Source organism: Polypterus senegalus, chromosome 13 (genome assembly GCF_016835505.1).
Source record: "Polypterus senegalus isolate Bchr_013 chromosome 13, ASM1683550v1, whole genome shotgun sequence".
NCBI lineage: Eukaryota > Metazoa > Chordata > Cladistia > Polypteriformes > Polypteridae > Polypterus > Polypterus senegalus.
In genome coordinates, this window is record NC_053166.1 from 38384770 (window position 1) to 38627646 (window position 242877).

The 242877-nt window shown below is 38.5% G+C and overlaps 5 protein-coding genes across 12 annotated transcripts; 2 read left to right on the forward strand and 3 right to left on the reverse strand.

The window, feature by feature from the left end:
* Positions 1–10005: 10005 nt before the first annotated feature.
* c13h5orf24 (chromosome 13 C5orf24 homolog) lies at positions 10006–27602 on the reverse strand. 5 transcript variants are annotated; one of them, XM_039773760.1, is made up of 3 exons: positions 27490–27602; positions 17352–17944; positions 10006–11656 (listed from the first exon to the last, which is right to left on the reverse strand). In XM_039773760.1, exons 2-3 carry the CDS (start codon positions 17939–17941, stop codon positions 11548–11550), a joined length of 699 nt encoding a protein of 232 aa, XP_039629694.1. In that variant the 5' UTR covers positions 17942–17944; positions 27490–27602; the 3' UTR covers positions 10006–11547. The 5 variants fall into 5 exon arrangements, with proteins under 5 accessions (XP_039629694.1, XP_039629693.1, XP_039629695.1 ...); XM_039773759.1 differs by lacking the exon at positions 27490–27602 and adding an exon at positions 27111–27415; XM_039773761.1 differs by lacking the exon at positions 27490–27602 and adding an exon at positions 27111–27414 and having other exon boundaries at positions 17445–17944.
* An 8995-nt stretch (positions 27603–36597) lies between these two features.
* camlg (calcium modulating ligand) lies at positions 36598–43903 on the reverse strand. Its single transcript, XM_039775381.1, has 4 exons — positions 43631–43903; positions 41182–41663; positions 40415–40480; positions 36598–38399 (listed from the first exon to the last, which is right to left on the reverse strand). The coding sequence occupies exons 1-4, from the start codon at positions 43791–43793 to the stop codon at positions 38205–38207; spliced, it is 906 nt and encodes a 301-aa protein (XP_039631315.1). The 5' UTR covers positions 43794–43903; the 3' UTR covers positions 36598–38204.
* Positions 43904–115121: 71218 nt separating this feature from the next.
* LOC120542560 (ileal sodium/bile acid cotransporter-like) lies at positions 115122–138419 on the forward strand. Its single transcript, XM_039775094.1, has 7 exons — positions 115122–115193; positions 117682–118043; positions 122377–122495; positions 124931–125019; positions 129473–129645; positions 133164–133321; positions 137822–138419. The coding sequence occupies exons 2-7, from the start codon at positions 117682–117684 to the stop codon at positions 137950–137952; spliced, it is 1032 nt and encodes a 343-aa protein (XP_039631028.1). The 5' UTR covers positions 115122–115193; the 3' UTR covers positions 137953–138419.
* Positions 138420–145404: 6985 nt separating this feature from the next.
* Positions 145405–214226, reverse strand: sec24a (SEC24 homolog A, COPII coat complex component). 4 transcript variants are annotated; one of them, XM_039776294.1, is made up of 23 exons: positions 213905–214226; positions 205312–205824; positions 183775–183933; positions 175465–175545; positions 174555–174712; positions 174127–174311; positions 173430–173532; positions 172929–173055; positions 170588–170697; positions 167572–167684; positions 166955–167073; positions 165783–165838; positions 165310–165516; positions 161615–161738; positions 160949–161107; positions 160633–160806; positions 160429–160539; positions 157783–157958; positions 154579–154716; positions 154075–154179; positions 150651–150743; positions 150435–150538; positions 145405–146168 (listed from the first exon to the last, which is right to left on the reverse strand). In XM_039776294.1, the coding sequence occupies exons 1-23, from the start codon at positions 213963–213965 to the stop codon at positions 146054–146056; spliced, it is 3291 nt and encodes a 1096-aa protein (XP_039632228.1). In that variant the 5' UTR covers positions 213966–214226; the 3' UTR covers positions 145405–146053. The 4 variants fall into 4 exon arrangements, with proteins under 4 accessions (XP_039632228.1, XP_039632230.1, XP_039632229.1 ...); XM_039776296.1 differs by having other exon boundaries at positions 174579–174715; XM_039776295.1 differs by having other exon boundaries at positions 172929–173052; positions 174555–174715.
* A 392-nt stretch (positions 214227–214618) lies between these two features.
* On the forward strand, positions 214619–242396 carry LOC120542782 (GTP-binding protein SAR1a-like). The gene is made up of 7 exons (XM_039775433.1): positions 214619–214880; positions 225318–225393; positions 228918–229037; positions 229628–229693; positions 232782–232885; positions 237994–238125; positions 242280–242396. The coding sequence occupies exons 2-7, from the start codon at positions 225336–225338 to the stop codon at positions 242394–242396; spliced, it is 597 nt and encodes a 198-aa protein (XP_039631367.1). The 5' UTR covers positions 214619–214880; positions 225318–225335.
* Positions 242397–242877: the final 481 nt, after the last annotated feature.

A 242877-nucleotide genomic window follows, 5' to 3' on the forward strand; every position in this document is an offset into this window, starting at 1 on the left:
ATCCAATCCCATCAATACATTTACTGATGACACCATAATCATTAGTTTAATCACTAACAGTGATGAGATAGCTTACAGAGAAAAGGCCCACCTATTGATTCAGTGGTGCCAGAACAACAATCTCATCTTTAAAGGAATTCTACACCTAAAAATGATATTTATTTTAATGTGTTACCCTATGCTGTTTGCAGAGGTATGACCAAGAACAACTTTTAATCTCATGTTTTCAAGCAGAATGGAGATAAAGGTTTATAACTGAATCCAAAAGCAAACAAATGAAAAAACATCCACGGAAAAAAAAATCTCACATTACTTGTGTTGCATAATCCATAAGTCACGTATCCAGTCTTATCTACACTAAATGTGTATATTCAGCATACATCATACACAGTGAACTAAAGCCTTATTGAAGTAACTTTTTTGAACTGAAGAGAGGACTCTTGACCAATGAATGAGGGGGAGAGGTAGGTCTTCAATTCAAAAAGTCAATCTTCTAAGGTTTTATTTTTCCGTTTATGATGTGCTCTGAACATTTCAGCCTTATTTTAGCAAAAAAAGCATACATTGAGAAGGTGGTGACCAGCTTTACATTTCTTGGAATGACCATAACTGGCAGACTGAAGTGGGAACAACACGTGTTATTTGCTTTCAAAAAGGTTCACCAGCACCTCTGTTCCCTCAAACATCTGTGGGCATTAATCTCTGTCTCTGCTCACAAACTTCTATAGGTGCACAGTGGAGTCCATCATGACTGGCTACATCACATCCTGGTATGGCAGGTAATTGTCTCAAGACTGTAAAGCACTGCAGAGAATGTGGAGGCACCACAGAATGTTACTGGCACTCAGCTGGCTTCTGTTTAAAACATACACAACACTGACCGCCTTAGAAAGGAAAGCATTTTAACTCATGACTTCAGTCATTCTGCACAGCAACTTTTCTTATCTGCCCTTTGAGCAAACAGTTCAAGACCATTGGCACTCACAGCAATAGATTCAGAAATCAGCTTATATTATTATATTTTAATAGGATTTTGAATAGCAGTGGTAAAGTTTTTCATGCACCATGAAATGAAAGTGTAATGCACTACAAAATACATTCCAATAAATGGTTCATTGTAAACATTAACGCTGAACACACCCAACAGAGTATAACTGCTAGAAAAACAAAAATTGCCTTATAGTATTGATTCCCTATTTTTTAGGGCTGTAAGAAATTAGGTTTGAATCTGATAACAGAGTTTAGCTTAAACCCTTATAGTCCAACTGAAGGAAAATTAAGTAGGCAGAGCAGAGAGATGGAACATAAAAGCAGCATATTCTTTGAGAATCCAAACAGAGGTCACATGAAGATGTCGTGTCCATACAGAGTTTAGGAATGGATGTCATTTCTACAAACAACATGGCTGCAGCTGCATGGACTTCACTTTGCAGCAGCCGTTTTAAAGAGAAAAGGAATCAGGAGAAGTTGTGATGTCAAAATATCAAGCCAAGAGTTGCAATCATGAAAATCGTGAAATAAATTCATAAAGCTCAGAACGTCAACTAAGAATTGAATTCAGGAAAGAGTGAATAATTTTGCAGCCAAAATCTGACACATATCCTCATCCAAATCAAGCAGACATTAAGGACATCAAGGAGCAGAAACAAAAAAATCAAAGCCAGGAAATACTAAAAAGATAAACTACTGAGGGCTTTTTTTGTTTGTTTTTCTGGAAGAATATGAAATCTCAGACTACAGTGAAATGTATGTTTCTGAGCTTTAAAACAGTGGTTTTGATGGTGTCATGTGTCACACACTTCCTGTTGTCTTGCCTGTTAACAATGTTGCAACCCATATAGAAATGGCAGCATCTATAAGAAAACACTACAGCACTGTAGGGGAACATAATTTAGTTAATAAGAGACTTCAAAACCCTGCAAATGAAAAACTTAAAGTCAAAACATGTCAGCAATTATCAGAAAAAGATCAGGAAACATAACATTAAAATCTTGCAGACAGTAACCAGACCCAAAAAAAATACATTATACATACGAAAATGAAAACAACAACAACAACATTTATTTATATAGCACATTTTCATACAAACAGTAGCTCAAAGTGCTTTACATATTAAAGAATAGAAAAATGAAAGACACAATTATAAAACAAAATAAATTAACATTAACATCGAATAAGAGTAAGGTTCAATGGCCAGGGGGGACAGAAAAACAAAAAAACTCCAGACGGCTGGAGAAAAAATAAAATCTGTAGGGATTTTATTTTTTTAGTTTTATTTTAAAACTAGGGGTGTAAAACAACAATTCCATTATGAAGTACTCTATGTCCTCAAAATGTCCTCTGGCCTTCTTTCCAGAGCTTAATCTAATGGCCTTAGGTAAGCCTGCACCTATGAACTAAATGACATATGGAATGGGTCAGGACATAAAGGCATTTGCACAGCTGCCGGCTCTCCTAGAGATACAGCACTGTCACATAATTCCTATCTGGGACCGTGTCTTACAATAAATGCTGTCAGAGTTAATTTAACACTGGTGACATTGCTGTGTACAGCTATGATTACAGCTGAACAAGCTTCTGCCGATGTTGCACTCCAATATTTAACAATTCCTAGCCATGGCTATTTGAAAACTGCAAGAGAAAATTTATCAGTTATACTTATGAAGTCACTTTCAAATTAATGTTACTTTGGACTCTACTTATGTCACTCAGAATCTTAACCATTTTGTTCCTTAGCTTCTCTACTTTTACTTTGTCTCTCTTTAGAAAATGTTTGCCACATGAAAAGGTCAAGTTCTTTAACAAATTAATCTTTCTATTTCTTTCTTTCTTTCTTTCTTTCTTTCTTTCTTTCTTTCTTTCTTTCTTTCTTTCTTTCTTGTTTATTCCTTCCATTATTCTGATAGTTCACATTTAAGCATTTATCTTTAAGCCTGCTCACACAAACATATGCACTTTTGATAAATAAAACAATTCTACAAATCGCCCTCGGGGAATCGCGCCACATGACTGTAGTGCCATAACTGACGCTCCCTCACAATGCAGATAATGACCTCATTTGGGACTCCATGAATAACCACTCATTCAACACAAAGCCAAACCAGCAGTACCCAAGGATTCTCCAAAGAGACACAGTACCAAAGGAGTCCATTCTTTGTCTCAGGTCACTGGATAAGGTCCATGTCTTGCAACTATATAGCAAGACAGGAAGCACCAGGACTCAAAAGACTTGGACCTTCATTCTTTTGCATAGATATCAGGAGAACCACACACCCCTTTCCAGTGACCTACTGATCCCCCATGCTCTTCCAATCCGTCTACTGACTTCATAGATACAGTCACCAGAGACATGAATGTCACTGCCAAGGTAAGTAAACCTCTCGACAACGTCAACACTTTCTTCGCAGACAGACACATTGCTGATGACTGTTCCCAAGTAGTCATTAAAGGCCTGGATTTTGGTTTTTATCCAGGGTACTCATAAGCCCAGACACACAGACTCCTCGCTCAGTCTCTCGAGAGCCCGAATCAGAGCCTTGTCACACACGTGTGATTAGGAGGCAGTCAAAGAGCCTAAAGGTGAGTGAAATATCATGAGATAGAGGGTCATCACATGGTACTTACGTAAATCTCTTTTCATTAACAGAAAATCAGAGAAAAAGTCATTTAACTCCACTTCCAGGTTCAAAATGGTTGCGATGACATCACTTCCGGTCAGACACGATGATGTCACTTCTGGCTCCACAAGATCACCTCACTTCTGTCGACTCCTGATGATGTTGGTTCCGCTTCCTGTTTCAATGTCACATCCTGCCAACCATTTCCTGTCCCATAATCCTTTGTCTTTAAAACCGCCATCTTTACATCAGTAAAATGTTCATTGTTTCCAAAAAGTCATTGAATCAGTTTCTTTCTTATTGTCTGTACGACAATATATGGGGACGGTCCCCAAACCTTTATCTGTTTTTGTGCAGTATTTTTTCTTCTTTGTTGGACTTTCCACAGCCTCCATTGACTCAGCATCCTCAGCAAAGTCAAGATCAGTGAATCTTTCTTCACCAACAGATGCCCCACAGCCACTGGACCCACGACTCTACCCAACACACAGTCCATGCAAGCAATGAACAGAGTAGAAGCAAGAACACACCCCTGACGAACCCCAGAATCAACTGGGAAAAACGGACAGGTTCTGCCTCCACTCTGCACAGCACTCACAGTACCAGTATACTGACCAGCAACTTTGAGGGGAGCCCCCCCTCTAGTTGTTGCAATCCAGGCAATCACCTTTCCCTTTCCAGATAGGGATGACAAGTCCCATTTTCCAGTCAGTTGGGAAGATGCCCATCTCCCAAATGGAAGCAAAGATGGATTCCAATGCGAGAAAGACAGCCTTACCACCAGCCTAGAGAAGTTCACCCCGGATACCACAGATGCCTGCAGCCTACCCTACCATCAGCTCGATGCATGAAATTAATTTCCTCCTTTTGAAGAAAAACCTACAGAAAAGCAGAACCATTTTAAATATTTGTTTCTTTCATTACCTGAGAATTTTCTCAAATTAAGACATTTTAATGAGGGATTTGCACATAGTAAATTCAAATTAATGTGTAGGATTTTCAACAGCTTTCAAGTTGCTGATTGCGTCAGTTTTAAATAGTGATATACTACTATTAGTTAAAAATAAAACAAACTAGAACCAGCAGTTGCTGTTCCACAAATAAAAGAAAGGCAACACTGAACCATTCATTAGATAGATGTCATTTAATCCAGACCAGGTTTGCAGTGAAGTTCTGAAGCCTATACCAAACAGCATAAAGCACAAGGCAGGAACAAACCCGCGGACAAACACATGGACCCACACGTGTCAATTTACCTAACCTAAAAATCTTCAGATGGTGGGAGCACCCGGAGAAAACCCACGCAGACATGGGCACAATATTCAAACTCTATACAGGTAGGGCGTGGGACATGAACTCTTGTTGCCTTACTGCACTGTGCCTCTCATTCAATTGACGTAGCCCTTGATTATCTCATGAATTTGCTTTTTTCCTTGCAAAATATCAGAGTTTAATGTAAATCGATCAATATTTTAGTAAGCAAAATTCCTGAAGTGATTATCTTTGTCTTTCTAGGTTATATAAGCAAGTACAAGTGCTCTGGATTAAGATATTAGAAATACTTTTTAAAGAATGAACTAAAAATTTCAAATACATTTTGAGGAATACCTTCCTTCAAGAGGTCAAAGAAGTGAACTGATACTTTATCTCAAATGTCTAAAATTATAGCTGGCTTTCTCCATTTTAATCCCTTCAATATGTAATCCCTTTTTATGCCTTTGGAGATGTTCAAAAGGCTTCAATTTACAACAACAACATTTATTTATATAGCACATTTTGATACAAATAATGTAGCTCAAAGTGCTTTATATGATGAAGAAGGAGAAAAAAGACAAAGTAAGAATTAAAATAAGAGAATAAAAGTAAGATCCGATGGCCAGGGAGGACAGAAAAAACAAAAAAAACTCCAGATGGCTGGAGAAAAAATAAAATCTGCAAGGGTTCCAGGCCATGAGACTGCCCAGCCCCCTCTAGGCATTCTACCTAACATAAATGATCAGTCCTCATTGTATTCAGGGTTCTCAAGGACTTGATGATGACGGTCATGTGGACTTCTGGCTTTTATTCCATCAATGTAGGAACATCATGGTGCTTTGATTAGGTGGTGGTGGCTCAGATCGCCACCACAGAAAACCAGAAAAAGAACAAAAGAGAGAGTAGGGGTTAGTACGGATTTTGAAGCCACCATGAATAGTTATGATAATTAATTGAATATACAGAGCATCAGGATTAAAATAAAATTAAGTTATGAGAAAGCCATGTTAAAGTAATGTGTTTTTAGCAGTTTTTTTAAAGTGCTCCACTGTATTAGCCTGGCAAATTCCTATTGGCAGGCTATTCCAGATTTTAGGTGCATAACAGCAGAAGGCCCTCACCACTTCTTTTAAGTTTTGCTTTTGGAATTCTAAGGAGACACTCATTTGAAGATCTAAGGTTACAATTTGGAATGTAAGGTGTCAGACATTCCGAAATATAAGATGGAGCGAGATTATTTAAGGCTTTGTAAACCATAAGCAGTATTTTAAAGTCAATTCTGAATAACACAGGTAACCAGTGTAGTGACATCAAAATTGGAGAAATGTGCTCGGATTTTCTTTTCCTAGATAAGATTCTAGCAGCTGCATTCTGCACTAATTGCAATCGATTGATGTCTTTTTTGGTAGTCCTGAGAGGAGTGTGTTACAGTAATCTAGTCGACTGAAAACAAAAGCGTGAACTAATTTCTCAGCATCTTTCAATGATATAAGAGGTCTAACTTTTGCTGTATTTCTTAAGTGAAAAAATGCTGTCCTAATGATCTGATTAATATGCGATTTAAAATTCAGGTCAGAGTCAATAATTACCTCCGTCTTGACATTAAATCCTAATTCATCAAGTTTGTTTCTAATAACCTCATTATAGCCATTATTGCCAATCACTAAAATTTCAGTTTTCTCTTTATTTAGCTTGAGAAAATTACTACTCATCCATTCAGAAACACAAGTAAGACATTGTGTTAGTGAAACAACAGAGTTGGGGTCATCAGGTGCTACTGATAAATACAGCTGCGTGTCATCAGCATAGCTGTGGTAGTTCACATTATGCCTCGAGATAATCTGACCTAACGGAAGCATGTAAATCGAAAAGAGTAGCGGACCCAGGATAGAGGCTTGTGGAACACCATATAGAATATCATGTGTCTTTGAAATATAATTACCACAACTAACAAAGAATTTTCTACCTGCCAGGTACGATTCAAACCAATTTAAGACACTGCCAGAGAGGCAGATTTAGGTTTACCCTCAATGAGAATCAGCTGCCAAAGTTTTAAAAATGTCTCTGTGTTGTGAAATAGATTTATTTCCCTTTTTTGCAAAAGAGTGATATGCGAATTTAAGCTTCATTCACACATTTGTGTTGTTCTGCATTTCCACAGCCATATAACACGGGTAATCCTTGGCACACTAGTAAATTTAATACCATCTGTTCATATCACTGTGAAAGAGTGCTGTGTACTTAAAAAAAGCTTAATATTCTGTGTAATATCACATGAAGACTAGCAAACACCCACCTTTGTGCATTTTTTTCCACAGGACACAAAACACAAGGAGCCTGCCCCTTCTTATTCTCTAGCCATTGTACAGTACGTTTTACTTTCCTATAGATGAGGTTGTGCACATCCACAATCCAAGCACCATGAAGGAATGCACCCATCATTATCTCTGTCTACAATGCATCTTTAGGATTGCATTCAGCTTGACTGCCATTATACAGTAACTGGCAAAGCAGACATCATACGACCAGAATAACCAGCTCACCAGCATGCCTGCATCTGACAGGAAATAGCTTCAGTGATTTTTTTTTTTGGACACGAAACCTTTATTTAAACACAATTTTACAGGCAGATACATGTGGAAGTAATATTTGAAAATGTATAAACCTACACTTGTTACCAAAAACACATGGAGAGTACACATGCATTAACATATGTCAATGTATGTAGAAGTTTGAATCAAACCTATGCTGAAGCAAGACTGGAAGCTGTGACAGCTAACAAAACTGTAACTTTCATATTACAAATACTGTAGTGTGAACGAACTGCTAAACAGTTTTAGTTAGCTAAGTTTTCTTACCCTTTTGCACATTGTAGAAGATGCATTCTCAAAATGATCCATCTTCTTTGTTTTCAAGTAATGCTGTAGGTGCTGGAAAACAGCTCACTTGAAAGCCTGATTTTCAGAATATAATTCTCCATCTTTCACAGTTCAAAACAGGCAACTGCCGATTGAGTGTCCGAATTGCTCAGGAAAAGCTGGTAACAGCAAGGCAAGTAGGAGCCATTATGTAAAAATGTGTAAAGCAAACAAACCTGACCAAACCATTGTTAACTGTATGCATGTGTACAGCTCTAACACTATTATACCATTTATAGAATAGTATAGTTCTTTACTTGTCTTCACTCATCCTGTGTTTATGTATATGTTTCACTGTGGTCATGGGGAGTATTATTTTGTAATCACTGTATGCTGCACTATAGGGCTCCATTTTGGAGTCGGTCCCAAGCCTGAAAAAATGGGGAGAGCTGGCATCAGGAAAGGCATCCGGCCGTCAAACATCACTCCAAAACCTAGAAAACATCAATCCCTCTTAGAAGTGGAAAATATTATGAGGAGGAAGAAGTATGCTGTGATACTGTGTATGGACTGCATAACAATAAAGCCACTTGACTTGATTTGGTTATTCTAAGGGATGAAAACACCACCAACATAATGTGACATCAAAAAAACATAAAAAAACCCCCAAAACTCTAGCATACACTAGGAATGGTGTTTTTTGGGATGTGCTACTGCATTTTTGCCATGTATGTCTTGTATTTACACTAAAAAAAATTATTTTTTCCACACCACCTCAGTATGGTGACCATAGTGTTTTGCATACCTGAAATGCAACTCGATAGTCGGCCTTTCTGAGTAGTACCCTTGTTTTTTGCCATTTTCTCATGCAGCCCAGTCACTTCTGTAGGTTCTTGAAAATTTCTTGCTTGTTGATGCTCTTCTTGCTATTTTAGATTATGTTAAGTAAAAAAAAAAAACACATTCCAAGGTGACGGACGCAAACAATTTGTTTAAAGGGCTCCCCAGCAACCCTGACACAAATAACAAGTTTAGAAACTGAATGAGTGGATGGAAGAAAAACTCTTTTGGTGTGTTATCTTGCAATAAATATTTACATTGATTTGTTACAGTTCAGTCCTTTATTATATATATATATATATATATATATATATATATATATATATAGATAGAGTTTAGTATCCTGATCCATAGTGGGTGGAAAAAAAAAAACAACGGAGTGTAGCAAAGACTGAAATGAAAATAGAAATTGAGTTGAACTGATGAACTGTGCAAGTACATTACATTTTCTATTTCAAATGACTCGTCTTTACACTGAGAAGAATATAGGAACTTATACTATTCATTAAATGAGTCACTTATCGCTTTATTCCTTCTGATTGTATTTCCAGTTGTATTGGTGACTTCTTTTCCTGCATTGTGAACTTTCCTGCTTTTGGATTTGTTGAGCTAGAATCTTATTGGCCTTTTGTCCATGTTTATAATACAAGGCCACATTTTAAAAGTAAGTGATTTAGTTTGTCATGTTGTCAAGAGCTACAATTCTCGTTGTAGGGACTGTCTTATTTAAAAGGACTCATCTGAAGTAAGCTTACAGAGCAACCGTTTATGGCGGGACCACGAAAGCCTGTATACTTCTCTCGACATTAATTTGAATCCATATTAATCCAGGTTACAAATGTTATCACTTGAGAGTGACAACCTTTGAACCCATTTAATCAAACTTAGGTAAATGGAAGTCGGCATCTATCCTAGTGCAAGGCAAGGACAGCCATGGATGGGGAGCCAGTCCCTTGCACAGCATACACAGTTGTGCATACTCCTACACTCCATCACACCAAGACAATCTGAGTCACCAACCAATTTAACCTGCAAGACAGTGGAAGACAGAACAGTGCAGACAAGAACACATGTGCAACTTCTACAGACTGTGATTCATGGCAGCTATTTGACTACTTCAGCCATGTGTCTTCTGCTTACTACCGACACGTTTCTTTTCAAGTCAGTCACAAATGTCTAAATCTTGTTTATATTGACGGAGATCTGAAACTTTCCACTGGCTTTCTCTTGTTCTTTTTATTCTGCCATGCCTGACTTTACTGCTATCAATTGTGGTTTTACCATTTATTAAACTTTACATTTCCTCTTTTGTTGAATCACCACGTTTAATACATGTATGAAGAACACAACAAAACTACAAATAACGTGAATGTGATGTATATACTATATACATATCAAGGTAATATTTTAGTCAACAAACATTAATAGCCCAACTGTAAACTGTAAATTGAAACTTTATTACATGAGTTTTCTCCACATTTGACAATCATGCAAAAATATTCCCACCAATGTATGTTGTATAAGTACAATCAATTATTTGTAGCTCTGCCTGGGCCGACCTCTCCTCAGCCAAACCAATTACATCCAAACTAAAGCCAACATATGGTGTCTGCTGGATTGAGGTGAAAACTTGTCATTCAACTACACAATATATATATTTTTTAACTTCTTTTTTTTTTAAAAGAATGCCAGGCAGTCATACATGTATTTCTTTGGGGAAACTGAACCATCATGCAGAAACAAAATCTGCACTAAGTAAAATAATAGAAATTAACAGAAAAGCTCAATATGAACTAAACAAGTGGGATTGATAACACAGCATTACTTGTTTTATCAAGACATAATTCTTTAAAATTGTTTAGAAGTCCAGTCTATGCAGGACATAATTGGCTTAATGTGTTCTAAAAAAGTGTTTTATAAATGAGGGTAACACAAGGTGTTAAAATGACGTGGAAATGGTCAAGAAAAGAAAAAAATCAGACTTACAGTTTTCCATCTGCTACACGTCTCTACATGAAGGTAAGTATAAAGTGAACCATCATACATACAAAAGGCTGCATGAACACCACAGCAGGAAAACCAGCCCAGCAGGAATGTCCCATTTTGAAAGCCTTTCTTGATAAAAAAATACTAACTCAGTCAGAAAGTTCCATTTGAGTGTATTACTTTCATCATCATTTCCTCGTCATAGACCTTTCTGATTCATTTGGATCAACATCAGAAGCTGAATTCACAAAACAGTCAAACACTCCTCAAGTTTCTAACATACAGTGTTTCTAATAAGCATACATATTTACATTTCTGATAAGCAAGTGATCTTTCAATGATATAGACTAAACACATATGGCATTACATAACATCATCAAGGGCGTAATACTAAAAGAAAAGGCTTATCTAGATGCACGACTTATTCAAGATCCCAGGTAAATAATATGCCAGAAATGAGCATTTTAGGAGACTGTGCATGTCTTTAACACAATGTGTAGCTAGTAAGACTTCTAATTTTCATGATGTAAAGGCAGGTGCTAGAAGTAAGTAAAAAGGTCATTTATACTTTATATATATATTTATATATAAGTTATATAAACATTGTATCAAATTGAGAAATGCTATGTGAGCATAACCTAAAAGGCAGTAATAGAAATTTGTAATATACAGCTGAAACAAAGCAGTGATTAAGTAGTATACACTAATAAACATGTATTTTTTTTTTTTTTTTTTTGTATTTCCAATAATGAATTAAGTTTTTGAGAGAAGAAAGCTTAAGATAACAGGTGATGTGTAAATCCCACATGAAATATTACACTGTTTAATATTCAATCTTGCTCAACAACAGAGAAAGGGTAGTTGATCCTCCGAGGAAGCTGGGCAGCAGGTACTGGTACACTAAATACTCCACTGTTGTCTGAACACTTTCTTCATTTGTTTTCCTTTGCCACGTAAACAAGAGGTTGAAAATTCAGATTTGCTGTCATTTTTTATAAAGAGTAACTTGGTGCACAGTTTACCTCGTTGAGTAAATTGATGTATGTTCCATAGGACGATACCAAGGCTGGGGGCTGTTCAGTTATGTCAGATTCTTTGGTTCTGGGCCAAAACAAAAACACAACAAAAAATAAACAAAATAAAAAAACCTATATAGAGGTCTTAAAAGTTACAACACTTTCAAACAGATTGACAGTTACAGAAGTTCTTTGCAATTTCTCATATATTCCATTGGTTTAATGCCCCACACTGTTAACCAGCCTGTGTAGACAACCCTAAACACTGCTTGCTATAACATCACTGTGGCAAAAGTATATTCCTGAAATGTCCCAAGTGCTGTATACAGATTATAAAATATACTCAAGTATTTCAAAGATGAGCACTGACAAGTGTACATGTCTTTCTTTGACAAGTTCTTCCTACATTAGCCTCTAAACACACTCAGCACCTGTCACAAAAACACTCTTAAAAATTATTAAAGCTCATTCTGACCAATGGAAATCAAAGTGTGGTTCTCTATTTCGGTCACATTATGAACAAACAGGGGGTCAAGCCTCTATTATGCCAATCTTTTGGGCCCTGAATGTTGTTTGCATTTTGTGAAACTGAACATTTATTTGAAATAGTATCTGATTTAAATGTAATGGGAACATTTTTAACAGACATGCATCTGTTCAGGACAAGAATTATCCAAAAATGATTAAATATCATACCTGAGCATGAGCACGTTGAATGCATTTTTACATCAGCTGCTTTTAAACTCTCTTCATACACCCTAATCACTGGATGGGAAGTTTATTACAAGGATACGTTTTATCTTGGCAATTCAAAACAGCATCATTTTGCATGATATTGCTAACTTTTTTAATAAAAAGAAACAAAAAATGTACCAGCTATAGATAACTAAATCATATTCTTGTACTTTATCCAGTTGTGGTAAAATATATTATTAATTTTTCAAAGTCTCGATTTAAAATCAACATTTAAAATGTCCTAATGAATCAATAATTATCAAGGTACAGTACAGCCAATATCTAAATAAGTTTCAGTTATGTTCATGCTATTACTGTTGAGACTTAATTCAGCCAACTTATTTCATTGTACTCTGTATTAGTATATTTATTATTCTTCAAGAATGGCTCCTACACTTTCTTGCTTTTACCTTAATGGCCCTTGAGAAGAAAGTGTGACACTCAACAATCTTGCATTGAGAAGGAATTGTCTTTGTCACTGCTCCAGTCCAATAAAAGGATGCTTTCTCTACTGTCTAGGAAAGGTGAGTCTGCACACGTTGTGCAAGGAGAAGTTGGATTTTTAAAATCTATCTATGGTAGTGTTGTAGGTAAATTCTAGAACTTAGAACATCACACCCAGTTTGAGATTTATGTTTATTGTGTATAACAGGTCATGTGTTCTCTGTCTTAAGAGTGGACTTGCATTACTTTCAGGATTCTATTCAAGCTTCTGACTTCAGCTATTATTATTAACTTGCTTATTAACACATATACGCCAGGCCCTAAAATATTCTATTTTATATGTAACTTCCATTAATTTGATGTACTTTAAGTCCTCATAAACCAATAAGGTCACCAGTTCCGTTCAAGCGTCTGCCTCATTGTTTTCAGTAACCCTTCCAATTCTCTGACTGTACAAATACATAAACGGCTGCTATTTGTAAAATTGCTTTGGATTAGAAAAATAATTCAAAGTAGAGATTATGTAAAGTACTTAAAAAATCATTGTACTTACAAAACAATGAAAAAAATCTAATTGTTCCAGCTTGTGTGCATAGTGTAATTTACACAAAGTAAGTCAAGACTGAAATGTGAGTGAAAGCCAGAAGGCTTTTCAGGCCTCAGAGACCCCAGTCTCAGACTTCTGATTCAGTGCATCAGGATCTGATTAATCATGAGTGCATTCAAAGTTATCATTCTGAAAAGTAAGAAATAGTTAAACAGGAGAGTTGGTGACTAAACATTGGTTTACCTTGTCAAAGAAGTACAGTAAATGGTCTAATGCTTCAGAATGCAAGTTTCCAACTAAGTGCTCTGCTTGTAAGTGGGGAAGAAAAGACAACCAAAAGAAAAAGAAAAGCTCACAGCTCCTCCTGTTTGACAAGTGAGATTGTACAAAAGCAGCAATATTTAGAGGTTCACTTATAAACTTAAACAAAAAATATTTTTATAGTAGTACACGTGTAATTTCTACATATACACTGCAAGCATTTCTTCACCATCATTCCATTTCCAAAGTGTTTAACATGCATTTAACTTACATGATCAATAACTTTTTTTAATAAATACACTGTCACATAAAGAGGATGCACAGATAACAGTACAGTATTTAAGAGATTAGAGAAGATAAAAGATGTGAAATTTACACGTGTAGCTAGAAAGTGCCAGATTTGCTAAGATGCTTTTATAGAAATACATACTAACAAAAATGAAGTAGGCAACCCAAGCCCTGGTGAGCCACACTGGCTACTTCATTTTATTCCAACTAATTTTCTCATTTTCAGTTTAATTCTTGCCAATAACTGCATTTAGATTGCTTGCCCTAGCTCCTTACCTAAATCTTGGAAATATTCAATAACTTTACTTGTATATGAAATTCACAAAGTGGCTTTGGCTACGCTAGGTTTTAGTGCATATAATTCATGCAGATTTTCTGCCTCTGCTCCATTTGTTCCCTTGCTTAAGTATCCAAGTTCCTGTTTTCTTTTTTTTTGCTTAAACAGGAGACAGTTAATAAAGAAAGCAGTGTTGCCTAAAGGCGAGGGGTGCTCAACTTCAAACCACAAGGCTGTCAGTTTAACTCCCACCACTGATTCACTGAAGAATGACTGGGCAAGTTGCCAATCCTGCCTATGCTTAAACTGTAAAGATATACATATACTTATATAAACATACACACACACACATATATATATATATATATATACTGTATATCCACCTTAATAAACAAAGACATGTCTGTGTATTTGTCTGTCAATCTGGTTGTACATAACAAAGACATATGCATTTCATTTGTCATTCCAACAGATGTCGCATTACAAACATTTGCAATAATGTATTTTACTGCTATAAATGTTTTTGGTGTGCCATCTGCTGGAATGGCAAATTATTACATGCATTACAAAAGATAGTGCACTGCAAACATTAATGCTGAAATCTACATTGATTACTTATATATATATATATATATATATATATATATATATATATATATATGTGTGTGTGTGTGTGTGTGTGTGTGTGTAATTAATTGTGATGCATCCTAATTTTATAATTTGGCTTTAGTAAATGTTTTTTCTAAATTAATAATAACTACAGTAAGTACCACTTGTATAAGAACTTCATAGTAGGCACTGCAGCACTACTCCGCTTCACTAAATTTGTTAAATGAACACTCCATCCAAGAATGATATTATTTTTATATATTACTTACTTTATGTGGCTTGTAGTGATAAAAAAAAAATTTTTGAATCTAATGTTATTATACAGAACAGTTATAACAAACGTTCTTATACAACAGGCGTCTATGATGAACAATGCTGGACTCGTATTACTCGTGTCACATAATCCACACATAAAGTCATCGAATCATTGGCTCACAATGCTCCAACCACTTATTTGTACTGAAATACTGTGAAATAAACCACCTTAAGATTAAAAAAAAAACGGAAAACACTCAGACACAAACATGCAATTGAAATGTTAATCCGGCACCTGTCATTATATTTATGCTCATATCCACAACTGGAGTTACCTCGGGATAATTTAGTGAAAATCTGTGAAAATGTATTAGGGAAATTAAGCTTTTGTTTGTTGAACTATGAGGTACATTGCCTTCCTGATAATGTTTTCACTCTTTTTTTTTTCCTTTATTAGTCATTAGTTCTACAGGTCTCTTGGTGTTTTTTGTCAGTATCACATGACATGCAACATTGGCCAATGAGAAAGCTGTTACTTGACTGGACTCCTGACCAATGAATTAGGTGGGGTGGCATGTCATTAAGCGCATCAGAGTGTGTTCCATTTTTGTGCAATAATTTATGGCTTTAGTAAAAATAAATGTGCTTGGGATGTTATAAGCACATGACTGGATGGCCTGACACGTGAATTATGCGACACAAGAAACATGACGTATTTCATGGGTGTTTTTGATAATGCTGCTGTTGTTCAGCTTTGGTCACCATTAACACCTATAAAATCAGAAACTCTGTTATATGAAAAGTTTGAGTATTTTTTTCTTGCCCATCACTATAAAGTACATGGGGTAAGTATGATATTAAAAAAATATTTACGTTTTCCACAAAGGTAAAATATAACCTGGCAGGAATTTTCAACAAGGCACAACAGGAGCAGAAGCAAGCCATCTAATTAAAAAATATTTTCTGTTACCGGCAAGAATTAATCTGATGGTAAGAGCAAAAATCTGCAGCCACTGTATTCTTTCCACACCAGAAGTGCCTACTCTCTAATAAGAAGAAGAAAAAGTGTCTTTAACCATGTTTGAGCCATCTGCCAAGAGTTGACTGTGTTTCATTGAAATTGTATGAAAAGCACAAAAATGAGAGTACCCATTTTGGTGCAGAAAATCATGCTTGTAGTCTTCAAAGAATGTTTTCTGATTAGAGAAATATATTTCAATAACTAACCATTAAAAACCACAATTATCAAATTGAACTTTTAGTTTGCCTACTGAACTGAGAAAGAGGTAATGAAGCTGGAGTACTCTCGACTGCGTTAAAGGCCAAGCCTACTTTGTCTCTGAATTGTGAAGGTCAAAACACGTTCAACTCAGTATAAAAAACGAGGAAAGAGGCTAATCTTAAAGTAAACCAGGACGCTAGTGCTTTTAGACTCGGTTCAATCCTACCTCTGCATCCTACAGAAGAATTTTACAACGATTAAGAAGAGCCAGGGGACTCATCACCAAATATTAATGAGCTCCATCTCAAATGTGTTGGGAAGCAGAGGTGCATTTATAAACCCTGTTAAATGAAACTTCTGGAAATTGATGCAGATGTCTTGGTGTGTTCTGTATCATTCACTTCAAATTTGCTCCAATGTGCACTCTGCCAAGAGCTACCAACAAAATGTGACACTGAGATCTGAAACAGCTGCTCCATATTCTGTTCAGTTTGTACTATAGCTGACAGAGTTTTATGGAAACCTAATAGAATAGGAAGTCCCCTTTATTTATTTTTACTGCCTGTCTTGGGGTGACTTTGGCTCTAAAAGGTGCAGCTTGTACCATACGCTGAGACAAAATGTGAGTATGTACAGTGTATCTCTGATATGATTTGGAATTCAGTAAACTAAAACCTTCACTAAGGTCTACAAGTCAAGTTTTGCCCAGAAATTAAAATATCACTGAGGAATTACCTTTTCATTACAAAAGGACACAACACTTTTAAATTTGCTGAGAAACAACTGACAAAAAAAACACCAGGAAAAGCAGGAGGTATTGAAGAGTTTGGGTGCCTGTAAAAATGTTACTGTCAAGTGGCAACCATGAGGTCTGATGTGAAAAACGTTAACATTTTCACTTGTATTTGGTAGATTATCTCATATAAGTCCTAGATCAAATCTGATATATTACATATAAATGGAATGCAAATGATAATGGTTGTTTGCCAGACACATTCACACTGTAAATGCTATTCATTTCATTGCCTCTTCCTTTCTGCCACATTTTAAAATGTTGCAACTTCCTTATTCACAGCACTTAGGACATATGCTGAACTCTGTATTCTATAAAAGCAAAGCAATAAATAGGAAAACAACATTACTCGTGTGTTTCCTTCTCTTTGACAGCTGGCTCACATAATGCCCTCTTGTGCATCACTGAATATGGGAACGCTGCGCTGCTGCAAGCTGCATACCCCAGTTTGGAAAGTCGAGACAGTGTTTTGATGCTGCCAGGTGGTCGTCCCGGGCTAACCTTGTATCCTGCTGCCTTAGTGGTACCCAGAGGCCTTCCAGGACTTGTTTTAAACCCAGCTGCTTTAGTGGTGCCAAGTGGCCGGCCCGTACTTGTTCTGTAGCCAGCTGATTTCGTAGTCCCTGAGGGTCTGCCTCTCCTGCCCGACCTGCCAAGGCTCTTCTTTTTTTTCGAGTCCTCTGGTTTCTCAGAGTTTTTGCCCCCCAAGACAGTTTGGGAATTAGTTTCACTTCGTGCTTCCTGCCTTTGGCAGGGCATGGCTTTGTGGGCGTTGTGAGGCGGCAGTGGAGGGGGAAGAGGTGGAGCAGGGTAGAACTTGCTTGGTTGCGAGGTACACAGGTCAAACTGACTGCTAGGGTGCCTGCCGTCTTCCGCAAGACAGGACGCTCTGTTAGTCATGCAATAATCGTTATTGTTGGTGGCAACCTGGCGCATCATCCTCTGTTTGAAAATAAACAGGAGACACATTCAAAATAGAATTTTAAAAGAGAACAGAAAGCATACTGACCTAACATTTCCAACATGCACATTACTATCTAATCTTTTCACATGGTTTTTTATCACCTTCTTGTTGCTTACAGATTGTAATACAATATACACAATTGGTTTGTATATTAATGAACAGAATAAAAAGATAAATACTAGTAAGACCGTAATGTCATTTTGTTTTTACCTGTTTAGATCTGGGAATTCCATATGGTTGTTTATTTTCAAACCTGGTTACTCTAAGACAAGTCCGCCTCGAGCATGAGTCTATTACCTCAGCACTGGCAAACCAACAAAGCACCAGATCACAGCGGGCACTCACATTAACTGCACTCACTCACACCAGGCCAGCATGCAGCCACCAGTCAACCTAACATTCACATCTTTGGAATAAGAGAGGAAACGGAAGTGAATGCAGGCGGCACAGGAAGAATGTGACAGCTCCTATCTGTAATGCTTGGGGTCTGACCCCTGTAATTTGTAGCTATGAGTGACACCACACCATCATGCCAGCCGAGCTGTAAACTTATACTGATTAAAAATGAACAATTATAAAGAGAGTGAAAAGATGAACAGAGTTAATTGGAAGCATATTTAAAGTGAGAAAAATTTAAGTAACATTATCATTAACATTAAGTAACATTAAACTAGTATTTTCTATACAGTACATTTTCTCCATGTATGTGATGGCTGCGAAAAATTGTGAATCTCCCATTTTCATAAAGAATGGACGTAACAAAGTTTCTGATATAACAGGTGCATATGGTGACCAATACTGAACAATAGCAGACACTATCAAAAACATCCATGGAAAATGTCATGTTACTTGTGTCTAATCATCCTGTCAGATGCACACAGCCTCCCAAAACTGATGTATTTTCTCCAATAACATGGTTAAATAAACCACCTCTGGAAAGTGCTTTTGTGAATGAAAATGAAACACGCTCAGAGTGAACAAGCATCTGAATTGAATATTTACCTCCCGTCCTTATGTCATTCAGGATTATTTCGCCGTTGTCTGCGAAGCTGCACAGATGAACCGAACTCTCTACTTGTTGAAGCATCTTTGAACTGTACAAGCACTAGGCATATTCTCTTCCTGATGATGTTTCTCACTTTTCTTAAACTTTTAATCTTTAGATGTATATGTCTCCAATTTCCCATGTTATTGTTGATATCACATGGCGCACAATATTACCCAATGAAAAAGCTATTATTGGGTTGAACTCGTAAGCAATGAATGAAGAAGGAAAGTGGGTCTTCAATTCAAATGTCTGGATATGTCTGAGGGTGTTTCATTTTAATTTTTGATGGACTTTTTTGGAAGTGACTTATCTAGCAGTGTTTTAGTAAAATCACATTTGTTTGGGATGTTGTGAGCATACAACTGGATGACATGACACGTAAATTATGTGATGCAAGTAACATCAAATTTTTTCATGGACTTTTGATGAAACTTTATTTTCGTTCTGCATGAAAACATGAGATTAACATTTTTTTCTCAACTACCACTACAAACTATACAGAGTAAGTAACACGTAAATAAATATCATTTTTAAGTAGAGTAATCCTTTAAGGTGACTTGACCTTTTTGAAATTATACAGTAGATAGCCATCACAATCCTTACAATATCACTTATAAACAGTGGTGCCAGACAGAACACAGGTACTACACTCATTTTTTTCTAATCTAAAAGTTCCTCTTGAATGATTTTTGGTTAAAAGTGGATTGTAACTTACAGTATACTAGCTGCACACAGGAGAGAGAGACCCTCATGAAGATTTCTGTTCCCCAGTTAGAGTGTTAGTTAACTACACAATACAGTAAATGCAAAAGTGCGGAGTCCACTCAAGTAAGCAGGCAATACAGCATTCTCAGCACACGGTGCCCTGCACTTATGTTTGCATACAGGTCACTAACATCATTATGATATTTGACATATGGATATCACCTTTTAAAAATGAAAGTTACGAGCTGCATGATCTGCAACTGAGAAGTACTACTTTGGATTTAGATTTTATTGCAAGACATTTGACTATACTTATTTGTATGACAAGTGCAACTGTCAAAATGTTGACTGCAACATTTATGAAGTATGAGAGGAAACTTATATTTTTAGATAGAGAGGGTACGTTTCTTATTAAAGAAGTACAGTATACACAGAAGAAAGGTTAGAAGTAGGTCAAATTATGCTCCCAAAATGAGTAATGTGCATATCATTAAAAGGAAAGACCATTACCTCACTGATTAATCTTTTTTGGGGAGCCACTTTTTTCACTTACTCTGCCCTGATATCTCTCTCTCTTCCCAGGCTTTATCTTGTCCCCCTTCCCTGCTCCTCTTCCATCTTTATGTCTAATCTTTCTTCCACCGTTTGGAACATAACTGATAAAGCTCAACAGCTAAAACATTCTAAGGTTTTTTCTTCCTTTTCCTTTTGTTACATCTTTGGTATTGCAGCAACCTAAAAATCCTTCACACTACTTTATCAGTGATATGAGGCAGTATATAAAATGCACGCTGCAAGACTCCAATGGATTTTTAAAGGGTTCTGTCTCTTTTTTCTTCTTCTGCTCATTAAAAAATGTAACCGTATTAAAATAGTTTGATCAATTGTCTTCAAACTCATTAGCTGATCAAGGATAGAGAAAAATGTCTTCAAGAAAAAAAAAATTATATACATGTATACACATTGCTGCCTCGCTACAAGGAGACAGGGGAGCATGTTGTAGACACTCCTTAATTCTGTGTGGGTTTCCCTGGTATATGTGTGATCTCCCTGTGATGGACTGGTACTCTGTCCAGGACTGATCCTGCTCTGTGCCCAATGCATTCTGGGATGGGCTCTGGTGGCTCCCTGACCCTGCCCAGGACAAGTGGGTTTAGAGGATAAATATATTTATATATTGTGTGTGTATATATATATATATATATATATATATATATATAGGGTGGTCCAGATCTAATTATGCAAGTTTCACGAAGCTATAACTTATTAAGTTTATTCCATAGAAAATCACCCGAAAAATCCCGGACCGTCGAGAAGTGTGCGAACTGACGACATGAAGAATTGTCTTCTCACCAAACTGGAATCGTCCCCGCATAAATCAAAGTCATCCAGATGATCTGGATCTGCATAATTAGATCTGGACCACCCTGTATATATATATATATATATTACATATCCATCGATCCATCCATTATCCAACCCGCTATATCCTAACTACAGGGTCACAGGGGTCTGCTGGAGCCAATCCCAGCCAACACAGGGTGCAAGGCAGGAAACAAATCCCAGTCAGGGCACGCACACACACGCACACACACACACTAAGCACACACTAGGGACAATGCAGAATCACCAATGCACCTAACCTGCATGTCTTTGGACTGTGGGAGGAAACCCACGCAGACACGGGGAGAACATGCAAACTCCACACAGGGAGGACCCAGGAAGCGAAGCCGGGTCTCCTTACTGTGAGGCAGCTGCGCTACCACTGTGCCACCGTGCCGCCCTATATTACATATACAGTTGTGCTTGAAAGTTTGTGAACCCTTTAGAATTTTCTATATTTCTGCATAAATATGACCTAAAACATCATCAGGTTTTCACTCAAGTCCTAAAAGTAGATAAAGAGAAACCAGTTAAGCAAATGAGACAAAAATATTACACTTGGTCATTTATTTATTAAGAGAAATGATCAAATATCACATATTTGTGAGTGGCAAAAGTTTGTGTTGGCTGGGATTGGCTCCAGCGAACCCCCGTGACCCTGTATTCGGATTCAGCGGGTTGGAAAATGGATCGATGGATGGATATTTACCTTTACATATTTGGCTAATTCCTTTATCCAAGGCAATTTGCAACATTTATGATACAGCTGGTTACATTTCTGTTTGGTTTTCCATTTGGAGCACAGGCAGGTCAAGTGACTTGCTCAGGGCCACACAGTGTCAGTAGTGGGATTTGAACCCACAGCCTCAGTATATGAAGTCCAACGTCTTGACCGCTACACCACACTGCCTGTCATTTACAGTATAGAGTTCAGTACTCTGGTGTATTCCCTCTACTTAGCAGGTATCTCCTGATTACATTAATGCACTCATTTACTGGCAAAAACACTGCAGTTCTGCGGAATTCCAGTAGATGGTGCTATACAGATCCCTACACTGATGCATGTATTTATATAATTACACTCTTAAACCTTTTTAAAGTTCATCATTTTATGTATCAATAAGGCAGGCAAAAAAGGCTATGCGTACCAAGATGCAGCCTAGTAAATGACACGTTGAACTGAAAAGAAGATATCCTAAACTACTTTGCATGGGGAGCACAATGAGAAAAGGAAGGAAGAAAGCTTAAAAGAGATGTAATCACTCCAAGCAAAGCACTACCAGCCAAGCGAGGACTTCATTGGTGTTCTGGCACCTACCTGCTGTGTGTTGCTTACCCACCCCTCACTTGGCTGGAAAATTCATGCAGCAACACTCAACTAAATATGTAACAGACGTGCATACTCAAAGAACAAAATCAAAGTCACAGATGCAGTAGCATTTATAAATCACCTCAATAAAAAAAGATGTAAATGACTGAACAACACCTCTTTACACCAGAATTGACAAATGAAGGGTCGCTATACATTCACATTTGCCCTTCAAGACTGGTATCTATATAATAATTATTATTATTAGCCTACACGCTACTATACAGGTGAATGCTAAGTGCAAACATTTGGTTATATTTTCTAAATATAAGACTGTAAAATCATCAAGAAATGCAAAGGCCCCTGCTGTAAAGATAATATGAAGTAAGGCTGGCGCCACCATTAAGGCAATTTAGGCATTCGTCTAGGCTGCAGATCATGCAAGAGAGAAAAACCTAACCGCACAGGTTAGCTACTGAACAGTCGGTTGGGGCACTACTAAGCTTGGCCTAGCACCGGCACTGGGTAACAGCAGTAATGCAGTCTGCTAGGATTTCTTCTCTGTGAGCTTTACATGTTCTCCTTCAGAACTCCACTTTCCTACCACACACTAAGGATAAACTGTTAGGTGAAGTGCCAGCACAGCTCAACGAAGGTGAGTCTGTGGGAATGTTGACTTACCAATGAACTACTGCCACTATTCATGTCTTGCATTCATGGCTGTCAGTACATGCAAAAGTGGGGAAAAGACACCAGATCCATGTAACCAGTGTCATCAAATGATTTGTTATGGTTTAATCTATGTGTCTATGTTTTTTTCCACCTAAGTTTCTATGTTTGTCAAGGTTTTAAATACCCTATGACATTAAACCTTTCATAATTAGATCACCCCATCCATAATCAGTTTCTTTACTGTCTGTGCTGTTTTGGTGAAAAAGCCTCATGACACCAACATGTCATCTGTCCTCATCCTGCTAGATTTCTCCTTTACCTTTGACATGTTCAGTCACCAGATCCTCCTACCACCATCTCTGCACTGGGACTACCCTCAGGTACTTTGAGTGTTATATTTGAGTCTTGAGCAGATCTCACTGTGAGAGCTGTCAAGGCAACACCAGGCAAATACAGTACAGGGGTGCCTCAAGGATCGGTGCTGGGCCCCCTTCTCTCTGCACACCTCCTCGCTAGGCCCTATCATCATGTCCCCTTGTTTTTCTTTCCAGTGCTATGCTGATAATAAAGAGCTCTACCTGTCTTTCCCTCTAGAGGACCACACAAAATCAGGCAGAATTTCTGCATGTCCCACTGATATTGCAACCTGAATGAAGGAGCACTATCTCCAGCTCAATGTGGCAAAGACAGACCTTCTTGTTATCCCAGCTTGCCTGTCTATTCAGTGTCTGATGACTGTTCACCTTGGCCCATTATCACTAACACCAGCCAAGTCTGTATGCGGCCTTGGGTTGGTGATCAATGACCAGAAGTCCTTCAAAGACGATGTTGCTACAATCCCTCTGCCTTTCAGTTTCACTTAAAACAACATCCCCAAGATCAGACAGTATTTGACAGAGTATGCAGCCGAACTCCTGATCAGGGCACTGGTCTTGTCACATCTAGACTACTGCAACCCTCTGCTGGCAGGAGTATTGGTATGTGTCACCAAGCTTCTGCAGATAATTCAAAATGCAGCAGATAGTCTGGTGTTTAACCAGCGGACACGGGCGCATCACTCCTCTTTTCATATCACTACATTGGCTTCCTGTAGTGGCATGTGTTAAGTTCAAATCCTTGATGCTTGTCTATGGAGTAGTCAACGGGTCAGCATCTACATATCTGGGAACACTTCTGAGGTCCTTTGCTTCATCTAAACTACTTGGGTCTGATGATAGTATGGTCAGACCTGCACACCGCCAAACCTCAAGCCAGACTCTTTTCATTTATAGCTCCTGGATGGTAGAACAAGCTCCCCTCCTCCATTCAAATGTCTGACTCCATCGTTGTATTTAAGAAGTGTACACAGGCTCCCTTGTTCGGTGAATTTCTGTCCAACTGATATTAGCTGTCAAGTTTTATATCCAGGAATTGTAACTCGCTATTTTTTTCTGAGCTATTTCACTTGTGATAATCAATTTTGTAACATTGTCCTGTTACATCTGTTTCCAAACAGTCCAACAGATTGGTATTTCAACAATTATGTTAACCTCTTTTGTAAGATACTTTGGATAAAAGTGTCTGCTAAGCAAATAAATGTAAATGGTAAAGAATTTTAACAGGAGTTAAAACTGAATCATTCTTTCTTCTAAAACAACATGTTTAAGTGAATCATATGAATTGATTTGTAAGCAAGAACGAATGGATTCAGTGGAAGTCAACAGAAGAGCTAAAGGACATGTATGTCCTGAGTGATGTCATCAGGGTCTTGTTTCGCTGATGCTGGCAGATGTTTAAACCGCATACACAAAAACTGCCCAAATCATGATACTTGTTTACTTCTCTTATAATTCTTCTGAATTCAAACTACATCAGTATCAGTGAACAAAAACTCTCTCATTCATCATACAAGTATAATACATTAACAACACATTTACACTAGAATATATGACTTTGTTTTGTCCATCCATCCATCCATCCTCTTCCGCTTATCCAAGGTCGGGTCGCAGGGGCAGCAGCTTAAGCAGAGAGGCCCAGACTTCCCTCTCCACGGCCACTTCTTCCAGCTCTTCCGGGAGAATCCCAAGGCGTTCCCAGGCCAGCCGGGAGACATAGTCCCTCCAGCGTGTCCTGGGTCTTCCCCGGGGCCTCCTCCCAGTTGGACGTGCCCGGAACACCTCACCAGGGAGGCGTCCAGGAGGCATCCTGATCAGATGCCCGAGCCACCTCATCTGACTCCTCTCGATGCGGAAAACTTTGTTTTGTACAATTCCTTATTGGAATTGTTTAAAACTGAATTTACAAACACTAGTAAAACTAATACATTTATGTCCCTTTGTAAATTCAACAAATTAGACACATAAAACAGAACCTTATAAAAAAAAATTCTAATTTACTTATGCACATACATTTTTATGACTCACTGACTGTACTGGGCATTTATCATGATCTGTTTCTTTCGAGTTTAAACTGAATCATTAACAAAGAACCAGTTGCACAATTCTTGTTCATTTCATTTCTGATGGGATCATGAACAAGTTGTACGATCCTCGTTCATTTGATTCATGAATGAATCATTATCCGAGCACCAGTTACACAATTCTCGTTAATCTGAAAAATGATGTGTTAACGATTAAATTATGTATTTGTGATGCAATCAGTGAGGAACCTCCTCAGACTTTGTGTATGCACTAGTGTCTAATCCTGAAAATGAATCAAACAAATTAATAGATTCAATTCACTTAAATGGGTAGTTTCAAAGAACCAATTTAGTAAAGTGAACAGAAATGCTCATCACTATCCTATGTTACAAAACATAGTTTGATGGAAACTGATCACACAAGATGGTCTTCAAAAACTTCTTAAACACATTGAAGGAGTCAGAATTTTGAATGGGGATGGACAGCTTATTCCATCAGCTAGGAGCTACAAATGAAAAGTGTGTGAATTAAGATTTGATGTCACGCAGATGTAGCATTACAACATCTATTCATCATTAGATCTGAGTGATTGAGAAGGAGAAGAGGACCTCACAAAGGTCTCCATATATAATATCATTATTCTCGCATCAAAGTGGAAAATACCTAACTGTGTTCCACCCCACAAGTGACAGTAGCTATGTGCTGGGGCAAGGGCTCAGAAAATGAATGGATGGATTCTTCAAAGCACTTCGCCAAGTGTACCATACCGATCGTGATATCAGTATACCATCGGCCCTAGGTTTGTTAGTACCAGGTGCCCTAGAAAAACAGTGATAGCCCAGGGGCAAAGTTGGGCCATCTGCAAGGCTGCGATGCCTCTCTTCTTAATTAAAGTCCTCTTCTTAATTAAAGTCCGCAGGAGGGTGATGACAATTAAAATCCAAACCCTGCGCTAACCCGCTTGGTCCTCCTCTACGTCATTTGACTGGCCATCGGGAGAGAGCAGGCAATAGGCAGGTAAAATCACAGGACGAGCAGAGCAGGGTATGACTTTGTAGTGAAGCCTTTCCCCACCCGCAAAACCATCACGAAACAGTTGTTCAAATTAAAGAAAAGTAAAATTGTCACCAATCGAGTGGTATCCACCCTCACTTACTCCAGTTTATTAGGGAGGAAAAGCTTCGATATATAATAACGAGAACTTTTTTTGCGAGTTGACAGCAACTTCCCGATGCCCGTTTTGAGCCGTCTCTGTTGAGGAAGCACACGGGGGTACTTGCGGGTATCAGCTGCGGGGTTGTCTCTCACACACGCAGCCGGGACGCATTTGCTGAAAAGACGGAATGTTCGGCCTAGCATTCCAGTCATATTTGCAATGTGGAAACGGCCTTGGTAACGTCGCCGCGCGTCACTGTGCTCCACACCGACTAATCGCACTCCACTCGAACAAAAGGTTTCTTTGTTTCGCGTCTCTCTATTTCTGGGGGGAAAAAAGCCCTGCGCCGCGACACTGAGGCAGCCCGCTTCGGAATGAGAAGGTACGTGTTTAGTGTGACAAAACAGCGTCTCCCGAACATGCACTTCCCCTAACCCAACGCGTGCTGCGATAGATTTTCAAATTACTGTACCTTAATTGTTTGTAGATCATGGAAGGCAAAGGGTTAAACATTAAAAAAATAGAGATCGTCCATTCTTCGCGTTTAAAGCAAATTCATTTTTCTCTCCTCGTACCAGTTAGCAATCGGTAAGCATTTGTATTTTCTTCTGTCCTTCTGGCGAAGTGTGAAAGAAAAGCGCTTTTTGTCCCCTTTCTTTTCGAGTATTTATTTTTTAGTATTTGTATATATTTTCCTGTTGCAGAAAGGGTTTAGCTGAGAAAGGCAGCCATTTCCATTAAAAATTAATAAAGCAGGGAGGCAGACGTGCGCATGCGCCCTGCTCCAGCGGGGAATTGCAGCAACACCAGAGCAAATAAACACTGAAATTTTAATCAGCTCTCCACTGTACCTTTAGTTTCAGCAATTTCTAATCTGTGCATGCATCGAACAGATCGCAGAATGCTGGCCGCGAATTACTTTAAGGAGAAAATATTTTTTCCATTTTTTTTCAGCACACGCCTCCCCCACCATTCTCATATACTTACGTCATGAACAGCTCAAAATGACAGGAAGAAAGAAAAAAAATCGGTAATGTTAAAAAAAGCAAGCAAGGAAATATGTGAAGAGGCTCTTTGAATCTCTCTGACTTTGGTGTTTTACATTATGAGCAAATGAATACAGAGACAACAGCACGTACTACGTTATATTTTATTTCTGTGAAATGTTTCTACTCACTCTTTTGTATCTAATTATTAAATAAAACCTTTTCCATCCTTTCAAATATCTTTGTGCATTAGGAGGTGATTTATTTTATTTCATTAATAATTGAGAAAGATCCTGTAAAATGTTGAGCTCTGTCATGGTACATAAACAATTTTACCTGTTACCTGGGATTTTCAAGGGCATCTGTCATAGTTTTACAGTTAAAGTGACACAATACATGAAAGAATGAGGCAAAACGTAGTATTACCTAATTATTCAAAAAGCTTTATCTATATTTCCACAGAAAACAAGTTTTTTTATAATTATTATGGGTGTACTTCTTATAGACACTGTACAATGGTAACAATGTGGCTCACAAGAAACAAGCCAACATGAACAACCAGCACTTCAAGCTTCAGGCATGACACACACACACCTTTCTTCTTGATTTCTTTCCATGTGTGTTGTAGACTTTTCTTCCTCGTTGTTATCAGATTTAGTTGGTTTAGTGTGAACTGACAGTTGTTCTTTTCATTTTTACTTGTAAACTGGACTTTTTTTTTTTCAAACTTTTAACTTTCTGAAAAAATGTTGGTGATTATAACAGACAGCTTCAAGGTGAACACAAATATTATTTCCAATTCATTGTATCATGTAGAGATGATAAACATGAAACTAAACTTTACTGAATTTTGCATGTTTCATCGACTAATGATGCTAACACATTGCATTAGTTCAATTGAGTTCAAAATGTTTTCCTGCTGATTTTCTATTGAACTCAGCATGTGATGCTTCTCATTTCAGTGTCCCAACAATAGTCATTCAGCATCAATGAATTACGCATGCCCTGATACTACTTTTCCATCATTGCAATGTCCTGGTGAAATCTTTCACCAAGTCCAGCACCAAGATTAGCAGAGAAGAAGTCCAAGTGTTCATTCAGAAAACAAATCTTTAGAGACATGTCACACGTAATGGCTTTGTATGCTGGAAGCATGTTGTCAACCAATTGGACGTAGTTGCCATCAAAATTCTCAATAGCATTCATGAATGCCTTCCATCTGATTTCCTCCAGCCTCACTGGCAAATCTTCCAAATGCTTGCCTTTGATTACATGTCTGATTTGTGGACCAATAAAAATGCCTTCCATAATCTTGGCATAAGATATTCATGAAAGCATCTATCTCAAATATTGAAATCCTTCACCCTCATTGTTCACTGCTTTTGCAAAAATCTTCATCAGTTAAAGTTATGTGAAAAGGAGGCAAAAGTATCTTTTTTTGGGTCGACAAGCGGCCAGCCTTTATTAATGTAGAGCGACTCTTTAGTATGCTTGTCCCATTGGCAAATGAAAGAACAGCACTTGGAGTTTCTGAGCTACATTCCTCAAAATAGTGCCACTACTTTTAGACCACTACAGATGTTCCATTTATTGTATTGTACTTATAATATGAGAGGAAATCTTAAAAATAAGCAAATTTTAATGGTGACGTTTGTGATCAACAGCCAAAACAATCCATAAGATACACCCAAAATCATTTAGGAAGCAAAATTAATGAAACTAATCATGTTCCGGCAAACATGACTGAATATGCATGTACTCATTCAGTCATTACTTGAAGCCCCTAAGTCAAGTACACAGTCACATCTGTAGGGACCATCCCTCAATGACACAGAAAACATTACAGGGCACACACATTCAATTCAATTCAGTTTAATTTTGTATAGCACTATTCTCTCAGAGTCTTGTAACAAGTTCACAGGTCAATTTAATTGCAAACTTTACTAATTGCACAGTTCCCTACTGATTGATATAAATAGGACCTAACAACATCTGTTCATTGACATAATTATAGCCAATTGACAATAGAGGAGAAAAAACAAAAAACTCCAATCAGCAGCATCCCTGAAGAAAATGAACCTTGAGGGTAGGTGGGGAGAGACTGAGCGAGGAGCTTGAGTGTCTGCCCTTGTGGGTGTCCTGGATAAAAACCAAGATCCAGGGCTTTAATGACCTCTTAGGCACAGCCATCAGCAGTGTGTCTGTCTGCACAGAGAGTGTCGACCTCATCGAGAGGTTTACTTACCTGCGACATTAATGTCTCTGGTGACTCTTCCTATGAAGTCAGTAGACGGATTGGGAGAGCATTGGGGGTCATGAGGTGGCTGGAAAGGGGTGTGTGGCGCTTCCGATATCTTTGCAAAAGGACGACGGTCCAAGTGTTTAGAGTCCTGGTGCTTCATGTTTTGCTTAGATGAAGACTGGGCTCCTTTGGTGCTGTGTCTCTTCAGAGAATCCTTGGGTACACTGGTTTGGTTTGCGTTAAACAAGCAGTTGCTCATGGAGTCTAGAATGAGGCACATTACCTGCATTGAGAGGGAGCGTCAGTTATGGCACTATGGCCATGAGGAACAATTCCCAGGGGTTGATCTGGCTCGCAAGATCCTCATTGTTGAGGACCCGAGCAGCTGGACCAGCCCTAGGGGACACTCGCATATCACCTGGCTGTGGCCGATAGATCGTCATTTCCAGAGGGTGGGACTGGACTGCATGTCTGCCTGGGGGATTGCCAATCAGGATCCCAAGCTGTTTCGTTGTGTGGTGGGTGTGGCAACACGCTGTACCAGTGCATGCACCCCTACCTGATCTGACATGGGGTTCCACAGTCAGTTTAAATAGACAGAGTCAGTCAGAGTCCTAGAGATTTAGGCCCATTGGCCCCCCACCCCCTCCTGGGCATTCTACAATAAACCCAGACTGACTTCTTTTGTTTGAAGCAATGGAACTCCAAGTGTGGTCCATAGACCACTGGTAATCTGTGAGCGTACACCAAGTACCCACAGGCTGACTTAGTTATCTTTCTTGCAGATGATGACATCTTTCACTTCTACATCATTCCTTCCCACTCTGATCCTGTATGGTTGAAGTGATTGCTTAATTTCTTTCTCTTTTTCTTGTCTTCAAGCTCACAATCACCCCATCTAGCCTAACTCCTTCATTGTGTGGAAATCTTTTTTTAAATCCACGTTGATGTCCACCTGAAAAGCAAACTTCTGGCAACAGCAATCTCTTAATTCCATGTAGATGCTGACACATGCTGCTTCCAATGTATTCATTTAATCTAAGTCTGCATGTCATACCACCCATTTTCAATGTTTTATTATCAACAATAAGCTAAAATCTGGAACTTTGAAATGTAAACCTAGAAAGATCTGAATGTTCATCGTGAAATGTAGTTTTTTCTGCCAGGTGGTAAGGGTCGAGCACCTGGTAGTTTAGAGACTAAAGCAGAGGCAGTGTATGCCAACCAGACCTGAGAGCAGGCACTGAGTGAGAGGCAGAGGCCAATGGGTAAAACTAACAAAATGGAGCCATCATGGTAGCTCATGCAGTAGTCTACAGCACAGAAAGAGACTGAGAAGCAATACAAGTTTAGGAGAGTCCTGTTCGTGCTAAGTTTTTGTTGTTTTTCTTAGAGCACACTCATCTCTGATCAACTTGTAGGTGCACCGCCAGAGGCTGTGATCAGCTGCAGCTGGGTGCCAATCTGAGGACCTTTCTGTCAAAACAAGAGTTATTAAAAGGGTTTTACTAGGCTGGTACCCCCACCCATCTTCAAGAGTATATACAGGGGTGTGAAAAACTATTTGCCCCCTTCCTGATTTCTTATTCTTTTGCATGTTTGTCACACAAAATGTTTCTGATCATCAAACACATTTAACCATTAGTCAAATATAACACAAGTAAACACAAAATACAGTTTTTAAATGATGGTTTTTATTATTTAGGGGGAAAAAAAAACCAAACCTACATGGCCCTGTGTGAAAAAGTAATTGCCCCCTGAACCTAATAACTGGTTGGGCCACCCTTAGCAGCAATAACTGCAATCAAGCGTTTGCGATGAGTCTTTTACAGCGCTCTGGAGAAATTTTGGCCCACTCATCTTTGCAGAATTGTTGTAATTCAGCTTTATTTGAGGGTTTTCTAGCATGAACCGCCTTTTGAAGGTCATGCCATAGCATCTCAATTGGATTCAGGTCAGGACTTTGACTAGGCCACTCCAAAGTCTTCTTTTTGTTTTTCTTCAGCCATTCAGAGGTGGATTTGCTGGTGTGTTTTGGGTCATTGTCCTGTTGCAGCACCCAAGATCGCTTCAGCTTGAGTTGACGAACAGATGGCCGGACGTTCTCCTTCAGGATTTTTTGGTAGACAGTAGAATTCATGGTTCCATCTATCACAGCAAGCCTTCCAGGTTCTGAAGCAGCAAAACAACCCCAGACCATCACACTACCACCACCACATTTTACTGTTGGTATGATGTTCTTTTTCTGAAATGCTGTGTTCCTTTTACGCCAGATGTAACGGGACATTTGCCTTCCAAAACGTTCAACTTTTGTCTCATCAGTCCACAAGGTATTTTCCCAAAAGTCTTGGCAATCATTGAGATGTTTCTTAGCAAAATTGAGACGAGCCCTAATGTTCTTTTTGCTTAACAGTGGTTTGCGTTTGGAAATCTGCCATGCAGGCCGTTTTTGCCCAGTCTCTTTCTTATGGTGGAGTCGTGAACACTGACCTTAATTGAGGCAAGTGAGGCCTGCAGTTCTTTAGACGTTGTCCTGGGGTCTTTTGTGACCTCTCGGATGAGTCGTCTCTGCGCTCTTGGGGTAATTTTGGTTGGCCGGCCACTCCTGGGAAGGTTCACCACTGTTCCATGTTTTTGCCATTTGTGGATAATGGCTCTCACTGTGGTTCGCTGGAGTCCCAAAGCTTAAGAAATGGCTTTATAACCTTTACCAGACTGATAGATCTCAATTACTTCTGTTCTCATTTGTTCCTGAATTTCTTTGGATCTTGGCATGATGTCTAGCTTTTGAGGTGCTTTTGGTCTACTTCTCTGTGTCAGGCAGCTCCTATTTAAGTGATTTCTTGATTGAAACAGGTGTGGCAGTAATCAGGCCTGGGGGTGGCTACGGAAATTGAACTCAGGTGTGATACACCACAGTTAGGTTCTTTTTTAACAAGGGGGCAATTACTTTTTCACACAGGGCCATGTAGGTTTGAATTTTTTTTCTCCCTAAATAATAAAAACCATCATTTAAAAACTGCATTTGTGTTTACTTATGTTATATTTGTCTAATGGTTCAATGTGTTTGATGATCAGAAACATTTTGTGTGACAAACATGCAAAAGAATAAGAAATCAGGAAGGGGGCAAATAGTTTTTTGCACCACTGTATACTGTATGTGTCTTGTTTCCACAATATGTATATATAAATTACATTTAAATGTGTAATCCATTGATCATCTTTTTTGTCACTTGGGGGTATTGTTCCACTGTCACTAGTCAATGAGAGACACACAAGTAACAATTTTAATGTTCTGTATTCGTATGATGAAAAACTTGATCTTTAATTTAAATATCAGATTCATTGAAAGGGGCTTATAAAAACCAGCCAGAATCTGCTTCCAGGGACTTTTCCATGGAAGCAGATTCTTTGAGCCCCTGGTGCTATCCTCCTACCACTCATGGCCTCAGATGTTCCTGCAATCTTCAACCTCAACTTCCAATTGAAAGGTTAAATGATTAGCAATGACCCCTGGATGACACAAATATCTTCTGTGCACACCTATTGGGCTGTGAAAATCCTATTAAGTTGTTCATCATGCACCACTGTCCATTCTGTGATCTTATGCCTCTGCAAATAGTTCTTCCAAGGTAATCTGGAAAGTTATGGAGCATAGTGCCCCCTGATGTTGACAGACCAGTGAATGCTGAAATGGCATCATGCTTTATAGGAAACATACAATATGTACAGTGGATTTAGAAAGTATTTGGTCTCCTTCATGTTTTGCATACTTTATATTGTAGATTTAGTTTTAAATGGATGAATTTGCCATGTTCAGGGACCAATCTATGCTCAATAATTCATGATGATAAAAATGCAAATATATTTTCAGAAAGGTTTGCAAATTTATTAAAAATCAAAAACTGTTATCTCTTATTCATTTAAGTATTGAGACTCCCAATCTGGTACTTTTAGAAGCCCCTTTGGCAGCAAATACAGCTTTGATTCTTCTCGGAGTAAGTCTCTACAAGATTCGCACACCGGAATTTGGGCAGCTGCTCCCAAGCTCTATTAGATTGAATCAGATGTGTCCATAAACTGCCTCCTTCAAGTCTCTCCACAGATGTTTTCTGAGGATTGTTTGGGCCACTCAAGGGCAGTCAGAATCCTGATTCCATTGCAGGCAGCATTGTCCTGGCTGTATGCTTCAAGACATTATCATGTTGAAAGATGAACCATCACCCAAGTTTGAGGTCTCATGCCCTCTGGAACAAATTTTCTTTAAGGACCTTGTGTATTTGTCTGCATTCATTCTTCCCTTATTTTTGGCGTATCTCCCTGTCCCTGCTGCCTGAGAAGCACCCCTTAGCATGATGGTGCCACCACCACCATGGTTCACCTTAGGGTTGCATTAGACAGGTGGCAAGCTGTATGTAGTCTTTGCCAGAGACAGTGCTGCAAGTTCTACCCAAACGGTTCAATTTTTGTCTCATTATACTAATGCCCTCAGAGCCCTTTAAATGCCGTTGGGCAAACTCAAAGCAGGTGGTAGCCATAAATGCTTGATTGATGGAGTGCTGCTGACATGGTTCTCCCATCTCAGCAGAAGACATTTGAAGCTCTGTTACAGGGATCATTGGGTTTTTGGCTACTTTTCTGATCAAGGTCATTGTTGCACAGTTAACTCAGTTTGGCCAGTCAGCCAACTCTAGGAAGAGTCCTGGTGCTTCCAAACATATTCCATTTTCCAATTAATGAGGCCACTGTGCGCCTGGGAATATTCTGAGATTTAGAAATTGATTTTTGCTCTTGCCCTGATCTATGCATCACTACAGTTTGATTTCGGAGATCTACAGAGAGCTCCATGGATGTCATAGCTTGGTTTTTGTTGTGACATTCAGCGCGAGGACTTATAAACACAGGTGTGTGTCTTTCTAAATGACATCCGAGTCAAATCAGTTTGCCATAGGTGGATTCCAGTCAACTAGAAACATCTCAGGAGGAATTCAAGCAAACAGGAACTATCTGAACACAATTTGGAGTGCTGCAGCACTCTGAATACTTACAGGAATCAGAGATTTTAGTTTTGATTTTTTAATACATTTGCAAACCTATCTGAAAACATGTTTTCATGATGTTGTTGAGTTCTTGAGTGTAGGCCAATGGGTAAAAATAACTAATTTGTCCATTTAAATGTGTTTAGAAAGAGAAGAGGCCTGAATACTTTCTGAATCAACTGTATAATAATGTGGATCTCTGCAGGATAATACAGCAATGAACCACTAGATGCTGTGATGTTCTAAGAATGTATGTTATTCCTATGAAATATAAGAGTCATAGAGACATAATCACTACAGTAAGGGGAAAATTCAACACCATTCTGTAGGAACTGATACCCAGAAAGGTGTTATGAAGCAACAAATAAAAAGATGTTAAGTATAGAAGTTACTCTGTAAGAAAAAACAGTAATAGGTACAATTGGAAAAAAGTATATGTCATGTCCTTGTAAGTGTAGATGAAAAGCAGACATACTGTCATAAAGATAATTGTAAAAATATAATAATTGTAGGTGAGTGTTAACAGTCATGAACACTTACTCACAGTTTATCATACATTATTCTACATTAATGCTGCATTAATTCAGAGCTGCCAGTCACCCTAATCTGCACATCTGTCTTGCAGGACAGAAGCAAAATCCCTGGAGAAAATAACAGGCAGCCACAGGGTGAGAGACAAGGTAGTAATAATATTGTCACGTGTACGGAGAACATCGAAAATTTTACTTGCATGTCCAAACAACATACAACAACACTGCCACTCTCCAGCACCATGATAGACAACAATGTATTAAGTGCAGAACTGAACTGTAATAGGAAATGCATGTCAGCTTCCCAGCTACACTTATTACTCCTGTTTCTATGTTCACATTACCTGAAACTGTTACAGCTGGTAATATACATACAGTAAATAATCTATGTTTGGCATTACATCCAATACCAGTGCGGTTTTAACTTAAATTTATAACTTTTTATATCTAAGGAAAGGTGAACTAGTCTTGTATTACTCAGTTTGGTTTAGAACTCTCCATTTGTCATGGTCAATTTTGTAACCTTGTCCTGTAACACTTGTTCCTAAACTGGAATTAGGCGGACGTGTTTTGAATATCATTGTGAACAAAAGCATTTGCTAAGTGAATAAAAGTAAATATGAACTGTAATTACAGTAAGAGCCAAGGTAGGAATAAGAACGTAAGACACAGGAACTTGTGAAAAGCAGCATCCTTAACACTTGCACCACTCTACTAGAACCTAAAGGTTTAGTTCTTTGTAAGTAATTCTTCTTTAATCCCTTTTCTAAACCTGATTCACTGCAGGGTCAAGAGAATCTGGAGCCTATCCTCACAATATCACTTCAAGAGAGCCACACCGAATGAATGAACTTATCAAGAAGGCAGGCTCAGTCATGGGACGCACTCAAGACTCTCTGGAGGTCACCGAGAAGGAAAGAATGAGGACAAAACTCGTGGCCATTATGAAATGTTCTCTAACACACTAGCACTGGGGACTTTCCACCAAGAAATGATGGTCCTCTGCTGTGTTTTGTTTTTAGATATCGTTAAAAATCAAATGTAAATATTAAATTCTATTTTATTACTCTTACAAATAAAAATGTGAAAAAAAAAAACACACACACAAGTGTGCATGGTCTTTTAAAAATACAATTAGCAATAATTGGCAACAAATGCACACGTTAACTTTTTATTGCTTAATTTTTAAGCTGTATGCTTAAATTAAAAAAAAAAAAAACCACATTGATTGCAAATATACAGAGCCAGTTAAGGATTACATTATCTTGTAAAGTTAAATATCTATAAATAGATAATTACACAGACTGACAAACATGAGAGGTTATATGAAATAGAACACCAAGTTTTTAAAAAGTTTATAATCATTACAGTGCAGCATAGCAAAGCATACAAGAATTGCTATCAATTGTTATTTTCCTCCACTGTCAGCTACAAAGTAACAACAAACATTCAAACATCAAACCACTTTTCAACCAAAAGAATTTTTAACTGTCAAGTTAAAAGACTTCTTATTTTTCACAGTTTTTGGAAATGGCGTAATATGTATATATGTGTATATAAAGTCAAGAAGCATTATGTGACAAACATTTTCAGGCTTACACCAGAAACAGCAGAAGCTGGACACACTTAATTAGTCATTATGTATGTAATCCTTTAAATGTGTATTACTTAAACCACTACATTTCAACTTAATTTTTATTACCAGAAAGTTCCATGTTTTATATCAGGTTTATGCTTCCATGAGCCACTTTTCAGAATCAATCTTTATTTGGCCCACTTTGAAGGTGATGAAATTAAACAGGTTGCCATAAATGTTGAAGAGTCTCAGCTATTAGGTAGTCAAGTGTAGTGTGATGGAGCAAATAGTTTTAAAGTGAAACTGACCCTGAATAAAACAGTGTAGCAGCAGTACGTTGCAATGTTTGTGGAAAGGTTTAAAGATTATGCTATGCTTTAACGGAAACTGGAGTTTTAGTCTTAATAACATTTGGTAACTTCACAAACATTTTTAACTCCAGACTTTCTTTCGATTCAGGTATTCTGTTCATGTAAATTGCATATTTTGTAAACATTATTGGGGGCAAACAATGCCCATACCTTTGTCAGTATGTTCCATGTCCAAAGTTTTTGCAATAGTACAAATCATCCTAGTGTACATACCGTAGAAGAGATCCTAATCTACTGACTTTATTATGAGATTAGCAATTATTATTTTCCAAATGGTACACAAAGTCCTCAGAAAGGTCAAGTGCCTATTATAGAGTGATGTGTCAGTAGCAATGTGACACTTGTAATTGAAATAATAAAATAACAGAGTTAATTTACGTTTCTCTGTGCATTACTATAATGTTTCATATAACTGGATGGGCAATCTGTCACTATATGATTCAAACACAAATTATCTTGATTTTAATTTATAAAAAAGAAAAAATAAAACTATGATAAAATAAAGAATGAAAAAAATTATTTGAAAACAGACCACTTTCTTTATAAATACATTACATTGCATTATTTAATAGTGTAGTACAGTATCTTCCTGTAAGTACTTGCCTGTTGACCAAAAATATAACTGATTACTGTTATACCCCCTCAGCTCTAGAACAGTGATACCGAGTTCACAGTAAAACAGAACTTCCACGTTTAAACTATGGTTTCCGACAAGCCATTTTTGTAAGACATCACAGAGTTTTGGGAACTCAAGGCAGAAAAAAAAAAAAAGAGTCAGTTGTAGAGAATGCAAAATAAAATATTAAAACAAGTGTAGAAGGATTATGATGGGGTCTCTGATCCAAGGATGACAAGCATTTCATGAGTGATGATGAATGTGAAAAAATACACACAGAGGTCAGTGAACACGTCGCCCATTTTACTGTATGTGTCCATAGAGCGGTTGATTACTTCTGATGGTATTCCAGAAAGAAGAAGAGCAGCTGTCAACACTGTGGTTTTTATTTTCTTCTCACCCTTAAAAAGCAAAAAGACACAAACATTAGACTGTAAAATATTTCCACTCTATACTATTAATGTGTGTTAGGGGAGGGAGTTCAAAGATTATTCACAGGTAAACGTCATACATACACATATATACTCGGCAAAAAAAGAAAACGTCCTCTGACTTTCAACTGTTTTTACTTTCAGTAAACTTAATGTGTAAATATTTGTATGAACACTAAAAGAGTCAACACCATAAGACATAAACTAAAAATGTTTCACAATGTGTCCCTGAATGAAGGGAGGCTCAAAATCAAAAGTACCAGTCAGTATCTGGTGTGGCCACCAGCTGCTTGAAGTACTGCAGTGCATCTCCTCCTCATGGACTGGACCAGATTTGTCAGTTCTTGCTGTGAGATGTTACCCCACTCTTCCACCAAGGCACCTGCAAGTTCCTGGACATTTCTGGGGGGAATGGCCCTAGCCCTCACCCTGCGATCCAACAGGTCCCAGACGTGCTCAATGGGATTGAGATCCGGGCTCTTCCACTGCGAGGATGATCAGCTGTCCTTCCTGTCTCCCTGTAGCGCTGTCTTAGGCATCTCACAGTGCAGACATGGCAATTTATTGCCCTAGCCACATCAGCAGTCCTCATGCCTCCCGGCAGCATGCCTAATGCACGTTCACGCAGATGAGCAGGGACCCTGGGCATCTTTCTTTGGGTGTTTTTCACAGTCGGTAGACAAGTCTCTTTAGTGTCCTGCGTTTTTAGAACTGTGACCTTAAATGCCTACTTTCTGTAAGCTGTTAAGGTCTTAACGACCATTCCACAGGTGCATGTTAATTAATTGATTATGGTTAATTGAAAATGCATGGAAAACATTGTTTAAACCCTTTACAATGAAGATCTGTAAAGTTAGTTGGATTTTTAAAACATTATTGTTGAAATACACAATCCTGAAAAAGGGACGTTTCTTTTTTTGCAGACTATATATACACACAAGATGTGATTTTATGCAGTATTTACATATACATTTCACTAGGATATATTCATACATAAAAATATGTTAGCATATGTTGTGTCTTGTATACCAAATACAACCTAAGGAACAAAGCTATTTTGAAAATGTAAACACCTACCAATAAATTAAAAAGTAAGACTACAACTAAAAGCCTTGCAGAATGTCTAGTGACAAAAGGAAAAGGCAGAAAGAACGGGTGTGCTGTGCATGGAAATGTATTGTTTATCAGATGTTCTATAAATATATTTGAGTAAGCTATTAAAAGCAAGCTGCGGTTTATCTGTCACAGTATTTCAACATTTGAGTGCTATTTTGCTGGAGGTCACTGAGACATCTAACCTTTGAACCTTTTCTCAAAGCCAAGCAAACTCGATATAGCTGGAGAGGCAAAAGAGAGAGAAACTTGTTCTTGTTGTATGGTAATGTTGATGTGGATTCTTTGTTCAAACTTAAACCAAAATTAAAAACCGAACTAACTGCTGTTTTTCTTTAATGTTCAGGTGTTTTGTCCGCTGCCACTCATGTGAGTGATGCATGTTTTTCAGGTTAGCATTAGTCTGCAACATAAAAAAACTACTTTTCACAAATTATTGCATGGCCTAAAAAATACAGGGCCATACAGACTTACACCCGACTTCAAGGTGGCTCCAGTCTGGAAACTAAGACGGTTCAAGTTTTAGTGCACTTCTCCCACCAAGCAAATATGGACCCAACAAGGAATCTGGCTATACTCCACCATCACATTAGTGTTGATAATTTGAAAAATGTTATTTGAAATGACCATATGACTTAAGGCATAACTCTGTGCAAATGACTGCTTCATAAATGAATGCACACAATGTTCATGAATGCAGCGTACTTTTAAAAGCATTTACCATTCATTTTTAATCTTTAATTTTTACATCTTTATATAAAAAAAGAATACAATTCCCCCTTTTTCTGATTCAGAGAAAACACAACTTTGACAGTACTGCATAAATCATATATTTATGCAAGCAAAACAAAACTCCTAAACTGGAAACTCACCTTTGGAAAATACTTGTACAAACCCATATATGCTAGCTGAAGTGTCAAAAATGGAGCAAATATACACTGCAAGATAGGAGAAAAAAAAAAAGTTACAGCAGAAATGTATTTCTTAATAATTAAAAGATTAGTACCAACTCTTAAGAACCATCATTTCTGATACAAGTTTGAGAAAATACAGGTCCACAATGCTTTTAAAAAACAGGCATATATGAAGAAATAAAATAAAGAGAATGACGTATATTTGCAAATCAAAAATTGACATTTACTAACCAAACCCTAATAATATGGATGCTAAAGAAACTGTGATAAAAAAAAAACTGGAGACAGATGTTTTGTTTGTTTCACTTCATCTGCATCTGCTGAAAATTGTACTCGTCAAGAAGAGAAAAGTAAAAAACTTCATGAGTCACTTTTTAGATATTCACTCTTAAACCAATTAGTTAAATTCTCATTTAAATGTTATTCATTATTATTATTATTAGGAAAAACAAACATCATAAGACACATATATTTTAGTAATGAAGACACTATTTTTCCTATAGAGTTATTGGCACAGTTCACAACACAACCAGTGCAGGAATATAAAAATATCTTGGCTGTCGACAAGCAATATTTTAGTCAAGTTTAAACCTAAAAAAATATACCTTTCAGTAAATTACACATCTTTTCACCTGAAGGATATTCAAGGTTACTAATCTAATCAAACAACACTATGTTCTGTCTCTGTGATAAACAGGAAAAGAAAATAATAGGATATCACTTACCAAATATTTGCAAACAAACATTCTGACAACAACGGCCAGAATAACACTGCCCATCAGTCTGAAAATACGAAATGCATCTAACTCATCATTCCCGGGACTGCTCTCTGGTGCAGGCTTTTCATTAATCAACTGGGTGCGGAGATTCATTGCTTCATCAAAGCGAGACAAGTACTGGTGCAGACCACGACGGGGAGAGCGCTGGGTTCCATCTATGGACATCTCGCTTCTAGGCCTGAGCCGAAGGTCCCCAGGACTATCGCTGTTGCCATCCAGGACATGACCCGTAGAATTTCTAGAATCACAAATAGGAGTTCCTTGGAAATCATCCAGATGTCCCGGATGGTTTGTCAAGCCTGCAGTAGTTTTGGTGTCTTCATCGGAGTAAACGGTAAGCCTTTTAGAAAGTCCTGAGGATGTCAGGGACTCTGGCTTGTCAAGCTGCACTGGAATTCTGGGCTCTGAATGCCGTTCACTGTTTAAAGCTATAATACAAATAAGATATTTTTTACATTAAATACCAAATGAAAAACATTTTCAAAAAGTTATCAAATAATCAAACTGATATTTTATGTTTATCTTATCTATATTCTTCTGTATGTATAAAAATGCTAAGGGTTGTTTGTCTGTTATTCAAAAACTCATGGACCACAAAGCTTTGAACCTTGACCCTGGTCCCAATCGATACATGTAACAAGATCCGTGAGTTTGTCTTGTCAGCTACCATAATGAGAAAAGAAGCACAGTGAGCTCTGCTGATAGCGAGGCGCATTGCACAGGTCGACTGAATGCTTTGATTGCAAATGCCATTCATACACTATGAACACTACAGATGGTCATGCACAACTAAAGAACAGGAGGTGCAATCTTCCTCTGCTATTTAATTGGCCCTGGGTCCTTCACAGGGTTAGCATGTTACCGATCTGTCAGTAGAAACAGCCACGGCGACATCATATGGCAGTGAATAGAATTACAGCACCTTTGGCAGAGTGATCTGGCACTGTTTGGGGAGTAGTGCATGTACCACCTTTCTTCAAGGACCGGTGGTGAGAGTGTATCTAGTAAAAAAAATATTATACCTTTTTAATAGTGTATTTCTAACTACTAAAAGTGCTTTACATAGACAGTGGGGGGCCACTTCAACTATCCACAATTTGCAGCATCCACCTGGATGATGAAATGGCAGCAGTTTTTGTTCCAGTATGCTCACCACACATTAACAAGAAGGTTGTTAAGGAATGAGTGAGAAGGTTAGCCAATTAGTGACAGGAAATGATTAGGTGGCCAGAATGACCAGGCCATGGTGGGCAATCAAGCTTGGACATCAGGAAACACCCTACTCTTTTTTTGAAAGATGTTGAGGAGGTTTTTATAACCACAGAGAGTCAGCACCTCCATTTCATGTCTTATCCAAAGGACAATGTCAATTTGTACAGCACAGTATCCCCGTCACTACACTGGTGCATTGGGATCAACACAGAGACCACTTGTATATGAATAAAAGACAAAATGAAGTTGCACAATGGATGTCGAAATCCACTTCAGGAAGACCACACTAGCCAAGCCTGAGACTAAACTCATGGTAACTTTGAGTTATAAAGTTCAGTGCCTTAGCTTCTAGGTTACACTGCTGGAACAGCCAAAGGACCACATGGATTTAACCATGAGGAGTTCTGAAGGCAAATGGCAAATTTGGGCAATGCAGAGGGCATTTATATTGGTTTTCAGGATTGGATTCTAAGGAATGATTAAATATTGTAGAAAAAATGTATTTTAGAAAATAATGCATAATCTGAATGCACTTTAAAAGGAGAACTCAAAAAATAATTTAGATTAAATAATTACAATTAAAAGAATAAATGGTATTCAATCTTCTAAAAAAAGATAGTGCAACAAGGATGATTATGATTATTTCTTGTGTGGTATCTGTGGAATGACTCTTGTTTACACATCCCGGCTGCAAAATATTTTCCTCGGGGTAAAATTACACTTTATTTTTTTTAAGGAATCAGTATTTTAACAAGGATTGCGATACATACTGAGACTAATCGACATGCAGAAACAAATCATTCAACTAATCCACAGATTCAGTTAAAAGGGAGGGACTTTATGGAACAACTTGATAAGAATCCCAACTGGGGATGGAGGTATGGGACCACCAGTGTATTCACCATAATAGGGTCCGTCGAATTAATTTAATATTTTAAAGTAAAGGAAAACTGCCTAGAAAGTCGCAGGGGAAAAAACATAAATTTGGAGATCGAAGTGCCGTTTTTTAAGTGCTGGTAGAGAAAAAAAACATTCACATACTTGCTTTTCAATTTACGTTAATCTCGAGAGAGACGCGTTTAGTATGATTTATTAAAATGTTTTATAAAAAATTATCTAGCATCGGCTGGATGACAGCATCTTTTACACACACGATATGCTCGCATCACAAGACAAATCTCACCATGGCCAGCGGCATCGCCTTTGTTACAGCTCGTTATCCTCTTCATTCTTTCCTCCGAATTCATCAGCAGTTTTCTTCTCCTGATTTCCGCTCTTCTCTTTGAAGCCGACAGGTTGCCCTTTTCTTCTGAAACGTCAGGCATACTTTGCTCCGTTTGCTCCATTGGTAAATGTAGTGTTTTATAAGGCTGTTGTATTATTTTTAATTAGCAATTGGTACAAACGCCTCTACATATGGTAACAATCCCTGACAGCCGTTCTGGTGGCGCACCTTGATGACCTCACAAGATGGCCTTCGCGGGAGTAGATCAGTCATGCGCACAACATTCAAGACAAGAAGACGCTAGTCATGGGCATGGTCAGTGATGACGCATGCGTATTTGGCACAACCAGCTAGTACGTTGGAGATCACGTAAAAGAGTTGAAAATATTGGAGCAGGAGATGAATTAATATATCCGATACTTGTATGTTTATGAATGGAATGGACCTACAGTGGTAAAGTTATTTTAAATTCAACCTTTTATCTGTTCCATTCAAATCGAGTACTTGATTTCAATCTTAGTTCAGTCATTGAATACAGAATCTGCATGTTGTCCCCATGTCGACGTGGGTTTTTCCATAAATATTGCAGTTGTTCGTTCTCAACCGAAAACATACCTATTAGGTTAACAGGAAACACTAAATTGTGTGGTATGCCACTGATTACAAGATGTAGCATACAACAGTGTTTTTTCTATTACAATAATTAACTAAATGAAAATAATATTTTCGGGACACGAGTCTATAATGTTCAAAATCAGAACATGAATTGTTTTTTTAGGACACAGTGACCCAGTAGTGAATGTCATCGTGATTTAGGGTATAGATGGACAGATAGCACTTTATTTGTCCCCAGGGGAATTTAGCCTTTTACTGGAGCTTAATAAATAAAACAATACTAATGTAATGTAAACAAATAAATATAATACAAATATAACAAACCTTCTCTTAAATGCTCTGAAAAGAGAAGTCATAGTCACAGTGAAGCATTATACAGGCATATTGCTGTTAATATAAAGGAGCTCCAGTGCTGTTTCTTTACATATTTCTGCTGAATAATTTGTTGGCTGAACATCTTCAATGTTAGTGTGCCATAAAATAAAGATGTGCAACATTATTCGAAATGACACTCAGTTTTGTCTTCGTTCTCTCTTTGACTGTGACCTTCAGGAGGTCAAGAGTATGTCCCATTACTCATCCTATCTTCTTAATTAACAAGTTGATTTGGTGGCCTTCTCTTGAAATGATGTTACTGGTCCAGCACGCCACACTATAGAAAATCACATTGGCCATCACAAAAGTCTAGAACATGTAAAGGATGTCACTACCCACATTAAAGGAGCACAGTCTCTTAAGAAAAAGGAGAATGTTTTTCCCTTTCTTATATTGTTCCTCAGTGTTACAAGACCAGTCATTACTATGAGACTGTCATTACAGTGGACCCCCAAATACTCGTAGTAGTGCACTACCTCCGCATCCTCTCACTGAGTAATAACCAGGAGTACAGGCTCATTTGAACGGCGAAAGTCAATAATCAGTACCTTCGTTTTGCTCATGTAAAGTTGCAGACAATTTGTACTGCATCAATAAAGTTATCCCTCTTTATCAATACACCACGTTCGGGCAGAATCATCAAAGAATTTCTTCAAATTAAATGACCTGTCGTTACATGTATAGTCTGAGGTGTACAGAGTGAAGAGAAAAAGAGACAGGCCAGTTCCTTATGCTTCTGAAGTGTATATCAGATACATAGTCCTTGAGCCTCACAAAGCACTAACCCATACACTGTTTTGGTAAGCCTAGAGAGGAAAGTTATTGCAGAGATTTTGTTTTTTTACTTTTTTGTATTTTGGTTTTGAGAACTTTCTTTGCTTATTCCGTCTTTTGTGTTAGTCTGTCATTATTTTGTGGAGAGAACTTTTCATTATATTGTTGTCTCAGCATTGACACCATTTTGAGTTTAGGAATAACTCAAGAGCATCCTCTTTCTTCCACACTACATAATATATAAATACACATTTTTTTACTGCCACACTTAGAACTTAAAGGCAAATTGCAACATTTGGAAATTAATTTACATTTCACTTCCGATCTGAATTAGTCATCCTTTTTTGTATGTGTGTCTTTGTTGGTATTTTAGTTTTGCCATTTGCTCTGCGGGGAATTTTATTGTGCTATGTTTATATGGTTATAGGGTCATTATTGTGATGTGCATAGAGTATTCTTACTTAATTCTTTCTTTGCATTTATATAACGCTTTTCTCACTACTCAAAGCGCTCAGCAATTGCAGGGTAAGGGCCAGTGCAGATCCCTAGCCTCAGAGCCACCACTTGCATATGCAAATCAACATACAACACATTGCCACTCTACTGTGTCATGTGTGTTCTATATAGAATGTACGCAACAATAAACTTTAGCGATAATGTGAAATTTGCTGAAAAAATGACTTCCCTACAGGGGTAATATAGTACTAAGTAATCAACATTTAATAAGTGTACAAATGACCAAATTAATTAGTTCAATTGTATTACATTTTAAACACGTTCTGTATTATAAACCCAGTTCACACCAAAATGAGTTTTTCAGGTTTTTCTAAATAGATAAAATTTCTAACTTCAGAATGCTTCCAAATCATGTCTCCAATATATATCCTTGCCATGAAATTCAATAGCTGCACCCTATTGGAGAATAATGGAAATGATCCAGTTATAAATTTTACTTTGAAGCTTTATTATACCAAGGGTAGCATGAATGAAGAGTTATAAAGGCATACACTTTATCTTTAATCATAATTCAGTTAAATTTAGAGCAGTTTTTTTTTTGTATTGCAGTTCTTTACTTTGTACAATCTCAAAGCTCTAGTTTCCGGCTATATAGAAAGTTATAAAAATAATATACCATACATCATTTACAATGACACACAGATTACTTTGAATATATAGCAATTAAGAGAAAATTGCAACCAGATTAGCATAAATGTTATGACAAAATAAATCCATTAGTATTATAGTTGAGTTGATCACATTTTCAAAATTCCCAGTTTTATACTGTCCACACTGCCGCAATGCACTGGCATTTTCAGAAATATATGGCTCTGGAGAATGTTTTCGGAAGTATCGGTTTTCATGGGTTAAAAATGCGGGGTAGTGTGGACGTAGGGTGAAAATGGAGATTAATATCTGTGTTTTTAAATGAAAACATAGTAGTGTGCTGTATATATTTTCACTGTTCACTCTTGTCTCCTCATGACATCTGGGCTAGGACACAGAGGAGGACCAGAGGCTGGAACAAGGTCCTCTAGATTCCTACAAAAGTGTTCTTTGTTCTCTCTTTTCCTCAGGAAAGAAATGGAAGTCAAGGAGAGTTTGGACAATGTCTGACCGGAAGACACGGCCCATGAGGTTTACAGAAAGTTGGCCTAGGGCTACGCTTTCTGGCCATCTGACTCAAGAGACCTTTAAAAGAGTCCCCTAGAAGGGGCAAAGGCAACTTGCATCTGGTGGCGGCCAGAGCAGAAACTCCACCATTTGGAGAGTGTACTTTATGCATCAAGCTCACAAAACTGAAAATGAAGTTAAGCTTCTAAAATGCAGCCTTAGACTTCAAAAATGAAACTCAGTAAATAAAAAACAGCCTTACTCTAAAGTTGTTAATAACACATTTTCGACTTGCACAGGCCTAACAAACTAAACCAAAACCAAAACGACCAAAAATTTCATAAAGTGAGAGAAAAATGGTAAAGCCTCTGTCCACAATAACAAAAGAAATATCCCTTAATATTTAAAGCCTTTTTATAAAAATATATTAAAACATATTGGCAAAAAAGAAAAAAGAATCAGAACGGTATTCCTAAAAGAGAGATCTTAAACTCAGCTAGTCTGAAATCCTAGCCCGCTGAATCCGAACACAGGGTCACGGGGGTCTGCTGGAGCCAATCCCAGCCAACACAGGGCACAAGGCAGGAACCAATCCTGGGCAGGGTGCCAACCCACCGCAGGACACACACAAACACACCAAGCACACACTAGGGCCAAATTGAGAATCGCCAATCCACCTAACCTGCATGTCTTTGGATGGTGGGAGGAAACCGGAGCACCCGGAAGAAACCCACGCAGACACGGGGAGAACATGCAACTCCACGCAGGGAGGACCCGGGAAGCGAACCCGGGTCTCCTAACTGCGAGGCAGCAGCGCTACCACTGCGCCACCGTGCCGCCCCCCAAACCCAGAAAATCAAAACAAAATACTTAAAAAAGAAACAAATACAAATGGAAAGTCTAATGCCACAACAGCCCCCAATTGCAACATGAAGCGGTCCCATCCTCTTAGGCTGCCATAAGCGTAACATTTTCCAGCACCATAAGACAATTCATACCAGGAGTCATAAGGAGAGTTGCCGGTGGTCACGCACCTCCTAAGGTAAGTACAGTTGATCTGTGCTCCCTCTTCCTCACTCTGCACCAGATCTTTTAATGGCCATATACTAACCACAGTAATTATGTGTAGTTATGTGTCAATGTGTAATTACTGTATGTGGCATTTTTTATTATCTTCTACTCTCTTCATAATCTGGATTTTATATTTAAAGCTAACACTTTATATTTTTGTAACACACCAGGAAAATTGTATTACTTTAGACAAATATGAAAATAACTATAGTATGTGTGAAATTAAAAATACATTTATGTGCACAATTATTAGGCAAGTGAGTATTTTGACCATATCATCATTTTTAATGCGTATATTCCAACTCCAAGCTGTATTAACTTGAATGCTTATTGGATTTAAGCACGTCAGGTGATGTGTATTTGTGTAATGAGGGAGGGTGTGGCCTAAGGAGATCAACACCCTATATCAAGGTGTGCAGAATTATTAGGCAGCTAGTTTTCCTCGGGCAAAACGGGCCAAAAAAGAGATTTAACTGACTCTGAAAAGTCAAAAATTGTAAAAAGTCTTTCAGAGGGATGCAGCACTTTTGGAATTGCTAAGATATTGGTGTGTGATCACAGAACCATCAAACATTTTGTTGCAAATAGTCAACAGGGTTGCAAGAAACGTGTTGAGAACAAAAGACGCAAATTAGCTGCCAAAGATTTGAGAAGAATCAAACGTGAAGCTACCAGGAACCCATTATCCTCCAGTACTTTCATATTCCAGAGCTGCAACCTACCTGGAGTGCCCAGAAGTACAAGGTGTTCAGTGCTCAAAGACATGGCCACGGTAAGGAGGGCTGAAACCCAACCACCACTGAACAAGAAACATAAGTTGAAACGTCAAAACTGGGCCAAGAAATATCTGAAGACAGATTTTTTTCAAAGGTTTTATGGACCGATGAGATGAGAGTGACTCTTGATGGACCAGATGGATGGACCTGTGGATCAGTAATGGCACAGAACTCCACTCCAACGTGGAGGTGGGGTACTGGTATGAGCTGGTATTTTTAAAGATGAGCTAGTTGGACCTTTTGCATTGAAGATGAACTCAAAATCAACTCCTAAACCTACTGCCAGTTTTTCGAAGACACTTTCTTCAAACAGTGATACAGGAAGACGACCATGATTTTTATGCAGGCCAATGCTCCATCACTTGCATCGAAGTTCTCCACTGCGTGGCCAGCCAGTAAAGGCCTTAAAGATGAAGGAATAATGACATGGCCCCCCTTCCTCATCTGACCTAAACCCTATCGAGAACTTGTGGGCACTTCTTAAATGCTAGATTTACGGGGGAGAAAAACAATACACCTCTCTGAAGAGTGTCTGGGAGGCTGTAGTCACTGCTCCACAAAAAGCTGATCGTCAACAGATCAAGAAACTGACAGACTCCATGAATGGAAAGGCTTATGACTGTTATTGGAAAGAAGGGTGGCTATATTGGTCATTGATTGATTGATTTATTTTTTTTTGAAATGTCAGAGATGTTTATTTGTAAATTTTGAGGTGTTTTTTATTATTCTCACTATAACAGATGAAAATAAACAAGTGAGATGGGAAAATTTTCATTTTTCCTTTAGTTGCATAATAAATCTGCACACTAATAGTTGCCTAATAATTGTGCGCACATATGTATTCCCCTGATGATGTTCACACTCACATTTACGTTGTGAAACATTCAGGTTTCAGGTTTATTAACATTTTGGATTGACTGATAGCACTGTGTTTGTTCCATATTAAAATTAATCCTCAAAAATACAACTTGCCTAATAATTGTGCACACAGTGTAATAACTTTAGTGTCATGGATTTCTTTTAAATAATTATTCTGAAGTCAGTCTGTAAAAAGTTTTATTTATTTATTCAAAAGATCGTTTGGAAAGAGACAAGTGAATTCTACATTCAACTGAAGTCTCTTCAGCTAAAAAAGGCATTTCTTCTGGTTTTATAGTTACTAAATAAGAAAATCAGTAAATCATCCTGTTGACACAAAAAACCTGGAAAGTAAAGAAAAAGAATTTGTCACAAGTTCAAGCCTGCACCATGTTTTGGAAAAGGCTGATGGAGGTTCTTTTTTCTAATGAAAGAAATATACAGTATATATACAGTGTGTGTATATTGTCACATGTGTGCATAGGGAACAGCTTAAGAGCTTGAGTGATAGTAATTGTCCATCAAAGCATAAGGGGGCACTATTTCATAATGATCTCTCTTCTCATCTCTGTTCAGAAGAAAAGATTGACACTGTTCCACGTATGATGTCTGGGGTCCTACTACCTAGACTTGCCTCTGCCTCCCAGAATGCATCTTAAATCAAGGAGATACCATCTTGGACAGTCTGAATGAATACCCACAGGAGGACCCTTTTTTTTGTGCAATTACCACACATTTTGTTTCACATTTCATTGTGTTTCAAATATATGGGTTGGCCACACGGTGCCCCAAAACACTTTCTTTGGCTCTTTAGAATTAAGATATATATATATATAGTAAGAAAGAGAAAGGACAAACAAAAAGGGTTGAGCAAGCCATGCCTATATTTTGTTGAAAACAACAAGTAAAAAAAAATAATTTCAAATATGAGGAACAAAACAACACCTTTCTAGACACGCATTCAAAGCTGAATTGACCAAGATGGCTGAACTTCCAGTCTTATGTTCTTCCAGCAGGAAAGCGTAGGTCCAGGTGACAGGACATTGAAAGTGATGTCACAGATGGTAGGGCTGTCAGATTTCCGGTCTGCAGAGTGAGAAAAAGAAAGGGCATTAGTACACGGCGCCAACACCTGGTTCGAAGGGTAATTACCATCAACTGAGCCCTTAACCTATCTCTGAAATGCACAAGCGTGACACGCCCCCAAAGCCCAGGCGGCATGGGTCATGAACCTGAAAAACAGTTTCGGCGTGGAGAGTACCTTAATGATGAAGGACTTTGAACCAAATAGATTGTAGGTCCTAGAACAGGGGTGGGCAATGTCGATCCTAAAGAGCCTCAGTGGCTGCAGGTGTTTGTTCCATCCCACTTTCTTAATGAGAAGTCAATTATTGCTGATGAAGCACTTATTGCTCAAATGATATTTTAATGCTTCATTTTAGTGGTCTCGCTTGTTAAGGTTCCCCACCCTTAATTGCTTTTTCAGTCTTAAACAGCTGCATTCACTGCTTTTAATAGCTTCTTATTAGCAATAAGATGCAAATGACAAAGCAGCCAGCAGTTCTCCATCTTACGTGTTTCCATGTACACCTGTGTGGATTCATCATGCACTATTTGGTTTAATAAAACACTTAAGAAGAAAATGTGACAGACTGAAAGATATCCATTTTAGGCTTTAAATCATTTGGATGATATACCTGGAAAGAAAAAAAATACAATATAAGAACCTAACATTGCAGACTAACAAGCAATACAATTAAATAAGGTCAGAGATTGGCAAAGATTGCTTTTTAATTAAGCAATTCGGTTTTAATGAAAACCTGCAGCCACTGTGGCCCTCTAGGATTGATATTGCCCACCCATGTCCTAGAACCATCTAGGGGCTTGATGATTCAACTCTGTGCAGGGTCTTTCTTTAGAGGTGTGCATGGTCTGTGACAAGCCTACGCCATGTTTTGGAAGAGGCTTCATGTTCTTCCAGCCAAGAAGATGGTACCTCAACTGTTTAATAGGCCATTTAATTGCAAAGGCTTCATGTTCCACTAACTGTATACCTGGTTTCTCAGTCCAGAAGTTTCCAGCTCAGAAATATGGCTCAGCATGGCATCAAGTTCTGTGCCTGAAGTGTCGGTGTGGAGTATAAAAGGTAGAGAAAAGTGTGGAGCTTTAAAACTGGTGCAGACATTAGTTTTAAGTCACTAAATACAGACTTTTTTATCCCATACCACTGTGTTGGGAGCAAACTTTTAAGTCAGATCTGTCAAGGGTGATGCCCTCTAGGAGAAACGAGGAACAAACCGATGGTAACACCCTGCTAACCCAAAGAAAGCCTGCACCTGTTTCTTGGTTTTCGGATGGGGACATTTCAAAATTGCATCTGTATTTGAACACTGTAGCCAGACCATCCCTCTGCCATCCAAGTAATCAAAATATTTGGCTTCCGTTAGCCTGAAGAAACATTTTTTTGTGTTTATGTAGAGCCCTGCCTTAATTAATGGTAGGAACAGCTAGGAATTGTGGGAGCATCACACTCTGTCCACCGAATGTTGGAAAGTCACTGGAGCCCTGTGCAATGGAAATGGGAGGACATGATATTGCCAGTGTCCACTGGGGTACAAAATGTGTTATTTTACTTTGAGTCCGTTAAAGGGAATATCCCCCACCTTTTTCGCATGTCAGGCATGGTCAAGTATTGAGCTTCACCAAGTAACTCGAGGAGTTCGTCCACTCATAGTGTGGAAGAAATCTAACATCTTATTAAAGAAAGAATCATCCTCTAACAGGACAAATCAGTAATCAGGCACGAGAAAAGTTGTTCATGGTATCTTTTAATTGCACCCATGCAAAATGGCTTAGAGGGAGCATTCTTCAAAAGCAGTCTGTTACAGCATGGTCAGAATGATCAGATAAAGAACAAATAGAGGTTCAGTGACAGTGTCAATCAATGCATACATTTACTCTGGTTGGTTCGTTGGTTTACACCCAAATGACTTGTATAAAATAAAAGTCTATTATATTCTGGTTCTTCTTATACCTTTGAGTTGAGCCACCACCCTTGAAATTTCTGTGCATAAAACAACTGTCCATTTTGGTTGTTTTACAGGGCATATGCTGATTTCTTAGTCATCTTTCAGACACATTTTGTTGTTCACTTTACCTTTATGTGGTTTCCTGATATTCCTGCATAGGTTTCTGACATTTATTAACACTTTATGCAATTTCTTTAAGATGAAAGCTATGTTACCCTAAAATTATTCTTCCACAGCGGCATGGGATAAGCATTGAAATAGGACACTTGATTAAGACAACAGAAATCATTGTAAAAGTACCAACTTATATTTGCCTTCGGGACCAAAATGATTGGGCTAGACCAGGGAATAAAACTTTCCTCAATCACACCAAGAACTAACATTAGTTTGATCTCAAGTTCCACTTCCGCATGCTTTGCTTCTGGGAGTTTGTACAGACATTCTCAGACAACTACCCTTAGATCAGTAATGATGCTATGAACAATCAAGTTGGTCCTTCCGGGTTGTTCATTCACCACGTCGGGGATAGACAAGATGGCTGCCTTGAATTCTTATTGTTACCTGGATGTCAAATTGGATCTGTTTTTAGAGTAAAGAAAGAATGGGGCTGGCTGGAATAGAGATTGGGATCTCCATGGTTTCAGCACATTTACTTGATAGATCCGCTCTTTTGGACAACGGTTTGGTTGTTTGACCAAATAATTGACCAACCCTTTATTCTCCTTAATTTTGCATGGACTTTGCCAAAGCACCAATAATTTAGACTAGGAAGTGAGAATAAGGACAATGACATGATCTCTGGGTTGGATATCACAAAGGCTCATGCTATGATCATGCCAACAGGCCTGAGTTGCTTGTACATGTTCCTTATTTTCTTTTAGTATTGGCCTAGTCTTTGTGAATCTATCGCATAACTGTGTGATATACTCTAAAATGTTTGTAGGTGGAAGTGTCTCTTCTTCCCATCCTTTGTTTAATATATCCAATAGTCCCCAGGGTTGCCGTCCAAATAACAATTCAAAAGGTAAGAACTCCATAGAAGCTTTCAGAGTTCCCAGTATGCAAATAATAAAAGGGGAAGTAACTGATCCCAGCTCCTCCCATCAGAGCTGACTACCTTGTGCAGTATTTGTTTGAGGGTGTAATTAAACCACTTTATGAGATCATTATGTTTAAGGATGATACACCAAGATCTTTAAATGCTTTATTCTGAGTAATTTGGCAACTTCCTTGATTGTCTCCATGGAAAACAGCATCTCTTGGTCTGTTAAGACTTTTTTTAGGGGTGCCAACATGCTCAAAGGCCTCAAAAAGTTCCGGTACAATATTTTCAGAATGAGCAGCTCTCAATGGGATCACTTCAGAATATTGTGTAACATAATCAACCAGAACTAAAATATATTTATTGCCCCTGGCTGAGGATTCAAGCGGTCCTACTATATCTACTCCTATGTGCTGAAACAGTACGTCTCAAGGATTCAGCCTCAGTTAACACTCCAGACTTGAAGCATAAATGCAGCAGACCTTGTCATTGATCCCTGGCCAAAAAAAAACAGCTTAATTCACTCAAGTTTTTTGGTCTCCAAGTGGGCACCTAGAAGGTGAGCATGAGCCAACTCACAAACCTGACATGATAGGTTAAGGGGCTAGCAAGTACAACCCCACCACACTCTCATGTACAATTATGTGATATAATAAATTATTATTTATGTCTGTATTATCGTGGTATTTCCCTCTACTTGCCTTTTTACCTGTTTCCTCAAGGGTAAGTGTTCTTGTCAAGTTCGTTATCGGGTTGGTCTACTGTTGCACTTTAAGATGAACACACACACACATAGATAAACACACACAGACCCTAACCACAACAGTGCCCTATGAATGACACACACACGCTGATTAACCCTTAGCACTTTAAACCACACAAGTGCTATAGGAATAACAGCCTGTCATTCAGCACTTCAAGAGACTTAACTTATTTTCGGCACGAACAACAATACAATGTTTTAGTGATATCTCAGACCTAAATATTACTTTTGGTCTACAAGAATACATTTAAACATACAAAGACTCAGCACTCAGACTATAGGCCATTCATCAACCAAGAATACCTTCTTTCTCGTATTTGTTCCTTCTGTTGAGTATACGCTCTCACTCTCAGCCTTATAAACCTCGCAGCACAGAAATAATGGCAAAAATCCGGCTGTCACCAGGTGCTCAAAGAAATCTAACTTATTACTTCAATCACTCTAGACATTAAGACAAAGCATTGAAAGTTAAAAGCAGCATGGTATTTATTACAAGAATAATAATAATACCACAAGAACAAAGAATACTAGAAAATAGGTACTGATAGGAAAGTCTGAATATGTAGTCTTTAGAAAAATGCTTACGAAAAAATTACAGATGACAAGGATGAATGTCCCAGGGAGGCGTTTGATTTAGCAATCAATGTTCATGATGCCTTTCTGACGACCAGGGCCGTCTTCGTCCGTTCCTCTTCTTCTTTGCTTCTCTCTTCTTCTCCCTTTGCTTCTCTCTATCTTGCTTTCCAAACCAAGGCATATTTATTATGAAATGTCAAGCCTTGGTTTCACAACACATGCACCTGATTGGCTGGCTGTCCAAATGATTGATGAATTAATTCACTGTCCGTTTTCCCACACAACAAAACCTTTGATGTACTCTGAGGTAACAGTAGTTCTTCCTGTCCCAGGCTATAAACCAAATTGTTGTTCCAGATGTCCATCCATAAAGTAATCAATAGCCTGAGGTATCAGCTCAGCATCCTTTCCCAGGCTATAAACCAAATTAGCAAGCTATGAACAAAAGTAAGGTGTAAGGGAAGAAAACCTGCTTTAATTTGTCTTAGTTCATCTGTTGTCTTGTCTTGAACAAAATATAATGGAAACCAAAATGTACAGATTTTATACACCATAACACTCCACCCCTATTTTGGTCAGACAAACTAAAGATGAACTGTGAGTCCTTCAAACCCTTGGCCGTCCGGTTGGTAGTGTGTTCCCATGCCCTTCCAGTTGCCTCCCACTGCCCAAGTACTCAGTCCCTCAAGCAGATTTGGCACACCAAGGACATTTGAAGTACTTCACAGCTCCTAAAATTAGCAGAAAAAGAAAAATTCATCAGCAGATGCAGTTCTTACACTAGGATCCCATCAGATATACCCCAAAATTTGCCATTGTCATTTCATAATGATTCCATAAGCATTCTGAATCTTTGGCTAGTTGACTATAGTAATTCCTGTGTTCTGTTACTTCTGCAGCTCTTGTCTTTATTTCTTCAAATGCCAAAGATGCTGTATGCAAGATGGAAGCTGGATTGCCTAAATCTTAAACACCTATTCCAAGTTCAAGTGGTGTGTCAATTCTAAATTACTGTCTGCCACATTACTGTGTTTCACCTAAACAATGGTAACTATTTACTCCACCCCTGGACCCCTAAAAATGAGTCCATCTATCTAAGCTACAATTCTATACAAACAACAGAAATGGTTTTATAATGTCTTTGCATCTGATAACTAAATACCGAGTCCTAGGAAGGAGCACGTTTTCTCAAACGAGGCCTTCATCTCAACTATCAAATAAACCAAAGTAATTTCCCCTGCTCAATTTATTCAATCAGTAGAGAGATCCGCTGCCACCAATTCTGGCCAGAATAAATTGGGACATCCTGTATGGGGCATCAAGTGTCTTTCCATCCACCAGATCACCACTGGAAGATGCACTTAACAGGTGGACACCCTCTCCTGTTCCCTCCTTGAGCAATAAAAATATTTTTGGCTTATACCACTACTTGGTGTTCATATGAAATGCCTCCTTCAATTCTTAGTGTCCTTCTCTAATGTGATCACTTTCCATTCAAAAACTAAAAATGAACTATGACCTTCTGCATTGTACATTATATTACATTTCCATAGTGTCATATGAATTCTCTATGATAAACTTTACAGTTCTGAACTTTAATATCTTATACAATGTAGGATACCAGTTTGTCAAAAGGCCCAAAAACTTCTCTAAACTTAGTTGTTCTATTTTGTTCTAAATTTTGTTCAAGCTTTCTTTATTTTATTGTTTGTTTGTTTTTTTGTAGCACACATTATTGGACCAATTTACTCACTAAATAATTACATTAACAAAACTGCAAATCTAACATTCTAGTTTAGAATTCAAAGCTGAAATGTATCCAATTCTTTAATGTCCAGTTCCTTATGTTATATTCCTGGTTTTATGGTTCCCTCTGAGACATGCACTTCCCCCAGTTCCTAACTATGGTAGCCATAAAAGGCACACCAGGTGTGAGGTGGTTTGTGGCGTGGCAGTTAGCTCAGCTGTAGCTAGAGTGGGACCAGCCTGGTGGAATCACAGAACTCAATGCCATTGCCACCCCTTCAAATGTAGCAAATGTTAAAGTGCACCCTGAGCACAAATCTTTGGAGGACCACCAGATGTTGGAGCATCACTTCCACAGTCACAGATACTGTTGTGCAGCTCCCTGCAGTGCAGCTTCTTGCCTCTAAGTGACTAAGATTATAGTCTTTAGGGCATCCAGCACTCCATTTATCCCTCTCTTTGTACTCACTTAGCACATTACAAGCCTCTTTACTGCTTTTCCACCACTGGTCTTCCACTCATGCCCCTTTACACCATCCAACACCCACAAAGCACAGAATATATCTATGACCCCAACTAATGGGCCTCAAAAAGGTGAAGGAAAATAGCTTGTTTCAAAGTTACCATTAAAACACAAGACACTATATTGACATTTAACCCACCCCAGAATGGACATGGCTTTAAGTCACCTAGTTGAGCATAATGGGCTATACATCAATATACAGGCTACAAAAATTAAAACAAATGCTAAATAAGGCATAACCTATCTCTCTAGGCCTTTTGGACAAAGTGATTCCCTCATAGTCTTTTTGATTGTCTTGATCATTGTTCTCCCTTTGGGCCCTATGAAATCCCTACAAATGTGTCCTAACCTATCCTGTCTTGCCCTTAGAAACCAGCTTCCCTCTGCATGCAGTACATCCCATGTTATGTGCTTATGGAAAAGAACACTTAGCTTTTATCTCTCAGTGTCCAGTTGTCTTGTCCTCACTCCAGTGCTTGACAATGGTGGTGATGATGATGCAGTCCCACGGCCTCTTTCAGCAGGATTCTGATGCTTGCTTCAGGTCCTAGTATAAAAACTTTGTCGCACACAAATTCAGTCCAAAATAAATAGTTCATTCTGGTTCGAATAAAGTCTGTAGAAATGGATGCAAGAAAGTATTTTCTGGCTTTCAGTCAAATCAAGTCTTATGTCCTTTTTCTAGCAGCCACTGTTTCTCATTTTCTGGATGTTGTTCTTCCTAGACTATTAATCCAGACCTTGTTATCAGGTGTAATTATTAATAGTGCTGCAATTTGCCATACTTTGTCCACAACCAGAGTGAATGAAATAATATTCATTTCTAATTGAGAGAGAGAGTGCTCACATATTTTATTAAAATGTCTGCCTTCTGTCCCTGCTCCACAATAACTCCTAGAGCTCTTTACCTACCAGACAGACTTAACAAATATGTGACACCTGTCTCTCTTCCTGCTTTGATGCTCATGTAACAAAGACCCTAAAAACTACCCAGCTGTTAGTGTGAATCACAACAGGCCTTTCAGTATGTCCTTCTTAACATCAAAGCAACAGCTTTCAACTCAGCTCACTAGCTACATTTTCCCTACATGCTGAGTGCCAGAAACTGGATGGTAAGTCACTGCCTTCCATTTTCTTATTCCCCAATATGAATGTGCTGCTTGTAACACCAATAAGAATTTCAATCCAACTAACTGCTAAAATGCCCATTCCAATCCATTCACTTTTAATTCAAATACATTCAAAAGCTTTCATATACATACACTTGCTTTGCTTTCATCTCCTGTATTTCTTTCTTTAATTCACTTAGTTTTCAGTCACATTATTTAACTCATGCCCTGCAGTCTACAATGGCTATACAAATCCACCAGTTTTTCACATTCAATGTCTAAATCAAATTCTCTCTTAGCACTGGTTACTTTTACCAAAAGTTATGGATTAACTATTGGCATAACATATTTTTAAATACTGGATACAGAGAATGCAGTTCAGTAGAGAATAATGGAAGAAAACACACTTTTTCCTTTCTTTCACTTACAGTTTGGCATTACAGTTTTATACTGCCACATGCCATTTTATACCAATTGTTGCATTTGACCATCACTAAACAAATGCACACCATATTGTCACTTATACTTTCCTTCATTACCACATACAAGTAACCCTCACATTATAGCAGCTTTCCTTGTACTCTGCCTCTCCAATAGACAGTAAATGTTGTTTTCTCAGCAGCACTAATCAACATGGGCTTTGAAAGGAGTGTTACCAATAACCAGCTTCAGTTCTACTGCTGTTGTTGGATGTTTCACTGCCCTATAGCCTGTAACAGCTGTTCACCTTTAAAGTTATCAGGATCAATGCTACTTCAGTGTTAAATGTAAATCAAAATTAAAAACGTGCTTTTTTTTAAAAAAACGGTCAGTTTGTGCAGGTCTACACTATCACTCCGCTTATCTCAGTTGCAGGGGACCATCTTTAAAATGCTGGCCTCAGGGTTTTCTTTCCACCCCTCGCTGAGACCTGAAAACTGCTCCTCCCCCGCTGTTGTCTGCTGCTGCAAGCCGCTCGCCTCGCTAACATAAAACACCTCTGCCTGTTTCTCCTGCACAACAACCAGCATACTTGAGTGACTGCCTCCTGTCTCAGCTGCAATCTGCTCTGCTATAAACTGCTCTCCGGTGTGCAGCGTAACAGCTGCGTGTCCTTGCCTTTCAACAAAAGCGGCTCTCTTCTCAGCAAGCAGATATGAGAGTGCAGCGATCTGCAACAAACTAAGTTCTCCTGCATTTATCTCCTGTTTCTCAGAGTCAAAAGACCCCGAAATCAAAGCACACACTTTAACACTGAGCGGTCGTTGCTTAATCTGTATGCCATTTTCTTTATACATTGCTACGTGTACTGCTAGCTGCTCGCGAGTTTTTAGCCAGGTATTTATCTCTCTTGCCTCCTCTTCTAACTTCTTTATAATCATTAACAATACACAACCTGTCTGACCAGCAGACAAGTGTATGCTTTCTATTTTAGTCATCTTTGCCTCCACTTTATGCAGAGACGGCTTCTCTGCGCCTTTGAGTAGCGCAACTGCTGCGCCTGTCTCCGCCCTCCTCGAGGAAAGCACAACGGCCTGCGATTCTTCACTCTCTACAGCCATTCCTATTAACGTTGCGGCTGCTGCTGCCTCCGGTTTTAGCGGAGAAAACACAGCTATAACAGCTGACTCTACCGTACACCTAAAAAACTTTACAAATGCTGTTGATGCACGCTGACATGTGCCGGCTGTATGCCAGCATGCGATTACAACATATTTGCCGCCTGTGGACGATCCATCCGTCTTTGAAAAATGAAACCAAACACACAAAAATGCAACACATGATAACTCCGTTAAACCCAGCTCGCTGCGGCAAAATGTATTATCGTGGTATTTCCCTCTACTTGCCCTTTTACCTGTTTCCTCAAAGGGTAAGTGTTCTCGTTATCGGGTTGGTCTACTGTTGCACTTTAAGATGAACACACACACACATAGATAAACACACACACAGACCCTAACCACAACAGTGCTCCATGAATGACACACACACGCTGATTAACCCTTAGCACTTTAAACCACACAAGTGCTATAGGAATAACAGCCTGTCATTCAGCACTTCAAGAGACTTACTTATTTTCGGCACAAACAACAATACAATGTTTTAGTGATATCTCAGACCTAAATATTACTTTTGGTCTACAAGAATACATTTAAACATACAAAGACTCAGCACTCTTGACTATAGGCCATTTATCAGCCAAGAATACCTTCTTTCTCATATTTGTTCCTTCTATTGAGTATAGCGCTCTCACTCTCAGCCTTATAAACCTCGCAGCACAGAAATAATGGCAAAAATCCGGCTTTCACCAGGTGCTCAAAGAAATCTAACTTATTACTTCAATTAATCTAGACATTAAGACAAAGCATTGAAAGTTAAAAGCAGCATGGTATTTATTACAAGAATAATAATAATACCACAAGAACAAAGAATACTAGAAAATAGGTACTGATAGGAAAGTCTGAATATATAGTCTTTAGAAAAAGCTTACGAAAAAGTTACAGATGACAAGGATGAATGTCCCAGGGAGGCGTTTGATTTAGCAATCGATGTTCATGATGCCTTTCTGACGACCAGGGCCGTCTTCGTCCGTTCCTCTTCTTCTTTGCTTCTCTCTTCTTCTCCCTTTGCTTCTCTCTAACTTGCTTTTCCAAACCAAGGCATATTTATTATGAAATGTCAAGCCTTGGTTCTACAACACATGCACCTGATTAGCTGGCTGTCCAAATGATTGATGAATTAATTCACTGTCCTGTTTTCCCACACAACAAAACCTTTGATGTACTCTGAAGTATCAGTAGTTCTTCCTGTCCCAGGCTATAAACCAAATTGTTGTTCCAGATGTCCATCCATAAAGTAATCAATAGCCTGAGGTATCAGCTCAGCATCCTTTCCCAGGCTATAAACCAAATTAGCACTAAGCTATGAACAAAAGTAAGGTGTAAGGGAAGAAAACCTGCTTTAATTTGTCTTAGTTCATCTGTTGTCTTGTCTTGAACAAAATATAATGGAAACCAAAATGTACAGATTTTATACACCATAACAATGTCTAAATGTGCTCCCTGTGGCATGGGAATGTTGGTATGTTTCCCATAAACCAGAACAACTGCATTTTTGGCAAACTTAAGGGAATCATCATTCCACTGTTCTCTTTAAAGAAAGCAAGAGTTTACCTGAATTGAAAATATAATTGCGAGAGTGGGTCCACAATGACTTCAGAGAGTGTAACAGTCAGCCATGACATCCTGTTGGTGTGGTGGTCTCAGTAGAAACATCAGCATGAGCTGACACAATCTACTCCGCATCACACTGGATTGCCAGACTCAGTAACAAGACGTGGAGACAGCTTGAGACACGTTTTTGGCATCTAATATAAGGCTCAGTGAAGTTATAGAGGTGGTGCTTCTCCACTTTTACTTTCCAACCAGTCCTGTCCTAGCCTTATAGGGAAGGGTGGACTGCACATAAAAGCCTCCCTAACCTTAAAGGTCATGCCTTGGTAAGTAATCACACAAGAGGCAGACCTGTACCATCGAATATCCCTATGGATGCTGGTTAAACTGGTTGGGCCAGTCTCCTACTGTCATGGTAGCATGTAATCGTGAGAAACAATTGAAATTTTACTGCCAGAATCAATGAGGGTTGTGAGTTTGAAACCATTCACCACGCTCAGACTTAATAAGGAAGTGAGAAAGGATTGGCGAGTGCACAATACCTCTCTCCTTGTGTCAAACTGTATTCAATCGTTTCGCCAAGATGAGGGCAGTTGGGGGAATGCCAAGTTCCCCGCACTTGAAACAGTGACAGTTTCACATTGATTTTTCTAGTCCCCAACTCTGTTATGTGTTTGGTGGAAAATGCTTTGGCAATGCATTCAATCATAGGAGGGCAATGAGATAGCTTTTCTGAACGCTCGATTTGCAAAGCCACCTGGTAACCCTTGAGGGTTGCTACGAGGCTTTCCATGGATGTAATCTTTTGCCTCTGGACTGGCTGGGCAAGAAATTCGGAGAGGACATTGAGAGCAAAGTTACATACGACTTGCTTCACAATCTCTTAGCAGAGTGATGTTCTGATCTCAGCCAGAGCCTGATCTTTCCCCATAAGTCAAATAACTGGGAGTGTGCTGGCCACTCAGGGTCAAATTGACACTCCCTGCAGAGCCTTGCCTGCCGGCTCCGGTTTATGTCATACCTCAGCAATACCTCGGCCTTTTGTTGTTCATAATTTGCAGAGGTCTGCTCATCAAGGTCATAATTGGCTCTTTGTGCTTCTCCCTTCAGGAATGGCATCAGTATGTGTGCCCTTTCTGCATACTCCCAGTGATGTGGGGTTGCTATTCTCTCAGACACCAAGCAAAATGTCTCTGTATCATCCCTTGGTTGTAAGGGTACCAGTACCTGGGTCAGAGCAAATGACTGGTCGTGTGGGAGAAAAGAATAGAATTTCAAAAAAAGGCAACAAAGTAACACCTTTCCAGATGCAACTTCAAAGCTGAACTGCCTAAGATGGCTGAACTTTGGGTCTTACATGCTTCCAGTAAGGAAAAGGCCAGTATTGGAGGCCAAAAGTGACATCAGAGATGGTAGGGCTATCAGTCTTCTAGGCTGCAGAGAGAGAAAAAGAGAAGACAATAGTATACAGCGCCAAATCCTGGATAGGAAGGTACTTACCGTCAGCTGAGCCCTTAAGCTGTCTCCCAAACTCACACACATAACTATATATATATATATATACATATATATATATATATATATATATATATATATATATATATATATATAGTGGAACGGGACACGGACACAAACAAACGGACATCGTTGTTTCACCATGCACACACGTTTATTTTCACCAACTATATACAATATTTACAAATGCACAACCCAGTGCCTCCAGCACCAACTCCCCAAAAGTCCGGGCCTCTCACAGTCTCTTGCCCTTCTTCTGGCCTCCTCCAGTCCTCTCTCGAGCTCCGTCCTCTTCCATCCGACTTCCACTCTCGACTGTTGGGAGGCGGCCCCTTTTATCACACCCCAGATGGGCTCCAGCTGCTTCCCGGCATTCCTCCGCGGACACGCCCCAGTGTGGCGAAAGTGCCGGCTGCGCAGGGTGTCCCCGTCTTCTTCCCCCCAGCACTTCCTGGTGTGGCGGAAGTGCTGGGCTCCAGGGTTCTTCATGCACCGGGGCGCCGCCTGGTGGTAGCCATGAGCCCATACAGGGTTGGGTTTCCAAGCCCCCTATCCGAGGCCACCAACAAAACCAGGGCGGTCGCCCCCTCGTGGTCGGGAGGAGGCACCAGCCCTCCTCCAGTCCCTCAGCGTCCGGCTGGGCTCCACCCCAGCCGCCTGTGACAATATATATATACAGGTATATATATATATATATATATATATATATATATATATATATATATATACTGTATATATACAGTATATACACACACACATATTATGGGGTATATTCATCAGGGTAAATTTAATTTACTCAGGGAGTATATTTACTTAAAAAAGCTGAAATTATGAAGATTTTAATTAGTTCTCAAGACAACATGAGACTTAGTTGAGGTGTTATATTTCAGCCAAGGGTTCATCTCCTGGTTGATGTTCAAATGTTCTTTTTATGTTAATTTTGTACATTTTTTCCCCTTAGCTTATGTTACGTTTGTTGGTCATTAACTTTCTATGTATCCTGTAATTTGTTTCAAATGATTTGTGGGTGGTTCCCGAAGAGGGGGAGCTACCTGCATATTACTGTCAAGGGTCTGTCCTCAGCCCATTGAAGGTGGGAGCAACCCACGGTCCCATGCGGTTCATTGAATGTGCTTATAGTGTAGTGAATTCTTTTGTGATTTTCTGTGCTCTTTGATTATTTGTGAATTACTGAATTCATTTTTGACCTCTGTGCTCTCTCACAGACCCTTCTTTTGAAAGTAATCTTTTTATTTTATAAAGATTTTCATTGACCATTTCGTTTCTAACCATGATTTGAAGGTAAATTCTCTCATGCTCCGGTGTGCATATCTGAGTATTTTTCAGAACTTTAAGCTTTGGACTTTCAAGTTTATGTCACAAGGTATTATTATTATTATTATTATTATTATTATTATTATTATGTCACAAGGTATTACTATTTGTGTGACATTTAACATAAATGGTAATTCCTGTGCATTTTCTATATATGGATTATAAGGTTTTTGAGACTAAGGGAATTCGCATTAGAGGTTTAATTTTCTGTAGAACCCATTCTGAAAAGTTCATTATTTAATTACATTTTGTCACAACACCATTTTGTTTCCTGTTGCAGTGCTGCCATGTTAGATAACTGTTTTAGCCATCTCCATGGAGATCGTTCCCAGATTTCTCTGGGGTTTACTCAATTGTGCTGTCATTTTATCAACACTATAAAGGGTCACCCTGGGTGTTTCTGGGGTATCTAAGTATAACGGAAAAAACTTGTTTGTCTGTGTTAAAAGATCATTATTTAGTCGTTCCTGGTTTTTCAAATCCTTGGTATTATTTTTGAGTATGAATTTTTGATTGCATTTCGCCCTTAATGAAAAATTGCATTGTCTCCTATGTTTGTTTTTTGGCTAATGTTTTTTAACTTTAAATTTTCCAGATCATTTTCACTTCATCTCTTGCAATAAACAACACCATAATTTGCTGCTCATTTCCTTTTTTTGCTCATTTTGAATGTGGAGTTGTGCGAAGATGGCTGTCATCTTGCCAAGGATTATAATCAAGCCAAAGCAGTTTCATTTATTTAAGATATAGCTGCCTAATAGTCTGTATAAGTTAAAGTTAGTACCCACTAAATTCATGGCTTATGACTCTGCTGACCAACCCATATCAACACCTCAGGAGTTACTTTATAATGGTGCACACTCAGCTATATACTGTAGTCCATTATCAGGTGTACCATTGTATGTTTAAAGGTTTTATGGCTACTCTTGGATTGTAAAGGTTTCATTCTGTTATATGTGTCTGAGAAGGCATACTTGCTGTTACTTGCAAGAAATATCTGTAAAGCAGGGATTCCCACTGCCAGAGATTTTCATAGAATTTCTTGAACACGCCATTTTGGCCACAATTAGGGCTCAAAAGCAATTAATTGCATTCATCTATTGAGGTAATACTATTTCCTAATACATATGAATACACAACTCATGAAATTTCGGCAGTAAAATGTTGTTATTTCTTTGGGACATGATGACATTTCAGTAGTTTGCCTATTTATAACATATTTTTATTACTATCAGATTGTTATTTAATTGTTTCTGAGTTGAACTGATGACTTCACTTGTCCAGTAAGTCCTCTTTTGTTTTTTAATTGATGAATCTCTGAACTGGGGCACCTTTTTGCTCACCTCAATTGACAAAGGAGTGTTCATCAGTTGGGCATCTTAAGAATGAATGAATATAAATGCCAGTTAATGATTCTGAAATTGTTACTTCTGTTTTATTTGGCTAATGTGTGAATTAATATGCCTTGGGCTGTACAGATACAATGTAAGTAGGCATAGAAATTTAGGTTATGCAAAGAATGTGAAAGCGGTTAAACTAGGTCATCTTCTTATATAATACACTACCATGGCTGTTCATTTGTCTGTTCAGGATTTTAAATCACTTGTAACTCGCAATATATTATTTATGTCATTGGTTCTCAATCTGTGGGGTGGGTCCCCCTAGGGGGACAAGAAGTAACAAAAAGGGGGCATGAAGATGTGAAAAAAAGAAAACAAGAATCAAAAATATGAAAAATACATCTATTGAAACCAAAACAAATTAACTTAAACTACATTCTGATACTAGAAAAATAAATACAGAGTTAGATAAATGTCAATAAAAGTTAAGTATGCATAATAAAATATGCATCTACGATATGTCATTAATTTAAAAAGAACAAATTGATATTAGTGGGCTCCTTTCAAAAAAACGTTGGGGGGGGGCGCGATTAAAACTGTCATGAAAACTCAGGTCGCAAATACATAAAGGTTGAGAAACACTGATTTATGTGTTGTATCCCTTTTAATTAGTTGTCTTCCACCTTGACTTATTAGTTACTAGCCAACCTGCAGCATAGCATACGCCGCATATCATTGCAAAAGCCAGTGGGAGGAGGGTTAGAGTGGGCATTCGTGGCTCTTTCGTGCGTAACCCATGGGCGTGGCTCTGTTAGAGTTGGTGGGCGGGGCTCTGTGAGTTGGCGGGCGGGGCTCTCTGTCTTGCGTGCGGTGAAAAGTCAACGTGGCTCAGAGATGCATGTGGACTTTTGCACAGACGAAAGCAACTCAGACTGTGTTTGGTAAGTTGTTGCATGTGGGCAGTACACATGCCTCGAGAGCGATGCTGGACGCGGGAGGACGGTTACAGTTGGCGTGCGTGGCTCTGTTGTGCGTATCCCATGACGCGGTAGGAGGGTTAGAGTTGGCGGGCGGGGCTCTATCGAGCATATCCCATGTTCTTAGAGTTGGCAGGCAGGGCTCTTTGCCTTGGTTGCACTCACTGTCTTGCGTGCCCTTAGTGAATTATATATATAGATTGTGATTGGCCTCTGCTGAGTTGGAACTTGGCCAATCACAGGGCTTCACTTTGAACTTTATAGATTAGTTTGGTGGTGTATGAGCAGTGGAGTAGGAGCTTTATTTAAATGTGAAAAGTTTGCGCAATTAATTATAAAGTAAGTAGAATTTAATTGTCCTTAAAGTGTTTAAATTTGTAATTTGGATATATATATATATATATATATATATATATATATATATATATATATATATAAATATATATATATATATAAATATATATATATATATACTGTATATATATTAGCACAGTTTCTAAATATAGACGTTTGAGGAAGCTAAAGTATAGTTGAACAGATGCTATTTGGAGTTTCACACATATTGTTTATTATAGAATTACAGTATTATCGTTTCCTCATGTATAATATGTATATATGTTAAGAATAATTACCTATTTAATTTGAGTAAATGCTTTGTGGTTTAACATTCTAGTAATTTCTGATATTGATGTCATCTTGAGTGTAGTACACCATCTACTGGATAAATAAAGAACCTGTTAATGACTTCATTACTCGGGTTTCGTGAACTCCCATAAGTGCTCGGCTGGGGTATATTGCACCCCACTGTTATTTATAGAGAAATGATAGTAAGAAATATTTTAAATGCAATTTAATTAATCTTTACTAGGACATGTAGCATTCTCTGGCCTTTCATGTTTACAAAATCACTGTCTAAAATTTACTTTTCAATAATTACAGGTGGTGGTGGGTTTGCAGCAGAACTTTCTCCGGTTGTTCTTTTGAGCTTCAGTTGCATCTCTTTGCTGAGATGAGAACTTCTGGCCTGTCTTTGGCAAAGTTGTTCTTGAACAAGGTCCAAGGCAAGCTTTTTCAGGAAAAGTCTGTGCCGCAATGCGTGACCTGTGTTTTCGTGGTACACCACATGACCATTTATTTTGGCGACATTCACCAGTGAAAAGAATATAGTAAGAGGACATCTTCTGCTTATTTCGGGAAACAGCATAGGTGCTACACAGTTGGTTGACTGTATCAACTCCACCTTTTGTTTTATTATAGAAAGTAATTAATTCAGGTTTTTGTTTCTCTTTGGTGGAACTGTCGATTTTGGCATCAAGGTGCATTGTTGAAAGTAAATTCACAACCTTCCCTTTCTTGGGGATGTAGGAAGCTAGCGTCAAGATCTTCTGGAATCCGAATGTGGTGGAGTAAATTGGCTGTGAAAATTGTGGAGGAATTTCTCTCTTGTTCTTGCGTATTGTTCCCACCAGTGTTAGCTTGTGGTCATTTAGGAGCATAGAGGCTAGAGGAATGCTGGTGAACCAATTATCGACAGATATGTTACGTCCTGTTCCTGAAATTGGAGATACCATTCTTTCCTCAATATCAGCCGGTGAGTTGCAAAGTTTATATGAGCCATCTGGCTGCTTTCTGACGTACACTTCAAAGTTTGTGGTGTAAAAACGTTTGCGTTCACCATGGCAAAAATTTTGAGACCGTATTTCGCTGGTTTTGATGGTATGTACTGGACGAAAGAACACCAACCACGGAAGGCTTCCAGCTTTTTGTCAATGGTGACACATGCACCGAGAGAATAATGAGCCTTGTAATTCTCCACGAAGATATCAAATACATCTCGAAATGCTGCCAATTTGTCCAGCTTACGGCGATCTTCATGTCCTGATCATCAAATCATAGACACTGTAGCAGAAACAGGAACCGAAAAAGTGACATTGTAATGGGAAATATTTTCACACCGGTGCCATCACTGAGCCAAAAATCTTCTAAATTTTGCCTTCCAGATCTGAGAACTCCCAGAAGATATAAAAGCCCAAAAAGAGCCTTCAGCTCCACTTCATCAGTTTTTCCGACTCTAGATTTGTTCTTATATCCTGTGGCAACCTTGTTGATGCATTTGTTAGTGCAGTCAAGAAGCATCTCCATTATGTCTGGTGATATGAACAATTCAAAGCACTGAGAGAGAGACTTTGAATTTTTTGCATTCCCTTTGACTCCGGGCGATTCCTTAATAATGTTATGAGCTCTGGTGAGAACTTGCTTTCAAGGTCTGAATTTGACTCTGGTTCTAATTCGGAATCACTCTGTTCACTTAGTTCAGATTCACTTTCAACCTCCTCCAAAAGTCTGACAAGCCTGTCCTGGGCTTCCTCGTAACTCATCTGTAAACGGTGGAATTTTGTTATAAATAAATAAGCTATAAATGGAACCCAACAAGAAAAGCTTACAAATTAACTTAAACTACGTTCTGATACTAGAAAAATAAATACAGAGTTAGATAAATGTCAATAAAAGTTAAGTAGGCATAATAAAATATGCATCTACGATATGTCATTAATTTAAAAAGAACAAATTGGTATTAGTGGGCTCCTTTCAAAAAAACGTTGGGGGGGGGCGCGATTAAAACTGTCATTAAAACTCAGGTCGCAAATACGTAAAGGTTGAGGAACACTGATTTATGTGTTGTATCCCTTTTAATTAGTTGTCTTCCACCTTGACTTATTAGTTACTAGCCAACCTGCAGCATAGCATACGCCGCATATCATTGCAAAAGCCAGTGGGAGGAGGGTTAGAGTGGGCGTGCGTGGCTCTTTCGTGCGTAACCCATGGGCGTGGCTCTGTTAGAGTTGGTGGGCGGGGCTCTGTGAGTTGGCGGGCGGGGCTCTCTGTCTTGCGTGCGGTGAAAAGTCAACGTGGCTCAGAAATGCATGTGGACTTTTGCACAGACGAAAGCAACTCAGACTGTGTTTGGTAAGTTGTTGCATGTGGGCAGTGCACATGCCTCGAGAGCGACGCTGGACGCGGGAGGACGGTTACAGTTGGCGTGCGTGGCTCTGTTGTGCGTATCCCATGAAGCGGTAGGAGGGTTAGAGTTGGCGGGCGGGGCTCTGTCGAGCATATCCCATGGTCTTAGAGTTGGCAGGCAGGGCTCTTTGCCTTGGTTGCACTCACTGTCTTGCGTGCCCTTAGTGAATTATATATATAGATTGTGATTGGCCTCTGCTGAGTTGGAACTTGGCCAATCACAGGGCTTCACTTTGAACTTTATAGATTAGTTTGGTGGTGTATGAGCAGTGGAGTAGGAGCTTTATTTAAATGTGAAAAGTTTGCGCAATTAATTATAAAGTAAGTGGAATTTAATTGTCCTTAAAGTATATTGTTAATGTGTTTAAATTTGTAATTTGGATATATATATATATATATATATATATATATATATATATATATATATATATATATATATATATATATATATATATATATATATATATATAAATATATATATATATATATATATATATAAATATCTATAAATATATATATATACTGTATATATATTAGCACAGTTTCTAAATATAGACGTTTGAGGAAGCTAAAGTATAGTTGAACAGATGCTATTTGGAGTTTCACACATATTGTTTATTATAGAATTACAGTATTATCGTTTCCTCATGTATAATATGTATATATGTTAAGAATAATTACCTATTTAATTTGAGTAAATGCTTTGTGGTTTAACATTCTAGTAATTTCTGATATTAATGTCATCTTGAGTGTAGTACACCATCTACTGGATAAATAAAGAACCTGTTAATGACTTCATTACTCGGGTTTCGTGAACTCCCATAAGTGCTCGGCTGGGGTATATTGCACCCCACTGTTATTTATAGAGAAATGATAGTAAGAAATATTTTAAATGCAATTTAATTAATCTTTACTAGGACATGTAGCATTCTCTGGCCTTTCATGTTTACAAAATCACTGTCTAAAATTTACTTTTCAATAATTACAGGTGGTGGTGGGTTTGCAGCAGAACTTTCTCCGGTTGTTCTTTTGAGCTTCAGTTGCATCTCTTTGCTGAGATGAGAACTTCTGGCCTGTCTTTGGCAAAGTTGTTCTTGAACAAGGTCCAAGGCAAGCTTTTTCAGGAAAAGTCTGTGCCGCAATGCGTGACCTGTGTTTTCGTGGTACACCACATGACCATTTATTTTGGCGACATTCACCAGTGAAAAGAATATAGTAAGAGGACATCTTCTGCTTATTTCGGGAAACAGCATAGGTGCTACACAGTTGGTTGACTGTATCAACTCCACCTTTTGTTTTATTATAGAAAGAAATTAATTCAGGTTTTTGTTTCTCTTTGGTGGAACTGTCGATTTTGGCATCAAGGTGCATTGTTGAGAGTAAATTCACAACCTTCCCTTTCTTGGGGATGTAGGAAGCTAGCGTCAAGATCTTCTGGAATCCGAATGTGGTGGAGTAAATTGGCTGTGAAAATTGTGGAGGAATTTCTCTCTTGTTCTTGCGTATTGTTCCCACCAGTGTTAGCTTGTGGTCATTTAGGAGCTTAGAGGCTAGAGGAATGCTGGTGAACCAATTATCGACAGTTATGTTACGTCCTGTTCCTGAAATTGGAGATACCATTCTTTCCTCAATATCAGCCGGTGAGTTGCAAAGTTTATATGAGCCATCTGGCTGCTTTCTGACGTACACTTCAAAGTTTGTGGTGTAAAAACGTTTGCGTTTACCATGGCAAAAATTTTGAAACCGTATTTCACTGGTTTTGATTGTATGTACTGGACGAAAGAACACCAACCACGGAAGGCTTCCAGCTTTTTGTCAATGGTGACACATGTACCGAGAGAATAATGAGCCTTGCAATTCTCCACGAAGATATCAAATACATCTCGAAATGCTGCCAATTTGTCCAGCTTACGGCGATCTTCATGTCCTGATCATCAAATCATAGACACTGTAGCAGAAACAGGAACCGAAAAAGTGACATTGTAATGGGAAATATTTCCACACTGGTGCCATCACTGAGCCAAAAATCTTCTAAATTTTGCCTTCCAGATCTGAGAACTCCCAGAAGATATAAAAGCCCAAAAAGAGCCTTCAGCTCCACTTCATCAGTTTTTCCGACTCTAGATTTGTTTTTATATCCTGTGGCAACCTTGTTGATGCATTTGTTAGTGCAGTCAAGAAGCATCTCCATTAAGTCTGGTGATATGAACAATTCAAAGCACTGAGAGAGAGACTTTGAATTTTTTGCATTCCCTTTGACTCCGGGCGATTCCTTTATAATGTTATGAGCTCTGGTGAGAACTTGCTTTCAAGGTCTGAATTTGACTCTGGTTCTAATTCGGAATCACTCTGTTCACTTGGTTCAGATTCACTTTCAACCTCCTCCAAAAGTCTGACAAGCCTGTCCTGGGCTTCCTCGTAACTCATCTGTAAACGGTGGAATTTTGTTATAAACAAATAAGCTATAAATGGAACCTAACAAGAAAAGCTTACTGTAAAAATATCATTCGCCAATGCCCGGGTGGGGTGAGAAATACCAACAATATTCTGCGGGATTACTCTGGTGGGGTGCTAAACACCCAGAACGACGTAATACGACATTATCAGCTCAAGGGTCCACCTCCAAATGACGCCCGCTCTTGCATGCACAATACATTAGTCAACTTGCAGCTACTCAAGGCATCATAGCTCCACGTCGCATCATCTATGAGAAATACACATAACTTTGGCAACTGGGGTATGCAACACCCCACCCTAGTAACGAAGGGTTGACATTGACAAACTGAAGAGAAAGAAACTGCGATAGCTAATTTATGTTTATTATTTTATTTAGACCATGTCTTCACATTTGTATAAGTTTGGAAGAAATTAATAAATAGAATTTGGACATCTTCATCCATCCCTGACTGGATGTGTGCAGTGGTTGTAAATTAACCCCAAACCAACTAATTCTTTACTACAATTTATGGTCCTTCGAGCCGGAAAGACAGCTGCCACACTGTAAAGAAGATGTACTCGTCTTTTCCAACATACACTATGGAGGATAATGAAGCCACTGTTAGACCCAGTTACGTCGCCCTGTGTACTTGGAAGATTTTGATGTGAACTATGTGAGTTGGTGTAACAGTGCACTCATATTACCAAATCAGTTAGTGGTGATTCCACCTCAGACAGCTCATCACTCCAATCTGCAGAATCGTTCGCTCAGTCAGGAAGGTGTAATTAGAATCGTGAATCCAGAATCTGAGATTTATCACTCACCTACAAGTTATGGAAAGAGGGCAAGTTATGAGGGTGCTGCCAAGATGACACCCCTCCCCTCTCCCTGTCACATTCCTGATTCTGACATTGGGCAACAAAGTGAGGTCCGAATTGCTGCTGAGAGAACAATTCTTAACCCTCCAAACCCAGGAGCTAGTGACTAGGTCCTTGCAGCAATTAGAGAGATGCAAGCTGAAAATGAGTATTTGCGTGAGAATTTGATGTGTCTTACCAATGCCATAAGCAAACTGCAGCCTCACAGAGATGTAGTCCCTGCACAGGAGTCCGATAAACAACCTCAGTCTCCTTCAGTTATTGAAATGGCAAAAGAGGCTAATACATCAATTGTCTCCCAGAATAGGTCTGTTTCAGTTTATAGCAGCCCAGTTGCCAACATTGTAGGTGACCGCAGATACCAGTCAGAATTAACATTCTTTGAAGATCCTCCATTAATCCAAAGTGTACAAACCCCTTTAGGCAGTGATTTTATAAGACACAGTAGTCCAGCTCCTCCTTGAACCGTCACCTTATTGTGGTGGAGGGGTTTGCATGTCCCAATGATCCTAGGAGCTATGTTGTCCGGGGCTTTATGCCCCTGGTAGGGCCACCCAAGGCAAACTGGTCCTAGGTGAGGGATGAGACAAAGAGCGGTTCAATAAACCTCCAATGAAAAATAAAAACTGTGGACGACGAGCCAGGCCTGGAGGTGGGGCTCGATGGCGAGCGCCTGGTGGCCGGCCTGCACCCATGGGGCTTGGCCGGGCACAGCCCGAAGAGGTAACGTGGGTCCTCCTCCCCATGGGCTCACCACCTATGGGAGGGGCCAAGGAGGTTGGGTGCAGTGTGAGTTGGGTGGTGGCGAAGGCGGGGACCTTGGCGGTCTGATCCTCGGCTACAGAAACTGGCTCTTGGGACGGGAATGTCACCTCTGAAGGGAAGGAGCCTGAGCTAGTGCGCGAGGTCGAGAGGTTCCGGCTAGATATAGTCGGACTCACCTCGACGCACAGCTTGGACTCTGGAACCAATCTCCTTGAGATGGGCTGGACTCTCTACCACTCTGGAGTTGCCCCCGGTGAGAGGCGCCGAGCAGGTGTGGTCATACTTATTGCCCCTTATTGACTCGGAGCCTGTGCATTGGGGTTTACCCCGGTAGACGAGAGGGTGGCCTCCCTCCACCTTCGGGTGGTGGGAAGGGTCCTGATTGTTGTTTGTGCGTATCGGCCGAGCAGCAGTTTGGAGTATCCACCCTTTTTGGAGTCTCTGGAGGGTTGCTAGAGGGCATACCTTCTGGGATTCCCTCGTTTTGCTGGGAGACTTCAATGCTCACGGGCAATGACAGTGAGACCTGGAAGGGCGTGATTGGGAGGAATGGCCCCGATCTGAACCCGGCGTGTTTTGTTATTGGACTTCTGTGCTCACGGATTGTCCATAACGAACACCATGTTCAAGCATAAGGGTGTTCATATGTGCACTTGGCACCAGGACACCCTAGGCCTCAGGTCGATGATCGACTTTGTGGTCGTGTCGCCGGACTTGCGCCATATGTCTTGGACACTCGGGTGAAGAGAGGGGCGAGCTGTCAACTGATCACCACCTGGTGGTGAGTTGGCTTCGATGGTGGGGGAAGATGCCGGTCAGACCTGGTAGGCCCAAACGTGTTGTGAGGGTCTGCTGGGAACGGCTGGCAGAGTCCCCTGTCAGAAGTAGCTTCAACTCCCACCTCCGACAGAACTTCAACCACGCCCCGAGGGAGGTGGGGACATTGAGTCCAATGGGCCATGTTCCGTGCCTCTATTGTTGAGGCGGCTGACCGGAGCTGTGGCCGCAAGGTGGTCGGTGCCTGTCGTGGCGGCAATCCCGAACCCGTTGGTGGACACCGCGTGAGGGATGCCGTCAAGCTGAAGAAGGAGTCCTATAGGACTTTTTGTCCTGTGGGTCTCTGGAGGCAGCTGATAGGTACCGCAGGCCAAGCGAACGGCTTCGGTTGTTGCTGAGGCAAAACTCGGGCATGGGAGGAGTTTGGAGAGGCCATGGAGAACACTTTGGACGGCTTCGAGGAGATTCTGGTCCACCGTCCGCGCCTCAGGAGGGGAAGCAGTGCAGTGTCAACACCGTATATGGTGGGATGGTGCGCTGCTGACCTCACTGACGCTAGGGTCGGTGGGAGGAGTACTTCAAGACCTCCTCAATCCCACTAACATGCCTTCCACGAGGAAGCAGAGCCTGGGGACTCTGAGGTGGGCTCTCCCATCTCTGGGACTGAAGTCACCGAGGTGGTCAAAACTCCTTGGTGGCAGGGTGGATGAGATACTCGAGTTCCTTAAGGCTCTGGATGTTGTAGGACTGTCTTGGTTGACACGCCTCTGCAACATCGCATGGACATCGGGACAGTGCCTCTGGATTGGCAGACCGGGGTGGTGGTCCCCTCTTTAAAAGGGGACCGGAGGGTGTGTTCCAACTATAGAGGGATCACACTCCTCAGCCTCCCTGGAAAAGTCTATTCGGGGTTCTGGAGAGGAGGGTCCGCCGGATAGTCAACCTCGGATTCAGGAGGAACAGTGTGGTTTTCGTCCTGGTCGCGAACAGTGGACCAGCTCTTCACCCTTAGCAGAGTCCTGAGGGTGCATGGGAGTTTGCCCGACCGGTCTACATGTGTTTTGTGGACTTGGAAAAGGCATTCGACCGTGTCCTTCGGGGAATCCTGTGGGGGGTGCTCCGGGAGTATGGGGTACCGGACCCCTGATAAGAGCTGTTCGGTCTCTGTACAACCGTGTCAGAGCTTGGTCCGCATTGCCGCAGTAAGTCGAGCCCGCTTCCAGTGAGAGTTGGACTCGCCAGGGCTGCCCTTTGTCACCGATTCTGTTCATAACTTTTATGGACAGAATTTCTAGGCGCAGCCAGGGTGTTGAAGGGGTCCGGTTTGGTGGACTCAGGATTGGGTCACTGCTTTTTGCAGATGATGTTGTCCTGTTTGCTTCATCAGGCCGTGATCTTCAGCGCTCTCTGGATCGGTTCGCAGCTGAGTGTGAAGCGGCTGGGATGAGAATCAGCACCTCCAAATCCGAGAGCATGGTCCTCAGCCGAAAAGGGTGGAGTGCCCTCTCAGGGTTGGGGGAGAGATCCTGCCCCAAGTGGAGGAGTTCAAGTATCTTGGGGTCTTGTTCACGAGTGAGGGAAGAATGGAGCGTGAGATCGACAGGCGGATCGGTGCGGCATCCGCAGTGATGGGCTCTGCATCGGTCTGTCGTGGTGAAAAGGAGCTGAGCCGTAAGGCAAAGCTCTCAATTTACCAGTCGATCTACGCTCCTACCCTCACCTATGGTCATGAGCTATGGGTAGTGACCGAAAGAACGAGATCGCGAATACAAGCGCTGAAATGAGTTTCCTCCGCAGGGTGTCTGGGCTTTCCCTTAAAGATAGGGTGAGAAGCTCAGTCATCCGGGAGGGCTCAGAGTAGAGCCGCTGCTCCTCCGCATCGAGAGGAGTCAGATGAGGTGGCTCAGGCATCTGATCAGGATGCCTCCTGGACGCCTCCCTGGTGAGGTGTTCAGGGCACGTCCAACCGGGAGGAGGCCCCGGGGAAGACCCAGGACATGCTGGAGGGACTATGTCTCCGGCTGGCCTGGGAACGCCTTTGGGATTCTCCCGAAGAGCTGGAAGAAGTGGCGGGGAGAGGGAAGTCTGGGCCTCTCTGCTTAAGCTGCTGCCCCCGCGACCCGACCTCGGATAAGCGGAAGAGGATGGATGGACAGTAGTCCAGAGAATGTTTCAGTAAGATCTGTCAGACAGGACACGATGCAGAATAAAATCAATCCATTATGCCCCACTATCTATCCACCTGCTCAACAGTATCAAAACGCTCAGCATGAGACACGTTCAGTGCCACCAGCTGAAGGCCAGTATCAGAATCCTTATTCTTCACTGATACACCAATCTCAAGAGAAGAGCTACAGATGAGCAAAACCGAACATACCTTACTTTGTCCATGAGGATGCAAGAGAATTCTCTAGAATGAAGTTAGCTCTTGAGAATCTCCTTCCAAGTGATGCTACTGAACGTTTTAAGTATCAAATCCTTGTGGATCACCTTAAATTGGAGGATGCACTATTAATTGCAGATTCTTATAGCAAGTCTCCATATCCTTATAGTGACACCATGGCTTCCTTAAATGCTCAATATGGTCAGCCTCATAAACTTGCATTAAAACGAATAGCTGAACTAATGGATGGTGCAAATATCAGAACTGGTGATACTGTGTCCTTCCGTAGGTTTGCCTTTTAACTCTTTCAGGGCTGATGTCGACTTTCGTCAAAAGGAGGAGTTGACGATGGTAATCAACTGTAAACTGTGTCAAAACCAACCGTTATGTTTTAGTTGCACTCTCAATGCTAGAAGGAAAGTTAGATTCATTGCTTTGACCGAGATTCCCTGCGCTGTCGTGAGTGGCAAGGCGCACACAACGGCAAAAATGGCACTGACATCTGGCAAGAGATCAAAGCGAATGCGTAAAGCAAAATACTTCGTGGATGACGCTTTTCCTACTATCTCTGAACTAGACTATGACTTGTCGGACTCAGTTTTTGATACAAGTGATCGAAAACGAATGTGAGGTTCCAGGTTCAGCTGATCGGTCCCCAGCTAATTGTGGTACTGACCGTGCTTGCCAGGGAGGACTGCCACTTAACAATGATAAGATGTAGAAACCAGATTATAATGCACTGCAACCGTGACCACTGCTGCTGTCCCAGCCATCCAAAGACAGCCTGGCATCAAGCCTGCCGCACATTCTTGGCAAACTGGCAGCCACAGTATGCAGCAACAGACATTTAATGTTGATTTCTGAGTGAAACCATTGTTTTTTGGAAAATACAGTACAGGCCAAAAGTTTGGACACACCTCCTCATTCAATGTGTTTTCTTTATTTTCATGACCATTTACAGCACTCCATCACTCTCCTTCTTGGTCAAATAGCCCTTACACAGCTTGGAGTTGTGTTTGGCGTCATTGTCCTGTTGAAAAATAAATGATCGTCCAACTAACCTGACTTCCGCACAACACAACTGCTGGTCCCAACCCCATTGATAAAGCAAGAAATTCCACTAAATAACCCTGATAAGCCACACCTGTGAAATGAAAACCATTTCAGGTGACTAACTGTTGAAGCTCATCGAGAGAATGCCAAGAGTGTGCAAAGCAGTAATCAGAGCAAAGGGTGGCTATTTTGAAGAAACTAGAATATAAAACATGTTTTCAATTATTTCACCTTTTTTTGTTAAGTACATAACTCCACATGTGTTCATTCATAGTTTTGATGCCTTCAGTGAGAATCTACCAATGTAAATGGTCATGAAAATAAAGAAAACACATTGAATGAGGAGGTGTGTCCAAACTTTTGGCCTGTACTGTATATTCAGCCCTCAAAGAGTTAAATCCGTGCTTTAGTGGGGATGCTTGACCAACTAGGTGAAAAGGGCAGAAATGAACTGCATTGTGGCTCACACGTAAGTCGACTTTCCTTCAAGCTACCTCACGATTTGAAAGCTAACTTCTGTCGCTATATCTTGTCAAGGTATATTAATGTTCCAACACTCTATTATTTCTCAAATTGGCTTGAGTTTGAGGTTCAAGTGCAAGAAAGTGAAACAGGGATAACCAGTGCTGGAACCAAGGTACCTACCAGTCAACGAAGAGAGCAAAGGGAAGGCCGTCCACATAGGCAGCCCTCACCTAAGACCTCAACTGTCCTCCTTAGTATGGATTCACCCGCTGCTGTTTCCATTCCACTGTAGAGGCTCAGAAACCATCTGAATCATCTACATCTACTGAGAGACCTAAAATGTATTGTGCGTATTGCAACAATAATAAGCATTCTCGTAACCAATGCACCAATTTCAGTCAGTTAACAAAGGAGCAAAAGGAGAATTGGATTCAATCTAATAAGAAATGTTGGAAATGTGGAGGAAATCATCAAGTTGCCCAGAACAGGATGAGAATCACGTGCTAGATTTGTAATAGTAAACATTAGGAAGTTCTTCATCAAGTAAATGTTAAGCCATAAATAGAGAATAAAGAAACAGCCAGCTCCTCAAGTGAAGTAATCCATGTTGACAAGCCTACATCCTCGAGAAAGGTTCTTCTTAAAGTAAGCAAAGTTGTTTTACGATGTGGTGATAAAGCACTAGAAACATACACTATATTGGATGATGGTTCCGAAAGAACTATTCTCCTCCCAGCGGCAGCAAATTATCTTGAATTGAATGGTGATCCCGAAGATGTTATACTTTGAACAGTAAGACAAGACCTTAAAGTGCTAAAGGGGCAATAGGTATCATTTTCTGTATCTCCCGCTTTCCAGCAAAATAAGAAATTTCAGATTTGTGGAGCCTTTACTGCAAATCACCTGGGATTAGCAGAATATTCATATTCTATTGCCACATTACAAAGAAAATATCCACACTTACAAGGTCTTCCTCTTCAGTCATTTGAAAATGCACAGCCACTTCTCCTCATAGGATCTGACTAACCTCACCTCATCACCCCAATTGAACCAATTCACTTAGGCCTCCCTGGAGGACCTGCTGCCCTAAAAACCAGACTTGGATGGACATTTGGAGGGACCATGCCGTGCACTGAAGCACCAGTTGTCTGAACAGGGAATGGCATGTCATTTCACTTCAGTATTGACCCCTGATGCTTATCTAATTCAACAAATTGAGAGGCTCTGGCAGTTGGATGTTTTTTGCCTTACAGAAATGAAAAACAGGTGAGCAGATCAAAACAAGACGAAAGGGGAATACATGTATTAGAGAAGAAAACAGTGAGATTAATGTGGATGGAGTTTTGCGGTATGCTACTCCTCTGCTTCGGGTTGAGAATATGCCTCAGTTGCATGCACCTAAAGAAGCAGTGATTTCTCTGCTAAGAGGTACAGAAAGGCGATTAGCTAAAGATGAACAGAAAGCATACAGTAGGCTTACACTATTGAAACTGAGAAATTGGAAAAGGCAGGTTATGTTACCAGATTAAGAAATGATAGCGTTGAAGAAGCAAAGGAGACCTGGTATATTACACACCATATGGTAGAACACAATGGGAAAAACAGAATTGTGTTTAACTGTTCCTTCAAATGCCAAGGTCAGAATTTGAATGATTTCCTGCTACCAGGACTCACTCTGGGCCCTACCTTACTGGGAGTGTTACTGCGATTCAGAGAACACACTGTGGCGATTAGCAGTGACATTAAAGGTATGTTCCATCAAGTTTGTCTGCTCCCTGAAGACAGACCACTTCTTAGATTTTTATGGCGAGATTTAAAGGTAGACGAGCAACCCAATGTCTTACAGTGGCAAGTTTTGCCATTTGAAGTGACATGTAGCCCTTGTTGTGCAATTTATGCTTTACAGCGGCATATCAGAGATTGTAAATGTGTAGAAAATAATTTTTATGTAGACAACTGCCTAGATATTTCAGCATCATTGGAGAAGTCAAAGGAATTGGTGGACAAATTGAGAAGTGTGCTGTCACTGGGAGGTTTTGAACTAAGGCTGTGGGCAAGTAATGTGCCTGAAGTTATAGCCCATTTACCAGCTGAAGCTAGAGCTTGTAACAGTGATCTTTGGCTTAATCAAAAGCAATTTGATCAGCAAGAATCAACACTTGGATTAGTATTCGATTATAAAAGAGACAAAATTAGTTACAGGTGTAGAACATTAGAGAGCAGAGTACCTACAATGAGGCATATTTATAGAGTCATAGCAAAGCAGTACGACCCAATTGGCTATATTATACCATTTACAACTTGGGCCAAATTGTTTGTACAGCGGCTGTGGGATAAACAACGAGATTGGGATGATCCTAATTTACCAGAGGGCCTCCTTCAAGCTTGGTGTATGTGGGAAAGAGAGTTACAGTTTCTCCCAGACATAAGCTTTCTGCGGTGTTATGTGAGCCCAGGAATGGACACTCCTGTTGCTACTAGAGATATTCACATTTTCTGTGATGCCTCTAGTTAAGCATATGGGTCAGCTGCATACCTGACGACAGAAAATGATGAAGGTAACGTGGAGATAGCTTTTCTGACAGCAAGGTCAAGAGCAGCTCCGAAAAAGCAGCAGTCCATTCCCAGGCTTGAGCTCTGCGCTGCACTCAATGGTGCTCAACTTGCGAAACTGCTGACCAGGGAACTATCATGCTCAATTCATCGTTGTAATGTGGACTGACTCAACAACAGTATTGAATTGGATTCAGTCTGAGACATACAGATACAAGGTATTTGTTGGAACAAGGGTAGCTGAAATCCAGGAACTCACGGACATGCAAAAATGGTGATATGTGGAGTCTGAAAATAATCCAGCAGATGACATTACACGTGGGAGATCACTTCAGGCACTTACAGGAAAGAATCGCTGGAATCAGGGCCCTTAATTCCTAGCTCATCCACCTGACAGATGGCCCATTCTGCCTGATACAACAAGTGTTGCAGATAACACTGAAATGAAGAAAACTGATTTCTGTGAATTCAATAATTGTTAATTCCATTCCTAAGGCTGAGGAGTGTCATACATTCCAAGAAAATAACTGAAGAGACAACACTATCCCATCATGGGGCGGCGGGCCTTCCGGATGCCCCATCAGCTGACAATTACAGAGATGCCGAGCTGGCAATACTACATCAGAGTCAAAGGGACAGCTTCCCAGAGGAATTCAGCCTACTACAGTTAGGTAAGCCTGCACCACCAAGTAGCCGCCTCATGAAATTAGCTCCTGAATATGATTCTGACATGAAACGTATTCAAGTGGGTGGGTGCCTGCATCAGAGTGAGCAATTGAACATTGAAGCTATACACCCTATAATATCAGATTCTAAACATCCAGTTACCAAATTAATAATAGCTGAATTTGATGAAAAATTAAAACACCCTGGTCAAGAAAGAGTATTCTCAGAGTTGCGTAGGCATTACTGGATAATAAGGGGAAGAGAGGCTGTAAAACAACACCAGCGCAAATGTATAGAATGTCAGAAATGGAGAGCAAAACCACAACCCAGTCAGATTCCTCCTTGTAGATTACGACTTTTCAAACCACCATTTTTCTCTACAGATGTTGACAGTTTTGACCCATTTTGTGCTAAGATAGGTCGCAGAAATGAGAAAAGGTGGGGTATTTTAACAACAAGAGTGGTTCACATCGACGTTCTATCTGCTAAGGACAAAGATTCATTGTTAATGGCATTAAGGAGATTTATCTCACATAAGGGGAAACCTTCTGAGCTGATTTCAGACTATGGAACCAATTTCCCTGGATGAGAGTCAGAGTTAAGTGATACATTTAAAGAAATGTGCCCTGATCTTCAAGCTCTTTTGGCAAAACAAAGAATTAAATTCAATTTCAACCCTCCTGGAGAGCCACACTTCGGAGGTGTGTGGGAGTGAGAAATAAGATCCATTAAAGCAGCACTACGAGTGACATTTGGGACTCAAACAGTTAATGAAGAAGTATTCGGGACTGTACTAACTGAAATTGAAGGAATTCTAAACTCAAAGCTACTTGGCTATACCTCATCAGATTTTGCTGATTTGGATCCCGTAACACCAAATTATCTCCTAATGGGGCGGCCAGACTCAGCACTACCTCAGGTTGTTTACCCAGAGTCTGAACTTTTAACTCGTAAGCGATGGAGGCACAGCCAAATCCTTGCGTATTAGTTTTGGACTCACATTAAAAATTACTTGCCCAGCTTACAATCACGAGAGAAATGGCAAAGGGGAGAATTTACCTTTGGAGTCGGTTGTTATGATTTGGGATGAACAATTTCCCAGGGTCTTTTGGCCTGTTGGCAAAGTGGTCCGTATAATACCTGGAACTGATGGGACAGTCAGGACTGCCGAAGTGCAAGTGAACGATAAATCATATATCAGACCAGTCACTTGTCTTATTCAACTTCCAGCCGTTCCAAAGGAGTGATTAGTAAATGGGTGGATGGTGTTTCACTATAGCTTTTTCCTATGTAACAAATTTGAATAACAAATTTGGGGTCTGCTGTTGAAATGGTAATATATCATTTATGTGTTGTATCCCTTTAATTAGTTGTCTTCCACCTTCATTTATTAGTTATTGTGATTGGCCTGTGCGGAATTGGAACTTGGCCAATCACAGAGCTTCACTTTGAACATTATAGATTGGCGGCGTCTGGGCCATAGACATATATAGATAGACGCCACATTCACTGTGTTGCCCAGTCAACACAATATGACAGCGCATCCGCCATATTGCGAGTGGCAAAAGTGCCATTTAAACTAATACAGGTAGACGTGGAAACCGGGCTTTCTGATGAAAAAACAATAACGTTTAAAACAGTATTGTTTACATAAAACAGATTTTGGCGAATCATTTAAATGTAATTATTTATACCCATTTATACACTAATAATGGCAATTATCAAATAATAATAATAACAATTATTATTATTATTATTATTATTATTATTATTAAATAATTCCTCTCATATAAGTAACATTTCTCAGACTGTCTTCTTCAATCTCCTAAACATTTGTAGACTGTTCTTACGCAACACAATACTGAAGTATTGGTTAATACCCGAGTCACCTCACATATAGATTATTGTAATGCTATTCTATCTGGCATCCAACAAAAACATATCCATCACTTACAACTTCTTCAAAATTCTGCTGCCAGGATAATAAGCTGCTGTTCTAAATCCACTGAACATATTATACCTATTCTCTCTCAACTTCACTGGCTCCCTGTTCACTACTGAATACAATACTAAATACCGCTCTTAACATTTAAAGCTCTCCACAGACTTGCTCCCCTCTACCTCACTGATCTCCTGCAGACTTTCACTCCCTCTCGCTCACTCAGATCCTGTAATTTGAGAGTATTCAGTCTGGCAATATGGTGCAGCCTTAGTTTGTAGAAGACAGACACAACAAAGACATGAGCATAAAATGATGGTTGTCAATTTCAAACTGTGTTTCTTCAATGTGCTCCTTGAGAAAAAACACATCATCTGAGCCAATCTCAGCCCGAACAAACTGATTGATCAAAGATATACTGACAGCTTGCCCTAATGTCCACTGTCGGATAACATGCACAGCTACTTTGACCACCTTGACTGTACCTTCAGAAGGAATCATCAAACCTCCTTTGTTTTTTAATGTGAGCAAGTGGTAGCTTTGATCATATGATGCCGGAACAGCATCTGTTACCGTCTAGCACGGCACACATCACAGGACAGCTTTCTCAAAATCCCGTCTAAGGGCTACTGCCCACTGCTTCCTGAGGTGGATTTCTCTGGGAAACCTTCAAAGTTTGACACACATTTACAGCTAACAACAATCTACATAGTTAGTGACTAAATACGTTTAGTCAAAACGTTGTTTGGAGGCTAACTTGAGCACATAAATGCATAGCTTTGCTAGCTTAGCCTGGCGTAACTAAAGTTAAGATTATAAAATGGGATTTTCTAATGGCCAAATATAACCAAAACAATTGTTCAGCTTTACTTATGAAATGTAATCCCCCGGGATCTGGCTTGGAGAGTACAGCGGTTTGTACAATCCCAAGCAGCACATGCATGAGGCATCTTTATCCATTACTTCACTCCACAGCAGTGCCACTTGCAATATGGCGGTGACGTTGACGTACGATGCTGCTGGTCATGTGGCGTCTAGTAATTCTATGTCTATGGTCTGAACAGTAGAGTAGGAGCTTCATTTAAATGTGAAAGTTTGCGTAATTAATTATAAAGTAAGTGGAATTTAATTGTTTGTCCTTAAAGTATATTGTTTATGTGTTTAAATTTGTAATTTGGATAAATATATATATATTTTAGTACAGTTTCTAAATATAGACGTTTGAGGAAGCTAAAGTATAGTTGAACAGATGCTATTTGGAATTTCACACATATTGTTTATTATAGAATTACAGTATTATCGTTTCCTCATGTTTAGTATGTATATATGTTAAGAATAATTACTTATTTAATTTGAGTAAATGATTTATGGTTTAATGTTCTAGTAATTTCCGATATCAATGTTATCTTGAGTGTAGTACACCATCTACTGGATAAATAAAGTACCTGTTAATGACTAATATTGACAAACTGAAGAGAAAGAAACTGGGATAGCTAATTTATGTTTATTATTTTATTTAGACCATGTCTTTACATTTGTATAAGTTTGGAAGAAATTAATAAATAGAATTTGGACATCTTCATCCAAATGAAGGAAATCTTCACAGATTGGGTGAAGGTGCATCCCTGACCGGATGTGTGCAGTGGTTGTAATTTAACCCCAAACCAACTTAATTCTTCACTACACAAACCGTTTGAACTATTGACCTGATATTTGGTACACATATACTACTTGACGTCTACTGTCCGCTTTCGGGGTGATGATTCGGGGCAATGATTGACCTCCAAGGTTATTCCTCTTTGTATTTTTATTTTATTTTATTGTAGAATCAACTCTCCGCAGTGGCCAGCAGGGTGGCTGTGCGGTGCATGTGTACGGGCGCCGTTCTCATCTCTACCACCTTCGCCGTCACTTCCCCTACCTCTTCATATCTTCAATCATTCTTGAGGCAGATTGAAGACTTAAGGGCCAAATTAAGTGAAAAATTAAAGAAAAACATATTAAGTAATTGCAACACAAACAATGATTTAATCGGTTTTAACGCAAAAAGATGCCGAAGCAGGCTGCTAGGGTGGAGAAAAGAAGCGCTGCTCAGGAAGCAGCAAGTGCATCAACCTCTGAGCAAATGAATGCTAAACGTACAGAGAAAGAGGATGAAAACTATGAATGCTCAAGTCAAGTGCATTCAGTGCACGTTATCGTGCAGTACGCCGTTACTGGTTAAGAAATAAATTATCATTCCCAATGTTACCTTATTTAATTTGGCGTTAACTTCTTTTGGGTTGGAGGTATGTCGCTATCTCTATAATGCCTGGAAAAAAGGTTTCTCCAAAAATGTAGACAAGGTGCTTACTGTATCTATAACAGAGAGTTTAGGAAAGTGTTGGCCTCCACTGGTAAATGTGGAGCTTTTTATGTGCAATTACAGGTTATTTACATGATTTACATCATGTTCAAATCAAACCATTCACGTTTGTCTTCCAGAGTACTGCATATGATGTATGATTTCATTATTCTGCCACTGATGCAGCAAATATCTTTTTCCCACCTTAACTAAAATAAATCTCTGTCTTCTTCTTCTTCTTCTTTCGGCTGCTCCTGTTAGGGTTTGCCACAGCGGATAATCTTTTTCCATATCTTCCTGTCCTCTGCATCTTGCTCTGTCACACCCATCACCTGCATGTCCTCTCTCACCACATCCATAAATCTTCTCTTAGACCTTACTCTTTTCCTCTTGCCTGGCAGCTCTGTCCTTAGCATCCTTTTCCCAATATACCCAGCATCTCTCCTCTGCTCATGTTCAAACCAACGCAATCTCGCCTCTCTGACTTCATCTCTATACTGTCCAACCTGAGCTGACCCTCTAATGTACTTGTTCCTAATCCTATCCATCCTTGTCACACCCAATGCAAATCTTAACATCTTTAACTCTGCCACCTCCAGCTCTTTCTCCTGCTTTCTGGTCAGTGCCACCGTCTCTAACCCATATAACATAGCTGGTCTCACTATCGTCCTGTAGACCTTACCTTTCACTCTTGCTGATACCCGTCTGTCATAAATCACTCGTGACACTCTTCTCCACCCATTCCACCCTGCCTGCACTCTCTTCTTCACCTCTCTTCCACAATCCTTGTTACTCTGTACTGTTGATCCCAAGTATTTAAACTCATCCACCTTTGCCAACTCTACTCTCTGCATCCTCATCATTCCGCTGACCTCCCTCTAAATCTCGCACATGTATTCTGTCTTCTTCCTACTGACCTTCATTTCTCTCCTCTCTAGAGCATATCATGACCTTTCCAGGGTCTCCTCAACTTGCTCCCTACTATCGCTACAGATCACAATGTCATCAGCAAACATCATAGTCTCGTCTGTCAGCCTGTTCATCACCATTGCAAATAAGAAAGGGTTCAGAGCCAATCCCAGATGTAATCCCACCTCCACGTTGAATCCATCTGTCACTTCTAACGCAGACCTCACCACTGTCATACTTCCCTCATACATATCCTGCACCACTCTTACATACTTCTCTGCTACTCCTGACTTCCTCATACAATACCACAACTTCCCTTGAGGCACCCTGCCATATGCTTTCTTCAGGGTCATAAAAATGCAATGCAACTCCTTCTGGCCTTTCCTATGCTTCTCCATCAACACCATCAAAGCAAACATTGTTTCTGTGGTGCTCTTTCCTGGCATGAAGCCGTACTGCTTCTCGCTAATCATCACCTCCCTTCTCAACCAAGCTTCCACTACTCTTTTCCAATAACTTTATGCTGTGGCTCATTAGTTTTATCCCCCTGTAGTTACTACAGGTCTGCACATCCTCCTTATTCTTAAAAATCGGCACCAGTACACTTCTCTCCACTCCCCAGGCATCCTCTTACCTTCCAAGATTCCATTAAACAATCTGGTTAAAAACTCCATTGCCATCTCTCCAAAACACATCCATGCTTCCTCAGGTATGTCATCTGGACCAACAGCCTTTCCATTCTTCATCCTCTTCATAGCTGTCCTTACTTCCTCCTTGCTAATCCATTGCACTTCAAGATTCACTATCATCACATCATCTAACCTTCTCTCTCTCTCTCTCTCTCTCTCTCATTCTCTTCATTCATCAGCCTCTCAAAGTACTCTTTCCATCTGCTCAACACCCTCTCCTCGCTTATGAGTGTGTTTCCATCTTTATCCTTTATAAACTTGCTGCATATCTTTCCCAGCTTAGTCCCTCTATCTAGCCAATCGGTGCTTCCCTTCCTCCTTAGTGTCCAACCTCTCATACAACTAATCATATGCCTTTTCTTTAGCCTTCGCCACTTCTCTCTTCATCTTGTGCATTATCTCATTGTACTCCTTTCTACTTTCTGCATCTCTGTTACTATCCCACTTCTTCTTCACCAACCTCTTCCTCTATATACTCTCCTGTACTTCCCACCACCAGGTTTCCTTTCCCTCCTTCATCTGTCTAGATGTCACTCCAAGCAACCTTCTTACTGTCACCCTTACTACTTCTGATGTAGTTGCCCAGCTGTCTGGTAATTCATCACTGCCACCCAGTGTCTGACTTACCTCCTGTTTGAACTCAACCTTGCAGTCTTCCTTTTTCAACTTCCACCATTTGATCCTTGGCTCTGCCTTCACTCTCCTCCTCTTCTTGATGTCTAACATCACCCTACAGACCACCATCCTATGCTGGTCTAACTACACTTTCCCCTGCAAACACTTTGCAATCTTCAGTCTCCTTCAGATTGGCCCTTCTGCATAGAATGTAATCTACCTGTGTGCATCTTCCTCCACTATTGTATGTCAGCCTATGTTCCTCTCTCTTCTTAAAATACAGTATGAATTCACCACAGCTATGTCCATCCTTTTCACAAAATCCACTGTCATCTGACCTTCTTCATTCCTCTCCTTGACACCATACCTACCCATCACCTCCTCATCCACTCTGTTCCCTTCATCAACAAGTCCATTAAAATCCGCTTCAACCACCACTCTCTGTCCCTTGGGAACACTGTCCATCACTTCATTCAGCTCACTCCAGAAATCTTCTTTCTCATTAATCGCACAGCCAACTTGTGGGGCAATGCATTAACAACATTCATCATCACACCTTCAATTTCCATCTTCATAACCATCACTCTGTCTGACACTCTTTTTACCTCCAAAACACTCTTGACATACTATTCCTTCAGAATACCCCTACCCCATTTCTCCTCCCATCCACACCATAATTGAACAATTTGAATCCATCTCCGATCCACCTGGCCTTATTCTCCTTCCATTTAGTCTCTTGCACACACAATACATCAGCCTCCCTTCTCTCAATCATATCGGCTAACTCTCTCCCCTTACCAGTCATACTACCAACATTCAAAGTTCCTACCTTCAGAACTGCTCTCTTTACCTTCCTCCTCTCCTCCTGCCCCTGGACACGTTTCCCCCCTCTTCTTCTCCTTCTTCGGCCAACAGTAGCCCTATTTCTGGCAGCACCCTGTTGGCTAACAGTACTGGTGGGGGCCATTGTTAACCCGACCGATCCAGTATGGAAATCTGTATTGTTGTCCACATATTGATCTGGCAAAATTTTACACTGGATGCCCTTCCTGACATAACGCTCTGCATTTATCCGGGCTTGAGACTGGCACAAAGAAACACACTGGTTTGTGCATCCCCTGTGGCTCTAAAATGTTTTCTTTCTTCTGTTCTTTCTTTGAACATTTTTGTAGACCTTATATTCGTACTGAACAGCACTCCTTGTCAAATATGTAAAGTTCAATATGTGTTTTTTTGTATGCAAATTCATGCTGTTGAACTAATTTCCACAAACTTTTGCATAGATTCCTCATTTGCACAGGGAGCCACCATAGGCTGCTTCGTGACAAAATTTAGTTGCTGCCCCTACCCCGGGCAACACTGGTTAGTTCCCTCTACTCTGGGCAGAGCCAAGAACCCTCTTCTATATACGTTACCAGTCAAATAGTCTGGACACATCCAGAAATCTTTATGTTTTTGAAAGAAATTGATCACTCATTTTATCAAGATACCATTAAATTGATTTAAAAATATAGCCAAGACATAACTAGTGTTTCTAATGACTATTACTGCTCGGAATGACTCTTGGGACAGACCAGGACAGAAATAGAAGAGGAAGGCACAGATGCACAACTGCATAATATAATAATTACCTCAGAGTCTGTGGTTTGAGAAACAAACACCTTACAGGTCCTCAGTTGGCTTCTTCTTAAATACATGTCAAGTACCAGTGTCACCAGCAGCAGACCAAATATGACTGTGGGATGCATGACATGCATGTTCTTCCATTGTATGTGCATGTGTTTTTATCCACGTCTAAAATATGGATGTGTCAGGTGTAAGGCATTGCCACAAGTCTTGCCCAGCCGGAACGCCCTCAGCTGAGGAGAACCAGGGGAGACAGCATATACAGGAAATTACCTCTCCTGGACCGCCAGGTGGCAGCCCCCCTACATTGTGGTGGTGTCACATACAGTATTTCAACAGGGCATCATGGGAATTGTGGTTCCATGGGTGCTGCCAGGCAGGGTCTTCTTAATGTGTGGATACAATGGTCACTGTCTGCGGGCCTTGGTGCATAGGACCTCACAATGTTTCTGTATCTGTTTTTCTGTCAAAACAGGGTCCCAAGCACACTACTTTGCCGGGGTCCTGTGATGCTGTTAAGAAGGCCCTGCCACCAGGGAGTGCTGCAGGGACTAGTAAACTCTACTTCATGGGGTTCTCACCTTCTGGGGATCACTTAAAAGGTGCTGCTGCCACAGCTCTGAGAGCCGGTGTCGGGATGAAGGAAGATGAAGCTTACCAGGAGGAGTGGAGGAGGCAGAGAGAGAAGTGCTGAAAAGAAAGAAAAGAAGCCCAATAGTTGCTGTGTGCTGTTTGGTGTACTGCTTGCTTTGACTGTGATGTATTGGTGCTGTGGGAAACGCTTGGGAGAGGCATTTCACACAAATAAAATCCTCTTTGTTATTGCACTTGTGTCCGGAGCCTGTCTGTGTTGGGTGTTAGGGGAACAGGAACACCCCCAGGTGGCCACACAGGGTAATTTACGTGGCTCAGTATGATTGGCTCATGCATTCACTCCTGTACCTCCAGAATAGACTCCAGTTCTTTGTGACCCTAAAGGTTCAGTAGATGGTCGAACAGCTCTGCAGTATAAATTAACAAACCACTCCTGCACCACAGTCTTGAAAAGAAGGGTAAGACAGGAAAAAGGGAGAGCAAGGCTAGCATTTTTCCTTATAAATATGGATTCTATTCTCCTTTACTTAGGTGCACATAAGGCTTGAAATCAAATGTTTTTATTGCTCATTTGTCTTTTGCTTTACTTCTCCTATGTCCACACAAAGGTTTACAATGCAATTACATCCTGTAAGTGGCAGTTCTACAATTCAAATCATCGGAAAACTGGGCAGGTACAAATTTGACATTCATGAAATAATTTGTTTTTTGCTTCTTTTTTTCCTCCCGTTAGGCATCCAAAATGGAATAAAAGGTCTACTTTGAAAGCCACTTGACGGACATGTTCTGTTGACCAGAAAAGAAGCCAGAATCCAGTACACAGGTAAGTAACAGACTAACAATATTTTTATTTTATGGATTCTGCTTTGACTTTTTGAACAGTGTCCTGTTGCTCTGACACCACTTTATTTGTTAAATGTATACAGCAGTAAGCACTGCTACCTCATAGCTCCAGAGATCTTGGTTAGAACTGGAGCAGGTTGCTGTGTGTGTGAGGTTTACATGTTCTTCCCATATTTCTGTAGGTTTTCCTTGTTACAATAATTTGAAACTGTAAACTGGTCCTGCGTGAGTGATGCTGGGTGAATGTGTGAGTGTCTAGTGTACAGCCAGGATGGCCAGTGGCTCCATAAATACTGATCAAAATCACCAGGTCAGAAAATAACTGGAAGGACATTAAATGTATTTATTGTTATGGGGAACATTTCCAAACATTTTTGTTTTCTTTTAATGCCCTTGTACAAATTTCAGAAAGCTTCTCTTATTGCCTTTCTCTCTGGTAACTGCAATCAGGGCTTTACTATGATTTATTTTCCTGCCATAGAGATTGGCTTTAAATTTACATTTACATTATTAAACTCTGCTAGGGACAGACACCCCATCAAGAACAGAGTGACAGAAAAGTCCCACTTGGTACAGCCTTTGAGCCTGTCTGTCACTTGATAGAGCAAAATCATTGGCCCAAGTCTCAGTGTATTGAGACACTTTAGGTATGCTTCGGATAAAGTTTGGGCACCCTTAAACTAAAAAGATAACTGTATGTAAGAGTGATATAAGTATACACTCACCTAAAGGATTATAAGGAACACCATACTAATACGGTGTTTGAGCCCCTTTCGCCTTCAGAACTGCCTTAATTCTACGTGGCATTGATTCAACAAGGTGCTGAAAGCATTCTTTAGAAATGTTGGCCCATATTGATAGGATAGCATCTCGCAGTTGATGGAGATTTGTGGGATGCACATCCAGAGCACGAAGCTCCCGTTCCACCACATCCCAAAGATGCTCTATTGGGTTGAGATCTGGTGACTGTGGGGGCCATTTTAGTACAGTGAACTCATTGTCATGTTCAAGAAACCAATTTGAAATGATTCGAGCTTTGTGACATGGTGCATTATCCTGCTGGAAGTAGCCATCAGAGGATGGGTACATGGTGGTCATGAAGGGATGGACATGGTCAGAAACAATGCTCAGGTAGCCCGTGGCATTTAAACGATGCCCAATTGGCACTAAGGGGCCTAAAGTGTGCCAAGAAAACATCCCCCACACTATTACACCACCACCACCACCAGCCTGCACAGTGGTAACAAGGCATGATGGATCCATGTTCTCATTCTGTTTACGCCAAATTCTGACTCTACCATTTGAATGTCTCAACAGAAATCGAGACTCATCAGACCAGGCAACAGTTTTCCAGTCTTCAGCTGTCCAATTTTGGTGAGCTCGTGCAAATTGTAGCCCCTTTTTCCTATTTGTAGTGGAGATGAGTGGTACCCGGTGGGGTCTTCTGCTGTTGTAGCCCATCCGCCTCAAGGTTGTGCGTGTTGTGGCTTCACAAATGCTTTGCTGCATACCTCGGTTGTAACGAGTGGTTATTTCAGTCAAAGTTGCTCTTCTATCAGTTTGAATCAGTCGGCCCATTCTCTTCTGACCTCTAGCATCAACAAGGCATTTTCGCCCACAGGACTGCCGCTACTGATGTTTTTCCCTTTCACACCATTCTTTGTAAACCCTAGAAATGGCTGTGCGTGAAAATCCCAGTAACTGAGCAGATTGTGAAATACTCAGACCGGCCAGCCTGGCACCAACAACCATGCCACCCTCAAAATTGCTTAAATTGCCTTTCTTTCCCATTCTGACATTCAGTTTGGAGTTCAGGAGATTGTCTTGACAAGGACCACACCCCTAAATGCATTGAAGCAACTGCCATGTGATTGGTTGATTAGATAATTGCATTAATGAGATATTGAACAGGTGTTCCTAATAATCCTTTAGGTGAGTGTATATGACGCACTTTGCATATTGCTTTTTTTTTTTTAAGAAAATTATGTTTCAGATTTCTTTCAACAGGAATCTTAATGCTATACTCATTTATGAGTGTTTGTATTATTTTACAGAATGGCATACACTTCAAGCAGTGATGTGCATACACCTTTTAGTTTAGGGGCACTGTTACAATACAGGATTTGTTATTTTTTAATCCTGGACACAAATTAGTGCCTACTTTTATTGCTGCTTTAAAAATTTCAATATAAATTTGTATGTAACATCATTAGCATTATAACATTCAAAACCTTGGCAAAAATGATTGTGCAGGATTCATGATTATGTAATTTCTTAGAAAAGACACTTCACCCTCCATACTGAACATATATGTTATCTTCCTAATACAACACACCTTAACAAGATGAAAGAAAAAATAAAAGAATTCCCATCTACAGTGGCATGCAGTTTGGGCAGCCTTGCTTAAAAACTCTGTTACTGTGAAGAGTTAAGTGAGCAGGAGATTAACTGATCACCAAAATGCATAAAGTTAAAGATGACACATTTCTTTAATATTTTAAGCAAAATTACATTTTTATTTCCATCATTCAGAATTATAATAACAATAACAACATTGATTTCTATAGCACATGTTGAAATACATTATATAGCTCAAAGTGCTTTACAAGATGAAGTAAGAAAAAAAGAAAAATATAAAAATAAAATAAGGCAATACTAAGTCAATCAGTCAGTCATTTTCCAACCCACTATATCCTAACACAGGGTCACGGGGGTCTGCTGGAGCCAATCCCAGCCAGCACAGGGCGCAAGGCAGGGCGCCAGCCTACCACAGGAAAATACTAAGTAACAAAAGAATAAAGAAAGGTCTGATGGTCAGGAGGATAGAAAAAAACAGAAAAACTCCAGAGGCCTGGAGAAAGAAAACAAACCAAAATCTACAGGGGTTCCCAAAGCCATGAGACCACCTAGCCCCCACTGGGCATTCTACTTAACATAAAGGATCTAAATCAGTCCTCATGGTTTTTATAGCCTCACATGGAAGAATTAAATGATGATGGTCATGTGGACATCTGGCCTTCAATCCTTCAATGTAGGGACTGCACGGTGCTTTGGTCAGGTGAGGTGGTGGTGCAGATCGCTACTACAGAAAACAGGACAAAGAACAGCAGAGAAAATAGGGGTTAGTACGGATTGTGGAGCCAAAAAAAAAAAAGATAATTTAATGCATATACAGAATATCAGGGTTACACTAAAATGAACACCATGTTAAAATAATGTGTTTTTAGCAGTTTTTTAAAGTGCTGGACCGTATTAGCCTGGCGAATTTTAGGTGCACAACAGAAGAAGGCCGCCTCACCATTTCTATTAAGTTTAGCTCTTGGAATTCTAAGCAGACACTCATTTCAAGATCTAAGGTTACAATTTGGAGTGTAAGGTGAAATACGTTCTGAAATATAAGATGGAGCGAGATTATTGAAGGCTTTGTAAACCATAAGCAGTATTTTAAAGTCAATTCTAAATGGCACAGGTAACCAGTGTAGTGACATCAAAACTGGAGAGATGTGCTCAGATTTTCTTTTCCTAGTTAAGATTCTGGCAGCTTCATTCTGCACTCGTTGCAATCGATTGCTGTCTTTCTTTGAGTAGTCCTGTAGGTAGTGCATTACAGTAATCTTGATGACTAAAAACAAAAGTGTGAACTAATTTTTCAGCATCTTGCAAAGTTATAAGGGATCTAATTTCTGCTATATTTCGTAACTGCAAAATGCTGTCCTAGTGATCTGATTAAAATGTGATTTAAAATGCCGGTCACAGTCAATAATTACCAGAGGTGGGTAGAGTAGCCAAAAATTATACTCAAGTAAGAGTAGCTTTACTTCAAAATCATAGTAATCAAGTAAAAAGTAGTCATCCAAAAAATTACTCAAGTAAGAGTAAAAAAGTACTTGGCAAAAAGACTACTCAAGTACTGAGTAACTGTTTGATCATAATAAATGATTTATTTTTTAGAAATGTTGTAATAAGACAGGCAAAAATATAAAATAATGTGCAAATTCTGCTATTTCCAAATAATAAAATAAAAAATGAGTAAAAATAAATAACATCTTTACAAAGTAAAGATGCACAAATAACACAAAGTTCCAAATCTCAGTTTTTCACAACAAAGCTTTTGAAGCCAACACCTACAGTAGGTAACATGTATGTCTGAACAGTGCACACTACTTACAGTGACAAGATATCCTGTACATCAGGGGTGCCCAATACGTCGATCGCGATTCACCGGTAGATCGGAAAGGTAGTGCAGGTAGATTGCATTGCATTCAAAAAAAATGTTTTTAAATGTTAGTCTATCACAGTGGTTCTCAAACTGTGGGGCGGGGGGCATGAAGTAGCAAAAAGGGGGGCGCAAAGATGTGAAAAAAAGAAAACAAGAATCGAAAATATGAAAAATACATCTACTGAAACCAAAACAAATTAACTTAAACTACATTCTGATACTAAAAAAATAAATATAGAGTTAGATAAATGTTGATAAAAGTTAAGTAGTGTCACAGATGACCGGGGACACTGCCCGGCCGGGACGCCTGGATAGTCCCCAAATTGGACAATACTTCTCCTCGGCCACGAGAGGGCAGCCGCCCAGGGCTATTTGGGGACCATAGGGACGGAGCTGGGACGCTCTGTATGAGAGGATGTGGCCACCGCCAGGGGGCGCCTGGACAATCAGAGAAGCCTGGATGGCAGCACTTCCGCCACACTAGGAAGTGCTGCCGGAAGTAATTCCAAGGACACCCAGAGTGCTTCCAGGGGCTTTCCTGACACTTCCGCCACACCAGGAAGTGACGTCAAGGGGAGCACCTGGGGCTCATCCGGGTCATAATAAAAGGGGAAGCCTCCCCCCAGTAGACGAGCCAGAGTTGGGAGGAAGGAGCTTGTGAGGAGGACAGGGGGTCAAGGAAAGAGAAATAGAAAGAGAAAGAAGAAGAAGAAAAAAGAGTTGGCGCTTGAAGACATTGTGGTGCTCAAATAGTTAATAAAAAGAAGTGTGTTTTGGATATTCTGGTGTCGGTCAGTATGTGCCTGGGGGTACACTTTCCACAGGAGGTATAATAAAATATGCATCTATGATATATCATTGATTAAAAAAAACAAATTGGTATTAGTGGGCTCTTTTCAAAAAAACCTTAGGGGGAGCGCGATTAAAACTGTTAGGAAAACTCGGGTCACAAATATTTAAAGGTTGAGAAATGCTGGTCTATCATATATCCTCTCTATGGCATTTGCCACTTGATTGACATACAGGGCGGCCAGTCTGAGATCTCTTCTCTTCTAACACACTGGTCATCCTGCACGCATGATCAAACACACGAGCTACTACAAAACTCCGGCTATCTAAGTGACCTAGTTAGCCTTCCAATTTATATCGACTAAAGAAAGGATTTTAAAAAAATGTGTTGTTTATGGGCTGGATGTGAAATTGGAAGAGGATTTTTTTCTCTCACAATGTCACAATTAAAGTGAGTTTATTTGATTTGTCAACTTATCATTGCTATTCCAAAGAAGGAGAATGTGGAAAAGCACTTTCAAACTGTTTATAAAAATTACGAAACTGACTTCCATCCGAAAAGTTATCTGAGAAAGAGAAAGGAGAGGGAAGTAAAATCGCAGTTAATCGGACAGCCGTCATTTTTCACTCAGCTAAATTCAAAAGCAAAGGCAGACACACAGAAGCATCATTCCGGGTGAGTCACTCGATCATTAAGCATAAGAAGTCCTTCCAAGATTGTGAAATGGAGCCATGTGATTATTCTTGCTACGTCTGGTTGGTAAAACGGAGTCTTGTGATTATTGTTGCTACGTCTGATTGGTGAAACAGTCATGCAGTAGATCCACTGGCGGGTTCTCTCTGGCAAAAATATTGCGTACTGTATCTAATGGAAAAAAAATAACAATTCGAGTGTTGCCCAATGTAGCGGAGTAAGAGTAGCATTTCTTCTTAAGTAAAAGTACAGTAAAACTACTCTTAGAAGTACAATTTTTTTAAAAAGTTACTCAAGTAAATGTAACAGAGTAAATGTAACTTGTTACTACCCACCTCTGATAATTACCCCTAAATTCTTTACATCTGTCTTGACTTTTAAGCCTAATGGATCAAGTTTATTTCTAATATCTTCATTATATCTATTTTTGCCAATCACTAAGATTTCTGTTTTCCTCTTATTTAGTTTGAGAAAATTACTAGTAACCCACTCAGAAACACAAGTCAGGCATCGGGGTCAATGAACCAAGAAAGTCGGGGTCATTAGGCGCTATGGTGTGTCATCAGCATAGCTGTGGTAGCTCATGTTATGCCTTGAGATGATCTGACCTAATGGAAGCATGGAGATCGAAAAGAGCAGTGGACCCAGGATAGATCCTTGTGGAACACCATATAGAATATCATGTGTCTTCGAAGTATAATTACCACAACTAACAAAGTATTTTCTACCTATTAAGTAAGACTCAAACCAATTTAAGACATTACCAGAGAGGCCCACTCACTGACTAAGGTGACTTATAAGAATATTGTGATCAATGGTATCAAATGCTGCACTCAGATCTAAGAGATAAATCTATAATATATATATCTATATCTATATATATATAGATATATCTATAATAGATAAACAGCCTCTGTCTAAATTTACCTGCAAGTCATTTACTACTTTAATGAGTGCAGTTTCTGTACTGTGATTTGTTCTAAAACCTGACTGAAATGTATCAAGAACAGCATGTTTATTCAAGTGATCATTTAGCTTCGTAATGACTGCCTTTTCTAGGATTTTACTTAAGAAAGGCACGTTAGAAATAGGTCTAAAATTTTCAAAAAAAGAGGAAGGGGGTTTGTCAAATATGTCATCTATTCTGTCCATGTCCAAGATCTGTGTGCAGCTGTCATTTAATGTAAAGAAAATGCATAATAAGTAACAGCTAACCTCATCTACATTTATACTTTTCTGTTTAATATGACTAAGTACTTTTATAAGATTGTCAGCTCACCAGAGTTTGTGCATTTCATCCACCTGATAAATCAAAGAAATAAATTAAACGCTTCAAAATTATTTGATCAATATGCATTCTCCTACAGAACTACAGCTGTAATAGCAACAATTCTATCATTTTCTGTGGATCTTTTAAACCAGAGGGTTCTGAACTTTGTAGTTGCATTGTAACTTTACTTTGCTGTGTTCTTTAAGCAATATAAATCCCCTATGCTGCTACAGGTTTAAACAACAAAAGAGAACTTGCAATAACAGCTAGTCAGCTTCATTTAGTATCAATTATTGGTAGTTGCTTTCCAGAAGTGATTAAAAATGATGTATATGAAGGCTAGCTGACCAATGAGTGTTTACAGTTGTTTTGTGTTACTTAAAGCGTTAATGATTTTCTCCATAAAATTTCAACCCAGCTCAGTGTCCTCATGCTTCACTGGGTTGTATCTTTGTACAGCAGATAAGCAAGTTGCAGCTTCATGTCTAAGCCAGAAATTCCACTTGTCAGAAAATAGTGTGTCCATATGGTGCAGTCTCAGTTAAAGATCATGCAATACCTCAATATGGGATAGTAAACAGTAATCTGCCAATCCTACAAGGCCAATCGCTTACTGCTTTATTACAACAAGACTGATGCATGCATTCCTAGCAGTAGAAAAGGGCGCCTGAGGCAATCTTAGGAAAAGGGATGGGGACTTGAGCCACTGGAGCCACTGGGAGAGAAAACAGAGGAGTAAAAAAGTTATTTAGGGGTAATATAGTTATGGTGCATGAAGTGTTTGGTATGCAGTGCACATTAATAATATATAGCATTTGTTTTATAAATAGCAGGATGACTGATGCAATGGTTGGGTAAAGAGAATGTTTTTGTGGTGTTATACTTTGGAGGTGAGAGTAGACTTATGTCGACATCCAGAGGTAGAGGGCAGTAATCAGTTGTAAACGGGAACAAAACTCGCCGACTCTGCCTGCTAGAGGGCAGGTAGCTTAATTGATTTAACCTTGAATCTCTGCATTTGCACAGAGTAGTGTAGAGTAAACAACATCGAAAATGGCATTGTCATCTGGTGAGAGACCAAAGCGAAAAAAAAAATGCAAAATACTCTGTTGCTGTCATTTTGCGTTTTATTGCTGAATCGGACTCTGACTTAATGGACTGCAAGTGATGTTGAAATCGAAAACGAAAGAGAGGTACCTCCATCAGCTGATCGGTCCCCAGATGAACATAGTGATGAACACGTTAATATACGTTGTAGTTAATGCGTCTAAGGCAGCGTTTGCATGGGAGGATTACTGAGACATAGAATGACAAGAGGTACAAACCAGATTGTGTCGTATGCAGCAACAGATGCCTGAAACAGTGTCACCAGTTTAACAAATACTGCAAACAGTGTAATGTGGCAATGCACATCATTGGCTGCTTTGAACATTTACCATAACTTTGAGAACTGTGCTATGTAATAGACATGTGAATTCACAAACTGTAGAGGCTCATGGAACATAAAACACACTGACATTTGCCATAAATAAATATATTATGTTGATTTATGTGTGAAACCATTGTTTTGTGTGCTTTTCAAAGAAATGAGTTTTTTGGAAAAAGCATTCAGCCTTAGGCCAATGTCAAGACTTAATAGTTGTCACGTACACATAAATTCCATTAAAGGGTAAGATGTGAACTTAAGAATGAGCTTGAAAGACAAGAATGTAACGAAATGATACTATTATTTTATGTATGTAAGCTGGCTGTGCTCTGTGTTGAGAACATGTCATGTCTTTTCTGTTCATGAATCAATCAGTGTACATGTCAGATGTTACGCAAGTATTAATTCAGCTATGTTATGTAACCTCAGTTGTCTATAAATATGGGTCTCTGTGACCATTTTGTTACACCTCTGCTCAGGGTACCATCCCTTAACAGACGGTTGTGACAGAATGCTCCATCTTCATGAACAGAAATTAAAGACGCGTGAACAAGCTTCCTCCTGTCTGATTTTAGACTCAAAGAGATCCTAGGGAACAAATTTCTTCCACAATCACAAGCCACCATCTGCTCCCAGTTCACTACCTCTGAAAGGATTTAAGCTGAATGAGCACAGCTCACTATATCACTAAACCTCCTAACAGTTACAACCTTGGTGAGGATCCTGCAGAACTTGAGTGAGTATCTCAATACCTCATCCTAGAGAACTTCCAACCCTCGGGCGATTGCTAGTGTTAGTAAACAAAAAGGCAGTTTCAGTGAGATAATACAAAATTTTATTTCAGTTTAAAGTTATATTTATTTGAAAAGCATCCAGGCATATTGAAACACAGGTTAAAACAGAAGAAAAGAACCATCCTGGATGATTCAGACAAAAGTCCATATAGCAAAGCTTCAAATTAGATACTTTGGCTTTTTAATTGCTGCAGTTTTTATCTACTTAATCCAGCTGAGATATTCTTTTAAAATGCAAAGCATTGCACCATTATGATCCTCTCAGACCATTTGTGATTCTTGTGAATGTTGATATACCACAGGTGGCTAACTTGACAGAGATGCTGAACAGGTGCCACTCTTGATGTTTCTGATGTCTCATTGTCTCTCCTTTCCTTTTATGAAGTCTCTAAAAATGCTTCAAATTCTTTCTTCTATGGAGTGCCTTAGGGACTGATCATCCAAGATATACTAATAGTTGCATTAGTTGAAATTGGATAACTGATCATTTCTTGTTACTTGTCAGTGAAGTTATTCTTTATGGCCAAAACACTGTGCTCATTACTCCAAATTATTGAGTTTTGTGTATAAAGTACAAATGAATACTGAACTAGGAACTTAATGGCAAACCAACAAGTGTGTCTACATTCTTATTTTTCCACACGGGTACCACATACAGATTCACAATGTGAATATCTTTTCCCTGTTAAGAACAGAATTAAGGAATTATATAGAAGTAAACTAATATATAAATGATATTCAATCCAACAAAGGTAAATAACTGATATTCCTTTCACTGCGCAACATTTTTTTTGAACAGTCTTGCTTCCTGAAAAGTTGCTGATTGTGTCAGGTACCTACTGGGTATGCACAAATATAGTTTTGGTTTTACTGCATCACGTAGGAACTCTGAGAAATAGACATTTATATGTTTACTGACAATAACGTATTCAGTCACGTTTATGTTTCACATAAACTGTTAAATTCAACAGAGTGAAAAGTGTTTTGCTCATGATTTTCTTTTGTATTCAATGTCTGGTGCATCACGTTGCAGAGTCCAACAGTAGTCAGCAAGCATTTATGGATTCCAGTTGCCCTGGTATCGTTTCTCCATTATAGCAATGTCCTTGTGAAACATTTCACTGTGTTTGTCACTGACAGCACCAAGATTTTTGGGGAAGAAGTCCAAGTGTGAGTGGAGGAAATGAATCTTGAGTGACATGTTGCACTTCATTGTCTTGTATGCTTTGAGAAGTTTGTCTACCAGCTGAATGTACCGTAGATTCTGGAATATAAGCCGACTCAGTATATTAGCCGACCCCCTTCTCTACCTACTAAATTACATGTATTTGCCGATGACCGGTATTTAAGCCGACCCCCTTCTCCAAGCAAAATTTTCTAAATTTCCTTAAAAGTGTCTCTTCAGGTATATTTATCATGTTTATCGGCGAGAATTTGAGACTGCCGGCATTTTTGATGGAAACCAGGAAGTGATTGCGGAGAAGTTTGGTAAAATTAAACCTTTGTGTTGAAACTATATACGCAAATATGGTACATCGGCGGGTGGATTTCCGGAGACTCGTTATAAATTTGATTAACTTAAGTACGCAATACAGTGGACCCTTGACTTAAGAACTTAATTCGTTCGTGAAGGCTAACCCATAATGCGTTCCAAACCTCCCACTGCAACACCTACTTAACCTTTTCATAATAAAAAAGGGTTGTATAATGTGCACAATTTACCAAAACACCAATAATTTTTCTAATGTACTAACCAAAAAGTTATAAAAAGTGCCTAGCCTACCAGAAGTAGGCTAGATTAAGCTAGGAGCATGGCAGCACGCATGGTCACAGCGGCTCAGGGCTCTCCTTTTCAGTGCACTTTTTGTGTTGTTTTTGTACTTTTTTTTTTTTTGCTTGTTTGTGCTCGATCGGTTCGGCGAACATCTGCTACACCCGTCAGAACCTTATAGACATCAGTGTCCAGAGCCAGACATATGTTTTGAGTGTCTCTCATCACACGCACAACATCCTAGACAACATAGCGAGACCAGTGGGCTCTCCGTGGATTGTTGTCGGGTCTAGGAGACGACGCAGATGGAGGAGGGAAAGAAAGCAGTAGCGGGTCCGCAGATCCGGCATTATGCTAAGGCTAAAAAAACAACCATACAAGCCCTATACAGAACTTTTTTTTGCAACTTCTTTTCGCACCATTTGTTTATTTGTTTATTTACTTGTTGTGTTCTACACATGTCTGCACTGAAGGAGCTGCTTTTAATCTCATTGTACATGTGTATAGTCACAATAAAAGGCATTCTATTCTATTCTATTCTATTCTAGAAACAACAATTTCATACTGTACTCACCATTTAATTTGACATCTTTGGGCTGCAGGAAGGGAGGAAGAGGAGAATGAAATGGAAGGTGGTTATTGTTTGGAAGGAGCCTCCTTATGCAAATCTTTTCTTTGTAAAATTGTCAAGATGGTGGATTTCGACATGCTATACATATTAGCGAGATCGGTCACACGAACACCACTCTCATATTTCCACACAATTTCCATCTTCGTTTCGATTGTGATCGCTTTCTTTACCTTCTCTTCCTTCCTTAGCAATTATGTGTCTTGCTTGCATGGTCTTAGTGAATTATATATATAGGTAAATCACTGCAATGACCGAAATTACGTCCACAAACACATGTATCTGGGCTCCGACTGACGCTTACTAACGCTCTCGGTTGTTTGTTTACAATCGCGCAAGCGGATACACGTGACCGCATTTGGGTCGTAACGCAAGATGTTGGTCGTAAATCAAAACAAAAATTTTTATTTTAAACTTCCTGATAATTTGTTATAAATTTTATTAATAAAATCAACAACTAAAACACTTTTTTGAATAAATTCTTTATTTAATTTAAAGTACCGGCATGCAAAGTTACTTCTTCATCTGAAAGATGGCTCTGTGGTTTCATCATTAATTTACTTCCATATTCATCGGCAAAACTGGCATTGTGCTGGAAATCTTGAATCTGAAATGATGTTTGTTGTATAAGCCGACCCCCAAACTCCAAGACAAAAATCTAGGACGAAATTCTCAATTTATATTCCGGAATCTACAGTAGTTTGGGGCTCTGTAATTGCCCAGAAAATTGTCAACAATGTCTTTGAAGGCTTTCCAGGCAAATTTTTCTGGCCCAACTAATAGATCTTCAAACCACTTGTCACTCATAACATGACTGATCTGGGGGCCAACAAAAATGCCCTCTTTGATCTTGGCGTCAGTTATTCTTGAGAACATCTTTTTTTAATAGAGAAAACCTTCACCTTCCTTGTTCAGTGCTTTCATTAAATTCTTCATGAGTCCCAATTTTGTGTGAAGGGGAGGCAAAAATATCTTTGCCGGGTCGTCAAGCGATTCATGTGCCACATTTTTCTGTCCTGGAACTAACTTTTTACGGAGTGGCCACTTCGGTCGAGAATAGTGCGACTCTTTGGCACGACTGTCCCATTCACAGATGAAACAACAGTACTTTGTATAGCCGAGCTGCAGTCCTAGTAACAGAGCAAAGACTTTAAAATCTCCACAGATTTTCCAGTTGTACCTGCTATACTGGACGTGCTTCAGCAACAGTTCCATATTCTCATACGTTTCTTTTATATGTGCTGCATAGCCAACAGGTACTGAAGGATAAATGTTGCCATTGTGTAGCAGAACAGCTTTCAGGCTTAACATTGATGAATCAATGAAGAGACGCCACTCTTCCAGGTTGTGATCACAACCCAAGGCCGTGAACAATCCTTCAATGTCACAACAGAAACAGAGACTGTCAACTTGTGCAAAAAATTTGGTTATATCATGATGTCGGCCTCGAAGCACAGAAATTTTCGTACCTGCTGACAGCAAACACCATTCCTGTAATCTCGAACCCAGCAGCTCGGCTTTTGCTTTTGACAGACCCAAATCTCTGAGCAAATCGTTCATTTCGGACTGTGTTATCAGATGTGGATTGCCCGATTAGCACAGTTCAAAATCTGGGTCAATGTCACTGTCAGTACCCTGCATTGCAGTTTCTTTATCTGGTTCGTCTAAGGTCCAGTCCTCTGGTGGTTTTGGAATTGGAAGACTGTCTTCATGTGGCACCGGTCTCATTGCTGAAGGCAGATTAGGATATTCTATTGACTTCTTGTTTTTGGCAGAGAAACCAGACACATTAGTCAAACAGAAGTAACAGTCCGTCACATGGTCTTTCTGTTCTCGCCATATCATCGGAACAGCAAATGGCATTGTCTTTTGAGTGCCAAGCTCTCAGACTGACAGTAAATGTGAGGCGCCCATTCCTTGTCTGGATCACCAGTTTTGCAGCTGAAATACAGATGATAAGCTTTCTTCACAAGAGCAGTCATCATTGATATTCACCACAGATATAGCAGAATGTATCGCGGCTGTTACGACATTGATGAGCCATATCGCCCAACACCAAAACATCTACAGCATCAAGCTTACTTACTGTTATATTGCTACAGATATTATACTTTACTATTCTGATACTATACATACACACTGACTATCTATATTAACCAAATGAGCAGGATCGGTGTATGCAAGCCACCTTTACAGCATTCTGAGACAGCATCAAGCTCGTTCAGACCTGCCCAGGATGTTAGCTTCCACAAAACAGCTTCCAACCTGACCTGATGCCATGCCTGGACATGACCAGGCTACACATACCGTTGTTGATAAATCACTTACAGGAGCGAAAATGTTTGGATACAAATATAAGAAAAAATCATGACAAAACTGAAACGGTACGTGATGGGTACATTTTGATGTGATATTTGTGATCAGCACCCAAAAATCTATGAGAAACACCCAACAGTGTTCAAGAAGCAAAAACTTTGTTGTGCAGTGTTATACATGTCTTTGAGCAGCATCTTATACTATCCTGAAGCAGGCATTTCCAATCTACAACAAATTGACAGATTATATAAAATAAATTAGTTATGCAAATAAGTAATCTTTAATGCAAGTTTCCTTAGACGGTTTTATCAATGAGTAAAAATACCAAAAAATGAATACACTTACATTGGAAGCCATTTACTGGTTTAACCCAAGACTCCAGAAGTCCTTGTGTGTAAGGCAGATATTTCCATCTTTTACAGTTAATTCTGCTATGGGACAATGTTGTTCCAAAATGTACTTCATCTAAAGGCAGAAGTAATTATGATAGAAGTTAATAAAAGGTGATATACTCGGCAGGTTGGCCCTAAAGACACAACAAAATTGCCTTTAACCAAGCAACAATGCAAGGGTCACTGGGTGGACATGGCACTTGCTAATTCAACCTGAAGAGCCCCCAAATCCTGATCCCACTTCTCTCCTAAGCAAGCATATTGATGATCAATTGTTTGAGCAGACATCTAATATAAATGGTCCTGAAGATAGAAACCCTTGGTTGGTCCACAATCTGATAATAGTTTTAAAAATCTAAATCATATTAAAAATGATGACTGTTACCAATAACAGTACCAGTTTCTACAGTAACATTCACTGAGGTAAAGGCATTTATCTGGTTCAAAAACTCAGGTAATCTGCTTACTTTCCAATCTGTAGTATGGCCTTACACATGAGAGATTGAGCTAATGGTACTTCCAGTTGTCTTTCATGACTGTTATGACGCATTTTGAAGAAACTCTGAACACATATATAGGACCCTTGGTGATGGCTGGCAAGGCTTTGTTTTAAACATTGCTCTTTGGGGTTTCAGAAATTAAGACAGAATCCCAAACATTTTGTTGTACACAGTTTCGCTGAATTTCTTTTATGGTTCCAATAAGACTTTTGTTGTCTTGTCTGCACCTTCTCAATATTTATGAGAATTAGCAGACAACGTTAAACTTAAAACTAATAGGAAATATTTAAATTGTCTTTTGTAGGGCATGTGATATCCCGTGTAGTGGGAAGTGGCCCCAGCCTACACTCTGGACATCTGATAGTTCATGAACCGAACGGGATCAAATGGAGAGATGAGACACAGACAAAAATTGAAGGGTGAATGGTGCAAATTTATTTACAAGAGTGCTGTACACAAAAAAATATAGTAGTGTCAGGTGGGCTTTAAGACACAGTCCTTCAACCCTGACTCTTCAAAAATAAATAACAACAAACAAAAAGGAAAGATATGGTGTATTGACAAAAACAGTGCACTCCTACAAAAACTACACACACTCTCCAATAATGAAGGTTGTCTTCTTTTATCCTGGTTCAAGACGTTCCTCCAGCAGGAAAGAAATATGCACAAAAACAAGTGTGTGTGTATATACAAAAATAAAACAATTGCACCAAACCCAAAATCAAAAACTATCCCAGCACCAAATAAGTATATATACCTCCACCAAGAATAATCACTAGGAGATATATAACTCTATATACAAAAAGAATATCTACAAAAGAATATATGCAAAAGCCGCCAAAATTACAACTGCTCCTACAAATAGCTCAGCAGTGCTTATTCCTACCTCGCTCTTAGGTCCACTGACGACCCCTGTTGGCCGGTAACTCTTTAAATATAACCGGCAAGATTGTCCAGCCAATCTGCCAACATGTCTACCTCATGCACCTATCCCGGTAGACGGTAGCGCATTCACGCCACACGCCGCGACACGCCCCGAGCAACTATGTATTTAAAACCAAACTCCTGCGGGTCGCGCGCGCGTATAAGCCCTCCGGTACAGCCAACGGCTATGCTGAGCTCAAGCACGACCGTGGTTGACTCACCAGTAAGTAAAATCATTTCTCTTACATTATGGGATCCCCATCTCTGACTCAATCAATCAAATGCCGGCTTTCTCTTTAGGCGCGCCGCACTTTAAACCGCCTGCACTAGGCAGGCTGCGAGGACACCGGAGCGTAAAAATGAACACACGCGGCGGAGCCCGTACTGGCCATTATACCGGCCCCACGTGTGTCCAACACCCCGCGCCTCACAGCGCTCACCCGCTAGACGGCTCCGCGTTCCCGCGACAGCGCCTTGAACACACCAATGGTAAGTGCACTTTCTTATAGCGAATATAAATGCTGCTACATACTTAAATTTGGTAAGACGCGACCCGCGCATTACCACAGGGCACTGATCTTTTCATTCAAAAACCTTCATTTCTTTAACTCTGGTGTCGATGTCTTCTTCTGGATCTCCAATGTCAATAGTGTCTCCCATTGGACAGACATTTGTAACCTCTGGTAAGGGCGGATGTCAGTGAAAAAGCAAGAAACACAAAGTGGATCTTGTTGAAGACTGCTTATAAAAAATTCACCATCAGCACACTGCATTTGGACTAATGAAGGATGAAACACATGGTCCCAATGATTGTGGCTTTCATCAGCAGATTTTCTCAGTGCACACTTAATATTCTGATTTATTCTTTCATCCTGTTTATTTCAAAAGCATTTAGAAACATTTAACAAATTTACTTTTTTCAGTTACCAACAACATATAACATGAATTAAAGAATTAAGCACACACAATCACCTGCCCATCTGTCTGAGGATGGTAAGCACTTCAGACTGCATTCTCTGTTTTCAGGACTTCAAAGATGTTCTCATTTAGCTGTGGATGAAGCATCAACACAATTACTTCAGTAGCTCAGACAGGGGGTAATAAATGATTTTATAAAAACATTATGTTTTTCTGGAAATGTTTCAACTCAACAAAAAGCATTTCTTTCAACAGTACCTCATTGACAAACTCTTTGCCTTGGTCAATAAAGATCTTCCTAACTATGCCAAATGTGAGCAGCTTCCCTATGATGGCTGCAGACACTTCACTCACGGACTTAGACTGGAAAAGGAGATTGGCCCAGTTGCAGGATCTCAGATCCAGGAGTAGCAATGTGGATTCTGTCCAGATCGTGGAATGGTGGACCAGCTCTTCACCATCATGAGGATTCTAGAGGAGACATGGGAGTATGCCCAGTCAGTCTACATGTCTTTTGTAGACTTACAGAAGGCATAGGACCGTGTTCCTTGAGGGATGCTGTGGGGGATGTTTGTAGGTTATAGGGTTGCATGGCCTCTAATAACAGCTATGCACTCTCTGTATAATCGCAGTGTGAGCTGTGTCCGCATACTTGGAAAAACATTAGCACCGTTTCCAGTAGGTGTGGGACTCCACCAGGGCTGTGCTTTGTCTCCTATCCTGTTTGTGGTTTTCATGGACAGGATATCAAGGCACAGCCAGGGAGGGGAGCCGGTCCAGTTCAGTGACCTTAGAATTGCGTCATTGCTTTTTGTAGATGATGTGGTGCTGTTGGCTTCGGGTTATGAACTTCAGCACACTTTGGAAAAGAATGAGACTGCGGAAATGAGCAGCCGAAATGAGCTTTCTTCACAGGGTGACTGGGCTCTCCCTTAGATAGGGTGAGAATTGCAGACATCTGGGAGAGGATAAGTTTAGAGATGCTGACCCTATGCATCGAGGAACCAAATGAAATGGTACGGACAGTCTGATACGGGTGTCTCCTGGACGTCTCTCTGTAGAGATTTTTCAGGCACGATCAGCTGGGAGGAAACCCAGGGCCTGCTGTGAAGATTATATCTCCCAGTTCACCTAGGAATGCAGTGGGATCCCACAGATTGAGTGGTTGGGAAAAGGGACATATGTGCCATACTGCTAAGACTGTTGCCCTGCTTCGGATAACCAATGGAAAATGGATGTATGGTAAAGCTGCAAGAGAAGTGCATTGTGGTAATATAAATTTATAAATAATCTTAGTAACTCACAAAAGACAAAGACAAAAGGGAGGACAGCAAGAATAACAAGAAGGTAAGCATAGTAGAAAAACCAAGCAGTTCACAAAGGACAAATCATTGTAATCAATTAGTTACTTTAGGACAATAAAACAGGTCTATTGATGACTGCATCTTGCTAGAGTGTAACCCTACTTTGAAAACAAACATTTTTATGGTGGCATCATAATTATTACTTGATTTGTCTCTTGACAAGGAAGGAACAGAGGACCACCTGAACTACTCTTTGGATTACTAGAAAAAATGAAACACACAATTACATGTCCGTTTGATCCTTCTTGATGTACTAAGAGTTTATGAGAGAACTATAAAAGTTGGCATCATTTTAAGATCACAGAACAAACTGCACCAGACCAGGACAATACTGTACATATACTTAAACAGACACTTTAAAGGAAATTGTCTGACTGTCCGGTGATTACATCTCAGCTCTAGGGAACTTGCAAGAACATATGACCAACATTAATATGAGCTACTGTAGTTACTCTGATTCTTAGCACAAGTCATGCTAAACCACATCCTGAAGCAGAATCGTTAAATGTGTCTCATGATACATACTTGAGTGTACCCAGTTAGCTACATCATTTAGAAGAGTGAGTTGGCCAGAAGTAACCAGCAATAACTCAGTCTCTGGTGCCTCTCACACCGTGATGGTTGCCAGTTCCAGGATTATCATGATACCCCATTAGAACACTCCATTAGGACGGCTGTCTTTTATTCTTCACTTCTAACAACCAGACGTAAGTATTGTCGGCTTGGCCCGGTGTAAAAGAGTTGGTGGTTTGTCAGAAATGAAAATGATACATTCAGTCAATTCTCTTAACTCGGATGAATTCGATGACTTCTTTTTTTAGGTCACTGGATTATACAGGTTAAATTTCATCTATCAATGATCTTTCCTGCCATCTTTCCCTTTATTAGCATTATGGAGGGTGGCAACACGGTGGGGTGTTTATTAACAAAAAACAAACATAATTGTAGGTCACAAGGAATAACTTAGCTACACAATTTTATATTAAACCTACACTAAAAATGGTAAACTTTTTAGCAACACTTAATTCTTTAGAACATTTTTAGTATTCACTACTCAATGCTAATTTACTTCTCCATCCATCCATCTTCTAACCCATTGAATCCGAACACAGGGTCACGGGGGTCTGCTGGAGCCAATCCCAGCCAACACAGGGCACAAGGCAGGAAACAATCCTGGGCAGGGTGCCAACCCACCACAGGACACACACAAATGGGCCAATTTAGAATTGCCAATCCACCTAACCTGCATGTCTTTGGGAGGAAACCCACGCAGACACAGGGAGAACATGCAAACTCCACGCAGGGAGGACCTGGGAAGCGAACCCGGGTCTCCTAACTGCAAGGCAGCAGCGCTACCACTGCGCCACCGAATTTACTTCTCTGTTTTAAAAAATTGTAATAATTAGACTCAATCTAGGCAGCTCAGATTGTCTTAATCCCAGAAGGAGACACTGCTTATTAATCAAATGAACAAGTATGGGTCAGCAAATATAAGGAAAGTCCACCTTGGGAGTTTTTTTTAATAAAATATATTTTATTAAATATTTTGCATATTTCAAAAACATTCCTGTCCATTTATTGAAATGTCCAGCCTATTTAAAATGGTAAATTTGGTTATATTCCAGATATTAAATGAGATGCAATGCATAAAAATGGGACAGCAAGTCATCCTAGCTATATCTAAATTATATTGCAGTATATACTTTTAAAAACTGAAAAGCATTTAATAAACATTAATAATAATAATGAAACTGCAGCGCTGCCATACCTTTAATCATAAACTTCACAGACACAGGTTGCTCTCTGATCATTACATTGTTGTTAAATTCCTTCTGTAAAAGATATTCTTTCAAGTTGTTGTAAAATTTAAAGGTTTTCATTTTTTCATGATAGAGAGAAATTCGATATGTTCTTGTTCTTCTTTTTGTCTTTCTTCTTCTTCCTTCTTTTTATTTGAATGACTGAAATTTTGTTTGCTGATGCAGACAAACACAATGCCAAGTCAAAAATGACGCCCATGAGCATGTGTGGGCTGACCAGAACATTCTTTATGTTTCTGACTGTCATAATGAGGAGGGAAATCTTTACACTTTTGATGAGTTTGTAGTTGAAATAGGGGCCAATTTTCTTTTTAAAAATTTCGTAAAGGTGACAAGGAGCATACCTACTAGATAGAGACAGTGGTTTAAAGCGCACTCGAGTTATGGCACTTTGTCTAATTATACTCTACGACTTTTAATCAGTGGGGTTAATATTGTGGACGAGAAATGTAATAATTACTTTATCAGAAAAAATGTAATTTTGGATCACAGGACTTTAAGAGCTTGTGGTAAATGGAACGTTTTACACCCCAAACCAAACTTGAGTAGTATATGGTGGTCCCATGCCCGGCCGGGACGCCTCTGCTGCATACGTCCCGGGGGAGCCACCATGGACAGTGCAATGCCTCCCCCGGGGCGCCTGGGGCAGCCTCCCTGGCCGTGGGTCCTTCCTCAGTCTCCCCCGTGGCTCCATGGGACATGGAGTCCACCACAGCCTGGTTGGGAGATGGGGTGGCCGCTAGGGGGTGCTGTGGAGAGCCAGCCGCCACAATGGACGACTTCCCAGCCCCACCCGGAGGTGCAATTAAGACCAGCTGGTCAGGCACCTGGAGCACTGCCGGGTGGACCATAAAAGGGCAAACCCTCCTTCATTCGAGGCCAGAATCGGGAGGAAGAGGACGAGGTTGCCTGGGAGGAGTGGTGGTGCCAGGAAGGGTTGTATAAAGTCTGTTTTGTGCTTTTGGGATTGTGTTGGGCCTGTGGGACACGGGGAAGGCGTGCCCCACGGCTGAAGAAAAGAAATAAAAAACCTATTTGTTTTACACGTGCCTCTGCGTAAGTCTGTGCCGGTCGGGCGCTATATAGCACCTTTTAAAAAGGATGGTCTCACATACATTTCTTGTCCCCAACAAAGTCAAGGAAATTAATTTTAAAATTCTTTACTGTCATTATCCTTGTAACAGATGGCTAAGTAAAATTTGTATTGATAATGTCTCCTTTGTGTTCATTTTACAAAAAAGAAGATGAAACAATTATTCATTTATTTTTTAGCTTTTCCCACTCAGAAGTATTCTGGTCAGAGACTGCTGCTCTATTGATTATCTGTTTCTATAAACTAGTACTTATTTCTGAAAATATGACGTTCACTTTGGATACTCACAGAAATGAGAGTGATTTGGACAGCACCTTAAAACTTCTTTGTCTCTTGGGCAAATATCATATTCATAAAGGCAGAGCCATACACACATATTGTTCTCTCGTGATATAGAATCCCTCTTTATCAAGGCCGTTTCTGGGCATAGGCTGTCCGGGCAAAGGCCAAGGGCACCCTCTACTGGTCAGGGTGGTCCAGATCTAATGATGCAGATCCAGATCGCCTGGATGACTTTGATTTATGTAGGGACGATTCCAGTTTGGCGCAAAGACGATTCTTCATGTCGTCAGTTTGCACACTTCTCAAAGGTCCGGGACTTTTCGGGTGATCTTCTATTTAATAAACTTAATAAGTTATAGTGTAATGAAAATTACATAATTAGATCTTGACCACCCTATAGAGTTTCCTATCTATTTTTTTTTTTGATTAGAAAAATTTGTCTGGAGCAGACCAGAGCACAAAGAAATGTTTATATTGTGGGCCTCAGCAGCGCCTGCACTCTCTGCATTATACACACCACAACTGCTGTGCCATTTCATACACTAGTGTAGGTAGCGTGCTGGGTATCTTGTCCAACATGCAGCCAATGTCATATGATGATGTTATAAAAGATTTTGCTGCAAGAAAGTCAAAGCGTGTCCAATTTTAAAAAGACTTTTATTTGAAATGTCAAGTCCCTCCATTTACAAAAGATGTGTTTCTAATATTATTTATTTGTTGTACTTCCTTTTTCTATATAAAGTTTGCAGAGTCTGTTAAATAAGCTATTTACATGCAAAGTGTTTATATTTTCTTATTTTATTGTTTTATATAAGTTTTGTATGCTTTGGTACATACACAATAAGAGTTCTGTTGTTATATTATTATTATTTTACGAGCTGCGTGTGGTCTTCGGGACAAAAATCAACCTGAAGACTCCCTAGCAGTTAGACTATATATGTGAACTTGGAGAGGCGTCAGCTAACTCAGCTAAGAATTACCAGAGGCAAAGGGCGCGGACTCACTTGTGTTTGCTGCCTCACTAGCTTTCATAAGAAGACACTGGCTATTACTTATCTTAGCCGTATCGCTGGCATATTAGTCCTATTAATCTTTGTCTCCAAACAGATAATGTCTTCAGTGAAAACTTCAAGCCTTGCCCTCCGTTGCTGAGGTGTTTCATTTGCACATTGTTGAGCCACAGCATTTGCTTCTTTTCGACGTTGTGTCTCTTCATCTGTGTTGTTGTTGCATGGTGGCGTTAGCTGCACACAGGTCTGTCGTAGTCATAGTGAGAAGTGAGGAGCATGGATGCGTCATCTAATGGTTGTGAATGAGCGTGAGCAGAGCAGACGGCTCCATACGCACACAGGTCTTTCATTTATATATGTCTAATTATTCCATTTCCATTTATTTATTTTTAATTTAACGAGTGCTTAACCTGCATTAGCAGAATATTGCGTGTGTGTGCGTGTGTCTGTGATTGGTATTGTAAATAGCCAAATAGGTCAGAAGCAGCCCTGCTCTTTATGGCAGGCCATTAAACAGTAAAATTGATAAAACCTTCTTTACTTCAAATGTGTTAATAAGTTAATTATGTGAACTACTAACAATGTATTTTTTTTTGAATACGTAATGTTTATATATCTCCAGCCTAAGTTCAATTGTCATTTTAGATAATTGATTGTTAATCTTTATTATTGTATTTGTAGTTTTGCACTCATATAATCTATATACTGTATATAAAGGAGAGTTGGGTTCCGAGAGACTGTGTTTGTGTGTTTGTGGAGGGATTGACAGTTAAGACGGGTGGGGGAGTCACGTGATCATCTCCCCTCCCATTCACGTCATTTCATTCACTTCGCTCCGAACTGAGCTCCGCAGCTGACGTGGTCTTGCCGTTCTCTTTCCTTAGTGTTTAGTCCTTTCTCCTTAACTAATTTACTGTTTAGTACACGCGGTACTTACACAGTCACTCATAAAATGGGAGAAGACTCCGTGCAAGAAATGGTTATTGAAACTACCTTGGAAGACATGCAATCAACGAGGCCATTAAACGGATCTCAAGAGAGGTCTTCTGGGTTGGAAAAAAAGCGCTTGGCTGTCAAAACCTGGCGATTAAACTAATCTAAACAAGAAACGACTTCTACGTTAGAAAAAAAAAACGATTCGCTGCCAAAATTAGGCGGTTAAACGAATCTAAAGAAGACAGGATTTCTAGATTGGGAAAAGGACGATTGGCTGCCGAAACCAGGCGGTTAAAAGAATCTGAAAAAGACAGGACGTCTAGATTGGAAAAACCACGATCCGCTGCCGAAACTAGCCGGTTAAACGTGCAGCGAAGCGTGCCAGGTCTGCTAGTTCTGAATAAAGAAGTGAAAAATGAGCAATGCAAATCCAGTAGTAACTTTATTTTTATTTATTTTTTTGTTGTAAAATAATACTCATGCACAGAACAAAACAGGCAGTGTTGTAAAAAGTCAGTTTTAGTGAGCAGAGAGTAAATGCGCAATGCAAATTGAATGGTGACTCAACACGTGGATCAGGCAGACTTCTGCACATGTGGATCAGGGACATTGTGCCCATACACTCACAGGTCAGGTAATGACGTGCTCCTTTATTGCATGGCTAACCTTGAACATTTCTGCAGCTATTAGTATCTGTAAATCATACAGTATGTAAAAGGCTGGTCTTACTTCATGTTTTACAACTGATGCAAATTATTTGCGGTGCATTTGAGTTTATAAACCTTATTTAGATAAACTGACAATACTATCATTTATTCATTCATTCTCCAGACCTGCTTATTCATATGAAGGACTGTGGAGGTTTTATTTGGGTGCAAGTGACACCAATCCAAGCAAGGCATACTTATGCCCACACCCACAATTTTTCAGAGAATAGTCATCAAACTTAATTTTTTTGGAAAATGGAAACTAAAGGCCAATGGCCCTCAAACTATGAACTCTGGAGGCATCAGTCCTAACTTTTGTGCCACCTTGTCTCCCGTTGACTTCAAAATGTTGAATGAAATTATGTAAATCTGAAATTGATTTGCATGGGGTGACACTGTGAAGAGCACTGCCACCTCATATCAATTCAACCTCAGGGGTGTCCTTTGTGTGCTCTACTGCCAAGTTGTTTGCCTGCCTATAGAAAAGTAATCTCAGATAAAGGAGCGCTGGAATCGTTGAGTAGAAAGGTCCTTTCATTTGATTGGCTGGCCTAGCACTGACTGCGCTGTGGAACAGCCTATAGGGGGGTGATAATTTGTTGGCCGAGGTCTCTAGGACTCTGAACAAACCTGAATCCTTATATGTGACATAATCTACTCTTGCATTTTGCTTTGTACTTGTACTATTAATATTGTACTATTGTATTGTATTTCTCAAGTAGCAATGACAGATTGGCCATCTAGATCTGTGAAGAGGATTACTTGTGTTCTATTCTGTGTATTGTATTACATTTGCCCCATTTTTCTGATACCCATTGCACGCCCAACCTACCTGGGATGGGATCTCTTTCTGAATTGCCTTTCCCAAGATTTCTTCCATTTTTCCCACAGGGCTTTGTGGGAGTTTTGTTCAGTTTCCTTCTTAGGGTGTCAAGGCTTTCTATTAAACAACAGGGCCTGTTAAAGACCATTGCAGCACCCCTTTTGTGATTTTGGGCTATACAAAAAATAAATTGTTGTTATTGAATATTTTTTTTCTGAATCTTCTGTCTATACCTTTACTTACTATTTGATAAAATGCCTGTCTTGATGAAGACATTTCTTGTCACCATTCTGAACACCTGAAAATCCTTTTGTGGTCTGAAAACAGCTGGAAAGCATGGGGTTCTACATGAAACTCTGCTGCTGTTCCTCTGATTCTCAAATGTCAATTCTCAGTGATGAGCTCCTTCTTAACCTTGTGGCATGGTAGTGCAGTGGTTAATGCTGCTGCCTCACAGTTCATGGTTCTCGGTTCAAATCCTGATCCTGGTTTTCTCTCGCATTACAAAGGTGTGCAGGTTAAGGATGATTGGAGACACACAATCTGAACGTGAGTGTAGCCTGTAATGGATTAGCACCATTGCTATGCACACAGTGCTACCAGGATTAGGCTCTACCTCCTGGTTAGCTTTTATTGTGAAAAGAGCAGTAGAAAATGTGGAATAAAATCAACATATTGATTAAAGACAGAAACTAATCATTTCCTAGAACAACTCTGATAAAACCTCTTTGAGTCAGTAAGCAGGCAGGAGGAAGCTTGTCCATTGCATCTTCAATTATCTCTCCAGCAAATGCTGAAAAGGGAGCATTCATCACAGCAGTCTGTTACAGAATGATCAAAGAAATAAGGACGGAGGTTCATTTTATAAACAACTGAATTTACATAACAGTGCCGATTAATGCATACATTTACTCGAATTGGTTCGTTGGCTTACACCCAAATAAAAGTCTATTTTATTACACTCTTATTCTTCTTATATCCTTGAGGTTCAGCTATTATTCTTGAAATGTCTGTGTAGGTTCAGTCTTGTTGTTTACCGGACATCTGCTGATCTCTTAATCATCTCCTAGTACTTTTTGTGTATTACATCAACCACCGTTCTAGTACATTCTTGTCTTTTATTCATTTAGCCATTTCAGTAGTTCTCTTCATGGCAGTTTTAAAACAAATGATTATATATTTCAATATGAACTACAGACCAAAATACTTAACTATTTTTACCTCCAAATTATTCTGCATTTAAGACGCATCTTGTGGACTTTCACATTTTGTCTAATTGAAAAAGAGTATTTGAAATGTTAGGTGAATGGTAGATGATGAATTATGCTGGACTGAATGTCTTGTTCGTGATATAACTTTTCTTATACAGTATTATCCTAAGAACGAAATCCCAATATGTGGGCTTACTGGTCATTATAGATTAGGAAAGACTTCCGAAGTACCTGTTAGGTTTGTTTTAAAATGTTGTTGCACTCATTCTTGATTCATTCATTGAAGTCTTGAACAGGAGCTCACTAAAGTGAAACTTTCATTATATCAAGAAAAACTGTGAACCTTACCTTAACCCTTTCTCTCTTTTTCCTTCACTATAGATGTCATTAATTATGGACCCTGACATGAACAAAACCAGTGTTAACGCAACTCTCATTACCCCAAGTGGTGAACCCAATGTTATTCTTGATATAATACTTTACGTGTTGCTGATTATTGTGATGTTTTCTTTGGGATGCACAGCAGATGACAGGAATCTACGCCTCAATTTCAAGAGACCTTGTGGATTAATAATCGGATTGTGCTGTCAGTTTGGAATTATGCCTCTTTCTACTTTCCTACTTGCTTTTCTGTCGAAGTTCAAACCCAGTCATGCAGTGGCCATTATCATTGTAGGTTGTTGTCCTGGAGGTATGGCCTCAAATATGGCCTCATACTGGGTGGACGGTGACATGGATCTTAGGTAATGACAATTGGATTTAGTAGGTGTCATTCAAGATAATATACTGTTTTAAAGTTTGCACTGAGAGTGCTTTCTGGTGTCTCTTTACATCTGGGATAATGCTAAAAAATGCTCCAAATATGTGAAGAAAGGTAAGTTAGAATACACAAAAGAGAAATGAACAAAGGGAGAGCACAAGGTAGCCAAAGGTGAGACAAAACCAAATCCTGTTGCGTAATGTGTCTGGTGGGACGGCTAGCCCACTTTCAGATCCCCAAAAATCACATTCTTTATTTTCTCTTTTGCATTCTGTTCCTTTGTCTGCTTTGTTTAGACAAATTCTGAATTTTTATTTTTCATTCTTTTTTTTTTCCTGGGCAAAGTATTGTGGACCAGAGCGGCAAATGATGTGTGTACTTTAAAAGAGGGTGGACACAAAGTAAAATATCCGAAGTTTAAGATCATCTTATGTTAAAGAATAAATAAAAATATAAAATGTTCTTATAGTAATGAATAATGAAATTCAGAAAGAGGGGATACTTCTGCCTTTAAGAATCTATTTTTGTTGTGACTTCAAATTAGCATTTGGTTTTAAAGACTTCCTATGTATCAGACCTCCTTAATTATTTCTAATATATACATTGTGGTAGCCGGCCCGGACACAGACAGGCGGACACGTTGACATCACCCAACACACATTTATTTGCCATATTTACAAGTGCTCACAGTCCCCAAGTCCCCAAAATCTTGGCCACAATACAATGCCTCACTTCTTCAGGCTGCCTCCTTGTCTCTCCTCCCAGACCTTGTCCTCTCTTCTCTCCCAACTCTAGCCATTGTATGAAGGGAGGCGGCCCATTTTATGCTCCCCCGGATGTGCTCCAGGTGTGTCCCGGTAATCTTCCACCGACACGCCCCAGTGTGGAGGAAATGCCAGCTGCATCCCCATAAGCACTCCGGGTGTCCATGCTCCTCTTTCCCCCAGCACTTCCGGGTGTGGCGGACGTGCTGAGGTCCAGGGCTCCAAAGGCATAGGGGCGCCCCCTGGAAGTAACCATGGGACCCTACAGGGTGGAGCTTCAAAGCTCTGTACCCGTGGCCCCCAAAGGTACCAGGGCGGTCGCCCCCACATGGTCTGGGGATGGTGCAAGCCCTCCTGCGGTCCTCCTGGGCATCCTGGCCGGGTCGCCACCCCAGCCATCTCCGACAACATCTATACTAATAAAAGGCAAAGCCCTCACTGACTCACTCACTGACTCACTGACTCATCATTAATTCTCCAACTTCCCGTGTAGGCAGAAGACTGAAATTTGGCAGGCTCATTCCTTACAGCTTACTTACAAAAGTTAAGCAGATTTCATTTCGAAATTTTACGCGTAATGGGCATAACTGAATCCTACTTACGTACATATATACAGCCATAGCCTGCAGCTCGGTCGCCGTGTGAGGCGGAGTTACGTCACCCATCCCCACACGTCCCATGTAATCGGGTGCCTGCCCATATAAGGCCGTCCGTCAGCAGCAATCCAATAGACACGCTGCCGCTATGAGGCATTTGTCATGCCTAAGTCGAATACGATTTTCGCGAGATACAATTTTAATGAGAAGACGCAAGGTATAAACGAGACTTTTGATCACTTTGTAACGGAGTTAAAATTGCTGGTGAAGGACTGTGGCTATGCAAACGAAGATGAGATGGTCAGGGATAGAATAGTGTTTGGCATAAACTCAGCAAAAGTGCAAGAGAAACTTTTAAGTGCCGGGTCTGAGCTAACATTAAATAAAGCCGTGGACATCGCAAGATCGCACGAGATAGCACAAGCACAGCTGAGAACCTTCGATGCATGTACTCCAAGCGGCTCACGTCAACTGACTGTGAATGCAGTACGCACACAAAAAGCAAGAGCTCCAAAGAGGGCTGAACAAAAAACACATTACACAATTGAGAATGCAGCAAAGAATATGAAGTGTGTGACGCATACAAGCATATTCATAAGTGCAGCTACTGCAGAAACAAAGCACACGGTGGAAAAAGTCAATGACCAGCTAAAGGAAGACAGTGTAAAAAATGTGGTAAATTAAACCAATTCGCTAAAGTTTGCAGGACTGGGAAAGGTAAACCCGTGCATGCAGTGTGTGATGTCTCAGATAAAGAGGAAGACGAGCTGTTTATTGATGCAGTAAGAAAGGAACAACCCTCTGAATCTGAACAAGCCTTTGTAGACCTATCAATAGGAAAGCAAGGTGTAAAGCTTAAGTTTAATTTAAGTTCATAGACACGCTGCCGCTAAATATTCGCAGGCAAATCCACAACTTAATCCCGGGAATGCCTGTTAAACATCTTAGATTCACGATTACCGATTTGGGCAGTGAACACTTTGATGAATTAAACCTGTTATCTTTACAACGATTGACAAACACGGAATATAACTTGAACACAGCAAATCCTCCAAATACAAACCTGATAGAAAGAAATAATGATAATCAAATCCTTGATGACAGGAACACTCATAACAGTGACAAAACAATTACATTGACAATCATGTTACGTTATTTTTAAAATGTTTCCTTTTCTTTTACAACAACCTCTTTAACACACTACTTCTCCGCTGCGAAGCGCGGGTATTTTGCTAGTATATACTATACATACATACTAGGGGGCTCTGCCCCCTACTCGCTTCGCTCGCCCACCCCCGTGTTTGGTTTACCGGATATACAATTTAAAGAAATTGTGATATTGTTTGTGTCTCACGAGTCTTTTAAGTGTCTTCCGAGAACTTCCGAGAAGATCACATCTTGTTGCCCTGCTTTCCCTTTCCAGGATTTTTTTATGTATATGTATATATATATATATACTCAGCAAAAAAAGAAACGTCCCTTTTTCAGGACTGTGTATTTCAACAATAATGTTTTAAAAATCTAAATAACTTTACATATATATTTATTGTAAAGGGTTTAAACAATGTTTTCCATGCATGTTCAATTAACCATAATCAATTAATTAACAGGCACCTGTGGAATGGTCGTTAAGACCTTAACAGCTTACAGAAAGTAGGCATTTAAGGTCACAGTTCTAAAAACGCAGGACACTAAAGAGACTTGTCTACCGACTGTGAAAAACACCCAAAGAAAGATGCCCAGGGTCCCTGCTCATCTGCGTGAAAGTGCATTAGGCATGCTGCAGGGAGGCATGAGGACTGCTGATGTGGCTAGGGCAATAAATTGCCATGTCCGCACTGTGAGACGCCTAAGACAGCGCTACAGGGAGACAGGAAGGACAAGTGATCATCCTCGCAGTGGAAGAGCCCGGATCTCAATCCCATTGAGCATGTCTGGGACCTGTTGGATCGCAGGGTGAGGGCTAGGGCCATTCCCCCCAGAAATGTCCAGGAACTTGCAGGTGCCTTGGTGGAAGAGTGGGGTAACATCTCACAGCAAGAACTGACAAATCTGGTCCAGTCCATGAGGAGGAGATGCACTGCAGTACTTCAAGCAGCTTTTGGCCACACCAAATACTGACTGGTACTTTTGATTTTGAGCCTCCCTTCATTCAGGGACACATTGTGAAACATTTTTAGTTTATGTCTTATGGTGTTGACTCTTTTAGTGTTCATACAAATATTTACACATTAAGTTTACTGAAAGTAAAAACAGTTAAAAGTCAGAGGACGTTTCTTTTTTTGCTGAGTTTATATGTAGGGTTGGGGAACTGTCCCCATATAGTGTGTACCACTCAGGCAGTGAAAACAGCACTGAGGTACCAGTCATAGACATGCAAACTGCACAACAGACAATGAACAGTTGACAGAGGGAGGTTTTATGGAGTTGGAACCGGAAGGATTACAGATGTAGGGGAAATGAGGGTGACATAAACGGAGTGGGACAGAGGTGACTTCATTGTATGGATCTGGAAGTGAGGACATCAGTGAAGGACTGGAAATGAAGCCATCACAGGAGGACTTCAAGTTGGCGTGGAAGTGTGTTGTATTTTGTTGTCGGGAGGTTGTCTTCGGAATGTCTGTTTACGTCTTATCAGATCTCAGATCTTCGTGTTTTCTTGTAAGGAATAGAGAAAGGCATTAATATGCTGTCCTGTACTCCCATCCCACATCTTTTCACGCTCTGTCGGGCCCTTTGGCTGTCCCCTAATTGTGTGTTTCTGACAATATATATATATTTATATATTGCATTGCAAGGCTGACATTGCAGTGTTGAATTAGAACTGTTATAGACTGCTTTGACTTGATCTGGTGTGGTCAATAAACAACATACTGCTAACCCTGCATTTAATAAAGTACTGTAGTTTTCGATGCATTTGTTAATAGATATTTTTTTTTCTGCTGCTGCCTTGTAGCTTGTGCATGACAGTGACATCTGTGCTCCTCTCAGTTATAATGATGCCCTTGAACCTCTACATCTACTCAATTCCTTGGACTCATATTGGAAGCATCACCATTCCATATAAAAATCTGGGTAATTCAGGATCATTATGTATTTACAATTTGTTTTTTCTTACTTTTCAATTTCCCCAGACTTGTCTTTGTCCAATCCTTGTAACCTGTCCTGCTCTCTGTACTGAGTATACATTTTTTAATGCTTACAATTTCTTTTAGGGGGCCCAGTGGTTAGTGCTAATGCTCAATATACCTTATCACTATCAGAACAGATTTTGTCGGTTCCTTTGCTGAAAGAAATGCAGATTAGGTTTATTTGTGTTTAAGTGTGAATGGGTGTGAACATGAGTGAGCCGTGGCTTTCCATCTAGATCTGGTCACTACGTATAGCGCATTCAGACGTCTGTTTTTAAATTTTGCTATGTTGTACAGCCTTGTGCTTAAATCAATTAAGTTCATGTTTTCACTCATCAAACAACACTGCATACCCCAAAATGACATGGTGAAAGCAAGATTTTAAAGATGTTTTGCAAATTTATTAAAAATAAAAAACTGAAATATTAAATTGACAAAAGTATCCAGACCCTTTGCTTTGGTTGAGTGCATTCCTTTCTACTGCTGATTATTGAGATGTTCCTACACCTTGTTTGGATTCTACCTGTGGTCAATTCAATTGATTGGACATAATTAGCAAAGGCACAGATCTGCCTACAGAAGGTCCTACAACTGACAATGTGTACCCAAGACAACAATGTAGAAGGAATTGTGTGCAGAACGTAGAATTATGTTGTGGCCCACAATTGTGTTGAGGACTCAAAACAATTCTCCAGCATTGAAGGTTCCTAAGAACTCAGTGGACTTCATAATTCATAAATGGAAGACGTTTGGAACAGCCATGACTATTCATGTTCAAACTGGGCAAACATACTTGGAGAAAGTGACCCAATGGTCACTCTGGCTGAGATGGGGAGAAAAGAAAAACTTCCAGAAGGACAACCATCACTGCAGCCCTCCACCAATCTGGGCATTATAGCAGAGTGACCAGACAGAAACCTCTCCTCAGTAAAAGACACATGAAAGATCACACAAAGTTTGTAAAATATCACCTAAAGGACTCTCAGACAGTGAGAAACAAGAATCTGTGGTCTCATACAGTATAGCTAAGATATGTGTCATGTCTGGATGGAATCAGGCACCACTCATCAATGCCATACCATTCCAACAGTAAATCTTGGTATTGGTAGCATCATGCTATGGGCTTGGAAGCTGGGGAGCTAGACAGGGTTAAGGGAAGAAATTAAACAGCAAAATACAGGGAAATCCTTAATGAAAACCTGCCTTGGAGCACACTGGACCTCAGAATGGATGAAGGTTCACCTTCAGACAGAACAGTGACCCTAAGTACAGAGTGACTTAGGATCTAAGGTATATATTCCTGACCAGCCTGGACTTGAGTCCAATTAAACATCAAATAACCGGTTGGTCTCCATCCAACCTGACAGAGCTTGAGGGGAATCTGCAGAGAAGAATGACAGAAAATCCTCCGACCCAGGTACGTATGTGAAGCTTGTCACGTCAAACCCAAGAAGACTTCAAGCTGTAATCACTGCCAAGAATGCTTAAATTAAATATGGACTAAAGGGTCTGAAAACTTGTGTCAATGGGATTTTAATACATTTCCAAAATTTTCTAAAGGCCTGTTTTTGCTTTGTCATTCCAGGGCAATGAGTGTTGCTTGATGTGGTGAAAAATGAATTTAAAAGACTTTAGTATAAGGCTGCAACAAAACAAATTAAGTGAAGGGCCTGAATACTTTTCGAAGTTTGTTCTATTGTTGCTCAGACAGACTTCAGCTCCCTGTAATCCTCTAGTAATAAAAGACCCTTAGAAACAATGAATGCTTTCACTTAGCACCGTGTGCCAGAACGTCTAAAATGGCGCTTTGGATGTGGTTTTCCTGGACTCTTTCTCTGGTTTTCTTAATGAAAACTGTATTAGCATATTGATTCACTTCAAATGTATAATCAATGCCATTTAAATGAAATCAAGAAAATGAGCTACTTCTGTGTTGATAGGGCAGGCTATTCTGAACCCAACACTCAAAAAATGGTAGTTGGCACTGCTGCCCTATGGATCCTGGGTTCTTATCCCTAACTTGATCCCCATCTGGGTGGAGTTTGTGTGCTCTCCTCATGACTCTTTGGATTTTTCAAAGCATTCTCTGATCTTTCAAACACCCCCCATAAAAGTGCTTGTTCAGTGAACTGGCAGCTCTAAACTGGCCCCATATGAGTGATTCTCCACTGCAAAACATGGCTGGTTTCAAGACATCAGATAAGCATTGCAAATATCCACAACAAGACTTTCTTCTTTCCGTTTTTAATGTTTCAGTAATTGTACTGATTGTTGCATCAAGAAATTAAGAAATTATTATCTAACTTTTTAAAATGAATTTATATGAATGGTTTCTATCTGGAGGTTAATTGTTTTTTTCTTTAATGTCTTCACGGGCAGGATTTATGCTGTTGTTGGTTTTGATTCCTGTTTGCGTTGGGATCTTCACAAGACGCCTCATTGCTAAAAAAGCAGAAATAATTGTGAAGGTAAGCATGTTTTATTACAACATTTTAATATTAAACAGGTAATAATCAACGATTGTAATAAAGCAGCAGGAGATCAAAAGAGGTTTGGAGCACCATGGTGAACCCCGTGTAGCTAGATGAAATGAAAATAATCAAATATCAAGGAAAACACGAGCATGTCTTCACAGTTGGGAATCAAAAATGGACTGTCTCAAAATGAGGGTGCATCTGGTTTTATATGGCGCAGGCTGGAAGGGGCGGGTCCAGGAGCAGGCCCGCCTCCAGAAATATTTGGGCCCCAGACAACTGGGTACGTGTGGGCCCCTCTGCCTTCCCCCGGGTCCCCACATGTCAAAACCTTCAAATACGTATACAAAATGATCGAAATGTAGTTTATCCGACAGCGACAATGCTGCATTTATGAATACCATACTTGATGAGTTAAGCCTTCTCGCACATCAAAGTTTGACTGCGAGAAGGAAAGTCAGTGCTAACGGAATTGAAACAATACATTAATGAGATAGGCCTATGTATTATCTGACGTGTAACGGTACAATTATACCAATGCAATGAATAGGAGTAACATCTGAACATTTTAATATATACTAACGGTTAGGGTTATCGACATGGTGTACAATCAGTATGGTAACTTGCTGTATCAAACTTCAAAGTTTTCAAAAAATCTGGGTAATCCAGAATCTTTAGTGATACACACAAAACCAACGCACACTCGTCACTGCGTCAAAGGCAACAATAAACACCCAAGCGAATGAATGATCAAACTATGGAGACGGCCTTCTGCTACACCATACACGTCAACATCCACGATAGTACACAAGAGTATCGCTGTTGTCTGAGACAGAATAGCGCCTGTGTGTGTGAAACGGAAGTATTCAATTACAGCGGAGAAGTCAATCCATCATCCACGTACCCTGTACAACAAACATACTACTCAACGTCAAGCTCAAGGACGTCGGCGTCGGCTCTCCTTTGTCTTTGAGAAGCGTGCCGCTGCCGGCCCCCTTTGACAAGCGTGCTTCACACGACACGAGCACAATATCTACTTGCGTGGAGCGTGCGGCTATTAAAACACTCACTTGTATTGTTGTAAGCTAAATAATTTAACTTTTCTATTACATGTAATAATTGTCCGAATATATATCTACGCACACAACATCAGCATAAAAAAAATCAAGCGTGAAGGGGCCCCCTTCCGTGAGGGCCCCAGACCAGAGTCCCGTTTGTCCCCCACTTGGCCTGCCAGGAAGGTGACATCACAGGTGGTAAGGCTGTCAATCTCCCATTCTGCGGGGGAGGAACAGAAAAGGCATTAAGGAACAGCGTCAGCCCCTGGTTTAGAGGGTAATCACCATTACTAGAGTCTATAAGCTGTCTCCCATGTGCACACCCAAAGTACAATAAATAAAAGGAAGTCCTAAGCTAACCACTGACCTCCTCACAATCTCAAGATGTTAAACCGTTACTCAGATTAAAAGGTTTTCAAAAACATTTCATTACAAGTGCTAGAGTCTGGAAACTACAGCCTCATTTGAATTTGATCTGGCAATTAAAATGATGCTTAACAGCAAGAGCAAATAAAAATGCTGGAGTTTACAGCGTTCAAAAACAAAAATACAGATAACCACCTGCCCAATTACCATTTTGGCAAAAGGAGTTTTAAAAAATTAAAAAAAAAAAAAACCCAAAAATGTCTGGTGGAAGCCAACGATATGACTTGCAGTACTTGGTCTGCTTATCTGACGCTAGCATCCTGTTGTGGTTGGATTTTAAGGGCTGCTGCCAAATGTGAGGACAGTGGAGATATGTGTGGTCTTCTTCTGGTGACATCTCCTCCATTCTAAGGGTCAGCAACTATTGTATGTGACATTCGATTTCCTTCCTCCATGCACTCACAGAATCGTTTCCCTTAAGGAACTCACCAAACCCACACCTGTGACGACACCTAAATTTAAAAAGCTGTCTGCTGCATGGAATATCAAGACCTTGGAACAACCAATCGTGGTGTACCGTACATTTGATTTTGTCTTTCTATTTTTGATGTGAGATGAGCTGTTGACTCTCACAAACTTCTCTTCTGATTCTGTTGTGGCTTCGGGTCTGCCAGATCTATTTCTGTCAGTTTTCTCCAGTTTTCAAGTCCCTTTTGATAGTTTAGGAATTGGTACTCATTGACACCTTGGCTATATTTATCATTTCTCTGAAGAAAAGTCCTGCACATTGGAGGGTTGCCGTAGTATGTCTGTCTTCATTTGTTAATTGCCTTTTTCTCATCATTATGATAACAATATACAGTGCAATATTGTCTAAATATATTAAAATATTGTCAGGGGGATCTGGACACCATACAGGCTTGGTCAAATATGTGGCAGATGAAATTTAAAGTAAGTAAATGAAAACTAAGGAACGAAGAATCTTAGAATTTGAATGCACAATGGGTAGTCTGAAACTTGGAAGTACACTTTATGAGAAGGATTCAGGAGTTGCAGTGGGCTTGACACTATCAACTGCCAGACTGTTCAGAAGCCATTAAGAAGGCTAACAGAATGGCAGGTTATATCGCAGGATTTGTGCAGTGCAAGTCACAGGAGGTTCTGTTCAAGCTTTACAATGCACTGGTGAGGCGGCATCTGAAGTACTGTGTACAGTTTTAGTCTCCAGGCTACAAGAAGGACATGGTAGCACTAGAAAAGTGCAAGAGAAGGACAACTAGATTAATTCTAGGACCGCAAGAGATGAGTTATGAAAACAGATTAAAAGAGCTGAGTCTTTTCAACATTCTCTTCTTCTTTTTACTCATTATTTTTCTTTTGCCTACAAACCATTAAGCAATCCAGTATCTCAGCTTACTAGTGATGGCAAAAGGCATCTAACTTCAGGATGGACTCATTTTAGATTCTTCCTATAACGCTGGATTCACATGGTATCACACATACTGTAAATCTGAGTTTCTGAGTCGGAAATTCCATGTGAACTACGAGTCAGACAATTTGAGTGGGTTCTGGCGAGAGCCTTCTAGTGGTCAGGGTGCATTACTGCTGCCCTCAGTAGAGATTCCAGTCTTTATTTTGCTTAGAGACGTGTGTCCGGACTGCACCGGTGCACAAAGAAATATTTATGTTGTGCGCCTCAGCAGCACCTGCACTGTCTGCACTGTCTGCACTATCCACAGCACAGTCTGTCTGCTGTTGCATACACTAGTGCAGGGAGCATGCCAGGTATCTCATGCGACGTGCAGCCTCCATGCTACCTGTGTGCCACATTCATGACAGCGGGGCAGAGCTGCTACAACTTCAGCAGTTAGCCTCTGCCAGGACCAGAAGTCAGGATTCACCGGCTGGTCATCGCATGTGATACACAGCTGGGTCCCAGTCCCCTCCTCCTCCTCCTCCTCCTCCTCCTCTACAAGCACGGCACCACAGGGGGAGCGATAGCCAACCTGGGTGCAGTCAAGACTCCAGTGACATGACCACATTGGAACTGTTACCTTTCTTGCAAGAAACTAATTTAAATGAAATGCATTCAGATATGTGGCTAGCCCTCCGAACTGCAGCCACTACTCCCATAACTGTTGGCCTTGCAATCCTGGCCATTAACAGAGTCATGTCTGGGAAGATGTCAAATAATGATGTTATAAAAGATTTTGCTGCAAGAAAGTCAAGGTGTGTCTGATTTGAAAAAGGCTTTTATTTGCAATGCTAAATCCCTTCTTTTATTAGTGACCTGTTTCTAATATTATTTATTTGTTGTACTTCCTTTATTTCTATGAAGAATCTGTTAAATTTACATGCAGAATGGTTCTATTTTGTTATTTTATTGTTCTATTTAAGTTTTGTATGTTTTGGTACACTTACAATTTACATCCAAAAGAGTTCTATATAATAATTATTTTGTCATTCTATTTACATATATGTATTTTGAATTAAATAAGTAACTAACCTGTGTTAGTAGCATATTGTGTGTGTGTGTGTGTGTGTGTTTGTGGTCAGAAGTGGCCCTGCGGGGTAGCACAGTGGCACAGTGGTACTGCTACTGCCTCGCAGTAAGGAGACCAGGGTTTGTGTCCCCGGTCCCCCCGTGTGATGTTTGCATGTCCTCCTAGTGTCTGCGTGGGTTTCCTCCAAACATCCAAATACAAGCAGGTGGACTGGCAACATTAAATGGCCCTGGTGTGTGGGTGTGTGTGTTTGCCCGGCCATTGACTGGTGCCCTGTGCCGGGTTTGTTTCTGCCTTGCACCCTGTGCTAGCTGGGATAGGCTCCTGGTCAGGGTTAAGTGGGTTAGAAAATGACATTTGATATATGTGAAAAAAGGAAACGGGCAGCTCTGAGTGAAAAATATGTCAATAATAATGCGGTCTCAGTCTGTTAAAAGATAATGTGGCACATGTCTCCAACGAGACACAAAACAGAAGGATTTTGTTAAATGCATGACTACAGTTTGACTTTTTGTTTAGGTTGGCTTCATCGTGGGCACCTTGGCGATGATTTTATTTTTTGGTGCTGCAGTGATTGATGGACAGATGTGGAACATAAGTGCATCGGTGATCTGTGCTGGGTTCTTGTCTCCTTGCATTGGCTACAGCCTTGGATTTCTTTTCGCAAGACTTTCACGGCAGTCTTGGACAAGGTGAGAAATGAAACAAAAAAAGTAACATCTACAAACACTGTGTTTAAAAAGTAAGGACCAAAAGTGGCAGGAGGTGGGCACCTGCTTTCATACAGGTTCTATTTGGTAATACTGCTATTGTAGGACCCCACAAAAGACAGGTGCCCTGTCCAGGGTTGCCTTGCAAACAATGCTGCTAGGAAAGGCGCTGTCCATGTGACTTTGACATTTGATTTGGCAGATCTGAGAATGTTATGTTACTACAGCCTGACATCTTTATCCAGAGGGACTGACAAGTTCAAGATTCAGTTTCATTGTTCACTTTTATTATTTACAACAGAATATAAACCACAAACATGGGTTTAAGCTCGTGTGTCTTAATCACTACATTATACAGGACTTTCCAATATAAAAGGACAGCCGTCCCGCGTAGCAGTGAAACAGGACAAACTTTAAAAATCAATAAACAAACTGGTATCGCTAGCTAAGCAGAGGCAAGGACCTCGAATGGAGGCTGGCATGTGAGCGAGGAGGACCCTGTCCGGCTGCCCACTCCTGATGTCACTCTTCCCCCTCACCTCGGACTGCAGCCTCTGTCTAGGAACTATGATTCTTAGTGTGATAAGACAAGTTGCAAAATGAACCAGAATGTTCATACAAATTCTAGAAAAAAAACCTGATTTAAATCCGTTAAGTAGGTCTCTTGTTCACTAGCTAAGCGGAGGTAAGGTGAGTGAGGAGGGTCTCGCCCCCATCCCCTCTGCCCACTGCGTCTCTCTCGGATTTGTGCAAATAAATCGGTGCCGCAACCAAACTATGATACTTAGCGCGATGAAATAAATCGTAACATCAACCAGAATGTTCAAACAAATTCTAGAAAAAAAACCAATTTAAATCTGTTAAGCAGGTCTCTTGTTTGCTAGCTAAGCGGAGGTAAAGTACGCCCCGAGGCTGAGGCGTGAGTGAGGAGGGTCTCGCCCCCATCCCCTCTGCCCACTGCGTCTCTCTCGGATCTGTGCAAATAAATCAGTACCGCAACCAAACTATGATAGCGCGATGAAAGAAGTCGTAAAATCAACTGGAATGTTCAAACAAATTATAGAAAAAAACCTGAGCTAAATTCATTAAGTAGTTCTCATGGGAAAAGTGGACAGACATACAGACAGAAGTTGGATTTTATATATATATATATATATAGAGAGAGAGAGAGAGAGAGAGTGTTAAAAATGTTTTCATACATTTTCATTTATTTTCAAAAAGCAGATCCTTACAATGACATGCAACTCAATCAAACAAACATATCTGATATAACCATTTACTAAAAGATCAAAACAGAGAACAAAAAGGGAAAATAGAAATTCAAAGAAAAAAATAACCAAACAAAACTAGATTCAACAAAGGGGTAAAGGGTACAAGTTGCTTTTGTTCAGATTCAGGCAAATACACGAGTGCACTCATGATAAGTGATGGGTCTAATAAGAAGTTCAGATCAGTAAGCAGGCTTTGGCCATTTAAGGCATTAGGTGTAAGAAGGAGGATTTAGAAATCAGCCTTAAGTTTAATGTAAGGCACTGGCTTTTTTTGGGTGGTTCTCCCTGGGTGGTACTTTTTTATTGGCAGCCCTTTTTAATCAATTTTAGCTTATTTAAACTTTAGACTTTTTTGACAATTTTGTTTGATAGATAATTTGCATTAGCTTACCAAAGGTCTATGTCAAAATTATAGCATTTTTAATGTTTAAAAAATCCTACAAATACATATCCTGCAAAGTTATATTTTACAAATGCCAATCTTGACCAGTTCACTGACTTAAACTCCTACTGAAGGCTCTTTCCGTTGACTTATTCCAACTGAAAGGGGCGATCCCTTCAATTACATTATTAATATTTTATAGTTCTATCAATCTCAAGATGAAGCAAACAAATGTGGTACTGCTTTTAGAAAATAGAAAAAAGAAAGGGAAGAAGTATTAAAAAGAAATTAAGGGGCATTATGGAAACACCTCAATCATAATTAATAATTAAAAATGTAGTTAAAATTTTTGTTGTTTTCATTTTATTTTTTGAAATGTATTATATTTCATTTTGTAAGTTTGGGTTTGGCAAACTCAAGGTCCGCCCCATGGGACAAGAACTCTAGCTACGCCATTGGTGTAAGAACTTGAGAACTGGAGTTATGTGTTTGTACTTTTTAGTTCTTGTAATGATCTGATTTCAGCTCTCCTCAGGTCACTGGCTCTGAGCATGTTGTGCTCAATTAGTTCTGTTTTGTATCCCTCTTATTATAACATTAGGTACATTAGTGGCTCTGTGTGTGAGTGAGGATTGGCATCCCATCTATAGCTGCCATCTTACCTGGACCTGCAACAAAAATAATACCCAGTAATAGAAAGTGTGGATTGAGAAAACAGATGGATGAATATTTATTTTATTTATTGTTATATGATATAGAAAGGAAAAGCTAGCCACATCTGTTAGGAGGCACAACTTTTAGAATTTCCTAATAATTCAGCTATCAATGCCTTTCTGAACTGTTCCAGCCCTTTTTAAGCCCGGCATCTTTCCTTGGAAGCAGCATTATGGCCCAGTGGTAATGTCAACCTGGGAGCTCACAGAGTGTAGTTTCCATGTTCTCCCGGTGTCTTCCTTCCACACACCAAAGACAGACGTGTAAATTTCTCCCAGTGTGAATATGTACTGGCATTCGGTTCAGGTATTACCTCCCATCTTGTGAGCCAAAACAGGTTTAAACACTTTGTTAATGAATGGCAGGATGGATGATTCTTGATGATCATTGCAACCAGAACCCTAACAGGCCTTAAAGTTTTTTTGTTTTTTTTTTGCATATAAAAAAGTTTTATACTGGATTTTAACCTCAAGATGGGTTTACCTTGAAAAGCCAGTCTGATATTGGTGTTTTTATACCTTTATTTGTAGGTGTAAAGTAGGATTCATGCCAGAATTATAAATAATATAACATACTCAAACCTGTTCAGTCCTATTTAGGGTGCCAGGGGCCTAACCTGGCAGCACTGGATGGGTAGGGCAGTCCATTGCAGGGCCAACACACACCCTCAGGCCAGCGAGAGGACAACCACAGATACACAAAGAGAACGTGCAAACTCCACATGGACAACATCAGGGCACTGGATACAGACGCTGGATATTAATTATTTTATTTGGCTATTAATATATTAATTTGATGTGAAAAGCTCATCATATATCTGAACTATCCATCAGGTAAATTAAAAATTGCACAATGAGGAAGCAATAACTGAACCCAAAATGATATGAGTTACAGCTTTGGTTTGATACCCCTACCAGTCCGTTTATTTTTTATTATCATAATTTGTCTGCATGTAGACAGCATAACTGCAAGCCACTAATGGTACCTGAATAGCAGCTGAAAAAATCACACTTGTTGTTTTTCTTCCTCTGAGATTTCAATTTTACTTTAATTAACAAGATGACATCAAAATAAATAAAATTGACTTGACCCGAGTGGCCCATTCCCATAATGAATGGTGGTCTGTTTTCCAGATGTCGGACCATCTGCTTGGAAACGGGCATACAGAACACCTACATGTGCGCTATCTTTATTGAATTATCCTTCTCTGGCCTGATTCAGCAAGAAATGATGTCTTACATCCTGATTTACATCTTTGCCTCTTATGGAGTTGCCTTCCTAGTAATAAAGGGTAAGTTTTTAATAAATACTCCACAGCCAAACTTGATTCAACCTGCCTGGAGGCAGATTCTTTCACTGAATACTTTTTCCCAAGATGCTGTATTCTTCAGTGCACTTTTCCCAGTGACCACTTTGTCACTGGAGGGTGTTGTCCAGTCTCGGGTGTTCCAGTAAAGGGGATTCTTAAAGGAAATGGGGATTCAGGGGGTGCAGAGTTACGCTCTCTGGGATACTTAATGACTGGAACTTTGGTAGTCCTCTTTTGAGGACAAAGATGAATTGCACATCTTATTTTTCAACCAAAATCTTCATCTTTGTAGACCTCATAAGTAACTTTATATAGTATAGAAAAATAGAAAACAATTTTAAATAACAATAATATATAGGGTGGTCCAGATCTAATTATGCAATTTTCATTACACTATAACTTACTAAGTTTATTACATAGAAAATCACCTGAAAAACCCTGGACCATTGAGAAATGTCGACATGAAGAATCGTCTTTGCACTGAACTGGAATCGTCCCCGCATAAATCAAAATCATCCAGATGATCTGGCTCTGCATAATTAGATCTGGACCACCCAGTATGAGCACTTACAATACAGCTCAATTACAAGAAATAAATTTAGAAGAGAATAGAAGGGCAAGAGCTCAAGTATATTTATCCCCTTAATAATATTAAAATAATAATAACAATAATCAGAATCACTTTATTGCTAGGGGGCAGCACGGTGGCACAGTGGGTAGCGCTGCTGCCTCGCAGTTAGGAGACCCAGGTTCGCTTCCTGGGTCCTCCCTGCGTGGAGGTTGCATGTTCTCCACGTGTCTGCGTGGGTTTCCTCCCACAGTCCAAAGACATGCAGGTTAGGTGGATTGGCGACTCTAAATTGGCCCTAGTGTGTGCTTGGTGTGTGGGTGTGTTTGTGTGTGTCCTGCGGTGGGTTGGCACCCTGCCCAGGATTGGTTCCTGCCTTGTGCCCTGTGTTGGCTGGGATTGGCTCCAGCAGACCCCCGTGACCCTGTGTTCGGATTCAGCGGGTTGGATAATGGATGGATGGACTTTATTGCTAGTATGTGAAACATACTACTGTAGAATTTATTTGAGTTACATGCAAACATGGGATACAAGATATAACCAACTCAAGGTAACACGATTTCAATCCATTATTAACCTGAAACTGTGCAAACCACTATACAAATACAACAATTTCTTGAACAAAACATTTACAAACTCAAGTCAAAAAAATAGATTGAAAAACTACACAAAATAATATAGATATCAAATAGTGCAAGTATGAAGTATTTACTAGTTAGGAGTAACCCTCTGTAAGTTTATTTAGGATCTGAATAATTTGAGGAAAGAAGCTGCGGAAATGGCGTATAGTGTGAGTCACAATTGTCCTGTGCCTCCTCTGTGATGGCAATTTAATGAACAGATGCTGCTGGTGTGGGTGGAGTCAGCTGCAATCTTTCCTGATCTGGTGATGAACAGATCTTTTAATGTTGGGAGACAATGGCCAATGATTTTCTCAGCTGAACAAATCACCCACTGCACCTGACTCTTAGAAAGAGGAGGCGGCAGAAGAAAGCTAAAGGGTGATAAAGAAGGTCACAATACTCTCGATGATGGCCGAGTGAAAATGTAACAATATCCACCTTGATATGCCAAGCTTCTTAAGCTGGAAAAGGAAGAACAATCTCTGCCTGGGTTTCTTGATGATGGAGGTGATGTGCTTGTCCCATTTTAATGTATTAGTGAAAGATGTCTCTGGGATTTTAAAAAACTGAATCGCAGACATAGTCTGGCCATTAATTTGCAATGGTGGACAGTTAATTCCTTATCCTAGTTATTCAATTGGAAACAACGTCCTCCACCACCAATGTGCAGCATCCAACTGGATGATGTGATGGCAGCCACTGTTCTATATATACAGTAAGGCTAAGGCTTGTCTGTCTGACATGCAAAACCTCAAAAGCCACTGGGCTTTGGTCTCAAAATATCTTGGCCAGAAAAGAAGCAAGGCGAGCGCTGCCGACACTGAAGCACATTGCACAGGCCGACTGATCACTTTCATTGCAAACAGCAGTCATATACTACCAGTGCCACAGACAGTCATACAAGACCAAAGAGCTGGAGGTGCAGACTTCCTCTGCCATCTTACTGGCCTTGGGTTTTTCACACAGTGAGCATGCGGCATATCTATCAGGAGAAATGCCACGACCACATTGCATGGCAGTGAGCGGTGTTACAGAAGCTAGGGGCCAGTTTACAACTGCCAGTTAAGCAATATCTGTTCTTCTTTGGGAGAGAGACAATTGCAGTACCAAGAGAAAACCCCTCACGGTCACCAAGGGACTGTTGGAACGCCATACAGGCAGTATCGCAGGTCCAAGTATTTGAACCAAGGACTTTGGAGCTTTAAGGCCGAGCAAAAGATTCTGAAGTGTGGCTAATCACAGGAAAATTAAAAAAAATAAAATAAAACAAACCTGGGAAAACAACCTGCATTAACACAGGAGTGAACTGCCAGGCCAGGCAGCACAGCAGAGCCACTGTCATTTTGAGTGCGAGTTCTAAAAGAAGGTCACATTCTCAAGCCCACTGAATCCAGTTAAGGGCCACAGCTGTCCCAGTTTAGACAAGTCTCCAGTCCTATGTAAGGCCCACTCATTCTTGGGGAAGTTTAGAATCAGGGCAGAACAACAGTCGTGTACAGTAGCTGGTAAGTGGCATATGGGTGGGCCATCACTAAAAAGGACCTTGTTGCACAGAAAGAAGATTATGTTTTATGGCGGACAGCAGCACACCAGCTAACCTAACAGGAAAACATCTTTGGGAATGTGCTGAGAAAACTGGAGCAAAATCGTGAACCACTGTGCCACCATACCTATAAAATAACATTCATTTCTGTAGCTCATTTTCAAACAAGTCATGTAGTTTAAGGTACTTTACAAGATGTTAAAGAAAAACTTGTAAGAAAACAACAAATTCTTGGCCGTGTGGCGCATGTGTACGGGCGCCGGTCTCATTCCCTACCGTCACTTCCCCTACCTTTTCATATGTTAAATCATTCTTGTGGCAGATTGATGACTTAAGTGCCAGCTTCAGTGTAAAATTAAGGAAAATTGTTGCGTGGTGGCTCTGAGGCTAAGGATCTGCGCTGGTATCCTGAAGGTTGCCAGTTTGAATCCCTGTCACTGCCAAAAGAGATCCTACTCTACTGGGCCCTTGAGCAAGGCCCTTAACCTTCAATTACTCCGGGGCGTTGAACAATGGCTGACCCTGCGCTCTGACCCCAAGAGGTAATGCGAAAACTAACAAATTCCTAATACGAGAAATTGTATAAGGCGAAATAAAGAACAAAAAAAAATGTACTAAGTAATTGCAACATAAACACTGACTTAATCAGTTTTAATGCAAAAAGATGTCGACGAAAGAAGAGGGCCGCTGGGGTGGAGAAAAGAAGAGCTGCTCAGGAATTAGCAAGTGCATCAACCTCGGAGCAAAAGAATGGTAAAAGTACAGAGAAAGAGTCTGAAAACTATGAATGCTCAAGTCAAATGTACTCACTGCATATTATCGTGCAGTGCACCATTACTGGTATAAGAATATGTACATCATTAGTTAAACTAGACTGTGTTTGTTCATTATTATAACTTAGATGAAGATCAGACCATATTTTAAGACCAATTTAAACATAAACTAGGTGGCTTTGCCCCCAGCTCATTTTGGTCACCAACCGACACCTACAACCAACATATACAACAATATATTCGATCTCTTTTTGCTGTTCCGTTATTTCACCAAGTAATAATTTCTGTTTGTTTATGCTATTGCAATCTTTACTGTAATTTTTTTGAGACTTTCGAATTTTAGTACTTCCATTATCTCTAACCTGCTCTGCATGTGTACTGCGCCAATGTTTTTGAATCCTTTACGACGTTCTACTTTGCCATCTACTCTTTGTCTTTTATTTCCGGCCCCAGGCGTGATTAAATCTCTTGGCGCAAAGTCTCATCTCGCAGGATATGAAAGTGTCTCTCTGAGAAAATCACGTCTCATCTCCTTCCAGCCTTTTTTTTTGTAATAGAGAGATATGGCGATTTCCAAAGGGTTCACACACTAATTATAGCCACAGGTTGTCTGTATTGCCTTTTAATGCCAAATGACCAAGTTTATTTCTAAGGCCCTCATCTTCCCACTTTTACCAACAACTAAGATTTCTGTTTTCCATTTGTTTAGCTTGAGAAAACTACTATTCATCCATTCAGAAAATGACACACACTGGATCTAGAACTTCAGGGTCGTGAGGAGCGATAGATTAGCAAAGCTGCATGTCATCTGCATAGCTCACCTTGTGTTTTGAAACCATCTGGCCTGCAGGAAGCAATCAGAATAAATACACACTAAAAAAAACAAATTAGCTACTGTATTATAAAAATGTTTTTTCTCTTTTGAATGATGACGTCACAATGATAAATGATGGTTTATTTTCTGATTAATTCTAGGTTACATCATTTATAGCAAATGCTTCAAAAAGCACAGAAGCCAACTCCCAGTTGTCAACGTGGAAGAAGTACAGAGTTACAATGCTCACGATCCTTTAAGAGAACAATCCAGGCCTGGTATGGAGGAGTAGTGAACTTTGACAGTTTTCCACGTTTGTCTCGCACAATCATGCAGATGTGTTGATCACTTTCCACTCTCTGAAAAATGCAGAGGTCTTGTTTTCATTTTGATTTTATGTTCACTATCTTGAGCAGTATGGAGGCATAGTGGTTACCACCAGTACTTTGCAGGCCCAATTTCCTGGGCTTGAATCCTGGATCTGGTCGTTGTCTATGTGGAGTTTGCATTTTTTTTTCTTGTGTTTGTGTGGGTTATTTTGTCCAGCAGTCCCCAAGGTTAATTAACAATTCTAAATTGGCTTCGTGTGGATGTCTTTGATAGACTGTCGTCCTGTCCATCTCTGCTGGGATGGCCCTAAGGCAACCTCAACCCTGAATGTGGGTTTGAGAATATTATTTTATGTTAACTACAAACTATATGCATCCCTACAGATTTTCTTTTTTTCTCCAGCCGTCTGGAGTTTTTTTGTTTTTTCTGTCCCCCCTGGCCATTGAATCTTACTCTTATTCGATGTTAATTAATGTTGATTTATTTTGTTTTATAATTGTGTCTTTCATTTTTCTATTCTTTAATATGTAAAGCACTTTGAGCTACTGTTTGTATGAAAATGTGCTATAGAAATAAATGTTGTTGTTGTTGTTACTCATATTTATTTTCAAATATGCAGTGTTATTTACAACTGTTGGTTCAGAAGTTTTTCAATATTTGCTCAGATGTAATTATTTTGAAAAGTTCTGGAAATTTTTAACATTTGTAGTATTTAGCCAAACAGTATAGGTAATGATGGAAAATGAGTAATAGTAATTATGATTGCATTTTAACAAAACCTGTAAAATTGAAGTATATTTGAACATTGAAGCATAAGCAATCAAATTCATTAAAATGATCAACCACAGACTTTAAGCAAAATCACAAGCCACTAATCTGATACAGCGTCTCCTCAAGTCAAACATACTTGCTGATGAACAACCAAATTTCAGAAAAGCAAAAGAAAAAAAAATGCATTATGAAAGACCCTCAGGCAAGTTGTTGGGAAATGGATGTGTGCAGCATGTGTGACTCTGGGTTTAAGGTCTGGAGTCCTGAGTTACAGAAGGCACTGGCTGAATTGTGCTGGTGTAACCAACCATGATGATCAATCAGCCTTCATTATGTCAGCGTGGTCTGTGTGTTTAACCAGCTTGGTACACTTACATGACCTGCTTATGAAACAGTACTCATTCATACGCAATGTGAGTTTCTACTTATTAATAATCGTAACAAGTAAAAGATACATTGCTTTACCTTTAAATTACATATTCAGTGAGAGACCATATTGCTCAAAAAAATTAAAGGAACGCTTATTAATCAGAGTACAGCCTCAAGTCAATGAAACTTCTGGGCTATTGATCAGGTCAGTTAAGCAGCAGAGGGGCTTGTTAATCAGATTCAGCTACTTTGGTGCACTAGAGGGGCAACAATGAGACGACCCCCCAAAACAGGAATGTTTTAACAGGTGTGGGCCACGGACATTTTTCCCTCCTCATCTGTTTTTTTGCTAGTTTTGAATTTGGCTACGGTCAGTGTCACTACTGGTAGCATGAGGCCATACCTGAACCCTACAGAGGATGCACAGGTAGTCCAACTTCTCCAGGATGGCACATCAATACGCTTCATCACCAGAAGGTTTGCTGTGTCTCCCAACACACTCTCAAGGGCATGAAGGAGATTTCAGCAGGCAAGCAGTTACTCTAGGAGAGCTGGACAGGGCCTAGAAGGTCCTTAACCCATCAGCTGGACTGGTGTCTGCTCCTTTGGGCAAGGAGGAATAGGATGAGCACTGCCAGCGGCCAACAAAATCATCTCTAACAGGTCACTGGTGTGAATGTCTCCGACCAAACAATCAGAAACAGACTTCATTAGGGTGGCCTGAGGGCCCGATGTCCTCTAGTGAGGATTCACAAGTTTATGCTCCGAGTCCACTGCTGTCTACACACAAGTATAACAACATGGCTGTACAAGACTTGAACATCATTGTCAAGTTTGCTAATGACACAACTGCAGTGGGCCTGATCTCGAACAATAATAATAAGACTTACCTGGATAAAGTCAAGAGTTTGTCACACTGATGTCAGGACAACAGTCTACGACATAGGAATCAACTGTGAACGTTGAAGAATACAGTAGAGGCACTACCACCCTCTCAGCATTCACAGTACACCGGTAGAGAGGGTGGACAGTTTCAGACACCTCTGTGTCCATATCACAGAGGACCTGACCTGGTCCAAGCACATTGACACTGTGGTGAAGAAGGCACAATGTCTTTATTGTGGGATTCAGGGATTTTATACTGCCTTTCCAATTACTGAAGAACACAGATCAACCATCAAAAGTATCTTAACAGGAATTACCACCACCTGGTTTGGAAATCGCATGCAGCAGGACCAGAAGGCTCTGCAGAGTGGTGTGGTGCGCTGAATGCAACACTGGGTGTACACTCTCTAACTTTCAGGGCATCAATACCAAACGACTATAAAAAAAAAATGATCAGAGATACCAAGTCATACCAACAATGGCCTCTTCTCTGTGCTGCAGTCAGGTAAACGCTACCGCTGCCTAAAGAGATACTTTCCACAGTCTATACGCATCCTCAATGTAGAATTGTCTAGAACTACATGATGCCCTCTCATTAACTCTCTTAAATATGTGATAAATAATCAAATGCAAGACCAAATCAAATTTTGCCAAAGAAATTATACACAGTACAATATGTAGTCAAATGCTTAATTGCTCAACCCCAATGATTGTACCTTTAAGAAGGAAAATAAAAGGACAATAATCCACAACTTTATAAATATCAAGTCATTAACAGAATTTCAAATGGTAATAGAAATCTAAATGAATAACTTAAATAACTTACAGTTGACAATTTCCACAGACCCCCTCAATTTGATGTATTGAGCTTTTTAAAGTACTGCAATTGTTTTGAGAGTCAATATTACGATTTATTGTGTTGCTATTTTTATTAATTATAAACAGGATTTTTCCCCGGATGATTATGTATTGCTACTCAGTATTGCTATTTATTGCCAATTTGTTTTTACAGAATTCCTCTCCAACTCGACATTTTCAAGTCATTGCAATACAATTAAATACACATTTTAAATTAAAGTGTCTTTATTGAGTCAACAAGAAAACATTATCACTGTATCCATAACAAGAGAAATGGATGGAATGAAGAAATTTCACACTGGCAGTGCTTTACCATGTGCAGTGTTCTGCCGGGATGGCGCATCAGTAATCCGCCTGTGCTGTGGAAGATCCAGTCTTTTCTGCTTATGCTGCAAAGCTTGAAGTCCTTTGGTCACTTCAGTAGAAAAGCCAAGTGATGCGTCTTATTTGCCCTTGGAGCTGCACAACAGCTGGTAGAGTCAGAGCATGAGCTGAGCCGCCAACTTTAATGTGTGCGCATAGCATCTCACATGAGAAACGCCAACAACCTGAGCTGCAACAAGCATATTCGTGGCATTGTTGGTGACTAACAGGTATTTTCTTCTATTTCCCATTCCTTCATGACATTACAAAGTAGTTCTTCCATAATAGTCCCAGGTATGACTCTCATGCATGTCTAAGATATGTAGGATATAACAGGATAAACAACATTTTTCAGTTATTTGACGTGCTGTTACTGTAACACAGTTTTTGCTGGGATGCACCGAGCCGTTAAACAAATGTTGGTGATACAATAGGTAAAATTGGGTCATGAGGAAAATTAAAAAAATAATAAAAGTTTTATAATCACTGCTGTAACAAAACTGCAAGGCTCTCACGGAACACAAATCACAAGGCAGTGCAAGTCTTTTCATTTTACAGAGTAACTGTTTTAATTCCTGTCAATACCTGACCTGTGCTACATAGCAAGTGGCATAACACACTTAATCCAGCAATGAAGACAAACATACAATGAATGGACATTGAACAAAGATGTATTATTTTAATATTTTCATTATGGTCAGATAATTTGGCCCTTAAAAGAAAATACTGCAAGTTTCATTTTTCTTTTTAAATGCACAAGGATGCAAATCTGGCTGGAGTACCTCTTAAACTATTCACATATGCACAAAGCCGATCGCACAGCACCATAAAGTGTTTATGCTTGCAGTAGGCATACACTAAGTTCTGCACATGTGCAATCAGGTAGTTAAGACCTATCCAACAGGACTGCTACAGCTCAGTGATATCATCCAGACCTCACAAAGCATCATGGAAAGCGCAACAGAAAAGTTTAAGCTAGAGACAGAGAGAAACAAACCAACTCTGGATCCCAGATTGGGACCCAAGTGTAGGCATACAACGGGTGACATCTCAGCACCACACAAGTTCAGATGGAATGGAACCAGTATGAGGTGTTTTATGGTGGCCGGAGTGCAAATTCTGCCACCAACCCCCAGGTTTTTTCCTGCAGGTTGGCTGCATGGCTAATTTCCTGGAAAAAATCTGGCTAAAGTCACTGGCACACCCAGCAAATTTACTGCGAAAAACCCTTTCATAAATTTCAACAATCAACACTTTTACCAAATAAATACTGAGAAGGCTAATGACAAAACAAAGTACTAATTACCTTTTATAAACTGATCAATTCCTTAACTAAAAGTAGGGTCTCCAATTAAATTTTTGCTGTTAATATGAACTTTCCCCAATTTGACCAGAAGATAAAAAAATTAAAAAGAACATCTGCAGAACTATGATAGTGACTCGGATGAAAACCTCAAAACTGCAACAGAAATTCAAAACACCGTACCATCGTCATGTCAGTTGGAAACATCATTAGCGAGGACACAAGGAGTGTACAGCAGGTGAAAGGGCAGTGTAGGCGACATAGAGGACATCATAGTAGAAGCACAAAGATGCAAGCCCACTGGAAACATGGACCACAGGAGCAACATTGTCACCCTCCTGTTAAAACAGTGGAACCTATCAAAATTGAATCGGTGAATGACAGTCCGGTACATTGATAGATATCTGTTAAATCACTACACTTCTGGATATCAGTCGTGATCTATGTTGTGTTCCACTTCTGCAAAGTGTCAGCAAGGTAAAAGCCAAAGCAGCAGATTCAGAGTTGAAACTGCGATGTTTCGATTTCTATCAACATCTTCTGTGGCGCTTTGATAATGCTTGGTCCCATACTGCCCCATGCAACGGTTGCAACCACCAAGGACCTGCACTTTGATTGTCTTTCATATCCACCACACTCACCAGACCTCGCTCACCCCAAGGGATTACCACATCCCTGGACCACTGAAAGTGGCAATGAGCGAAAAGAGTTTCAACTCAGATAAAGAGGTGCACCAGGAATACTATAGGAATACAAGCACTGTTAGCACTGGACAACTTCCACTGAATGCCACAGAGATAATGTGGAAAAATGAGAAGTCTTTTCTAATTTGGCTGACTTCTTTAAACAAAGCGACTTGGAACATTTGAGATACTATTAGTTACATTTCTTTTGTTTTTCCAATTGGAGCACAGGCAGATGAAGTGACTTGCTCAGGGTCACAGAGAGTCAGGATTTGAACCCACAACCTTAAGGCTTGATGCATAAAGGCTTACACAATCAGTTGTAAGGCCCCATTGCTGCAATAAATTAGGAAAGTTTTCACTTGACTCATCCTAATAAGACAAATTCAATTTTTGTAAGATTTAAAAAAACAAAAAACACAACCACTTTAATGATGTAAAGAACCAGCATTTAATTTTGTTACATTATTGTACACTACAAAATGCTTTAGTTTTATCATTTACAGTACAGAAATTTTTGAAAATATGAATAAAATTAATGTTTCATACATGGTCCAGAGTATGTACACGTAAAAGCTGCTTCATAGATGTTAAAGCAAAAAAAAAAAAAAAAAAAAAAGAGGAAACAAGTCCAAAAACTGCTTCCCAGCCGATCTCTTTGTTCTTGTACTGAGGGTTTCTGAGCTATCCAGCTAATCAGGGTTTCCAAGTGAATCATACAAAGAGCCAAAATTGTATCAAATATGAAGGTGGTGCCAACGTTAAAAATAGTTCTCTGAAAACAAGTCCTTACATTGTCAGTGAAATCAAAATGCATTTGTTTTAAGGAAGGAATGAATGAATGAATACAATAATTCAAGCAGCATTTTCTAAATCTCTGGTCTCTCCAGGGTGAAAGGAAGGCTAGAAATATAGAGAAGAGAGATTGAGACTTCACTAAGGGGACGTGCATTATGTAGCAGCTCTGGGACCAGCAAAAGAGAAAGAAGAACTCAGGAGGGATTCCACCCTAAAATTACTGCTAATTAAAACAAAACTGCAAGGGTTTGTGGGACTCCATTGATGGTTACTTGAGCATTTTGGCTCCATGGTTTAATCACTCTAAAAGCAGCATGTCACTGGGGAACGGTACACTTGGATCAATTATTGAAAATCATTTTTTGTCATAAATGTATATATGTATATGGACTGTTTGTAAACTTATTTATCTTTTAACAAATCCCATCTCATCATAAATACAAAGAAAACAATGATTACAAGAATATATTTTACATAAACAAAGTCTGATTCCTAATTATACAGTCTAAATCAGCAAAAAAAGAAATATAAATGCTTTTACAATTTAATTTTTTTTACAGACTGGCAGATAAGAGTTTGAAGGAAGGCTACAGCAAAGTACATAAATCAAAAGTGATGTTAGACATGGTGAATTCAAATACGAATTATTTTATGCATATAGGAAGTGTGGTCCAAAGTGTATCTCATTAGGGAAGAAATTATAAAATGTTTCAGAAGTCTATAATTTCAAGACTGAACTGAAAATTCAAGACTTAAAACATGTAAACAAACCATAAATAATTTTTAAAGAAGGTACTGCATTCTATTAGAGTTTCATAACACACTCACTTCACCAAGTGATATTTGATTAAACAGGGTGAAAACAAAACATTTGTTATATTAATATAAAAATGCAGCCAATTTATTTAAAATGTTAACTTCACAGTATTTTAACAAATGTGTTTCTGTTTTCTTGTTTTACCTTAATTTACCAATAGTGCAGTATAAAAGACTTTAATGGCTTGATTCTTTCACTTTTACATTTTAAACCATCCATCCATCCATTATCCAACCCGCTATATCCTTACTACAGGGTCACAGGGGTCTGCTGGAGCCAATCCCAGCCAACACAGGGCGCATGGCAGGAAACAAACCCCAGGCAGGGTGCCAGCTTACTTTAAACCTCTCCTTAAAATGACTGTATAGTGTCAACAACTCTGACCTACCTCTTTAAATCAAATTCTTAAGCCAGTCCATACAATGGCAAGTAGTAATAATATGAAAAGCAGTTCAAAGCTTTCTTATAAATAAAACACTTAAATTTTTATCTCATATGTGATTAAACTGCAAAAAAAATGTGAAAATTTAAAGAAAAATTATACACAGTAGTTAATTACAGAAACTATTAATCTTACATACTTTGATACTTTACTCTTTTTCTCATCCATAACTTAATTTGTATTATGGAAAATTTTGGAATACTGAAAAGAAAAACAAACACATCATACAGAATTTAACATAATATACAAGTGTGAGGTTTAAACGCATTCAGTTTTCTTAGCAGTCGAGATACTTATTGCTCACACACAAAAAAAAAAGAAAGAAAAAAAAGAGAAAGTTAAATATAAAACAAATTTGCTTTTCCAAATTCATTGCGGGGAAAACAGGTTTGAGTTAAAAGACACAACACAAACACAAATGCATTTTACTGAAACAGCCTTGCATAATTAAACTAGAATCATTTTCATTTAAAAAGTGGCTATTTAAACATTGCATTTATTCTTTTAAATATGCTAAAAATGTTTGAATTGATATAAAACACAGACATCCTGACCTTAATTTCAAACTAACTGTATGTTATTTTAACTATTAGTTAGAGGGTGGAAAAGAAAGAGAATTAATGATGAATTTCTAATTTGTTCAAAAAAAAAAAAAAAAAAAGACAATAAATTTTGTTTTAAGTCTTTATCTGAAGACAGGCACTGTTGCTGAATGGTGGCATTCATGATGCTTCATTTCTTTAAGAAGTAAATTTCAAAAAGAAAACTTCTATTTTATTTGCTCACTTGCTGCTGCAAATGCAGAAGAAACTCATAATAAGAGAAGGCTGATTCAGTTCGGTCTTCAATCATGTTCTGCATAAAATTGGTCTTTAGTGGGCTTTCATTCCTTCAAAAGAAAAAAAATAAATGCATTTATTACCCAAATTTACAGACATCTGCATTATTTGTTTACTTTAAGAAATATCAAATGTCCTTCCTTAATTTTTATTGTTAGCAGGAGAATGCTGTGCTCATACATTGGTTATGAGCTCATACCACACAGGGCAGGACAGTGTAAGCCAGCAATGAGCTCTAGCACTTGTTTTTTGGCTAGTGGGTGCCACATTAATTTTAAAAAATAGGAAAACAAGATAAGACCATGGGTCAGAAATGCTTGGACTCTCTACCATTTAGAATGTGGCTGTGAAGTATACTTTTGATTTTCACCAACACAAAAAACAAACAAAAAAAAAAAATCTACATACCACGGCCAAGTTGCACAAAGTGTCAAAATGGCACAACTTCATAAAGCAAAGAAGCCAGAAGAGGACTGAGCTACTATGCCCCAATTTTAAAGAACTGCAGAGTTCTTGAAAAGGTTATGTAAAGAGATATTTTTTTCAATGGTTTGCCAGTCTCGCAGTATACTCTAATCGTGTGTGTAGTTTCCTTTCAATGTTACTGTGCGTTATCCTGAAAGTCTTGGTATTCTAAACAGTCCAGATTGACTTCAGATGTGTTGCGGTTTCATGTTCGGTACTCCATAGGTAATCCATTTTCCAGTGCAATAGGCGGCTATAAGAATTAGAATTTATTTTACATTTAAGCCTGTATTCTTGCAGTTTTGTAAATGTCAGAGGGGATCGTAAGGACCCCTGTGCAAATTGACACTTTTGCAGTTGTAAATGCTAAGTAAATAAAGGACATAGCAGGTAGAGACATAAGCACACACAAAGACAAATCATTTTTTTTTATCCAAGCTAATATTATATCTAAAAGTTTTACTTACTATTCTGGCAACTACTCCTACTTCTAAGCACATTAGCCATCAATCTGCATATGTTATCCCTCCCCCAGTCTGTCAGTCACAGTAGATTTGGGACCATTATTCCACCTGACCTTAATAAATAACCATGCCCCTATACTGTTAACATCTTTAATGACAACTGTAGCCATGCACAATATTTAATAATTTACACATTTCACCAGCATGCACAGAGCAGACTACTGCTCCAAATGTGTAAAATCATGAGTCCTCACATTATGTTCCTCAACAAACACATTTAACAGGGAACACTGCTAACCTAATTTCTGTGATGTTGCACTAATTATACATTTGACTTAGAAGACTGCTTATATTAAGCTTTCACCCATTATCACTAAAGTGGGCTTTCCTGGCCAGGGTGGTTACGGTTTCCTTTCCGAGTAACGTTCTAAGGGAGGGTCCTGGAAAAAGGATCCCCTTAAAAAAAAAATAAAAAAAATACCACCTTTCATCTCAACTAAGAAGGCAGAGTTGGGAGCGGAGGCACATAAAGCTAGCCCAGGGGAGGAATGGAAGAGGAGAAAAAAGAACTATATGGTTTATTGGGGAAGATCCTGTGGAAGGTATTTATGTTAAATAAAAGGTTTAACTGAACCCGGGACTGTTCTTACTATAGCTGTGTCTAGAGTTTTTCAGTAAATTCCGAGTGATTTTTTTTTTTTTTAAATCTCTATGTCATGAAATTATTTTTAATCTAGCCTTTATGCTGTCCCTCCTAATTAGACTACAGGTGCATCTCAATAAATTAGAATATCAAAATGTTAATTTCATTAATTCAAATCAAAAAGTGAAACTCATTATATAGATTCATTACACACTGAGTGATACATTTCAAGTGTTTATTTCTTTTCCTTTTGCTGATTATGGCTTACAGGTAATGAAAACTTAAAATTCAATATCTCAGAAACTTAGAACATTGTGAAAAAATTCACTATTGCAGACTCATGGTGTCATACTCCACTCAGCTAATTAACCCAAAACACCTGCAAATGTGTCCCAAGCCTTTAGATGGTCTCTCAGTCTGGTTCAGCAGGCCACACAAGGAGGGTAAGGCACAAAAGGTCAAGCATATTAATGGAAAGTTAAGTGCAACGAAAAAAATGTGGCAGGAAAAAAAAGTGCACAAGCAACAGGGATAACCACAGCCATGAGAGGATTATGAAGCAATCCATTCAAGAATTTGAGGGAGATTCACAAGAAGAGGACTGTGGCTGGAGTCAGTGCTTCAAGAGCCACCATACACAGATGTATCTGGGACATGGGCTACAACTGCTGCATTCCTTCTGTCAAGCCACTCCTGAACCAGAGATAACATCAGAAGTGTCTTACCTGGGCTAAGGAGAAAAAGGGCTGGACTCAGTTGCTCAGTGGTCTAAAGTATTCTTTTCAGATGAAAGTAAATTTTGCATTTCATTTGGAAATCAAGGTCCCAGAGTCTGGAGGAAGAGTGGAGAGGCACAGATTCCAAGTTGCTTGAGGTCCAGTGTGACTTTTCCACAGTCAGTGATGATTTGGGGAGCCATGTCATCTGCTGGTATTGGTCCACTGTATTTTATCAAGTCCAAAGTCAGTTTAGCGAGCTACCATGAAATTTTAGAGCACTTTGTGCTTTCCTCTGCTGACAAGCTTTATGGAGATGCTAATTTCATTTTCCAGCAGGACTTGGAACCTGCCCACACTGCCAAAAGTACCAATACCTGATTTAAATGACCATGGTATCACTGTACTTGATTGGCCAGCAAACTCACCTGACCAAAACCCCAAAGAGAATCTATGGGGTATAGTGAAGAGGAAGATGAGAGACACTAGACCCAACAATGCAGATGAGCTGAAGGCCGCTATCAAAGCATCCTGGGCTTCCATAACACCTCAGCAGTGCCACAGGCTTATCACCTCCATGCCACTCTGCATCGATGCAGTAATTCAGGCAAATGGAGCCCCAACCATGTATTGAGTATGTACATGGACATATTTTCAGTAGGCCAAAATTTCTGTATCATAATATATATATTTTTTATTGGTCTCCTGTAATATTCTAATTTTCTGAGATTCTGAATTTTGATTTTTCATTACCTGTAAGCCATAATCAGCAAAATGAAAATGGGTACAGAATCTATAATGTACGAGTTTCACTTTTTGAATTGAATTACTGAAATAGTTTAACTGATATTTTAATTTATTGAGATGCACCTGTATATGGAAAATAGCTGACAGTAGCTGCTTTAGCATAATTCCCTTGAACACATGTACATCTACCATCCAATTTGTCAGTGAGCTAGACCTATTTTTTTTTTATTCACCATCTTGTTCTAATACTAATAACAATCTATTGAGAGAATCTTATAAAAATAGAAGGTGGATGAAACCTTCCTTACTATGTTTCATAAAGGGAAATGTTTGTTTTCAAAAGAATAAACTAGATGAATTCCAAGCACAGACTTTTCAGTCCGATTACAGAGATGCATCATAGAGTTCACAGAAATGTTGCTGGGTTGAAAATCATTCTAAATGATGTAACTGCTGTTGCTGGGTTTGGTACACACATTCATAGACATAAAGACTGCCATCATGAGCAACTGACATAACCATGGTGTCTACATTTATATAATCAAAATGTCTGAGGAAACAATGATGGTTTGAGAAAATGGTGTACACCAAGGATATTGAATTGTTTGTACATGGATTTTTTTTGCCACAAGTACATACAACATGGTTTTTAAGTGAGAAAAACAATAATTAAACAAATCAAACTTTGATATAAGTAATCTGTCAGGCTTTTTAAAATGTACCGAATGGTGCTCTTCATGCACTGAGAAGGTTCCAAAGCCCATGCCAGATTTCTATCTATAGATTTAATACCATCTAGCATCACTTTTTAATTAAGAACTTAATTGATTGTTTTTGTTTGGATTCTAAATTGGTTACCTGGATCCTTGATTTTTTTTTTTTTAACGGACAGAACACAAAACAGTATGTGTGGAATTCTGCTTCTCAGGCAGAAGCCATCTTCAGTTTACAAAAGATGGAAACTACTGCCATCAGGTTTCAGATTTAGATTCCAAAGACACTAATGTTACAGATTTAAGAAATCTTGTTTCCAATACTACAAGTACTTTAAATTTAAGCTAAAAAAAAGGCTTAGATGAACACCTGGATTTTACAGTGCACTTTAACAATTCAACACCCTTACAAGCAACAATTCTAAGCATGTGTCCTGACTGGGGAAAAAAAAGGATATAATTTCTCATTTCTTGATTTACTGTACCTGTGAAAGAATGCTTTGTTTGTACTTTTCTGGTGTACACACACACACACACACATCCAGTAGATATAAAAAAAATATTTTACCTGATTACATGTAGTACAGGAAAGAAAGGTCTTTGCTCTCTTAACCAAGATACAAAAGACCTTAATTTAACAGATTCGGCCGTGTCTAGCTCAGGGAGCTGGGTCTAAGAGGGGAGAGGTGGGGGCAAAAGCAAAAAGTATACCGATTAGTTTATCTACAAGTAAAAGTTTCAGTTACATCCATATGGATAATCATCTTTATAGTCTGGGCCTTACCATATTTTGTGGTATTGCTGTATAGTCCGATACTCCCAAAACCTGATTAATAAAGTTAGGTGCACAACTTCCTCCAACCCAAAGAAACATAACCTGGAATAAAAATATATTTTTATTACATAAATTAATGGCAAGGAGGCAGACTTAAAAAAAAAAAAAATTATGAAACAATTCATTTGAGACTTCACCCACAGCACAGTATGGATATTAGTTATGCACATTTACTCATTTAAGCATAATGTATGTAATTGTACAAACTAATCTGAACTTAGAAAAAAAATACCATAACTTTCCAAAACTGCCTAACAAACCCATAATAAACCAAACACAGAAATACAGAACAAATACATATTAAAGAATCTTACCTATAGGCAGAAAACAGTGCTCAGTACAGACTAATTACAGATTTTAATCAATTACTGGTAGTTCTCTGTAGTCTTAACATTTTGGTTACTGAAAATAGTCTATTGATAATCATTTTAAAACTTGACTTATGTTCAAAGTTCAAGTTTACTTGGAACCAAAAATTAGAAATTATAAAAGCAGCATTCTTTCACTATAAAATACATTTTTCAATGAAATAGCATATTACTTATGATGTTAAGCATAAGCTAACAATTTGCTGCTTAACCTGATTTAGAAGTGTAGATTTCCTGCCAAAGACAGCCAAATGTGCAGTGCTTTTTATGAATAACCAATTTAAATTATAGTATATTTAAAAAATTATTTTCAAATCCACTTAACATAATTCAGTGTTATGGGGGTTCGAGATTATTACAGAAAAATGTGTTTATATCACACAGGACTGAACTGGTGAGGCCACCAGTAGATTCCTGAGCACACAGGGCTGCTTAGGACTTGCCAGTCTGCCTAACCAGGACTTTGGAGATGAAGGAAGGAATCCTATTCAGACATGGGTAGAACATGACAACTCCAAAAGGTCAATTATTGGGTACTGGACATTAAGCCCGTTACAATAACGGGCGCTAGAACAGTAGTGCATAAACATTAGTAGGAACAGTCTATATTAAATGGCAAGGGACCTTGACCTCATTCTGTTTCTTGTCTTAATTTTTTTTTGTCAAAATTATTTTTTCAAGAAGTCTAAAGTAAAATAATAATAAAAATAAAATAGAAACGTATGTGACAATACACTAAGTATAATTAATATTGCCTTAGTGTAAAACTTTGTAACAATCTGTAAGACACAATATCTGAAGATGATATTTAGGTAAAATTTTACATTTTTTTACCTCATGACATTTTTCTATACAATTTCATTATAGACAACATTTCTTGTAAATATTCTGTCTGAGTTTGGCAACAGTTTGCCTTGTTCAAGAATCTCTACAACCTTGACAACAACATCTGGAAAACTTCTAACTCTTGATAATGCAACATATAACTGACCATGGCTGAATACTGGTTCTGGCAAGTAAATGCCAACCTTTTCTAAGGTTTGCTCTTCTGAGTCTTTCTCTTTTAGCATTTTTCTGACAGTCATTTTCTTTTTCTTCAATCGATCTATTTGCTCGTATTTTTCTTTGTCTTTCAGCGTTTCTTTAGTTGATGTTTACTTGTTGAGCTGACCGTTCTTCCAGGAGATGTTGCTTATATAGGATTTGATTGTCTGTGTCTTTTGTCCTACTTGACATGTCCTTTTTTTGGGTGGCATGTTGTTAGTAGATACGTCCGTAATATTTTCTCCTACAGTAATACTGGCTTGTATGTGGCTGTAATATGCATCAATGTATTGTGTGTCTTTAATTTTCTCTCGCAGTAATACTGGTTTGTATTTCCATAAAATGCCTGTAATTTTCTCTGACAGTAATACTGGCTTTGATGTCCGTAATATGACTTTAATTTTCTGTCACAACAGTGGTCAATCAGCAGTGTCTCTCCAGCAACTGATGTAATGTGTGGCGTGCTGCTTATAATCATGCCTGTGGCGTCTCTCCAGCAAGTACTGTGCAGTTCCCCAGCAAGTATTTTAATCTGTGGGGCGTGCAGCTGATTATTTTGTGTGGCGTCTCCCCAACAACGGATTTTATGTGCGCTGCCGCGACTACCCAATCAGCACTCTCCCCAGCAATGGTGTTCTTGATATCTTATCATGCGCTGCCATGGCAAGGCCATTCACTGTGTGCCCAGCTTCCAGTGTGTGTGCGTCCACGGTGCCGAGCGCACGGGCGGGGCAGGGTACAATGTGCGGCGCGGCCCGCGCATGCGCACTTCATCAAAGACACATACACACGGATACCTGGACGCACACAGGGGTTTTATTAAAGAGGATGATAGGATTTGAAAGCACAGCACACCACCACTTCATCTAATAAAAACTAATCATTATCTTTTAGCTACTCTTCTCTTTCAACATAAAGATAATTCAGCTAATCACTGCAAAATGCAGTGTAAAACACACTGGATGTCTAGATCAGAGTAGGTGAATGCAGTGGTACTTGCTTTATTAACATCGAACCTGCATCTTTCTTTGAAGCTTTTTATACAGCTGGGACTGTATACCCATGAGACGGACGACAGCAAATAAGATTTTCAAAGAGTTATTTGTGAACCAGTCATGGTAATCACAGAATGTTTAATGCATAGAATATACTGCAAATACATATATAATATAAATACTTGCATGAATGAAATTAGGATAAGCCTAATAGGCTTATTAGGAATTACCATTCAGTGCAATTCTGCAAAAATAAATAGGTGAACTCGTGGTCGGGGAAAATGCATGAGAAATAAAACTGCTTATACACAGATAGAAGGCCACAGCAAGTATTCCTCTACATGACAAAACTGAAGCATCACATTATAAATGAGGTATGCATTATCCTTCAAGGCTAGTTCATACTTTGAGAATGTAAATCCAAATTCATCCATGTAGACACAACTATGCCATTTTTGGTATCAACCCAGATGAATGCACTCATCTATTTTTTAATTTCCTTGGCCACTTTCAGTTACTCTAGGTAATAGTTTTAACCTCCTTCTCACCAGATATTATAAGAATCATACCCAGTCAGATTTTGTGTGTTTTAAGAAGGGCATTGAGATGACTTATTAAAAGCTCTTCACAAATGTAAATTCTCTCATGCTGTATTACTTTCACGTTAATTTTTCAATACGAAGGGAAGTAAATTTAAACTTAAAGGAAATTTTAACACAAATGTAAAAAAAGTATTTTAGAAACTATAGACGCAAAGTGTAAGTGTGGTACTTTAAAGACCTTTTAGACCTCTACTCTAGTGCTATTTTAGAGAAATTAGATGAACAAAATTCAAAACTGTTCTAATGCTTATTTTCAGTGAAGCACTTTAAGAAACTGATGAACTTTCATCTTTTGATACAACCTGTATCATGTCTGCTGCAGATACACTATCTTTTTCTAAATCTGAAAACAGGGATTACTTACAGAGCCAGCATCCATCAAAAATGCTCCATCTCTGCTCAACTTCTCCACAGAAAGCTGCAGAATTGGGGGCTGTGGAATTACTTTGTCATTAACATTTATGGAGCCCTGGAGGAAAAACAGCAGAAAGCAGGGGAAATAATTTACAACATTTGTTAAGAACAAAATAAAAACATTTATTCATCACCTGAATGAACTTGATCCAAGTTAGGGACACAGGCAGCCACAACCTAGTCCAACTGCAGCTAAGCTTAGATGAAGCATACCAATCCACTTAACACACTTAAGCACATGCCCATGCATACTCATTCAGAGGCAATTAAAGACACCAGTTTATCTAAACTGCACATCTTCTGGATATCAGAGAAAAAACAGAAAAGGGAGATTAAAACTCAGTTTTCCTGGAGTGGCCAGACAGCTTATCACAACCACTGTGCCAGTTACTTGCTTTAATCAATCATTATTAAATTTATATTGGAGAGATTTATAAAAAAAAAAAAATAATACCTCATCTGTAAGATTATCTACTCTGTACAAGGCAGGATGAATCATTAGCATGAAATACACCAAGGGTTGGTATTTTAACTGACACATAGCAAATACACGATCATCCAGACGGGTGCTTGTTCCTGTTCGGAAGGCTTTCTGCAGAAATATAATAGCAAACAAGTATAAACACAAAGGGAGAGTGGAGGGGGAACATCAGATTATACATCAAAAACAAACACCACATCTTCAGTCTAAGTGTCTATTAAATGTATTAAAATAACAATGAACTGTACTACTGAACCAATGTACTACTTTATTTTAGCATTTCAAAATGCAACTATAGATGATACAACTCCAAACTGATGTGTCATTTTTTTTTTTTTGCAAAGTCCAGTGGTTGCACACCTCAGAGAATTTATTGAAATATTTTTTTTCTGTATTATCAAGCAATTCAGGTTTGAAATAAAGACATGTATGCATTTGCTTTAACATTAAAGAATACAATCACTTTTCGAGCTCCATAACTACATTTTAGATTAGCATAATTATTGGAAACATAACAGCACAAAAATGGTATTGGCTGCAACACCCCTATAAGAACTAACTAATAATAATAATCACAATAACAATACAGAAGACCCCCGGGAAGTCGCAGTTCAGAGTTCACAGCCTCGGTCATTTGTGGACTTTTCCTTAGAAACTAACTAATAATTGTTAGCGGAAACTGCAAATATCCTCAACGATTTTTATGGCTTTTATTGTGGCAATACTGTACTGTAGAGAGAACAGGAAGCAACTGTAGAGGAAAATGCCGCTTGGGTTGGTGAAAGTAGCCAACAGAATTTGAAACTGCAACTCCCAGTAGTCCCTGCAGTGGCTCTGATTGGTCTTCTGCTGAGGGTGCTGGGGCTGTTGGGGTCAAAGGATGTCCGCGCGGCTTTAAAAAAAAGTGGGCGGATGACCAAAAGCAAAAAAAAAAAAAAAAAAGTTTTTGTAATTTGTGTTTTAAGTTCCTGTCTGCCTTCTGTTGGGTTACCTGTACTTATTTGTTTTGTCCTGGATCATTTCGTGGTTGGCATCTGGATTGTCTACCTGTGTACATGAGGAATGTGAGTGAATTCATGGCAATCCTGCGAAGAAAGGAGCGCTCCTGAACCTGTGTTTACCATTTCAGGAACTACCAGTGGGATTATCTTTACATTCCCATTCAATTTGCAGATCTTTGGACTATCTATTTTCATCATTACATTTTATCCATTGCCGTTTCTTGTGGACTTTACTGTGTGTGCGTTTGGTTTGTGCTTTGTTGTATTTAATGTGTAATCGCCGTAAGGGGAACGGGGTGGTATCGTTTTTTGTTTTACATTCTTTATTTGCTGTTTGATTACCGGTTTGCTTTATTTTTGTCTCTATTTGTGAGTGCTTGTGAGTCGGGCCAAGGCTGGGTGCATTCTTGGAATCTCCACCATAAAAATAAATAAATCACCGTCTTTGACGGTGTGAATCTTAGCGGCACTGGACCGCTACAACGTTATCCATTTCTCCTTGCTGCTGATTGACTGCTGCCCTCATCTCCAGCCGAGTGTTCTTGTGTTTTCTGTTTTGTTCTTCTTAAAGCCCCAAGATGCAGCCGAAACACCCTGCAAGTTAAGTCTACGGGCAATGAAAACGCGCTTGCATGAATTATAGTACATATAGCGGGAACAGTATTTTACATTCTAGCACTGTGGGAGACATAGCAGTACAGTACTGTACAGTATAGTGGTTTACCTTTACATTTTTTAGGTAATGTATTAAGCCGTGTTTGAAATGAAATTAAAGTGTTTTGGGGGTATATTTAGGATTTTAACTATAAACACTGGCTTTTTTTTTTTTTTAAATCACAACCAAAAATTGCAGTTTTTCACAATTCGCAGGTGCTATAGGAACATAACCCCCGCGAATTTCGGGGTTGTACTGTAATTCTACATTTATACCACCTTTCCTGTGATCCCCAATATAACAAAGACAACAGAAGTATAATTTTCATTTTTCTTTAAATAAAATTCTAGCTTCTTTACATCAAAGAAGCACAACCATCCTCCACATTACAAATGTTAACCCATCATAAACATCACCGTGCACACAGGCTTCCAACATTTTTTATCCGAGAACACAAACTTCCACATGATGTACCCATTAACTTAGTTCAAGAATATTCCTGGACCATGCTTGAGGATTATTAGATGTCTTCACTGATACAACAGCCATGTTGACTATACTATGACTTTTTACAAAATCCCATTGACATCTTGGCTTTAGAAGGGCTAGAAACTTGGAGATGCAGTATTCAAAGAGCATAAACAATTACCCCAACCATCAATTGCTTAAAAATGTGATCATCATCTTCATCTTTCGGCTGCTTCCGCTAGAGGTTGCCACAGCGGACCATCTTTTTCCATATCTTTCTGTCCTCTGCATCTTGTTTGGCTATACCCATCACCTGCACGCCCTCTCTCACCACATCCATAAACCTCCTCTTAGGCCTTCCTCTTACCTGCGGTAGCCCTATGCTTAACATCCATCTCCCAATATACTCAGCGTCTCTCCTCTGCACATGTCCAAACCAACACAATCTTACCTCTCTGTCTCCCAACCGTCCAACTTGAGCTGACTCTCTAATGTACTCATTTCTAATCCTATCCATCCTCGTCACACCCAGTGCATATCTTAGCATCTTTAACTCTGCTACCTCCAGCTCTGTCTCCTGACAGGAGTGTATAATATGGAAGTCTGTGTGTAAAGATGGATTAATATTTGTAACATTTCTAATATGAAGGCAGAGAAATGGCTCTTTTTCAGCATAATATTTGCATTTGATTTAAAAGAAAAAAGATAGTCTCTTAAATTTTATTTATGTATAGTTGCAGTGAATCTTAATTTAAGAATGACAGCTTAATTGAATGTCAATTCTCAACTCCAAGTATGCCATCCCAGTGCAGCTAAGATGATTTGCGAAGCTTTGCCTTTGCCAATTTTTCGTTTATGTTTTTTCTGATACCCATGTTCTATTCAGTAAGCAAAAAATGCATGCTTATTTAGATTTATATTATGAAATTGATTGTTTCAGTGCAAGACTTTTCATTAGATTACTTTCGATGAACTTATTTGCCCTGGCACCACTGTCCTGCTACACTGAGTATGGAAAGAGAAACACACACACACACACACACATAAACTCACCTGCTTCAAAAGTGCCAGTACATACAACGGGAAAAGACGCATACAGGCTGGAGCAAGAAGGCCTGGCTGCTGCAAACTAAGCACAGAGGTGCGATAGGCCGAAAGAGAATCAATAACAGCATTCACAAGAGCATCCCTGGCGTCGCTAAGACTGGATGAAACAGAGCGATCAACAGCTTTTTGGAAAAAGAAATCATAAAATTGTCAGAACAATTAGCTTTGGCAGGCATCTATCAATCAAATGTGCACAAAATCAAGAAAAATTATTAACTAATGAATATGAAAAAATACACAGGACATAAGATATTAGCAGAGGACATGTCTGATTCAGTTTTATAAATTAAGAATATTTTGTTGAATTTATATAGTTATATAAATAAAAAAAGTTAATTAGCAAAAAACATTTTGAATTAAAATACCTTCATTATGTATACACAAATTTCCTTCTAATCTATCAGTGATATAAATAGACTTTTTAACTTATGCTTACTCTGACAATATAAACTAAGAGCTTATAAACACTTGCATACGTAGGTAATGCGTATCAGATTAAACATGATCTTGATGCTGAAAATCAGCAGCTGTCTCATTATTACTGATCTGTAAATAAATAGGCAATACTAAATTTTAAGAGTGAAGCAAATGTTTTTTGTAGCAGTGCAAACTTTCAAAAAATAAATATATTTCTTTAGACAGCAACTATGCTTCCATCTAGGTATTTTTTTGCAAGTAACAATTTGTGATGAAATGTATATAAAGAAAACAGCAGCTGCTAAAAAAAAAAATTCAGAAATATGGGTAATATCAAACCAATGGAAGAAAGAAAAGAAGAATTGTATTTATTGTAAAAAATTATGGGTGCTTTTGAAAGAAAAAAAATGTCCAAATATAGTTTTGATAAATTAACAGGACAGACAAAATGTACATGTAGCAGTTATAGGTTTTCTTATTTTTTTATTACAAATCCGAATTCACACTTCCTGCACCAAATAAACTCTGGCAGAACCGACGTCCTCTAACAGTATTCAATAAAACTAGGATTTTTCTAAATTGAAATCTTGAACATAAAATCAGTCATGATTAGAAAATGTCTGTTAATCAGATCAGGACACTAATAACTCTGTAATATTAAATCATCATAGATATAACTGTCTGCACAAAGCTAAACATCTCCTTGGATGTTTGTTTTTACAGAAAATTAAATCTTCTCACGAGGCATTAAATAAGCTAATGTACTCATATTAACGTTTATTTTAAAAAAAGAGGAAAAAGCTGCTAATGTATTCTACAAAGAATGTTGTGGTTCAGGTTTCTTGTGTTTAATACAACTTTCTTTTAAAGATAATTGTAAGAAATTCGTTAACACAGTAGATCCTCATTTTTCATACACACCACCATATCACCTTCAACACTTGAGTGAATAGTGACTGACTTTATAACAAGTCTAACAGGAGATGTCATTAAGCAGAACTAATCTTTTACTGTTAATACATTCTACAAGGAACACATATTTACCTTTTCTAAAATATGAAGTCACACTCTAGTTTTCTACTCTTTCTGGACCATACCTATACAATATTTATATTAAGAACGGACATTTTCACTAAGGAAACTTGCCCTCTAAATGAGTATGGTACACATGAATGTGGTTGTGGATATGAGTAATGGACTGTCCCTTCAGTGCGGTTGGGGACACAGCTGTATTTCCCCTCAATCACCAAGTACTCAATAAACTAAGTTCAATTACATGAATAGTCTGCCACATTTAAAAACATGCAAGCAGGAATACAAATTAAGTTGTCTTCATATTTTGCATGTAAAAAACAAATTAGAAAGGAAAGTACTGCATTAACAAATACAAAAAGGCACCTCAACAGAAATAAAAAAAAAACACCCAATACAGTGGTAAGCACTATTCACTGGTATTTTCTGGGCGACAAACAGATGTGTCAACACCTAACTATGCTAAATTTTCTCTATGGTATTTCATTCCTGATTACATGTGGTCTCTTTTTTTAATCAAACCATTTAAGTGTGTGCTGCATTTCAGTATTTCATTGTATAGTTTCTGTAGTCTCAGAACATCCGTGTGCTAACATTTTACTGCATAGGACTTCCATTGCCAAGCATTCCTCAAAAATTAAATGTCATCACCATATCCTTTCAGGGAGGATTATCCCACTAATATTCTCGAGTTACACCATTATTTACAGCTAGAACACTGCTTAGGTTTAACAGAATGTGTGCAAGGGTTGAACTTTAAAAGCAACAGTCACTTTCTTCTATGAGTAAACTTCTTTGTAAGACAATAACGTATCCATCAACTAAACCTACATAATCCAAGCTAGGCTCATTGAGAGCACACATCTACCCCAAAAAGAGCAGTCGGTTTATTTTAGAGTACTAAAACAATCCTGCATAATTGTATAATAATGACTACTGTAATAGTATGATCAGTTATGAAGGTCCAAAAGCTTAAATTAAATAAACACAACAGAAAAACTGGTCAAACTGTAATTTTTAAATCAAAGTTTAAATACTTCCCAGTATCTATAATTTGTGGGTATTACTTTTATTCATTTGTATGTATTAAAGTAGCCCAAAATTACATGACAAATATTGGCTAAACATAAATAAATAACTTACCCATACTAGCCAGAAGACCTGTTATAGCTTGAACATCAGCCCCAGCAAAAATATCTGCTAAAGAATTCACAACTGGTAGGCACATAGTGTGGACTCGAATACGCCTTTCTCCTGCAAAACATTCATAAAAGTTGTTGTTTTTTTTTTTTTTTTTAATCTTGGCAAATCAAATTAACTACCTTTGAGCATGCAAAGATTAAGTACCTTTGCTTGATGTATACAGAAGTGCAGCCTGAAAGGAAACCACTTGCATGTCAACCAGATTGTCTTCAATTGACATCTGAACTGCAAATCCAGCATCAGGGTTCACATTAGGTAAGGACAGCAAATCCGTTGAACGAACAAAGAAATTTCCATGAAAGGTATGTATTGAAAGACCTGCATTATATTAAGGGAGGATACAGAAAAATAAAGTAATTTAAAAAAGCCAAGATATGGTTAATTATAAAGATCTTCAATCATTAACTTGACATACATTTATCTGCCCCAAAATTTTTTACCAAGTTCAAAAACATCATACCTTTGGTACAGCGAATTCTCATGACAGCCTCAAAGCCAATCTTTCGTGTTAGATATCTTTTGACATCCTTCTCAAATCGTTCCACTTGGCCAGCATTATGCTGATGGTGATAGGATGGATAGTAATAAACTGAACCAGAGGAATACCTAGATATACAAGCTAAAAGAGAGGGGGGGTGTAATGGTGTTTATAAAATACATGATCAAAAAACTTTTTTTAATGTCAGTATGACTGCATAATCGCACATGTCATGCAACATATTTTGCATAATTTTGCAGAGAAGCGGACAGAAAAAAATAATTAAATGTGAATGATTGCGAAAGGTCTGTTCTGTTTTCTTGATACGGAGGAAATAGGTGTAAAATATTTTTTGTGAAACATTTATCACAATTGCATTATATACCCAAACCCTAACTTGTTTTCACATAGAATTCCCATAAGCTATATATCCCTAAACCCTAATTTGTTTCTGTCAGCACTTTCGTACACTGGAGGAGGAACGTCATGAAATTTAAACAGATATGTAACCAATAATTGCCCCCATTCTAAACGTACACTGTACTCTTTTAGACTATCATTTACGGGCCTAAAATTTTCAAAACCTTAAAACAAGCTAAACTGAAAAAACCTTAATGTTTAACTTGAAAATTGGAACATAAAACATACCTAAAGAAGCCAAATCACAGTATTGTCCACTAAGCACAAAAAGATCCACAGCAATCTGTTGACCTGAACAGTCCAGAGCCAATTTCTTGTAAAAGTCTGTGGCTGGGGTAAGGTGCTGAACATCCTAAAGATAGAAATGTTTACAGAGTATTTAAGCTGTTAACACTTGATTCTTTCTCAGTGATAGTCCTTTACTCTTTGCAAACTCAAAAGAAACGAGACACAAAATGATGCAGAAAGTTTTGGGCGTTTTAATATTCAATACCCTATACATTTTTTAAACAGTTGAATTAAATACTACATACAATTAAAGATGCCAGTGAGTTGCAGACTTTAAGCACTTAACTCTTAAATTTGTTCTTTTGAAATATTTGCCAAAAGGTTTTATTTTGTCTTTTTGACTTGTTAGTTTTTGGAGGTGGCTAGGGTGAACATCAGCCTCCTTTTCAGCATGTCAGATAAAAACTTGGCTGACTGGATGAGTGTAAAACTTTCCACTCCCAAAACACCTCCCAACCTCCACACATCAATGAAGTTGTCAGTTGCTCTGCAATATGTTGTGCATCATTGTCTTTCTTCCTGCATGAAGCAGCATTAAATCAGAGGCCCTGAATGCATTTTCCTGTGTGTGATTAATTATTATTTAATATGTCAATTCCAGATCAAACATGAGCACAAGGACAACACAGGAACAAGTTAAAGTGAAGTACAAGAATATACTTCAAACTGGTAAATATTGGTATATAACTATTTAAAGAATTGTTGACATAAAGAATCATATATAATATAAAAAACATTAATTTTAAAGCTAATAAGGCGGCAGACAAGCAAAAAAACACGGTCCAGACCTAACCCCTGCAGAAGAGTCGGCTCTCCAGCAAAATGCCCATCGCTCGGTTTCTGAGGGCGTTTTTTTTGTTGGGTCAGTTGCAGGGAATGTCATATCCCTAGAAATTGTGTCTGACCAACGAGATATTGACAAAGGTCAAATATTTGATGAAGACACTGTGTCTGATTATTCATCAGGAGGAGAGGTACATTTTCCAAATAATGTTTGATCAAACTCCACTCTGATCAGTCCCATGTGCCCCAATCACATTTGGAAATCCTTGGTAATGAGAATGTTAGGCTGATTGTGAGATTCGTTATGGAACTGTGGGTGTTTTTGCCCGTGTACCTGCAATGGCATGAAACGCTGCTTCTTTCTTTTATTGTCTGCATACGCAGGTGTCCAGGAAACAGTATGAAAACCCAAAGGAAATATTTCAGAGCCAAACAGACTTTATGAATTGCCTAGCAAACTACACTTTGATAGATTTTCCGCATAGCCTACAGTATATGAAAAAAGTGCTGCTTGCAAAAAACCTCAAGGCAATGCATACTGTCTGTGTGGTTGTGAGAGCCTGACTTAGAACCTAGTTTGACTTCGAATATAAGGTGCTAATAAAACTTTGAGGTACAATATTCCCCCTCGGCTAAAGCGGTATCTTTCAAAAATAATTTCCTCCGGGAGCAATAAAGGATCTTGCCGATTGTGCAAAACCCTCTCTATATGAAATTCTCTTCTTATAATTTGTGCACCAATATAAATTAGTTGCTCATTCATAAAAAGGCGAAGCTATGACTGAATGAATTCCACGCACGGACACTGATTAAGTGTGTGAGCTAATCCTTGTTTACATACAACAAACCTGCTCCGAGCAGGTTTGAGGATTTGGATGTGCTGCTATGACAACACATCCAGCAAGAGTCCAGGATCCAGGATCATGCCAAATCGTTAACAATTGCATCCGGCTAAACAAGTAATCCACGTGCGGGGATTTAATTACGATTTAAGCAACAGTCATTTTAGAATTTTTCTTTCATCGAATATTCTAATTTTGTTCCATAAAACGTATTCAATGGCTGAAATACATTGGTGGTTTATTTATTCATAATATAAGGTTTATGGATATTTTGAAAGAGGACATGAAGGTGGTGGGTGTAACAGAACAAGACGTAGAGGACAGGAAATTATGGAAAAAGATAATCCGCTGTGGCAACCCCTAACGAAAGCAGCCGAAAGAAGAAGACTCTAAATTGTTGATTTTAATATAGTTCAAATTGATTTTAAAATTTATTTTTTAAGCTATTCAAATTGTTTTGTTTTTTTCCCCCCCAGAGTTCTCACCTTTAGTTGATTTAGACCTGTCGATTTCCTAAGCAAGAGACTAATGTGAAAAGCAAAAGCTACACCTAACATTATACATTTAGAGCCCCTTTAGAATTTCACATTTAACATACAGTAACAGGAAACAGACCAATAAACTCTTGCCAGCTAGTAGTATGGTGGTATTACTGTAAAAAATAAAAGTATGCCGTGACAAAGGAAACATGTTGTATTTGTACACCATATACCCTTTTTTTTTTTATCCCAAATACATATTCTTGCATGGAGAAAAAAATAGAGCAATTTTACTCCACTGTGTCAATACTACCTTTAGAGTCTGAATGAAAATTTTACTTACTGCAACAAATAAATCAGAGTTTTGTATGATGAGGATTTTATTGTCTAATAGGACTATTTGTATTACAAGATTAGTCTGATTACTGAAATGTATAAATAACTAGCAGGAGTACCTGGCATTGCCCGGGAATCTATAACAGATGAAATTCCCAAATGAAAGAAACAGAACATAGAAATAGAACAAATAGTTTTCTGATTGATATTTCATTGTAAGTTCCTCCACACTGGATTCTGTCTGCTGAGGCATTTCAGACTCCCTTGAAATAGACTTTCTTGTGGCATCTGAAGTGGATCTTCCAATTCTACGTCTTTTTTCGGTGGCATGGGTATATTAGTGAAAAGCAGGACAATTATAATGTGTTACATGGTATTACGTACAGAATAAGCACCAGAGTGAGATGAATTTACGTTATTTCCACTACGTCGGAAAGCGAGCAAATAGCACCAGAAATACGGAAAGCCAGTGAGAAGGAGTAGCACTGAAACCATATTGGGAAAAATAGCGGGGAGGGGTGCATTGTTTGTAAGGAATGTCGGTGTTGAAAAGTGATGCCATCTAACGGACGTTGGCGATGGTAACTACAGAGAGAAGTGACATACAACCGGTGCCGTGTTTGGGGAAAATGGTGGCGGAAGGATGCTGTCTTTTTAAGGCGAGTCTCTGTTCAAACGTGCTTGCATATAGCAGACGTTGGCGAATGAAATACAGCACTATCAGTGCGTGTGGAAGTGTGACGTGCAGAAACGCGGGTGTGTCAGCCGGTCACAGGCACTGGGTCGTTCACGTTTTATATCCATACGGCAGTTCCCCTTCACTCAATCAAAGCAGTCGGCCTTCTCATACTTGGATACCTCCGCCATCTCTTGGCAATTAAAAGAAACATGGGTAAAGAGCGACGCACAGAGACCAAAGCTGCCACTAGATGGTGCCGCTGTGAACATCTGTTGCAATGTGCGGCCATCTTGTCAATGATAAGTACGGGGACGTGTGCTGAACACTGTGTTGGTGAAAAGGTGCTGAACATTTTTCCCAACCAAACATACCCCATGACCTTCTCCTGGTCACAAAGGAGCCCCATCCCCAGTTTGGTGCCGACTGGTACATAGGATTGTTAGTATATACACAATTTTCTGATATGAATATAAAAACCACAAAGTTAAACAGTTCAGATTCGCCAAAGTCATTTACCTTTGCAGCAGCCCGCTGATTAGGATCCTCTCTGGACTTAAGCGCTCCTAATCCTATCGATGGGATCTGTGTCTGAAACACTGAAACCCTTCCTCCAGTGGGTGAGAGAAGTTTATGGGCAGCTGTTAATGCAGGTCCCAAGGCTGACTGCGTTTCCAAGGTTTTAGTAAACATCTGGGGCAAACTTTTTAATAAATCCTGAATCAGCTATTAATAACAAAACAAAACAAAAACAAAGCTTAGTGTGATTTTATTTTTATTTTGCATATAGAAAATACAGCATAATTAACATAAATAATTATGATACACAGGCCTTTTAAAAATTTTACCAAAAGAAAGAAAGACTCAATTTAAAACAATTTAATCATAACCAAATATAATTTCATTAATAATTATATTCACTATGGTAAAAACACCTAATTATTTTAGTTTTTTACATTATACACATACATATAAGAAAAACCATACTTTACCTCCTTAGATTCATTAAGATTAACTAATAAACTATCTGGTGCTGGTATAAAGACATCTGTGGGGAAAAAAAAGAAAGAAAAAAAAAACAAAAATGAAGTTTAACTCTTCTTAAAAAAATTTTCAGTTTAAAATAAAAATAAAACCGTTTCTTTAAAAAATATACACAATGAACAGAATTAAATTAAAACTTTGTGCCAAAAAAACTAAATTATGATGCCTCAAGCTATTTTTATTAACTGTAAAGTCTATCACTAAAAATTTTAAGATAATATGAAAAAATACATGTAACCCCCACATTCAACCAAAATTTTAATAGGGGAAAAAATGTCTGCCTTCTGTGCTTATTCAATGTTTATTTGGAATTTATCATTTTAAGGAAACAAAGAACTTACAAGTAATCAGAGAAATAGGAAATTACTTTTAATAACCTAATAAAATTACATATATGCATGCACTGATTGCAACAGAAAGTATACATTTCAGACTTTGATTTTTATCTTAAAACATGAAACCCAGCAAACATATTGATAAGTGACTGAAAGAGAGAATGATTTTAGATGTTAAACTGTAAATCTGCTTCTTAAAATGTCAATCTAATATTGTTTAATTATGCAGGTCCTTATCTAGCTTTGTTAAAATTGTATACTCTATTTAAACCTGGAAAAGGTGAGTTTAAACAATTACACCATACAAAAGAAGAAAACAGACTGGAAAAAAAATAGCTAGCACTGAAGAATTATGTATGAAGGTGGCCAGTTAATTTATATTCACTAACGATTAGCGAAATAGTGGCTATGCAACTTTAATCCAATAACGCTGTGCAAAAAAACAGCTTTTTTTATTGTAAATATACTGTATTTTGCAAAGTGATGACACCCAGGCATTTTCTTGGGAGCACTAAGTATATAAAGGTGCCAAATTAGAAATATATTATGCAGTAACCAGATAAGGGGAAAATAAACAATAAATGGACAGATCAGTTTCTTCACATTATGACCTATAAAAATAAAATGCTATACAGAGAAGTGTAGCAAACAAGGTTTTTAATAAATACTTAATTTTCTAATGCAGCTCAACTCAAAAACAATTAGAAGTACTAGCTAACAAACACATTTTTAGTTTTACAATTAAGAGTTTAAATTTATATATAATGAGATTCATTAAGATATACCTTCAATGTCGGAGACAACAAGCATCTGAGGCTGAGATAATCCTTCTTGAAGATTATAGAAATGTATTGTGCTATCAAAGGTAATAAATCCAATTTTTGTCCTCATGTCTCCTGGCAAACTACATGTAAAAACAGAGCAAATTAAAACGCAAAGGAGTTAAAATCAAGTATTTTGACATTCTATGGTGAACACTATAATGAACACAGAGCAAACATGTCTAACTGACTGATTAATGATGCACTATATTTTTTATAGCACTAATCTAAAATACAATAAAACAACATCCTAAATTACTGCATTGCTCCTGTTGCTCACTGAAACCTTGATCAGAAGAAAGCACATACATAGAACACCGCCCACTTAAAATTTACACTCAGAATAAACTGAAATTTCACCAAGTGTTGTATAAACTACAGTTTCTCTCTACCCTGTCCAATCAACTAACTAATGAAGAATTGCACACACACAATGTATACAGAAAACTTCAATGAGATGTGATCTTAAATAATTATGGAAAAATATTGCCAGACATATCGGCAATTTGTACCATGTCAATGATAAAATGACAAAAAAAAGTATTAACAAAAAACACACCACACACCAAAAGAACACTTACAGGTTAAGATTATCCAAGAGTAATCGACAGACTGTGTCTAAATATCCAGTTTCAATGGCACTGTGGGAAACATCCAGCACAAACAGGTATACTGCAGGTTGTGGAGGACGCAACTAGAAAAGTGCAAATAAAATAGGCCATTGTACAGACTTCCAAAAATGTTTAATGTATTATCCATTTAAATATCTTACATTAAGCTGGCATCACATTATATAGCTTTATCAGCAATTTTCAGTTGTAGCCTTCATTTATATAACCTCAATGAGTCATTGCGAATTACGGTGTGTGAATGAAACAAGTTTCATTTTGTGTTGGGTCAAGCTTGGTATGTAATCCAATACTACTTATAATTTCTAGTCTTGTAGTCAAACATCCTTTAAAATTACTAGTCTTATTATGTGACATCAAAGCAATGTAATCTAGCAACTACAGTCATTAAGATAATATGCTGTCCTAGTGTGCTGCCTTGTCTTAGAAGTGATTTTTCTGTCTACATGCTCCTGCAGTAAATATTGTAATACAACATTACCGACAAAACATTTTCTAAGTAATGATGAAAAACTTAAAATATTACAATGTTAGCCAACCCCCTAAATATATATGATAAATGAGCTTGCAGATTCCAAACACCATAACATCTTTAATTGAGGCAATGTCTCCAGACAATATAATTTTTATTTTGAAGGAAATGCACTGTAAATGTTTCAAACTCATTTTCTTTCATTTTTTTGTTTTACCAAATGTTTTTCTACTCAGATTTTAAATGCTTACTTAATTATAGTCTGAATGCCTGTCCCCTACACTCCAAGACTAACCTCAGATCTTCAAATGAAGTGGTGAGGCAATACTTTACCAATAGCAATTTCACCAGGCTAATACTGTAGAAAATTTTTAAACTGCTTAAAACTCATTATTTTAAAATTGCTTTTTTGTTACAACATTTTAGATGGGATTCTATTAGTCTATATGGGCACTGAATCATCATTTTCCTCTGGTTCTGTAATTCCATACTAATCTGTACTATTCTCTGCAGTCTTTTCCGTTTTTTTTCCACCACCTGATCAGTGGATCATGCTGCCCTTATGTATTGAATGGTGGACATCCCAGATGTCCACATGACATTCACCTTCAAATTCTTCCATGCCGAAGCCTGTAAAACACGAGGACTAATTTAGACCATCTATATTAGATAGAATGCCCGGCTGGGGTTGGGCGGTCTTTTGGCCCTGGTATTTTTTTTTCTCCAGCCTAGCTGGAGTTTACTTTTTTATTTCATTTTTTCTGTCCTGCTGGCCATCCGACCTTACCTTTTTCTTTGTTACATACTGTATATTATTGCCTAATATGTTTTTATATAAGAGCCAAACTTAAAAGGAGGATTGAGGTGGTCTTTTTTGCAATTTTGTACCAAAATCTGGAATACTTTACACTGTGGATTATTATAAAAACCCACTATTTTAATATGGCCTTTCGTAGCTACATTTTAGTTGTATTTCCCAATAAGACTATAAAGTATTTGCATAGAATTATCAAATTCTTCAAAGTTCCACAATCTGTACTAATCTCTACTATTCTCTGTGGTCTTTTCTGGTTCTTCTGTGGCGAATATCTGGCATCATGCAGCTCCATATGTTGTTGGATTGAAGGCGGGTATCCCAGCTGCCCAAAAGACCAACATCCTCAAATACTATCATGTGATGCTTGAAAACAAACAGGACTAATTTACGGCCATTTATGTTATGTAGAATGCCCAGTGGAGGATGGGTAATAATCTTTTTGACCTTGAAATCCTTGCAGATTTGACTTTTTCCCCCCAGCCTAACTGGAGTTTTTTTGTTTTTCCTGTCCTCCTTGCCATATGACATTACCTTTTTCCTTTGTTACTTATTCTTTAATATTATTGCAAAATCTTTTTATGTCTAATTCAACACAACTGTCTTTTTGTCATCTTGTAAAGCTCTTTGAGCTACATTACTTGTATGAAAATGTGCTATATAAATAAATGTTGCTGCTGTAATCAGGAAAGCAGACAGAAAATATCAAAAGTCAGAAAAAACAGGTGAAGTACAACATGAAAAAACAGTGAAACATCAATACATAAATGATGCAAGAAAATAAAAGCAGCAAAGAGTATTTACAAAAACATTCATTTTTTTTTTTTTAACATAACATTTATTTTTCCTTGCAGAAAGAAGACATTAAAGAGGCCACCGGCCTGGTTCTGCGTCTTGGCGATTTCCAGCTTTTGTAGAAAAGGTAATGTGACGTGGTAGCTCTTCTAGTTCAGGCCATGAAATGGTAGAAATTAATGATACACCAAGTAATAAATATCAGAATTTAAAAATTAAACTACAAATATTTTTAATCATTTGGAATAAAAAAAGTAGTATCTGGATGTAAAAAGAGTGGATAAATATCACATTCTGCAAAGAACTGTAAGTATTACCAAATGAACTACTGCAATAGTAACTTCTGTAAGCCTATATGGTTTACGCAGGTTTATAAAACAGCTTCAATTCCTAACAAAGCCTCTGTGATACTGATTTCAGTATTGAAAAAGTACCAAAAATAATTAATACCTAACTGAACAAAAAGTGTGATGCATGCCAAAGATTTAGGTACAGATTGGATAAATATACTTTCATATTATCATTTACAACAAAGCACTCTGTGCAGTGTAGTAATTCCACAGTATCAATAGGAGTGTTATACAATCCTAAATTTACCCTTACTGTAAAAAGTTACAAGCACATCATTAGTGAGTCTCTAAGGTATCTCCTTAGGGGGGTTAAAAATAAACCATAAAATTGCACACACTATTCCTGGTTTACACTCTGACCTTAGCAGAATTAGTATTAACAAAATGACACCTGTAAGCATGAATAAAGTAACAGTGCTTTTAAACAAACTATCATTAGCAATAATAAAATCAAAAATGATTTTTCATGTAAAATAAATTAATATAAGGCAATATTAAAATGCATAAGATAAACCATTCAATTAAAATAAAGCTTACCATATATTCTGATGGGGCAATGAACTCGATTGTGGAGTTTTGCACTTCTGGCCTTTTATGTGGCTCTCCATATGACCTGGATACGGGGTTATACATAAACTCTTCTGGAACTGAAAATATAATTAAGGTTATGATTACTTTTAAGCACTTATAAAGATTAAATTTAATTTACATTTATTAACAGATGACGTTTGCAAATGCACACTTAAGTCTGCATCATGCAGAAGACCAGCTCCATTTACACTATCAGCCATAACATTTAAACCACCTGCTTAATATTATGGAGGTCCCCTTATGCTGAAAAAACAGCTCTGACCCACTGATGCATGAACTCCACAAGACCTCTAAATGGTTTCCTGTAGTATTTTCCATTAAGACGTTAACAAATCATTTAACTACGCCATTAAATCAGATTTTTTTTTTTATCTAGCACATCCCACAGATGTTCAATCAAACTGAGATTTAGGAATTTTGGATGCCAACTCAACACTCTTTGTCATGTTCTCCAAACCACTCCTGAACACTTTTTGCAGTGTGCGAGGTAACATTATCCTGTTGAAAGACGCCATTGGCCACTCCCACTGGGAATACAATTGCCATGAAGGGGTGTACATATTCTGCAACAATCTTTAGGTAGGCGGCATTTGTCAAAATGACATTCACATGAATGCAAACAGCAAAAGTTTCCCAGCAGAACATTGCCTCCACTGGCTTGCCTTCATCCCATAATGCATTCTCCCATCAGCTCTTTTCCAGGTAAAGGGCGCACACTCACTCTTATTTAGTCAAGGCATTCATGAATATTAAAGTAGTACAGCATGTCAAGCTACTTTATTTCTGAAGGTTTATGGTCTACTACACTTTAGTTTTTATAGACAACTACACCCTGCTCACCAACCCCCGGGCAGGAACTGACCTGCTTGAAGGGCATCGGAGCACTAGTCCGTTAGAGAAAGCAACTATATTTAAAGAGGTGGTATACAGAAGAGCATGCGGGCGCAGGAGAAAGATGGTTTGGTGCTTATTTACACAGCTAGAAAATCAGCTACTTCAGCATTTCACTACAACCATCGGTTTTAAAGACCAATGAATAATAAAAGTAGTAAAAAGAAAAAAAAAAAAGTAAATAAAAGATTACATTAATATATTGTCAAAAAAAAGTATGCATTACTTTATCCTCTAACTTACATTCTATATACATTGCTTTTCTGTTTGCATGTTGTTTGGGATATTTTTCTGTTTTTTGTTTATTGAATAGACAATTCTTTATGATCGATTATATGCAGGTTTTTGTTCCATCTTTTTCTGATGCTCTTTATCAGATCTTGCAGCTCTTTCTATATCGGGATCTAAAATTCAACGTTCTTGAATAGATAATTTGTTTGCCATTATAACCAACTGCGTTGAAAGGCCAGTTAGCACTGGGGGCATCACAGGGTGGTATGGAGAGAGGATGTGCACAGTAGGAGTAATGATTGGGTGAGCAGTGTGGAGGGGAGTGGTTTAGGCTGAACATATCAGACACGACAGAAAACTTTAATAGATATTAAAGCATCTAATTATTTTTGGCAGTATTATGTAACAGTGAAGCTTGCTAGTGCATAATTAATACCAGCCAACCAATTTTTCAGTCTGAACTAGATCAAATATGAACCCAAAGGTCTGTAAAGGATTTATACATTATGCTCATTATAAACAATGAAAATGTTTATCCGGTGAACTGGTCATACTTGCACAAGGGCATAATAAATTTACTTTTTAGAAAAGAATAAAGCAACAAAAAGACCAGTTTAACTTATAAAAAAATTACTGAATAAAACATAAGTGGATTCAAGTTTTATATCAATATGATAATGGATGGTATTTATAATTTTCAATTATGAAACAATCTTTATAAAGCATCATATGGTTAGCATTTCTGTTGCAATCAATCACATTATTGCTCAAAAAAAAAAAAAAAAAGATGACTGTCATTTCAGAGTTTCAAAGTGTATCACCTACCAGATTTTCAGACCAATTGGAAATACAGTTTTAGAAGAAAATTGATTAAAGTTTCCATTTTTCAAAGTGGCTTTGTCAAAAAAGTTACATATGCAGAAACTTCAGACAATTTGCATAAAACCTATCCTAAACATCATTTATAATTGATTTTAAAACATTATTTGCACTTGGTACAGAAACACATGTAACTCACAACTAAAAGGTATAAAAGCCTAACTGAAAGGCAATAGATACTTAAGTTCTACAGTTCAATTTGATTTATAATATTTATAAATGATAATATTTATGTTTCAACATGAATGACTGAAGTGTTAATTACACAGGAAAATGTGTTTTTTACCATCATTGACTCTGTAGCAAAGGTTGCATTTCCATCTTCTCTGATCAAGAAATGTGACAAAAGGATTAATGTAGGTTCTGCAAGAACGACATCGGACAATAGTACTTGACGTGACGACTGGCAACTGCTGTGAAGAAAAATGCAAGTACTAAAGCATTAAAAAAAAAAAAAAGACTACCATAAGGAAGAAAAGAATGTAAACACCCATTTTTATGTAAATATTAAACTGTACTGATTATACAACCAAAAATATATAACAATCTGTTTAAAGCATGCTTTTTCAGGCTAAATAAGAAAAAAATTTCCATCAAGCTCTATATTGGTTTAAAACTACTGAATTACTAAAATTTACAATATACTGTATAACCATAAGCCTTTAATATTTCCTCAGCTATTTAAGTGAGTGGTTTACTGTTTAAAGAAATTGAAACTATAAAGTAAAAATCTAATGAAAGCAGGCTAAGAAATCCAGAAATCTATACATTGAAAAATAGTTCTTACTGATAAATCTTTAAAAGGGTGGAGGACTAAACCCAAAGGAAGTTTTGCTTTGTTCAGCAAGGATTGTGTTTGAGGGATGTTTGTTAACGTGCACCGGAAGACTCTACAAAAACAAAAAGAAAAAAAGTGTTAATTAAAAAAAAAAAAGCTGAAAAAAAAAAAAACACCCAAAAACAAAACACAGAAAAAACCCACATCAATCTATAAAGCAAAAACAGGTGAATAGTCAAATGGGTACTTCTGTATATTGTCAGGAAGCCAAAACCACTTGCCAACATTATTTTAACCTAATATTTAGGAGAGTACTAAAATTATTACAAATAATTTCAAAAGGCATTCATAACAAATGCATCTTAAAATATTCTCAAAAAATCTAAATACATGTTAAGTAACCTATGAATTATTTGTAGCCACACAATATATATATTACCTTCTGCCAAATTAAACCATTACATGCAGCACAAAGTACAAATTGCTTAGTGCAAGAAACATTCTATTTTACAATAACACTTTTTATTGAAAAACAGAAATTGACTTGTTGACAAGGTATATAACAATTAAGCATAAAAAGGACATGGAAAGCAACATTAAAGTAAATGCAACTTAAATGTTTTACAATGTAGGACTAGTTTGTTTCCAAGAATATATTTAGATAATTGGGTTTTCTAAAATAAATAAATAAATAAATAAAATTTACTCAGGGCTGCAATTGAATTTCTGTAGCGCATGTGGAAGGCAGGGAACTGGTGGAGTTACAAGGCCACGTGGAAGGATGTTTCTCTCCTGAAGAAGATTGATAGGTTTCAATGCCTCTGGCTGTTCTGCCTGGTTTAGGCTCATATTGCCTAAAGAGGATGACAACTGTGCTGGGCTGACCAAGGTCTAAAATAAACAAACAAAACAAACATCAGGAAGCAAAAAGAAAAAAAAATATATAAGCATTTAAACTCTTCAACAGCTTCCATTTCTGCCTCTTGTATAATCCCAATAAACACTCATACATTACATTGCAAGTCCTTTATGATGTCTACTGAATAAACACAAAAAACGAATAATAATCCTCAATGACCAATTTGAATGTATTATTTCAAGACAGCAACACTGCATTTGATGGATTGCAAATACCTGTTGAAATGGCTGTGTTCCTACCGGGTATGGCTGTATATGAGGAGGCATTCCTGAAGCACTGGATGCTGGACCCACATTCTGATAGTTGGGAGGTAATGATGGATATGACTGAGTGGCAGTCCTGCCTGCCACAGTGGGGGGAGGAGGAGGAGGAGCTGCTGAGACAAAAGAAGAATAATTTAGTTACTGTGATGCTTTTAGCTATATATGATCAAGTTTTACATACAAACTCTTCAAAGAAATGCAGTATTAACCCCTAGCTCTTTAAAATGAAACCAAACCAACCAAAAGAAGTATCAGTACTCTTAAACTGAGGGTAATTATTTTCATATGTTTCACAGTCTTTATCTCTGTTATAACAAATAACTGTTATTTTACTTACACTAGCCATTTTATTAGGTACACCTGGTCAACTGCTTGTTAAAGCAAATATTTCATCAGCCAAGGATACGGCAGCAACTCAGTACATTTAGGCATTTAGACATTGTCAAGACAACCTATTGTAGTTCAAACCAAGCATTAGAATGGAGAAGAAAGGTCATTTAAGAGACTTTGAACATGGCTTGGTTGCTGTATCAGATGGGCTGGTCTGAGTATTTCAGAAAGTGCTGATCTAATGAGAAATGGCCTCCAAAGTCACCAGATCTCAATCCAATACAGCACCTTTGGGAAACGGCAGATGCACATGATGGATGTGCAGCAACTGTGTGATGCTATCATGTCAATATGGACATCCCTGAGGAATGTTTCCACCACCTTGCTGAATCTACGCCACAAAAAATGACGTCAGTTCTGAAGGCAAAAGAGGGTCAAGCCCGGTACTAGCAATGTGTACCTAATAAAAGTGGGCGGTGAGTGTATACATAAAATTTGTTTAACTTTAATAGAGAAGAATCTTTCAACTTACCAAAGTTTCTGCCACCACTTTCTAATGTATCAAAGCTATTAGGAACCTTGGTGCCATCAACCGGCAGTGGCATATGTTCCCCTGTTAAAAAAAACATAAGTTGTTCAGGATTTTATTTAGCAATAGTACAGTGATCTTATTACATTAAAGAAAATAAAATTAGAAATTAACAAACTCTTTTGTTTCTGTACATATAAGATTTAGTTCCCTAGAATAACACCACTTTACATAACTTTTGGAACAAACAAAATACTGTACACTGAAGTAGTGTAAACTTAACATATCAATTGTAAGGTTACTGTAGACAAGAATGATGAAGCAATAATAGGCCCTCTAGTCCCTGGTTCAAATTCTAAGGACACTGAATTGTCCACTTATTAATTAGTGTGTGCATAAGCCTGCGCCTTTCTCTCAGAGCTGTTAGGATCAGGGCTGTGGAAACAGTACATAAATCCTTTGACTCTGACTCTTCTGTATTTAATATGCTATTGTATTTTCCATGTTGATTAAAGGAAAGCAACATACACGCCATTTAACCACAGAACTACTGGCTAGGAAGTGGACTCTCTATTATATTGGCCAGTTTAAACAAAAGACAAGAACCCCTGAACACACATCAGGCCATAGCACACACCTACACTTACATCATTACACTTGTTTACACTCAAATTAACTTGTTGAAAACATTGTAACTGAAATTAAATGAAAACACTTTGTAACGTACCATAATCCAGATTACAATATGTGAAAGTCAGGTTGTATATTCACACTACAGTAATCCCTCCTCGATCGCGGGGGTTGCGTTCCAGAACCCCCCGCGATAGACGAAAATCCGCGAAGTAGAAACCATATGTTTGTGTAGTTATTTTTATATATATTTTAAGCCCTTATAAACTCTCCCACACTGTTAACATTATTAGAGCCCTCTAGACATGAAATAACACCCTTTAGTCAAAAGTTTAAACTGTCCTCCATGACAAGACAGAGATGACAGTTCTTTCTCACAATTAAAAGAATGCAAATAGATCTTCTCTTCAGGAGCAGAGAATTTCAGAGGGAGAGAGAGAGAGAGAGCTCGCAAAGAAAAGCAAACAATCAAAAAATCAATACTTGTGCTTTTAAGTTTGCTGCGGCATTTTTTAAAGGAGCGTTAGTATCTTCTAAGCAAACAGCCCCTCTGCTCACATCTCCTCCGTCAGGCGCAGAGAACGTCAGAGAGAGAGCGAGATTAAAGCAACAATCAAAAAATCAATACGTGTGCTTTTGTGCTTTTAAATATGCCGAGCACCGCAATAAAGCTGCATTTTTTTAGAGGAGCGTCAGTATCTTTTAAGCAAACAGCCTCTGTGCAAACAGCCCCTCCATCAGGCGCAGAGAATGTCAGAGGACAAGCAAACAATCAAGCTCCGCGCGGGATGCATATCTTATAGCATTGAGGAGTTTTAGTTAATATGTAATACATGCTCTGATTGGGTAGCTTCTAAGCCATCCGCCAATAGCGTCCCTTGTATGAAATCAACAGGGCAAACAAACTGAGGAAGCGTGTAGCATAAATTAAAAGACCCACTGTCTGCAGAAATCCGCGAACCAGCGAAAAATGTGTAATATATATTTAGATGTGCTTACATTTAAAATCCGCGAAAGTCGAAGCGCGATATAGCGAGGGATTACTGTACATAGTAGTAACACAACTGGGCTTTATTCTTACATCAGATAAGTACTTAATTATGACACTTGTTTTTGAAATGGGACATTTGAACTTACTGTATTTTTTTTCATTACAATTTAAATTTATTAGGAATCAGAACATTTTTGCAGAGTCCGACCCCAGGTACCCAAAATTTTCTCTGACACCGACACCACTGGTTAGGATACCAGTTTTTCAAATGAATCAGTGAATGACTGAAATGTATGCTACTTGGATTTAAGTCATTAAAAAGGTTTAACCATGGCCAGTCCAAGACTTTGCACTCCTGCAGAACACGAAAGCAGCCGGCAAAGTTCACTTGGCATCATATTTTAGGTAACTTTTTTATACATAATGAAGTGGGTATGGAGATACTTTTGTATATAGACAACTTATTTCCGCACATTTCTAAAGTTAGTGTTTTACACAATTTATTTGTACAATTATAATTAAAAGATTTCCAGTATAATTAAAGCTTTAAGATTTGCCAACCAATGACATTCCAAGTATAAGATGATAACTAGCAAAATACCCACGCTTCCCAGTGGAGAAGTAGTGTGTTAAAGAAGTCATGAAAAAGAAAAGGAAATATTTTAAAATAACGTAAAATAATTGTCAATGTAATTGTTTTGTGACTGTTATGAGAGTTGCTGTCATCAAAGATTTGATTATCATTATTTCTTTCAATCAGGTTAGTATTTGGAGGATGTGTTGTGTTGAAGTTACATTCCGTGTTTGTCAACCGTTGTAAAGATAACGGGTTTCATTCATCAAAGTGTTCACTACCCAAATCGGTATTCGTGAATCTAAGTTGCTTAACAGGTATTCCCGTTATTAAGTTCAGTTCACATGAGCCACTCGGAGTACATGCATCGAAGGTTCTCAGCTGTGCTTGTGCTATCTCGTGCGATCTTGTGATGTCCACGGCTTTATTTAATGTTAGCTCAGACCCGGCACTTTAAAATTTTTTTTTAGAATAGTGTTTGGCACAAACTCCGCAAAAGTGTGAGAGAAACTTTTAAGGTGGCATACAAAAAAGCCTTATTAAAAGTCAACTTGAGAATGATTATGCAAACATCACCTCCAGTCTATAAATTAGTGCAAGGAATCATTCTACAATACCATAACTTTACTATTATTAATATGATCCAATGAATTCACATACGAGTGTGAAAACTCAGGAACATTACGAAGTAGGCAGATTTGAAGTAGTTCATAAGGTACATTAGAACTCTGATTATTTGTGCCCCAGTTAACCGAGGTTCCACATTTTCCAAGGCAAACCTGTAAATATACAAAATTTACAAAAAACTAGTTTATTTAAAGTTTTCAGTTATCCAAGATAGCTTCAGTCCACTTTACCTCAGATAATCGGGGCTCTACTGCATCTACATATAAAAGGAAGGAAGAAAGAAAAAAAATAAGATCTCTGCTATCCTTCAAACACTACAAAATCGCCTCTCTCTGATTTAATAATAAGGATTTAGCAAGACTGCAAGTAATACAAATCAAATTTATATTATATAGATCTATATAGATCTATATAGATCTCTCTCTCTCTATAGATATAGATATCTATATAAATATCTCTCTCTCTCTCACACACAGTGCATCCAGAAAGTATTCACAGCGCGTCACTTTTTCCACATTTTGTTATGATACAGCCTTATTCCAGAATGGATGATTAAATTCATTTTTTTTCTCGGAATTCTACACACAGCACCCCATAATGACAACATGAAAAAGTTTTTGCAAATGTATTAAAAATAAAAAAATTGAGAAATCACATGTACATAAGTATTCACAGCCTTTGCCATGAAGCTCAGAATTGAGCTCAGGTGCATCCTGTTTCCCCTGATCATCCTTGAGATGTTTCTGCAGCTTAATTGGAGTCCACCTGTGGTAAATTCAGTTGATTGGACATGATTTGGAAAGGCACACACCTGTCTATATAAGGTCCCACAGTGGACAGTTCATGTCAGTGCACAAACCAAGCATGAAGTCAAAGGAATTGTCTGTAGACCTCCGAGACAGGATTGTCTCAAGGCACAAATCTGGGGAAGGTTACACAAAAATTTCTGCTGCTTTGAAGGACCCAGTGAGCACAGTGGCCTCCATCATCCGTAAGTGGAAGAAGTTCGAAACCACCAGGACTCTTCCTAGAGCTAGCTGGCCATCTAAACTGAGCGATCGGGGGAGAAGGGCCTTAGTCAGGGAGGTGAGCAAGAACCCGATGGTCACTCTGTCAGAGCTCCAGAGGTCATTGTGGAGAGAAGAGAACCTTCCAGAAGGACAACCATCTCTACAGCAATCCACCAATCAGGCCTGCATGGTAGAGTGGCAAGACGGAAGCCACTCCTTAGTAAAAGGCAAACAGCAGCCCGCCTGGAGTTTGCCAAAAGGCACCTGAAGGACTCTCAGACTATGAGAAACAAAATTCTCTGGTCTAATGAGACAAAGATTGAACTCATTGGTGTGAATGCCAGGCATCACGTTTGGAAAAAACAAGGCACCGCTCATCACCAGGCCAATACCATCCCTACAGTGAAGCATGGTGGTGGCAGCATCATGCTGTGTGGATGTTTTTCAGTGGCAGGAACTGGGAGACTAGTCAGAAAAAATGGAAAGATGACTGCTGCAATGTATAGAGACATCCTGGATGAAAACCTGCTCCAGAGCGCTCTTGACCTCAGACTGGGGCAACGGTTCATCTTTTAGCAGGACAACGACCCTAAGCACACAGCCAAGATATCAAAGGAGTGGTTTCAGGACAACTCTGTGAATGTCCTTGAGTGGCCCAGCCAGAGCCCAGACTTGAATCAGATTGAATTTCTCTGGAAAGATCTTAAAATGGCTGTGCACCAACGCTTCCCATCCAACCTGATGGAGCTTGAGAGCTGCTGCAAAGAGGAATGGGCGAAACTGGCCAAGGATAGGTGTGCCAAGCTTGTGGCATCATATTCAAAAAGACTTGAGGCAGTATTGAGGCAAAGTATTGAGCAAAGGCTGTGAATACTTATGTACATGTGATTTCTCAGTTTTTTTATTTTTAATAAATTTGCAAAAATCTCAAGTAAACTTTTTTGACGTCATTATGGGGTGTTGTGTGTAGAATTCTGAGGAAAAAAATGAATTTAATCCATTTTGGAATAAGGCTGTAACATAACAAAATGTGGAAAAAGTAATGTGCTGTGAATACTTTCCGGATGCACTGTGTGTGTGTATGTATGTATGTATGTATAATTATGTGGCGTATGGTACGCCGTGGGTCGGCTATTACAAATTACTCTGGTAAAGTGTTAGCAAATTCAAAAGTTAAATTGCTAGGTGTTTATAAACTATGTGTAATAGTGTCTAGAAATGAAGGATACCAAGAAAAAACTAAACCATGAGGCGAGGTGGTAGGGAAATAACACCCTACAAATACAACAGGTAGTAGGTCTGTCACATTCAGAACTAAATTTACTAAAATATCTTTCAAACTTAAACTAATGTTTTAATTCCTCCACTCCATTTGGCATCAGTTCAGAAAAGTATTAAAACTGAGCAGGATTTGGAACAATCTAAAAACTGTTTGTGTTCACACTTCACCAGTAACAGACTTTAGATTTTTTTTTATTTACTTTTTTCTTAGCAGCCTCCATTGGTATAAATAAAATTATCAGGTTTTTTCCAATGATAGTCTGTGTGTGTGTGTGTGTGTGTGTGTGTGTGTGTGTGTGTATTGCAAATAAGCATTGTTGAGCATACTGCAATGTACCATGACTCCATCCTCCCTAAAAATCAGAAGAGCTGGAAAGCACACACTTCTCGAATGATTCCCATGCAGTGGATTAGCACTGTTTAATACAACAGTTCACCATTTTTATTAATTCAAGGCACGCGTTAAAAGGAATGGCTTTTTAATCTTTCTTGGACTTCTTCCCAACCATATTACTATCTTTTTTGAGCTACTATGCTCAAAATAATGCAAAAGGACATGCGAAAAACACTCATAACACACTGACTGAAGACAACATGTCACAACAGCATTAGTCATGACACAGAATACATTTATCCTACCCCAAAGCATCAGCTCTGCTGCATTCTGCAGGCCGTAGAAAGGTTTGTTGGAATGAATGAAAATATGTTTGGGTGTTAGCACTAGTGGTGGACAACTGAAAGTTATTCTAGTCTTCATAACCATAAAAATGAAGCTACAGTGTGGTTTTAAGCCAAAAATGCATCAAATGACTTTCTGTAAAAACTTGAATTTTAGTCGAGTGTTTTTTCATAAATTGTGGGAAGTCTGTATTATGTAAATATACATGAAATATGAGTGAATTAAATTTTTAAAGTACAGTGCAAGTTTAGCAAACCGGTTGATGCAAAGGCTTAAAGAAAAAGTACCATTGTATTGCTAGCTGACATTTGATAGAATAGGTACAACTTTAGATAAATTGAAGACAAGAAGAGGGACAAGAAGCTTATGCAGTTCCAAGATGCTTTCTTTTGAGATGTATTTTCAAGAGGGACTTGTCACATCTAAGAGTTTTGGTTATCAAATGCATTTTTCAAAAGATGTCTAAGTTTTAAGCTTATTTTACATTGTACTTCTGCAGACATTATCACATAGATTCCAAACTTTTACTAGTGCTGATACAAAACCAGAGTTCAACTACCACTTCATTAATAATGTACATATAGCATGTACATCTTTTATTGTCTAAAAATAGGTCTCCTTGCTGGTATCATGAATATTATATACTGTCAAAGTAAAAAGTATGTGAACCCTTTGGAATTATTTGGTTTACTGAATGAATTGGTAATAAAAAGTGATCTGATCTTCATCTAAGTCACAGGTACTGATATACACAATGAGCTTAAGCAAATGACACACGCAAAATTTTACTCTTTCATGTCTATTTTATAAAACGCATTCAACATTCACAGTGGTAGTGGAAAAAGTGAACCTTGGTATTTAATAACTAGTTGACCCTCCTTTGGCAGCAATGACCTCAACCAGGCGCTTCCTGTAACTGCAGATCAGACCTGCACATTGCGCAGGGGGAATTTTGCCCCATTCTTCCCTGCAGAACTGCCTTAACTCTTCCATATTCTTTGGTTGTCTTCTGTGTATGGCTCTCTTCAAGTCATTCCACAGCATCTCAATAAGATTGAGATCTGGGCTCTGACAGGGCCACTCCAAAAGGCAGAGTTTGTTCTTCTGAAGCCATTGTGCTGTGGATTTGCTGCGATATTTGGGGTCATTGTCCTGTTGCATCATCCAGCCTGTTCTGAGCTTACGTTGACAGACTGACACCCACAGAATTTGTTAATAAACTTGTGAATTCATTTTCCCCTCAATGATGGTAAGTTGTCCAGGCCCTTATGCAGCAAGGCAGGCCCAAATCATGATGTTCCCTCCACCATACTTTACTGTAGGGATGATGTTTTGATGTTGATATGCAGTGCCCTTTTTACACCAAATGAAGTTCTGCTTGTTCCTCCCAAATAGTTACATTTTGGTTTTATCACTCCGCAAAACATTTTCCCAGTACCAGTGTGGAGTGTCCAAGTGCTCTTTCGCAAACTTCAGGCGTTCAGCAATGTTCTTTTTTTGATAGCAGTGGCTTCCTTCTTGGTGTTCTGCCATGGACTCCTTTCTTATTCAATGTTCTGCCTATAGTTGACTGATGAACAGAGATGTTAGCCAGTTCTAATGACTTCTTCAAATCCTTTGCCATCACTCTAGGGTTCTTCTTTACCTCACTGCTGACTATGCATTGTGCTCTTGGGGTCATCTTGGCAGGGTGCCCACTTCTAGGCAGAGTAGCCACAATAACAAATTGTCTCCATTTATAGACAACTTGCCTAACAGACTGATGAATATCTAAACTCTTCGAAATGACTTTGTTACCCGTTCCAGCCTTATGTAGAATAACAATTCTCGATCGTAGCTCTTCAGACAGCTCTTTTGTGTGAGGCATGATTCCCATCTGGATATGCTTCTTGTCAAAAGCTCAAACTCAAACTTTATAGTGTTTTTATCAAAGTAATTCTAGGCCACACCAAGAACTCATTTCATTAAATGCACTCCAGGTTTGCTAAATTCTGACTGCAATGAGCTTTTTAAAAAGTCATTAGCTTAGGGTTTACTTTTTCCAACCTTCAGTTTCACAGTTTGAATGATTTATTCAATATGGTCAAAAATTCTCTGAAAATCTGTGCATTTTTAGTTATAGGAGACGGTGTTTCTTCATTATTGTGACTGACATGAAGATACGACCATGTTTTATTTGGGAATTAGACAAATATAGGTAATTCCTAGGGGTTCACAAACTTTTTACTTTGACTGTAGGATAGTACACAAAATCTTCCAGATTTTTTAGATCAAATTTGAATACATATTTTAAAATGAAATGTTCCAATATCTCAATAGCTGATTCTGAAAATACCGAACCATGGCATTTTAATGAGATAATGACAAAACTGTTTGAATCAAGCAGCTGTAGATTACATGTAAAATACAAAAACAAATCTGAAATTCTAAAAGAAAGTTAGATCAGGTACAATTTAAATACACAGTCACAACCAAATAAATTCATGGCATAAAATATAACAAAAACAGTAAAATTACACACTTCCTTGTTTGATGGGGTGATCTACACTACTCGGTGGGCCAGCAGGAGATGTAGCTGGTCCTTGGAATGGAGAAGCACCTATTCCCATAGGTGGGGGCCCAACAGGAGGTCTAGTAGGTTGATAAGCCTGCATCACCGGAGGATTCACTGCATTTGGAGCTGTACATTATAAAAAAAAAAAAACAGTTAAATAATCCAAACCCCATTAAAGAAAGAAAGAATAAGAAAAAAAAAAAAAAAAAGGACTTTCCAAGTAAATACTAAAACGCATTTTAAAACATGCAACTACATTTGCTAATGAAATCTTCTCCTTGCAGCATTCAGGGAAATGTTACCACTGTCTAAAGACCAAATAAGAGGCTGAGGAGGAGCTTCTTTCCACAGTCTCTTCACATCCTAAATGTGGACATTGCCTATAGCTATACAATGTCCTATTGCTAAATCTCCTATATGAAGTTATTTAACTTTGTAATAATAATAAAATTCTGTCATTGTACATAATGACATTTATTGATTTATGGAGGCGAGTAAATATTATACAGTCACGGGCCACTTTATTAGATACTCCTTGCCAATACTGGGTTGGACCCCCTTTTGTCTTCAGAGCTGCCATAATTGTGGCATAGATTCAACAAAGTGCTGGAAACATTTCAAGAGATTTTGATCCATAATTACATGATAGCATCACAAGGTTGCTGCAGATTTGTTGGCTGCACATTAATGATGCAAGTTTTTCATTCCACCACATCCCAAAGGTGCTCTATTAGATTAAAATCTGGTGACTGTGAAGGTCAACTGATTACAGTGAACTCATTGTCATTTTCAGGAAAACAGTTTGAGAAGTTCTGAGCTTTGTGACATGGCACGTTAACCTACCGGAAGTAGCCATCAGAAGGAGGGTACACTGCGGTCATAAACGGATGGTCATGGTGAACAATAATAATCAGGTAGGCTGTAGCATTTCAACAACGCTCAGGTGGTACAAAGGAGCCCAAAAGTGTGCCATGAAAATATTGCTCATATTATTACATCACCACATCCAGCCTGAACCAATGATATACACGGCAGGAATGATCCATGCTTTCATGTTGCTGATGTCATATTTCTGACCCTACCATCTAAATGTCACAACAGAAATCAAGACTCATCAGACCAAGCAACATTTTCCTCAACAAGAACATTTATATAGCACATTTTCATACAGCAATGTAGCCATAATGGCTTTACAAGATGACAAAAAAAAGTTACAAGAGAAAACAAATAAAAATAGGCAAGAATAAAGAATAAATAAGACTACAAAAAGGTATGGTCAGATGGCCAGGACAGAAAAAGCAAAAAACTCCAGTTAGGCTGGAGCAAAAAAAAAAAAAAAAATACAATCTGTTTCAAGGCCAACAGTCTTCCCAGGCCCCACTGGGCATTCTACCCAACAACTATTTCTAAATCAATCCTTGTAAAATTTCATGATTCACATGATGGGATTTGATGGAGTTGGTCTCGTGGACAGCTGAGACACCCACCTTCTTTCCATCACCTCAGGGGGCTGCTGGTGCCTAGATTAGTAGGTGGAGGCACAGATCGCCACCACAGAAAAACCAAAGAAAACAGATTGTAGTGGATATTAGCACTTCTACTATTGTCCAATTTTGGAGAGCCAGTGCAAAGTGTAGTCTCAGTTGCCTGTTCTTAGCTGACGGGAATGGCACCTGGTGTGGTCTCCTGCTGCTGTAGCCCATCTGTTTCAAGGTTCAACATGTGTTCAGAGATGCTGTTCTGTATTCCTCAGTTTTATCGAGAAGTTTTGTTTTCTGATGCCTTTATATCAGCTTTAACCAGTCTGGCAACTTTCCTCCGACCTTTGGAATCAAAGCATTTTTGCCCAGAGAATTGCCACTCACTGGATATTTTCCCATTTTCAGTCCATTCACTGAAAACCTAGAGATGGTTGTGCATGGAAATCTAAAAAATTAGCACTTTCTGAAATACACAGACTAGCCCATCTGGCACCAACAACCATGCTATATTTAAAGTCACTTAAATCCCTTTCATCCTCATTCTGATGTACAGACAATGTCTACATGCCAAAATGTATCGAGTTGCTGCCATGTGATTAGCTGATAAGATATTCGTGTTAACAAGCAGTTGAACCTAATATAGTGGTGGGAGAGTGTATATTGTCTTTTTATATAGTCTTCTGATGCTTCTAACAGTCACTGTGTGCAACTGTTTGTGACAAATACAATTTGATTTATAATAATAATACATTTTATTTAATAGGCACCTTTACTAGCACTCAAGGTCACCTTACAATAAAATTAAACATTAATAAAATAAAAACAAGAGAATGATAAATCACAAAGCAATAATTAGCAAACAAACAAAGATAACTGGCAGTAACAGTGTAGAATTCACAATTGGTATGCCAGTTTGAAAAGATAAGTTTTGAGGGCAGTTTTAAACTGTGTTATTGAATCGATCGGATGTATATGAGAGGGAAGAAAATTCCAGAATTGAGGAGCACTATGAGAGGATGTTCAAGCTCACATAGAACTGAGTTTGAAGTGTGGTACAGAAAGTAGAGCTGCAGATGAGGATCTGAGTGAGTGAGCAGGAGTGCAAGTCTGTCGGAGATCTACGAGGTAGGGGGGAGCTTTATATGTTCACAGGAGTATTTTATATTATATTCTGTAGTTAACAGGGAGCCAGTGAAGTTGAGAGAGAATGGGTATCATATGTTCAGTGGATTTTAAACAGGTTATTATCCTGGCAGCAGAATTTTGAAGAAGTTGTAAGCGATGGATATGTTTTTGCGGGATGCCAGACAGAATAGCATTACAGTAATCTAAATGTGAAGTGACTAGGGCATTAACCAATACTTCAGTAGTGTTGCGTAAGAACAGGACAAAGTCTAGAAATGTTTTGGAGATGAAAGGCGGCAGTTCGAGAAATGTTACTTATATGGGAAGAAAAAGAGTACTGTCAAGAATAACGTTGAGGCTCTTAACTTGGGAAGAGTTTGTGTTAATATTGTTAATTAAAATAGAAGAATGGTTAACCTTAGCAAGTGTAGATTTAAAGCCAATGAGGAGCACCTCCGTTTTATTGCTGTTTAGGTAGAGAAAATTGTGAGTCATCTGTGTCTTTATGTCTTGAAGACCTGCCATAAGAGCATCTGGACAGAAAACAAAAGTGGATTTAGTGGATAGATGTAGCTGTGTGTCGTCATCAGTGTAACAATGAAACTTAATACCATGGTGCCGGAAGATATTACCTCTTGGGAATATATAAATAAGAAAAAGAAGTGGCCCCAAAGCAGAACCCTGCGGAACTCCCCAAGTAACTGCATTCTCAGATTTATAGCCCTTTATTTGAACAAATTGCTTCCAATCAGTGAGGTAGGAGGAAAACCACTGGAGGACAAGGCCACAGACTCCAAAGCTAGCTAGACGTTTCAAAAGTATCTAATAGGATATGGTGTCAAATGCAGAGCCGAGGTGAAGAAGCACAAGAATTGATAGAAGTCCCATGTCAGCTGCCCGGAGAAGATCATTTGTGATTTTGACCAGGGGAGTTCCTGTGCTGTGTTTAAGGCAAAACCCAGATTGAAACTGTTCAAAAAAAAGTTATTTTTTGAAAGATGGCACTGGGAGTTGGGAGGCAACTATCTATTCGAGAACTTTAGATATAAATGGAACATTTGAAATAGGCAGATAAATTAAGGATATTTGTGTCTAAACAAGGTTTTCTCAGAATTGGAATAATTGAGGCTGTTTTTAGTGAGAGGGGGACCGTGCCTGTAGTAAGGGAAGAGTTAACTATAGTAATTATCATGGGGGAAAATATGTGACAGACAAGACTTAAAGCTTGTAGGTATTGGATCTAATTGGCATGTGGAAGAATTAGATTTTGTTATAAGCTCAGAGATATTATTTTTAACTGGTAAACTGAAATCTGAGAATAGGGTGGTTGGTAGGGGAATATGGGTGATAGTGGAGAGTGTCATTTTCTGCAGAAATAGAGGAAGCAAGTTGCTGGTGGATGTTTTCAATTTTTGAGTTGAAGAAATCCAAAAAAGTGCAGCACTATTTAACAGGGAAGTTATAGTGAGCAACACTTTCTGGTGGTGTAATTCACCTTTTCATTGTAGGAAAAAAAGAGCTCTAGTATTTTGCCCTCCTGTATTGATAATGTTAGAATAGTATACAGTTTGCCAGTAGAGAGAGCATTTTTGTATTTTAACATGCGATTTCAGGCGCTCCAACTGTCTGCCCGTGGCTTTGAGCTGACAGAGTTCAGATGTAAACCAGGGAGCACTGCGAATAAATGAAACACTTCGTGTTTTTAAGGGAGCTTGTGTATTAAAAGCAGAGGACAGAGCAGCATTGTAATGGTCTACTAATTCTAAGTTTGTGAGGTGCGATACCAGAGCAGCAAACTAAGTCTAAAATATGACCCTTGTTAGGAGTCGAAAAGTTGAGTTAAGTACTGAATTAAATTAAAACAGTCAAGGATTTCATTAAAATCATTTGTCAGTGCATCAGTTGGCACGTTAACATACATGTTAAAAATCACCCATGAGGATGACATTAATAGACACTGCACACAAAGTTGTTAAAACAGTAAAAAGTTCAGCAATAAAAACACTTGATAGTTTAGGAGGTCTATATAAAACAGCAATTATAATAGGTGAAGGTCCGCAGAGTTTGCCAGCTAACAGTTCAAAGGATGGATACGCTGGAAGAGGTATCGGTGATAATTTTAAGTCTTTACGGTGTATTATTGCAAGACCGCCTCCCGTCCCTGAAAAACAGGATTTGGAGATGCAGACAAACTCTAGAGGGAGTGCTCGATTTAGGTGGAAATAATCCCCCGGTTGCTGCCAAGTCTCCGTAAGACAAACAACCCATCTTAGTGTCTATGATAACATCAATAATCAGCAGAGCTTTGTTAGAGATAGATCGAATATTAAATAATCCAAAAACCTCAAAGCGTCTATGGAATTATATTCTGGTGATTTTACCAAAGGAATCAACACATTAGGATTAGCACATCGCACAAAAGTATGTGGACAAGTTCGTCCTTCAGACCAAAGTTAAGCGATAGACCCGCTGCTACTCCTGCTGAGGCAAAAACGACGACGAGAGCCCAGGTGAACGTACTTTGGTCGTCTGAGAATGCCGCAGTGCTTTAGGAGATCAGCAGGCAGTTTATAGTTTGTTCAAATTCGATACAATTCATCTGGTGAATATTTTAGTTTTGAAGATGTGACTGTATTATATAGCAAAGTAGAAATAATAATCCATGACAACCAATTGAGTTTTATCATAGTAGATTTCCAGAAGTCACCCAAACAAATTCCAGATTGGAAGCAAAGCAATGCACCCCTTGTGTACCTACTCAGCCTAATTAAAATAACACGTTAGCCACTAGGCCGTCACCACTGGGATTTCTGCAAGTACTCAGCAATTGACAAGGGTCAGTTTCAACCACCTATCCATCAAAGTTAGTAACTTGAGCAGAGAATCAGTGAGAAAGTTTCCACTTACCCACACAGGTTGCAGACAGCAAAGAACAGTTCTACGAGGGCTCATGTTAAGGCCGAAGGAGGCAAGGGATGCAAATGCATGTTATCAGTTTTTAATCCAATGCAAAGGCGAAGGAAGATCCAATGCAAAAGGCAAAAAAAATGAGTAAAAAACAACTATGAAAAAAGTACACAAACAGAGCACAGGCAAGCAGCAGCAGACAGAAACGCCAGCGTTCACGTCCAGTCACTTCCTCCAAAGAGGATATCTGCGTGGAAAGAATATTGTGTTGGGTCACCCTAGGAATTTTCAATGTCTTGTTAATGTAAAAGCATAAGAAATGATGACTTCCATATATTACTTTCACTTGCAAACTTAAAACAAGGGAATAATGGAAAAAGATTTTTGTATTAATAAAGATTTAAAAAGGACAAGTTCTTGTAGTTAAAAATAAGCTATTAAGTGCACTGCCTTTTAGATATAATAATCTCCCCTAATTGCTTCTTCCAAAGTATCAACCTGTTAGGTCTTCTACCGATATCATTTTCTTCTCTTTAGGAAAAAACCATCCTGATAATTTGAGTCTTTAATGTTGCAAGAATGTCTTCTTCCTACTGTTTTCAGTGGAATTCAGATCAGGCCTCACTTCTGAAAACTTTCCGGAGCTGCTCCTCCCACCTTTCCCTGGGTGCTACCCCATTAGTATTTGTATTGTATTACTGATTAGGAACATAATTTTACCTCAGAACCTTCAATGGGTTGTGATCTGTACTTTTACTAAATTACTATATTGCTCACAGAGAGTGCACATTTTTTATTAAAATCCATTTAATACCTGGAATGTTAGTTTTTGGACCAGCCAAACAGCAGTATATACCTGCAATGCAAGTATAACAGCTCAACCTATCATCATAACACTGCTGACCTGAATAACAGCCTGTGTGTATCTGTTTCGCTACACTATTCTGCTTTCTAAATCTTGCAGGCTGCTGCAATAGACAAATATTCACGAAAGGCTGCTACATCTCTCTGCTGTCAAAACACGACTGGCTGGAATATCGCCTTCGCTATATTAGATTATACACATAATATACCATTTTATATTAAAACGACTCCAACTAAAGGGAATAAAAAGGGAAAAAAAGTGACAGATGTAGAACATTTGAATTGTCCATTAAATATGAACCTTCAATAAGGGCTGTTATCCAGCCAAATCTCACAAAGCGATTTTTTGACACACCCGATTAGAAAAAATTGTTAAAAAATCACCTTTAAAGAATTTGTGAATATCTTGAATAATCTTGGTATTCACCAGTTTATGCAACACTAATAAGTTGTTTTGAATTTTCATTTTTGCACCAAACTTAAGCACTATTTATAGTTTGGCTATTGAACAGAAAATGGTGTCACGCTTGGGTCACAGATTTGCACAGAGACACAGAAGGTCGTAGAAAAAAAGAAGGATTTTTATTCAGACACCGCAAACACATGAGCTTAAACGTGCTCCATGACAAGTCAGATATAACAGTTCCGCTAGGAGCAGAGAGAGATAAAAGCAAACAATCAATTCCCAAACTGACAGGCGCTGCGCAAGGCTTATAAGTCGGCGAGTACGCGAGGCTTGTATTACGCGTTATAGTGCAAGGATAAGGAGCAATGTGTAGTCAGTGTTTCAGGGTTTGTGGTTTTCCCAGGGGCGTCTGTCTCTATTTGGGGTGCGATCAGCCCTCCAGCTCACACCCTCCCCCTCAGCTTTATTCACATTCCTGTGAATCAAGCGACTCTCTGTACTAGGTTCATTTAGTCGTGATAATACATCAGCGTTGGCGTGTTCAGAACCTGGTCGGTGCTTTACTGTGAAACTGTAAGGTTGTAAACCCAGAAACCATCTCATTAGACGAGAGTTTGTATCTTTCTGTCGGTACAACCACTGGAGTGGAGCATGATCAGTTACCAAAGTGAAGTTTCGTCCCCACAAGTAATAGCGAAGCGCTTCCACAGCCCACTTAATTGCCAAGCATTCTTTCTCAATTGTAGAATAATTGCGTTCCCTAGGAAGTAATTTCCTACTCAAATATGTGATTGGATGTTCTTCTCCATCAAAAATTTGTGACAGGACTGCCCACACCAAATGCACTTGCGTCTGTTTGCAAGATAAAATCTTTTGTGAAATCCGGGTTCCTTAGAACCGGGTAAGAAGACAATGCTTTTTTTAAATCGTTGAAAGAACGTTCGCAATTTTCTGTCCACAGGACAGGTCGGTTTTTCTGCCTCTAGTAAGTTCTGTAAGAGGAGCAGCTCTATGTGCAAAATTTGGAATGAATTTTCTGTAGTAACCAGCGAGTCCCAGAAAGGCGTACTTGTTTCTGTGTCTCAGGTCTCGGGTAAACAAGCATTTCTTCTATTTTCCTTAATTGTGGCCTAAGTAAACCCTTGCCCATAGAATAGCCTAAGTAATGAGTCTCGGACATGCCTAGTTTACATTTCTTAGGGTTAGCAGTAAGGCCAGCCTGTCTCAAGCTTTCAAGAACGGCTTGAAGCCGCTCTAAGTGTGTTTTCCAATCATTGCTAAAAATCACGACATCGTCAAGGTATGCCCCAGCATATTCAGAGTGAGGACGTAGGATCTGATCCATCATACGCTGAAAAGTTAGAGGTGCCCGTGAAGACCAAACGGGAGTCTTGTAAATTCATAGAGTCCGTCAGGAGTCGCAAATGCCGTTTTCTCACAACTGCTAGCCTCTAAAGGCACCTGCCAATAGCCTTTCGTGAGATCTAGCGTGGAGATATAGCTCGCCTGACCCAGTTTTTCCAACAGTTCATCGACACGGGGCATGGGATAAGCATCGAATTTAGAGACCTTATTCAAGCGTCTGAAATCGATACAGAACCGAACCGAACCGTCTTGCTTTGGGACTAATACGACTGGGCTGCACCAGTCACTTTACTTTCACGAATTACACCCAGTGTCAGCATCTTTTTACCTCTTGCACAATATTTCGCGCTTCGGTATCCGAACGGCGCATCTGTCTGCGAACATCAGGTGCAGTGGTAATTTTATGTTTTGTAATGTTAGTCTTGCCTGGTAAATCTGAAAAGACATCAGTGTTCCGTTCTATCAAAGATAACAGTTCTGTCTTTTGCGTGTCAGTAAGATCGTTACCAATGGTAACATCGGACTGAGAAACAGCAGCCAAGGAAGTGTTAACCTCTTGTCGGTCGTGCCATTCCTTCAAGAGGTTAATGTGTAAAATCTGGAATGGTTTGCGCCGCCGGTATTCTAACCTTGTAATTTACTGGACTCATACGCTCCTCAATAATGGCGGGCCCTGCCATTTAGCTAAGAATTTGTGTGGATCCGAGGGAACCAGTACCAAAACACGATCGCCAGGTTTGAACTCACGGAGCTTGCTGCCTATCGTAAAGACGCTTCTGAGTTTCCTGTTCTCGTTGTTGGTGTTCCACAGCAATAGAGGAAAGCATAGAAATTCTGTCTTGCAACGAAATTAGTCGATCTGCAAAGCTTGGACCCTTAGCTGCTCTCTCGTTTCCTATCCATTCCTCACGTACCACATCCAGGATGCCTCGCGGCCTGCCGAATAACAACTCGAAGGGACTCAAGCCAGTGGACGCCTGTGGTGATTCTCGCGCGCATACAAAACAAACGGTAGGACAGTGTTCCATGTTGTGGGATCATTATGAGCAACTCGCCTGATCATCTGTTTCAATGTTTTGTTAAATCGCCGGTTAAACCATTCGTTTGAGGATGGTAAACAGTAGTACTCAATTTCTTAATAGCAAAGCTGTCACACAATTGTTTCATCACGAGAAGTGAAAGGTGTGCCCTGATCAGTTAAGATTTCTCTAGGGATACCAATACGAGTAAAAGTTTCACATAGTGCTTTGCTACAGCGAAGAGTTGGCCTTTTCAGCGATCATTTCTGGATATTGTGTCGCATAATCAACCAACACCAGCAAATATTGGTACCCATCCTTAGTCTTAGGTAATGGTCCCACAATATCTAATCCCACACGCTGAAAGGGAACTTCCAATATGGGCATAGGACAAAGGGGAGCCGAGGAGGCTTATAAGCAGAGACGATCTGGCAGTCTGGACATGAAGTACAAAATCGTTCAACATCTTTTCCCATATTAAGCCAATAAAATCGTTTTGATAACCGGTCTCTAGTTTTGTCGGCACCGAGGTGCCCCCCCAAGATGTGTGAATGTGCCAGATGCAAAACAGTTTCCCTATGTGCTTCAGGTACCACCAGTTGTTCAATAAATTCCCCCTTCAAATGATCTGAGATCACTCTGAAAAGGCAACCGTCCTTTTCTATAAAGTGTGGGGTTTTCACACCCCGGAATTACGCTCTTGGTACTAAGAGTCATAGCAGGGCGAGCCTGTTTAAATGCATATTCTAATGAGCTATCAGTATGCTGCAAACGCACAAAATCTGATTGTTCGTTAACACTCGGTTTGTGTTCGGGCGTTTGCAATCTGGGAAGATGTAGAAGGAGCAGCCCATTCTGGAAGATTGTCGGGGGTGACCTCCTCCGTCTCGCTGGAGAGATCGGGTTCAATATCTAAGTTGGGCTCTAGATTTTCCCGGCCGCTACCAGTTCTTCGTCTTGGATTTCTTCTTCTTCTCCCCCACCAAGTTCATTAGTGGACTGGACTACTGGTCCCTTACATTTATTAATCAGTTTCGGAAAAAGGGCATTTCTCCGTCCTATGAGTAATGGCCAAGGGCACGAGTCGAAACGGCAGACCAAACCTTAAAGTGGCCCCTATAAGTTAAAGGAAGAAGTAAAGTCTGATAATCTTTAACATCACCATGTACACAGCGTATTTTTACAGTCTCACAGTCTCTAAGGCATTGTTCATTAAGACAGTCTCGTCTCACAATACAAAGGTCACTTCCCGAATCTAACAATGCTGAGATTTCTCTGTGTCCCAATTTCACCGGGATCAACAAGCCATCTTTTCCATCCGGACATGTAATAGTTGAGCAACAAATCTCGCCAGTCCAATCCCATTGAATGAGCTGGAGACAAGCGACAATCTCTTGCCAAATGGCCGAGCTGATCACATCGGAAACATCTACGGTCGGCTCCGTTTCCGAAATATCCTCTGACGTCCACGTCGGCGTGCTCTGTAGCCTCCACGGTCTTGTCGACCGCTGTTGCCGCTGTCTCCCCAGAAACAGGCGTCCCATCTACGACTGGATTTCCGGGTCCTACCTGACCCCATTAGATTTTCAGGTCCTGCAGCTTGTCGATCGAAGCGACGAATGTCCTGGACGTTCGTTCACAGGTTGCGAAGCAGCACGAAATCCACCGCTCTTTCTCCAAGTGGACTGTGAACCCTCTAATCGTCTGGACATAATCGTTAATGATTTAATATCATGGCGTAGAAATTCATCTCGAAGAACTTCAGGTATGCCGGCCAGTAATATATTCACGACAACTGTTTCCATTACGTCTCCTTCAAACCAACAGTGCACTTTATGTATCAAATCTTGAATTTGCGCACGGATTGGGTCATCCATGTTTAGTTTCCAGTCTTTAAGTGCAAATGTTTTAGACTTCTGAAATAAGTCTTCGGCGGCATCCATCTGTGCAACCACTTCTGGTACCACTTGTCACGCTTGGGTCACAGATTTGCACAGAGACACAGAAGGTCGTAGAAAAAAAGAAGGATTTTTATTCAGACACCGCAAACACATGAGCTTAAACGTGCTCCATGACAAGTCAGATATAACAGTTCCGCTAGGAGCAGAGAGAGATAAAAGCAAACAATCAATTCCCAAACTGACAGGCGCTGCGCAAGGCTTATAAGTCAGCGGAGTACCGCGAGGCTTGTATTACGCGTTATAGTGCAAGGATAAGGAGCAATGTGTAGTCAGTGTTTCAGGGTTTGTGGTTTTCCCAGGGGCGTCTGTCTCTATTTGGGGTGCGATCAGCCCTCCAGCTCACAATGGTAATAACAAATTTAGTTCATGTACATGTCAAGATAAATAAGGTGGTCCATTATTATGCCATTAATCTTCACAAAAGCTACTGGATGTGAGATACTCAGGCTTAAGAGACACACTTAAAGTGAATAGGGCAGGGGCCTGGTGGTCTTCTCTGAATTCTTCTCCCTCCAAAAAAAGAATTATGCAAGACTGCTACTCTTCATGCACTTGCAACCTTTGAACTTCAAATTCAACTGTTTTAGTTTAACAAAGTTACTAATAACCATCTTCTCAGAATCTCACTGGATAAAAGGCACCTGCTAAAAAATGATAAATATTTAATACATTGTACTAGTGGATTTGTGAAAAAACGTCTGAGACTTGTGTGTGGGTTAAATAAAAAAAAAAAAAAAAAGTGTCAGTACCATCATGTTTCTAGCTTTAGGCACAGCACAAAAAAAAAAGTCAGTGTATCTCACACTTAACCAATCACAAGCAGCTTACGGCTTCTTCTACAACATTTACACAGTCTGACTGTAAGGCCAAAGAGACAGACACTCGTCCCGACTTTCTTCTTAATTAGGTCAATCTTAAAACATTTTCAGTGAAGAATTTAAAATCCAAAGTACATAAAATACACCAGCATTAAAGCATCATATTAAAAGGAGATTAGATATTAGAAAGCAATGTAGCAATCAGTTTCTTCCAACTAAAATGGACACCCAACAGAACTACCTGAATGTGAAATAGAAAAGATTGTTCTCCTTTAAGACAATCTTGTTTTACTGAAAACAAGAAAAGCATATCAAACATACAAATATGTTTTTCCTGGAAGTTGTGTGAATGCCAGATGGTGAATCCTATATTACATAGGATGAAATGAAAGGCAATCCTGATAGTAGACATTTAAATCTCAATTTAACTTTGAACTTTCAAACATCTATATTCACATACATATTCATACATGCATCATATTCAGATTAGGACTGTGACAACTGTGTTGTTATATACTGGGGATGTAAAATTAACCAAAAAAAAAAAAAAAAGGTTTGAACATTCCGATTAAAAAATATTCAAATATTTTAAAACTTTGGTTAACTATTCTTAATGTTACAAGTATGTTTTCACATGCTTTTTTTGTGTATATACGTTATTATCATTATTATACATAAGCACTCCGTGGACTTGCAGTGACAATGCAAATGAAAAAACATTTGGCTCTTAAAGGTTTAAGCTCCTTTTCGTGACCGTTTTTGTGGCTCACTGCCCTAACAGGGATCACAAGTCTGTAACAGGGTGAGAATAGCTAGCGAAGTAAGAGAAAAGGCACAAGGCAGGCAGGTTGAAGCCAGGCTTGTTACATTATTTTGGAGGTGTACTCTAGGTACCAGCAGGGTACAGTTAACGCAACATTTAGAATAAAATGCCTGTCAGCACTTATAAACTCCTGCTCCTATGTCGCTTATGGGATCATCATATGGTCCAAGTCAGGGTTCACAAAATTCAGATTTTTTTTCTCCTTTTACAGATACAGCAATAATTCAATACTGTACAGGTGGCTTACAATTCATTATTTTAGGCATTGTGTCAGACCACCAGACACATAACATGGAGTCTAATTGTAGGAGACAGTGGCTCTTAAAGCAGGGACTTTAAAGCATTTTTGTAAAAGAAAAATCTAATTTGTAAGTTATTTTCCACTTGCTTTAATGAAGTCTTCTCACTAAACAATAGTGTGGGATCTCTGGTTTAAGAGTGAATGGAACTGAATACAGGTGGAATCCCACTGTAACAAAACTCATGGGACCATATATTTAGTCACGACAGAAATTTTGTCATAGCGAATATGCGGAGAATACATATACTGTTGTGACTGGGGTCACTGCCAATTCACCATCTCTAATGGCAGTGCCACAAGGACAGCTCCACCGCTTCTCTGCTGTGTCTGGTAAACAGTACACCAAGGACAAAGTAATTGGTTGTCCTCTGCAGGATTAAGCTTACCACATAATGTGCTTGTCGTACAAGGTTTACAATATAGTATTTAACAGGGCTTTGACCTGCTCTTCCTTGCACTCTCCCAATCTTTCTTTTCTAGACCGCATCTGCCACAGCAATGATTTTGAGCTGCTAGTGTTCTTCTAATCTGAAGATGGGAGCTAAAGTAGGATGATTGCCCCTGTGTCGTGGCTCATGTTTCATGTGCTGGAGTACTGAAGTAACAGATCCTATTTTGAATTAAGTCTTGAGACTATACCTGCCTTCTCTATACATTAATAACTACCTGCATTTTCCTTGAAAACCTTCATAAAAACTGCAAAAAACATTTTATTTGAAAATGAGATGACATCAGATGTAACTTTTTTTTGATTTATAGAAACAGGTATGAACAAATAATGAAAGCAAAACCTTAGCTGTAACTTTTGTTTTAAAAAAAATAAAAAATCCTGGTATGAAGACGAGACATTACATGAAGATGGGGGCGCGATTCCGAAGGCTTTTGCCATGTCATTTTTCTTCATTTTGGAATCAACTTTTTCCAGGATTTTTCATTTTTCTTTAAGAGTAAACCAACACTATTTCTCACTTTTTTTTGTTTATCTCCAAGACAATTTTGAGAACCGCTATGAAACTTGAACACTACAGTATTCATTTACAACCTACCCACATGGTCAATAGGTGGAGCACTGACTCAAAATTCAGCTATACATGCATGTCGTCACACCTACACTTCCACCAAGCTGAAATTTCACAACAGACGGTCTTTCTTTGAGACAGCATGTTGCAGAATTGGACGTTAGGAGTCGTTGTTGCTCATTTAAACCCAACAGACACACAGGACACAGGTTAAAAGCTCAAGAAGTTCTTCTAATTATTTCTCCTTTTCTAACAGTGCCCTAAGCACCACAGCCACAATAAACAGGCAAAAATACAAAAACTCAATTTTCACTCTCTATATTTCCTCCTTTACACCTCCCAGTAAGCTTTGTCAACCTCCACCTAACGCTGGGTTCCCAACAGTCCTTTAAATAGTGCCCGACCTGGAAGTGCTTCTGTCCACGTGACTTGCCAGTACTTCAGGGTCAGATGGAGAACTTGAATCTTCTGCAGCCCAGAGTACTTCTGGGCTTTCGTCCCCATGACTTGGTAGTACTTCCAGGCTCTGGGTGAGACACGATTCCCCAGGTTCTCTTGCAGCGGCCCTTGGCGGCACCCATGGTAACCAGCAGGGCTGTGGTACTACACTACATGTCCCATAGTGCCCTGCGGGAATCTGGGGGCACTGCTGCAGTCCAGGGAAGCTGCCATCTAGCATCTTGGGGGAGGAAGTGTCCTAGAAAAGCCTTCAACTATCCCTTCCATCTTAGGGGCGTCCCGACCGGGTTGACCTGCCGGCTGTCTGTTACATAGGATTCCTGAGACTTGGAGCACAAAGTGATGGCATGGCATTAATTATTTTTTGCATCGCTTTCACTGGACAGTTTAGGTTGGGGAGAAAAAAAAAAATGTTTGTTATACTGAAGTTTACATTTTGTTAAAAAGAAATTCATTTAATATGATGTTGTATGAACTTTTGTTTGAGCCAACAAAAAGAAAAGAAAATTGTTACTTCGGTATTTGCTATAATGAGATTTGTCCTGTATAATGCAAAAAAAAAATAATATATAAATAAATAAATAAATACTTTCAGACCACCGGAAAAGCATTTAGACAAACTGCTCCATGTACACTGATGGGATTGAAAAAAGAAACTACATTGTGAAGGGGTCTAGCTGTAAGTTTTAATAATAAAGAGAACAAGTTAGCCAATGAAAATTGGAAAATAGCTGATCATGGATGCAAGTGCAGGAAAAAAAAAAAAAGACCTACAAAATAATGTAGCTTTGCACAGCATGTCTGGAGTAACTCAAAGCCAAAATGAATGCAAGAAAAACAAAATACTCTTACAACTGAATGTCAGCTTTTGCCTTCAAATAAAACCTTTCTGAAATAAACGTGAATTGTATTTAAATAGCGACACTCAATCTGACAGCATAAATTGCATACTATTACACATGCTACACTTGCATCAGAACAAAGCAAAAATTTGAATCAGGAAAATTGAAACTAAAGCAGACAAGCATTTTGAGAAAACCTATTTTCACTTGGTGACTGAATACTCACAAGCACTCAAGAATCTTACCACCACCACTCTCTCATCATTTTAACTTTATTGCTCTCCTTCTCTTAAATTTAGCTCTATTATATAAAAAAAAATCCTGCAATGAGACAAGACTTTGGCCATGAGATTTTTTCAAGTCATGCCCTCCTCTCAACCATATTCAACCACGTACACTGTAATCTCACCTCTTTCATGTGAATGCTTTTGACAGACACTTTCTGCTCTCACAGCTCTTACAAATTTTAACGTTTTCCTTACTTTAAGGTCCCAGTTAAAGAATATGTATTATATCCAAATCTTATTGAAGAATTTCAGCACAAAAGGTTATCAACTGAAAAAATGAGTACATGGGCAATCCTAGCACCAAGAAACAAACAATGAAGTCAAACAAATTAACACCAGAAATGTTAATCAGTTACACGGCAAATTGGTTAAATGCGTACCAATAGACTATACTGAAACGGTGGGGATTGTGCCAAAGATGAAAACATCAGCCTCAAAAATGTCTACCACTGTTAACACGTCCAGTCTGCCACCACAAGAATTACTGTAGAAAAAGTAGGATCCAAGAAAGTTAATGTAGTACATCTTCTGCATATAACATTACACAAACAAGGAGATCTTGATTGATTTTCGTATTAAAATGTTAGTTTCCCATAAGAGCTTTTGCAAAGACAATTAAATCTCAGAGCCAAACATTTGAAAAAGTCTTATTTAATAGAGAGAAAGAAATTATGCTGCACTGTCACAATGAAAGTCCAAATACAGAATCAAAACTCAAAGCGATATTGACGAAAATTTTATTTAAAAAAAAGTACTTAAGTTTTACAGTAAAAGTGCAAGTTTAAAAAGTATTTGCATGTTAATTTCAAAGCCAAACAGAGTGAAATCATATTACGCAACGAATAACTAACGCAACATGAAACAATTTACTTTCAAATTATTACATTTTACTCTAATATAGTTAATTACTCACTGTAATGTAAGATAGTTCTATTATGCACATGTAACAATTCCCATGGAAATCAAAATCTGTTTAAATTGTACATCCGCATCCTCATACACGAGTGACAGAACAGTGAAGACGCTAGCATGTAGCGCAGACACAAAGGTTTTCGAGCGAAGCAGGCAGGGGGCAAAGCCCCCTAGCATATTGATATGTAAAAAGTTGCCTAAAGTTATATTAAACACGGTGCCAGAGAGTGGTGATGTGTTTCATGTTTATTAGCACATTCAAGTCAGAATTTCACTGTACTCTCTTTATGTGACAATAATGATCTCATGAACCTCTTTAAAGGAAAATTATAAACAGAGGCTTCAAAATATGACCTGAACACTAACCTATCACCAAAACAAAGCTATTATCAATGCACCAAATTTTTAAAAATACAAAAAAGCCAACTTGGCCATGGCAGCTGGACATGTTACCACCAGAAGTATGCTATAAATACCAGAGACAAGTACTTAATTTACCTTTCTAAATGTTAAACATCAGTTTTCTCCAATTTATTCATAATTAATTTTTCAATGACTTAGTTTTTCTGAGGCTCAGGGCCAAAAGTCTTATCCATTTGTGAAAAATTATACACTAGATGTGTTATTTGGCTTTGCTGCAGAAATTTCCAAAGAGAACAGGCTTTGGTTATTATGGCAACAGCTCAGCAGATGTATCACAAGAGCATCATTGTACTATGTAAATAAGTACATTTCTGTATACAATTTTTTTTTTTTATACTTGGGGCTATTAGTTCACTAGAGCCCCTTACTCTTGAATATGCTACATACAATTGTATGTCACTAAAACACTAATGTAGATCAATTTCTACTTTTCTTAAATTCCTACTAGCTTACTTAAGCTGTTTTGATAGTCATTGGAAAAAACAATTTTTACAGGAAATCATTATTTTGAAATGAAAGAGGAAATTAGGAGTAATGGAAATTGAGAATAAGTACAATTTCATCCTGTAGCACATTCTGTAAAAATATTAGCTTCAATCAGATCTGAATGTAACTCTGATCTGTAATCTTACAATCACATAGTTTTCGGGGGTTTAGATAAAAATTTATACCAAAATGTGGTTTACATTTAGCTAGCTAGATAGCTAGAAACTTTAATCCCCAAGGAGAAATTCACATACTCCAGCAGCACACTGATAAGCAATATTAATTTAAAGAGTGATAAAAATGCAGGTATAACAGACAGTAACTTTGTATAATGTTAACATCCCCCCCCAACTGTGTGGAATTGAAGAGTCGCACGGTGTGCGGGAGGAACGATCTCCTCAGTCTGTCAGTGCAGGAGGACAGTGACAGCAGTCCATCGATGATACTGCTCAGTGGATGCAGTGGATTCTCCATTATTGACAGTAGCCTGCTCAGTGCCCGTCGCTCTGCCACAGATGTTAAACTGTCCAGTTCCGTGCCAACAATACAGCCTGCATTCCTCACCAGTTTGTCCAGGCGTGAGGCGTCCCTTTTTGTGGCGAGCGCCCTCTTCTATGCGGTGGTGTGTTGTGGAGGCAGCATAACCGTCTGATTGATCATCTGCAGCATCTTATTGCAGAAGTTGAAGGACGCCAGCCATCTAAGAAAGTATAGTTGGCTCTGTCCTTTCTTGCACAGAGCATCAGTATTGGCAGTCCAGTCCAATTTATCATCCAGCTGCATTCCCAGGTATTTATATTTCTGCACCCTCTGTACAGTCACCTCCGATGATCAATGAGGGTCAATGAGGGACCTGGGCCTCCTAAAACTGACCACTAGCTCCTTGGTTTTGCTGTTGTTCAGTTGTAGGTGGTTTGAATCGCACCATTTAGCAAAGTCCTTGATTAGGTTCTTATACCTCCTCCTGCCCACTCCTGCTGCAGCCCACAATAGCAGTGTTGTCAGCGAACTTTTGCATGTGGCAGGACGAGTTGTTTTGGAAGTCCGATGTATATAGGCTGAACAGGACCGGAGAAAACCCAGTCCCCTGCGCCGCTCCTGTGCTGCTGACCACAATGCCAGACCTGCAGTTCCCGAGACGCACATACTGAGGTCTGTCTGAAAGACAGTCCACGATCCATGCCACCAAGTATGAATCTACTACAACGCATCATATAAAGCACTGACATTTACAGGCTGCACATGTACATTTTTGCATTGTCCACAAAAAAAAAAATGGGTGAAATGAAACAATATTGTGAACTATGTTCTGTCCTTGGGGGGTTCCAAATTCATTTTAGCTTACCAAGGAATGTTATTGCTCCTAGCTTATGTTGTATGCAGGGTGTAAAAAAGGGCCAGCAAGTGTACTGAACTTCACAGTTTCTGCTTTGAAAACAGAGTATAGTGGCATGTAATGGTCTAATCTCAAAAGGGACACCTTAGTTCTTCATAATATTGCATTTACTCCACCATCAAGGGCCCAATGCCCCCATTCCCCCGTTGTTCAAAGCACATGTATAAAAGCACTCTTGACGATCCAATCATAATTATATTTGTAGGAATTTTATACACTTTGGAGAGAGAGTTTTCAAAGCAGTTTCCGGTGTTTGAAAACACTATTCTAATGTTGATGAAAGGCCAAAAAACAATGACATTTTCAAATTGATTGGCATTAGCATGGCTAGGCTTCGGTACAGATTTACAGTACATACGGCAGTTAAAATTTTGTTGGAACTCTCCAAATTAGGCAAACTGCCTACAGAATGCATGTCAGCAGAGGAGCTGAAGGTTATGAGCAACTTTATCTAGGGTTTCTTCCAAAGCAGTGCTAACATTAGAAGTGCACCATCTATGGGAATATAGTAATGTATATAGAATCTACTGCTTCTACAGAGCCACAGGAGGCACACAATTTCCACATACTTCTTACAGTTTAATAAGACTAAAAACATTGCAACAGACTATAACCTATCCCTCTAATTCCATGTTAGTAGCATTGCTTTTTTGATTTCCATGCATAAAATTTACACGTTAAACTTTGCACACTACTTGAACTGAAGTGTTCTTTCACAAGTCACAGTTTGGTTATTTGACAGTGGCGCACTGGTTGACTGTTAGTCTGTCTTTTGATAATTCTTGGCATACATATTGTGTTTAGAGATATAAAGATATCCCTTTCCAGTAAGGGTTCCAACCTTTTGTTTTTGCTTCTGGCAGGTGAAGTTTAATGCAATTACATACAGAAAAAGAATTATCTGTAAACGTTTATTTGTAAAAAAAACCCACAGAAACCCATACATAATTTTCCAGTGCATCCGGAAAGTATTTACAGCAAATCACTTTTTCCACATTTTGTTATGTTACAGCCTTATTCCAAAATGGATTAAATTCATTTTTTCCTCAGAATTCTACACACAACACCCCATAATGACAATGTGAAAAAAGTTTGAGGTTTTGGCAAATTTATTAAAAATAAAAACTGAGAAATCACACGTACATAAGTATTCACAGCCTTTGTCGATGCTCCTTTGGCAGCAATTGCAGCCTCAAGTCTTTTTGAATATGATACCACAGGCTTGGCACACCTATCCTTGGCTAGTTTCGTCCTTTCGTCTTTGCAGCACCTCTCAAGCTCCATCAGGTTGGATGGGAAGCGTCGGTGCACAGCGATTTTAAGATCTCTCCAGAGATGTTCAATAGGATTCAAGTCTGGGCTCTGGCTGGGCCACTCAAGGGCATTCACAGAGTTGTCCTGAAGCCACTCCTTTGATATCTTGGCTGTGTGCTTAGGGTCGTTGTCCTGCTGAAAGATGAACCGTCGCCCCAGTCTGAGGTCAAGAGCGCTCTGGAGCAGGTTTTCATCAAGGATGTCTCTGTATATTGCTCCAGTCATCTTTCCCTTTATCCTGACTAGTCTCCCAATTCCTGCCGCTGCAAAACATCCCCACAGCATGATGCTGTCACCACCATGCTTCACTGTAGGGATGGTATTGGCCTGGTGATGAGCGGTGCCTGGTTTCCTCCAAACATGATGCCTGGCATTCACACCAAAGAGTTCAATCTTTGTCTCCTCAGACCAGAGAATTTTGTTTCACAAGGTCTGAGTGTCCTTCAGGTGCCTTTTGGCAAACTCCAGGCGGGCTGCCATGTGCCTTTTACTAAGTAGTGGCTTCTGTCTGGCCACTCTACCATACAGGCCGGATTGGTAGATTGCTGCAGAGATTGTTGTCCTTCTGGAAGGTTCTCCTCTCTCCACATTAGGACTTCTGACAGAGTTACCATCGGGTTCTTGGTCACCTCCCTGACTAAGGCCCTTCTCCCCGAATCACTCAGTTTAGATGGCCGGCCAGCTCTAGGAAGAGTCCTGGTGGTTTCGAACTTCTTCCACTTACGGATGATGGAGGCCACTGTGCTCATTGGGACCTTCAAAGCAGTAGACATTTTTCTGTAACCTTCCCCAGATTTGTGCCTGAAGACAATCCTGTCTCGGAGGTCTACAGACAATTCCTTTGACTTCCTGCTTGGTTTGTGCTCTGACATGAACTGTCAACTGTGGGACCATATATAGACAGGTGTGTGCCTTTCCAAATCATGTCCAATCAACTGAATTTACCACAGGTGGACTCCAATTAAGCTGCAGAAACATCTCAAGGATGATCAGGGGAAACAGGATGCACCTGAGCTCAATTTTGAGCTTCATGGCAAAGGCTGTGAATACTTATGTACATGTGTTTTCTCAATTTTTTGTTAATAAATTTGCAAAAACCTCAAATAAACTTTTTTCACGTTGTCATTACGGGGTGTTGTGTGTAGAATTCTGAGGAAAAAAATGAATTTAATCCATTTTGGAATAAGGCTGTAGCATAACAAAATGTGGAAAAAGTGATGCGCTGTGAATACTTTCCGGATGCACTGTATATAAAAACTGGTGAAAACTTCATGCAATTATCTAGATAGGACCTACCTGGTGGTACATAGTTACTCTGGGTTGTACGATTTCCTGGAATGCTGTTTTGTTGCGCTGATGTCTTTGTATATCCCATCCCAATGGGTGGCGTTAGTGCAGGGCCAGACCATGATGTGACATGATTACCTTGAAAATTTGACAGCTGACTACTTGAAGAACTGTTGCCATAGTGCCAGTTTGATGGTGGCAAGATTTGTGAGCTAGCATATAAATTATTTGAGGGCATTGCTGGAGCAGTTACACTTGGAGGCTGGGGAGGCAGTCTTGACACAGAACTATCCTGATGGGCAAGCACTTGTTTAAAAGGGTCCAAAGGAGGTCTGGCAATGTTCGTCTGTATAGGTCTTTGATACATATTCACAGTAGGAGGATTCTGTGGATGAACATAGTCGTACTGTGCAGGTGCCGATTGGTGGGGTGCCTTTGTTGAAATCATCTGTGGATATGACCCTTGGGAAACATTTAACCCCTGACTTGGAAGTTGATTTATTACGGGATTTTGCATGGGACCTGAAAGACAAGAATGTGACAATGTCAAACATAACTATATATTTAGCCTTGTCCAACTTTCTTAAAATTAGTCCCCCTAAACACAAGAGATTAAAATAAATGAATAACAATCTGAAAAATATGCACACTTAATTATTAATCTGACCAGTTGAATCTTTCCTAAAAACACTGCTTTAAAAAAAAAAATTATAATATATTATATGTGCTGTTGCAAGAACATTTGCTGTACTTTCCAGCAAAGTCTCAAAAGCACAGAGGAGATACAAGGAGAAAGGCCATTACATAAGAACTAGAAAGGGCCATAGAAGAGCATCAACCTAGCAGCAGGACAGGTATCTATCCCTTTGTGCAAGGAGGAACAGAAGGAACACTGCTAGAGCTCTACAAAATTACTTTCAGTTGGCTACTGATGTGTATGTTTCTGACCAAAATATCAGAAAAAGACTCATTGTTGGAGGCCTGGGGAGGCATATCCTTGGAGGGTTACACAGCCCTTCGTGTGCAAGACAACAGTACCCGAACTGCTATTAGGTACCAGGATGAAATCCTCAGAGCCTTTGTCAGACCTTACACTGGTGCAGTGGGCCTTGGTGTTCCTCCTATTGCAGGACGATGATCGGCCTCATGTGGCCAGAATGTGTAAGCAGTTCCTGGATAATGAAGACACTGATGCCATTGACTGGCCTGAACATTCCCCAGACCAGAATTCAATTAAAACATGAGACGTTATACATTAGTGCATTAGTCGCTGCCACATTACAAGTTGCGATGATAAAATTAATGTAACATTTATCAGCCTGTAGTTTAAGTTTGTGACTGATTTTCGGTGTGATGTTGAATCCAGCTCTCAATGGATTGGTGATTTTGGATTCCATTGACTGTTACATCATTTTGTTCTCAATGAAATTATTACTCAAAAAAGATTTTCCACTTGAATGTTTCATTAATCGAGGTCTAATGTGTGCTTTAAATGTTTCCTTAATTTTGAGCATTGTGTAATTGTATTACCTAAGTCCAAGCACATGTGCGTAAAATTCATCATCTACGGTATTATCTTAATTTTTGTTTTAACAATACGTAAGCTGACATTATTGTATTTTAATCACTTTGCAAAAAAAAAAAATTAAAAAAAAAATACATACCTTGAGAGTTTATGCACTCACTGTGTCATATACCTTAGTCTCACAGGGCAAGATGTGTATTCTCATATGACAACCACCCATTAAATGGTCTGTAGTGAAGAGCAGTGAAACCGTCCACTGCAAAGGCTACACCCACAGAGCTTCTTCCTAAATATCCAAACCCAAATCCACTGGTCTGTTAAGTTTAAACTACTAAAGGTTAAAGTAAAGATTAATTTGTAAATTTTAAAAAGTGCTGCAACAAAAGTGTCACCCACTTGGTTCCATTTGTTTGTTGAGAGCTTTTGTCTGCTACGATAAATCAGTCATTTTAACTACTGTACTACAGGCCATAACAGCGAAGAGAGTCTAGGTAAGCATTGAGGTCTATGGATAATACTGCATTTTAAAATGCTGCAGCTATTCTGGCATGGCATTTTAGTGTTACAAATTATACAGTAACAACATCCTTTAGTTACTAATTTAAGACATGCAGTGAGGCACTGGATGCTGCAGGCTTCTACTGGGTCATTATATAGATTTGTTGATTTGGGTGTGTTAAATGCAGAAACCTGCACCCCGAGGCTCTTCGGTATCAACTCTCTTAACGGCAGTACTTTTCACCTCCTTTTGACAGGGTGTGAAATTGTTTATATAGAATGCATATTGTCCAATTCATATTTTCATTAACACAGCAGTTTATCGTAATCAGAGACTTGCTCTCCTTCATATCAATTGAATGAGAGCACCATGGCTGTTTGCAGTTCAAAATCACCACCCCTACTTTAAGCTCTGCTTTCATGAGGCATAAGATTGGTTTAGAAATTAGATACTAAGTGAGACATCTAACTGTTCCCCCTACTCATGGTTGCCTACAGAGATAGAGATATGACACATCGGGCTACATGTTGCCTAGTACGATAGACTGACAGCTGTGCACATTAAATTCTATAATTGCTTTTTTTATCTTGTGCAGAATTTGACATAACTTGTAAGTCTTCAAATCCAGACTTCTAATAGTACAATGTGTTAGATTTTTGTTCTTGCTTATAACAGAGCATTTAAATGTTTATCCATGCCATGTTGCTCATTTATGATTAGTATTTTATTTCCCTCGGAATCACATCTTGTTTACATTAAGGTCTGTCTGTTACGATTATTACAATAGTTTGATGATCTTTGTGCAACTTTTTACAAAATAAATCCTGTAGGCCACTTTGAAATAGTTTACTCATACTTGCACTGTAGCTTTCAACATTTTTCTATTGTTTACTTGAATGCTTTGGTTTTAAGTAAAATAAGATAGGTGTTCCATAATTATATTGTTTCCATGAATATCCTTGTAAAGCAACAGTTAATATCCTATTAACAACAGTTGCAAAATGGTCCTCCAGCTGTTTTTTTTTTAGTACCAATTACTTTTCCAACCTTTTGCTGCCCCATCCCAACTTTGAGACTTTTGCTGCCAAATTCAAAATGAGCTAATTTTTTCATGAAATAGTAAAATGTTTCACTTTTAACATCTGGTATGTTTTCTGTGTTCTATTGTGAATCAAATATGTGTTTATGAGATTTGCAAATCATTGCATTCTGTTTGTATCTAGCAGCATGGCAACTTTTTTGGACTTGGGAATGTAGAATCTCAAAATAGAAATTGTTTATAAACACCCATCTAATATCTTCATCAATAGATAGAATTGTTTTAGCCTTTAAGTGATGTTTGGATTTTTTACAAGTCTTTGTGTTGGGTTTAAGCACTTTCCAAATTATATGGAATCAGCCTCCTTCCAGGTAAAGCAATATTGACAACTCATTGAAAAGTGTTTGTAAGGTGGTGAGAGTTAAAATAAAAAAATAAAAGAATTTCTACTTAATATAATTATATCACACAGAAAATGATACAACAGCAGTGTGGTTAATAGTGCTGCCGATTCTGCCTCACAGCTTCAAATTCCAAGGTCCGAAAACATTTGTGATCCCTAATTGTGCGAGTGTAGCACATTCTTCCTCTTGCCTATGTAGTTTTCCCCAAATTTAATGTGGTTTTGTCCTATGTACCAAAGACCTGTAGCTTGGACAAATAGAATGTCAAATGGCTCTATACAGTGAAAAGCAGTAGTAGTACTATTGTCACGTGTAAAGACTTTAGTGAAATTCTTACTTGCATGTCTAACCAACAGGATGGCAGCAGGCACATGGTTGCCCATTAATAGCCGATATCCTGCCCAAGCCTGGGTCTTGGTGTGTGCACTACTCTAATAGAAAATTCAGAAAATACAATTGACTTTCAAACCCCAAAAACTGACTTTTAATCAAAACACAAAAGCACTCTGCAAGAGGGCCACACCACCACTTCTGTCTTAGAAATGCACCTCTTTGCAGCTTGAAACTGAATGCTGTCATTTTTCTTTTTTTTTATTTTGTATTGAGTTGGTCTACAATGATCTGCTGACTTGGTATAGAAGATTTACATTTGGATAAAGCAAAATAAAAAAATTAAAAAAAAACCCCACTGGCTCAAATACCCCTTAACATCAACTTATATTAATCTTCCAAATACGTTTTACTTTAATAAACAACCACAGGTTTAACAATTCTGTCTTCTATTACTGGTCGCATCTTAATGGACTAAATTTTTATATGTTATACCTATTACGTGATGTTATATAATTATTACGTTCAATATGTTGTTTATTTGTACAAAGTGTAATGGCAGAATTCCTGTTTAACAATTTCTAATGTTGTGTCTTTGTCTCTCTATAAAATATCTGCTGACAAACCCAATTTCCTTTTCGCAATAATAAATGTTAACCGAACTGGTTTTCTTGAGAGTTTACTTCATTATGCCAACTAGTTAAAGAAATATAAGAACCCAGCACCTGTAATGCAGAGCCATTTAAAGAATTATGAGTTATGGTGGTTTAACAGAATTTGCCTAAAGAAAAAAGAAATGTAATGATAACCAAACTTGGAAGTAATTAGCAATTTTTACGTAATAAATGGAATTATTAATGGTATTCACTTTGAATACAGAAAGAACTTTACCTTAATGGCCAAAATACGTTTAAAAGCAGTAAAGCAACCACAGGACCTTAAAGAGAAAAGGGTTCCATGAAAACTAGTAATGAAAATGAAATTACTAGTGTCTTGACTAAAAAGTGTCCAACTTAAAATGCTTATTTTGTGCATGTTTAAAATTTTTCTAAGCAGCAAGTAAAAGAAACACTGCTCTTGCCGGTTTCCTCCTATCTGCAGTTTTATCCAAACATGCCACATCCACACTTGCCACTTAACATTTGTTCAAAGAAATCTCTTCAAGTATTCACTGTGTAAGCCAACATCCAAAATCACAGTGTGGGACTTCCCTAGCACAATCTAAAACCTATCAAACTAATTGTTAAAATGCACTATTCAAAATATAAAAAGCAGTCTCAAAAATGAGGCATTTTGGGTAAGAAATTAAATTTTGAAAAATGCACATGGGAACATACATATATTAAATAAAATAATGCAAATTATTTGTGTGCTTGTACAGAGAATACTAAAAAAAAAAAATCGACATAAAAAAAAATCTAGTGAAAGTAACCATTGTGCAAAAAAAAAAAAAAAATGCATAAAAATTCCACCAGTAAGGTACTTGAAAGAAAAAAAATAAATTCTGTTATAGTGACATTGTGAGCATGGCCACAGACTTGTATATTCAAATAAAGACCTTGTCTATGTTGAGTATGCATGTTCTCTTTGCATTTGAGCCCCCCACCCAGTCCTCATGGTTCCTTGCAAAAACAAACATGAATAACTGAGTTATTAGGCAACTGTTAACTTGACCCACAAAGTTTGTGAATGTGTAAGAATTTGCTACATGTAGCCAGTCCAAGGCTAGTTTCTGCCATGTGCTCAAATGCTGCCAGAACAGGCTTGGGACTTAAACAATGAACTGGACTAAGTAGATGTCATAATGATTCACTGGATAAATTCAATAATGTATACAAAAATTCTGTGAGGTGAAAAAAACAATTCTTAAATTACATTGTCAATTACCAGTTATAAAACAACTAAATATTACTGTATACAGTAAAAAGAGTTACATTGTATTTTTTAATGATTCATATTTTAACACTACCTTACTGCTGGACAAGCTTTTCTTTTTAACCTCAAAGAGTTGGTGACTCCAAATCAGTCACATAAGTTTCATGCAAGAAATGACCCTTGATTTATTGATTTACTGCCTGTAGATAGCAACAAGAAGATTACTACTTAATAGTGCTAAACTCATCTCTACCACATGACAGCAAAAGTCTGAACACTGTTTGAATCCATTTGTTAGGATAACATTCTCCAAGGAAACTGGTGATAATCTGTTTATAATTTTGAAACTTCTGCAGATCTGACCAACCTGTTTATAACTATTTTATTGAAAGGATAAATTTAACAGAGTGCCCCATGCAATGATACAAGAAAAATTAAACTTTGCCAACTTCAAAAGCTTAAAAAAGATCTTAATACTGCCTTAACCAGATGTTTTTTTGTTTAAATTAATTTTGCACAGTACACTGAATCTGCTGATTGTTCTCTCATTGGGCATTTAATAAAAAAAGCTTTTTTAAAAAGCTATGGTGGATAGAATATACTTATCTGCAACCTAACACTTCTGTTGTATGTTAAAATAATTCCAGCAGATTTAAAAAACATGATTCCTTTTTCTATTCTCTGCTGTCTTTTTAACATTCTTTTACACGAATTTTCAATATTATCATTTAAAATTTCCCTTATAATAAAATGCATGTATAAGGTAATGGACTTACAATCTACCAGGGCTGGCCAGATCTCCTCTTTTTCAAAACAATGTGAGGGAACAAAACAAAAAGTAGAAGATGAGGGTGTGTGGAATCCCACGATTGTCAATCTTGTATTGAAGAACACATAAGGAAAAGAAGACTACAGAATCACTTTGTAGATTCTTTGCTGCCAATATCAGATTTAAACTTTCATCATCTATAGTAGATGGTTGTTGCACTGTGTTGACTATTATGGATGCAATGGGAAGTCAGGCAAAATGACACATTTTATTGGCTAACTAAACAAAAGCAATCTTTTGAGGCAGATAAGAGCCTTCTTCAAGCAAGACTTATAAATACTCCTGTCAAACAAGGTATATAAATAATGGAATTTGAATCAGTGGGGATTTTTTTTAGGATATACTAAGTTATTAGGAATATACAGTGACTTAATAAAGCAACATAAAATATTAACAAAAGAGAGGATACCATTTAATCCAACAAGCATGTTTGCTTAGCCAATAGCTAAGCTGGTCCAATATCTCATTCAGGTACTTCTTAAAGGTTATTAAACTTTCTGCTTCAGCTGAATGTCTTGGTAGTTTGTTCCAGACTCCAGCAACTGTTTGCTTAAAGAAGTGCTTCTGGCTTCAGTCTTAGACACACTTCATCTTAATTTCCACTGGTGTTAAGTATATGATTTACCCATATGCTTAAAGCCTTCTGCAGGATCTAGTTTATCAATGCCTTTTTAGTATGTTAAAGTCCTGGAGTCGCCCCTGCATTTGAAAAAATGTAATTCTGTAAGTCTGTCACAAGTACAAAATATCACTTTATCATGGGAAACATCTAGTTGCTCTCCTCTGCACAGCTTCAAGTACTGCACAAAATTCACCAGATGTGGCCTCACTAATGCATTACTGTACATCGACCAGCGATAATGTCCCTTAATTTGTGATATAAACTATTAACATTTTTAATTGCTTCTGCACATTGCTTAGACAATGAAAACTTTGTTTCAACATAAACACCTAAATCCTTTCAACCCGTGTCCCATCTTTTATTTATATTTGACGTTCCTGCTGCCCACCTGTAGCACTTGTAATTATTGCCAATACTGTACATCTTACATACAAACTATTTTTTGGAAATGTCATTTCACCTGTAGAAAGAACATGAATGTATTATTTATTTTAGTCTAGCAGTTTCATATTCATATTTTAATGCAAGCTCATTTTGTATGCAATATACATTTAAGGACAATGCGTAAACGTTCTCATTGTTTTTCTCTTTTTTCAGTCTGCACGTCAGGGGCGAATTGCGAAGTAGTAGTCTTGTGATTCAATTTCAAGTCGCTAGTCAGCACAATATACTACCCGTTATAAAATTTCAAATTAACAAAAAAAATATCCCAACTTATTATAAATTGTACACTACACATTAAGAACTACATTATCTTTAAAATTCTACATTAGGGTTCAAACTAAACAAATTCAGAAGATTGTGAACAAATTCACAAGATTGCATGTTTGGAAGTGATTCAAAGTATTTAGTACTTATTCCAAAACAAAATGAATATCGTAAACTGAAGGTTTGGGTCACTTTAGTCAATAAAACATCTCATTTACCAATTTTAAGATCCGATGGCGAATAAATAAGGCGTTTCTCAAATTAACCCCTCATATGACTTCAGTCAACACGTTTTTACACATAACGAAATACTCTTTAAAACACCGAACATTATACAGATTTGTGACACTAATTAAAGTAAACTTTTTAGGGCCTGTAATGAAAGAAACTAGTAGTTTTCCTGTGAAATCTGTCACTGCAATTACCTCGTCTCGTAATGACGTTTAACAGCCGTGATCATTACTTGACGAAACCACGCAACTTGTCGAGTTGCTCAACCAGTGTTGTGCTAGTAAATCTGTAACTCAGCTGTCTCGCTTCGCCCACAGTTTTTCTACAGTGGTTCATAAAACTATATAAATCAATTTCTGAATAATTTCCCCATGTTATTTTTCTTTATAGGTGGCACAATACAACAACTACTAACCCTTCAATATTCAGTAAACACATACACACTTTTCAGCAAATAAATACTAGCTCGCGTCACAATTCGCCGTAACACATATACAATGACAGGACAGATACAATAAAGTTACAGACGTGTCCGCTTACCGTTCGTGTAATGCTCCCCGCCTTCAGAACCATTCTGCGTACTAAACCCAGTATCGGACATCGTGAAACTGAGACACCCTAAGATCGGGTTTCACGTCAATCCCGGACTTTGAAAAAAAAAATGAAAAAAAAAATACTCCTTAAATAAGTGACCGCTTCGAAGTGCGGCCCGTTAAATTACAATGCTACCAGAACTCAAGTAGCACAAAGCAGGTTTTAAGGTGTATTAAAGCGGCATGTTGACGGCCCTACCCCGACCGCTCTTGGGTCGTAGGCCCAGCCACTGAAAAGCTCTCGCGCAAATCCTCCTGCCCTGGCGCAGGAAGTCGACAAACGTAGCGCATGCGCACTCTGTACACGTGGCACTTCCTTCGGCTGTAGAGTTCGCAGGTGTAGCTGAAGCAGTGAGGTCGGGAGGAAGTTGTCTTAAAGATTCATGGCGAGTCTCTGATGTAGTCTACGGTGTTAATACACTTTCACTTTTGTACCGTTCAAACTGTTTATCTCTGCTTGACGTTCACTTTGGTATGTCTTTTTAGAGGTTTATCGAACCAGGTAGTGCACATCAGTTGGCCAAATACCGCATCTGTACTTATATCTGGATTAGTCAACGTGAGAAAACACCTAAGTGGATAATGTAAAATACAAAGACCTGTTAAATAAATAGATCTCTACCTAGAAATTATCAAAACGTGTCCACAAGTAACACTGCTTGTCAGCGAAGCAGATACAAGTTTATTTTTTTTAAAGTGGCAAGCTTAAGTACCCTGAAGAAGAAAAATGGTACGGTTTAAGACTTCCTGAAAAGCAACGATAATCTTAAATCACAGAACATTCTGTATGCAACTGAAACCGAGATTGTTGGAGTGTTTTGTCGTTGTTGATCTCATTTTGTATTCGTTATCAGTAAAAATAACACTGATCCCTGGATTTTTTAATCATTTAAGTGGCACTATACTATATTCTTGGTTCTTATGTAAGTGTCCCTAACAGCTTTATCTGTTTTTCTTCTTAAACTACAGTGTTTATATTAGGAGTACAGGTGCAACCAACCTGAAACTAATGAGATAAAAGACTTGTCCAGTAACGTTTGATACGCGCATTGAATAATGAGTTTTAGAACACTGCCACCTAAACGTTTGGACAAACAGAAATGATCATGTTTTTCGTAGAAATTGATATGTTTATCAAAATGCAGTTAATCAATTCAAAAATACAACCCAACACTTAACTGATTTTTAATTTATCATTCACACTAATTGTGCTATTCGTCTAAGACTGACTGAAATCTAAGTAATTAACGTAGACCTTGGCATTATTGGAATGACAAATATACTGCATTTTATTACTCAAAATGTTTGTTTTATGCCATCTTTTGGGAATGACAGAGACTTAGCAACCAGATGGACACAAAAACACTTATCCTTTTCTTTAATTATTCATTTTAAATGCTAATTTGTTACTAAAGAAACCATTGTAATTGAATTAGCACAGCCAAATCCTGTAATTCTGTTCACTTGGGTTTCAAGGTACTGGCATTCATAAAATTATTCTCTATGTTCAAAATGTCCAAAACAAAATAACTTTCTCAAAAAAAACATGTCAGTCTAATGCCATTTTGCAGAATAGAGAGGATTAAGAACATTAGTGTCTGTAGTTTAAGAAACGCTTTACAGGTCATTATTTGGGTTCTTCCTTAAATACACACCAAATACCAGTGTTATAGGCAAAAGTAAGCGGATAACTCCAGGAAGCTGGCCTAAGAGGCAGAGTTTTAAAGAAAGTTGTATCTGAAATAAATAAAAAGAAAGATTCAAATGAACAAAAGAACAAAGACATTGCACAGGAGATTAATGGAAAAGCATAGTATGGTCAGCATCCTGGAGTAATCTTTTTTCTGTTGTGGAGGACACTGGTGTCATTTTCTATCAAAAACATGAACATTTTTGGGTGTGTCCAAGCCCTTGACACAGAAAATGTACACAAATGCAAGAAATTCATGTAAGTGATTTAGGGATGTTTGGCTAGGAGATAGTTTTATCAATCCTGTATCATAAATATCTCCCACAACTATTTGAATGGATATTTTGTTCTATCTGAGAGCATATTCTATTCTTTCTTAATTTCAACCTTTAAAGCATATCTTGTTTTACAATATGTATTCCAGTATATGTTTCAGAATTTAGCTGTTGTTAGTAACACTCAGAATGTTGAAACCTTAGATCAAGTCCTCAAAGGCTTTTCTGTTTGGCACTGAAAAAACTGAAAAAGCAAATTATTATTGTGTGTTTTGCTGCTCTTCTTAGTATCGGACTGATATGAGTAAAATATAAATAGCCTAGCCTAAATTTGATATGAGCCTTCAAGTGAGAGATTGATCCAGCAAAAGTTCTAAAAGCTTCATCCATCCACTGACCCACCCAAATATCCTTTTAGGGATGAGGAAAATGATACCTATCCCAGTAGCAGTCAGCTAAAGGCATTGCATCACACACCTACACATGCTGATCTTAGGACAATTAATACAAACCAATGAAAATTAATTTGACAAATATTTACCACTAGTCAAATAATGACAGATTCTTTTTGATTACATAGAGAAGGATATAAAACAATAGTTGCCAACCTTTATAAAATAAAAATAATTAATACATTTTATCTCTCTATTATAAAAAAAAATCAGTGCTGCTTGTGTGTGTGTGTCCTTGTGTATTTACATAATTATTTATTTCACATCATATCAAAGTCAGCAAAAATGCTTCCGATCCCACCATTATGCAGACTGATTTTAATTGTTAGTTGGTAAAGCAATGCTCAAGCTGGCTCAGTCCTGATATTTTGTGTAAGGTTTAAGAATTCTGATTTTTAGTTAAAAGTCTAGTGCAATTGTAATTTTTTAAAAAAGTGGTCACCAACATTACACAACCCTAGAAATATGTTTTCATTTACTTAATTTTAAAGTTTGCACAGGGCATTTATTTCCACATATTCAACTTTTTTTAAGTGGGCCTGAAATTTTCTTACATAACTTGAATATCCCCCAACCCACCATCTTCCAAACACACTTATCCAGAGCAGGGCTGGACCCTATCATAGCAGACATCAGGTGTAAGGCAGGAACAAGCCCTGGACAGAGAGCCAGCGCATCACAGGGCAAACACGCACATGCATCAGGAGCCAGTTTAGCATTGCCAATAATATAATATAACATTCTCAAACCTGCTTAATCTGATTTAGGGTCATGGATGGTTGCTGCTTATCATAACAACACTGGTCACACAGCTAATCTGATTCAAGGCTCTGTCACTTACTTTCCCAAACTCACACTTACACTGAAACAGGGACACATTTGCAGTTGTAAATTAATCTAAGATACACATCTTTGACAATGTGGGAAGAAAACTCACACATTAATGGGGGTGACATGCAAACTCAAATAGGACAATGGCATGGTGTGTAATTGAAAAACAGGATGCTGGATTTGTGAGGCACTGGAACACCATGCCACTTTTTATCTGTGGTTTGTTTTGAATTTTCAAGTAGTTCACCAATTGAATTTCTTTGCTTTTAATGTCACCCACACATTGTTTAATTGTGTTCAGTGTGCCTAAAATTCCATTCATCCATCTATTTTATTGAAACTTCTTTTCCATTACAGTAAGGAACTACATGCATTTTTGGCAGCATGAGGCCCAAGACAGAAATCAACCCTTTTCAAGATATCAGTCCATCACTTGACTTAGCCATTCTCACTCATACTGACTATACATGGAGTTAATGTATTAACCTAACCTGAACAAGCTTAACATACGGGAGGAGATTGGCGTGACCAGAAAAAAAAAATGCAAGCCCAGCAAGATCATGAAAGCTCTAATGGTGCCACTGCTATGAGCAGAACCTCAAGTTCTTGAGGCTTCATCAGTGATAGCCACTACCTCACTGCACCACTTTATAGTTAATTTCTCTGTCCAAATGAATTTAGGTTATTCTTTTAATTAGAGCATATTAGTTTGTGCTGTGCATCTAGATTAAAAAGAGCAGCTTCTAGCAGTTTTGCCTCTGGTACTTTATAATGAAAATAATCAAGATATATAAGAATGTTTCATTTCCTATGATTTTACTAAAATTGCATACATTTTCTGACAATGCTTTTTCTATTATATGAGTATTGGGATACTAAGAGTCTTTAAGAGAACCACCGAATGTAAAACTTTAACCAACCCAAAACTAGATAGAAGGCCATCACAGGGCACACTCATGCATATAACTACAATGGCTCAAACCAATAAATTATAATGTGCCCATCTTTTGATATGTAAGAAAACTAGAGTGCCCAGAGAAAACACATGTGAGTCTGAGGTGAATACCCAAACTCCACACACAGTTACTAGGTCTGGAATCAAATCTAGGTCACTGGAGCTATGAAGCAACAGTATTCACATACCTGAATTGACTGAAAATGTGCTGAATAAACTAAAACAGACTGTTAGATTTCCAAGTGATGTTTGCATTCGTTAATTAAGAATGGTTGTCAGTTATTGTATCTTGGCATATTTTTTCTTGTATTTGTGTTACAGTTACTTATGTTTTGTACTGTATGCTGTAAACACACCTATCTCTGGGGTAATATAAATTCTCCTTAACCTAACCTAATCTAACCTAACTTACTATAAGAGAAAAATAAAAATGCATAATTTCAATGTAACACAACATAAAATGTTTGAAAAAACGAGACCATTTGCTCCTGCAAGCTTGTTTGGTTAGCTAGTAGTAAATAGTCTTTAATGAGATAATTTTTAAAGGTTTTAAAGGAGTCGTCTTCAGTTATCTGTGCTTTGTTCTAGATCCCCACAAGTCTTGACCTGAACGACTGCTTCCGAGGTTTGATATTTCATCCATCCATCCATCCATCCATTTTCCAACCCGCTGAATCCGAAAACAGGGTCACGGAGTCTGCTGGAGCCAATCCCAGCCAACACAGGTGCAAGGCAGGAGCCAATCCCGGGCAGGGTGCCAACCCTGCGCAGAGATTTGATATTTCACAGCATACAATGCATTGCAGACTTTTTCAGTTTAACTAGAATGAATTTTGAATATAATATGACTGACTCGGATTCCTACTAAATCACAAGTTTATGCCAATCAAATAGTTCAATATGTGGTCCAGATTACTTCAATTTATTTACTCATTACAAAAACTTTTCATGGAGTGTCTGTTTGAACCTATGTATCCCTGCCACCCTCTTCTTCATTAAGCTGGTTTGACAATATTATGTTTCAGTCTTTGAAATTTTACTAGTTTGTCTAGTTACGTCTAGTATCATAGGAGTATTACAACATAATCTATCGTGTTATTAAGAATTACTTATGAATGCTTTGAAATCAGCGCAGAGTTTTGCCCGGAGCCTCCTGACTCACCGTTATGAGAAAATCCCCACATATGATGAACTGTTCTTGTTGTCCTATGTCTTATTATGCAAGATGTTGAGCTTTTTGGGATCACCCATCTCAACCACACCACCCCCTTTTTTGGCCCTCTGTACTCAAAAAGAAACTAATTATAGAACAATACACCCTTAGGATAAAGAGGCAATAGGTATCTTCAGCAAAAATGATCAGAAGAACTTGAAGTTGTGTACGGCACATCCACCAACCTCAGGGATTCACCTCCTAATAGGATACAAGGGGTCAAATTTAGCCATTTTCAAAAAAAACTTTGAAAAAATGTGCAATTGGTAATATAGGCATGTGGAGTGTTGTTTTATTTTATTTCAAGGTTACTGATCAAGAGATAATTTTTTATATGTTTCTTTACCAGTGGTCCTAGCCCCCTAACAGCCACTCCCAGTAGGTTAAAAATGACAAATTTCAGAGATAAGCATGTGAAGTATAATTTTTAGACTATTTCAAGGCCAGTGATTATAAATATGATGATATACTTGATTTTTGGTCTTTTTCTAGTGATTAACCCCTCTGTGAAACTTTATCACAGTTTTAAACGACACATTTCTATTGCAATCTGTAATATTTAGATTTTAAACATTTAAATTGATGCACACATTTTGACATTTCAGGTATTTGACGCAACTTTTTTCGCAGTCATTATATTTCTAATCAACGCCAAGAAATAGGTAATTTTATGCTAATTCATACAGTTTATGTTAAATATTATTATAAATAAAATCCACCTTATATTTTTCTTAGGCGATGTATGGTTTAAGTCATAAAAAATATTAATATCCACAGTAAAATGAAGGCAAATATTTATAATAAAAAAATGCGGGGCAATTTGAATTATGCCGTCGTTTTCTAGACGGCGGTATTTTAGTGTGACAACGCAAGCCTCGTCGTTAGTTTCTTATTCGAGAAAGAAGTGTTAAATTGTTTCTGTTCCGGTTTCATCTTGAAGCTGGTTAATGAAATCAAGAAATCCTTAGAGAACGTAAAGCTTATAAACATGTTTTAGTGTAGTAAAGAACGTTTCAAAGCTTAGCATTAATACATTACTGAAAAGGTGAAGCACTTATAATCGCATTGAAATTTTTGAACTGGTGGCAGCCGTGCGTTCGATACTAAGTCTGGCTCGGTATTGCGTTAAAAAAAAACCAACTTATTTAAATTAACTTAATATTTATTTTTTGCGAGACAGTTTTAAAGGTTTTACTTGGTTGCTGATATTCTACTGGTAGTAACGCACTCAGGTTTTCTTTTCGTTTAAACTTTAAATCATGTTTTGTACTTTTTTTACATAACGATATGTGGGGATGGAATTATATCTTGATGTAAAAAGCATTGATTTTCTATCTTCAAATTCTACGATTATTCATTATAAATTGGTGCAGCACCGTGGCAAAGTGATTAGACTGTCCCTGTGGATTCAGCACGGATACATGCAATTCGGCTTTTTACAGAAACTTAATACAATAAATATATATTATGACAGACAACAAGACCTACACATACTTGAATCACTTAAAAAGAAAGAAAAAGAAACTTCTGACTTGGCAATTACAGTGAGACACTATGCAGGTGTTTTGCCTTTCGGATCAAGGAGCCCAAGCGTTTCTTGACGCACTTCTGCTGAATAATTTGTTGGCAGAAAGTACTTCATGCTTGTGTGTCAAAGTGAGTGTAGTGTTGTTCAAAATGACACCCACTTTAGTCTTTATTCTCTTTTCCACTACTGTCTCTGGTGGGTCATGAGTGTGAGCCATAATTGAGCCTGCCTGTACAGAATTAGTACACATAAAGACACTTATTTGTTAAAACACACAGAAAATAATATAGAAACTGCACAACAAATTGAAACCAAAAAAGTCTACCAATTGTTGAACTATGGCCAGTTGACAACAGAGGTAAGATTACCAAAACCTCCAGTTTTTAGCATCACTGGAGGTCCACGGCCAGTTGTTGGAGAGAAAATCAAAGGCAAAGTTAGGCACAATCACAGTCTTGGAGATTTCAGCCACCTAGTTCAAAACACCTGCATTCAGTAACAATTCTTTACCAGTTTTCCTCATGTATCTTATAGATGCCCCAATTATGTTTATCTGCCAAATCCACAATGAACTTGTACAAGCAGACTTAGTTGTGTGCGTGTCTTGAGATTAACTATACCACCTTGTCCATAGTTGGTTTCTTTACTCCTGGTGCTGCATTACTCTTTGCAAGTGATTCTTTAAATGGACAGTTGTCTTTATAATACAAATAATTTACTATTTGTGGTGGCAATGACATTCATGTCTCTGGTGACTCTTCCTATGAAGTCAGTAGACGGATTGGGAGAGCATGGGAGGTCATGAGGTTGCTGGAAAGGGGTGTGTGGTGCTCGTGATAGCTATGCAAAAGGACAAAGGTCCAAGTCTTTAGAGTCCTGGTGCTTCCTGTCTTGCTATATGGTTGCTAGATATGGACGCTATCCAGTGACCTGAGACGAAGACTGGACTCCTTTGGTACTGTGTCTCTCCAGAAAATCCTTGGGTACTGTTGGTTTGGCTTTGTGTCGAATGAGTGGTTGCTCATGTATTCCCGCATGAGACACATTACCTGCATTGTGAGGGAGCATCAGCTACGGCACTACGGCCATGTGGCGTGTGGCGCGTTTCTCTGAGGGTGATCCGGCTCATAAGATCCTCATTGCTGGGGACCCGAGTGGCTGGACCAGGCCAAAGGGTCACCCACGTAACACCTGGCTGCAGCAGATAGAGTGTCATTTCCGGAGTGTGGGACTGGACCGCGTGTCTGCCTGAGGGGTTGCAAACCAGGATCCCGAGTTGTTTTGTCTTGTACTGGGGGGCGGCAATGCACTGTACCAGTGCATGCTCCCCAACTTGACTTGTGGTAGATGGTTGTCTTTATAATACAAATATTATAGAGAGGAAACTTGTCTCACAACTCCAGTCCTGGATTCTATTCCAGGTTTGATTGTGGAATGTGCAGAATTAGAATGTAATTTCTGTGTATTTTTGTGATTTCTTATTATACTCTTACTCCCTTCCACATCCTAAAACTAAAACAGAATGGTTTGAGTGAGTATGAATGTGTGCACAAATATGCCTGAAGATAACTAATTCCATACAATTTATTCCTGCTTTCCCATTTCCCTAAAATCTGTATTGGAAAAAGCAAGATGGACTCAATTTAATCAAAGTAAGAAAAGGTCGGCTTTCAGAAGAAGCTGCGGTTGAAAATGCTGTGACCATTTTGGAGGGTGTTATGGGTGTAATGTTGTTGTGTTACTCAGTTTTTAATATGATAGCCAGAAGATAAAGCATGCACAAATACAACGCTTTATTGTTCAGGACCATTAACAATACCATGTTGGCAGTTTTTCCACCTTACCTGATCAATGTACCTTCAACAAAATTAGAAATGTATTGTTTTATTTGCTTGTGTAGTCATTAGCAAATACTGAGAGCAGCCTGAGGCTAAGGCAGCTGTTATGACATGTTTCAAGTTTTAACATCAGTACTGATGAGGTTTTGTTACCCTCTTTACAACCTCAGTGGGACTTGTTTGAAGCTACAGTACACAGCTACAAGTGAAGTTTCGCTGACCCCGTTTTGTACATTTTCATCTTAAATTAAGGGACTATATTAATGAATTACTGTAATCAATAAATGGAACACTTAAACACATCTCTTCAAATGTCAGAGAGTAACAGCCCGAGAGATGACATTTATCCAGTAACCTGCTACTTTGATAGGCAAAGTAGTATGGGTCCAAGTGTGTTAATAGAGGAAAAGATGTAAAACATGACTAGCATTGCCAAGCATTCTTTGGTGAAAGAAGTAAATTTCAACTAAATATTTACTTGGTTTTCTTGTTAGTTTTCTTAAGGTGTGTTTGTATGGCACACAGGGACAGTGATATTTATACTTTTAGTAAGTGGCTACAACACCATCTGGGCCAGCTTGCTGTGCAACTTTACATGCTATCATGACTCTTCATTCTTTTCTCTGTGGTATTTCCTGCATCCACAAGGTAGATTTACTTATAACAGTTATTGTTTAACAAAGAAAGAAGACAAACCCTTTACTACATAATGATAAAATATAATTTCTTTAAAATGCAAACATTTAGGTTCACATTAAATAAAGAAAATTACCAAATTGGAAAAATGAAAAGTTTATTTTCAGTACAATTATGGATTGTGGTAGTAACTGTTGAGCTTCAAAGACCATGCCACCATATCTTCAGCAACTTCCTGCATACCTTTCACAGAATTCCTTTGTTTTTCCAGGCCAGTAGGGATAAATAATACCAGCAATGTATCCTGGATATGCCCCTGTGTCTTGTCCCAGTAGGCCATGCTTTGAAGGTGGTGCCTGGAGGTTGATCTAATTATATGATGAAAGACACTTAGCTATCTCATTTTGATCCAGAGAAGCAGTGTTTCTATGTCCAGGCCCTCTACAGTGCTGAGCTCCTCACCTTCCTTCCAACAACTCTGTGCAGGAGCCTCATTTCAGCTCCTTATACTTGCAATCTCATTCTTTAGATCAGAGCTTGTAACTATAGGGGAGGACAGAGGGATAGACATACCGATTAATCAAACGCTTGTTGCAATGATTTGCTCCCTTTACACAGTGGTCTGGTACAATGTCTGCTGGAACTGCATTGATACATTGACAGATCTTACAATCACTTCTATCTTTACTCGTGAACAAGACTGTGAGGTACTTGGAACTCTTCTGCTTGGACAGCTGATCATTCCTTACCTGAAGATAAAGTTACTGTTTTTTTGGTTAGTATCACAACTTCACATAGAGGTATTAATTATCACTCCAATTACAAAAACACTCTGAAAAAAAATAAACATAAAAAATAATTTAAGTTTCAAATTGTGATTAAAATTTTACTGTGATATATTTCTATGCGTTCTTTGGTCCTTCTACCATTTGTCTGTTTTACCTGCCTTACTGTGCTTACCTGCCTTACAAACAAATTTCATTAAGTATATTCACAATCAAAAGATTGTCTGTCCGGTGTTGATTTCACTGAATAGGAAAGTTTTGAATTTTGCTATATAATGAAAGCAACAATTATTAAGGTTACTGTTAGTGATCTTAAGACGCCATATAATTTTTGCAATGTAGTCAACTTAGTATTAAGAAGGAATGTGAGGGATAAATGTTTCTATTTTGGTTTCAGTGCAGAACTCAGGGTAATTGACATTATACTACATAATTCTGTTTGTAACATACCAGGGGATTTGACATGCAGGTAGCCACTAAGTAATTGCATTTGAAAGACTGTATGAGTCAAAACTCGTTCTGACTTAAGCAGTTGTCCCTAAATGGATCAGAAATGGGTCAGCCTGATATGTTCCTCATATACTGAACATTACTAGCCACAAACTAAAATTTTTAAATGTGTTCTTATGCCACAGTTAAAGTACATTCTCAAAACTGACCTATATTTCCAAATCTGCTTAGTAAATCACCACTTTTCAAAAATACCTTCAACATATTTATTCACACAATCCACTATTAGCAATTTGTTTTCCTTTCTCATCAAACTTGCCTAATGACAGCTTTACAGCTGAAATGCTGTGTCTCCAACCTACTATTCTGCTTTTTTAAAATAACCTTTAACTATTTTCTCCTATGAACAGGATAACCCAGGAACCACTGGAAGTATCATTCCAGACTATTGCCTGACATTCATATTTTTATTCAAATCTACAAATGAGTGTGCAGAACAAACAACAATTTTTGCTTCACTGTACCAATATTTCCTCTTATATCCCAAAGAGATTAGGCTAATTTCTGATTCTAAATAGGACCAACATGTGTTTGGCTTTGGGCATGAATGGGTCCTATTTGAGTATTATTTATACAAATTATTACATTCTTCTAAAAATGTCCACTGACTACTGGCAAAACTTTAATCTGTATTTTGTGTATTGCAGGCTTCTCAATGTCTAAGTATGAACTTTGTATATGAATGGCTTTATGGTGGCATAACTAGCGTACTTCAGTTTTTGGGTAAGATGTTTTTAATTAATAATTCTTTCATTTGAATATAATAATTATTGAAGCTGAATCATCTGCATGGATTTAAGGTTTTTCTTCTATGTTCAGTGAATATAAATTCTAAGCAAATAGAACATGGCTTCTAATATGAAATATTACAGTAGTAACAGACTGAGATGCTTTACATCATTGCCATATGCAGATCTTTACTGGTAATATTAAATTGTGTTAGGCAGTTGTTTAAGAAAGTGGGAAAATTATATTTAAGGGCTTTATTTGAACAGTGGATATAAGATATTTAGAATGAAACCAATAATAGTCTGCAGCTAATATGGACACTAAATGAACAGTTCATCATATTTAATGTACATTTTTTTTAATATTATTTTTAATAGAAAGAGTTTCATTTTTATAATTTCGAACTTTGACTTTACAGCCAGGTAACATAGTCACTAGGAAGTTCCGTTGGTGTTACCTCCATACATATAAGAAGGCAAATACAATTAAACAACACAAAATATAATACATCACACCATTACAACATAAACACAGTAAAGTAGAATTGCACTCTTGCACAGTAATATACAATATTAAGCAAGTCCTTGTAAAATAAGCTCAAAATAAAAATAATTTAGATTGGATGGAGGAGTTTAGAAATCAGAATAAGACAGAGATGAATCAGAGACTGTTTAACCATAGTGATGGCAATAAGAAAGAAACTGTTTCTATTTCTAGTAGCTCAGCTGATCTCAAAGCTTCTTTTTGACTGGCTTCCATGATAGTCCTGCCCCTTCGGGAGGCTGAGCTTGTGTTTGAGATATATGTGTGTTTGTGGTTAGTAAGATAGTGGTGTACCTTTGAATGATTTTGGTTACAAAAAGTGTGCCACTACAGAAAAACAGGTTGGGAAGCAGTAATATAGACAAATGTATGAGGAAATTTTTTTTGCCAAGCTTAGTGAATTGACACAATTTAATCAGAAAGTAATTGAGAATTATTAGGCCTGAAGGAAAGCAGGGTAAAGTTTATGTTCAGGGAAATCTAGATATCCTGATCGTAAAGGCTAAATAGGATTTAGGTTGGACTTCTTCTGTTGGTGTAGTACAAGACAGGTTGAAGGGAGAGTTTTGTTTTAAGATGTGGGCATCTGTTCATCTTACAGTTCGAATTTGTACCCTGGTTAGGTAACCCGGGCAAATTTGCAAAGGACTGAGCAGACTGGCAGCAAGTCTAGAATAAAATTACTATGGGAATGACTCTATTAGTGTGGTAAATGGTAAACTGGGATGCAAGACATCAAAATAAATCAGATGACTAGTGATTGTATGATGTGGATTTATGGAATATAGTGGAAATGGCCAAGGACTGGGTACTCTATTAGCAAAAGAAGAATAAGATCGGAATTGGACTTACTCAGATGTGTTATAGGACAGATGGAAGTGCATGTTATTGGAAGATTACAGAGGTGGGGGTGCAGATATTATGGTGTGGGTTTTGGCAGAATGGGGAACTGGACAATTTGGCAGAGGATTGGGCAATTTAGAGACCGGTGTAGTATTATATTTGGGTGGCCGGTGCACCTGTTCCTTTCCATATCTATAGGGCAAGTTATGTGAAGAATAACGGGACTTTGGATGTCACAGTCTGAAGTTTTTTGGAGCACAGTAGAAATGGAAAAACTGGCATCAGATTGGGAAGAATGGTGGAAAGGGTATAATACATTTTAGCTTGAACTTGTCCTGTGAGTCTAGTACTGGACAGGCCAAGATATGCATTGGTATTATAAGGACCACAAGAGTATGGGGATTCCTCCTAGTGTTGTTAAAACATCATCTATACAATATCATTTTCTGTGTTAATTGCATGTGATGAAGTATATGTTTGTAATATTTTATTCAAAAACTTAACTGAAACCTCATAGGATCTAATGCAATATTTGAATTTAAACCATTATATGAAACTTCTTTTTTGAAAGTGGGTCTAAATACTGTTTCTTACTTCATGCATTTATATTTTTAATCTTCTACATCTTAACAGAGGGCTGTAAGAGCCCAAATCCTAGCTATTAATACTGGGCACAAGATGGAGAGAATGGACAGGACCCTACACAATCATAGGGTACTCAGTAATTCATACACCCAAGTGTCTAATATTGAAACAATTTCGAATTCACAATAAACCTAAGAGGCATGCCTTTCCACAGTGAAAATAAAACAGAGAAAAGCTAAGCATAAAATGAGTGAACAAGCCCCTGTCAACAGTAACCACAATGCCATCCACTACTAGATAGATAGATAGATAGATAGATAGATAGATAGATAGATAGATAGATAGATAGATAGATAGATAGATAGATATTATTCCCTGCTATTCAGTTGACCATGAAAAAGAAATAAACCAACATATAAACTTTCTCTCCATTGAAAGAGGTAATTATGCTGCCTTAATTACAAGTGTTTATTGCAAGGAATGTTATGTGGACAAAGCATTACAGTTTTCTAATGTACATTACTTTATACATGGTAGGAAACTGAAGAATCCAGAGACATTTCATGCATACAAAGCGACAAAGTGCAAAATTAACACTGGTATTATGTGATTGAAGCTCTGCATCTATAACTGTAAAGCAGTAGTACTAACCATTACACAACTGTGCTGCACACAACAATATATTATTTAGAATACCTCCACCAATCAAGTCTTTTATATACAGTGAAGGCCAAAAAGTTGTTCAAACTAAATTACATTTTAATTTTCCCTTAGGGACAAGTAAAGTATAATCTAATCTAATAAAGCTACAGTGAAAAATAGCATTGGGCTATAAATTTCGAATTTGAATGGTAAATCCTACAGTTGTTTGTGCTGCTTTGATTAAATGTTTTTACCTTACTGACTGACCACATTCTTTTTTCTTCATGATTACTTTTACTTAGGATCCCAAGTCATTACTTCTGATACATAATGATGTTAAACAATGTTGAAATGAAAAGCAATTCTGTACCATGATTACTGTATGAGAATATAATAACAATAACCTATTTTTAAATATTGCTCAATGTGAAAAGGCCACAACATGAACAATTTGTAATGTACACATAAAGATAAACTACTGCATAGTACAGATATACAAAACACCACCTAGTACAAATATACTATATATCCCAAAGGCATAGCAACAACAGAGTAGAATAGAAAAAAAAGCTACAGCACCACAATAATCATGGAGAAAAGCAAGTGCCTCTGAGTCCACATTTAATTCATGAAGTCAAGGTCCTACAGATGTAAATCCACTGGTTTCCCCACCATCCATACAACCTAACAACAAATGCAAGACTGTCTATGTTAGCATCCAAGCCTGTGGTGGTTATGTAGTGTGTGATTCCAAAGAGCAGGTTCAATTATGGGATTAGACTCCAATCCTGGGTTTTCTAATGTGAAGTTACAATTAAAATATACAAAGAAAACTCAGACAAGCAGACAGAGAGTAGTTACTTTTTAAAGAACTTGATGCGAATGGTAAATGATTTTTCCCCCAGGACTCTACCAGAAAAATGCCAAATTAGTTTTTCTTGGATTGGATAACGCGGGTAAAACAACACTACTGCATATGCTGAAAGATGACAGATTAGGACAACATTTGCCAACATTTCATCCAAGTAAGATGTCTTTTCAACAAGATTTCTATAGCTTAATTTAAATATATGAATAAGTATTCTTCAGATTAAATTAAATCATTATTACTAATAATTAACTGTTAATAACTGTTGAACCTTCTGAAATTGTATTCAGACTTATCTGGAGTCTAAATAGGAAAGTGCATGGAAGAAGTACATTTTTTAAAGAATGCTGGGCATGTGAAGTAACTTGAGTTAATCAAAGAAATACTGACTAAATCACCTGTTCGTCATTTGCATTATATGCATCATGGTGCATAAATTGGATGAATTCTTGAAAACAAATATTTATACTGTTGATAGTATTATAGTGTTGATAGTATTTGTCAATCCTAATGAACTGAATTCATTGTATGTGCAATGATGTCTGGAATTTTTCTCATAAGAAATACAAGGCATTAATACATGAAAAATAGATGTTTTTAGACATTCTATTAATGTCTAAGTATGTATGCGTATATATAAAATAGTACTCGTAGGGTTCAGATGGCACATTGATAGATATATATTGGAATCTTCATTCATTTCATAACTTCTCACATGTAATTTATTTGTCCACTGCATTTTTTCAGCGTCCGAGGAGCTGATGATTGCTGGCGTGACATTTACCACTTTTGATCTGGGTGGTCATGAACAAGGTTGTAAAATTGTGCAGTTTTTAAGACTGTAGAAGATCATTTATCTAGTTTGTAACTTGACTAACATGATTGAGATTGCTTTTGACCTATTTAGATGGATGCAATGAATACGCTTACTCTTCTTTTAATCAAATACTTGTGACAGTTATGATATTCTAAGAGAATAATTCAGTCCCATAAATACTTATGTTGATATTATGTAATATGCTAACATTATGTATTCCATTAACTCCAACAGAGTAACTTTATTTCCTATCATTTGACTTAGAAATTCTAAAATATGAGCATAGGCAGCTAAAATTATAAATTAGATCACTTATTTACCTTATCTTTGTATGATTTGCAGTTTATAATTACATGGATTCATGAATGCTGTATAGATGCCAAATTATAAATACATACACAATTAATATTATGTACAGAAAAACTGGAGTCTTATATTTGTTATGTGTTATAATTTGTTTTGACTGGCAACATCCCCTTTTCATAAAGTTCATATCATAGAAATGTCCAGGAAAGATTTTTCTCCAAATGGACAAGGAATAAGTAAGGGAGACTTTCCCTTAAAGCATAGAATGTTATTTCACTAAATGAGAATGAATTGTAGATTGTCTGCCAGGTTTTAAAAAGGTATAATTGAACTCACACCTGTGAACAGCATTGGTTCTAGAACCAGCTTGCTTTGGTCACTGCTAGTCTGTCACTTGCTCAGGAGTTAACCTACAGCAGTGTTCCCAGAAAGATGCATGGATACTCAAAAGCCCCTGTTTGGCTGTGGTTTAATTTATATTGGTGCATGATATGTCACCACAATGTGTGAAGACATTCTTAACAGTATCTAGCAACTGTCACTCTTCTTAGAGATGGTGGGAACAGTGGTTGAAAGAGTTCTACGTATAGACAATATAGTCCAGTTTTAAGACATGTGAGAAATGACCAAGGCAACTGGTTCAGTGCAGTAGAGAGGAATAGCCTTACCTGAAATGAATCTGCATAGTAAATTATTATTGGATTTTTGTGCTCATCATGGATTGCCCAAAGTGAACAGCATGTTTAAATATAAGACTGCCCATACAGTGCACCTGGTAGATAGATAGATAGATAGATAGATAGATAGATAGATAGATAGATAGATAGATACTTTATTAATCCCAAGGGTACAACATCACCTTAGACAAAGGTCAATGATGAATACAGTTTACTGTGTCAGCTGAGATGTCACTGTACTCTTTGAACAACAGAAGTTCTAAATTATCAACTGAACACTACTATACTGTGTTGTAATTTGACACTCTTGGTTAAGCCATCACCTAGATGAAAAAGGAGATTCAGAAGGTAGAAAATATGTCTTTTGTGAATACCTAATTGATTAGTCTATTCAGGATGAGTTAAACTATTGAAACTTTTATGCTTTAAGTATATTGCTATATTTCTGTGGAGGCAAAAATGCCCTGATCCAGACATAAAGCATAAATGGACCATATATTAAATATCAAAGGTGAAGGTCTGCCAGGAATAAGGATTGAAAGGTGGTCAGTGACATTCATGGAGGCACCCACTTCTGGCCAGCAATTGTACGCATCAGTTATAGAAGCTATGAAGATAAAGAAGAATATCTTCTGTGAAATGTTTCATGAACAACATTGAATTTATTCTATAGGCACTGACAGGATATGAAGACAGGAGCTGCATCAGTCCCTTAAGCAAAAGCTCATTGTGGGAGGAGGAGTGCGCTTTGGCCACATAGAATGATTTTAGACTATTTTCAAAATTATTTTGTAAAACAGGTTGACAACTCAGTAAGGATAAGTGGGACGTCACCTGTGCTACTCTCACAAAACATGGGAAATCATTCTTAGAAATCATGATTTCAGCTTGATACTGATGGGAGATAGAAGGAAAACCTTAAAAAAAGTCTAATACTAAAGGACAAGTCCACCTCAGAGGATACAGTGACAGAAATATTTAATTGGGATGATTAATGCCTGTAGCTGACATCACTTTGATGTTTAAGAAACTCCATAATGGCAGGGCTGCAAAGATAGATCAGATCCAAGTTGAAAATCTGAAGGAGGGTGGATATTTTTGAGAGATCTTAGTTATAGAGCCTCTTTAGGATATGAAGGTATACCCAAATTTGCAATGTATCCTCTTAGTCAACCTAGTCTGTATATATTTTCAGCATACATATGATGTTGTGGTCTCAACTGACTGCTAATCAGGACAAAAATCAGTAGCTCCAAATCTGAGGTCATGGTTTTCTTCTACAGAAGAAACCTTTGTATTCTACAAATGAAGGAGCACATCTCACTCAAGATGAGGACTTTAAGTGTCTTTTGGCCTTGCTTATAAATAAAGGTAAAAAGAAATATGAAATTAACTAATATATTGGTGCCACCATAGCAGTTCTGCCATGGATGGTGGTGGTGAAAAAGGACCTTGGATAACGCTTTTAATGCATCATTCAGTCTGTTTAACCATGTTTAATTATGATTACAGGGTTTGGGTAGTTAATAAAGAAAAAACAATTGCAGATATTAGCAATAGAAATTGGACTCCTTATCAGTATTTCAGCGTTCACTCTACATCACAGGGCATGGAACTTGGCAATCCAGTAGACTTGCTGCTAAACTGAATTAAAAGGAAAACCTCTGGAAGCAAACTGCTTGAACCAGTGATTATATCTTTCAGAATTCTCATGTAGAGCTCAAATCTATTAGTAGAAATTGAAAGCTGTGGTCAGTGTTTCATCCCAATACTTCCAAAAGCCTCACTAAGTCAAGCTGATAGGAAACAAAGAGTTTAATATGCTGTCTGGATGCTACAGTATGGAAGTTTATTAGAATCCCACTATATAAACACATTACATTATATTATACATTAACATTGTCAAAAATATCATTTAGTTTGTTTGATTTGTATGTATTGATTTGTTGCCAAATTTGTAGGTAATATTTTTTACTTCAAATGTCAACAAAATATGTCATTTGGCCAGGGGTGTCTAAACATTTTACATGTATTATATTATACTGTATATGGATAAGATTTGATATAACAATTTGTTGTTATAAATTGTATCTTTTCTTAGCTCGTCGGGTATGGAGAGACTATCTTCCTGCTATCAATGGTATTGTGTTTATGGTAGACACTGCAGATGTTTCAAGACTGGCTGAGTGTAAAACTGAACTTGATGTAAGTTAAAATTTAAAATTAATATTTATGTATGTTGCTATGAAAACCGCAACCTATGAATTACTTACACTGAAAATATCGTTGCACATTACTCTCGATGCTAAACACATTCAGCTGGGGAAAAAGTTGGTGCTGAACTTTTATAAGCAGCATATCAATTCTACATGTAAATGATTAATTCTCTGCCAGAGCTGATGGACATTTTTTCATATAATAACTGAAAAAACAATTGGTACAAGAAATTAAAAAATCCCAAAGAGAACTTCAGGGTAGAGAAGAAGAGAAAAAGAAGGTGAGGCATTGGCAGCAACAAAAGAAATTTATTTACAGGCCAAAATAAGAGTGCAGGAGCCACTTTTAGTTTTATGTGCCCTTTATTTGTGTATATTGATCCCATTTTTGTCTAATGTCTTTCTAACAATAGCCCTGCATATTTCTAGATGTTACTTTTAAGATTCATTTTAACTCTCTCAAACTTAAACACTTGGCTGACATTGCTCTGACTGTGACATGTTGAAGGCCTTGTACCTTGGAAACAATCTACAAACTGATTAAAGTTTTGGTGGAGGTTTTGATCATGGCATATCTGTAAATTCTGTGTACTGATAGCTGTATTCTCATGTTAAGTGTCAAAGTTACAAAGATTTTTACTGAGCAAGGATAGGCTAAAAACATCTCATTGTGAATCAAATTATTGAAATGACTGAAACTAATCATCTTTTTAATTGTGTTGAGGTGTCTATGGTACAATAACCATTTCAAACATGCAGCTTGCATTTTTGACTGCTTTATATGCAAAAGGCATTAGGGAAGATATTATCATCTGTATAAAGGTTTTGTAAAAAATCAAAACAGTCCTTCAGCTGACTGTCAATGTGTTTAGAAAGAATTGATTGGACAAAAAAAACATAACATATACATTACATCCCTGTACATTTAAGTAGGTAATCCTGTACTGAAAAGAAATGGAACTGCTCAATGTCAATTGTATTCTAGATAATAAATCAGGATTAACAAAATGCTAATACAATAAACAGTCTTTTTTTTCTTAACACATGTTGTATTTCCTTTTTCTTTCTTTTCAACTGAATTAAAATTTAAAAGCAGCTGAATATAGCGGGTTGGATAATGGATGAATGGATGAATAAAGCGGGTTGGATAACGGATGAATGGATAATAATAATATAAATATAAAAGCAATATGGGAAAACACTTTTGGTACATTGCTTGTAAAAAAAGAACATATAGAGGAGAGTATTCAGTTCATCAAGCTCATTTGTTTAGGCAATGGCCAATATTTCATCCAAATACTTCTTAAAGCTTGTCAAAGTTTTTGCTTCAACTACTGTACATGATTCCATGATTCATTCCAGGTAAGTGCATTCCAGAATGCACTTACTCCAAATTTACACGTGTATACTTGAGTACGTGATTAACTGTTAAGTCGAAAGAATACTGTTGATTCATCCTTATGAATGCCTTTATCAAACTATGCATTGATAATCTCTCTGAGCTTTCAATGCAGTTTAATGTAAAAAAACAATAAATAACATACTGCAAATGATTTTTCATCCACATTACTTGGCGATTCCTAATTAGGCCAAGTGTGAATGAGTGTGTGTGAGTGTGCCCTGTATCTGAATGGTGTCTTGTCCAGGTTTGGATTCTGACTTCAGATAGACAACACCTCCCTGCAATCCTGAATTTGATAAGTGAGTAGGAAAATGGATATAAAAATATAGTTGTTTATAACTATTGTTCCCAGTCCCATAGTATATAATCCTAACTTTCTATTATAAAAGTAAATCTTGAGACGAGACTATTGCCAAGAGATTTTTTCAAGTTGGTAAGGGGGATTCCACGATCCTCTCAACCATTTCCGGTTAACGGCGCACGGCCACAGTCCTGTCACGTCTCATTCGTGTGAATCCTTTTGTCAGACAAAGTTCTTGTGCTCTCAGCTCTTATAAACGTTTACATTTCCTCACTTTAATTTCCCAATAAAAGAAAAATTATTATGTCGAAATCTTCTTGAAGAATTTTATTCTGAAAGGTTATCAACAGAAGAAATGAGTACACGGGCAATCCTAGCACCGAGAAACGATGAAGTTAAATGAGTTAATGCGAAAACTGTCGATCGGTTACAGGGCAAATTGGTTAAATGTGTATCAATAGATTATGCTGAAACAGTTGGTGGTAATGGTGCAGAAAATGAAAACATCAACTTACAATATCCCGTAGAATATCTATAACTGTTAACTCTGTCCGGTCTTCGACCAAATTACTGTTGAAAAATAACAATCTGTTTAAATTGTACATCCGCTTCCCCACACGCGAGTGGCAGAGCTGTGAAGTGGCTAGCACATAGCTCCTGCCCAGTGGTTGGCGAGCAGGGTGTTGAGCCCTCTAGTGACATAAATAAAACTTGAGAAAAGAAAAGCATACAGTGTACATATATTATACAGTAACAGTTTATACTAACTGCAGACTAACTATATACACTGAAAAATGCAAACTTATTTTTTAGGAAATATGGTCATAATTTAATTAAGTTATATCTCTCTCTATATATATACAAAATACACCGGCTTTATGTTAGTCAGTATGTCTGTCCACTTTTCACGAGAGAACTACTTAACAGATTTAGATTGGGGTTTTTTCTAAAATTTGCTTGAACAATCTGTATGATTTTATGACTTCTTTCATCGTGCTAAATATTATAGTTTGGTTGTGGCACAGGTTTATTCGCGTGACTCCGAGAGACAGGCTGCAGGCCGAGGAAAGGGGCAGGCAGTATCTCAGGAGTAGGCAGCCGGGTGGGACCTTCCTCACTCATGTGCCAGCCTCCGTTTGAGTCACTGTACATCTCGCCACTTGTTGGAGCGTACCTTGCCTCTGCTTAGCTAGCAATACCTGTTTGTTCTGCAGACATTATTATCTAGAGATTGTTAAAGATTAACGTTTCACGTTTTTGAGAGAGTGACCACAGCTGCGTGTGTGTTAGAGGTTACCTGCTCATTGGCAGAGATATCACAGCCACATGCTCTTCTCTCCATCTCCACATTTTGTTATGTTACAGCCTTATTCCAAAATGGATTAAATTCATTTTTTTCCCCCGTAATGTCAACATGAAAAAAGTTTACTTGAGGTTTTTGCAAATTTATTAACAACAAAAAAATTTAGAAAGCACATGTACATTAGTTTCACAACCTTTGCCATGAAGCTCAAAATTGAGCTCAGGTGCATCCTGTTTCCCCTGATCATCCTTGAGATGTTTCTGCAGCTTAATTGGAGTCAACCTGTGGTAAATTCAGTTGATTGGACATGATTTGGAAAGGCAAACACCTGTCTATATAAGGTCCCACAGTTGACAGTTCATGTCAGAGCACAAACCAAGCATGAAGTCAAAGAAATTGTCTGTAGACCTCCGAGACAGGATTGTCTTCAGGCACAAATCTGGGGAAGGTTACAGAAAAATTTCTGCTGCTTTGAAGGTCCCAATGAGCACAGTGGTCTCCATCATCCGTAAGTGGAAGAGGTTCAAAACCACCAGGACTCTTCTTAGAGTTGACCGGCCATCTAAACTGAGCGATCGGGGGAGAAGGGCCTTAGTCATGGAGGTGACCAAGAACCCGATGGTAACTCTGTCAGAAGTCCTCTGTGGAGAGAGGAGAACCTTCCAGAAGGACAACAATCTCTGCAGCAATCTACCAATCAGGCCTATATGGTAGAGTGACCAGACAGAAGCCACTCCTTAGTAAAAGGCACATGGCAGCTCGCCTGGAGTTTGCTAAAAGGCACCTGAAGGACTCTCAGACCATGAGAAACAAAATTCTCTGGTCTGATGAGACAAAGATTGAACTCTTTGGTGTGAATGCCAGGCATCACGTTTGGAGGAAACCAGGCACCGCTCATCACCAGGCCAATACCATCCCTACAGTGAAGCATGGTGGTGACAGCATCATGCTGTGGGGATGTTTTTCAGCGGCAGGAACTGGGAGACTAGTCAGGATAAAGGGAAAGATGACTGCAGCAATGTACAGAGACATCCTGGATGAAAACCTGCTCCAGAGCACTCTTGACCTCAGACTGGGGCGACGGTTCATCTTTCAGCAGGACAACAACCCTAAGCACACAGCCAAGATATCAAAGGAGTGGCTTCAGGACAACTCTGTGAATATCCTTGAGTGGCCCAGCCAGAGCCCAGACTTGAATCCTATTGAACATCTCTGGAGAGATCTTAAAATGGCTGTGCACCGATGCTTCCCATCCAACCTGATGAAGCTTCAGAGGTGCTGCAAAGAGGAATGTGCAAAACTGGCCAAGGATAGGTGTACCAAGCTTGTGGCATCATATTCAAAAAGACTTGAGGCTGTAATTGCTGCCAAAGGTGCATCAACAAAGTATTGAGCAAAGGCTGTGAATACTTATGTACATGGGATTTCTCATTTTTTTTATTTTTAATAAATTTGCAAAAACCGCAAGGACACTTTTTTCACGTTGTCATTATGGGGTGTTGTGTGTAGAATTCTGAGGAAAAAAATGAATTTAATCCATTTTAGAATAAGGCTGTAACATAACAAAATGTGGAAAAAGTGACGCACTGTGAATACTTTCCAGATGCACTGTATATGCTATTTATTTATCATAAATATTAATTCATTCAATTAACATTTATCTATACATCATACAGAACGGTTTTTTTCCTGACTCTAATGAAGGAAGCAGTTTGATTGGTGTGTAAAATGCAGTAAAATCCCAACAGATTTAAAGTATATTTTTCCACACTCTAATTGAATTTAGTGTATGTATAAAATGATTTCACTTTACTAAAAATGAAAATAACATTTACTTTTAAATTTTTTTTACTGTAATCTTAGCTGACCAGATTCAGAATTCTGTTATCTTAAGTATATGATCAAATATGAATTACCAAAAAACCTGAAAACTATAAATAATAATTGAAATTAATCTTACTTTTGTTAATAAGAATAATAGTATTATAAATTTTGCAGTATGCAGATTTATATTGTGCATTTTACATTTGTCTGTAAAGATAAATTGTATAAAATTGTATTATTGTTTATTGCCGTGCATTATTGTTTTAGGCACTATTGACTGATGAAGCTATTGAAAATATACCAATTCTGATTCTTGGTAACAAAATTGATAGATCAAATGCCATGAGTGAGGAGGGACTGAGAGAATTTCTTGGATTGTATGGACTGACAACAGGGAAGGTGAAAGTTTTTTTTTTTTTTACTTTATTCTTAGTTTAAGGAGATAGAATGTACATGTATTTCATGAAAGATATTCATGGCAGACAAGTAGCAGAAATTCATCTTCATTGTACAGTATCTTCATTGTTTTTCTTTCCTCCTTTGTGTATTTTATTTTTCACATACAGTATACTTCATATATGTAGGACCACAGGACCAATTTATTGATGCATATATATATATATATATATATATATATATATATTGAGTAATGTTTTATACTATCTATCTATCTATCTGTCTGTCTGTCTGTCTGTCTGTCTGTTGCTAGTAATCCAGAAAGGGAGAAAATGAATCACATATCTTAAAATAGTTTTTTATCCCTAAGCTTTTGACAACCTACTAGGTGTCATCATCAAAAGAAAATGATTAGACATACAGGAGTCAAAGTCAATATATTGCAAATGAGGGGGTGGGAGTGCAAGAGGTAGGGGTTGGATCATTAAGGTGAGGTTCAAAAGGTGTTGCTCATAAAGTCTTTTTTATGTTTCAGGTGTCCTTCTTTTTCAGCCTGCATATGCTGGGATCATATCCAAATGTCTATTAATGGCGTTTTCATTTGAGAGCCAAGGTTAGCGAGCTCTCTGGCACTTTTAGTTTTAGCCCTGAATCTTACTTGCACCATGTCCCAGTTAACCCCTGTCCATTGAACTTGCATATTTAAGATTGTGGGTCCTTCTTTCTGATAGTGTTGCAATCAGGGCCGGATTTTCCTATAGGCTAACTAAGCTTCAGCCTAGGGCCTCAAGATCAAGAGGGGCCTACATTTAAATTGTTAGTAATTTGAACAAACTTAAAAATGGGAGGTGAAAGGGCCTCACAAGTGGAATAGCCTAGGGCCTTTTTTCATCTAAATACGGCCCTGGTTGCAATGTTCTTGTATGTGTGTTTCAAGTGTTTTAGATGTTTGTCCCAAATATACAGTTGGGCACGCATTGCATGGCATACTGTATACTGTGTTCTGTGTCTTTGATGCAGATTTCTTGCTTTTGGCATTAAAAGGAACAGTCCGCAGAGGGTTTGCAGGTGTATACGCCAAGAAATATACAGGAACAGCGTATGCACAGGATTGTGAGAATAGTTACAGACAATCCACAGATCACCTCAAAAGATCTGCAAGAACATCTTACTGCAGATGGTGTATCTGTACATCGTTCTACAATTCAACGCAGTTTGCACAAAGAACATCTGTATGGCAGGGTAATGAGAAAGAAGCCCTTTCTGTACACCACAGAGTCGCTTGTTGTATGTAAATGCTCATTTAGACAAGCCAGATTAATTTTGGAACAAAATGCTTTGGATTTATGAGACAAAAACTGAGTTATTTTGTCATAACAAAAAGAGCTTTGCATGGCGGAAGAAGAATACCGCATTCCAAGAAAAACACCTGCTATCTACTGTCAAATTTGGTGGAGGTTCTATAATGCTGTGGGGCTGTGTGGCTAGTTCAGGGACTGGAGTCCTTGTTAAAGTCAAAGGTCGGATGAATTCAAACCAATTTCAAAGAATTCTTCAGGATAAAGTTCAAGCATGAGTCACAAAGTTGAAGTTGCACAGGGGTTGGATATTCCAACAAGACAATGACCCAAAACACAAATCGAAATCTACAAAGGCATTCATGCAGAGGGAGAAGTACAATGTTCTGGAATGGCCGTTACAATCCCCTGACTTGAATATCATCGAAAATCTATGGGGTGATTTCAAGCAGGCTGTCCATACCTCCATTCAGAATCCAGACACTAATCAAAGGCTATAGGAGGCGTCTAGAGGCTGTTATATTTGCAAATGGAGCCTCAGCTAAGTATTGATGTAATATCTCTGTTGGGGTGCCCAAATGTACGCACCTGTCTAATTTTGTTATGATGCATATTGCATATTTTCTGCTAATCCAATAAACTTGTCACTGCTGAAATACTACTGTTTCCATAAGGTATGTCATATATTAAAAGGAAGTTGCTACTTTGAAAGCTCAGCCAATGATAAACAAAAATCCAAAGAATTAAGAATTTTTCATATGACATCAGATCAGGTTAAAACCGATTGCTTGTTAAGGTCCGTGGCACCACCTATGTAGGCATTGTTTGATAAATATCTTGGGATAGCCGTTTGATGTGAACAGATGGAAAAGATAATGTCTTTCATTCTTTTAAGAATTCATTGTATTTCTTTTAAGTATTCATTGTATTGCAATGTGTGTGAATCCTTGTGAACAGAGACGTAACACAACTCTGCTTATGCAATGAGGGGTAATTGCTACAAAAGTGTAATGCTTTGTTCAGATATCATTCCTTGTGATAAACAGTCGTAATTAATGTGGATTCATTACCACTTTCAATAGACATGTCCAGGAAATTAATACTTTGGTTCATTTCTTTTTCTTGGTGAACTGAATTACAGGGAATAATATCTATCTATCTATCTATCTATCTATCTATCTATCTATCTATCTATCTATCTATCTATCTATCTATCTATCTGTCTGTCTGTCTGTCTGTCTGTCTGTCTGTCTGTCTGTCTGTCTGTCTGTCTGTCTGTCAAGTAGTGGATGGCACTGTGGTTACTGTTGACAGGAGCTTGTTCACTCATTATACATGTAGGTTTTCTCTGTTCTGTTTCCACTATGAAAGGGCATGCCTGTTAGGTTGATTATGGATTCTAAATTGTTTTAGTATTTGTAAGTGTGAGTGTGTGAATTACTGAGTACCCTATTATTGTGTGGAGTCCTGCTCAAAGTCTCCATCTTGTGCCCAGTATTAATATCTAGGCTTTGGGTTCTTACAGCCCTCTGTTAGACTAGAAGATTAAAAATATAAATGCATGAATTAAGAAACAGTATTTACACTCACTTTTAAAAATAAGTTGCATATAATGATTTAAATTTAAACATAGCATTGGATCATATGAGGTTTCAGTTAAGTTTTTGAATAAAAGATTATAAACATGTACTTCATCACAGGCAATTAACACAGAAAAATGATTACCAAAAATATTCTGATTACAGATGATTGTATACTGTAGATGATGTTTTAACAACACTAGGAGGAATCATAAATTTAAAGGTAATTGTGATCACAACAGTTAAGGCGAAACTTTCAAGAAACATACCTTACCAAAGGCAATGATAGTGTATTATAAACTGGAAGAAATGTCAGGAGTCTAAGGTGCTATACATTAAGGTCACTTTGACCTATGCAACAATACATTTAGCATTTCACATGAAATAATATAATTCACAAAATTATTTCAAATAATAATTTGTACAAAAACTTAAAAAATGGCTGGATTAAAAATTTCATTTAACACCTAAGACTCATTGATGTGAGATGTCAATGAATAATTTCCCTTTTGGTACAAACTAACCAAAGCCTACCGTGGCACAAATTTCAGATAGATGCAATAAGGGAAGAAGACCATTTGGTGTAGAGATTGTGATGCATTGGGCAATGTTCTGCTCAGAAACCAAGCATTCATGTGGATGTTAAAGTGATGCGTATCACCTACCTAAATATACCAGATACACCCCTTAATGGCAGCAGTATTTCACCACTGGAAGTGGTGTCATTCAGCAGGATAATACATAAATTGTTCAGGAATTGTTTGAGGAACTTGATGATGAATTCAAGGAGTTTCCCCTGGCCTCCATATTCTCCAGATTTCAATCCAGTTGAGTATCCATGGGACATGTTGGAAAAAATGGGCTTAATCCAGATCTAATACTAATGTTTTTGTGCCAGATAACACAGAACATTTTTACAGGCCTTTCAGAGTCTATGCATTGTTGGGTTGTAGTGTTTTGGCAGTACACAGAAGAGCAACACCACATTAGGCAGCTAATCATAATATTTTGGCTTATTAGTGCATATAAATAATTTGGAAAAAGTAATTAATTGGATTGGTAGTATTATATACTGAGAGAAAATGAAGCATCATTGTGTATCTTTACGTATTACATGTTGGTGTAATCAAAAAAACAGCATGATTGTCTAAGTCTTGAAATAATTTATTTAGATTTTCTGAAAGCAATGATATTTAAATTATATAGTATCATTAATTTTATCGCCATTATGTAATGAGAAAAATATTAACAGAAAATTGTGCTTAATTTGCTTTCACAGGGAAAAATTACATCAAATGATTTGATTTCAAGACCGCTTGAAGTCTTCATGTGTAGTGTTCTAAGAAGACAGGGCTATGGTGAAGGCTTCCGCTGGCTAGTACAATATATTGACTGAAGCTTGTAATTCAGTTCACTAAAGTTTATTTTGAGTCTGGAAGATGAAATTCCTTGCATCAGACTTAAAAACATATTAAAGGTATTTTCTGTAAATTGTAATGATATTGCTTACTTTTCTTTATTGCTGTGTAGAAATACAGTGTTGTTAAGGATACTGTGGTATAACTGAATCGCTTCATTTTTATTTTATTCTAAAATATGACTTATTAACATAAAAGCTAATTTAGTTGTTCTTTATATTTTGTTTCTTTAGTTTTTTTGTGAAAACTACTTGAAAAGGGATACATCTATCTTGTTTTTCACAAAATTCCAGAGAGTACACTTGATCCTATATACTGAAACATTATTCAAGTTGGACTCAATGGTGTTTAAACATAAGAAAATTTTAAAGGTACGTATTATATAATTTACATGTGTCCAGATTAACTAGAATAACCAGTATTTTTTCAGCCCTGCTTGCAAAATAAACAGTGTATCTG

Coding starts and splice junctions, on each gene's coding strand:
- c13h5orf24 (XM_039773760.1), bottom strand. CDS start 17,941: ATGATGCGCCAGGTTGCCACCAACAATAACGATTATTGCATGACTAAC. Junction 11,657..17,351: donor AAAGAGAAGGAAACACACGA/GTAATGTTGTTT, acceptor GTTTTGGCCCAG/AACCAAAGAATCTGACATAA.
- camlg (XM_039775381.1), bottom strand. CDS start 43,793: ATGGAGCAAACGGAGCAAAGTATGCCTGACGTTTCAGAAGAAAAGGGC. Junction 40,481..41,181: donor TGTTTGTTTGCAAATATTTG/GTAAGTGATATC, acceptor CCTATCTTGCAG/TGTATATTTGCTCCATTTTT. Junction 38,400..40,414: donor TGTACAAGTATTTTCCAAAG/GTGAGTTTCCAG, acceptor TTGCTTTTTAAG/GGTGAGAAGAAAATAAAAAC.
- LOC120542560 (XM_039775094.1), top strand. CDS start 117,682: ATGTCATTAATTATGGACCCTGACATGAACAAAACCAGTGTTAACGCA. Junction 125,020..129,472: donor AAGCAGAAATAATTGTGAAG/GTAAGCATGTTT, acceptor CTTTTTGTTTAG/GTTGGCTTCATCGTGGGCAC. Junction 133,322..137,821: donor TGCCTTCCTAGTAATAAAGG/GTAAGTTTTTAA, acceptor GATTAATTCTAG/GTTACATCATTTATAGCAAA.
- sec24a (XM_039776293.1), bottom strand. CDS start 213,965: ATGTCCGATACTGGGTTTAGTACGCAGAATGGTTCTGAAGGCGGGGAG. Junction 165,839..166,954: donor TGTTGTCTCCGACATTGAAG/GTATATCTTAAT, acceptor TTTTCCCCACAG/ATGTCTTTATACCAGCACCA. Junction 160,540..160,632: donor TCTGTATACATCAAGCAAAG/GTACTTAATCTT, acceptor AATGTTTTGCAG/GAGAAAGGCGTATTCGAGTC.
- LOC120542782 (XM_039775433.1), top strand. CDS start 225,336: ATGAACTTTGTATATGAATGGCTTTATGGTGGCATAACTAGCGTACTT. Junction 225,394..228,917: donor TAGCGTACTTCAGTTTTTGG/GTAAGATGTTTT, acceptor TTTTTCCCCCAG/GACTCTACCAGAAAAATGCC. Junction 232,886..237,993: donor AGTGTAAAACTGAACTTGAT/GTAAGTTAAAAT, acceptor TTATTGTTTTAG/GCACTATTGACTGATGAAGC.